This window comes from Hippocampus zosterae, chromosome 10, assembly GCF_025434085.1.
Source record: "Hippocampus zosterae strain Florida chromosome 10, ASM2543408v3, whole genome shotgun sequence".
NCBI lineage: Eukaryota > Metazoa > Chordata > Actinopteri > Syngnathiformes > Syngnathidae > Hippocampus > Hippocampus zosterae.
In genome coordinates, this window is record NC_067460.1 from 12,488,057 (window position 1) to 12,716,178 (window position 228,122).

At 42.2% G+C, this 228,122-nt stretch overlaps 8 protein-coding genes across 28 annotated transcripts; 5 read left to right on the top strand and 3 right to left on the bottom strand.

The window, feature by feature from the left end:
• The first annotated feature begins 9,368 nt into the window (after window positions 1-9,368).
• On the top strand, window positions 9,369-159,790 carry LOC127608420 (roundabout homolog 2-like). Of its 3 annotated transcripts, none has more exons than XM_052077449.1 (25): window positions 9,370-9,865; window positions 23,048-23,374; window positions 36,663-36,820; window positions 37,927-38,186; window positions 39,263-39,390; window positions 46,595-46,719; window positions 47,872-48,043; window positions 48,875-49,080; window positions 52,523-52,604; window positions 52,674-52,839; window positions 54,051-54,217; window positions 55,175-55,296; window positions 55,400-55,616; window positions 55,802-55,920; window positions 58,778-58,955; window positions 59,992-60,216; window positions 62,027-62,069; window positions 62,605-62,741; window positions 62,811-63,092; window positions 64,104-64,239; window positions 67,067-67,350; window positions 67,450-67,566; window positions 69,356-69,484; window positions 69,966-70,057; window positions 71,661-73,218. In XM_052077449.1, exons 1-25 carry the CDS (start codon window positions 9,805-9,807, stop codon window positions 71,670-71,672), a joined length of 3,945 nt encoding a protein of 1,314 aa, XP_051933409.1. In that variant the 5' UTR covers window positions 9,370-9,804; the 3' UTR covers window positions 71,673-73,218. The 3 variants fall into 3 exon arrangements, with proteins under 3 accessions (XP_051933410.1, XP_051933409.1, XP_051933407.1); XM_052077447.1 differs by having other exon boundaries at window positions 9,371-9,865; window positions 52,671-52,839; XM_052077450.1 differs by lacking the exons at window positions 64,104-64,239; window positions 67,067-67,350; window positions 67,450-67,566; ... (1 more) ...; window positions 69,966-70,057; window positions 71,661-73,218 and adding an exon at window positions 159,720-159,790 and having other exon boundaries at window positions 9,369-9,865; window positions 52,671-52,839.
• Window positions 74,817-77,425, top strand: LOC127608474 (lens fiber membrane intrinsic protein-like). Its single transcript, XM_052077563.1, has 5 exons — window positions 74,817-75,074; window positions 75,971-76,146; window positions 76,481-76,630; window positions 77,045-77,179; window positions 77,268-77,425. The coding sequence occupies exons 1-5, from the start codon at window positions 75,010-75,012 to the stop codon at window positions 77,327-77,329; spliced, it is 588 nt and encodes a 195-aa protein (XP_051933523.1). The 5' UTR covers window positions 74,817-75,009; the 3' UTR covers window positions 77,330-77,425.
• LOC127608434 (heat shock cognate 71 kDa protein-like) lies at window positions 79,939-85,680 on the bottom strand. The gene is made up of 9 exons (XM_052077497.1): window positions 85,518-85,680; window positions 83,740-83,949; window positions 83,460-83,665; window positions 83,052-83,204; window positions 82,418-82,973; window positions 81,603-81,805; window positions 81,326-81,524; window positions 80,454-80,686; window positions 79,939-80,351 (listed from the first exon to the last, which is right to left on the bottom strand). Exons 2-9 carry the CDS (start codon window positions 83,942-83,944, stop codon window positions 80,151-80,153), a joined length of 1,956 nt encoding a protein of 651 aa, XP_051933457.1. The 5' UTR covers window positions 83,945-83,949; window positions 85,518-85,680; the 3' UTR covers window positions 79,939-80,150.
• si:dkey-4p15.5 (zona pellucida-like domain-containing protein 1) lies at window positions 88,907-95,050 on the top strand. Its single transcript, XM_052077532.1, has 11 exons — window positions 88,907-89,014; window positions 89,664-89,764; window positions 89,851-90,077; window positions 90,140-90,324; window positions 90,419-90,491; window positions 91,476-91,573; window positions 91,654-91,734; window positions 91,827-91,998; window positions 93,607-93,706; window positions 94,128-94,154; window positions 94,745-95,050. The coding sequence occupies exons 1-11, from the start codon at window positions 88,911-88,913 to the stop codon at window positions 94,822-94,824; spliced, it is 1,248 nt and encodes a 415-aa protein (XP_051933492.1). The 5' UTR covers window positions 88,907-88,910; the 3' UTR covers window positions 94,825-95,050.
• Window positions 95,031-119,184, bottom strand: LOC127608419 (synaptotagmin-like protein 2). 5 transcript variants are annotated; one of them, XM_052077443.1, is made up of 19 exons: window positions 118,682-119,184; window positions 116,854-117,008; window positions 113,508-113,665; window positions 113,190-113,295; window positions 111,743-111,791; window positions 111,111-111,637; window positions 108,549-108,706; window positions 106,380-108,326; window positions 104,620-104,733; window positions 104,494-104,538; window positions 104,316-104,407; window positions 104,157-104,228; window positions 103,236-103,405; window positions 102,006-102,108; window positions 101,732-101,893; window positions 101,298-101,382; window positions 98,170-98,266; window positions 97,889-98,094; window positions 95,031-96,743 (listed from the first exon to the last, which is right to left on the bottom strand). In XM_052077443.1, the coding sequence occupies exons 2-19, from the start codon at window positions 116,952-116,954 to the stop codon at window positions 96,595-96,597; spliced, it is 4,341 nt and encodes a 1,446-aa protein (XP_051933403.1). In that variant the 5' UTR covers window positions 116,955-117,008; window positions 118,682-119,184; the 3' UTR covers window positions 95,031-96,594. The 5 variants fall into 5 exon arrangements, with proteins under 5 accessions (XP_051933403.1, XP_051933402.1, XP_051933405.1 ...); XM_052077442.1 differs by having other exon boundaries at window positions 104,488-104,538; XM_052077445.1 differs by lacking the exon at window positions 104,157-104,228.
• Window positions 120,918-141,191, bottom strand: picalmb (phosphatidylinositol binding clathrin assembly protein b). 14 transcript variants are annotated; one of them, XM_052077463.1, is made up of 24 exons: window positions 140,486-141,191; window positions 136,729-136,871; window positions 136,506-136,581; window positions 136,332-136,434; window positions 135,446-135,539; window positions 135,178-135,289; window positions 134,999-135,105; window positions 134,865-134,906; window positions 133,459-133,470; window positions 131,732-131,817; window positions 131,520-131,643; window positions 131,302-131,435; window positions 130,645-130,745; window positions 130,309-130,548; window positions 129,883-129,966; window positions 129,548-129,640; window positions 129,295-129,405; window positions 128,008-128,124; window positions 127,345-127,375; window positions 127,170-127,269; window positions 126,586-126,654; window positions 125,347-125,451; window positions 124,909-125,014; window positions 120,918-122,528 (listed from the first exon to the last, which is right to left on the bottom strand). In XM_052077463.1, exons 1-23 carry the CDS (start codon window positions 140,613-140,615, stop codon window positions 124,922-124,924), a joined length of 2,307 nt encoding a protein of 768 aa, XP_051933423.1. In that variant the 5' UTR covers window positions 140,616-141,191; the 3' UTR covers window positions 120,918-122,528; window positions 124,909-124,921. The 14 variants fall into 14 exon arrangements, with proteins under 14 accessions (XP_051933423.1, XP_051933428.1, XP_051933424.1 ...); XM_052077468.1 differs by having other exon boundaries at window positions 130,309-130,461; window positions 140,486-141,189; XM_052077464.1 differs by having other exon boundaries at window positions 126,595-126,654; window positions 140,486-141,188.
• Window positions 147,151-156,440, top strand: zpld1b (zona pellucida-like domain containing 1b). Its single transcript, XM_052077526.1, has 10 exons — window positions 147,151-147,531; window positions 150,020-150,240; window positions 150,374-150,555; window positions 152,050-152,122; window positions 153,587-153,684; window positions 153,902-153,982; window positions 154,109-154,280; window positions 154,355-154,460; window positions 155,930-155,959; window positions 156,187-156,440. Exons 1-10 carry the CDS (start codon window positions 147,390-147,392, stop codon window positions 156,369-156,371), a joined length of 1,290 nt encoding a protein of 429 aa, XP_051933486.1. The 5' UTR covers window positions 147,151-147,389; the 3' UTR covers window positions 156,372-156,440.
• A 27,573-nt stretch (window positions 159,791-187,363) lies between the features above and the next one.
• Window positions 187,364-227,012, top strand: LOC127608440 (CD166 antigen homolog A-like). 2 transcript variants are annotated; one of them, XM_052077505.1, is made up of 17 exons: window positions 187,364-187,494; window positions 187,592-187,772; window positions 213,360-213,466; window positions 213,701-213,917; window positions 214,487-214,551; window positions 214,919-215,006; window positions 216,092-216,265; window positions 216,739-216,863; window positions 216,951-217,083; window positions 217,349-217,461; window positions 217,564-217,690; window positions 220,340-220,461; window positions 222,283-222,415; window positions 224,080-224,109; window positions 224,437-224,548; window positions 225,413-225,558; window positions 225,629-227,012. In XM_052077505.1, the coding sequence occupies exons 2-16, from the start codon at window positions 187,706-187,708 to the stop codon at window positions 225,513-225,515; spliced, it is 1,716 nt and encodes a 571-aa protein (XP_051933465.1). In that variant the 5' UTR covers window positions 187,364-187,494; window positions 187,592-187,705; the 3' UTR covers window positions 225,516-225,558; window positions 225,629-227,012. The 2 variants fall into 2 exon arrangements, with proteins under 2 accessions (XP_051933465.1, XP_051933466.1); XM_052077506.1 differs by lacking the exon at window positions 224,080-224,109 and having other exon boundaries at window positions 187,387-187,772.
• Window positions 227,013-228,122: the final 1,110 nt, after the last annotated feature.

Genomic DNA, 228,122 nt, shown 5'->3' on the forward strand with positions numbered 1-228,122 from the left:
TTCTCCCAACAGAAAATTAATATTCTTTTAATATTTTACAAAATTCATTTTAACCCTTTCAGGGACAGCGGTTGCGACAGTGGACATTTTACCATGTTACAGATTTAAATATATAGGGGGGTTAAATATATAGACACACTTTAAATGGATGCTTTTGCCTCACACAAGAATTATTCATTCATTCATCTTCCGAACCGCTTGATCCTCACTAGGTTCGCGGGGGGTGCTGGAGCCGATCCCAGCTGTCTCCGGGCAGTAGGCGGGGGACACCCTGAATCGGTTGCCAGCCAATCGCAGGGCACACAGAGACGAACAACCATCCACGCTCACACTCACACCTAGGGACAATTTAGAGTGTTCAATCAGCCTGCCACGCATGTTTTTGGAGGAAACTGGAGCACCCGGAGAAAACCCACGCAGACCCGGGGAGAACATGCAAACTCCACACAGGGAGGCCAGAGCTGGAATCGAACCCGGTACCTCTGCACTGTGAAGCCAACGTGCTAACCACTGGACTACCGGGCCGCCACACAAGAATTAAATAATGGTATTTAACCTACCAGTATTATAGTGAATTTTAAATCCCTTGCTCCTTTTTTAGAGGGGGGGGGGGTGTTAATCTCTAACCATAATGTCATCATTTGATTGAATACCAATAAGTGACATTGACACTTCCGACATTCCAATGGTAATGGTTGCACTTACGCTTCCAGTCAGCAGAGGGCCTTCCACAACCTCAATTGGAATCACGGGTCTGAGCTTTCTACCCGTTTAAATTTGATCCGTCTGCGTGGAACGCGGTAGAAGAAAAGGGACTGGGGAGAGCATCGATTTGCACAATAGAGTACATTTGTGTAGAATTGACATGAAGGAACAGGCATAAGCAATAATGCTTCGAAAAATCATCTTTGGAAACACAAAGCTGAGACAATAGCCTTTGTGCCTGTGATGAAATAGTCCAGTGAAACAAACAAACAAACAAAAAAGGCTCTCGTGGATAAGCGGCAATTACATAGCAGGTCTATTTGTACCAAGCAATCAATGAGTGAACATTTTGGACCTGAAAGTCACTAGTTTTTTCCTTCCCTCCTCTTCAATTTTTGTAAACACCAGATGGATGCGTTTGCTAAGTGGAAATCATCTCAGCTAACTGTCACTCAATTGAAAATTGGAAGGAAAAAATATTCTCCATTTTCTCTGTTACTATACAAATTGAGTCTAAAGGCTTCAGTTAGCTTCACCTAATGAATTGGCCTCTACGCTATTAGCACTAGTTCAGCCTTGATTTGGTGTCGCTTAAACGGCGAATACTAATGAAATCAAGACTCATTAGCGTTCCTGACCTAGATACAAATTAGCTATGCCTGCAATCATTTCACCATTAAAAACAATTTTGCCTTTCATTTCGTGACACTTTGATACACTTTGCCTTTTTGTGGGTAGGACTGTTAGCTTGCAGTGAAATAGCACTTAAGGGTTCTCTAAGACTTGCCGAGTTCATGTTCATTCTTCATTACCCAGCTTTGAAAATTAGCACCGATAAATCTCAAATTTGGTGGAGACTTAGCCTCGACTGAGCTGTTAAGTATGTATTGAGTTGACATACGTGTCTCTCCTCATTGTATGTACCGTATTGGCCCGAATATACAGTAAGACTGTGTTTTTTGCATTGATATAAGACTGAAAAAGTGGGGGGCGTCTTAGATTCGGGGTCTAGACATTATAACCATTCACGACGCTAAATAGCGCCAGATATCAATGAAGTGAATGCTGAACTTGGCTCCGATTACCGATGATTAGTGTTTCAGCCTTTGAGTGAGCACCTGTTAACCAACAACAGGATACCTCTACTTGATGTCTGAAGTCCACCCATTCAATTTCCAATCCGCTTATCCTCAGGGTAGCGAGGGGCGTGTTGGAGACTATCCCAGGCGGGGGACACCCTGAACTGGTTGCCAGCCAATCGCAGGGCACACAGAGACAAACAACCATCCGCGCTCACACTCACACGTAGGGACAATTTAGAGTGTTCAATCAGCCTGCCATGCATGCTTTTGGAATGTGGGAGTACCCAGAGAAAACCCAAGCAGGCCCGGGGAGAACATGCAAACTCCACACAGGGAGGCCGGAGCTGTAATTGAACTCGTTACCTCTGCTCTGCGAGGTCAATGCGCTAACCACTGGACCACCGGGCTGCCAAAGTCTGAAATATTGCTAGCTAGCATCCCTGACTAAGCTAACATATTCACTGGTCAAATTAGCAGCCATTGGCTTTTAAGAATAGTAAATGGGCCTCAGTTATGCTTTATTTTGCATTGGCGGTAAGTTATTCAATTCGAACATTAATAAGTCCAAGCTTGTTAGTGTTGTTTCTTCCATGGAAATTGTTGCTTTTATTTGCAGTGACTCTGACTATTGTTGGCATCTGTTAGTTTCTGCCTCATTTATTTTTGTATTTTATTTAAATATATAATCTTAATTTTATCTCTGTGGCAAGTGAGACCAGATTCTCATTTCTCATATAGTCTAAACAAGTTGGCGTCGCTGGCCTGACGCCTTTTCTGTGCAAATTGGCGCAGATTGTTGTAGTGGCAATGATCTGTCTCTCTTATCTTGGTATCATTTGTCTAATATTAAGTAAAAACTCCACTAGTTAAGTGTTTCTGACCCAGCCATGCAACCTTGCAAATGAGCACCTGTGAGCCTTTCTTGGCCCTTAACGTGCATTCACTGTGATGGAGCCTCTTTCTTGTTAGCTGTCAAATCAGAGACACAAATGCAGTTTGTGTTTTGTTTTCCTAGTCAACTTCTCTTTTTGGTGACTCTTTTGTTACCCCTACACTAGGGATGTTGAGCAGAAACGCGCACGCACGCACAAATACACACACTCACACACACACGCACACACAAATTCCTCCTGCCCTGTCTCTCTCCAGGCATTTGTTTTGATGAATATTTATCGAGCTCACCTTTTAATAATGAATATAGAATTATTCTAAAGTTATCTATAACTTCTCCACTCCTACTTTCCCAGACGTTTTACTCAAGGCCACATTGCGAGACAATGGCCCATAAGGCATAATTAATAATGATGAATGTGCTTTACCAACTAATTAGGCCTCCATTTTGCCAAGAGCTGAAGATTTATGCGACTTTTTATGAAAGAAAGCTGCAGCACGAAGGGCCTATTCATTAACCTGTTCATCTTGGCTTTGGCGTTTGCAGTTTCTCCTCCCACTCTCGAAATTGTTCGTGGTTGTGCGTGAATGGTTGTCTATACGTGCAATGTGACTTTTAGCGACCATTCCAGAGTGTGCCCTTCTTGCCCAAACTCAATTTGAACATAGGGCAAAAACTGGCCTTAAAAAGCAAGAAAGACATGAAATGAGGAACGTGTTACTTAATTTAAGTAGAATTATCTGCCAGTAGAACTTTAACTCGGCAGCATGTCTTTAGAGAAATCAATGTAGCTCACCTTGAAAGCCTCTACCGATGTCTTCAAACTAATTAGACCCGGTCAAAAAACGCCTGAGGCAAGTTAAACATTCCACAAAATCTATCTTGAAAGAAGAACTATCTCAGGTGACGAACAACAAGCATTTTCCTTCATTTGAAAATGTCGTCTTGACTAGTTGAGTTTTTGCTGCACAGGCTTGAGCTTACCCACGACCTTCATGAAGGAAAAAGCTCTGGGGAATGGATGGATCAAAAACGTTTTGAACAAAGCCTGGGCTCTCGTGCAAAGGAACGACACTTCATAGAGGAAGTGTAATGTGAAATTGTGAGCAAATGAAATGTGAAACAGTGCGATGTCTGGCAAATCGCCTCATTCAGGCTCATTATATCAGTTTATCACAGAGATAGCAGCAGTGTTCCTGCAGGGCCTGCGTGCGCACGGCTCACTGCAAACAAGTCACACAATGCTGAGCACACTGGACTAGCTAAAAGGGACTGGAAGCGAAATGTTGAGTGGTGAGTGCTTTAAGAAAGACTTCTCTGCAGCCCGATTGCACTCTAAATAAAGCCCTGTAGTTCATTTGACTGTCTCAATACGCAAATACGTGTGTGTTTGCGCAATATGCAAAGACACACACGAATGAAATGTGCTGAAGAAGTGTCCGCTCAGGTCAACAACTCAGATGATGTGCTAACAGGCGCTAATTTGCTAATTTGCATTGCATCACCATACAATGTCCATACTAGAGCAGAGGTGGGAAAACTTTGGTACCCGAGGGCCACATTTTATTTTTTGAACGCAAGACACATTTGAGGGGGGGAACAAAGTTCAAATATGTAAAATACTCGAGTTACAGGTTTGTTATATATCCATCCATCCTTTTTTTTTCTTCCCACTTTATCCTCACAAGGGTCGTGGGGGGTGCTATCCCAGCCGTCTTCGGGCAGGAGGCGGGGGGCACCCTGAAGCGGTTGCCAGCCAATCGCAGGGCACCATCTGCGCTCACACTCACGCCTAGGTGCGCTTTGGAGCGCTCAATCAGCCTGCTATGGGTGTTTTTGGAATGTGGAAGGAAACCGGAGTACCCAGAGAAATTCCACGCAGGCCCGGGGAGAACAAGCAAACTCCACACAGGGCGGCCGGAGTCAGGATTGAACCCACAACCCATGCACTGTGAGCTCAACGGACTAACCACTGGACCACCAGGCTCCCCGGCTTGCTATTTATTTATTTATTTATTTATTTATTTATTTTATCAGTTTGGTGATTGGTGGTTGATGTTTGTGTCCGTTAAAACACATATTGTCCACTCCAATACATCAGCTTTCACCAGGATGTAATTGCTTGCAAAAATTTGGTGAGCTTTTGGGCGCGTCGAGACCTCCCAAAAGTTGCTTCACAACTGTTCTATATGAATAATATTAAACAGAAATTCCAAGAGGACTCGAAATAAATATTACACATCCCTTTGACATGTGCTGTACGACGATAACTGCCGACCTTGTGCTGAGTGAGAGTACATTCTTAAACTGCTGCGCAAACTGGTTAATTGCATGTCATGCATCACCTCGAATGTCAGGCCTGTTGAAGCCCAGGCTGTCTCTGTATCTTTATATGCTCTTTACTACTTGAGCGCTAAGTAATTTTGATGTTCAGGTTAAGTATTACATACTGTAAAAATCTGTGGAGTGAGCAGTGAGTCTTGTGGGACGCCACCAGTTTTGTACTGTAACGGCAAGTCATTGGGACATTTATGGAAATGATAACACCACCAGTAAGTATGAGGGGTTCTCAGTAAATGTTTTATTTACATTGTTTCTTTAAAGTGGAAGGCCCTAGAATAGACGGCATTTGTCTTTGCTTGATGATTTTTGGGTGTATGTGATTATTTTGGGAAACATATTATAGGAGGTTGCATTTTGTCAGAGTGAGCTAAAGTGAGACTCATAAGGTCAGAGTCCGGGAGGTTTAAGGGGACAGCTGAATCTTACATTCTACATCAAACAGATTGGCAGTTCCAGTTCACCATCTCGACCCCCACTCCCCCCTCCCTTCTGTCACAACATACACAACATAACCTGCGGTGGCAACTTTAAATTCCTTATCACACACATGCACATACCCTGATATGACAGTAATACAAAATCCTTCCGTATAGATTGTGCTTTAGGGGTTTAACGGATTTTTTGCTCTTTCCAAATATATTACATGTGCTTTAAATGGAGCGCTTGACATTTTGATGCGTGCACTTTGTCCAGGGAATCGCTTGTTCCTGAATCCAAATGACCAAGTCGGCGAGGTGGCATCCATTTTTCCATTTCCATTAACCTACAAGCTGTTTTCCATTACCTTTACAAAAAATACGGAATTGTTTGAACGATTCACCAAAGGAAATAATGTCAAACGGAGTCATTTGTTTCAGGTTCAAAACCTGTGCCATTTTGATACCCTCAAATGTACCATCAATTTTCAAACCAAATGAACATTATAAGCAAGCATATATACAATTTAAAATCAGCTAAACATTGTGAAATTAATATGCTAAAACAATAAAACACCCAAAAATTCAAAATGACAAATGAGTGCGCAATACTGTAGTGGAACCTAATTTGTCAATTCATTTATTTAACATGAACTGAAGTACACATCTGAAAAGAAGTTATTCAAGAAACATACATCTCATGGTCCAGATGGAAAAAAAATATGTAATTACCCCGTACCCTTTTCATGTTAACTGAACTGAGTTCCTGTGCTTGAGTTGTCATAACCTGCAATGATTGCGGATACAACTTTAAAATTGTGTGCTCCTTAAAGCACATGCATGGCAATAATCTGATTGAATGTGCATTTGGGGTTTTTTTTCTCCCCTCTTTGCGACAAAAGTCAGCAAAGGCCCAAATCTCAGACATCCAATTGAGAGTTTGGCTTTACTCTTTGTGACGAAAGTCGCGCGATTAATCTTTGGTTTGGTTGTGTGTTAAGAGTGATTTTTTTCCCTATTTTTTTCTATCCATCAATCAGCTCAGAGATACAGTTGAAATCGTAGAATCATAAATGTTTACAGCCGGATTGAGTTTGCATAATGCAGCGGTCACCCAAATGTTGCCCACAAGCACCAGTAGGGTACCCAGCAAGGATCAAATGAGTAGTCTGCGAGTTTGTTCTAAAGATAGCTCACAAGTGATGAAACATTGTAACTTTTTATTTTTGAAATGATGAAGTGATCATTTGGAAATGTAAACTTCGGCCGAGATTTATAGAATTAAAGTGCTCCATATTGATACATGTTTCTCAATTATTGTAAGAAATCATTAACGTGATCAGTGTCTTCACACAAATGAATTAATTATGAAAGGTAATCCCAGCAAATGTGTTATTTTCGAAGTGTGTATCAAACTAGTAGCCCTTCGCATTAATCAGTACCAAAGCAATAGCCAAGTTTCGAAAAGTTTGGTGACCCCTTTGATAACGTGTCTCACGAGTCATTCGCCACAAAGAAAATGACAAGAAGCATTTCCAACATGTTCGAGATGTTATAGGATACTTTTGAAACACACACACACACACACACACACACACACACACACACACACACACACACACACACACAATGGAGAAGACAGCACTGTACATCGAAGATGCTATTTGCGAGTGTCTGATCACATTTTGGGGGCTTTTTGAGGACAATGACACTAATCCCCTCAAGTGACACCTCCAGGACATCCACCTCTATTTCATGCTTCGATGCTCTTTGTGGCCCCCACAAATAAACTGCACACTTCGACTGAAGCAGAAACGGAGCAATTGTGGGGCCTCTCTTTGTGTCCCACTCGGCAACGGACATCTGGACTCCTCTTGAGTAGCCCGATTCCTCAGTCGCATTCATAGAGAACAAAGGCAACCAAAAGTCATTCTCCACCATGACCGTCTCTCCTGGTCTGACACGGACACAATGAGGCAGAGGGATGAGATGGCAGAACCATTTGCTCTGAGTGAAAGTGAGCTTGTACCCCCCCCCCCCCCCGCCCCCCCGCCACTCCCCAGTCCCCTCTCCAGGGAGACGTGTGTCCACAGCACTCCACAAGAGAGACACCCAGTTAAGCCTGTGGAGACGCCAACATGGCCAGATTGTGGGTGGGAACAACAGCTGCCGAATAAATTAGCTACATGGTGGCGCTGCTCTGAACCACAGGATGATTAGTTATACACGCCAAAATCATTCGGCGCTTTTATGTTGGGTGATTAACTCATGGTTGGTGCATGGCTTGTTGATTTTATGTCTCTACATTTCCTTCTGTACACCAGCAAGCTGACCTAGCAAACTCCATGTATCTTGTTGATGTTGTATTCGCAGAAAGCAAAAAGGCATTGTTGTGGCTACACAGTACATGTTAAAATACTACCACCAACTAACTTTGCCTGCAGGCTGAATTCTTGCGGTATTTTTGAGTTCACCAAATCTGATAAAGATCCTGAATTGAATCAGGTGCATTGGAGTTGGGAAACATCCAAAACACGCAGTCCCAAGAAGACACTTGTGCGTTATCCTGTTAGCATTGAACTTGTCCTGGAAATGCTTACCCATATGGGGTTATTGAATTCACCTCAGATTGAAGTGAATGAGCTTTTATGAGCAGTATCCTTAAATGAATCCCGTCAATCTTTTACTTTGAATTTGTGAGAAATGTATTACTTTGCAGGAGTGCAGTTCTTCTCAATTAGCTTCCGTTGCCACGCACACCTAATTTTAACCACCTTGTTAGGCGCACAGGTGCTTCAGATCATCAGTCAGCCACTGCTTGAGCCTCACCAGTATTCTTTTATCAGATTGATCCCCTGTTGACACATTCAAACAAGACAACAAGTGTGTTTATTTGAAAAATTGTACCCAATCAATTTCTGAAGATGCGCTCCCACCCGTATTTGAACCAACCAAATATAAAATGTCAGATGTGTTCCACCACCAATTTTGAGTCTCTCTTGTCGTACCAAGACTGACCTGTGATAAGCGACATGGTGCCGGAAGGCATCCAGACTGCATGCAACTAAAGAAGAAGTAGTAGTTGCAAGAGAAGAAGCTAGGCTACTTGTTATCTTATCTGGTAACCAGATTGCTACTTCAGACTCTTGTCATTTCGTTTGGGACGAATGACTTGTTACAGTGATCTTATCTGTTTATATCCATTGTGAGACTAATAAAGGTTTTTCTTATCTTATCTTATTCAAATCTATTTGTCCGTCTGTGTTGGCCATACATTATAAGGATGTCCTATTGGAAATATTGAACATTTACAATCGTCTGCCCTGAACCTTTTCCACGCAGATCATAAAGGAAAAATCACTGTGAACACACCGCACGTCACATGATAATGGCTCAGAATAAACTTTTAGATATTTGATCCGATAATTGAGACTTGATGAGTTCAGTTCATGGTGTCCCCCGCCTACTGCCTGAAGACAGCTGGGATAGGCTTCAGCACCCCCGTGACCCTTGTGAGGATAAAGTGGATCAGCAAGTGGATGGATGGATGGATCAGATTATTGGTGTTTATGTATGTCCATCTCGCTCAAATTAATTGTAGTGTGCTTTTTTTGTCCATCTCTAAAAACAAAATATTGTATTCATGTTCTGTTTGCTTGGATCATTCTAAAGCCGGTATTTGAAAATAGATGTGAGCCGTTATGCTGCTAAAAATTACTTATCTTTTCACTCCAATTTGGCACAGTCTCCATTTTTGTCCTTGTGATGTCCTCACTGTTAATTCGCTCAGAGCTTTACTCAGCTATTACACCGAAAACAAACAAAGGGAGATTGCATTGTATTCACCCCCCCCCCCCCCACCCCCATTGCATGGGGATTTGTGCGTGCGTACACACTAACACGGAGCACAGATGTCGTGTCTGTCCCTTTAAAGAGTGGAGCTTGGTGAGGATTTGTTGCAGCCATCCGGCAGAGTGCAGCTCTCGCCTCACACTGGTGTCTGGAGCGCACGCTGAGAATATACTCTTCTTATTCACGACTGAGCTTGACTGAGTTAAAGCGACCCTTTCTTTGTGAGCTGACAGGGTTCAATCAGACAGCCTACGTTTGTGGAAAATTATGGGTGGGTTCAAGTGACACTGCCGACTTGTAGGTTCTTCCAGGCCGGTGACGATGCTGATGTTGATGATGCTGATAAAGCGCTCTGGGAGAGATGGTAAAGTTTGTTTGGGGGTGATTTCACTCGCTTGAAATCATCCAGCTGGGGCTAAAGAGCTTGCTTCAGTGCTAAAGCAGGAGCTGCTTGGAGTGTCAAGGAAGGTAGAAAAAAAATCACGGATTGGAGCTTTGACACAGAGGCTTGGAGATGAACTTTCAACATTTGCTGTTTGGGTTGTTGGCCACATTCACCGGCACCATAACATCAGGTAAGTCATGGCTACAATAAAGGCATGGGTTGCATGCGCAGATTGTGTTTGACGACTTTCCCAACCATTTTTGAGCCCCGGCACATATTTAACATGAGGGGGTAAAAAATGGTATGGGTCACCCCCATACAAAAATGGGGTGCACTGCTTAAATGCCATCTTGTGGATGAGCATTTTAATTGTCCTGCCTACTGTCTGTTGCTGGCATAAATAGATTAACAAAAATACATTATTTTTGCAAAATGACTTTTGGGCGAATTAAGAGAAACTGGACCGTTTTCATACTGGTTTGTAGTTATTGCCGATGATGATTGGACAAAGATGGACAAATGACACCAAAAAAGGTAGTATAGGCCCAAAGGACACACCAAACCTCGACCTTTTATGTCCATAAACAACCACTAGTGTTCCAATAAAATCTCTTTCTATGTAGAGTTATTGGTCTTAGCTTAAAATAGCCCCCCCATCCCATTAGCCCCCCCGCCCAATCCAAACCAAAAATGCTTTTAAACGCTTATTTTTTTATTACTGTTGCGAGCTGGATTATAAAAGCATTCCAACCATTGCATTAATAGCAGATTACATTTACAAAGCTTTAATCCAAACCCTAAATTAAATCTTGAGGAAAACAATTCGTGGATTGTGCAGATTGTTGGTTGATCATTTCTATTGAATCATTCCGACCGATGATCCAGATTCAATCAAAATTTTAATGCAATTAGAAGGCACCACAATTGAAAACATGGCAGGCCTCTATTTAATATTACGTTTATGATCTTTTCCTGTATTGACAGTTTGACTCACTGACAATAATTCGAAATTGCTTTTCCCAAACAAATGTCTTCTTGGACTTAATGGAATGTACACCTGTTGAATTCTGCACTAGAATGTTATATTGACATGTAGAAAATATGCAAATGACCGCATGTTTATTTTCAAAGAAAACAAAACTCATTGTTGACATATACAGTATGATCTTCTGCGTGTGTAGTTAAAAAATGAAAATAAAGCACTTTCCTAGTTTTTATGTGACATTGCAGCATATTATCGCACCGGTCAGAATTGTGACCAATCATAAAACACGTTTTTCACTTATGTGTCAATAATTACAGTACTTATCATTATTATCCATCCATCCATTTTCCAATCCGCTTATCCTCATAAGTGTCGCTTGGGGTGGTGGAGCCTATCCCAGCGGTCTTCGGGCAGTAGGCGGGGGACACCCTGAACCGGTTGCCAGCCAATCGCAGGGCACACAGAAACGAACAACCATTCGCACTCACACTCACACCTAGGCACATTTTTTAAGTGTTCAATCAGCCTGCCAAGCATGTTTTTAGAATGTGGGAGTAAACCGGAGTACCCGGAGAAAACCCACGCAGGCCCGGGGAGAACATGCAAACTCTACACAGGGAGGCCGGAACAGGAATTGAAGCCAATACGTCTGCACTGTGAGGTCGACGTGCTAACCACTGCTCCACCGGGCCGATCATTATTATTACGATCATTTTATAAAATTATTGTTATTATTATGATTGATTTTGATGTTTATACATCTGGAAAAAAATTGGGGATTAAATAGGCTAAAACACCGGTTCCTAATTATTTTGGGGGAAGACATAATAAACACTCAAGAGTCACATTAATTAGTTCAAGAAAAAAAAAGTGGTTTTAGGATGACAACAACTGCCAATAAATTTCACTGTAAACACAAAGTGGGCTGTGCGTTTTTTTTTTGTTTTTTTAATCTGATTTCGATTGTGACTCCTGTCTTAACAAATGCTCTCTCTTTACTGTGGGGCTTAATTATCCTGCTGTTTAAATTGCCCTCTGTTGGCCATTACTAATCAGTACTGTTGGTTTGGAAGTTCACATTTGCATCGAATTACCATTCACAACCATCTCAGTGTTTACTGTTTAGCGACCTTTTCCCATTTTCCTCTGGGAAGATTTGACATGTTTCACATTGTGCCGCCTCCTCGTCCACATTTCTTGACGGCGGCTTTCTCTAGTGGTGTAGGTTCTCACCATCTCAGGTGCTCTCTAACACCCACCACCTCCTTGTCTACCCAAATCCATTAATACTGTATGGAGATGGCTGTGCCTCATTTAAACTGCATATTTCCCTTTGCGTCCGACTGCAAAGCACTCAAGCGTGAGTGGATTCCGAGAGGTTTTGAAGAGCGGAGCTGGTAGAGCTCATTTGGTTTGTTGTATTGAGCGAACAAAATGAGGTTAAAAGATGTGTTTTGTGTAGGAGTGTGAGAGCCAAAGAACCTCTTCGGTAGGCGGCTGTGTGAAATTGGTCTTGTTAGGTGAAAGTCAAAGCTATTGCGTGTTAAAAAAAAAAAAAAAAGTATATTTGTGGGTGATATTAACCACTGGTGGTCACTCATTGGTTTGGAAGGTTCATCAACCTTTAAGTACACATGATGAGAAATGACAAAAAAATAAACATGTTAATATACCTTATACCAGGGGCCTCTTCAGAAAGTCAAATCTCTTCATTTTTATGCCATCTTTCCTTCAACTTTTGTTGGATGATGTCATCAGGAGAAGGAGAGAGAGAAAAAGTGCTTCATTTCTAACATTGGAAAAGACGGCACTGTTTCAAATGACCGACTCCACTTTTGCGAACTGACTTCATTGCGTGAGTGATGCAAAATCTCTAGCTTGCGGACTTTAACTACAAAATATTAGCTTGATGATAAAATGAAAAAGATACATATCCTAATTTGGTTTTGGAATTGCCCATTCTCTAATAAATAAGGAATTATATTTCTGTTTGTGTGGAACCACACTTCCTATAGCTTTCTAGGCCTCATTAACCGTCCAATAGTGACAAAAAGAAAAGGTGTATTGCTTTTTTTTTTTTAATGAGTGTATATTTTTTAAACATTATAGAAAATGGAAGGCTTTTAGGTGCGCCTTTTAGTGCGGAAAAAAAACTGTAATTATCGTTGGAACCTTTTCCAAATTACTTTCATGAACAAACAACCTGTGGCTTTATGAGCCTCATCCCTAGCTGCATGGCAGAATCAATTGAAGTTGGACAGTAGTATTGTATAGAAGGTAGTGATAAATTCCATTCAATTCCCAGGAGGTACTTAAGACCTATGTCTTCACAAAGTCTTGACATTCAGTCCGACTTACTTATTTATAAATTGTTTCTTTTGGATGAATGAGGCGCTTGTATCTCGAATTTCTGCTCACATATTAAAACAAAACAAAAAAATTGGCATGACCGTATTAGACGCCGACTATGTTTAGCATGCATAGTGGTAAGGTGACTGACTTCATTGATCCCCGCAGTTGATTCTTATGCGGGGGACACAAATCTGTTAATTCATTAGATCCCATTACGATGGGAGCTCCGTTGTCGCCTGTTGCGCTGAATGGTGGTGACAAACAAATCTGGCCTGATCGTTTGTGTCCACTGCTTGTGGTTGCATGGTGACAGTCTCGGTAAAGCATCTCCCAGCACACGCACGCACAAAATGAAGACTATTCTTGATAAAGGCTGAGCAGAAAGTGGTCGGTCGTCTCATATGCTGTCTCCTGAGTCACGCTGATGGAGGCTCATGATGTCCCTCTTTCGGGTGCAGCCGGTGATGACATCACCAGCAGATGATTTGAGGGACCGAGAGGAGGCAAACAATGGCTCAGATGGCTCGCAGCAAGGCCAGAATAGAATCAAACCAGACTTTGCTTTAAATTTCTCCATCAAAAACATTATCGCCCTCCTGCAGAGAATACTTGGAGTGCTACAGAACTACGCCTGCCTTTATATTGGCCTTTGGAGTATGTAAATGACTGAAAATTGATTAAATGAGTTTGAATTGGCCAAAGTTTACTTCGTTATGCGAGTTGTAAACAATTGGGTGAAGTCCAGGCAAAAATTGGCTTGAGGCAGGGGTCGGCAAACTAAAATGTTGAAAGGGGAAAAAAACAAATATGTCGGGAGCCACCCAAAATTAAAAGCCTTATATAAGCCTTATAATGAAGGCAACACACACTGTATGTATTATATTCGCTCTATTAGCCTACTATCAAAATGACCATGTTGGCTACAATACACACCACGCACCCACTTACTTACACACGCATGCCATAGTGAGCAACAGCCACAACGGCCCCTAAGGTGAACGAAACAAAAAAAATTAAGTATACACAAGAGTTTGTGAAAATCACTGCCTACCTCCTTCTCAGAGACCTGATGCGGAGGCATGGGGCGCACTTTTGCGGCGTTAACTATTGTAGCTCACGTGCACCGTTTTAAAATGCTTCTCTCGGCCCTTCACATTCCCATTCTTTGCCAGAACCCTCGGTGAATTGTACCTGAAATGCTGTTTTTTGTTTTTACAATAGCCACCTGCCTGGGAACCCGCCAAGCTAATAGAAACGTGTGTCACAGACTATGACGCATATGTTTGTTGACAGAAATGTTGAGATGTAATATTTATTCAACACATTTTACAGCATTAGAAAATGTTAAGAATGTTTGTCGTGTCTGTCCTCCTACAGAAACCAAATTAAAACAAAAAATGTATTTCCCTCCCCCAACTTTTTCCATGTTCAAACATATTTGAAAAAACTCCAGGGAGCCACTAGGGGGCGCTAAAGAGCCGCATGCGGGCGGGCCGTCGACCCCCGGCTCAAGGCATACCCCAGGACTGTCACTAGGGTGGCATCATAGGCATACAAGTGGGATTCCCAAATTAAGGTGTTTATTAAGTGTAGTCGCGAACTAGTATAACTCCACTTTTCCACTATTGCACTGTTTAAGTAATGGATGTTTGAACAATCCTCGTAAGGATAAGCGGATCAGATAATGGTTGGATGGCTATCTTCACACAAATGGTGCAGCAACACATCTAGACATACGCACACACACACACACACACACACACACACACACACACACACACACACACACACACACACGCACACACACACACGCACACACACACACGCACACACACACACACACACACACACACACACACACACACACACACACACACACACACACACACACTCGTTCTTCATGATCTGCAAAAAAAAACAACAACACAAAACTATTAAAACTGTTTATTCAGTCACTTACCATAATTTTAAAATTCTACTTTGTCTGCATGACAAAGACAGTACCAGTGGTCTTTTTGCTGACAGCAGAAGGATCCCACTTGTGTGCAGCATAACAGCTAAATGCCGCTTCACCATGTTTACTTGGAGAGAGATGCTTTGAAATGTTGTTGTTTTGTGGTTCAGATGTGGCCACTGAATAAATGACTTCAGAAAGTGAAAGACACTACTGAAAAAAAAACTAGCGACTTTGAAAAAAAAAATCAATTTGCTTTTTCTTGGATTTAAAAAAAATATTTTTTTACATTAAAAAGGTTTTGTAAAGGGTGTTTGAGGGACGTGTGCCAACTGTTGGAATGTTGAAGGGGTTGCTTGTCTTAAAAAGTGTGCCAAAGGAGGCACTATGTTGTAATTCTATTGTATTTATTCAGCTCAGGGCCAAGAATGGCTTTAGACAGCCAAACTAAAACATTTAAGCCACACGAGTTGTTGCACAACCCACCCCCTCCACCTACATGCTTCATGATGAAAGCCCTCCCCCAAAAAAAGCTCAAGACAGTCTTTAACCAGGCTGGAGTTATCAAAAAGATCATTGTCCAAGGCCAAAAACATGAATTTACATGTTTGTGAATGCCAAACCTTTGACTTTTTGAAAATGTCCATAAGGCACTCCTTCTCCTGGTCCAACGCATCCCTCCTCATCAGTCACTTCATATTCTCTACTCATTATCAATTCATCTCATCCTTTGTGACTTATAAAATCAACTTTATGCGTCATCAATTTCCCTGTTAAATGTTTCATTATCATACCGGAGCGCCATAACATTTTTAATCTCACACCTTGGCCTTAGTCCCTTTTACACGGCCCATCTAAGATGTCCTTTTCATGACTTGTGTCGCTGGTCTGTTGAAGCATCTCAAACGTCCCCTCTTCTGAGATATAATGACAATAATCAGGGCCTGCAGATATTGAGTCACATAATCGATGTTCCCTAAAATCTAAAACTGCCAACTTTATTCAATATATAAAGTATGATTTATCCCCTCCCCCACCCAAAACAGTTTTTTTCTGAATATTTGCGGGGGAAAAAGGACAGCAAAAGTCTGCATCTATCTACATAAATGGTGAAGACTCTCCATAAATTCACTAACAACCCATATTAAACCAGCACCTGCCTGGCATAAAGTATCAAATTTGTCTTCCAGATTAAATATTCCTTCAACATGCTACCATGACAGTAACTGTGCTACTTTCCTGCTTAGATGGGGCTTTGGCAGCCTTTTGTGGAGTCTTTTTTTTTTTTGTTCATAAAGATCACAAAGCCAAAAGCTTGCGAAAGGTACCCGGTCTTCCCCCCCCCCCACCCCCCCAAAAAAATAAATACAAAATTACTGTACACTGAACCCGCCAACGTGACTAACAAAGCCCACAAGCAATGGGTCATTTTTGCTTATATTAATAGTTAGGACCATTTTCATACCCCAAACTATGATCTAAAACACTTGATCATTTCAAACTCCTCTTCCATTTCACTTGACAATAAATGACTTCCATGATTTGATCTTCCTGTCGGGCACAGGTTTTTTTTCATTGTCTTTTTAATTTTTTTTTTAAACAAGTTTAAAAAATTGTTGAATCCTTAAGGTATAAACATGCACTCACCCACACCACCCCCTTTGCTCTATACCAAACTATACGTTCCAGTCAAAAGGTTTGGAGGCATAGATAGCCATCATGCTTAAAAATCAGGATACATGGCAACTTGTACCACACAATAGCAACACATTATCGTCACTACCAGGCCTAATTTTGCTGCATTTAGCCATTCGTCAGTTTATGTTGTTTATTGGGACCACGCTGAGGTTTTCCTCGAGCTAGAAAGTGTTACAGGTGGCCAGATAGTACATCGGTAAGCGGCCCTGAGGCTAGATGACGGGACACCAAACAGGCCTCCCTCCAGCTATTATTTTGTCTGAGAACCTTGTGTGTTTGATGTGCCGTAAACATATCAGGAGACGGTCTTTCACTTTGCAATTAAGAGCTTGTCTGTCAGACTCGCTAATGGTTTGTGTCCCGCATCCCGTTCCCGCCTTGATGTATTTGTACGCCGGGAGAAGATGAATAAATCCTCACGGCTTAGATACAATCGAGGTGATTAGTGCCGTCTAATCCTCCTCACAGTCGGGTCACGGTGAGTGAGAAATCAACTGCGCTGTTAATAAATCACAGAAGTGGTCTGTTTTGAAGGAAGGAGAATAAATATCTGTTTTCAAATCACATGAAAGACAAAATTGCAGTGTTTTTGCCAATGAAGCTCATTGCGCCTCTCACAAGGCCTGTTTGCTGGATTGATGAAACCAGCAAGCAAACATTGACTAGATGTATTTTTGCGCCTTCCCTTTAACAACATACCTTTGACTTCAAAGAAGAAGGCAAATGCAACGGGTATCTTTGTTGCCAGATTGAAATGTACTACTGGGAAATCTATTGTTTAGAATACTACAGTCCTCGCTTTGATGCAGAATGATAATAATTAGAAACATTTTATTCATTGGTGCCTTCCAGGGCATTCAAGGTACAACATAATTGAAAAGCAGCGCAATAAAATAACAGAACATTAAAAAAAATCTATCAACCCTTTCAGGGACGGCGGTTATTAGTTGACAGCTTATCATGTTATCAGGTTACAGGGTGCACATGAAAGGGTTAACATAGTAAATGATCTGGGCAACATTAAAGCAAATAAGCAATCCGAAATAGCTGTGCTTTGAGACAAATTTTAAAGAGTGACAATGAGTCTGCGTTACGGACGCCAGGTGATAATAAATTCCAAAGATGAGGGTCAGAGCGGCCAAAGGCTGTGTCCTCAACAGTGGTTAGACGGGCAGAAGGAATGGAGAGGTGGAGGGAGGACAAAGATCTGAGGAAGGTGCAGGATAGTATTTTGCCTTGAATGTGGTACCAGACATGAAGCCAGTGGAGTTGTTGTAAGACTGGAGTAATGTGGTGGGTAAAAAGGGTTCTGGAGAAGTTGTCATTTTTGTGGTGACTGAAGAGAGCCGCAGTATTTCAGGCGGTAAGCGACGAGGCTATGAACAAGAAAGACAATGTTGTGGGGGGATGAGGGATGGACAGAGTTACTTAATGTTTTGTATGAGAGAGTATGCAGATCGAGTAATTGCATTTACCTGTGATTGAAAGGACAGTGCGCTGTCACGAGACGCTTAACCCGAGGGGTGGTGTTGTCAAGTGTCATGGAAAGTTTTGGCTAGAGAGGACTTGGTTCCTCTCAATAAGATTTTGGTTTTATCACTGTTGAGTTTTAGAAAATTGGATGAGAGCAAACGTATAGGTATGGAGAAGCAGTCAAAAGGAGGAAAGCATCATCGGCATAACATTGTATGTTGAGTTTGTCAAGGAGGAGGACATAAAGAGCAGTGGGCCTAAGACAGAGCCTTGGAGGAGGTTGTTGTTGATCTTGATGAGTGTTGTTTCCGTACACTCTGTGGACCAGGAGGAAACCAGATAAAAAATCTTTATGGAGGTTATTGGAGGCAAGGTGGGAATGGAGCTGGGAAGCAACAGTGTTTTCCAGTGGAGTTGCTGGGATTGGTTGGTGACCAGTCAAAGTTGGAGAGTGAGTAAAAGAGACGACTCTGTACACAACCTTGGGGGTAGCCTGTGCTGAGCGTGATAGCTGTATGGAAAGGTGGTGGCCGGGCCTGACAGTTTGTGGTCGGTTTGTTTAAAAAAAAATCCTTCATACAACTGATTGTGGAAGTGGATTTTCCAAGGGGGGAGATTTTGTCTGTCAGTATGTCCAGTATGATTGTGTTGAAAGCAGCGACGAAGTCGATGAAAAGCATCCTCACATCGTTCCCTGGATGCTCCGGGCGGTTCAGTATGTTATGGAGAGCTTTTTGAATGGCGTCCTCAGTAGATCGATTTTCTCTGGAAGTGAAATGGTGGGGATCAACTGAGGGTGGAAGAGAGCACCTGATATGATGTGCCGCCAGTTTCTCGAAGCACTTCATGATCCCAGGCGGAAGGGCAACAATACTGTCATCACTCAGGTCGCTGGCGGGTTGTTGACTTCTTTGGAACTGGGAAGATTGCGGCGCATATCAAGCAGGAGGTGACGTTGGACTGTTCCTCTTCAAAGATGTTTTCAAGCAATCATCCTGTCACCATTTAAACATTAGTGAGCCAAATTTATCTTTCTTCCGAGGAAAATGTGTCGGCATGGTTACTCATTGTGGCGTAGGCATGTCCCGAATTGCAGGTTTGTCACTAGAGGAAGCTCGGGAGTCGCACGAAGTGAATATGCTAGAGTGGTGTCACAGTGACACATTGGCAAATGGTGTAGTGTACACACACGGTTGTCAGCTCCATGCTGGCTGAAGCGGCACAATGTTTCAAATGACTGCTTGTGAATGAGAAGCCTGCTCGTTTGTGCCGCCGCGGCGTGTCATTAATTTCGTTCATTTAAAGTCATTTGTCTGTGAGTTAGTTCCTCAGTTCTCCTGATGGTCAATTGAGTTATTAGTCTATGCGTAGAGAGCGGAATTGGCGGGTTTCATGCTTCAGAGAGTGTTGCTAAAATAATGAATAGCTTTTCTTGCTTGTGCTTCTTCAATGTTGTGTGGAGGTCATCGACAGCTTACGACGGGGAGGTCACAGAGTACAGCGTTCGCCTGCATGTTCGCGATTTGCTATCGGCAAATTCTTTTCACAGATGATTTCTCGGTTTGTGGCGGGGCTTGCTCGTGTACAATGTGCCTCGGGCTAAGAATTTGTTCTGTGACTATATTCTTAAGTCAACTCTATCTCATATCTATCTCATGATTCCACATTGAAATGAACACAAATTAAATTCATCAGTTTCATCCTCCAAAACCAAACCAAATATTTTTTCTGAGTGCGTTTTCAAAAGGAAAAAATAAAAGCACTCTATAATGGCGTACTCGGTGTTGCCACAGCTACCTGGAAAATGTAGAGTAGTCACTTGTTTGATTACTTTATTAAAAATAACCTGCGTTACTTTCCTGGTGACTTCGTTTTGAAATGGTAAAGTTACTTTGCAAGTTACATACAGCACCTGCAAACTCGGTCCCAACATCAAAATGACAAGCGGATTTGCATGTATTTTATTCAAAGTTAATCACAGAATATTTAGCCTCTACCCTAAGAGGGCTATTGATTGTGGGGCGCTGATTATTGCTCAACAATATGCAGTCTCAGAATATAAGAAAATGGCTTATGACGCTCATTTCTTTTTTTTTAAATCTCTGTTAAAGACTGTAATTTGTTGCTTTAAATTAAAACAGAATACATTGATTTGTGAAAGTTGTTCAACCTATCTTGAATTAAATAGTCTAAAAGCATCATGGTCACCTAATGAGTCGCTACCTTTCGTGTTGGATATGATTTATTCAACGTCATTATTGTGCTTCCCTGAACGGCCTCTCCGTCTCCCTTGAATGGTCTCCAGAGATGTTTTTCTAATTGAATTGCTACCATTCTCTGAAAATTGTAATTAGGTTTGGAGGGTGTTGAATGTGCTCCCTTGTTTAAACCACTGTTCTTATTGGCAGGGGCCTCCAACTTCTGCCGAGTAGCACAATGTGTTCACACCGCCATTGTACAACTAGTTATGCACTAAATTACATTTTGTTTTCACGCAGCATGAATGTGAAATGTGCAACCTTTGTGAGCTGCACGTGCATGTGCTCCGGAAGAAATCGGCTATCGAGTCCTACTGCAACGCACTTTTATTTCCCACAAACACAGCGATGCTGAAAAGGCTGTTTTGCAGATGTGGTGTTATAATTAGTCGGTTTCAAAGGCTTTTTTCCCCCTGCTATTAAAAAAAAAATAAAAAAAATCTAAATACCAAATAATTAAATTATCTAAAAGCTTGTCATATTATCACTTGATTCTCATGTTAAAACTTTTAATGTAATTATATCTTCTTTCATTGTGCCCACAATACTCCTGTGTGAAGAAAACAAATCGAATGATAGTCATAATACAAATATATATATATTTTTAACATTTTTCCCATCACTAAAAAAAATCCATAATTAAATTCTAATCTTGAAAATTACGTCAACATTTAAAAAACATTTTTTACATCATTTTTACTTTATCATCCAACCTTTGATTTATTTTTTTTCAATAGAATGTCCCTAATATTATAAACGATATTTTCCCCAAAAGGTTTTTTTTCTGAATCATTACCAATTCTTTTCTCACATTATAACTTGATACTCACACTTTTTTTAATGACTTTTTGCCCCCACAGCGTGGCTCCCAATAATTCCTCCTGCATTGCAGGAGTTTGATTTGAGACCAGCTGGCTGCTAAGCGAGGGCTGCTTTGAAGACAACTTCACCAGATACACCAATAATGCTCAACGATGTACATTATAAAATTAATCTATGGCCATTACTTTCTATCGGCATAAAATGCAGGATGAGAGAGGATTGAGACATTCCGTAATCTCTTTCTAATCTCTTGAGCAAACGCGAGGTTGAATTTGAAGCATTTTCTAGTTTGTTTTTTGTGTTAAAAAAAAATATATATATATATATATATTTTTTTTTTTTTTTAGACGGTTGTTAGAATGGATGGATGTTTGGATGGATAAACACAATAGTTTGCGGTCATCTAGTGGCTAAATGTGAAACTACACCCCAAAATAAATTAGATAAAGAACACATGAAGACATAAAAAGGTTTTGGGAAAAAGCTCAGGCAAACAATAATTTAAGTCTCATACTATCATTAAATTAATTAAATAAGATGCAGTGAAAACATGTTTTTAATTCTCTGTGATGGACTTGTGCGATGACTCTTCGTCATCTTAGTTGAGAGAAAAGTAAGATGCGGTTGCTTTCAGATGCGCTGATCAAATGCGGTGTCATATTGTAAGCATTTTACTAAGTCATTGTGAGTCGTAAATGTGCATTCGCATCTGCCATAAAAAGTCACATTCTCCCAGCATGTGTTTGTTTTTGTGATGTAATCTGGTTACAGTGGCAAAGAAAAGGGAGTTTGGGCCTTCCAAAAGGTTTTATACTTATTTGAGGACTTGGTTAGCCTCCCTGGGCCTGAAAAATGTGCTTTGCAAACTGTGTCAAAGTAGCGCACTGGCGAAACTAACAGAAAAGGTCGTCGTGGTGCCAATGCATTGGCTTGAGGGTCACGCATGAAATAATCTATTTTTTATAAACAGCCGTGTGTGTTTTACGGTGACCCAGCGAGGGCGCCGATGCTTCGTTTCTAATGGCTCGATAAACGGTTGCATGAAGTGCTTGGAGCAGTGCGGGACTTCGGGGATGGCAGCGGCCAAGGTTCATCAAAAATGTCAATCTGCTTATGGCAAAAAAAAAAAATTAAATAAAATAAAAAGGAGCTTTTGCAGCCCTTTAAGTCGAATTTAACATTATAATGTGAGTCATTCGGTTACTCTAGACTGTTCATCTGTATGTAGTCTTAATGGATGTTTTTTTTCTTTTGGGCCAGATTACGTGCTGGAAGTAATGCCTGTAAAAGCGGTGCAATGACCATTTCATTTTCTTTTTCTTTTTGGGTTAATTCCGCGCGGAGGAGACCATCTGTTCATCAGAATCAACCTAAAAGCACCGGCGTTTTGAATTATTCATGGCGAAGAGTAACACGTTGTTAGGGACGTGGGGTCTGCCTCTAAAAGCTTAGCGTAAATCTGCTGCCCCCCCCCCCACCCTCCCTCAGCGGCAAGGAAAAGCTAGTAATGGATCCCCAGGGAGATGCAGAGACAGAGAGAGAGAGTTATCTTCATCACCATAGCTCTCCTCTCATTCTCTCAATTTCCAGCTTTTGGCCCAACCGCCAATCTCATTCTACTGCAACAGCCCGACATTTTAAATACTTGGCGCTGACCTTGTCCTCTGGGGTTCACAGGACACTAGGGCGGAACAATTTTGAAACATTTTAATTGTGAATAATTTTTAATTTCTTTGCTAGCTGGCACACAGGAAGGCATGCTCGGTTATCACCGTACTTTTTCCATGGATTTTTGTTCAAAATGTCTCAAAACAACATTCTATCTCTCAGGGTCACGAGTGCGGTTCGAAGACAGCGCCCCCTGGATCACGGAGGACCCGTCCGATTTGATCGTCTCCAAAGGGGAGCCGGCCACCCTCAACTGCAAAGCAGAGGGCCGCCCGCCTCCTACCGTGGAGTGGTACAAGGACGGCGAGCGGGTGGAGACGGATAAGGACGACCCCCGCTCGCACCGCATGCTCCTGCCCAGCGGCTCGCTTTTCTTCCTGCGCATTGTCCACGGTCGTCGCAGCAAACCCGACGAGGGCGTGTACACCTGCGTGGCACGCAACTACCTGGGAGAGGCCGTCAGTCGCAATGCTTCGCTGGAAGTTGCTAGTAAGCTTATTTGATTATTCATCATTGAGTGTGAAATTATTACACATACTGTAGTTAACCCCCCCCGCCCCCCACCCATCCCCTGCTCCCCATAATATTTTTTTAAACATTCAAAGTTGTCAATGCTAAGTTCAGAACAACTTTTACGTTTTGTTTTTTTTAACGCGAACTCACTGAGGTGGTTGCCAAGAACTGGATGTACCTCCATAATGACGAAAAGATCATAAATAATCTGGCCAGGGAGGTTACAGAGAGGCCGACAGCATCGTTGATGTAGCTGCAGGAATTTCTGTCCATTACTGGCTGTTTAGTACATGTGACAACAATCTACTGTCTTTTTCATTCAGCATGTCCGGTGTAAGGGGTAGCGTGGCTGGACCAAAACCTTATCTTCGTTCATTCATCCATTTTCCAATCCGCTTTTCCTCACAAGGGTCGCGGGAGGTGCTGGAGACTATCCCAGCCGTCTTCGAACAGTAGGCAGGGGACACCCTGAACTGGTAGCCAGCTAATCGCAGGGCATACAGAGACGAACAACCATCCACGCTCACATTCACACCTAGATTTCAAGTGTTCAATCAGCCTACCATGCATGTTTTTGGAATGTGGGAGGAAACCGAAGTACCCAGAGAAAACCCACGCAGGGAGAACATGCAAACTCCACACAGGAAGGCTGGAGCTGGAATTGAACCCGGTACCTCTGCACTGTGAGCTCGACGCGTTAACCACTGGACCACCGGGTCGTCCACCTTATCTTCAAAGAAAGTAAAAACACATTTGAAATTTTCCGTACGCATGTTGTAAAATGTGGTCTGATGTAACCAATGTTGAACGCTTTGGCCATAATTCCAAAAAGGAGGTTTGGCACAAACACAACACCGTTCGGAACCAAAATAACAATATACAGACAGTGAAGCCTGATGGTAGCGGTATTGTTCTGTGTATTTTATTTTTTTTGGTCCCAGGTGGAACTGGGTATTTAGCCTTGGTGGAGGGACTGATGAATAATAGCTGTCAGTGCTGGCGCGAAACCTTCAGGCTTCTGCTACAAATCTGTCAGGAAAAGTCGACCAGACCACCAGGGTTAATCAGATGCACTGGTGGCAGGTCTGTACTGACTCCCATTTGGCAAGTTTCAATGTTATTGGTTGATTCTGAATACAGCCACATCTCCAGTTATAAAAGCCTGTGCAACTGAATTATTTCAGTTGGTTATTCTTGCTTCCCCTCACACATTTTACGGGCTACAGTTCAAATTAATGATGGAAAAAAAGTTTGGAAATGATTTCTCTTGGTCTCAATTTTTTTTGTATTTCACATGAATCTGTCATTTGAATAGGGGTGTGCAGACTTTTGTTTGCATTGATATGAACACACTATTCAGGTAAAGCGACATCATTTTAAAATGGTTTATGTCAACATTAAACACATAATATACATATTAGTCATTCTCTTGGTGATGTGTGCAAGATTGGCCATGAAGGTTTGAATAGGACTGCCTGCTTTTTTTCTTCTTCATTGAATTCTCGAGGAACTGTAGTCAAAGTTCCAACTCTCTAGAGTTTAATCATTTGATGGGCGTCAAGGTTACATGATGGAGGCGACAGCAAAGGTTGACCGTTCACTTCCCAACTAGATTCATGACAAAAATGCTTTTTTAGACATGGACACAATACAGTACGTACTTATGTGCAAAATATGTGCTCTTTCGATATTTCATTTTTCATAGTACATTTCTCAATGCATGCATGAAAAAAAAAACACCCATTAACAACAAAGGGTTTGAGCAATGAAAACATTAACCAGATATTCTGATTTTATTTTATTTTTTTGACTCTCCCAATCCAAGGGGCTCTTGTTCATAATAATTGCCATTAAAGGGTGGCATAAAACTGCTGAACAGCAAAGCAAAATTCAGCACAAGAATAAATGTTATGATGTTTGTATTTATTATTATTTATTTTTTCATTATTGAAGTATTGCGTTTGTCCTTTAAATACGCAACAGAAAATACCACTTAAATAGTGTAAGGCAGTATAGTGATGCTGTGTGAGTTTTACAGGGACGTTTTTAACCCTCATTTTTTCTTGAAACAGGGGTATTGAATGTCTATCTTTGTTTTGGGAAAATATCTTGGGTTTGTAAGACAAAAAATAAAATGCTTAAAAATCTTAAGATGTTTTTGAATTAATCAAGCAGGCCACTCATGAGGTCACGAGCCACCAGTTGCCCATCCTTGCTGTCAGTGCTCTGCTGACAATCTTTCCACCATTCTCCTTCCTTTGTATGGCCCCGCTCCAACACAAATGCAGAATTGGTTTTAAAACCCATCTGGTATACCCTCTGCCGGTCATGTTTTCCTTTCCCAACTTTTCTCATACTGCATGCGCAGATCCCACTGGTACAAGATTTCTATTGATTTTGACACACAAAGCCCTCCATAATTATTGACACCTCTGGTTAAGATGTGTGAAAAGCGTTAAAATAACTTCTTTTTTTTATTGAAGAAGCGTACTCTTATACTGAAAATTGTAGACATGGCTCACCAAGCACAGAATCAAATTCCTTGCAAACACATGTCAGTCCCCAGCCCTCAACCCCATTGAAAACCTGTGGAATGAGCTAAACACCAAAAGATTCGGTGCCTTTTTCTTGGCAAAAAGCGGTTGTTAATTAATTGTACCACCCATGATTTGATGTCAATTTGTACTGAATAAATGTACTTGAAATACATGTTTTTAAATTGTGGTCCTGTCTTATTTAGAAAAAAAACAACAAAGAAAAAAACGGAATTTCCTCAAAACTAAGGAAAACATCTTGACCACTGGTGCCAATAATTATGGAGGGCACTGTTGTTGTGGTAGCTAGGGGGGTCACATCCGTGCATATTTTACTGTTGCACAGAAACAGCAGTCTTTTATTCCGGTCCGCCGGGTTGGAACAAATCACATTGATTGTTGCTGAACTGTGGCGGACTTCCTCTTTAATTGCATCATTTGAGATTTGACTGCGCGCGCGCGAGAGTGTGCGTTTTGTCTTGGTTGTGCAACTGAGGAGTAAAGCAGGGGAGAGGGCACACAACACGCTCGCTCGGCTATTATTCTTTCCCGTCGACCCGGGACATGCGCCATTGTATTCCCTCCGCTTAATTGCGCCAGTGTGGCTCGGCCCCCGGCTGAACCGCCAGTCGGCTTGGCGCGAGGAAATGGATTAGTCGGCGCCTTGATTAGGGAAGCTGCGGCAAAGATTAGCAAGGTCGGATCGTCCCCCCGGTTGGGGAGATGCAAAAACAGCAGTTGGACTCTTATCTTGTGTTGAGGCTTCCCGACTGACGCTGTGTTCTGCGCGGCTGGCCTCTTCTGCATCTCGCATCCGCATTTAAAAAAAAAAAAACAAAGAAAACAACAACCCACACAGCCCCACACACACACACACACACACACACACACACAGCCTGCTGCCTCCTCAGATACATTACGTGACTCTCAAAGTGATACAATGAATCCAGAAAGTATTCTCGGAGCTACCCCCCCCCCCCCCTCACAAAAAAAAAGTGTAACTCCTATGTTCTATCCATAATACTTTATTAATGAGCTTTGGGCTGCCTGACAGCCTCAAGGGTTTCTAAATGTGATGCGACAAGCTTTTCACCCCTTTCGGCCAGTTTCATCCCATTTTGTCTTGACCGCATGTCTTAAGTGTCATCAGGTTAGATGGATAGCATCTGTGCATTCTTTAGATCTCTCTTAGAGATCTAGAGTCACATTCAAGGTTGGGCTCCTGATGAGCCACTCAAGGCCATTCACAATTGTCCCGAAGCCGTTCCTTTGATATTTTGAAGCGCGTCTTCCCAAAGAATAAGAAAAGAAATTGGTCGGCGGGCCTTCAAGTTCAAAGCCCCATCGGACTGAAATAAAAGTTCCTCTTCTTCAATTTTTTTGCTGGATTCATTTTATTTGGACATACACTCGACTTGTTTGCAGTCATTTACTGTATGTAATAATGTATTTACCGTGTGTCTTGTGCCTTAGGTTGTGCATGCCATATATGGAATATAGGTATTATTAATATTGTTGTATGTATAAGTTAATTTTAGGAAATATGGCGGCTGGTGGGAGGCTCGTCTTAAGGCAGCATTGAGTGCGAGTGTGCTTGCTCAGGTGTTTTGTGTTCAAATGTTTTACATTGTGTTTTTTAAAAAGTATTTAGGACCTCCATTCGAAAATGAGGACATGCACGTCAAAGGGGATATCCTTTAAAGTAAAAACCAAAACAATATCGACAAAATGTGGAAGAGGGGAAACTTGAAGAATACTTTCCAGATTCAATGCATGGAGCGCATTCTGTCAGCAAGGTAATAGCAGATGTAATAGAAAAGGCAGACTTCTCTTGCAGCCACGCACTGAGTCTCACCATGCATGTCTGCTTCTAATCTGGCTTCCTCTAGAGTAGAGGAGCATATGCTAAACCGGCATGGTGGTGGTGGCGGTTTTAGACCCCCTTGCCCCCTCCCCTATGAGGGTGGTTGTGCTGACTGTGGGCTAAAATGTGACCCAATTAGCTCTGGCAGAGTAGACAAGGATGGAAGTGTGTGGGAGTGTGTTAATGAGAGGCCAGTTTTAAGGTGGTGGTCTTGCATAAGTGTGTGCGTGTGCGCGCACACATGGGCGTGTGGCACAACAACAGGTGGTGGAAAGGACTCCCGTCCAAGTCTCAGGAGCGCTAATGAATAGCCAGACATCTGTTTCACTCTTAGCGGTCTGTGAGGCTCAGTGGATGACTTTACAACCCGCTGACAGATTTCAGCGAGCTTGACATTCATTAGCAAGGCGACAAGTCAACTCTCCTAATTTGATCCATGTTGGATTGTGGATGAACTGCAGGAGGGCGGGGGGAAACATGTAATCGTGAAGGCTCATTGTGTATTTGTAGCCAACTTAGTCATTTTGACAGTAGGCTAATATAGATACATATGGTGTGTGTTGCCTTCATTATGAGGCTTATATAAGGCATTTAATTTTTTGTGTCTTCAGACATGTTTGTTTTTTGTTTTGTTTTTTGGATTGTGTGGATGAACTGCAGGTAAAAAAAAACATTTAATCGTGAAGGCTCATTGTGTATTTGTAGCCAACTTAGTCATTTTGACAGTAGGCTAATATAGATACATATGGTGTGTGTTGCCTTCATTATGAGGCTTATATAAGGCATTTAAGTTTTTGTGGCTTCAGACATGTTTGCTTTTTGTTTTGTTTTTTGGATTGTGTGGATGAACTGCAGGTAAAAAAAAAAAAATCATTTAATCGTGAAGGCTCATTGTGTATTTGTAGCCAACATAGTCATTTTGATAGTAGGCTAATATAGATACATACGGTGTGTGCTGCCTTCATTATGAGGCTTATATAAGGCTTTTAATTTTTTGTGGCTTCAGACATGTTCGTTTGTTTGGGGGGGCGGTCCAATGTGGCTCTTTCAACATTTTGCTTTGCCGACCCCTGTTCTAATTGTACCTAAAATGGCCAAGTAAGATTTTATTTCAGTATTTTATGTTACATTTGCCTCCTGTGTCTTCCAGCCAGTAAGTACCTTGTATTTAGTGGGGTTTTTTTGCTCTTTGATGACAGCCAGTGTCATTATTCTCTTTCTGTAAGCCTCCAAATCTTTGAAGAAAAAAAAAGAAGAAAAAAAACAAGAACAAGAAAATACTGAGACAATAAGGGGGCAGACACAAGTGCCTCTTTCCTCCTTTGCCTCATTGCGACACACGGCATACTGCGGCATCGGCGATGCTAAGGCGTCAGTGAAGAGACGGTCACATGGCGTGGGAGGATTAGAGTAAAGTAGGACAAATAAAAAAGAAAAGTTGCTTTAAAAGGCTCTGCATCCAGATGTTCCTGTTACTCCTGATGAGTGATTAGGAAGGAGCCTAACAAGTGCTGGGCGGAGCCGTTTTCTCCCGTTTGGACGCGAATGCCTCATTCTGACACGCTACAAGCTCATAGTTTGGATAAAGGTTATAAGTGGAAATCGTTCCTCCAGTGCCAATTGATAGAAATAGAATATTGATGCATCTTATCTTGAAGCAACTGAGGCAAATTGCTCATTTTCTTGAGCCTAGCCCATCTGTTGCTCACAGAGGACCGGCTGCCATTTTATGGCAGGGCAATTGCTGGAATCAAACAAAAACATTTGCTGAGCTTTAACTTGTGCTGTCCAACCATGGACTGGTACCTATTGAATCGTACAGATAAATTGGGATTTTTTTTATTTCTTTCAGAACATATACATCCTGAACTGGAATATACGTCAACACTCACCCGCCTCCAACTTAACGTCTATAAATGGCTGCAGGTCCGCGAAAAATCAGTGCTAACATGAACCGATTACGGCCGGAAAAAAAAAGGCTGGGGACTGCTAGGGTTATAAATCGCCCTCTTCGTGGATTTACATATGATGTTACTATTATACTGCACCCTCGTGGCCACGCGCCAGAAGCAGCACAATATAGTGGAGTAGCAATCGGCTTTGGAACACAGTCATGTGACGCATAAAAAAATTCTTCCAGCCGATTATATCACTTAATTATTATGAGTGAATGTTATTATTTAAATAAAAATACAATACTGAGTGTTGCTATTTTTTTTATTCAGCTGCACGTCCTTGCATGGACAACGCAACTGTATTTACAGAGCATATTCAAACAGTTATCGCTGCATACAAAGTGCTGTATACAGAGCAACTAACACATACAACAGTAAAGCAACAAATCGGTAACAAAGAAATCATAACGATGGGGAGCAGGAGCTTGAGAAATGAAGTGAAGCATTTTTTTGAAACTGCTATCTTAGCTTTATTGATTGAATTGATGGCTGATTAACTGCAGTGCACTAAATAATGATAGGGACCGGGTTAGCAAAAATCCAGGTGTAATTTAAAAAAAAAACCTTTTTTAACCCCCTCCCAAAAAAATTCTTCAGAAAACCTCAAGATACATACAACATGCATTTGCTATGAAAATCTAACAAGCCTCTGCCAAAAACAACATTTTTTTTTTTAATCCGAGTGTATGCCAATCCATGAGCATATGGAAGTTCGCTGTACAACCAGGCGCCAGCTGTCAGACACTGAACTACATTGATGCTATGGCATGGTTGTGCTCAACACAACACGGGGATTGCAACAGGGGATCAGCTCATACAGAGAGATTCTCTCATTCAATTGGAAATGTTTCAAATGACCGTTATTTCCGCTATAATTCAAGGAAATGTGTTCATAAGTCATTACATAGATGAATAAGAGAGTTGAAACATCTGTTTGGGGAAAAATAAGGAAAACAACATTTTTAAACTATAGGCAAAATTAATGTCCTACCATGAGCCGAGAATTAGTCACATCAGCTTGTTAAGCAGGGCTGATATTTTAATGATATGCATACAAGGAGAGTGCAATGATCATTTTTTAAAAAGCAGCAATGTGCGCAGAGATAAATTAATTGTCAGACGTTGCACGGAAGCCCCCAGCGGGGAGTTTGACCGCCCCGCACTTGGGTATAAGAAGCACCTGTGTAATTGTAGTGTGGCTGAGAGGCGGAGAACATTACGGGTTTACAAGTGTCGTCCTCCACCCGCACAATGAGACAATGCGAGGATTAAAGCAATCGCCTTCGCCTCAGCCGCAGATGTCTTCATTCGGTGTGACGGGCCACTGGAATCAGACCACATCTCCTAATGGCCTTACTGCCAAATGAAATGTTCAAAGGAGCCCCCACCAGCCCCATAAGACCCACTTGTTCCTTTTATCTTTTAAACAGTAACACACACACACACCAGTGTAGGAAAGTTCATCATCATGAGCAGGGCTACAGTCCGCAGCGATTCATGAGTTTTCAATGCAAAACACAAACGGAGGCCACTTCAACAGTAATGTGGACTAAATGATAGGTTTCTTACCTGTTGGATTTTATAAATCCAATTGATATATCATCTGAAATAATGTCATGAATAACATACCAGTGAAACACAGGTGGGGTACATGTTTCAAATGCATCCCAATGATCCTGCAGTCAGCACTTTAGAAATTCAAGTCAACAGAACTGGCTTTGCGACAGATCTCCCTCAGCTAATAACACTCACACAAACCCAGACCTCTGCTCAACCAGATTGATTGTCAATCTCACGAACCAACATGATAATGACAGAAATGGACTCCTACATGACTCAGACCACAGGCCTGTGATGTTCAACAATGAATATTGTGTGCACTCTCTCACACACACTCTCAGTTCAACCAAGTCCACAAACAAAAATATAACAACGTTTTTCTCTTACTATGGATGTTGCTTAGCGCCTTAGTGCAGGGACATCCGGCATTCCTTCTCTTGAACAATCCTCTTCAAATCGGGCTTGTGTTCCGTTGTTGCCACTCGAAGCAAGCGCTGTCTGTACGCGAGCTTCAGCGGTTACGTACTACTCGGGTCTGCTTGCCACATGGCGCAAACTTTTCTAACCGAAGATCGACTTTTGAAACGACCAACCTCCCGTTATCGACCCGATCGCGCGCGTACGCAGGCGCCCAATCATGCACAAGCGTATGGACGCACGCACGCTACGATGACGTACACATCAACAAAACCGAAACACAGAGACACAAAAATATGTTTTCCACCTCATTTCCTCCTCCGACCTCTCGCGGTTAACTTGGGACCAGTCCGTTGGGCCCCGGTCAATCACGATCGACGTATTGGGCATCCCTGCCTTAAAATCAGACGTAATTCTTTGGCTAGCTTAGCGCTTAGCGCCGTTCTTTGCGCATGCGCGATGACGTAACGTTCATAATTTCAATTGACATCTGACGGGTTGCCCTAAAAGGTGGAAGTCGTAGAACAAAAAGTATATCGGAGTAGGACTCGATAAGTTATTTTCTTCTTAATAATTGTGTTGAATAATGATTGATTTCTCTTTCCTGTTACTATTTTACTTACCTCACTTTCTGTCAATGTATTACGTCTATGTTTGTATGTTCAATAAAAACAAACAAACAAAATATCAGTAAATATAAATGATAAAATATAAATATAAGCATATTCAGAATGGGTGAGTGGGGGCAGGATCCGGTCTGTTTATTCAATAGGCTGACGTCTAAGTGCTGCTGTACTTAGTGCAGTTGTTTGAATGGCACTGCCATTGCTGAGTCGTTTTCAACGCTGGTCATGTGAAAGCCCGCATTCAACCAGCCAAAGAGCTGTATGCGGCTCGCGAACCGCGGGTTGGCCATCCCTGGTGTGTCGTATTGTTCCGTATAATAGTACGGAGCCTTGTATGGTATGATGTAGCATTAGTGCAATGGGAAATCGATAATACCAACAATAACAACAACAAAAATATATTAAAATGAAATCATAGTCGTTTCACGTGTTCATAATGCATAATAATAAATTATATATAGCTGATATGTGCTCACATGTCCTTGAGAAGACTTGATGGGAAAACGCTTCCCCATGGCTGCACATTTTCCCCTTCACAATGTGACAGAGGAGCATCATGATGCCTTCAGTGTGTCACTTATGTAAATAGCTTATCGCCTGTTGACTAAATCGCCCCGCAGCTGTTTTTTTTCCACGCTCACAATCGATGAGCATAAAAAGGAGCCATCAATTGAAATTGTGCATGGGCGTTTTATTTATTTATTTTTGGCGGGGGAGGGGGGGTTGAGTCTACCTCCCTCTATTTGTCATCATATTCAAAATGAAGGCCCTTCTGCAAAGCTCAGTGGGGGTATCAACATCTTTCCAGTGAGAGTCGGCTCCCTGTGAGGAATGATGATGCAACACTCGTTTAGCCCCATTTTGTCTTTTATTTAAGTGCACAGGAAGCGCCTCGGGTACTTTTCGTGGGACGATTAGTCTTGCTGCAAAGAGGCAGGGTCAAAGTCTTAGCTGCCACCCCCCGCAAGCGAGCACGGACACAGCGAGCATTTGAAGAGGATCATTTGTCGGAGAAGTTAAGCTTTGGGATGGGAGGGAGGCCCGGGCGTCCAGTTCTGTCACAGTGAAAGTTTGAAGTGCCACCCGGAAGGATCTCATTAGCTGCACTTTAAGGGAAACAATGGAACCACCATTCGTCATCTTTGGACAAGCGCTTAAGAATGCAGCCTAGGAAAAGTTTCATTTGTCACCCAGTGGAACTTTCTCCTCTCTCAAGTACCATCTGTCTGTCGAAGCCCTCAGGCAGAGTTAAGTGAACGCCCTCTTATTTAGTGCCCGCTTTAAAGGTTTTGATCCAAGGCGTTGGATTGATAGCTGCATCAGAGACCGTTTGCGTACAGAGCAAATGTCATGCGGGTTTATTTGGAAAGGGATCATCGTATTTTCTCTTTTAGCGTTCAGAACAGTGCTCACAACAGGAGCCAAAATGGAGCCCTTTTCTGTTTTCGCATCCCAGGACTTAAGAGTGGGTGACGGCAATAACTCTTCATTGCACTATAGTGCCGGAGAACACAAAATAGAATGGAGTAGATTTTTGAGTTTTTCTTAATTCTGACAGTGTCTACATAAATTCATTAATGAAGTGCAGTCCCCATTTTCATATTACTGTTTATTGGGAAAAAAAAGGTGAAGTGCTCAAACCACATTTTTTTGCATTATCATTAGTATAACGGTCGACTGGTTAGAGCGTCTGCCTCGCAGTGCAGAGGTGCAGGGTTCGATTTAAACTCCGGCTTCCCTGTGTGTAGTTCGCATGATCTCCCCGTGCCTGAGTGGGTTTTCTGCGGGTACTCCGGTTTCCTCCCACATTCCAAAAACATGCAAGGCAGGTGAACAGAACACTTGAAATTGTACCTCAGTGTGAGGGTGAGTGCAGATGGTTGTTCGTCTATGCATGCCTTGCTATTGGCTGGCAACCAATATTGTTATGATCTAATTTATGACTTTCCTACTGATGTTTATGTCACACTCGTTTGGTAGAATTTTGTACAGTTGTCATGGTGAACACTTGAGAGACTGCAAGTCAAGGTTTTTAAGATGCCATCAGCTGTAATTAAAGTTGATGAAAAAAAGGCCCTCAATCATTCATGGTTCATTTGCCTTTATTGAAGCATAAGCCGAACCTAGAGTATCAGACCCAAACATTAATGAATAGTAAATCTAATGTTTATTGTAATACAAATGAATTTATTATTTACAGTTTATTACTGTATTTTCCGCACTGAATGGCCTATTTTGAAATTCTTTTCATATATAGGGCGCAGCACATTATAAAACACATAGAAGTTACAATAGTGGCTGTGGTTGCGTTATGCATCCACCAGATGGAGTTCTGCTAAAGGGAATATAGCTTCATTTATATAGAGCTTTCACAACCGCTGCAGCCGTAACAAAGCGCATGACAGAGCATTTAAAATATGTCCAAGAAATCAGAATATTGATCCATATATAAACCGCATTGGATTATAAGGCGCACTGTCGGCTTTTGAGAAAACGGAATGCTTTTGGGTGCGCCTTATAGAGCGCAAAATACGGTAATATAATCAAGTTAAATTTCAATGATGGGGGAGGAGGGGGAAATCACAATTTGGATGCCCCTTTTATTCAAAGCACAATGGAGAAATGCTGGATGCTCTTTGTGGTTTAAAACACTGCAATGGATGCAGAGATTAGTTTCTAAATACATTTCGCTGTATATGTTTGAACATAATTTCTGGAAATGTGCAAAGATCGAAAATGTCGTAATGCTCAATTGTGGAGATATAGCATTAGCTTATTGGGGGGGGGGGGGGGGGGGGGGGTTGGGACTGACCCCAGTGAGCCCGAGTCTTCCTCTGCCATTGTATTAGAGCTTGAACGTCTTCATTCACATCAGCGGCTCTCCATGGTAGGTAGCCCGCTAGGTACGCCTGCCCGATGAAAATGTTCGGCTAATCCACTGGCGTGGCTGCGAGTGCGTGCATGTTACACAGACAAAGGCGAAAATGCAAAGTGGTTAGCGTGAGGAATTTAAACATGATATTTCAAAACTGATCTTCTACATTATACAAACGACTGCTGAAATCAACATCACAAGAATAGAATTTCAATTGGTTCATCTGCTTTCAACTGAGATGTTGATTGCAGCGGTGTTGCTGCTTGGTCAAACCCATCTACGTTAGGTGAATGAATATAAATGCGTATGCATACTTACCGTCATCTCTAATGAGGCCTCATTTCTGGAAAAGGTCACTTTTCCTCCGTCGAAAATATTTTGAGGTGCCTCGGCAGAACTCATGCAAAGTTGTTGGAATATTCATAGCCGTTTACCCAAGACACTAGATGAGAATGTTCCATTTTTACAACCCTGCCATCATTTAATTTCAAATGAGCTTTGCAGGAGCCCGGCGGGTTTGAATCTTGATGCCGCACGACAATTGTTATCATTTCCGTTGAGCTCGTAGGCACACATGTATCATTGGGAGAGCTCACATTCACTCCCTCTTATTCAGATTGAAATTTTGTATCATCTGAAAAATTAAGATGATCAGGAAGAGATGTGTAAGAACCCTATCGCTTGGGATTTAATCATCTATTCAAGAACAACTTTTCATGATAACATTGTGTAAGTAACCAAACCGCGCCCACTTTTTCATACAAACGTCTCACACACACACACACACACACACACACACACACACACACACACACACGCACACACACACAAGACATTTCACTTGAAGCGATGATGCTAACGAGCTACCTCCATGTTGAAGCAGACTGAAGTATTTTTCAAAAGGGTACTTTGGGGTACTTTAAACCGCCTGATCAAAGTTTTCCAAGTTGATCTGCTGAGCGAGATTACAATGATGGATTCTGCCATGGAGGAGACAGCGTGGCTTGACACTTGAGCGTTGGTCTGTCAATCACAGCAGGAAATTAAACGATATCAAGACTTTCCAAAGTCAAACTTCTCCCATATACACAGATGCAAACTCTCGATTTAGTCACGTCCAAAGCTGCAGTATATTACTGATTTATTTGGAAAGATAACTCAATGCTTTTGTAAATACACACAGGGCTGCCCCCCCTCCCGTCCCTATGAATTATGAATCTGCAATGTTATTTGTTTACTCAGAGTTGGACGGGAAGATCTGCATTATTCATTAGCTCCGCCAGGGTGGACAACAGAGGAAAACGCGAAAAGAGAAGTCACGAAAATCAAGACTAAACAATTCAAATGTTTCCCCAGCAATATGGCAACCTGCTTCTCGCCCACTGACAGCCAACCCTGAATTAACTCACTCTTGCGTTTTTTTTCGTCCGCAGTCCTCCGAGATGATTTCCGTCAAGCCCCGAGTGACGTGGTGGTGGCCGCCGGCGAACCCGCCGTCCTGGAGTGCGTGCCGCCGCGCGGTCACCCGGAACCCCTGGTGTCCTGGAAGCGCAACAACGTCAGGGTCAACACGAAAGATGAACGTATCTCAGTGAGTGATGGCCAAATATTGAAGCCCCACCATGAAGGAGAAGTCACCTCCAAAAACGTCTTTCCAATATTAGCTTCTATGTTTCCCCAACTCGTCTAAACATGGCACTCTGATGAATTTTGCATTTGTGGAATATGAATTGAGGCGCAAAAGGTTTTTATCGATCTCAGGCTTTGCTCTTGAAATATTGACATTTTTTCTGTTGAGTGTGACCTTTTCCACAAGACTGAAATACAATTTTGTCCTTCAATCCTTATTACCGTATTGGCCCGCATATAAGAGTTTAAGTGTTTTTTAAAATGAAATAAGATAAAGTGGGTGTCGTCTTTTTTTCGGGGTCCATACGTTATACCAATTCACAACGGTAAATGATGCCAGATATTAAGGCAAATGCTGAACTTGACTCTTCAGGCCAAAGTGAACTCCTGCCAAGATGAAGAAAAATAAAAAATAGCGGTAAGAATAAAAAGAGAAGAAAATAATGGAAGAGATAACAGAAAATGGAGAAACTTAGTGACAATCTGGAAAGTGAAAGTGGGTCGAAGATCAGCCAGGTTAACCGGCAGCTGAGGAGAAGTTATGATGTCATTTACGTTTCAAAAACCAGAAGCCATTCATTTACGAATGTGATTGCACGTTAGATTTGAACGAGGCAAAATAACACACTTTTTCTCTCAAACATTTTGTTATAATCATTGGTTTCAGATGCACTGTATATTTATTTTCTGTATAAAAATCAATTTGGTGTTCAAAAAGTCTTTTTTCAAACTTGAGTCTTGAAAAAGAGGGGGTCGTCTTATAATCAGGGCCGTCTTATATTCGGGCCTATATGGTATTTTTGTTATGTTATTATTTCATAAAATCGACTTTGTTGAATTATTTCAATTTCAACATGCTGATTTAGTTGTATTGTTTGAGCCATCCATCCGTGCACCATTTGAACCGCTTTATCCTCACGACGGTTGCAGGCGCGCTGGGGCCAGTAGGTCAAGTAAACCCTGAACTGGAGAAAACCCACAAATGTTTTTTTTTTCTTTCAAAAATTCTGCTGGAATATGAAAAAAAAAGCTGCCGTTGCGAATTAACAGTGATGCGGTTATTTTTAGGTGCGCGGGGGCAAGCTGATGATCTCGCACACCAGGAAGGGTGACGCGGGCATGTACGTGTGCGTGGGCACCAACATGGTGGGCGAGCGCGACAGCGACCCCGCTGAGTTGGTGGTGTACGAGCGACCCGTGCTGGTGCGCAGACCGGTCAACCAGGTGGTCATGGAGGATGACACTGTCGACTTCTTGTGCGAGGTCCACGGCGATCCTCCTCCGACTGTGCGATGGCGGCGAGAGGATGGGGAACTCCCCCGAGAGAGGTGGGGGATGAGTGATTTTGAAAAATCATTTAATTCCGATTTTTTTTTATCTCAGTATTGCGATTTAATATGCAGTGATTTTTTTCAAGGTCCTCTTCTTTTATATTTCTTAACCAACACAAGCAATAAATTAATCTCCATTGTAATTAATAATTTCAGATTGATCATGCATTGTTTTGGTTTTATAGGTGAGGCTCAGTTCAGGCAGGGTTTAGGAATTTATCGGAAGGAATGTTCCACATGTGACCGAGAAGATGTGTACTCAATTACTCGTGGATGAATATGAGTGTGTGGATCGGTGGGTTGACATAACTTAATAAAGAAGGGACCATAAAAGGATTCATTAGCTGGCTGAATTATCCTGTGACCGATTTTCTTTCCCCCTTCTTCTTCCGACTCAGTATGTAGTATACTTAGCGAAGGCTATTAAATAATTCTGCATTTGCTCGCTTTCAAGTTTTGTTCATATCTGAGATTCATTCCTGAGGATTAGTTTAATGTCTTATTGGAATGACTATCCACACTTTGCAACACAGGCAACCGCTTGAGCTTATTACGCACATTAATACCAGCTTGGGTTCTTCAAGGGGAAGTCAACCCAAAAATGTTCTCCGCAATAATAAGTCCTATGCAGCCTTCATAGTCTAAGCACAGCATTGTGATTAGTATTGCATTTGTGGAAAATAGGAGTGAAGCGGGAAAATCTACCCGTTTTTGTCCATCTCAGGAGGACGGTCATTTTGCCACTTGTTGTTGACTGAAAATGACATCACAGTTGCTCTCAGCTCAGGTAACAACCACCATGACTCAGTTTCAGAAAACAGGTGAGCTTTGAGGAGCCGTGATGTCGTTTTCAGTTGACAGAAGGTGGCAAAATGGCCGCGCCCTGAGTTGGATGCAAATGGGTGGATTTTGCTGCTTCATTCATATTCCACAAACACTCAATTGTAAGCATAATGCCGTGTTTAGGCTAGTGGAGGCACATTTTTCAAGAAAATTTGGGGGTTGACTTCCCTTTTAAATCAGTGCAAATCATTCTCCAAATGATAGCATAGCTTCCTCTCTCCGTTTGTTAGGTTTGAGATCCGCAATGGGAACAGCCTGCGTTTAGTCCACGTGAAAGAGCACGATGAAGGAACGTACACCTGCACGTCAGAAAACAGCGTGGGCAAGACGGAGGCCTCGGCCATGCTGCAGGTGCACGGTAAGCAGCACGCCGTGCACTTTGTATGCCGGCTGAAAATGCATGAAAACGTGGTGCAGTTCACTCATATTTTTATTTTTTATCAAGATTATAAAACATTTCTTTCAATTATGACCTTAATCTTGTCTTTTAAAATTCTGTAAAGAATGACTGAGTCTATATAAAATATATATATATTTTTAAGTTATTCTACCAAGGCTATGGCTTTTTTTTTCATTAAAATTTTTTTTATCCCCTCCAAAATATATATTTTCTGGAAAATAAAAATATAAAATATAGCTTTTTTTCATGTCTTTTTCCTCGGAATTAATCTTGTAATTTTTTTTCCCATCGAAAAATACAAACTGATTCGATTTTTTCGAAATGCAATACGAATGTTTGTTTCAAAAGCGTTTTTTTTCCTCAATATACCTTAATTTTTGTAAGTGTGATGTTGTGGAATAAACCAGATCAATTTAGGTCGCTGGAACATAGAACCAGGAAAAAGCATAAGGAACAAAAAGCACTTGCCCCTCGAGAATAAGCAATTGGTATGAGAATCGTGAGCAAGACGAATACTGTAATCCGACAGCAAATTGTAGGCGTGGCAGTCTTCAAGTCGTCCACTGATTATAATGCATGACAGGTGCGGCGCTGGACAGAACGCCCTCCAGTCCTGCCAGAAACTGAAACCAAAACAAAGAGAAACATGACAGTTGGATTATAAATTAAAAAAATAAACAAATATTCTCTCTCTCTCCCTCTCTCTCTCTCTCTCTCTCTCTCTCTCTCTCTCTCTCTCTCTCTCTCTCTCTCTCTCTCTCTCTCTCTCTCTCTCTATATATATATATATATATATATATATATATATATATATAAAGAGTAAATTTGACTTTGTTGTTATCTTCTCATTTTTTTGTGTTTTTCTATTTCTATCAACATTCATTCATTCATTCATCTTCCAAGCCGCTTGATCCTCACTAGGGTCGCGGGGGGTGCTGGAGCCTATCCCAGCTGTCTCCGGGCAGTAGGCGGGGGACACCCTGAATCGGTTGCCAGCCAATCGCAGGGCACACGGAAACGAACAACCATTCGCACTCACACTCGCACCTAGGGACAATTTAGAGTGTTCAATCAGCCTGCCACGCATGTTTTTGGAATGTAGGAGGAAACCGGAGCACCCGGGGAAAACCCACGCAGGCCCGGGGAGAACATGCAAACTCCACACAGGGAGGCCGGAGCTGGAATTGAACCCGGTACCTCTGCACTGTGAAGCCGACGTGCTAACCACTGGACTACCGGGCCGCCTATTTCTATCAACACTACAATTTAAATCTCTTTTGTTTGATTTGTGGGGATAGCGGCGGGGGCATGTTTTTAGTGTAGCACTAATACTCTGTTCACATCTACAGCTTCTTCACACATTGAAAAAGAAAAAAAAATCTGGTCATTTGCTGTCCAGTGCTTGTTTGGGGCTAGTGTCCAGTGCGTCAATCGGGATTACGCTAAACTGTTGGGATTATGTCATTTGACAGATGTTTGCTGGACGTGCACTCGAACTCACTGCTGGCGAGCAGTCGTTGCATTAATAAAACATGACTCTTCTTCCTCCGCTCCTGCCCAGTCTTCCTCACTTTCCGAGCTTTTTCTCCCTGTGTCTTGATTTAAACGCGTTCCTCCACTAATGCTTTTATCAGTCTACATGAAATCCAATCCTGGCAAATTGCCATTCTCGCCTATTCACTGTGTGTTTTTTCTTTTCTCCATATTATCAGCGCTTTTGTGATGTAGCCGTGTGTTTCATCCATCTCATTAATTTTCCATCTTGCTCCGTCTTGTTTCAAACGCGAGCATCATTCCAGTTGGCCGGCTGTGTAACTTCCACTCCCCTTTTCCACCCCCATGCTGTCTCGTTTCGTATTCTTATTTTCCTGTTTGACAGACAGCGCCCCTTCCTTCGCTTTCAGGGGCACAGGAAAAAAAACACAAAACCTCAAGATAAGCACAAGACCAAATTGAAACATCACGGGCTCAGAAATCCTCCCATGTCTCCGTTTGTTCTTCTATTGCTTGAATTAAATCTCACTCTGGACTCTTCCCTCGTAGCATTTCTTAGCATCCAATTACAGGTAGTCTCTTATAACAGAGACGAGCAACATTTGACTCAAAAGTGGTCTCATATACTTTATAAGCAATATTATTGTTTTGATTTATACAGGGTACAATATAAACAGTGATATTTTCCCTGATATATATATATATATATATATATATATATATAGGGGCGGCCCGGTAGTCCTTGGTTAGCACGTCGGCTTCACAGTGCAGAGGTACCGGGTTCGATTCCAGCTCCGGCCTCCCTGTGTGGAGTTTGCATGTTCTCCCCGGGCCTCCGTGGGTTTTCTCCGGGTGCTCCGGTTTCCTCCCACATTCCAAAAATATGCATGGCAGGCTGATTGAACACTCTAAATTGTCCCTAGGTGTGAGTGTGAGCGCGGATGGTTGTTCGTCTATGTGTGCCCTGCGATTGCGCAACCGATTCAGGGTGTCCCCCGCCTACTGCCCGGAGACGGCTGGGATGGGCTCCAGCACCCCCCGCGACCCTAGTGAGGATCAAGCGGTACGGAAGATGAATGAATGAATATATATATATATATATATATATATATATACAGTATATATATATATTTTTTTTTTTTTTTTTTAATGTGTAACAAAACAGTTTAAAAATCAGCTCATGTGGCACCCATGAGAGGATGACAAAATGGGGAAAAAGTTACTCCTGCTCTTGCAATCTGTGTGGTATATACTCCGGATGGCCAACATAAGGATTTTCGATTGTTGTTGAACAGGTTTAACATTTATGATTGTCGGCCGCGGCTGTTCTCCGAGCAGATTGCGGAGGACAATTTGTTTTTAACACACCCCACAACACAGAATAATCACTCAAGGACATCTTTCAAAGATATCTAATACTATGCATAGGACCGTTGCTGATTGATTTGAGGGGGATAAAAAAAATAATAATAATCCTCAAATTAGGCATGATTGTCGATAGGTGACAATGTGTCGTGTACTTGAAATGACAACTGCAGTGATTATTAAGTGCAATCTTCAGATCGCGTCCTAATTTACTATGGTTTCATTTCACATCACAATCACTGACCACAAATGGACGCATGTCATTGTATTTATGTTTCACACCAGGTCCCAAATTCTTTGAAACTGTGTTTTGTGTGGATCCCGCATTCAAAATAACAATCCTTGAAAGAATAATAAAGGAGGAGGAGAAAATCGTGACCGCTAGTGCAATCATGTCATCCATGGACTGGACCCCCAATTATTTTGGTTGTTATATTTCTTACAAAACTACCTCGGAAAGCCTTAAAATCTATTTTGGGTGGGGAAACATGACTGGTAGCATAGAACACAGAACTTGCACATTTTAGCCTTAATCTTCTCTAATGTTAAAAATGTGTCGTGCTCTTGACAAGGTGTTAATAATACACACAGGCATAGTGTGTGTGTGTGCATGTGTGTGTGTGTGTGTGTGTGTGTGTGTGTGTGTGTGTGTGTGTTGAGGCAGCAGCGTTGTGTTTGCGTGCATATGTGGACAAGAGCAGGTGACGCAGGAGAAGCTCTGCGCTCAGAGGCGAGTGTGTTTGCCAAAAAAAAATAAAAAATACAGGCGGTGGAAATCAACATGATGAGATGGCCTCATGTGACTCACGGAACTCAATGTTTCACACCATACTCCAAATAAACAATCTTGACACCCCCTTTCATTTCATTTCAAGTTGGCGATTCTCCACCAAAATGTCCATGCATTCATTTTTTACCACATAACTGTCAAGTAGAAGCAAATGCAATTTTGTCGTTCTTTGTTCTCTGCCAGTACGACAAGGTTTAGGATGTGTCACAGCCAATGCGTTTTAGGGTGTGTTCAAAAATTCATTCTGGTGCCCTAACACGACAGAGTGGGTGCGTTCGGAGAGGGAGCGCATGCAATTTATATGATAGGGGTGCCCAACCTGTTTTGACCGAGGATCGACTTTTCAAGCAACCGACCCACTGCAATCGACCCGCTAACCCAGTGGTGGGCAAACTACGGCCCGCGGGCCGAATCCGACCCGTTGGTCTTTTTAATCCGGGCCGCCGAAGGTTGGTCCACAATTAAGGTTCGATGTGAATCATTGCATTCATTTCAATTGGACTTGTAATGGCAGGCATTTTACCGCCAGGTGGCGCATTGACTTGAAGTTGCAGAACATGGGGGGGGCAATCTTTTCGACCACCTAGTACCTCTGTATCGCTCTACTTCTACTGGTCTGATCATAACCCATCTGCATTTCTTTTATGTACCATAGCTCGTGCTGACCTGGCCCTTCTGTCAAATTTTAAAAGTCAATGCGGCCCCCAAGCCAAAAGGTTTGCCCACCCCTGCGCTAATCGCGCGTGCACGCATACACAGACGCGTGCCCATGATGAGCAACAGCCATAACAGGCCCCAAACATGAACGAAACAGAAAAATAAAATCAATATAAGATTTTGTGAGTTTGTAAAAAGGAATCAGTGCCTACCTTGGTCGAGACCAGACGCGGCGGCACGGGGGGCCCTTTGGCAGCGTCTTGAGTGCAACGTCACTATCGTAGCTTACGTGTACCGTTTGAAGATGCTTCTCCTGGTGCTCCAAATTCCCATTCATTGCCATTGCCATCGGTGAATTGTTCATGAAACAAACTGAATGTGGAAAATAAAAATAAAAAAAGATAGAAGGCAACAGCTCTGATCGCAAGCTGCAATTGCAGACAGCTGAACGGTAACAACTTCCGGTGATGCAGGTCGAAAGCGTGTCGCCGTCGGTTACGGGTGACCTGCATTGTTGTATTATTTTATTTTTTGAATACTTTTTTGTGAAAGTGAAACTGACTGGGAGGTTGCTTAGGGTGCAGTGTGTTATTTTTATGTCAATCGACTTGGGACTAGTTTTGGGGCTACCGGTTGATTACAATCGAATGGTTGGGCACCCCTGCTGTATGATATAAATCAATCAGCAGCTTCTGCTTGAAGTGTTTCTGTCTGTTCTGCCTGACACTCTTGAGCGAGCTCTGTCCCCAGTTGGAGTGCCAAGCACACGCTCCGGCACGCCCTTCTTGAGATACTCTGAATAACTGAACAGTATATTTGAACAACACTCTGAGTTTCCAAATGGTCGGCGTGAAGTAGAGCGAGCTTGGAGAGTCTTTCTGAACGAACCCTTAACATTACTTGCTGTCCTTGCCTCTCTCTTAGCTTTGAGCACATCAGTGCGCATTGTGTTAATTTTTTTTCTGACTCAAATCTCTGCTGCAGTGTGCCTAACTAACTCAACTATAGCAACGAAAACCACCCACTCACTTACTCACTAAAAGTCTACTGCTGATGCATATTTTTTTCAAAACTTTTTTTTTGTTAACACCAAAGTGTAGCTCTTTTAGGGCTTTGGAGGTTCCACTATCCATGATCTGATAGTGTTAGATCAGGGGTTGGCAACCTAAAATGCTGTAAGAGCCAAATTGGATCTAACCCCCCCCCCCCCCCCCACTCTATCTCTATATATATACTGTATATACATCCATCCATCCGTTTTCTGATCCGCTTGATCCTCACAACAGTCGCGGGGGGTGCTGGAAACTATCCCAGCCATCTTCGGGCAGTAGGCGGGGGACACCCTGAACCGTTACCCAGCCAATCACGGGGTACACAGAGACAAACAACAATCCGTGCTCACACTCACACCTCAATACAATTCAGAGTCTTCAATCAGCCTGCCATGCATGTTTTTGGAATGTGGGAGGAAACCGGAGTACCCGGAGAAAACCCACACAGGCCCAGGGAGAACACGCAAACTCCACACAGGAAGCCTGGAGCCGGGATCTAACCCACGACCTCTGCACTGTGAGGCCGATGCGCGAACCAATGGTACACTGGGCCGCCCTGTGTATATTTATCTCTCTCTCTCTCTATACACACACACACACATATATATATATATATATATATATATATATATATATATAGGGCGGCCCGGTAGTCCAGTGGTTAGCACGTCGGCTTCACAGTGCAGAGGTACCGGGTTCGATTCCAGCTCCGGCCTCCCTGTGTGGAGTTTGCATGTTCTCCCCGGGCCTGCGTGGGTTTTCTCCGGGTGCTCCGGTTTCCTCCCACATTCCAAAAACATGCTTGGCAGGCTGATTGGACGCTCTAAATTGTCCCTAGGTGTGAATGTGAGCGTGGATGGTTGTTCGTCTCTGTGTGCCCTGCGATTGGCTGGCAACCGGTTCAGGGTGTCCCCCGCCTACTGCCCGAAGACGGCTGGGATAGGCTCCTGCACCCCCCGCGACCCTAGTGAGGATTAAGCGGTTCAGAAAATGGATGGATGGATGGATAGATAGATATATATATATATATAGATATATAGATATATAGATATATATATAGATATATATAGATAGATATATATATAGATATATATAGATATATACACACATATGGATGTGTGTGTCAGGACTCGCAAAAAATTAAAATGCTGTATGTATTACCCTCCCATCAAAATGACTAAATTGGCTACAAATACACAATGAGCCTTCTTGGTTGTTTTTTTTCCTCCAGTGCATCCTGTGAAGCTAGGATGCCCAACCTCTTTTGATCGAAGATCTACTTTTCGATCAACCAACCTCCCGTGATCGACCCGTTACCACGCATATGTACGCACTTTTACAACAGCCACCTGCCTGACATCCCGCCCTGCTGATAGAAACATGTCACAGGCTATGGCGCATATCTTCAATCGACAGGAATGTTGAAATTTTTTCTACACATTTTACAGCACTGGAAAAGGTTAAGAATGTTTGCGCCATGTTTGTCCTCCGAAAGAAACCACATTAAAACAAAAAATATATATTTCCCTTTCCCATCTTTTTCCATTTTCAAACATTTTTGAAAAAGCTCAAGGGGGTTACACTAGGGCAAGCTAAAAAGCCGCATGCCGACCCCCGTGTTAGATGCTCAAAATGTGCCTGCAAACATAAGGCCGGACTAAAAGCCATGAGAGGTTTAATGGCCTATTCATCATTGATGAGTTGTGCAATCTTATGCGCGTTACGGGAAATGATGACAGTGAGAAAACGAATATGCTTAACAAGCTCGTCTTCTGTTCCTTAGTTCTTGTCTTCTTCTCTGCAGTGTCACCTCAGATCGCAACCAAGCCCCGGGACCAGATCGCCTCCCAGGGGAGGAGCGTCGCCTTTCAGTGCGGCACCACGGGTAACCCCCCGCCTGCCATCTTTTGGCAGAAAGAGGGCAGTCAGGTGAGGAATTTAAATAGTCGCTTGAATGACACGGTGACTCGAGGCAAAACTTATGACACCTTTCGTGGAAGACATTGCGGCATAAGGTGGAAGGAACTTGTGTTGAGCGGATGGAAGGAAAGGTGCAGGAGGAAGTACAGCAGGTGTGTGAAGTTCCTCTGCGGGCATGACTTGAAGACAAACAGTGTCCTCCTTCCACATGGCGGCTGCAAATAATCAGCAACAGGAAGCTGCTTCAAATGTTTGTTTGTTTCTTTTCTCTGCCTCAAGCCAACTAGGAACTTGGTCTGTTATTTTTTTTATTATTGTTTTTTGTTTTTGTTTTTTTTGGGGGGGGAGGTTGGACTGGGTCACAGGGGGGTCTGTTTGTGGGGATTATCTAACCCTGGTACTTCCACTCAACTCTAAGCCTCTTACAGGAATAACATGCATGGGGGTGCAAACACATCTATGCTATTTCCACTCTGGAAAATGGAAAAAAAACTGTAAAACATTTAAGTGGCCATCATGTGGAAAACATCAAAAGAGCTCCTGCTAACCTAGTTTTATTATACCACATTTTCGCAGACAAACTCCTCTGTTTTCCCAAAAGTGTAGTAACAGTATTGACATCAGTTCATGAATACTTTTGTCACCTGAGCCTACTTGAACTCTGCTGCGAATCAAAACCACCCCACAAGAAATTATCTCATATAGTGGCTGTCCAACTAGTGCACTTTATATATATATTTTTTTTAATTCTGACTGTAATCACCTCAGTTCTAAACACAATTGTCTACCGAGCCTAGTTTAATTAACTGCTGGTTGCTAACCAAAACAGCAGTGCCTACCCGTATTCTACTCAAATAGTAGCACTCCGTCTAATCGCCATCTCCTTATACCCATTTCAAAAGATGGTGAAAACTATAATTATATTACGTCATAGGCGCCGTTGCATACCGAGACCATTTCAGCTCTGTTGCTAGCCAAAACAGAAGCACTTAGCTATTTCCTCAAATAACGGCCATCCATCGAAGATGCTCCTCACTTTTCCCCACTTAAGAATCGAGGCCAATCCAATTATCTCATCAACGTAATTATTTGTCCTTTCTTATTTGCGAGGGCAGATCAAACTTACTGTTATATGACAGTCTCGCTGTTGTGTGTTTTTAGATGTTGCTGTTCCCTGGCCAGCCGCCATCCCAGTCAGGTCGTTACACCGTGTCCATGAAAGGCGAGTTGACCATCACTGACGTCCATCCGGAGGACTCTGGATTCTACATCTGCCAGGCCATCAGCGTGGCGGGAAGCGTGCTCAGCAAGGCCTTACTGGAGGTGGAAGGAGGTACGATTTACCGGATCTGGTTGAACCATCTTGACCTTTCACCTCATCATATAAGTTTGTAGTGAGCGATCATTCTTGATGGGTGGCAGACTCTTTGGCACCACCGGTAAATAAACCCTTACATGTTGTCTGACAAAGGCAGAAATATCCAGAAGACAGGGTAAATTGTTAGCCAGTCGAAATTGGCAACAGTTCAGTAAAAAATTCTGACATACTCACTGAGGGACTGTCTAATTACTGCAGTGGCCTCTCTATTGTTCGGACTAATGGAGCAGAGGGGCTTCTTTTTCCGTTGAAATTAACTCATATTAGCTGACAGGCTAGCCATTATTTTTCGCTAAATTACTCAGACAAGCCAAATCAAAATTTTATACAGAGATGTAAGAAAATGGGCGGCCCGGTAGTCCAGTGGTTAGCACGTCGGCTTCACAGTACAGAGGTCGTGGGTTCGATTCCAGCTCCGGCCTCCCTGTGTGGAGTTTGCATGTTCTCCCCGGGCCTGCGTGGGTTTTCTCCGGGTGCTCCGGTTTCCTCCCACATTCCAAAAAACATGCGTGGCAGGCTGATTGAACACTCTAAATTGTCCCTAGGTGTGAGTGTGAGCGTGGACGGTTGTTCGTCTCTGTGTGCCCTGTGATTGGCTGGCAACCAATTCAGGGTGTCCCCCGCCTACTGCCCGAAGACAGCTGGGATAGGCTCCAGCACCCCCCGCGACCCTAGTGAGGATCAAGCGGCTCGGAAGATGAATGAATGAATGAATGAATGAATGTAAGAAAATGCCTTTCACAAACCGGATGATAGAGGTCATTCTGATCAATCCCTCCACGGTAGGACCTTCAGGCCAGATCCCCCCAATCATCCGCCAAGGCCCTGCCAATCAAACGATGTCCCAGGGCGCCACAGCCCGCCTGCACTGCCGAGTCATTGGAGGACCCTCGGTCAGGATTTCTTGGGAGAAGGACGGAGACACGATTGAGGCGAACGATGCTCGCTTGACGGTGGCGGCGAACGGCACGTTGGAAATAAGAGACATAAAGGTGAGTGACAGTCGGGTGAACTGAAAGCTAAAAAAGCCAAATTGATTTTTTTAGACTTGCTTTACGATTATGTTGACAACCTCTGCACAGACCACTCCAGTATTTGAATGACTTACAATTTTTTTCTCGTCAACGCTAAAATGATGATAGAGCAGTTTCCATTGATTAATCGCTGATGTAATTGATATTTTTTTTCCAGGCATCAACTCACGGAGTGCACTTTTTGCTCTCCAAACACGCTTTCACCCCCATGCTTGCACTGGGCCCCACCCCAACTCGTTCATTCAAACACATTCAGACCGGCGCTCAGTCAATTAGCATTCTGAAAAAATTGTGGACTCGCAGACAGTCGGAACACGTAAAACCAAGTCATGTGATTGCCAATTGAATTTAAATGCCTGCCATATTGAGAGCCTGCCAATTTTGAGCATTCCGACTTATCTTTCAAGGCCCAACAAGTCTGCTTCAAGCTGCTATCGTCATTGCCAAGTGGTCGGAGTCCACACAGTGACTTGCTGTTAATGCAGACACCATTCGTTAGCATCAGATGTTATAACGAAGTATGCAACCATGGCTTAAATCCACTATTGGCTGAGTACTAGTTTACCTTAGATGTGCACTTTATAATTTTATATTTCTATTTTTTGATTCCCTATAAAGAGCTGTCAAAGGAGCTGTTGTGTGACAACATTTTTTTCACTGTTGTTGATGGAGAGTGATATTGTGTGAGAGATTATGTGTGAATAACTGCTCCAAGTGAAAAATGTTCACCTAAAATAGAAAATCGAAATTGTTGTTTCAGTAAATATTTGCATTTTGCACTTAGAAAACTGATCCATGATTCCATGTTGATGAGAGCATTAAAATGGGATAAAATAGGGAAAAAAATTAAAAAGGAAGTTAGTGAAAAAGGAAATTGTGAGTAATCACAATTCATTATGAGTTATTATGATTTAATTATTACAGTTGCGTTTTTAATTAGATTAAATATTTTAATCGTTTGACAGCTCTAATATATATATATATGTTTTCTCCGGGTGCTCCGGTTTCCTCCCACATTCCAAAAATATGCATGGCAGGCTGATTGAACACTCTAAATTGTCCCTAGGTGTGAGTGTGAGTGCGAATGGTTGTTCGTCTCTGTGTGCCCTGCGATTGGCTGGCAACCGATTCAGGGTGTCCCGCGCCTACTGCCCGGAGACAGCTGGGATAGGCTCCAGCACCCCCCGCGACCCTAGTGAGGATCAAGTGGTTAGGAAGATGAATGAATGAATGAATATATATATATATATATATATATATATATATATATATATATATTATATATATATATAATATATATATATATATAATATATATAATATATTATATAATATATATATATTATATAATATATATATAATATATATAATATATATATATATATATATATATATATATATACATATACTGTATATATATATACAGTATACATATACATATATATGTATGTATGTATACTGTATATATACAGTATATATATATTGTATATTAGGCCTTTTTAACCCTATAATGAAGGCAACACACGCCATATGTATCTATATTACCCTCCCATCAAAATGACTAAATTGGCTACAAATACACAATGAGCCTTCTTTATTAATTTTTTTTCCTACAGTGCATCCTATAAAGCTGGGATGCCCAACCTTTTTTGATCGAAGATCTACTTTTCGATCAACCAACCTCCTTTGGTTCATAACATTCAGAGTGCGTTTCCAAGAGCGATGTTTCTGAGGTGGCTCTTATCTCTCTCCGTTGCAATTAGGTGCTCAAGCGGTGTATAATTGTAATGTTAATGAATGCTCCTGTTTGCACATGCTAATGCACTGTGCTTTGATGAAGGAGCGCGCTAAGGGTGCCATAACCCCCACCTGGAGCGTGGCGAGGCGGCATCCTTTATCCTTAATTGACTAGAGATAGCCTATTAATCATCTTAACTCGCTTTTAATTAAAAGGCCTACTTTTTGTCTGCTCTCGTAAACTTAACATTAGGTTTTGCTCCAGTGCACCACTGAGAGGAAGAGGAAGTGGTTGATCTGCCGCGGCAATGTGCTCAATGGAACAAAAGCGATGCATTAGTGGAGCATCGTGTGGGCGTCAAGGGAGTACTAAAAAAAGGAGTAGAAATGAAGATGACGCGTCAGGACTAAAAATATTTACCCCGCCGGTGCACCGACAGCGTGCCATCAATATTTCATTGAGGAGCTGAAGTCATCTGGAGATGTTCACCCGTTTGCATACCGCCAAGGTCAACACTCTGGAGCATGATCTCATGAGGTCTCTTGATCTTTGCTGCAGTGCAGTGCGGCAGCCTAACTGCTACAGAATGTGCTGCCCTCGTGACACACAGGATTACTTTTTGAAATACAAATAGAAAACAGTCAGGTGAAGAGGTTTACAAATATTTATATAATACAGTAAGAATACAAATGATAGAGGATTATATTGCACAGTAGCACCACAAAAAATGTACTCTATTTGCGTTTGACGCCATCACTCATTTGCAATGTAAGAGAAATGGATGAGCAAAATTGCTAGGAATTGTTTGTGTGAACTGCTCCATTATTTATCTTTTTTTTTCGATTCCCATCCCTAACCTCTGTCCACTAGGGCCACAAGGGCACCCACCGGCCTTGCCATACCTTACATTATGACACAGCTCAACTAATTTGATTTCTAAAGATGGTTGTTTTTTTTGTTTTTTTTATTCAAACAAAGTGAACCTTTGATCAGCTCCATGCCGTCACTGCTCAATCTTGAAGAGTTTCAGGACTATGTAACATTAAAACTTTTTTTGTTTTGTTTATTTCCAACTATGAGCATAACGACTATTTTTTCCTTCGATTGTGATTTCTGGTGCTGTAATTTTGCACCCCCGAATTGAATGAAAAGGGATTAGTGTCTGTGTGGGTTTTCTCCGGGTAATCCGGTTTCGTCCCACATTCCAAAAACACGCATGGCAGGCTGATTGGACGCTCTAAATTGTCCCTAGGTGTGAGTGTGGGCGTGGATGGTTGTTCGTCTCTGTGTGCCCTGCGATTGACGCGCAACCAGTTCAGGGTGTCCCCCGCCTACTGCCCGAAGACAGCCTCCAGCACCCCCTGCGACCCTTGTGAGGAGAAAGCGGATCGGAAAATGGATGGATGGATGATTACTTATAAGGCAGCACGGGAAAATGCTTTGCTCTGCCTGCGGCCAGATTAAGGTGGTGAAAGATCTCTCAGCTTTAGCTGTCTGTGAAGGCCCCTCACGAGAGCCCCAAACCATGAAATTGTTATCATGAATTTGGTGGTACCCGGTCAGCAGTTTTATATGTTCCATATGTTTGTAGTCTCTGTAGATTGATGTCCTTTTCCCAATTTATGTCACTTGTCGTCCTCAAATGCTGACTTTGGCCCAACAGGAAGCGGACTCGGGCATGTACACATGTGTGGCATCCAGCCCCACCGGGGAGTCGAGTTGGAGCGGGATGCTAACTGTCATAGGTACTTGGTCTTTGCGTTGCTGAACACATCATTTGCAAGACCTCTCACTGTCCCAATCCTCAACAGAAGGCGCCGTCTCGTCCCCGTCAAGAATTTCCGAGTTCATCCAGCTGCCGGGACCACCGCAGAAGCCTGTGGTGACCGACGTGACCAGGAACAGCGTTACCCTTACCTGGCAGTCCAACCCGCACGAGGGCGGGGCCGCCGTCACCTCCTACGTCCTCGAGGCCTTCAGGTATGGGCGGCACCGATCTGTACACCTCCGCCACCTCCTGCAGTGGTCGAAAAAGAAAGAAGCGCTCGATATATTTCTGGCCATGTCAGTTAAGATTTTGCATGATTATATGATATTATCATGAAGTCAAAATAATTTTCTGGTGCAACAATTGTAAACATTGTCTTTTCAGTGGTACTCCAGACAGACAAATAAATGTTTACAAAGTTTTCGGGGTGGTTCGCCAGTGGGTATTATCAGTCCAGACATTCGGCTTCAGCACTTTCCACCCTTTTTTTTCTTCAAAGAAAAGATTGCCAGTTATTTTTAATGCGCCCGGCGCTGTCTTGCTGTCTGTTTTAATCTGTGACTTTTTTTTTTCCCAACCTATTGAAGCCTGGCCTATTCATCTCAAACCATTTGCATTTCACCAATGACTCATCGGTGCCAAAGGGCGTTCTGCTTCTGTTCAGTGACATGAAGCGACATTGGCTGCGCCGGGAAAGAGATTCAAAAGCAAGAGTGGGAAGTTTATTGCGGAAGAGGAGAAAGGCGTGACCAAATTATCGCGACAATTATTGGGGACTTACCTATTTGGATTTTTTTCCTATATTTTTCCGTTCAAGTGATTGATTTTGGCTGTTATTAACACAAAAAATAATAACAACAACAAAAAAACGACAGAGTCAACTTCGACACCTAAGCAAAAGTAAAAAAGTAAAAACCACCAAGTGCAAAAATAATTGTATCCGCACTGACGGTTAAAAACAAGTACCACCTAATAAGTGATAAAAGTAAAAAGGCATCACATCAATAAATATTTGTGTAAACAGATGGGATTTATATTTCATTACTTTCCACCACTGGTGGAAAAGACTTCCTATTTGTTAATACGGTAGCTGTAGTTTATTACTGTAATAACATTTGTTGGCGTGCGATTTCAAATGTCATTGCCTCCGCAACTTTCATCCCGCTCATCATTCTACTCGGATTACCTTGTTATCAGCAGATAGCGTGATAACAATGCTAGAACATGAGCACACAAAGGGCAGCCAGTTTCCAACGTTGTGCGTTTTATTATCAGCATCCGCAGGCATCCTTTCGGGTTCACCTTTAGGTGTGACATGACGTCTCGTTTTGTCCGCCGTCAGCGAATTCGCTCATTTGTTTGGCAAATTCACAAGCGCGGTGAAGGCATTTTGTTTGACGGCTTGATTGATTGTCACCCGCAGCCAATCGGTGGGAAGCACCTGGCAGACGGTGGCCGACCACGTGAGGCATGAGCGGCACACCGTCGTGGGGCTCTTGCCCAACACCGTGTACCTCTTCATCGTCAGAGCCCTCAACTCTTACGGCCTGAGCGACCCCAGCCCCATCTCGGAGCCTGTCAGGACACAAGGTGAGATCCAAAACCCTAAATCACCCTTATGCCATATCCCCCGCCCCCCCAAAAAATGCAGTTGTGAGCCACATTTCCACCAAAAATATTTTTCATCCACATTTCCACCAGGACCACCAGTCATCAAAAAACAATTTTCACCCACATTGTATCCACCAAATCAATCTACATCGCACATTTCCACCAAAACCAATCAAAATCTCCTTTGTTGAAGCCACGTTTTACGAGTTTCAAAAATACTGAACAAAGGTGATCTTGCCCCAAAGCAACAAGTCCACCAAAACAATTTTATGCCCACCAAAACTACCTGTCCCACACATTTCCACCAAAATCAGCAGTTCACCGAACATAACCACCACCCCCCCAAAAAAAACCCCTCCTTAGATTCTGACAAAACCCATCTCAACCGTATTCGAACAAACAAACCAGCTCTCAAAAGAAACTACAGTCATACCTCGGTTTTCAATCATAATCCGTTCCAGAAGGCTGTTCGAAAAGTGATTTGTACGAAATCCGAATGTATTTTATCAGCCCATGATTAGGGGCGAACACATTATGCAGAAATAAAATTAAAAGAAATGTCAGATTTGCGTAAATGACAACAAACACGTCTGCTCACAATGAGCGCTACACAAGGAATAAGGAAGCCTAGAGGAGACAAGTGGCATATTTGAGTTTGCTCAGTTTGGTCAAAAAACAGTTTTTGGTCGTACAAGCCTCAAATTTTCTGGTTGAAAACCGATTTGGTCGAGAACAGAAACATTCGAAAAATAAGGTTTTTGGATTGAATTGGATAAAACTTTATTTGACTGAACATTTCAAAAGCACAAGTCAAAACAAAAACAAAACTAACAATAAAACCCCTAAACTTTTTCAACCCGGGTTGAATGTCAACTAAAGTTCACCATTTTCTGCTAATTCGCTGTGGTCGGGTACTTACAGAATTGTGTGTTCCAGATGGGAGTCCTCCAGAAACAGGCGTGGACCACAGACAGGTGCAGCGGGAACTTGGCGAGGTGTTGCTTTACCTTTCAAAGCCTGTCGTTCTGTCTCCCACCAGTGCCAAGATTTCTTGGACCGTGAGTCTACAGGCAGAGTGTAAAAGATGCGCTTATCTTCCCCAAAAGCGCCTCCATCGTTGCATCATGAAATTTCTGCTTCTTCCGCACCAACTCCCTGCAGGTGGCCCGTCATTCCCAAAACGTTCAGGGTTACCGCGTGTTTTACCGTACCATCGGCAGCTCCTGGCTGGTCCAGGATGTGGAGGCCGCGTCAGAGCACAGCGCCGTCTTAGAGGATTTGCTCCGCAACACTGAATATGAGGTGAAGATAAGGCCTTACTTCAATGAGCTGCAGGGACACGACAGCCTCATGGTGTTGCTGCGCACCCCGGAGGAAGGTAAATATGACACCACGGGCAAGAATTCAACACAATTCAAATCACAACAGAAGGATGTCTCAGGGCTCTTTACATGTGGAGCAGGTCTGGCGCAGAGGAAAAACTGCCGCTAATGGAGAATGTGCATGCTTGATCGCGACGATAAATTACTATTTCAGTGACGTTCTTTTATTCTCACTCTGCAGTGTTGAGCGCGGCGCCGCAAGCGGTGTCGGTGGTGCAGCTCACCAACAGCTCCAGTATCAGCGTATCCTGGGAGCCGCCGCCTCGTAGCGCTAATAGCGGCGTCGTTCGAGAGTACAAGGTGAGGACTTTACGGTTTCCGTTGTTAAAGCGACAATCTGGCCGAAAAACAGAACCTTGAATCACCAATTTGAGACACTTGGTTAATCATTAACATTCTCTGCAATAAAAGTTGATTCAATACTGTTTTTGAAGTAAAGTGATTCTGTTCAGTTCAATTCAGTGGGCTTACGCTTCAGGATTAGAATGTGTTTCTTGTCACTTGACATACATGTACGCATGAATGAACTTGTCTGTTATGGCCCAGGACATTTCGTGGCCGTTGATTGCATTTTTTTTTTTTTGGTTATGAGGATTAATCTTTGTGCTCTCCACAACCTCCTGATTGGTGGCCCTCGTCCCCAACTCAGCCCACCAATCAGTGTAGGGGAGAGTCAAGTCAAGTCAAGTCAACAGTATTTATAGAGCACTTTCAAACAGCCATCGCTGCATACAAAGTGCTGTACATGGAGCGATTTAGCATGCACAATAAACAGTAAGACAAAGCACCAAACAGTAAAATCAAGAACAAATCTAAGTCATGCTGAGTCGAACGCCAAAGAATACAAGTGGCCTCATTAGTTGTTGGTTTCTGTTGTGCCACCAAGTACGCTCATTAAACCACCGCAAATGACTTGCTTTCAGAGGTGGCTGGCTGTGTCGCGCGCGTGTTGTCTTGTTGTGCGTGTTCGCCAGTCCCTGTGTAATTGTGCCGCTGTCTTTTGCTGAGTGCATCGTGTTTGTTCTTTGCCATAGCTATTCACTCGTTTAGCCACATAAATTTTTTGTGTGTTCTAGGACACTGGTGTCAAAGTCAAGGGCTGGGGGCCAGATCTGGCCCGCCACATCCTTTTATGTGGCCCGCGAAAGCAAATCAAGCATGTCAAAGTCCATGATGCTTGCTGAAGTCTGAACCAAAATTTCAAATTGTCATATGTAAGCCATAATAACGGTCATTATTCTTGATTTCTGATTTTAAAACTAGTTATTCATCAATTTGTTGTGCGCTCTGTATGTAATATGTGGAGGGGATTAAACATAATAATGTTCATCAATCATAATGGCCCTCTAAGGGAAACTGTAACAGCAATGTGGCCCTCGACAAAAATGAGTTTGACACCCCTGTTCTAGGACCTTCGCTATAACTAGCTTTGGTTCATTTGTTCACTTAATTCGCCGGTCGCACTGAGGCGTTCGGTTTTGGGAAGGTTGCTCAACTGAGAGGTATAGTGTTGCGTGTGTCTCGGTTAAGTTGTCCTCAACCCAAGTCAGTACTCGTGTGTGTTTAGACAACCAAAACCTTAGTAGGTGCGCTCACATATTTGTCATCAAAAACGGTTTTCGGATTCAATTTGGTTTTTTTCGTCACACCCCTAATAAAAATGTCTATAGGTAAATACTGTATATAATCATACATATCCACGCACGCACGCACACACACACACATGCGCGCACACACACACACACACAGAGTTTATGATTTTATCAAATGACTGCCCCTAAATGGTGGCATTTTTCCCCTGAAATTTGAGACAGTGCAAGTAAATGTTTTTTTTATCTACTTGTACAAGCGCGACCAGTAAATTTGAAGTGGGATTTATTTTCAGTCATAGAACGAAGGGAGATTAAAAAATACAAACAAATAATAAAAAAAAGGAAATATATTCAGGCTAAAAATGAAAGAGCAGAAGCAAATCTTATCAATTTAAGGCCTCCCATAAAACCACTGAGCAATATGTAAAATAAGACTTGTATATTCATAGCTGAAGAAATAAATACTGTAAGGTGGCCAGCTTTGACGCTCCTGACCTTGACGAGTGCACATTTTCCTGGACTTGACCTCCTTCAATTATAATGGTTTATAATCGTTTTTAACCAGGCAGCACACTGTCGTAATTTGTGATTGCATTCGTGCTGACGTCGCTGTCCATAGTAACGGTCATTCAATGGTCGGATGACTTCTTAGCATTTAGCATGTACATTGACTGGAATGACTTCAGAGCCTGTTATTGTCACGGTTTCTTTTGCTTCCCACTACTTGTTATATAACCAACTTGGTCAGCGTGTTGACATTTGTGCCCCTGCCTGTTCGCATTCATCGTAGCAATGCAGTATGGGGAAGCAGCGCAGTTCTCCCTGACCGCAGCTTTAATTCATGCATTTAAGTCTTTGGGAGCAGCTGGGCGTGGCGGGATGAAAATGGAGCCGACGTTTTTTTTAAATCCACCTTTGCTTTGTATCTCAACATTTGCATTTTGAAATTGGTGATTACTCACGTCCTTTTATCTGCTGCCAGTACATGCTGTTGTCATCGCATTCTCGGCTCCACTGTGCCTGTCATCTACTCTCAGCACGCTGATAAAAAAATAAAAAGGCAGCGTTCTGATTATCTACTCTCTCCCAGTGTGAGCGCCATGCCGATGACTCAGACTTGAGACCTCATTTCTGAGAAGAAAAGAAAAAAAAGAACATTAAAGCAGAGCACAGACTTGTATTGTTTCAATTCCTTGTCCACGTCTGTCTGTGATATTGAAATGAGAAGAAGTGCGATTGTGATCTGCCTCAGGCAAGGATCACTTTTAATCCCCTTAAACTACTCGCCATGTTTGCTCCAACTAGTTTAAATGTATACTCTAAATATTGATTCGGGTAGAACTCTTTTGCATATATAACTACATTTTCTTCTCTATTTTGTATAGTCACCACAGTAACGTCAAGACAAGCAGTGTGCTCATTAGTCACACTATTGCTTCACCCGGCACAATTCTCAAGAAACTTTCCAAAAAGAATATTTGTTTTGTTCAGTTTTTTTTTCAACCGAAGTAACAAACTGATTTTTTAATTATTTTTTTTAAATTGTGTGCGTGGGTTGTGTTCAGGTGTGGTGTGTGAGCAGCAGCTTGGACCAGGAGAAGCACGTCAACCGAACAGTGGACGCAGCCGTCGTGTCCATCCTGCTCACCGGCTTGCTACCTGACGTGCGCTACGCCGTCACCGTGGCTGCCGTCACCAGCCTGGGCGTCGGCACCCCCAGCTCACCTGTCAACCTTGTCCTCAGTGAGTCACACCCATCGGCTCGACTAATTAACTCTCTTATACTGTCGTTATTTTATAGGATCAGTATGATTGGTGTTTCTAATTTTTATGTTTCTGATTTATGAACAGTTTTAATTTTATTCATCCATTTCATTATCACCATTGTCTAGCTCTTGATTCATTTATTTTTTATTTTTGATTTTTTTATTTATTTACAATCCCTTTGTTTTTTTTTATTTTATTGCATTTATTGACAATCCTCTTTTAAATGTTATTACTTATATTGATTTATTTTAGAACACCCTTATTGTATTTATTTTTAATATTTCCATTTTATGATCTATCTACTGTACTTGTAAATATATACATTATAAAAATACATCTCTTTATATTTCATTTCTATTTTATTTGCATTGATTTTTTTATACAACTATTTTTACTTATTATTTTCATGTATTTAGTTCTCGAATCATCGTTTTAAATTGCTTTATTATATTTCATTTTTTGAAAATCTAGTTAGCTAGCTAGCTATCCAGCTAGTTGGCTAGCCATCTATCTACAGTCGTTAGCGCTTTCTATGAATGTGTGCTTGCGTGTATGTGTAATATATTTCACACACACGTACTGTATACATATATATATGTTCCACACACACACCTATCTTTCTACCTACATACCTGTCTGTCTGTCTGTCTGTCTGTATCTGTCTATATGACCGTCTCTCCATCTTTAGAACTAGTTTTCATTATTTCTCTATATTTACCCATTTTTCATCATATTTATTATTTATTTGTTGTTCTTTACTCATTATTTTCAAAATGCATCATCTCCAGCTGTGTGCCTTGAATTTATTTTCTTTTTTATGCTCATTTCTAAAATTAATACAATAGTTTTATTGTTGTTGCGGTTCACACTTACTGCTTACTTTCATGCAGCTGGCAAGGGATTGATTCCCACTCAGTGGCCTTGCGATTGACTGGTAAACAGTTGAGTGTTGTCCACCTTAAGCTTGGACAGGTTGCAGGACCTCGACTCTATCTGTGTGCTCATCCCTCAGCTCCGCCGGTGGGCTACACCTCCACGCCCGTGAGGAAAGGCGCCGGGGACGACGTGAGCATCTCGGAGCAGATCACCGTGGTGGTGCGGCAGCCGGCCTTCATCGCCGGGCTGGGTATGGCCGCCTGGCTGGCTCTGATGGGCCTCAGCGGGTGGTTCTACTGTCGCCATCGCCGCAGGAAGCAGCTGGGCCACTACACCACGTCCTTCGCATACACACCAGCTGGTAAGAAGAAGAAGAAAAACATTTATTTCTCTCACAATGGAGAAATTTGCAATCAAACCACAGATAGCAAAGGCCACGTTTACAAAGCTTCAACGTCAATAGCTTTTTTTTTTGGTCATGGATGCCCCCAAACATTTAAATTTGTCGAGAAAAACTCATATTTCATGCGGTAGTTAAACTAAATAGACTTCACTGTTGTTGTCATTTGGCAGCTAGCTTGAGCAAAGAGCATAGGCAGCACTTTTCCAAGTTTTTTGCCTAAGTTAATGCAATATGGACTAAACATAAAAAAAAAAACAATTCCTCCTACCCAAGAAAAGCAATAACACACAGTCCTTTGTCGATTGAGGTTTTCTGCAAGGCCAAGCAGAAGCGTGAATCTGAACTGTTGCTGAGATGATGAGAAAATTATCATTCCAGTCAGTCGTGTCGTGAATGGAAGAAAGTGAACAATGTGTGCCTGCGTGTTGAAAAGTGCAAAAACATTCTGAAGACAACAAAACAAAATCAAAGCAAGCTTTGATAAGCTCTGGTGATGAGTTTTACTCTTGTATTTTTTGATTGGCTGTTCCTTTCATTTTAGTTCGGTGTTGTTGTTTTTTTTTTTTTTTAATTTGCACACCTGCAACACTCATCAGGAAAAGCGGCTTGGATAATAGATGGATGGAATTTGCGGATATTTATATATTTTTTTACTTTTGTTTTTTATTTTGGGAGGGGGTTTGCTCTTGTGTTTAGATATGTTGCTGTGTTTTGTACCACCTTAGAGAAGAGGCTTTTTTTTTAGTAGCGTATATCACAAACGACACTGGCTTACATTTAGTATATCCGATCTGTGTTTACTCAATTTTTGCACTGGCACATTTAAAAGGTTTTTATTCACATTTGTAAAAGACCTGAATGTGAAGAAAGCAGTTTCCACACAGTTTTTTTTCCCTAATTACGCTGTCATGACACAAATCCCATGTGTGTAACCCCCCCCGTGCCCCCCCCCCCCAAAAAAAAAACAACGTGTCACTTGAACCATGCAGTTTAAATGCAGCCAAAGTGAACTCGGGTTGAACTTCTACAATTTGACAATTTCTATTTCAAGGTGTGGTGTGTCGTTCAAAGTCTAAAGGATGTCTGTGGCTTCAGGTGTCACTTCTGTTCAAAAGAGCCCCCACCCCCAATGTGACACATTTTCATCAAAACAGCTAGTGGAAAAGTTTTTATTAGACCTCATGGGACATGCTCAAAGCATCATGTCATTGTTGGCTGATTCAAGTGTATTTGTTTCATTGAGGTAGCAAAACAAATAGTACTGAAGCAAACTGTGACAACTTTAATTTAGAACAAGCCCTCTGGTGCATGAGCTCATCTGTTTGATGTTAAGAAAGACTTTCTGCGTTGGAATTGTGTTGTATGCTTCAGTAAACGCCACAACCGAAAACCAAGAAAAACTATTCTTTCCATCATCATTTTGAAAGGTCACCGGATTGTCTTGTCTTTGTTTTGCTTATAACAGTTGTAACTCTGTATCAATTCTCAAACTTTTACAACTCAAGGCCCAATTCTGAAACATTATTTCCTACCCGAACCGTTAGAATCACTTTCATCCATAGAAAGACCCAAATTTGTGCGCGTGCGATAATTGAAATTTAATGGCGACTCACTGAAAAATTGACCAGACTCGTTTTGAGTCCCAAATTCAGTTGAAATCCCTTTAATGCTGTTGAAATTGTTTTAAAATATTGTCATTTTTTTCCAACTTCATGTTTTTAAAACATGACTTATGCATCATACTTTTTTTTCCCTTCCCTTCCTTTAGTTGGCTTTGCTCACGGTGAAGGAACTGAAATCATCAATGGAGGGTAAAGAATATGCTTTCAAATTGAGCTCTGATGACTGTTTTCATGTTCGTGTTGTCATATACAAATGCAAGTCGATAGATGAGAAAAGCGTTTATTTCAGTTAGTTCGATTTAAAAAGAAAAAAAAGTGAAACTCATGTACTCTCCGTGGAGGAAACAATTTCATGATGTAAATTACAGCTTGCGCCAAACAAAAATCCCATACTCACTTTTTCAATAAATGTGAATATTACTTTTAAAATAATCCAAATTAATTTTGATATAGAAACAAGGTACTCTATGACTTTTTCGAATGTTTTTTTATCACCTTTATGTTTATTGAGTCTGTGTAATTTGGCTGAACTACTGCAATAACGAAACTTTTTGACCAGATTCAAATTCATCGCTTGTACTCCTTCAACTAATTTTGCCTTCACGATGAGAACACAACCCATTTGCACATTCAATACCAAAGCAAATCACAACCACATTAGTAAACATGATGAGGATTCCCAAGTTTGCTTATTGATATAAATTCACCTTTTCATTTCTTCCAGGCCGGGCATGTTGGGATCAAACATGGGCAACTTCCCGTGGCTTGCCGACTCGTGGCCCGCTCCTAATCTGATGCACAACAGCAAAGACTCCATCAACTCCTGTTCCGACAAACTAAACTCGGAGAAATATTACAACGGTAAGAAAGTGTGGGAGTAAACACTTTTTTTTTGGGTGGGTGTGTATTGTGTTCCACATTTCTGTACAGCTGTCGGTATGGCCAACTACCACCCGGAGAAGCGCAACATGGCATCCGGCGACAGTCCCATCTACAGCACCATCAACGCGGCGGCCGAGGAGGACCTGCTGAGCTATTACGACACCTACTCCAGTGCCTCCTACAAACAGGGGCCCGACCCGTATAGCAGCAGCCCGGCACTGTCCAACAGTGGCCTGGTGGCTCTGGAGCAGGACTTGGACCAGTGGACTGCCCAGTCGGGAAACTCCACCTCAGAATACGCCAAGCTGCACTACACCAAGAAGAGCAACGGTGAATGGATTGCTGTTTTTTTTTCTTCATGCAGCCCTAACAAGGTTGCAGAATGTATTGGTTCAACATCTGCTGCTGTCCTGGCAACCACCAGGACATCGAAGCCCGAGAGGCATAACAATAAGATGTCCTTGCTCCGTGAATTCCATTCCATGTCTAAACACTAAACTCAATTCAATTTATTTATAAGGCACTCGAAGAACAACCGCAGTTGAAACAAGACGCTGGCGTAAATAAAAAATAAAAATGAAGACAAATGAACATTATTTAGAAACAATTCAACAAGAACAGTCTCGAGCTGCATGAAAGTCAAGTAATATAAAAAACGTTTTTGAGTTGAAACACATGACTTTTGTTTCGATTTGCATATCCACAAATAGCTGCAAAAATAAAATAAAAAAGACTGGTCATGATAGAGAAGAGTTGACTTTTTTTGTTGCCATTTCCCAATAAATTTTCTGTGAGTAAAAAAAGCATTTTCACATTCTTAACTCGCACTCTTGTGCGAAAATAAGTTGTTGATAACTAAATTCAAATGAAACAGTAAATTTCTCAGTCTTAGTGTTGGTCATGTAGGTGTCACACATACCCGGATTAAAAACCAATTGTCAAAACAGCCCACCTTAAGATTGATTAGTGTTGCAAAAAAAAAAAAAAAATTAAAATAACACAAAGCAGAGCCCATTCATTTGAATCTGCATGCGACGCTCGCTGAACTGAGGTCTCGCATGATAGGAGCTGATTGCATGATGTCATTCATTGCAACAGTCCATAATTTGGGATAATAATTGCAAAAAAATTTAAAAATCTATAAAAATAAAGAAATAAAAAAAAAATAGTTAATGCACTGAGCTCAGTATTGCTGGACAAACATGCCTTACATACTTGATGCCCTTGAAGCTAGAAAAATAAATTGTCACAGAGAGATGAGTGTTCTTCATGCCCGAACAGGTTGAGCAAGTGGCCTGAAGTAGTCATTGAAGCATGCTGTCATGATTGTGCTCTTGACAGAGAAACTGGTCAAGCAGAGATCCAGCGGGTCGGTGTGCACGCCAGCGCCTCTCACCTGGGTGGACGTGCTGTCTCTTCCTCTTCCTGCCAACAAGAACGAACATCGCCCAGAGGTGGACGGCGGGGGCCAGTGCAGGTAAGACGGCTATCAACCTTCCTCTTCCTTTTTTAAAGGACAAGGACATACAGGAACAGAGGGGCTCATTTGCATAATATCCACCTTACAATGAGTATCGCCACCAATGCATGACATGACCGGCACTTCCGGAGAGGAGTTTGTTGGGAATTCATATGCTGCACACAGTGCAGTGCAGTGATCCTTCACTGGGTTGCCCTGTGAGACTATCAGGTGTGCTGTGGGAAATACCTGTAATCTAAATGTATTTATTCATTTATTTATTGATAGTTTTGGGGGCGGATATTCGCAGCAAGGCCCTATTGAACAGCAAAATAGCACCCCGTCAAATTTTTGATCATTTCTACCAGGATTCAAGAGGACACAGAGTTAAATGCATACAAACTCCTAATCCCACTACAGTGATCCCTCGCGGTTCGTTTATCGCGGCTTCAGTGCATCGTGGATTTTTTTCAAACATTCATATAAAAATAATTTTAAGTCCGCAAAAAGCCCGCAAAAGGTCGTCGAGAAGCAGCGAAAGTCAGCAAAACAACAGCGAGTCACATTGAGCAACATATACAGTACTACATGTATGTTTACTGTATTTTGTTATTCATAATTATTATTTTACTTTATGTTAACTGTTTTGTTCAGCGCTTTGTTACAGCTGCCGCTGTTGTGAAAGTGCCATATAAATCAGCATATATTGTACTGTATTGTATAAACTAACCTAACTTATACATGTTTAAATCTATTCGTATACAGCATTACGTTTTGTTAATTACTTCAAAATTTACTTCTACATGTATGTATACCATTAAATTTGGCCTTATAAATATTATGTACATGTACCTATATGGAGGGGGGGTGGTCACTACTTTGCGGATTTTCGTTTATCGCGGGTGGTTTTGGTCCCCATTAACCGCGATAAACGAGGGATTACTGTAATGCAATACGCAAGCCTACCCATCAGTGCTTTCTACCTAACCTGCCCACTGTATTTCAGTTGTAATGCCCCCGTGCCCCTCACCTCGCGTTCTCCACCCGACCTTTACATGTGTAAGTCTGTGTTGTGCCTGGATGTGTAATTGCCTGTTTGCTGAGGTGTCTTTTTTTTAATCCATACTGTGCTTACCTCGCAGGAGATTAGTCTTTTTTTTTGTATATGTATAAATATCATGATTTGGGTGGGGGCTGCAGTTTTATTGAAGATTGCAGCAGTTTCCTGTCTAACTTATTCAAAGCAAACTTTTGATCTGAGTGTGGCTTGAGCAAATGCATAGGTGTCTGCAGTCGGCGCTCTGTGGTTCCCGAGTGTTTTGCGTCTCTTCTAACTAATTGTGACAGGTTGGATTGCAGACAGAACGACGTGGCATGGCAGGGTTGCTCTGACCGTGCCGTGTCTTTACTGATGGCATTAGCCGTAATCTGACAAAATGAATTAACTCATTGTGTTTTGCAGTGGCATGTGCGACATTTAATTGAGCCTGTTGGCACTGACAATGTTAGTCACAAAAGTGCTCCTGGTACTTTGAAATGAAAGCAACTCTCAGGAAATGCTGTTTGGAGACTGCCATGTTATATAGATATTTAGTTCGTTACGCTTCCCTCATGTGTTGAAAACATCATTAAAAAACAATCGCTATAAATCACAGGTATATGTGATATCGCCGGGATTTTGAATTGATTTGATTGAATTTGCCTTTATTTTATACACATCTTATTTGTTTATTTGCCAATTCATATTTTATATGACATTCGTTTTCTGGAGAAAAAATCCCCCGAAATTACTCACCACTTTTTTCCCCAGAGTACTTTTTTACTCTTATGAAATTCTTTTTATGAAGGGCTGCTTTTTATTTGAGTGATATTCTTCCGTAACCATTTTTGGCCACTCTACCCACCTGCGGTTATTGATAAAAATTATAGCAGCTGCTTTCATTTTAGAAAATACATTACAGATTTTTATTTAAATGTGAACTTCTATCCTTAAGGCACCACTGTATATGTATGAGGTGGTTCTATGAAATTTTCCTGTTTTTAGAGGTTGAGCTACATGTGTCTGGGCCATGACTGGGAAGGGTTCAATGTGCAGGGGTGTCAAACTCTTTTCACATTGTGGGCCACATACGGACTCGGTAGATGTCCAGTGGGCCGAACCATTAACATTATACCATACTGTACTATGAATCGCCAAAATATCATCCCTTTCCTTTGTTTTGGTCTCAAGAAGTATTGATTGGCGCTTTCATATCATTTGCTGCGTTGGGTCTACCTCGGTGACAGACTGAGACTGCCGTTTTCTTCCCCGATCAAAACAATGTTGTCTTCTACTGTGATCAAAACAGTGGGCCCCCTAGCGGATAATCCACAAATGGCATTTTATTTAAAATATTCATTCTGTCTCTTTAATGCATTTTTTTTTCACTTTTAAATGATCCCGCGGGCCAGATCGAACCTCCTTGGGGGCCGGTTCCGACCCGTGGGCCGTATGTTTGACACCACTGCTCTAGCGCAATGTGTGCTCCCAAAAGGTCTGCTATGCACTGTACTATGTAACTGGGGGACAAGTCGAGTAGGAGGTAACACTTCACCATAAAAAAACTGTTAGCACCTAGGCTACCGTATGCTAATCCTCGCGGAACACAATGTATGTCCTGGCTTGTCCATCAACATTCTGGAACAGTGAGGTCGATGAAATCATTTACAATGCATTTTCCTACCATTACTAACCCAAACCCAAACAAACAAGAAAGAAAAAGAGTCGTGAGATGTTCTGAATATGTAGCCCTTGCCTTGAAGACAACCACTTGGACTGCAGTGTCTTATCTTTGTGGTCTTGTAGCTCCAGTGAGGAAGACGATGACTGGTGTCCCCCGCTGCCCGCCAGAACCTATCTGATGGACGAACCTTCCACAGCCCTCCAGCAGTTCCACTCTGCTACGTCCTCCCCTCAGCGAGACCCGTTGAACCCCACCGACAGTCCCCGTCCGCAGCACGTGGACCTGCTGGCTAGTCAGCACTCTTACTTTTCCCAGTCCAACCCGGATCTGTTCACCAAGACCGCTGAGATGCACCATGGTAGCAGCCGCTGGGCAGAAACCTTGAGGGGCAACGGCTTTTCCAAAGGTCAGTGGAAACCGAGTGTTATGTGAGGCAAAAATCAGATCCCATTTATTTTTCAAGCTCTTTGGATCCTCAAGGCTGATAACCACACATGCTTGTCAGGACAATCTCATGCCGCGCCTGGCAATTTGAGCCCTGCGGCTCTGGCGCACAGATGCAGGAACAAGAAGAAATCCCCGAAGGATGGAACACTCAGGCGGGAGCCACATACCCAAGCAGGTATCACAGACCCTGTAGCATTGTCTGTGCTTTTGCGCCACATGACACTGAAATGTAGGCCAATGTATCAAAGTAAGTCTCATGTCATAAAAACATTTTTTTAAAATGTAGTATGAAACACTGCAATAATAGCCAAGTCAGAGCATTAGGAGGTTGAAGAGGTGAATGTATTTTTTTATGTTAAAAAAAATGCCTTTTTATGTAAAAAAAAACCCACACACCCAATAATCGTTTAAAATCCCCGTAAAGCAAACATAAAGAGACTTTGACACACTACAGAGAAGAGTGTTGTTCACAACCCTGTCAAAGTATATAAAATAAGGCTTCAAAATGGTGAGAAATGAAGCTGTTCTCTGCCTCGCCGCGTCTGCTCTACACACTGGAACCACACCAAGCTCACGTGTCAATCAAATGACATCATTTTGGGGTAGCAATCGGGAAATTCAGGGTAACTCGTGAATGGCTAAACAATCCGATTTTTTTTTTGTCAGTAAGTTTGACTGTCGTGCGATCATCTGGCAATCGTGAGCCAATTAAACTGTTTCAAACAGTTTTTCCAAAATGCACAGACAGAACCGTACCTCTGTTCTTCATGATGCCAGCTCAAACCTGTTGTGTCATGAGTTGCAAGACCGTGGCTTTAATAACATTATGTCGCACTACCAAACCAAAGACAACACAACCTTGGACTAATCAAATGACTGGATAGTCGACGAATCTCTAATGTTTAAACCACAAAAATGATCAGACCTAAAAGTAATGTCACAGAGCATTGCTTGGTATTTCGGGCCGTGCAGCGCAGCAAGGAGGAACGGTAATATGTCGACCCCAAAACGGCTCCTTGCTGGAGACCTATTTCCAATGCAGAGTTCAAACTTAAGGCGATCGGTTTCGCAGTTGAACACGGAAATAGAGTAGAGGCAAGAGAGTTCAACTTTAAGGAGTCAATGTTATAACTGTCAGTTTTACTGACATTTGATCATTCTGTGGCAACGTTCATTTTATTTTACCATATTCATGTTTGAACAAGTTGTTTCCGTATTCATCCTGTTAATGTGTTTTGAAATGCACTTTGAGAATGAAATTGCATACAATATAATGAAAAATAAGTAGTATTGAATGAACCAGATGAGATTAAAGTGTCTCTAGAGCAGGGGTGGGCAATTATTTTCCCGGGGGGGAGGGGGCAAATGAGAAGCAGAAAATATTGTGGAGGGCTGGGCCAAAAGTTAGAAACAGAAATAGAAAATAAAGAAGATAGACATTCTCCTCCACCAACACATTTAGCACAGGTTCTCCTCAAAGATGTGTACTGAGCCCCCTGTTGTTCACGCTCTACACATTTGACTGCTCTCCGACTCTTATTAGCGGTCCAGTTTGCGGAAAGTTTTTAACATGATAACAATCAAATCATTCTCGGAAATGTTAATTTACTCGAGCCACAAGCAATTCACTCTGTGCATGGAAATTGCCAGAATCGGACTGAGTAAGAATCGCTTCCTTGTTTTTCAAAGTCTCGTAGATTTGAGTCTTTCCAACTCCAGGCGTCTCCTGAATGTTTCGTACTTTGTTACCCGCTTCGTTTAATCAGATACATATCACTTTCCCTTCCATGGTCATTACTCGCTCCCTCTTTCTTCGGTATGGTATGCCTAAAGTAGGTGATATTTAAAGGCATCTGTGGCCATGGGGGCACCCATCTGCCTCAAGCGGTCAAACCTTTATGCCTATTTTCCCCCCTAATACGAGTGGTAACTAAGCAGGGTGTTTATTTCCCACATGGCCACAGATCTGCCCCCTCTTCCGGCCCCCCCACCGCCTGAGAACTCCCTGCAGCCTCTTGCCGATGTTGTGACCCTCGCAAGCGACAACCATGTCTCCTCCCACCCGAGAGCAGCCGCAAAATGGTCATCACAGGGTAGGTGGATGTAAAGATAATAACAGCTGGATGACTTTTAATGCGATGACCATATCCTGTACCGTCACATCAGGTTTAGCGTTTGACCTATACACAGTACTAGCTGGTTCGCCGCCCTCCGGGCGGCTCATCAGCTAGTTCCTGCGGAAGGCTGGTAAGGTGGGCCTTTGGCCCACAAAAGTGTTGTTGCTTGGTTCAACTTTTTGTTCATCTTCATTGCTTATCGCGAAAATAAAGAGATGTTTAGCTCTACTAAATAACTAACAATTTCATTGCAATGCTTGTGGGTAGACAACATTTTTTCGCCAAGATGCCCGCGCGATCGTAGTGAGCGGCGCAGTGGCGGCGCGCAGTGGCGCGGTGAAGTAGGTACGTTTTGAAAAGGGACAGACGGAAAGACAGACCGCGTGCGGGACGACGCGCAATATATATATATAGAAGATGTTGAAATAGATTCATGTGATCCGCTTGTCATTTACAGATGAGAATGTAATCCAGTACGGGTCGTCCAACCAGATGTCCGGCTGTGGGTCACTGGTCGGCGTCTTTACCCAATCCCCAGCTTCTGGACAGGTGATGGGCGAACCATCTAGCTGCTAGTCATACACACCACTGATTCAGTTGGGAAATCCATGTGTAGTCCTGCTGTTGCATTATTACGTTATGCTTATCCGAACAGCATAATAGCCAAAATTCTAACTCAGGTTTCTGCCTAGCGACAAGGACCAGGAAAAACAATGATAAAAATATTTTTTATTTGCCAATACAGTGGTACCTCTACTTATAAAATTAATTGATTCTGGAAGAAATTTCTTAACTAGAAAATGTTGTAAGTAGAGACGTGTTTTCCATGTACCGGTAATTGCCTTAATTTGTTCCAAGCCCCACCAAAATTCAGACATAAATGTTTCCTAAAGTATAACAATGCATCAAAATATGTAACAAATACATGTTACAATTAAAATCTCCAAGGCAAACATCACCATAGTGAGCGATCGCCCGACTGGTGAGCACTAACTGAGTGATTCACATTTACGTAAAACTATCGGAACATCTCATGGCCCGAGTGGCGAATGACGAGGACGCTGCATCTACACACATAGACACATTCGGTAAAGGCCCCTCTTAGCCAATGGGATACCAGGATAATGCTCAGTACTAGCTGGTGGCAGAGCAGCTATGAGTGTGTTGCGTTCAGGAACCTCGCATCTGCTATTAGCAGCCCATACTGTATTTTTACCTTTCGTATCTTGACATTTCTTTCGTAACAAGATGCAATATTTTCCTGCTGATGCGTTTTGTTACTTGAACATTTTGTATGTAGAGATGTTCATAAGTAGAGGTACCACTGTTTATTAATTAAATCCTGACATTTATGCCTAACAAGCAGGACCATGAAGAAGAATCCAACACTTCTGTAGATCTACATTGCTGCACCAACTTTTCTGCCTTATCACAGACCAGAAAACATGATCTGTTCAGTTAGGTTGCGCCCTCTATTTAGCTTACATTTTAATTAAATTGATGTTTCTGAGTAGTAACAAAGACCCCAAAAATTATAGCTTCTTACAATTATTCAGATTACTGCAAATTCTTGCAACATAAAATCGTAATTAAAATTTTCGTATAGCAATTTTCATCTATTTTTGCATCTGCCAACAAGCTAGCTAACAAAAAAATCATAATTAAGATAAGATATCCTTTATTTGTCCCACACTGGGGGAATTTACAGCCTCCAGCAGCAAGAATGTAGGTAGAAAGAAGACAGAAGAAAAAAAACAACAAACACTGTTCAATTAAGTGCAATATAAACACAAAATGGATAAATCGCAGTGCTATTTACAATTGTCTTTCACATCATTTAATCATTATTATTATTATTGTTATTTTTATTCAGCAGCCTGACAGCAGTCGGTAGGAACGAGCGTCGGTATCTCTCCTTATTGCAGCGCGGGTGTAACAGTCTCTGGCTGAAGGAGCTACCAAGTGCTGTCAGTTTTAATTAAATCTTGATTTTCTTTTACAACAAACAAGAAGCGCTAGGAAAAACTATTAATTAAAACATTCCTGTTCATCTGCATTTGGAGATGGGGATAACTTAAGCAAGCTGCTTCCATTGCATAGCCACATATCGCATCTTAGCACCGCTGACTGTGCTACTTTTGTTTCCTTCCAGAACCTTATGTGAGCCGACATCTTCTCAATTTCCTTCTTTGTGAGCCATCCATTTAAAAAAGTGTGAAAAATAAATGAAGAACTTCACATCCAAGCTGTCTGTAAAATGTCCAGACTCAATCCATGGGACCTTTTCACAATTCCTACAGTGTTTTGTCATCCTGGATTATTGAAATAAAAATAAAGTGTACATATTAGCTCATGCTAATCCATAGCTACCATTAAATTGTGCACATCTATGACACGGTGACAAGCGTGTGCATCTGTGTTTAATGTTTGCATTGACTGTGTGCCAAAGTCAGGAGGCCACAACAGTGATGGTGTGCTGTCTAAGAGGTATTTGCTTTTGTAATTCTCTGCTGCTATTAAAACGCACACGCGCGCGCGCACACACACACACACACACACACACATACACACACACACACATACACACACACACACACACACACACACACACACACACACTCTACTTGACCTGTGGGCAACACTATCAAACCATTTGCATGCAACAGCGCCCACTGGTGGCCCAGATGGGAATTGGACCACATGCAAATGACTGGGACAATGAAAATTAATCAATAGCAAATGCTTGTGAAATAAACCGGTATTCTAAACTCATATAGTAACAAATAGATTTGTTTATGTAAGACTTTTCATATTTCTTTAGTCCATTTTTATTTTGTATTGGTTAATTTGAGAACACTTCAATTCATTAGTCCGTTTTAAATATAAAGTATATGAATTAACACTGTTTGTGAAACAAGCAGTTATTTTTCGATTATATTTTAAAGTTCAATTCATTACATATTTTCTCATTGTATAATTTTATATAAAGACTTCCCAACTCTATAAAACACTTAAGTGTTTTATAGAGTTGCTATTTTTCACATTTTAATTTTCAATGTATTATTTGTTCATTCATAGAATATCCAAGATGTGGATCTACATTTTGAATATAATACACATTATTTGAAATTAATAAACATTATCAATATAGCTGAAATTTTCCATTTGATTTATGGAAAATAAAATAATATATCGAAACAAATGTTCAATAAATCTTATGTAATAAATGTTACTTCAGGTTCCCCAATAAAATAATGGATTAACTATTTCACACAGCAATTCCCTTTTAAAGGTATCAAAAATCATTCATTATCCTTAAAATAATAGATAGTTTATTTTTGTTGCTTTGACAAGGATGCAACCTGACAATAAAGTGGATGTGTATGTCCCTTACTTGTGGTCGTTTATATTTGATCTTATTAAAACGTTGCCCCTATTTTGTGTGAATGCAATTCCTTCCACTTTTGTTGTATCAGCTACAGAAAAACGTGTGTGGGAGAGCCAAAAGTCGTTTTGGATCTCGGATAGAATATTTTTGAATGTATCGCTGAGAAAATGATGTGAATATTACATTTGAATCATAAAGTGTCAGTGCACGTGTGTACTTATTGATCTGCGTGTCTGTGAATACTGCACTGTTCTGTGACACCCCTGTACATCGCCACTGGCTTTGATCCATTCATTATTTTTTAATAAATCCATTTTTAAAATACCGGGTGATTGCATGGTGTGTCGGAAAGGTTCCAGGACTGCTCGACAAGAGATACATTTCATTTCCAAAGGTTTCAATTTTCACAATTTGGATGTCGTCCCCACAATGGAGTCATACTGACAATGTCAGTTTGGGACTAAATTATGACGAGCTCATCATTACATGGTTTCAGATTCATACCTTGAGTGACATCTGCCACAGTCTTTTGCTCCACTTGCTCACTAACGTTGAATCTCCTGCTTTGAAACCCGAACCTTAGTTTCACATTCAATATTAAAACCCTAATGCTCATTTAAAACCCGACTGAGACCCTAACCCTCATTTCAAACCCTACCTTGAAACCCTAACTGTAATTCAAAACCCTCCTTTAGATCCTACCTCTATTTTAAACCCTAATCAGAGTTCAAACCCCTACTTTGAAACTGATTTTTTGAAACTTTGAATTCCTAATCAAACTTTAAAACCCTAACCCAGGTTTTAAACCCTACTTAGAAACCACAACCTTGATTTAAAACCCTACTTTGAAACCCTAATCCTAGATTATAACCCTACGTTGAAACCATAACCCTGGATTAGTACATTTATCCTAATTTGTAACCCTACTTCTAACTCAAATCGCTTATTTGAAAACCTAACCAATGCCTGGTCTGGTCATCTTGCTTGCCCTTGGAAACAATAACCATTATTATTTTTTGGATGTCCAATTTTACTGACTTCACCCTAACTCACAACCGTAATTTGTAACCTTGCTTTAGATCAAAACTCTCACTTGAAACTAACGTCAAAATTGTAACCCTAACCCTCACTTGAAAGATGAATTTGAAACCCAATACCTATAATTTGCAAGCAACCCTAACCCTAGCTTGAAACCACACTCCAACCATCAAGCCCTTGCACTAATTTGAAACCCTAACCTGAAACTCCTCATTTAAAATCCTTACACAAACTCAAAGCCCTCATTTGAGGCCCTTAAGCATAGGTGTCAAACTGAGGTCCTGGAGGGCCACTGTTCTGCATGTTTTCCAAGTCTCCCTGTTGCACCACACCTGATTCAAATGATCAGATCATCAGCAAGCTCTGCGGAAGCCTGACATTGAACCTGTTCTTCCTGAGACTTGGAAAACATGCAAGACAGCGGCCCTCCAGGACCTGAGTTTGACACCTTTGCCCTAAAGTAAAACCCACATTTGGAACACTAATGCTGGCCTAACTCTAATGTCGATAAAAACGATACCCCTTAACATAATTTGAAACCCTACCAAACCATGAAGATAACTGGAAAGCCTAACTTGAAACCGTAAACCTAATTTGGAACCACAACTTGAACTGTTTATTTGAAACTCTAACTTGAAACGTTGATTTGAAGCCCCAACCCTACCTTGAAGCTCTAATTTGAAAATATATCCCAAATTTTAAACTGGAATTTGAAACCCTAACTCTAACTTCAAACATAAATCTGAAACCCTAACTCCAAAAACGTATTTCCTAGCAACTTTAACCCTAGTTTGAAACCTTATTCCAAACGTCCGAGTGTCACCCGTAAATAGGTTTGGTTGACTGGCCAGCAATTGTCCTTTAAAGTTTTGGTGGCATTTTCAGCATTTTGAAAGGAAAGCGCGCAGTCATCACTTAGGGCTTTCAGGGTTTTGTGTTTTCAGCAGATTCCCTCCAACAACAAAACAGCACAAGCGAGCAGCGCCCCACGATTGGTCACACCCCCACTGTTCGGCGTTTCCCTGCGGCAAACAAAACTTTCCCGACGTTTGCAGCAACACTCGGCCTTGTCTGCATGCGCGTGGACTCATCAGAGCGGCGCTTACACTTTGCTTTGGGAAAGGAAAGCACGCCGGCCAGGTGAGAAAAGCAGAGCATTAATCTTCATCATCGTAGTTTCTCATTCAGTCTTTGTCTGAAATTTTTTTTGGGGGGGAACAATTCCTCAAAACATGGGGGGGGGGGGGGGGGGTAAAACTCGTAATATTGTCATTTCATCTGAACTTTGCCTTGGTTTTTATTTCTAGAAAATTAATGCATTTCTTCCCAAAATATCGTCCTCCCACCCCATTTAAGTATCCCATTTTTATTTAAAGAAAAAATTTGATTGTTTTCTTTCCAAAAATGCTGTTTTTTCACTCCATGCATTAATACAAAGTAAAACGTTTTTTGCACAATTGTAATCTTTGGAAACACGTTTCTCAAAACAGATTAATTTTTCTGAAGATTGGTACTTTTTGTTAAATTTTTCCAAATTCCAATTTGTGTCTCAGAAAATTTTAACTTTTTTTCCTTTAACATTAGGGTTTTTTTCTGATATTTTTTTTAAATTAGGACTTTCCTCTCTTTTAAAACGTTTTTTTCAATTATTTCTTAGAAAATGTTTACTATTTGTCTCACCATGTTCCAATTTTTGACTGAAAATGGTCACTTCTTTGTCATATTTGGACTTTTTTTCTTTATAAATTAACACTTTCAACTTGAATTAATGGGATTATTTCTCAATAAAAAGTAGCTTTTTTCCCCACTGATTTTTCACAATTTTACAAATGTTATAGTCCATTTTGATTGTTGTTCATTAAAATTCTTTGGAAAGATGAATTTCTTACCAGTGTTTTTTTAAACAATCCCACTTTTGTTTCCCCTTATAAACGACAACGGCCCACCTACGAGGCAGCTCATTCGGTTGACATGAAAGCACGAGCTCATGCATGTTTTGTGTGTGTGTGTCTGTGTGTGTGTTGGGGGGGGGTCAGTATGTACAGCTTCATGGGAGGCGGCTTGTTCTGCGCCGGGGTAGGCAACATCCTCCTGATCGTCTCCACGGCAACCGACTATTGGATGCAATACCGCCACTCCAGCAACTACATGCATCAAGGCCTGTGGCGCTACTGTGTGCCCGGCAAGTGCATGACACACACGGACAGCATCGGTAAGACCAAAACACACACGCACAAGAGCATTTGAATTCCATATGAATTTAGCATTTATTTGGTAGACTGTGTCATGAAACCCAATACACTGCATCAGCCATGAACATTTCATACTGTATATGGTGTGTGTGTGTGTGTGTGTGTGTCTGTGTGTATATATACACTTTTTTCCGGGGTAAAATGGAAGATGATTTGAATTGGAAAATGAAGTTATTGATTCCACTTTGAAATGGGCCATCCATGGAGGTTTGTTTGCTGGTGAATGAAGCGTGAGAGGAAAGTGAGAAGTTGCAGCATTTTGACTGCGCTTGCTTGCATCCCTTCGGTCGGTAGCATACTGGGACGCCACGCGGGCTTTCATGATCCTGTCCCTGCTGGCGTGCTTCATCGGCATCGTCATCGGCGTCATGGCCTTTATCCACTATTCTTCCTTTGACGGCTTCGACAAGACCTTCGCTGCCGGCATCCTCTTCTTCATCTCCTGTGAGCGCCAAAACAGCACTTCCGCATTCCATCCAGCCTCACTTTTTGCCATTTAGTCGCCATCTACATTTCTTGGATTATGTTATTATCGGTTGTGGAGAAAATGCATCCTTTTCTCAAATATATTCTGATTTGTTTTTCCCCCCAGAAATACACCAAATTTTTCAGATTCTCACAAAAATGTTTTGTCAAGATATCAAAAAAAAAGCACCTCACCAAAACAAGTTCTGTCTCAAAATATTCCCCCCCCCCCAAAAGGAATACAGCTTTCTGAAAATATTCACCATTTTCACTGGGGGAAAAAATGCTAAATGTTTACTAATTTTAAAAAGAAAATTGAAATTTTAAAATAATACATCTTACATTCGGTTTTGATACTATTGTTTTTTTGGGTCCTAATTTGTATGCGCCTAGGTTTCTTTGTGCTGCTGGCCATGGCAGTGTACACAGGCGTGACGGTCAACTATTACGGTAAACGCTATGGGAGCTGGCGCTTCTCCTGGTCCTACATCATGGGCTGGGTGGCAGTGGTGCTCACCTTCTTCTCAGGTACTTCTCCTGCTCCCCTTCAACATCATCATCATCATCATCATGACATGCATTCGCAGTTTTGAGAAGTCCTTGTTGCTCGTCGCAGGTATCTTCTACATGTGCGCCTACCGCATGCACGAATGCCCACGGAATTCAAACTCGCGCTGACATCGTCGAGATGCCCGTGCCAACTGCCAACTTCATTTCCTCTTCAACCCTCGTGAATATTCATAAGCAAGGTCAATAAATCACTGAGTGCATCTGCCTGGTTGCCACGTTGTTTTCAAATAAACAGTTCTTTCTTTTTATTGATTGCTTGTAAAAAGAAGGTAAATAGTGTTAATATATTTGAAAAATCCATATGACGCCCTTTAAAGCCTCATGACAAATTTGGGAATTTGTCTTTATTTCTGGATCCTAATTAGATTCAAGTATTCAAAATAATCTTTATGTTTAATTCTCTGAAAAATGGCCATTGTTATTTATTAAAAAAATATTTTTCTCAAAAAATAATTTGAGAAAAACTGTACTCGACGTCACTCGGGTGTTTCCAACTTTTGTTCCCAACAACACAGTAGAACCTCTTACAAAAAGTCCACAAGCATTCACATCATTTTCACTTAGATTTTCATATTATGATACATGTTCACAATATTTCCAGGTATGGAATAGTACAATATGAATGCAAAGACTTGAATAATATTGTATACACTTGGTCATCAAATCGGTGTCAGTTCAGTCTGTCAAATGGGTTGCCTGCAAAGATTTTTAAAGTCCAGCAGGTGTCAGTGACAGAGTATCAATACAGAGTGTCATTGAGTCAACATGCTTCCTGGTGCACTTGGAATTCTGAAGGCATTGCACCATGTTAGCAACTCACCCGAAAGTTAACTGGAAAATAAATTAGCCACAAACAACGGCAAACGACATGAAGTTAAGTCAAAAGATGTTTGGGAATACAGTATATGATTCCCATTTAATGTTGTCCCATTCAAGTTGTAAATGTCGGACTGTGCGTCCGATGGCGCTGGGGCCAGCAAAACTTTTGGAATCCCCAGACTGCACCCCACCGATATCTTTATCTACATTTTGTCAGTCTCCTAAAATGATGGCCAACTTCATTTGTCATAGAACAAGAAAAACGGAACAAATACTATTTCATAATTTCATTTCAAGGGTTGAATTGTATGACTCGTTTATCTGAGGATGGAGCCGATTTTAGCAGAGATGGCAAGAAAACTTGAGATGCTTAAGGCTAAAATAAAATCATTTAAATAGGCTGACACCAGGCAAAAAACACTTCTGGGAGAGAACATGAACTAAAGAGGGCAACAACAACAAAAAAAAGAGGATGGAGTTATACGTTAAATGACCATTATTACATTCTTTACTCTTTGTTTTTATATTATGCGCAACTCTCATTTAATGTGCAATAATGTAATTGTAACGTGCATTTGTTACATATTTTGATGCTTTAGAAAACATTTCAGAATTTTGGAGGGGCTTGGAACTGATTAGGGCATTTACATGGAAAACGCGGCTCTGCTTCCAAAATGTTCAAGTTACTAAATTAACTGGTTCTGGAAGAAATTTCTTAAGTATAGGCATCAGTGCCCTAGTGAGAATTAAATTGAAAACGAGGCGACAGAGGAGATTTCACTGTTACATCTTATATAAAAATGGACGCGGAAACCACATTTTTAACAAAGCAGAGCGCACAACATACTAGCACGTGTTCACACGAAAATTGCGGAAACGAGACAATTGTGACAAACATCAACAGCGAACCACTTTGCTGGGTTGTTTCCGGATGCCCAAGGGGAAACTGCTAAAATAATCACCGTCATGCCAACGAATTGAGAGCCTTGGTTACTTTGAGCGAGTGTGCAAGGAAGCTCATAGCTAAATGAGTTAGCGACCACTTAGAGGTGCTAGCTAGCCATTTATTCCAAGATTCCTGACCACTTACACGTTTAAAGACAGAGATCAAGTTATAGCCACGATAACTTACCAGAAATGACATGAGCACGCCAAACGCGGGCATTCCTGATGATATACTCGGTACAGTCTGTACGGTAAATAGCATGGAGCCACAGCCTCCTTCGACGTTTTTGAAGGGCGGTTTCCTTTTAGGATTAAGAGAACGGCTAGGAAGTTTTTTAGACTATTTTAACAACGCTACACAAATATTTTTTTAACTATTCAAAAACCCTTTAAAAAAGCATATTGTGAAAGCGCTATCTAAATCAGCATGTAATGTATTGTATAACGCTTGCCTGCGCCACACACACTTAAACTACTCAAAAACTCACGTTTGCCCACCCACACCTCCATAGCCTGATAAAGGATCTCTCGTTCTTTTGCGTGCGCAATTTATGATGACGCAGACGGGGATTGTCCTCTAAAGAAATGAGTCCCCCGTCCCCAATTTTGTTTGTTAAACTTCGCAGTTTCTCATCTCCAACTAATCCAATACCAACTTTAAAAAGGCACGGGATTTACCGTAAGTACCGGTAATCTGTTTTCCATCTTAAATTGGGTGGTGCTCCAAAGCAATGTATACAAACTTTTTACATGAAGTTTGACCTTGGTTTATCCATCATTTAGCAGATCATGAATAGCGTGTAGTCAGTCATTCTGCTCTTACAGAAATGTTATATTAAAAATACAGTAATAAGTTTGGAGACTTAAAACTAGTCTGATGAGCATAAGCCATCAAAAAATGTACACAACTTAAGCCACCTCTAATCAAACAGGAATTAGTTGGCAAACAACGATGAGTTTTGTACAATTTTATTAAGGAAAAGTTTTAGAGGCAAAAAGACAGAATGGAATAAAAGTGCAACACCAAAGAGTTGGTTTGTGTGCAAAGAAAGCCCAAAGCCAAAGAAAGTACCTCAAAAGCCATGACAGACAAAGAGTGAGTCAAAAGAAGCTGCTGACAAATGGTAAGGCATACAACATCTGTCATGGCGGACTGGAGTTGGATTTAGTCCACCTCCTCAATGGTGGGTCCTGAAGAGCCCGAGCCTCCTCCGGGAGCACCCCCTGGAAAAGCTCCGCCTCCCGGCATTCCACCCGGCATTCCACCTGGCATGCCGCCTGCCCCCTGGTACAGCTTGGTCATGACAGGGTTGCACACCTTCTCCAGTTCCTTCTGCTGGTGATCAAACTCTTCTTTCTCTGCAGACTGAGTGAGGAGTAAGAGAAGGGTTTTAAAAAATAAAAACGCGCCACAAAAAGTAAAACTGAAAAACAAAACTTCACAACTTTAGACATTAAGTTATGGTACCTGGTTCCCATCCAGCCACTTGATGACATCGTTGCACTTGTCCAGAATCTTCTGCTTGTCTTCCTCGCTAATCTTGTCCTTCAGCTTTTCATCCTCGATGGTGCTCTTCATGTTGAAGGCGTATGACTCCAGGGCGTTCTTGGCAGCCACCTTTTCTCTCTGCAGGTCATCCTCCTCCTTATACTGCTCCGCTTCTTGCACCATGCGTTCAATATCCTCCTTGCTCAGGCGACCTGATGTTTGCAAAGTCAACGTGACGAAATGTTCACTTCTAGTTAAAAGCAGAAATGCAAACGACTAACTTGAGTACAACTTCTACAAACTGGAGATTGCGTGTGGGATTTCCAGTTGCAATGTTGTATCCTTACAAACGCTTAATTTTTCAAAAACCTCAAATATAAATTTCTATTCGTTTTTGGCCCGATTTTCTTCAGTTTCCATTTCTGCCCTAATTTGGGCATATCCCAAACTAATGCTAAAAGAAACTTTTTCTCAAAACATGGCAGCTGTACTCTTACAGTGGGAACTCGCCATGCTTTGGTGGGGGGGAATCTTAAATGCGTTTCTCCGGAAATAAAAATTGAGTATTATTACAATGTTTTTGTTGAACTATTGTAACCCACAACATTCGCCTTCTGAATGCAAAAAAAACAAAAACAAAAAAAAACAGACCGTTCCTCGTTGCAATGCAACTTTTTTCATTCAAATTAATCATGAGTGCTTTTACTCAGAACATTTTCTAAAGACCTTTTGGGGTAACCCCCCCCCCCCCCAACATAGTTCTTAAAAGGGGGTTGGGAGCTTATTCGTAACACCAGTTTCAATTTGTCCTCCAACATGGCTTGTTTTGGCGAGTGTAGTGTCATGTGCACCTTTGTCATTTGTGATGGTGATCTTGTTCTCCTTGCCGGTGCTCTTGTCGGCCGCGCTGACGTTCAAGATGCCATTGGCGTCAATGTCGAAGGTCACCTCGATTTGAGGAACGCCGCGGGGTGCTGGGGGGATCCCGCCAAGCTCAAATTTCCCCAGAATGTTGTTGTCTCTGGTCAGGGCTCTTTCGCCCTCATACACCTGCGGGTAATTCACGGAACCTTATTTCATTTATCACGCATGGTTCCGAGCGGGGAGAGCAGCGTCGGTGAGCTGTACCTGAATGAGCACGCCGGGCTGGTTGTCAGAGTAGGTGGTGAAGATTTGATTTTGTTTGGTTGGGATGGTGGTGTTCCTCTTGATAAGTGCCGTCATAACGCCGCCGGCCGTCTCAATACCAAGAGACAAGGGAGTCACGTCCAGCAGCAGCAGGTCCTGAACTTGCTCAGACTTGTCACCGGACAAGATGGCAGCCTGCACGGCTGAAACGTCAAAAATGTGTTCAGACAGACTTGCATAACGGAACCTCACACTTGGGGGGGGGGGGATAATGTTGCACAAAACTTGTGTGGCATTACAAAATATAGCAAGACTGCTCAGTCAACATCGAAAGCAATGATTTTTAAAAAGGGTGCATGTGCAGTTTAGTTGCATTTAAGGACTTTTTTTTAACTTCAATGTAGACAGTTCACTCAAGTGCAATTCATTTCAAGAACTTCTAGTATTCCCTCGAGCTCTCGTGTTTGTGTCTTTTGGGGATCCATCAAAGAAAGATGGCGATGAAATATGGCAGCCTCCTGTCGGGATGGCGTGCCCGATGTGATTAGCAATCCCTTCACCGACAATTAATTGAGTAAGTAAGTAAATAAATAAATATTGGTGCCATATAATAGTTATTTTGCACGTTATTAAAATTAATCGTGGGTTTTCGAAACATTGAATGAAAATAAAACACTGTCCCTTTAACGCCCTGATGATGATTAAATGGACTTCACGTCATTTCGTATGTGGAAACTATGTTCTGAAATGTGCAATTCAACCAGTATTACGTGGGATTTTATTGGACTTTGGTTTGCACATTTTTCTCACAATACCTGCGCCGTAGGCCACTGCCTCGTCGGGATTGATGCTCTTGTTCAATTCCTTCCCGTGGAAAAAGTCCTTCAGCAGCTTCTGGATCCTGGGAATGCGAGTGGAGCCGCCCACTAGGACGATTTCGTGGATGGCCGACTTATCCAGCTTGGCGTCCTGGAGCGCTCTCTCCACGGGACCCAGGGTGCCGCGGAACAGATCTCCGTTGAGCTCCTCAAAGCGGGCCCTGGTGATCGAGGTGTAGAAGTCGATGCCCTCGAAGAGCGAGTCGATCTCGACGCTGGCCTGCGAGCTGGAAGACAACGTGCGCTTGGCCCGCTCGCACGCCGTGCGCAGGCGCCGCACGGCTCGTTTGTTGTCGCTGATGTCCTTCTTGTGCTTGCGCTTGAACTCGGTGATGAAGAAGTTGACCAAGCGGTTGTCGAAGTCCTCGCCACCCAGATGAGTGTCACCTGCCGTTGACTTGACCTCAAAAATGCCGTCCTCGATGGCCAAAATGGACACATCAAAGGTGCCGCCGCCCAGGTCAAAGATGAGGACATTTTTTTCGCTGCCGACCTGCCATCAGACACACGTGGCACCGAGGTTGGACTTGAAGGAAAGAATGACAGTCAAGCTTCGTCAATATAGCCTCACCTTCTTGTCCAGGCCATAAGCGATGGCTGCTGCGGTGGGCTCGTTGATGATACGAAGGACATTGAGTCCGGAGATGGTTCCAGCATCTTTGGTAGCCTGACGCTGAGAGTCATTGAAGTAGGCTGGCACGGTCACCACGGCGCTGGTTATGGACTGCGAGGGAAAACGGTGCAACGCTTACTCTATAACTGCGCCAGTCAACGTGCCACACAAACGGCAGCAACGTTTGGGACCAACTGTCACAGTGCCCGACGCCGGCCTTTTTTATTCCCTAAATTCAACATAGTGAGGTTGCTGCCAATTGCCTTGACATTTTACATCACATTAACTCGTTTTCAGAGAGGAGGAAACTGATCGGGTTAGCTGCCAAATGAATTAATCTAAAATGTGTACATGCCGCCGCCATACCTTGCCAAGGTACGCCTCTGCAATCTCCTTCATTTTAAGGAGAACCATGGAGGAGATCTCCTCGGGGTAGAAGGTCTTGGTCTCGCCCTTGAACTCCACCTGGACTTTGGGACGCGAGTTATCGTCAACGACAGTGAAGGGCCAGTGCTTCATATCGGACTGAACCACCTCATCTTTAAAGTGCCGGCCAATGAGTCGCTTGGCATCTGAGGGGGACAATCATAATTTTAAAAAAGCAAATAAACACACAAGGTCATTGGTTAACACAAGCATTTCGTACCAAACACGGTGTTGCTAGGATTCAGGGCGACTTGGTTCCTAGCTGCGTCGCCAATCAGCCTCTCCGTGTCTGTGAAGGCAACATAGCTGGGCGTGGTCCTGTTGCCCTGGTCATTGGCAATGATCTCCACTTTGCCGTGCTGGAACACGCCTACACAAGAGTAGGTGGTGCCCAGATCAATACCAACTGCTGGTGCCTTGGCCATGACTTCTGAAAAGATGGCGATGAGAAAAAAGCTCTGTTATGATAATGCGCCCAATCATTCGGAATCATTTCCGTTTCAATTTCAAAGCCGTACTAGACTTTCATTTTCAGCCTTTTCCTAACAGTCCCCTGGGTGGGTTTCAGAGTGACAGATCAAATGCTGTCCGAAACATCAAAGTTTGGGCCCAAAAAAACTTAAGAGTCTGAGAAGAGAAAATAAAAATGTGCACTTGGAGGTCCGCAGCACTTGTTTTCAAGGCTTGCCACTTCTGATGCCTTTATTGTGGCAACACAGCCAGTCTGTTCGAATGCTGATCATGTGGTCAAGATTGTGCAACTCAAAAAAGCAGTATGATGCTTGTAACTATGCAAACCACATAAGAGGAAGTTGACAAATTGTTCATTTGCGCGACAGCAATTACCACAAAAACGCCACTATAGTACTTAGTGTCTTACTATTCCTTGTAAATGCATTTTAATCATGCATTTTGTGAAATTGCACTGCCTTCTTTCAATTAAACCACTCTGAAAAAGATTACAGGAGAGCAAAGTTCGGATCGTGGCCCCACACAATTCTATGATCAGGCCTAGCAAAGATTTAAATCAAAAATCCTGTAATGGATCAAGCACTGCCGCAAAGAAATGGACAAATTGAAATTCGCTTTTAATTCCTGTTGAGTTTGATTAAATCTGGTTTAAATGTATCGTAATTAGAACAAAAAAGTATTCAAGCAAGGATATATGTATACATCCTTTAACTTAACTAAACCGTTTTTTGGACACTTTAAAGATACATGGGATCATCATTTGACAGCTAGCAATTTACAAACGAAAAAAAGGTCGTCATTTTCTTATCCCATTAGGTTAATGTATTTTTCTTAATTTCCTCACAAGGTGATATGGATCCTTGCCATCCATTGCGATCTAGCAAAACATCTTCCCCATACATAGACTGAAGAACGGAATGCATTTGTGTTTATATATGTATGACTAATTTTACTTTGCGAAGGACTCTCGAAAACAGATGCACGCCACATGTGTTACATAAACCAAACGGAAGAGTTGATCAAAAATTGAGCTAATGGTGACAAAGCGCGCATGCGCGTTTCTTGGACTACGCCCTCAAAACTCGTCAATAGGGTGTGACTCCTCACTTCCTCGAGGCGAACATTCTTGAGCATTCCTTTTCCTTACAAAACTTTGTTATACAAGAGAATTCTTGTAAAATTCTTATCAAAACGACACTTTTCAAGAAAGGACGTGACCCATAGTCGGGTATTACGTGCGCCATTCACGCAAAAAAAAAAAAAACTGCTAGACATAGGTGACTCAGGTACGCAACAAAAATTGATTAATTGCAATACGTGTGCGTTGCTACATTTAAAGTATAACAATAGTAGCCATCGAATTGCAATTTGCCCCGACGCAGTTTTAACATATGAGACCAAAATTGCCATTTTCGTCCGTTATTAACCTTCGTGGTCGACTACCTTAACTTCTATAACGTCAACTTGTTCCCTTTTAGAAAGTTACTCTCGCCAACAGTAAAGATAAATGCAATTGGTCGTGCTCACCTCTTTTCACTAAGTGTCGTCGTACTTTGAGGCCTTTGCGGTGTGTTGCTGGACGGGCCCACTTTCGAGTCGTCGACTGGATGGCCAAGAGGAAAAAGAACGAGCTGGTTTGTTCTGTAGCCTTTAACGTCGCAGCACATCCGCCACAGAAGTCTCGAGAAGGAAAGGCAGGGCCACCGACGCATGCGTGTCCGTCGACGGTCCAATGAAAAAAAAGTAATTCTCTGTTGCTTCCGCAAGGAGGAAGGACATTTTGCAAGGGAGGCTTTTCTTTGGTTTAAAAATACCCGCCCCCAAAACGGCGGCGGAATAATATGACGTTGCAGTCACGTTGTTACACAACTGTGGAAAACTACTCATCACAGGTTCGCCGTAACTCGACAGCTCACTCTGTCACTATGATTGACAGAAGTACATGATGAATATGATATTGGTCTTCATCGGGGACGTGTAGAAAGTGACCTAATCCACCTCTTCACACCACTATCACATCACATCATGATAAAATAACATATTACAATGCGATAACTTTTTGTGTGGCAAGAGAGACAGAACGAGTGGGAGAGAGGGGGCATCTCGTGTATTTGGGATGGATACACGGATTTACAGAAGCCAGTGGACTACCATCTTACGTTCGATCAATTTAAGATTTTGTTTCTGAAATCGCAGTAATCAGTGTGTCTTTTACACCATGGGAATGAGAGCCTCCCAAAAAACGAACTTCACTGTTTGCATCGATCATTCAGAGTATTATCTCAACATCGCGAAGTGAATCATGACTTACAAAGGCTACGTTTACATTTCGCACTCCACTTTTTCCTCAACGGCTTTTCTTTCGTTTCACTGTTTATGGTTCTGACAATATGATTCATATCTCCTGGCTGAAGTCTAAATATTTCCCATTCCATTTGTGCATTATGTGTTTTGTGTGTTACGTAATGCAGTGTACAGACGACGAGTGGACATGCCTCGAGTGCCACCAGTGAAGAGGCGTGTTTGTCCCCCTCGAGATGTCCATTTATGTTGCACCCTGTAAACATCCGTGCATTCCTTTATTGTCACGTGCCTTCATTTATGGAAGTCACACTAACTGACACGAGTTATTCAACAATACCTCACATTCTGTCTGAAATAAAGTGTATCAATAATGGAATTTTAAAGAAGGATAAAACTTCTGTCGTAGTTATTTTATCTCCCCTTTTATTAAATGATATCCATTGCATCCATTTTCTGATCCGCTTATCCTCACAAGGGTCACGGGGCGTGTCAGCTGTCTACGGGCAGTTGGCGGGGTACACCCTGAACAGGCTGTCAGCCAATCACAGTATTAAATGATTGTTTCTTAAAATTATCTTTTCATTTGACCACACTTCCTTCTTGGTTTATTCATTGTGTATCGTTTCCAATTTTCACTTTATCACATGATGGGGGGGGGGGGGGGGGGGGGTCTCACTCTCCCAAGAGATAAAGACCTAAAAATGAGGGCTTGCATAACTGTGTAGACACTCAATTTTAAATCAGGATGTATTTATTTTACAATAAATATGAAGTAAATAAGATATGCACACTTAAAAAAAGAACTCTTTACATCTCTGATACAGTTTTGTTTTCAATAAGACCATGGCTGGGAAATATCTCGTTTCTCCACATCTGTTGCGTTACAGTTATTATTGCTCCCCGATTCATGTTAGTCCATGTCGCTGCAAATTATTTTTATTCATTTTATGAACCACCTTATACGGTAAGTCTCCAACATCTCAACATTGTGTCGTAATCTGCAGAGGTTGAAAAAAAAGAAGCATTTTGACATTTTTGGGCGGTGGGACAAAAAAAATCATCAGAAAAATGAATATCAAAGTAAGAGATCGATAGCTGCAAAATCAATTAGGAAAAAAAAATCCAGAAAATCAGCGATGACCAAACCCGGAATCATTAGAAATAACGGATGACTTGTTCCCAAGTGGTCCAGATACCACGTGGCACCTAAACAGGGCGTCGTCCAAAACTTTTGTCTTCATGTAAAATGAGGTCACAGTTGCTATTCTGAGTTCTTTGACAAAATGTGCTTTTGCTCAATTGCCTTCAATGTATACATGCAAGCTGTAGTTCCCCAGGGGTACAAGATTTACTGCTCTGGGACATTTGGTTACGTACTTACGCCAAAGGCAGGGCTAAAAGATAATGGATGACAAAGGTCATTAAAAATGGCATTTGCAAGGCGAGCCGTCTCATGTGTTGTAAGACGTCCTTCCTTCTTCACACAGTGGCGCATTGTGGCAACAGTCGCAGGGGAGCAGTAAAGCTAGACGGCCCTTGATGCAAAGACCAAAAACAGGATCTCTCCCGCATGGGTGTGGCCTTTCCTAACAGCCACAACAGTCTCTATTTTGCTTTTTTTTCCTTTCCTCTCTTTACAGTTATCAGCATAGCCTCGAGGCAGCAACAAAAGAGTGTCGGTTACGAAACTTTGAGAAGTGCCAAGCGCCATCAAAAGAGTTGTGAGGACATGGCCTTCTCACATCACGTTGTTTGCGGCTGTTGTTTTGCTATGCAACGCTTGCACTGCCCATACCTTTCCCCAGGCATTCTCACAAGAGAGGAATAGCCGTTTTCCCAAAATCGCCGTGCTGTGGCACGTTGCTGTATCCAGAAGAAGAAATGATACATTTAGAAATGACTACATAGCAAGCCTTACGCCAGTAACGTTTTGGTCTTTTGGTGACTCTGATAGCTTGAAAAAAATAAAAAATAAAAAACAAGCAAGTTCTAGAGCATTCTCGGTTAAGGCTAGAATACTCTGGAGTGCCCTCACTATGGAAATCAGAATGGCACCCTCTGCAGAAATGTTTATACCTCAACTTAATCCTTTGAAAGCCAAAGCAACATTTACAGTATGCCTTTATCTCAATTTTCAAGCTTCAAACTTTGGAAATAGTGATATCAAAACTGATTTTTTAAAAATGTAATTGGTTGAACCACAAATGATAGGCTTTTTTTTTTTTTGCTGTGACTTCCATCTGGATTTTGGCCTGTTTGACTGCCGCTTCACCTCTCTTTTTGCTTGGTGGCATCCTGTAAGATTTTGCTCACATCAAAAATGTACCTTGGCTTATTAAAGCTTGGAAAAAAGTGATCTAAACATATAGCACCTTACAAACAATCAAATACAGGATGCATTTTGGACAATTATGAAAGACACTCACCTTTTTGATTGTTATTGAAATTACACCATTTATAAATAAATGTTGAATACCTGCAGTATAATTGGTGTTCTGGTATAAAAGCGCTGGTATATTTGCAGTGTCGTTCTCACCCTTGACCAGAAAGAAAAGGTGAAATTTAGAAATTGAAAAACAAAACTAAAATGCATTCAAGCTGTGGAAGTCGGGGCTCATGTTGCACTATTGTTCGGTGCATTCCCCTCACACGCCCTCTTTGAGTGACTTTATAAATGGAGTCATACGCGTGACGACTGGAAGGCACAAAATGATTCACAGGTGAGAACGCATCATGATTTTTAAAATTATTATTATTAGTCATCATAAAATTATTTATAACATTAAAATAGTTTTGGAAAATAGTCATATCAACTTCTTCCTACTCCCTTGAACATAATTGTGTTGAATGATGACTGATTTCTCTTTCCTTTTACTATTTTACTTACCTTACTTTCTGTCAATGTATTACTGTATACGTTTTTAATTAAATTCTCATGACATTGTTCTTGTGAAATTACAACCTATACGATTTCAATGCTGATTTTGTACTGGCGACTTTGTTCTTCACTTCATTCTAATATGCCTTACACAAATACAGTCAAACTTGAGACTCGTAAAAGTTTATTCTTGAAAAAAATTAAGGCTTTGTTTCCTCTCATAGAATTCAATTCCTGTTCATTTTTAAAATGATATGAATTAATGATATTAAGATATCTCATAAAAATAGATTTTTTTCCATAACTGCAAACATTTTCTCATAAATGCATCTTTTATCTCCTATAATTGCTGTTAGAATGTTTTTCTCATAATATTAGCCCCCCCCCCCCACCCCAAGTAAATGTTCTTTTTTTCATAAATGATGACTTTTCCCCAGCAGGTGGGTACTGAGGTTTGCACTCCACTCCGCTGTAATGTCTCGTGTGTCCAGAAAAATGTGGCTGGCGCTGCTTGTGTGCCAACTTAGTCTCTTAGGTGCCCGGGGTCAGATACCAGCTGAGTGCGTTACGAGTGACACAAACAGACCGCCAGGTACTGTATGTCGACACGGATGTATACTTTGTTCACTTTTTCTTTGTGCGTTGAGGAGGTCCAAGCCTTACATGCGTTTGTTTCAGAAAACTCCGACATCATGGTGTACTGCGGCACCGAGCACATGGACCTGAGCGTCTACCTTTGCCCCGTGTACCAAGCTCTCTACAACGAGTCCCTCATGGTGCTCAATAACGAGTTGAACAACGGCGAATGTTTCGGCGTGGCAGACTTCGCCGTCGACCCGCCCGTCTTGAAATTCAGCTTCCCCATCAACGAAAGCGCCACGTCGTCGTGCGGGAATGACTTTAATGTAGGTTATCGCGTCGTTTAACTTTGCGAGCTCAATGATCTGACTGAAGCCTTTCTCTGAAGATCATCAATCAAGTGGGCACCGGAGCATTCGCCGACTTCTCCAACGTCCAATATGTCAATATCTCCGGCACCGTCAACTCCATCGACCCGTCGGTCAGCATGATCAGCTACAGGCCACAGCTCATCTACATGTTCTCCTGCCTCTACCCCATGCAATATATCATCAACAACACTGAGCTGGGCGTGTGAGTGGGGGTGCGTCGTGGCACCGTGCCGCTTTTGTGGGTCTCTATGTCACAAACCCCTCTCTCTCTTTTGTTTTTTTTTAATTATATACAGAGCTGGTGTGAATGTGGCCATTAAAGACAACAACGGCAGCTTCATCAGCACGTTGAGCTTGGAGTTATATGAAGTAAGAGCGGATCTGGATTTTACAGCTGACTCATCCGTTTGCTGCGCTCGTGACCGTGTTCGGGTCGTGGGGCAAGCTGGAGCCCGGTGGGGAAAGTCAGGCGACGTGCCCGAATGCTCGCCTTGTCAGGATCAAATCCGTCCGTCCATTTTCCGTAGCACTCGGTCGCGAGGAACTGCAGCCTATTTGAGTTGACTTCGGGCGCGAGAAGTCAAGGAACACTGCCGACAAATGCAGGGTACATTGACAAGAAGATAACACGTGAAACTAACGATAATCCTGTCAAAATTTGACGACGGTAAGAAGTGCCCCATGAGAAGACAAATGAGACCAATTTGAAAAACAAACCAAGGGACTTCCTTGTTGCACCGGGGAGATACTGGAAACCCGCAAAATGGAGGAAAAGCTTTTGGCTGCAACGAAAAACGTTTTTGATGGCGTTTCCCCCCTTCGCCCACGTTGCTCTCGGATTGTTTGCAAGGTTTCTGGTTTTGTTTGAGCTCATCTATCGGTTGTTTCATGTCACCACAAGGCCAGAAATAGTTGTGATGATATCAGACATGTTTGATGTCGTCGTAAACCCAAGACTAGGGAAAAAAAAGAGACGTCTAAAACGGCTTGCATTCAGCGATGGAGAATATGTCAAACTCTAACACGTCCTTAAGACTTTTGCTTTTCAGCCCGAGACTGAAAATTGTGAGGTGTGAGCTCAGCTTTAGTCTCTGCCCCGTCGGACAACTTGGCAGGGAATCATTTGAAATAGTGCCAACCCAACTGGTTCCTTTTGAATGCGGTGTCGAGAAGAGAGTGAAGCCCTAACACTTTGCTTATGAAAGGCATTCCGGAAGCTTCCGGGTTCAAGCACTGACCATATTGTCCAATCTGTGTGTGAAACTCACAATCACTTTTCTGATCCATTCTTGCCGTCATATTTTAACCTTTGGTACTTTTTAACTCTAACTGGATCCTTTTCTGATTGGTCAGGACGATCAATTCCAAAACGCTCTGACCATACCAACAACGGGACTCCAACTGAAGACCAAAATCTACGTCGCCGTCCGAGCCTCCAATTTAACAGACAGGTGCCCGTCATCTTCTCAAAGCTTTCATGTCGTCTCGAAAGACAACTAAAAAGACAAGTGCTCTCGGATCTGTTTGAAAGATTCAACGTGCTGCTGGATCGATGCTACGCCACCACAAGCCCCTACCCAGCTTTCGATTCCTTCTACGACCTTTTTATCGGGTGAGCGGACGATGGCTTTGCGCTTAAAGAGTGGTACGCATTATGATCTCGCCGTTCTCACACACATACACACCCGCTATGTCCTCCCCCAGCTGCACACGTGACGACCAGACCGAGATCATCCTTAATGGTGAATCCCAGGAGGCGCACTTTTCCTTTGAGGCCTTTCGATTCGTGGAGCACAAGAATCGAACCGTGTCCACTTTCTACCTACACTGTGTCACGAGGCTGTGTGAAGTGTCCGCCTGTGAGGCTCTAAAACCGGTGAGCCTCCGAATGAAACTTCACCCTGAAGCCTGTTAGGTAACATATCGACAAATGAGCAGACACGCATGGCGTGCGGTTCATGTTTCTTTCCCTTTTGTTACACGCGTTGATCTTCTCTTCCGTGACAATGGAGCTGTTCCCTTTCCTCCCGAATGCTAGCCTCTGATGGCTTCATTTCCATTAATCAGTCGGTGGCCTTCGAGCTCAGTGGTCCCTAACCACCGGGTCGCCGATCGGTACCGGTCCGTAGGTCTTTTGGTACGGGGCCGCAGAGAAAGGATAAATAACTTACATTACTTCCGTTTTATTCATTTCGGAATCTGAACGATGTATTATTTTGAAAATTTACCGACTTCTCTGTTACATACAACTACAGTATATCACTCTTGACGCGGGTTGAGGCGCATTTCTCGGTCAGGTGATAGGTTACGATAAGATATCCTTTATTTGTCCCCCACTGAGGAAATTTACCGCTAAAATGAAACCCAGGTGCTCGCAAAATGAGTTAAAAACAAAGGTCTTGGAAAGTTTTTTTGGGGGGGAAGGGGAAAAGGCCCAGCCAGGAGACAGAACGACTACAACTTTCAAGAAAAAAGGCCACATTTAATAGACAGTATCAGGAGTCCCACCTAAATTATGGATCTATTTCAACGGGAGGTTCCTACGCACCTAGCCCGTATTTTTCATGCACTTTTTATCTGCGGTGTACAGCATCTTATTTTGAAGGCACGTTTAAACGTTACCACAGTGACGAGACAGCGTTACGGCCAGATAGGACGTTCTTCGGGTCAGGATTTGTGTTGATTACGTTTCGAAAATACCAGTTTTCATGGCGGTCATTACACATCATTTTGTTGTATTTATCCGGCCTCAAAGGCTGGTCCTTGAAAATATCGTCTGGCATTAAACCGGTCCGTGGGGCAAAAAAGGTTGGGGACCGCTGTTCTAGCTAACATGGTCCGACAAAATAGCGAACATGCTGATTATTATTCCAATTTTTTTTTTTACATTGTTTGAGGAATTTTCCAATTTCAGTCCTGTCTTACGTCATTTTCCTTGAAGGAGGAATTTAGCCTGCTGGCTAACATACTGTACGGATGGGCCAATGAGTATGAATAATGAAGAATTTATTTTCTTTGAAGTTACAATGAGATGTTCCTTTTGACCCAGAATGAAAATGGGAGTCCAACTCAAAGTAGACAAATGAAAAATATCGTGCAACTTGTCATGGCAAAGGGAAACTTACTTATGATATATTTGATTTTTACACATTCCATCCTGCCACATTTGCGCCCAGCTATCCGTCGTCGTTTTTTAAAAAATCTTGTATGTGAAGAAAAGCCAAGTTTAATCGACACCACGAGTACTTCCGACCGCACAGCAAGCTACGTCCATTTTAGAAGAACATCGCTTAATTAAATAGATACAGGACTACACGCTTTACAGGAGCTGCAACGGGTTTCAACAGGTGCAAATGGTTAGTTTGCCGTCCGGCAAAATAATAACCTTTGTTCCTACAAAGGCTGGGACGTAACATTGAAAATCAGAATTGGGAAGCCCTGGAGGAAAAAAACAACACATATTTGTTCCGTTTGGTTTGAACAGGTCTGTTCAGGTAGCCGCAGAAAAAGAAGAGAGGTTGAGGACGTGTTGGCTAACGCGACAGTGACCTCGCTGCCCATTATGGTGGCCAAAAAGAACAGAGGTGTGTATTTTAAATATATGTTGACACCCAACACACACACACACACGCACTCCATATAAACCAGGGATGACCAAACCTTTTCCACTGAGAATCACAGACAGGAAAATGTATGGAAGGCCTCACTTCACCTTGTGATGGTTAACATATGCTAAGCGGGTAAACATTTAAAGAAAGAAAAAGTCTAAATTCCAGCTTGCCGTGGTAGGTGATTAAGTACCAAATTATTATTATGCGTGTGACAGCAGTTAAGTAAATTAAATAGTGAGGGAATACTGTCAGGGAATGTGCAGCAGGCTAATTAAACATTAAAAAAAAAAAAAAAGGGAAGTTGGCCACAAATGGCGACTGGAATAGAACGTCTTTTTATTCACCCACATTGTGTTTGAGTTCATGTCTTTTTTTTAAATATTTTTCTTTTCAGATTTTCAAACTAACACAGCTTCTCATGGTAAGAATGTATGCATCTTTATTTAGAAAAAAAAAGCCATTGGTATGAAGTCGTCAGTAACTGAATTTGTGCCTTATTCTTTTCCTTGCACATCTAAGATGTCGGCTTTTCGTTCTGTCTCCCTCTCTGTTTACGATCCTCTGGACGGGTTGAAACTGGGAAACTAAATTCCTTGCATGTTTTCCATATTTGGCCCTTACATACCAAGTATAGTGGACAACTGCTTAGCACGTCCGCCTCACAGTGCAAAGGTGCAGGGTTTGATTACGGCAATGGCCTTCCTGTGTGGAGTTTGCATGTTCTCCCCGGGCCTGAGAGGGTTTTGTCCCGGTACTCCAGTTTCCTCCCACATTCCAGAAACATGTATGGCAGGCTGATTGAACACTCAGAATTGTCCCTAGGTGTAAGTGTGAGCGTGGGTGGTTGTTCGTCTGTCTCTGTGTGCCCTGCGACCGGCTGGCAACCCGCCTACTGCCCGAAGACGGCTGGGATAAGGCTCCAGCACACCCGTGACCCTCGTGAGGATCAACGGATTAGAAAATGGATGTATAGATGATTCTAATCAATGTGTATATTTTTTCATTTTTCAGGTGTATCAGCGAGACCCTACAGAGACCTTGTGGTGGCGGTCATCATCAATATCGTCATCTTGGCTGATTTTAGATTCTAAATATTTTTTTTTCTGAATATTTACCATGTTTAGCTTCCCCCCCAGGGTTATTCAAAAGCACCTTATTTGTAAATGCAAACTTTAACAGATGCAAATTGAAGAAATGTTTTGTACGTCTGTAGTTTAGTGTGAACATCAACAAAAATATACTTGGTGTCACATAAGAAGTGATGACAGTACAGAATGACTAATATATACGTAGAAATTAAAGTCAGTTGAAGTTTTATTCATGTTTTTCATCACATGCATGCAGTCAAAATGCAACCATTGAAGTGAAAATACTGCGATTGGAAAAAGTGTTTTGAAGAAATGCCAAGAGTGTCGACTATTTTTAGTAAATTGCAAAAGGTTCTGAATTTCTGTTCCAGCTACAGCTGTTGTAAAATCGCCATATCAATATAGATGTATTGTATTATATATAGTCCATGCTTCACAGTAACCAATACATCTATCAATATATTAAAGCAATAATATGTAGTCATGTTACAATGAGCTACAGAAGTTGGATAGCTTGTAAACAGGGCCGTAGCCAGGGAAAATATTAAACAAGCGCCAGAGGGGTAAAAGTACAAAGGTTTGAAACTTTATGATTATATTTGTTAATTCTTTTTTTAAAAATATTCGATCCAGCTTTTGCCTAAAAATTAGTTATATTTTTTAACAAATTGGGGAAATTATTCGAATTTTACAACTTGTGTTCAATCTTCAAACAAAAGTAATAACCCACTTTTTTTCCTGTAATTATTCTTACATAGGTTTTGTTCCTTTGGAAAATAAATAATAATAATAATAATAATAATAATAATAATAATGAATGAATTACTCTTAGTGACATACAACTTAAAAAAAACAAAAACATGTCATTTACAACTTATTTATTTTCACCAAATCTAAGTAGTGTGCAACTTTTGCTATTTTTTTTCTTGACTTGCAACTTGATTATATGAGACAAACAACTTTTGGTTATTTTCTAAAATAAATAATTCCAAGTAACATACAACTTTTTAACCCCCCTTGCCCCTTACCAAATTATTCTAAGTGCACAAGTTTGGGTTGTGCTCCAAAAAACGATTTTCAGTAACATACACTTTTTATGGTTGATTTTATCTTGTGATGATTTTTACAAGCAAAACTTTTCTTGTTTCTTCGTATGTGTATTATTTTTTTTTTAATCCCTTAAAATAATGGACAGTGTTAGGACAGAAAATCATGGTTTTCCAGTTTGGTTTATGTCTCTGTACTTGTAGTTGAAAGAAGCTTCAGGAGTCGTCATGAAAGCAGAAGACATCCATCCAGAGTCGTGGTCATTACAACTTTTACAATGTGGACCGTATTTGTTTGCCACTTTGCACAACCGGTTATCCATTTGCATACACAAAAAGTGGGGACTTTATCCCGGGCTACGGCCGCGCTTGTAAAAAGCAACTTGTGTGCCGAGTTGAAAGGATGCTTTCATGCAAGAGTTGCATCAGTGCGTGTCCAAGGTGAAAATTGCAGTAATACACAGGCGACAATGACACATTCATTCAACGATTTAACACGTGATCGACAAATGGGCCTCTTGTTGGGAGTGAATGACTTTCACACATTAAAATGAGGGAGTTGTGTTAAACATTTTTTTAAGCTCCCTGGTTCTCGTTTGTTCATCTTTGGCCCCGCTGAAAAATGATCGAAAAGGAATCCCATCAAGAAGTCGTGATGGCTTTTGGCTTAAGGATTTTCAAATGTTACTTTGGAAAGCTGCGTTGCAAGCAAAATGTCGACGTCAACTTATCTGAAGGCCGTTTTGGCCGAGCTCATCATACGCAACGGCAACACGGCCTCTGCCCATTCATTGGGCCACGCCGCCATGCGCGCCCAGAGCGCCACCTCCTCAGGAGTGGAGTCCATCCAGTCCACCGCCGAGCCGTAACTCCTTCCTGAAGAGAGATTGAATCTTTTTTGTAAGATGAATTTCATGATTCAGTACAGTCAAAAAATATGTTGTTTCCATTCTTCGCACTGCACACTGGAGGTGGTCACTAAAGACAATACTAACCACAAATTACGACGGGTATAAGTACTACTAGCACCATTATTCCTTCTGTGACTAGGTAACAACAAATAACTATGTTAAGAATAAAAATAACTTCCAGAGGTGAACATTCCATCAACCCGTCACTGACGGATGCCCGTTTTTCTGACGAATGAGGGCAAACTTCCAAAAAAAAAATGTTGGACGAAGCACTGATGGAGGTGGATTTTCGTCTGTGGGTGTGCCAACAGAGCTTTTAGTCCGTCACTGACGGACACCCATTTCACCGACGACCGATGGAAACACGCCCTTGCCTGTCTGGCTTGTGTTTGTCCCAGGGGGTTAAAAACATGGACTTCCAAGTGCATGGTTAAAGGTTAATCTATCCATCCATTTTCTCCTCACAAGGGTTGCGGAGGGTGCTGGAGCCTATTCCAGCCTTCTTCGGGCAGTAGGCAGGAGACACCCTGAACTGGTTGCCAGCCAATTGCAGGGCACACAGAAACGAACAACCATTCGCACTCACACTCACACTGCGGGACAATTTAGAGTGTTCAACCAGCCTGCCATGCATGTTTTTGGAATGTGGGAGGAAACCGGAGCACCCGGAGAAAACCCATGCAGGCCTGGGGAAAACATGCAAACTCCACACAGGAAGGCCGACGCCGGGATCAAACCCACGACCTCTGCACTGTGAGGTCGATGTGCTAACCACTGGGCCAACGGTCCACCCTAAAGTAAATTTAGAAAATCTGAAATGAAATATTTTATGTCACAATTCAACAAAATAATTTTTTTTAAAAGCATGAAAAAAAACATTTGGTATTTCGTACATTCGACAAAGTAATCGTTTTCCTGAAATCTGATGCCATTTTGTTAGCATGGTAATAGCTATGTAGTTTCAGTTATTGTACGTTTTTTAAAAAGCATTTTTTTAGTTTTATTTCATTCACAAAATAGTTTTTCAATGTTAGTTTAAGTTCTCTCTGTAGTTTTTGTTCATCAAAATAACCTCGCCTCCATGTACTCGACTGTGTTCAAGTGCAGTACCCGTGCCAGCTCCGAGCCTGACTCCGCCCAGCAGGCTGCTGGCCAGCTTGTCCCGGTCCCAGACGCTGAGTTCCACACAGGCCTCGGCGAGGTCCACTTCCCTAATGCCGTCGTATACCATGGTGTGGTTGAACACTGGATCCGCCGTTTTCCTCAGCACGCGCGTCTTCTGACGACTCTTGCGGCTCGTGTCGGGCAGCACAAAGCTGGAATGGGCGCCAGAAAGGAGTCAATACATTTGGACATCAGCGCTAAAGATTTCCAACTTGTGCAGTGCGTACCATTTCACGTAAGGGTCGATGGTGGCTCTGATTAAGGGCAGTCTCTTGCATTCTTTCACCCAGATATGAATCTCTCCTGTGGTGGGAGCGTCGTTAGCTAAAGCGAGAGAGGGAGACACTATTTGAACCCTTTCATGCACAAATAATGATAACCCGTAACCTGATAAGCTGTCCACTGTAGTAACCGCACCTCTGAATGCGCAATCATCACAAACTGGGTTGATACATGCAACTGGCACGTGCTGCTTGCCGTACGTCTGCACGTCGCCACTATAACGTTTGCAGATACATTTATTTGACCTGCTTTTCCCAAGTCTGGCTAATGTTTTTAAACCAAAAGTTAAATGTTTTTGTGACATATTTAGATTTGCTGATTGGGAAATAAAACCGCAGTGAAAAGGCACAGGTTGCGGCAGATCGTTCTCTGCCGCAATTAAGAGGGCGTACGTGAGCAAACGGGTACGTTGCGCTCTTCTTCTGTGCGATTCTTTTTAAAATTTGCTACGTCGGACAGCCAGAATGGAAGAAAATGATTATATATCGAAGCTTAAAAACTTCTCAAAACTGGACTTTCAGTCAAAAGTGGACGTGATTAACACGGGTAGACCAACGCCGGAGCGAAAAGGTTTGCTTCAAACTACGGGACAGCCCGGACAACTTTTCAAACGGAGTGGTACAGCCGAAAAGAACGGTGATGTGGCTGTCCTTCGAAAACCCGTCTTTACCGTTTTCCCTGCCTTTTGTTCTCAACTTGTGACAATGTCTGGACTAACACGGGATATTGTGACATGAAAAGCGCAAGGATCGATTTGGCATTGAACGAACAGCGGAGGCTCAACGTTAGCATCCGCAATGCCAAGGTAAGGGAAAACCGAGAGATTGTGAAAGACATCATTCATGCAACCTGCTTTTTCGCTAAACGGGAGTTGGCACTTCGTGGTCACGACGAGAGGGCAAGCTCTTCTAATCGTGGCGATTATGTAGAACTATGACATGCTTTTGCTGAGAAAGATGAGAGGTTAGCTAGACATTTGGACTCATCCACTGTGTTTTCTGGCTTGTCAAATAGAATACAGAACAATGTAAATTTCCCCAGTGTGGGACAAATAAAGGATATCTTGATATGCTTGATAATAAATGATCTAAAAAGGGAGATCAATGCTGCCCCATTTGTTGCCACAGAGTTGGACGAGACTACGGATATCACAAACAAAGCACAGATCTCTGTTATTTTGCGCTATGTAGCCAAAAGTGAAGTGGACTGTGGTGATGGAAGCATTCTTAGGATTTGATGACGTAAGTGATGATAGGCGAGCCCCTGCTGTAGCTGCGTATGTCTTGGAAGTGTTGGAGAAAACGGCGGTGTTAAAAAACTAGTAGCACAAACATATGATCCCGATCGCTGGGACATCCATCTATCCATCCATCATCTACCGCTTATCCGGGGCCGGGTCACGGGGGCAACAGCTTTAGCAGGGAAGCCCAGACTTCCCTCTCCCTAGCTACTTCGCCCAGCTCTCCCCGGGGGATCCCGAGTCGTTCCCAGGCAAGCTGGGTGACATAGTCTCTCCAGCGTGTCCTGGGTCTTCCTCGGGGTCTCCTCCCGGTGGGGCATGACCCGAACACCTCACCAGAGAGGCGTTCAGGAGGCATCCGAATCAGATGCCCAAGCCACCTCATCTGGCTCCTCTCGATGTGGAGGAGAAGCGGCTCGACTCTGAGCCCCGCCCGGATGACCGAGCTTCTCACCCCATCTCTAAGGGAGAGCCCGGACACCCTGCGGAGAAAACTCATTTTGGCCGCTTGTAACCGGGATCTCGTTCTTTCGGTCACAACCCATAGCTCGTGACCATAGATGAGGGTTGGAACGTAGATCGACCGGTAAATTGAGAGCTTCGCCCTTTGGCTCAGCTCCTTCTTCACCACGACAGACCGATACAACGTCCGCATCACAGCAGACGCTGCACCGATCCGCCTGTCGATCTCCTGCTCCCTCCTGCTCCCACTCGTGAACAAGACCCCAAGATACTTGAACTCCTCCACTTGGGGCAAGATCTCCTCCCCGACCCGGAGGGGGCACTCCACCCTTTTCCGACTGAGGACCATGGTTTCAGATTTGGAGGTGCTGATCTTCATCGCAACCGCTTCACACTCGGCTGCGAAATGCTCCAGTGAGAGTTGGAGAGCCCTGTTTGAAGGAGCCAACAGCACCACATCATCTGCAAAAAGCAGGGATGCAATACTGAGGCCCCCAAAACGGACCCCCTCAACGCTTCGGCTGCACCTAGAAATTCTGTCCATAAAGGTTATGAACAGAATCGCTGGGACAATGATACTCAAATGATGGTCACTGGATATGATCGATGGCTGTCAAAAGCATCGACATGCTTTTTAATGATGGCATTTTCAGTGAAACCGATGCACTTTTTAGAGTGCTGCACAACAAAGTCACGGACATTGGATATTGTTGTGCGCGAACCCACGACACCATGAGACGGGACTTTAACACACTGTATGAGCGATTTGAGCAGAAATGCAGCACACTTGGCCGAAACGACAGCGGAAGAAATCAGTCGGTCAGAGATGAGAGAAAACAAATGTTCGACAAGATTATGGACAACATCAGTGTTCAGATGAAAGCTAGGTTTGATCATTTTGTGAGCGAGCTTTCCTCGGTCTGGTCGACTGTACAAAATTTAATGAGATGTCACAACATTTTGATGACACCAAACTGCAGAGCCTGTCAAAATCTTAGAACAAAATAGATTACCGGTAGTCTAAGAAAAATACAATAGAACCCTGGAGAACCCACAGGGTCAAATTTTGGATATCAAATAACCAGTAGCCGTCATTGTCATTTAACAGTGCATCATGAAAGTTGGGTAGCTGTTCTAAACACTTCAGATTGGTCAACAATTTGTAAAAATATCAGACCCACGTGGGGGACCGAGTATAGATGTGGGGGGGAAAAATTGACTAAATTTGGACATAGGACAATGTCATGTCCAGCAAGCAAGATGGGGGGGGAAAATCATGACAAAACCTAAATGGACGAGGGGAAAAAAAAAATCTGATGTCTCATTTTAAGGAAAACTTTACTTTTTATGATGATTTTATAATACCGGTACCTTCACTGTGAATGACCTTGGGCAGGAAGCGTACAGCCACTCTCATCTCTCCTCGCCCACTTGAAGGCGTCAGAGTTCTTCTTGTCTAAAACAGAAGACAAAACAAGCACGAGACTGCAAGATTCCTGAAAATTGTTGGAGCTATATTAAAAGATTTTCTATTTGTGACGTGTACTTTTGGGTCTCAACACAAGATCGCGCACAAGTACCGGAGAAGGGATCAACGTAAGATCCTGGTCATGAGCACCAAGCGGCTGAAGGGGACTGACTGCATATAGTTTGTTTGTTTTTTAAACTGTGTTGCGGCCATACGAGTTTAGACATTTTGAGTTAGCTTTCAGACCAGAAATAACAATTATTTAAAATAATTCTTTCGAAATGGGCAAGCTTCCACTGCGTCTGTGGATATACGTGTGCTTGTGTGTGCATTCTACCCTGGCTCTGAGCGGCAAGTCGTTCATGTGGGTGTGGTCAAAGTCCCACTTGGAGAGGTCCGTGTCCACCTCCCCCAAGAAGTTGTTTCGGCCAAACGTATCATGGTGCCACACAGACAGAACCAGCGTCTGGGTCCTGAGATACTCGCTGCTCACGTGATACTGAAAAACCACGTGGGGGCAAATGAATGACAATAACAATAATAATGTGCTGTAGATATTATTACGTTGTGGAGATTAAATATGGGAAAAGTGCGTTTCTGTGTCCACTTACCCTGAGGATCTCATTGAAAGTCGGATTAAGTGTCTTTTTCTTGACAGATGTTTTCTTTTTGCCAAGGTGAATTTTGTCAGGAACAAGGTAACTTTTGACATAGCTGGGAAAAGCACACACGCACACAAATTTGGTTGGGAGCTAAAATTCTTTATCACATGAGGAATAGCAGCTGGCTACCATCAGGTACCCGTGTCCCCCACCATTTTGAACTGCTGTAAAATATTCATTTTCACCGTTGAAAAATTCTTGTTTTTTAAAAAAAATATGTTTCATGTTTTTGAATTTTATTGAATTTTTTTAATCTATCCATTTTCTAATCCGCTTTATCCCCACAAGGGTCGGGGGCATACTGGAGCCGATGCCAGCTGTCTTCGGGCAAGAGGCGAGGGACACCCTGACCTGGTTGCCAGCCAATCGCAAGGCACACATAGACGAGCAACCAGTTGCAGTCACATTCACACTTGGGGACAAATTAGAGCGTTCAATCAGCCTGCCATGCATGTTTTTGGAATGTGGGAGGAAACTGGAGTACCCGGACAAAACCCTCTCAGTTCCGGGGAGAACATGCAAACTCCACACAGGAAGGCCAGTGCCGGAATCGAACCCTGCACCTCTGCACTGTGAGGCGGACGTGCTAGGCTGTCGACCATTGTGCCTCCCGAAAAGGTATTTAGTTTCAAATATACAGAATCGATGACAATTGGAAAATAGTTCGGCTGACGGAGTCCAACGTTGGCATATAATCAACTGCTTCAAACATGATTTCACTTTGGAGAGCCACAATCTAGAAAGTTCATAAGGAAGCTCTCTGGGTTTCCATTTAAACTCTTTGGTGATGTGACAACACATCAAGCACTATTCTGTTGGCAAATGGGTTTAAAACTTAATTATATTCCCTCATGACATTGCACATGAAAGATAAAAGTTGTTTTTCATTTTACACTCAAATCCATCAAGACTCCAATGTAATTTGCTACCCGGCCGCAGTGAAGCCTTAATTTAGTTTCAGATGATGATAAGAAATATCCAATCAAATGTGATATTGTCTGCTATGCTGGTGGTTTATAGCTCATTTTGCCAGTTGCGAAATTGCACAACACCCGCTTGTGAATACCGCTGTGGTTGGGACCAATCAAAAACAGCCATATACTGTACAATGTGGACCCCAGACTTCCGAGACTCTGAGATAAGAGTCTACGTTAAAAATGCTTCCTCGACAGGACTCACGGGTCTGAGCGGCCTTTCTTGGGGTCAGCTGCCGCCAAGTCTCGGCACTGGGCCACAAAGATGTGGAACTCTCGGAGCTTTTGCACATAGTTGATGGAGAACTGGATGCTCCCTTGCACGTCCACGCTGCCAAAGTCACCGCTCTCCATGGTCATCACACTGCCGCTGAACTGCCAGCCAGCACACACAAGAGAATTTCAGCTCTCTGTATGTGACAATTTCATTTCAAGGGAAGACAAGTTTCAGACAAAATAAAAATAAAAAAAAGGGTCTGATGCAGACTGGGTGAAGTAACACAAGATCATCTTTGCAACTAGTAGTGAGTTTCGGTTTTTGGGTGAGTTTGCAGTTTCTGTTAGCAACAGTGAACTCCGCCTGTGAACATCACATTCGGCAGAACTTGTCCCGTATTTTCCCCACTAAAAGGCGCACTGGATTATGAGGCGCACCTTCAATGAATGGCCTATTTTGTAGGGTTTTTCCATACATTGGAGCGCACCGCTTTATGAGACACACCAGATGGCGCTACGCTCAAGGAAACACTAACGGAACGATCAGATGTCAGTAAAACGGATTTAATAAAGCAGCGACACAGTTCACTTAACCAACAGCAAGTCATAACATTGACTGGTTAACATTGAACTCTCCTGCCGCTGCTCTATTTCCGTGTTCAATTGCGCAACCCAATCGCCTTCAGTTTGGAACTCTGCATTGTCAGCATGTCTCGAGCAAGGAGCAATTTTGGGGTCAAAAAATTGCCAGAACGACCATAAACAAGGAGAATCAGATTTTAAGGCGCGCTGTGAGGTTTTAAGAAAATGGAAGGCTTTTAGGTGCACCTTTTAGTGCGGAAAATACAGTTAAGCATAATAGCAAGCACAGTTAGTGTAAGCGTTTCATGGAGCAGTGAGTGAGACATACAGATGACACAGAAGCCAAGTCAAAGGAGTAGTCCATCGGGTGGAAAATGTCCTCGTAAATGGGGCTGTCATCCTGCAACATACACGTGGTGCATCATGCATGGAGAGTCATGCATGCAGGGATGTGCAAGGAGCATGCCAACACCGCGCTTCTTTTTACCTGCCTCTGCAAGAACGAGGGGACAGACTTGCTCATCTTCTTTAGGTGCGCGTGGCCTAAAAACAAGCGAGAAGGAGGGAGCACCGTGGCACCTACGACACAGTAAAAAGGTAGAGCAAGGTGAAGAAATTAAACACAAGCCCTAAATATTTACGATATATGAGATGGTTACCGTCACCGATTTGCCTCGTGTCAGTCTTCAGCTTTGGTCTTCTCTCTTGTCCTGTCAGAGAAGATTAAGTTATGCAAGTGTAATTAAATGGAAGAAAAAAACAGTGAGGATGATGATGATGATGATGCTCACTTGGTGATAAAGATCCTGCCAGGTCCTCCATACTTTTAGCTAGACCTTTAGGCCGGGCCTCTGCTCGCCGCAGCGCTTTCCTCACCGGGTTCTCCTCCTCCTCATCATTTTTGCCTGGCAATGGTAAAAAGGTCGTGCAAATGTATGACTCGAAGCAGTGATTTCAAATATAGGACGAGCTTGATTCGATTGTGCTTAGTTCACTGCCAGCTAGCTTGTTCACAGCAGTTGTTTCGACAGTGCACAATTTGTTACGGGATTATGTTAATGCAAGGAAGTCACTCATTTGGAAGTCACTCATTTGGAAAAACTGAAACAAGAGGCAGGTCTCCATAAAGCAGGTGAAGTGAATAACATCCGACTGTGTTATTAGGAATTGTCAGAGCCAGCGCGGATGAAGTCCTTTGCAGTTGCTTCGATCATACTGGACAAGTAATAAAGAAATGACAACTGTGCTTAATGTTGTAAAACAACAGAGTGAAAGAAAGAAAATGTTAGCATTACTGGTGTGCCTGAAGAACTTTCCCAACCCTCAAGCCAAACATCAAAGAGTTTTGACAAGAGACTAACCTTGGCAAACAAAGATAACACAGACACGGATACAGTAAAGTGCCATGTGTTTGTTTAACAAATGTTTCAACAGAGATATTGTAGCTTCATTTTCATGACAACTCAGTTTTCATATTGCTTCTCTTATGTTTTTGTCAATTAGAACAGGGGGAAAAACGAATTGGAAGGCCAGATAGGATTTGTCAGACAAGTACAGATATGACACACAAACGTTTTGGAATGATCCAAAACACACCAGTTCATCTGTGAGGCATGGTGGAGATCAAGTCGTGACTTGGGCTTACATGGATGCTTCTGGAACGGGCACACTAGTCTTTATGGCGATGTAACTCACGATGGCTGTAGCAGAATGAGTTCTAAAGTCTACAAAACCGTTTTGTCTGGTCATTTACAGAAAAATACATCTCATCGGAAGAATCTTCATCAAGCAATAAAGACAATTACTCAAAACAACACTACCAACACAACGGGGGATATAGTTTGATTTTACATGTGGATGTTTTCAGTTAAAACATCGACTTGTATTAATTTGCATATTCATATGGGGCGTGGAGAGCGAGGAGTCTCCTACTCCAACGATTCTGCATCGATTGAGATGTATGAGAGGAAATTGATTTGATTCATCCGCACATACAGATAAATGCATCTGGATTTTTCTTTGTGGGTGCATGCGACTTTTTCTGGATTTGGGTCGTATGCTGTTTTAATATGAAAGCCACCCAAGTCTTTGTACATGAGGCACGTTGAAATGCATTTCAAAAGAAGAATGCAACAGTCTGGTGAAGTTAATTTGTCACAGGCTGGATGAAGTTCACACAAGTAAGGGTTATGCCACCAGATATTAAATCTCATTCATTTCAAATCCATCTAATAATGTCCGTTCCCATACTTATGCTCACTTGAAAAGTGGGTGGCGTCTAACAAAAGGTGCTCCACCCTGAGGTGTTTAAAACCTCTACATGCAAATACCATGAAATAAAAGCTGGACCTTTGAACTGCTCTCTCATATTCATCTTTTAATCTAACATCTAAATGTCTTCAGTATACAAAAAACAAAACAAAGGGATTGTCCTCGCCGTTCCAATACTTTTGGAAGAGACAGCACGTGCCCCGTCATTGACAGATTCTTTCCTTTGACAGGACTTGATAAAATAAGCAGAATAGAACACGGATCGATGGATATCGCTTACATTTAAAAATGTTCCTCGAGTTGGACCAGGATTCGGACGTGCTGGTTATAGGTGACTCGTTATCAGCATCTGTGCTTTTGTTATTTATCGACGCGTAAGGCGGACTCATTCTGGTGCTCTGATTGAATCTTCGCTCCTCTGAGCCTGTTGGAGTGCTGGTCCTCATAGGTCCACCAAAACCTTCCTCCTCTGGTGGCAGGGTACCCGGCTCGTTGGCCAGCCCCAAGTAGTGGCTGTAGTCTTGGGGCACGAAGGCCCTGGCGAGGGGTGTCTTTGGTCCATCAGAGGCCCGCTTGATGCCCCGAGCGCGATCGCCGCTCTGCTTCCTGCTTTGGGAGTCGACGGGGCTGACATGGATCTTGAGCGTCGATTCTTCCGGATCAACGAGTGAGAACATGCTGGCGGCTCGACGCATAGACCTACCGCGACTGCTGGAATGACTGAAACTATCCTTTCGTTTCCTGGAAGAACGAGCTTCCTTAGTTGGAGTTGGTGGTGGTCTTGCATCTCTTTCTTGCCTGCTTGAGTCTTTCAAGGTCTTTTTAGGTTCTTTCGGCAGACCCGACTCTGGCAGGTTCTTTTTGTTGTCATTGACTGCAACACGAGTTGTTTCAACGGGAGACAAGTGGCGTGGCTCGGGCTCAGAATCATGTAACTCTTGAGGTTGTGGCGGAGTATTGACTTGTCTTTTGAGGCCTTTGGGCTTTGAGTCTGTGGTGGCGTCATCCCAGAACTCCAGCAGACTGCTAAACTGTGCCCGGCTCCTGTCAAGTGTGGGCGAAATTTTATCTATTCTCTGATTTAGAGGCAGACCAGTCGAATCACCTCTATTGGAGTCTTCCCCGTCACTGCCTGAATTGTTGGCAATGGCCCGCAAGTCAAACTCTGATTTCGTGAACCTCTTGTTCAGCTTTGCGCCCCGCATCCCTTTGGGTTTACTACCATTAAACGAGGGCTTGCTTGCCTCCTGCTCCCAGAACATTTTGAGCTGCTTGATCTTCGCTGCTGTGCTTTCTTGCCGAGGATGGTTTTGTCTTTTGGGGGAATGAGGACTATCTGCGTCTCTGGTTTTGGGTGACTGCGCATGGTCTTCGCTGGAATTCCCGGGTGTTGTGCAGATGTTCTCTCCATCGTTTCCACAAGTCTTGAGGTCTTGAAAATGGCGGCTTTGAGACAAATGGATCTTCTCTGACTGTGGACTTGGGAGATCTATAGACTGGTGAAGCGTTTCTGGTTGACCTAAAGAGATCTGGGACTCTGGACTAGACCACAGAGTTGATTTTGGCGCTAGTTGCTCAACAAATAAAAGCTCAACATCTGAACCTTTTCTCTCCGCTACTTGGGGATGAGCAGTCATACTATCAGGGTTCCCCAAGTCAAAACTCTCCAACTCTTGGTCATGTTTCAATCCCACATGCTGACTTCCATTCACCACATTTGCAACGTAGGTTACCTTATCATCGAATACGCCAGAATGAATGTTTGGCGTCTTCTCGTTTCCTTCTCTTGTCACGGCGATGTCTCCGGGTGTTGTGGATGTCATGGTTTGGGGGTATTTTTTCGTGTTCTCCCCAAATGATTTCATTTCAGAGGTGTCGTGGCTTTCTCCGTCAACATTTTTCGCATCGATCAACATCTCGTTGGCCGGTCCTTCTGACTGACCTGTCGTGATTTCAACTGATTCCTTCTCTCGAATACTTGCAACGTCTTTCTTTAAGATCTTCTCACTTCCCAGCACATGCGTCTCACGGTTTCTGTGAATTTTGCCATTCAGCCAATCGCTGCCGTCAGTGCTGCGGTTAAACCAGTCGAGCACTTTTGAGATGGAATCCTCGTCGTTGCCTGTGGGACTGGAGATCTGCGTGGTCAACTTGAATGAGCGTTTCTGTTGAGATCTCTTCTGATGGGAGGGCTCAATAAAGTTGATGTCATAGGATATTGGAGGGTCTAAAAGTAAAGAAAATAACCCGTAAGAGGAACATGAGCTCTAGTAGCAAGGTAGCATCTGCCTTTCCCGAACACAGGCTGCAAGTCTTACGAGACAACACATTTTCGTTCATTACAATACAATACATGACAATTTATATAGCGCTTTCACAACAGCGGCAGCTGTAACAAAGCGCTTAACAAAACAGTCATTGACTACTGACCGCACAGATCGAGACTTACCGGCAGTTCTTTGCCATTCTGGCTCCTTCACCGAAGATATCACACTGCTGCCAATCACTGGATCAGAATCCTGCATTCTTCCGACAGTTAGACGCTCTCGGTGGGTGGAACTGTCTTCGATCATCTGTGCCGTGTCTCCATCAAGTAATGCGTCACCTCTAGTACATGTGATGAATAAACGAATAGTTTTTTTTAGAGCCAAATGTACAATGGTGTTTAAAAATCTAAACATACTTGTATGGCCAAATGAAGCCAGAAAAAAGTCTGCGCTAGCAACAGGTGTGATAACCAAGAACCATCAGGACTTCAGCCAATCAAGTCAACAGTATTTATAGAGCACTTTCAAACAGCAATCGCTGCATACAAAGTACTGTACATGGAGCAATTTAACATGCACAATAAACAGTAAGACAAATCGGTAATAAAAGGCGGTAGAAAGCACCAAACAGTAAAATCAAGAACAAATCCAAGTCATGCTGAGTCGAATGCCAAAGAATACAAGTGAGTTTTGAGGAGGGCTTTGAAGATGGGCAGCGAGGAGGCTTGCCGAATGTTCAGTGGGAGGTCATTCCAGAGAGAGGGACCAGCAACATAAACATAGTTCTTGCTCCTTCTAACAAAGTCTGGTCCACAGACCTGAGGCGCCAGGCAGGTGTGTAGGGGCGGATGAGCTCAGAGAGGTAAGGTGGCGCGAGATTATTCAGAGATTTGAATACAAAGAGGAGGATCGTGAAAAGAACTCTAAAATGAATGGGGAGTCAGAGAAGGGATGCCAGAGTAGGAGTTATGTGCTCCCTCTTACGAGTACCAGTCAAGAGGCGAGCAGCGGCATTCTGGACCAGCTGAAGGCGCTTAATGGAGGACTGGCTGACTCCAAAGTAAAGGGCATTGCAGTAATCGAGCCGGGATGTGACAAAGGCATGAATTACTGTCTCAAAGTGTTCATGTGAGAGGAGAGGTTTTATTTTGGCCAGCTGTCTAACGTGAAAGAAGCTGGATTTAACAACGGCACCAATTTGCAGATCGAGTTTGAAATCACTGTCCAGTTTAAGGCCCAAGTTTGAGACCGTTGATTTCAGATAAGGAGACAGGGGGCCCAAGTCTACAGGATGGAATGTACAAGGGCCACTGGGACCAAACAATATCACCTCTGTCTTTTCGTTGAAATTCAAGAAATTTTGTGCCATCCAGGTTTTGATTTCTTCCAGACAGGATAGGAGTGGCCTTAATGATAAGGTGTCTTTCTTGCTCAGTGGGACATAGATCTGGCAGTCATCTGCATAGCAGTGGAAGGGAATACCATGTTTCCTTAAGATGGAACCCAATGGGAGCAGATACAGCGATAACAGCAGAGGCCCCAGAATTGAGCCCTGTGGAACACCACATGACAGGGGAGCAGTGTGTGCCTCAGAGCAGCCAAGGCTGACACAAAAGGTTCTGTCAGCTAGATAGGACCTAAACCACTCAAGAGCACTGCCGCCAATGCCCACCAAGTGCTGCAAACGAGTCAGCAGAATACTGTGATCCACTGTATCAAATGCTGCAGTTAAGTCCAATAAAACTAGACACACGTGGTCTCCAGAGTCATTTGCCAGGAGGATGTCATTAGAAATGCGTAACAGGGCTGACTCCGTGCTATGCATCGTCTTGAAACCTGACTGGAAGACCTCCAAGATGTTATGTTCATCCAAGAAAAGTTTCAACTGCATGTTGTAATCAGAAGACAGAAGCGAGTCAGTTCCACAAAGGGTGCAATAGCAGCAGCAAATGTTAGTTTTCAATAACGTTACACACATTTTGCATGTAGACAAATTAGATGCTGTCTTCTTGCAAATGATGGTTGTAAAGTATTAGCATCATGGAAAAGAGTAACTTCTTATTGTGGGATTTTTTTTCCCACTCAATAAATGCATTTGAATTCAAGGTTGAATGTTCCTATTTTATCTATTCTTTTAAATTTTGATCTGATACTTTTTAGAAGAAAAAAAATAATTTCTTACAAAGTAGAACTTAAAGAAAACATCTTTACCAGTGGGACAAGGACATTATGTCATGCTACATTGGCTGCCCACTCATCAAATGTGAAATGACACAATGTGTATGTCTAAAATTCTGTCTTTTGTAAGCTTGTAAGAGTTCTGCAAATGTGCCTCTGAGTGGGTCATTCGGAATTTTCTCTGTGATCCAACATCTTCAAGCAATGGTCAGACTATCATGTCAAATTCAAAAGGTAAGTAGAGCTGCAGTGCGAGCACAGATTAGCATTCGCCAAAGGCGTTGTCAGTGTTCGCTTCGGATAAAAAGCATTCAAATATTTGGCAAGGTCATCGACGCGAGGCAGGTGGCATTCACGATTTGGCGATGTGTCCACTGCAAGCGCCACATGCACAGATCTGCTACACTAAATGTCAAGTGTAATTCAGCAGCTTCGTGGTGAAGTGCTGACTCCATGAGTGAAAATACAGTGGATTCTTTTACGATCTTATGAGTGATGAATTTTTTTTCCACACTCGGGGCTCGTAGAAGCGCTTGCTGCGTCATAATAGGGATGTTTCCACTTACCTGTCAGCTGTAACCAAAGATGGCTTTCTGCCTCCCTCCAGACTGGAATGAGATAAAACCTGAGAAGCGTCACATGAGAGCTGCTGAGGAATCTCCGTAGAAACAGATGAGTGGGCCGAGCCAGCGACTTCACCCATGGATCGGGTTGAGCTTCCATTTGAGCCCTGATTGAGGCTTCGTCTCAGGGCGGGCAGGAACCCGACCGAAACCAACTGAGGGTCCGGGGCTGTGCCGCTGCTGCCCGACACGCTTGAGGTTTGTTTTGACGTGCATGTCCTCTTTTTGGGGACGGGCCTGAACCCTGCAGTGGAGCCCTCAGATGTCATGGAGGTCCCCGATGTTTGACTGCTCCCACTGTGTTGCTGGCTCTTCGGGGGGAAGCTAGCCTCTAAGGAAGGTGAAATACCATTTGGAAACATTGCGTTGGGATTTGTATCACTGAATAATTTTTGCTCGCCTATCTCAGAGAGCCCTTCGGCTGGCTCCACTACAATGAGGGAAGGTCGATTGAAAGGGTTGTGTCTCGTCTGGAAGGGAAAACAAACACAGTAGGACCAACAAGAAAATTACTGTCGAAAACATCCTGACGCACAAGGAGCAAATGTTTATTCTTCCAAAACAAACATGCCTACCATTCTTGGAGAATGGACTGCTGACGTCATATCGTCTTTCTCTGCATTACTACAGAGAAAATAAAATAAATATTAACTATGAACAAGAAATCACAGAAAATTGACTTTAAAATAAGCAGTTAGGTCTCTGGCGTCGTTGTCCAACCACCATGTGACTTGGAAAAGTACACGCCTGACTACAGTACATCATGATGGTCCCAAATTGCTCCATGTACAGCACTTTGTATGCAGCGATGGCTGTTTGAAAGTGCTCTATAAATACTGTTGACTTGACTTGACATAGATGAAAGTGCATATAAGAGACCTGTGTGAGAGGATTGTCTCAAGGGTACTGATTTTATTTCTACTGTAAAGACCCTAATGAGCTTAGCCATCGGTAGATGGAAGAAGTTTGAGAAACCACCAGGACTCCTCTGAGCACAAGGCTGAAAAAAAACCCAATATTTCCTGAGTCAGGAAAGCACACTGAAAGATCTGTTGGAAGTGAACCCAATAAGTCAACTTCCCCTCCAAAACATTTCACAAGAAATCAATAAACTATCCAATTTAGATCCAACCAAAAATAATCACAATATCAGAAAACATCACATTCCCTTTCATGGAATTCCAAGTGCTAAAATGAGCAGCCATTTCTCCTTCAGGGGCAATGACGCAAAGAGGTTTATTGCGTTAAACACTTTGCTTAACACGCATGCCACAGTCCAACACTCATGGACTTAAAGTACAGTATTCAGAGCACCCGTGCAGGCTACCGGCTTTGTAAAAAGTCACATATTCCTTCTTGGCGCACCTTTGTTTACATGCGGCAAGTCACAAGACAAACACACACGGACACATTACCACACACAGGTAGTGTGGGGGAAGCTTCAAGCAGAGGACTTATTCTTTGTTTGAGACTTTAAGAGATTTCCACATGGAAAAACGAAATTGTTACATTAGGAGGAAAAAACGGTGGTGTGTTGAAAAAGAGCTGCAGTAGTAATGTTTCTTTCTGGAGAGAACGTTTTACTGTTACAGGGGGGAAAAATAGTCAAATAATTTTGTTCCCAGAATAAAGTCATGCTCTTTTGAGACAAGTTCACACTTTGACGGGAAAAATTTTGGAATCCTACAAAAAAAAAGAAAAAAAAAGTTGTATTGTTTTTATCGTTAAGTTGAAAGAATAAAAGGGCTAGTTGTTTTTTAACAGTGAAAATGTCATATTAAAACACAAAAAAAGGTGACGATGACAAAAGTTATATATATATATATATATATATATATTATTTTAAAAAGACATCAAAATTTTCACACAATGGATTTGAATGTTCCTATTAAAATGACTACTTTCTCCGCTCAATTCCAAGTTTTGACTCCTATTGTATCCGCGTAAGCAACCCATGACCAGGAAAACTAATATTTGTGTCGACTGTTGTCAAAGTGTAAATTCAAAGAAGAGAAATTGTACTTTAATTCCAGTGGGATGTCCAAACATCTGGCAGGTTTCTGTGGCACCTCAACATCACAACTCTGACTGCTGGCTGCTCTCAGTCTTTCCGATCTATAAGAGCCCTCTGCAACAGGACGAAAACATATGAAGCCTCTTAGGGATTATCAGACACACTTTAGGGTGAGGGAGTCTTGCCATCTTCTTTATGTCCAACTATTCGCAATATCCACTCGATGCATCCTCCTCATCCACAGGGTGCATTGAATTATTTCCATGATTTTTTTTTTGAAGACAAATACGAGGAAAAAAAACCTAGATGTTTTGAGGTGCACCTACCTGAAGTGCTCCTCTGCTTCATGGAGGCCAGGATGATTTCGGAGCCATGGATCTTGTCCATATGTCTACGAGACTTGGCTTCGTAGAACCACTGGCCTGTCAGGTACTTCAACTTGGAGTCTGATGATGAACCTTCGCTCAGGATGCTCTCCAGCTTCCTGGTGGCGGCGGCGGGGGAATACTTGAATTCATGCATTATCAATTTCAATGATACATAGCACAGAGAATATTAATATATACACACATGCACAAGATAATGAATGACATGTTTTTGGTCATGTCATCACATACTAGTATAGTGACAACATAAGAACAGATTTGGAAAGCCTTTGTGGAGACCTTTAAGATGAGGTGTGGATGGGGGCCACTTGATTTTTGGGCGCGTTTTTTTTTTTTTTTTTTGTGGAGCATGGTGAGATTTCCAAGCAAAAACGGCAACAACAACAATTTTTTTAATAGTCGGAATCATCATATGTTGGTGACAAGATCATTACAGAATTTGGAAGCCCTCATAAGAGACCTTTCGTATGTCTTATGACTCCCTGTGGTTCTGTAAGCTTGTTATCGGTCAACTTGTTGTAGTTTCATTTCAAGCCAATGGAATTTTATTTTGGTCACTACACCGCCATCTGAAAACACAACAACAACATGACAGATCTGAAAAGCCTCCATCCAAACCTTTAATCCTTTTATGCACCCAGTCACCAGATAAGGTGTCCACTGTAGTAACCGCTGGCGTTGAAAGGGTTAATATGGGTTAAGACTCAATGTGGTTTGTGGCCATTCTTTTTAGCTTAGGTTGAAAATTCGAAATCTACTGATGAAATGACAATCTGAGAAAATTTGCAACGTGTGTGTGTGTGTGTGTGTGTGTGTGTGGGAGGGGGTCACTTCTGCACTGTGCTCTAGTCGCTCGTCGCAGATACCCAACGCTAAAATTTAAACTTTCGACGAAGCCGCTTTTTCCCCCCACGAGCAACAAAGCTACGTGCCGACAGCCGACAGAAATGTGATAGTTCACTAATCAGCACATGATCGGGATGAGTGAAAGAGGCAAACATCTCCATCGAGTGGAAATCGAATCAACAAAAGACGGTGTCATGTGATGAAAAGGCAGGGCAATTATTATGGGATGTTGTCAATCCTCTTACACGCACGCATGCACATTTAGAGATTCCGCTGGCCAGCCGACTCCACTTAAATCCTGATGAAGAGCATATTGCCTGCTCGCATTCTTCACCGATGCTCGTCTTAAAAAGGCTTTCAAGTTGGGCGCTCGATGAACTTTGAACCCCATTTGGAGTGAAAAACATTCCAAGGCCACAACATTAGGTACAGCTGCACGGATCCAATGCTGGATCAAACTTGACTCAGAGTTTTAACCCTTTCGGGGACAGCGGTTACTACAGTGGACAGCTGATCATGTTTATCAGGTTACAGGGTGCACGAAAGGGTTGATTACCATAACAATTTACCATTCATAATCTATTAGAAATATGCTTCTTAAAGTCACTATTGTCATGCATATCACTCATTTCCGCAAGCATTAAAGGATAAACTTTTTTTTTTTTTTTAATTCAGTTCTCCAAAATGGGAGAACATTGTGTAAAATTTCTCAGCAATTAAATTCCAAAAGTAAAATTTATATTCAGTTGTTGTCAAACGTCTTACACCAAGTAGCACCCCCCCCCCCCCCAAAAAAAGAATGCTCGGATCTCAAGAGTTCCACCATAGGGACCTAAAAACGGCTTGAAACCGAACTTCTGGTCAAAAACACTTACAGTTCTCAAATTAACACTGTGATTAAATATAGGAAAATGTAATTCTGTACTGTAATAATGATACGGTTGAAATGTGTTGCACACCAGTTTAATAAATTCTTCATAAATAAACATTTAAAAACGGTTAAAAAAAATATTTCATGGAAATATTTTCGCCTTTAAAGTGAAACACAGTTCTTTGATCGTGGAGGCCCAATTGGGTCCACGATCCATTAAGGCAGTGGTTCTTAAACTGGGGTCCCCGGTCGCCTGGGGCGACCCCAGTTTGAGAACCATCGCAAAGAAAAAAAAAAAAGATTCCAATAAAAAGTGTACTTAACACATGTGGTGTATTGGATTTGAAAAAATGTTAACCTACTGTACCATTTTGCACAGTTTGAACATGTAATTTTGTGATTCTTTCCCGTATTACTTGACGCGCCTTGACAATCACTGATTGAGCTTGACAATACACAGAGCAAAAGAAAGCTAAAAAAAACAAACAAACACACAATCTCAAGAAATTGACAATTTAAGAAACAAGCCAAATTAATTTGAACATAGAAATTAGGAGGTGTCAAACTGAAAAGCATTTTCCGACACATTTAAAGGGGAAGTCAACTCCAAAATGTTCTTGACAATACGATCTTCAATGTGCCCCAACTCCAGTAGTCTAAACACAGTGCATTGTGATTGTTAGTACATTTGCAAAATTTGATTCAAGCAGCAAAATCCGTCCGTTTCCAATCCATCTCAGGGGGTGGCCATTTTGCCACTTGCTGTCGACAGAAAATGATATCGCAGCTGCTCGGGGCTCAGGTAACGACCAATCGTGGCTTAGCTTGCAAACGTCACATGACTAAACCCAGAAAAACGGGTGAGCTGTAATTGCTCGTTACCAGAGTCCTTTGGCACAGTGATGACATTTTCAGTCGACACCAAGTAGCAAAATGGCCAACCCTTGAGATGGATAAAAATGGGCAGATTTTGTTGCTTGATTCATATTCCACAAAACACAATTGCCGTGTTTAGACTAGCCTGGATGCATTTCACCTATTGTTGTAAAGAACATTTTTGACTTGACTTTCTCCTTAATCTGTATAAGCTTTATTCTTGGAATTGAACTACTGGGAAAAAAATGAATTTCCTCCCAAATTCTGAAATTTGAGATGCACTTAACAGAAGCTTGCATTGAAAATGAGTCAACCTAAATGAAAGTTTCATAACTTTCATTTAGACAGATAGATAAACATTTGTTGTGCTTGGCTTTTTCAGTTGTACTTGTTTTACTCTAAATCTGGCACCAGAAAGCAGGTGTACCTAATCCTGTGGCCAGTGCACGGGTGCTTTGCCACCTCCCCCTTAGCTGTGACTGGCTATTAAAGGCAATGTTTGACATTCTTGTGTGTACCAGACCGTGAGCCCACGTGTTCATGAACGGAATTCTTCATGTCACATTCCCAGGCACCACCTTATTAGCGTGTGAGTCTATCCCAGGGGTCTTGAACAAAAGGCTGGCGGGCCGTGAAAAGCTCAAAAGGAAGGTTTCAAAAGCATCCTAATGCTGGCAGTATATGATGATGAACCTGATTCTCTGCTCCTCTGCCCGCTTGAGTTGGGCGTCCCTCCTCAGCACGGTCATAATGACGCCATGCTCCTCCTCCGTCAGGAAGCTCAGGTCGATCATCCTTCCGTGTTGTCCTTTTCTCCCTCCGACAGTGGGAGACCGATTGGAAAACACCTGGAGAAGTACGGGCAGTGAAGTTGATAAGACACGTGTTTGGACTCTTGCCATTTTGTTTTGTTTTTTCAGGTTTTGCCGTTACATTCCCCTTTTGCAAGCGCTTTATGTTCACGTTTCTATTTCCTGGCTTTTTTTCGCCAGCAATTTCTGGTCGTACTTTGTCTGACCTTCGTTTTTTTTTTTCCTTAAATATTTTTGTAACAGGCTTGATTTGTATCTATGTTTGTGGTACCCCATCACCATTTAGTTCATCCACAACCTGTGTCAACCAGAGACATTTTGCAACGGTCACTTAATTTGATTTCTTCAGCAAACATGTCAACTTACTCACATGTCACACACTAAAATGTGCTTTGATTTCTTCATTTGTTTTTCTTTGGCTGTTAAGCAATCAATGATATCATTGACATTTGAGCTTTCTCAACAATTTTCAGCAGCCCTAGATGAAACCAAGAACAGTGAACAAGCATAGCACACGTCCAGTTCTTCTAGTACATGACAAATGAGGCTTTGAGAAGAGCTGCCAGCCACTAAATGTACTTGCTAACTTACTCTTCATGCCCATTGGCAAGCCAGGTAAATTGCAGATGAATTTCAAACATACCAAAATGTAAACTTTGACACTCAGGCTGAAGTTTCAGTGCAAGTGTAATTGAACATTATTTTTGTATTTTTTCACAGTGAACACAAATGAGGAAAAAGAGCTTTTGCGTGCGTGCGTGCGTGCGTGCGTGCGTATTTCTACATTCTGACACAAAAGCCTTCTCGCTCCGGTGAATCTATTGGTGTATTTCTATTTCATTTATCCATGCCTGGCTGCGGATAGAGCCCGGTCCGGAGCTTTTTCAAATATTTACACTGACAAGAACATTTGAATATGTAATTTCAGGCAAGATATGGTGGAGTGCACAATGACGTGTCAGAAAGACAGATATGAAAAGGATATTTGTTGAAGAAAGGAAATGAAATAGATAACCGAGAAACAAAATCAAAATGTGTTAGTTTATGTTAGAATATTTCATAAACTTTAACCAAAACGTTTCTTTATATTGTGTTGATTGTATTTTAAATTGGCTAAAGATAACAATACAACACATTTTAAAAACTATTTTGTTGTTTGCTTCTTTCCTGAAGATATCCAATTCATTAAATTTAGGCAAATAAAAAAAGACAATAGAAAAATATTTTGTCTACATGAATACAAAATAAAAATGAATTTTAAATCAATCTTTATGACTATTTGTATTTAGTCAATATACTCACGTAAGTCACAACGTAAAATCCAATACAGGAGCTGTGTCCTACTTTTTAAAATCTGCCTCCACAAGGACTAAGCTAAATTTTCATTTAGGATTATTAGTTTTATATAATAAATACTTTTTAGTAACGTTTTATGTTTTTTATCGACATTTATGAAAACGTTTACATTAAGAGACTTAAATATTCTGAAATTCATTTATTGGTTCCCTTGGCACTTGCTACCCAATTAGCTGTGTTGTAAATGTTGCATTTACAATGACAAGAATACCCACTTTCGTATTAAGGTGTAATTTAACAATATTGTTTTGGTGCCCTATGAGGAACAGCACTGCCTCACACTGAAAGCAGTTTTTAATATTTTGGTTAGGAACAGCTCTGAGTGCACTGTCAATAGTGAATATGTCTCCTACCTTGAAGCTTTGGTTTGCCTCTTGGGAGTGCAAAAAAGTAGTTCAGCCACCGCTGATCCGCCGCTTCTGCTTGGATGAACTCAAAACCTTGAGTGTGCAGCTAAGAGAAGGGGCAGGACTCACTGGAGATGGGTTGGACCAACGTGAGCATGTGCAGGCAGACCACCTCCTCACTCAAGCACAAGTGTGCTTGCAGCTTGTGGCTTGCAGCTGGTGACAGCACTTGTAACGGTTCATAAAAAAAATAAATTGCGATCAAATCGTGTACCTGTTGTAATAGCACTTGCCGGCCTGAAGGTGTCGTCAGTGTTTACCAAAAGGGCGTGTAAAACACCTTCACTTGTTTGGCAAGTTTTTCATTTGGGTTGTCGTCCTTATGCATAATACCCAAAACATACACAAAAAACATTTTAAACATCAATCGATCGATCGACAGACACACTCACACACAAAATCCAATTCCAATGATGTTGGGACGCTGCGTTAAACATAAAAACAGAATACAATGATTTGCAATCATCCATCCATCCATTTCGGATCTGCTTTATCCTCGCAAGGGTCTTCAGGCAGTAGGACACCCTGAACCGGTTGGCAGACAATCACAGGGCACACAGACAACCATCCGCACTCACACCTAGGTACAATTTAGAGTGTTTCATCAGCCTGCCGTGTAAGTTTTTGGATTGTGAGAGGAAACCAGAGAACCCGGAGAAAACAACACGCATGTCCGGGGAGAACATGCAAACTCCACACAGGGAGGCTGAAGCGGGGATTGAACCCACAACCTGCGCACTGTGAGGCTGATGCGCTAACCACTGGCCCACCAGGCCGCCCACTTTGCATCAGTCAATCTTAAATGAGCTCGCGCCCAGGGAGGGCGGCGGCGTTTCCGGGTGTTGTTGAGAAATGGCTTTTGCTTTGAATTGTAGCGTTTTGAGTTACACGTAAGGATGAAGCGCCAAACTGTATTTACTCACAGTGGTTTTCTGAAGTTTCCTGAGCTCAGGTGGCGATATGCTTTTATACAGCGATGTCGGTGCCGCCTGATGGGACAAAGTTCACGGGCATTCAGTGTTGGTTTTCGGCCTTGACGCTTACATGCAGTGATTTCTCCAGATTCCCTGAACCCATGATATTAAGGACCGTAGAAAAGGAAATCCCTACATTCCCTTGCAATTGTACATTAACATTGTTCATCTATTTTCTCGCGCAGTTGTTCACAAAGTGGTGATTCTCATCCCATCTTTACTTGTGAGCTACTGAACAATTCAGTGAAGCTCCTTTTACACCCAATCATGGCACTCACCTGTTCCCAATTATCCTGTTCACCTGTTGGAAGTTCCAAAAATAATCCTAGAACAAATAGCTATAGATAAAAGTAGTAAGGTCCCCCTCAACCCTGAGTAGTATAAACCTATAAAATTACGATAAAAATAAAATCTAATCAGTGCAACTGTCAAGGGAACAATTTCAAGCAGAAATGAACTTTTTTTGTATGAACTATATTTACTTTTGTTTTTTTAGGTAAACCCATCATGGGATTTTTTTTTTGCAGCGACTTAAATTTGGTATTTGGAACAATGGATCAAATGTGAAAAAAATGACAAATGTCAATGTTTTCGGAAAAACAGATTGTGAATCTTTGAAATACAAAAAAAAACTGTCATGTTTCAGCAGTGACTCAAATTGTGTTTTCGAGAGCTCAATATATACTTTTAAATATGAAAACCTATCACAGTCAAGTTGCTTCACAGCGACTCAAATTTGAGGTTGATTTGTTTTGGTGGAACCATTTTTTTAAAAACTGATATTTCTTGGCATTTAATTTTTTTAATTATTTTTATATGCTTTTATTAAATTCTGAAAAACAAGAAGTACCAAAGTTGAATTTTTTTTTTTTTTTTAAAGCTTACAATTCAATAATAAATTGGTCCCTGGGGCTGACTAAATAAGATTGAGCCAAACCTGACCTTATTGTTGCCCATTTCAAACATTTAAAAGTCACGAGAAGCACAAATATGAAAAATCAAAGCACAAATTCCAAATAAATCCAAACAAAAGCTTTAGGCATCAACTCACATTTTTGCCAATGAAATTAAGATTTGCCACAGCGCTGTTGAATTATATACACTGTTGAGTTTTCAAGCGAGTTTGTGGCCAGAGCAAATGTTTGGTCATTAGCAGTTGTTTTTGTTTAAGAGGGAAAAATAAGAGAAAGTGAGAGAAAGGGACTGTGTGTTTTTTGTGTAAGCTGCTCTTTATTTGAAAAAGAAAAACAAGATTTGAGTGGTCGCCTGCTACAGGTTCTAATGACAGACAAGAGATCTGCAGAGAGGATCATCCTGAATCAAGACTTGATAGGTAGAGTCTAATTGGATTTGAATCATGTTCATATTTCATACATCTTTCACTCTTGCAAATCAAAGAACAGTCACTTTTTTTGTCTTAATTATTATATTTACAGTGAGTGCCGATCAACAGCGCTCGTCCCTCGTCCTGCACCTCCGCTGACATCACCTGCCCACCGTCCCTCACCATCAAGCGGTCATCTTGATCTCCTGTACAATTCCTGTACATCAAACATGCCACTCAAGCATGTTTTGACAAGTGGGGCGGCGGGTGAGTGGCTGCGCGTGCGGTGTGGAAAGAAAGATGTGTGCAACATGAAGACAACTCTTCACATTCAGAGAGTAAAGGCAGCCTCGAGCGCGCTCACCGAGTCGATGGTGTGCCAAGCTATTAAAGCAAAATCGAGTCCGCCGCCACTGCCGCTGGGATTGTGTGTGAAGTGTTACTCAAGTTACAGACAACAACAACAACAAAAGAAAGACCCCGATATAGGCACAGAATGCACTATGTATTGTTTAGCTCCGGGGTGGGTCAACCATTTCCTATCAAGTCCTCCAAGGGCTATACTAAGTGGACAAAAAATATGACAAACTTTGGGGGCGGGGGGGTGGTTAGGGTTTTCATTTGTTTGTTGTAACCATATATTATTCGCATTTTTTATGATTGCTTGGTGGACCGCATTGGTTTCCCACCCGAGCTTTAGTGGAAACATCTGCACTCTCAGCACAGTGGCAGCTGTGAATTTATAATAAGTTTTTAAATTTTCATCTAACAATAGTTAAAAAAAAAGTCAATATTTAGTGCTCTATCATTCAGCTTAATAGGTGTCATTTATACAATAGCTAATTTGTCACTCTACCACTTGATGATAGCTCAAGCACTCCCACGCATGTTCGATGCCCCATTATTATGCGCTGTTGATTTTACAAGAAACCCCCACTCGAGCTCCTTCGACTGACAATCATAAATAAATACAAACGACACACAGGGAATGTCTACTGTAAACACGGTAAAAAAGACAAACTAAACGGGCGTAAACGTCGTTAGCATCACTACACCGTGACGGGTGATTTTGTGGCATTTGGGGGGGGGGGGGGGGTCGCCATCGCCCTACAACGAACGCACCTCTCCGCTCACTCAAAACCCAACCGTAGTTTTCAGTTTTTTTTTTCCTTTTTACCCAAATACAGAACATCAAAGTTTTTCAGCAGCCAGAACTACTTTTACAGATGACACTGTAAAACGGAGAGGGAACCCTCTGTTACCAAGGTTACTGGAAGCCGCCTGGAAGCCGCCTGGAAGCCGCCGCAACTCTCAAAGACAATTGATATTTTGTGAGGGTGCATGTGTGAGTGAGTGGTGGGGGTCTAAGAGGGCAAGGGCAGGGTGGGGGTACGTGAATGTCTCTCCGGAGACCTTGACGAGGACAAGGCTTTTTGCTGCTAAGTGCTTCACCTTTCCAAGAGAGATGACCTCTTCAAAGTTACATGAACGGCGTCTGCAAGGGAGAATGACACAAGTTAAAATGACCACATCATTTGAGTGCGACTCTTTGGTAAACCCCGCCTCACAGTGAGCTCAACATCTTCCCTCACTAGACTAACATTTATTCATTTTGCTAAACTAACTTACTCTCTGACAATTTATAATGCAGTTTTAAAATGAGCTTCAATAATGGCATTAAAAAAGGTACAATTCAGCCAAATATTGTACATACTCTGTTCACTTTACATTACTTAACAAGCATGTCAAACAATTGCCATTTTTTGGGGACAATTTGCCAAATATTCCATGCTCAAAACAATTGGCTTTTTTTTTACATTTTGGCAAAAAACAATCCGAAACAATCACTAAATTCTCAATATAAGCATAACCAATGTCCTAAATGAAAGTGACTAGAAACCTCAAGATTGTTCAAAGGTGGGAAAAAAAGACATTTTCTTTAAATAGTATGATGTCCCACACATCTCAAGAGCCGTTTGCCACATCTGTGCATGATTACTTGCTGTGATACACCAACCTTGCCACTAGGTGGAGCTCTGCTATTTGTGTTTTCAACCAAATGGGGCAAATGAAAAATACAGTCCGGAGAGATGCATACCGGCTGTGTCTGTTCATGCACGTATGTAATTGTCATTATACAAATGAATTAATGGCTTAAAACCACTAAAAGAGGTCAATGTAGCTGCATGTACATTTGTTTATTAAGCTTCCAAAAATGTTTTACAACTAAAGGCTTCTCCCAGAAGGCGCCAGAAGCAACTCAAGTTGAGCGAGCAGGGATTTTGCAGTCTTACACCCCATTATAGAACAGCAAGTTGTGTGAAAAGTCCTGGAACATATTGAAGGGATGGAGATTCAAACGCTTAGATAACGACAAATTAAGTTCATCTAAAGCAGGGGCGCCCAAACTTTTTGGACAGAAGATCTACTTTTCGATCAACTAACCTCCCGGGATCTACCCTTACCGGCACACGCGCACATGCACGCCATGATGAGAAACAGCCTAAAACGGAGGCATGCGATGCACTTTTGCAGCCCGTTAACTATCGTAGCTCACATGTACAGTTTTAAAGTGCTTCCCTGGGCTCTCCGAGATTCCTATTCTTTGCCCTCGGTGAATTGTACACGGAGCAAACTCTGAATGAGAATAATGACGATAAAAGATAGAGCGCAACAGCTCTGATTACAAGCTGCAATTTGCAGGCTGCTGAGTGCAAACAACTTCCGGTGACGTAATCACGCACCACCGTAAATTCAAGATTTACCCTCTTTATTTTATTTTTTAAAAAATGTTGGGTGAAAATGAGACCGATAGGATGATTAGGGTGCAGCATACATTAACACAAAACATATATATATATATATATATATATATATATATATATATATATTACTAACATGTACAAAGACACACAAATGGTTGTTTTTTTGTTTTTTCTCCTCGACACTCCTCGGATCTACCGGTAGATCAGGATCTACCTAATGGGCACCCCTGATCTAAAGGGTATAAGGCATTTTGGCTTCAATCTGAAACACCGCATGAACCAAAACTTCTTCTGTGTAGTGTACATTTAGAAAAACGACTGTCGACTTTTAGTTATAGATCCACGAGCAGCGCACAATGAAGTACTTTGTGGAGCAGCTTATGAAAATGTCGTCATGTGGCATTTGACCCCCTTACAAGCAAGCCAACATGACAAGAGTGAGGAATTGTTTGTTCGGAGTGAGGATTATTATTATTTTTTTGAAACAGTTTTTTACTTTCCATTTATCCATTGTCGTTTATGTCATAGTTCCCAGTTAAATGTGTCGACCACACAAATGCCGTGCATACAGTTCATAGTATGTTTGGATAGGTTAGTGATGCTGGCTTGCATCAAACTTGCATACAAAACATATCCAAAAGAGTTATATTAACCTTTTCATGCGCACCATAACATGACAAGTTGTCCACAACCGCTGTACCTGAAAGGTCGTTCAGACAGTAGTATTCAAGTGTTCTAAAATGTAATTTTGGAACATTTGAGTACTGCTGTGTGTCCCTCTCCAAGAGATGCCATGCAAAGCTTGCAGAGTGAGACTATCTTGTGGGCGTGGTGTGCAGAACTGTCAGCTGATTAAGTTCAATCATATGTTTAAAAACAAACAAAAAAATAAGACAACAAATCAGTTCGCAGCCGTATGCGATGAGTGTCAGGCTCAAACAGGCAGCGTAAGCCTCATTACAATCAGGACGGTGAGAGGAGCAAAACAAGATCAAGCAAATAAAAACGCATGTGGCATCTATGTCAAATGAAGACAAGCATGAAGATGGTATGAGAGAAGACAAGTAGACACACACAGTCACAGCCGCCAGCAGAAGAGGCATGCTGTACCTAAAGAGACGCTCTACAAGAAATCCTTGAGCGATAGATGTGCAAACGGGTCCTGTCCAGGGGCTCGGAGAGGACTCTGGCTGGAAGGACTAGAGGCTGCCGAGGGCTATGATAGGAAGGAACACACGCAGACGCGCGCACACACACACACACACACACGCAGGAAATAGGAGGGCCAGAGTCATCGCAGAGATGAAGGAAGAGGGGGGATGAGATTAGTTTGGGCAAGCATCGTGTTGAATTGAATGCGTTTGTTAAATGGAGGATTTAAAATAAATAAATAAATAGATAAAGGAGATGATGCACAGTTCAAGATGAGAACCGAGGCTCGCTTAAACCGCCATGATCGGTGTTTGTGCCAACTTGGGAATGTAACACATCAAGATGATTCCACACACACTGACACCTGGCAGAACGAGGGAGACGAGGCGCACCCACCTGTGTGCTGGAAACCGAGCCAAAAGGGTTGGGCGGCCTCATCACGGGTTGACTGTACATCAAGGTGGGAGGATTCATCATGCCCATGGAACTCATGTGTGGAGGCTTGCAAAGGAGACACGGAGGATTATTTGTCAAATACTGTCGCCTAATTACTGGTACCAAAAGTATGAACAGTGGCACCAAGAAACCCATCACAGAGTTTTTAAGATACAAGTCGTCACTCTGACTATTTGTCTTGGGAGGCTTTGAGATACGAGCACTAAATGCTCGTAGCGAACTTCACAACAAGCAGCGGGTTGTCAGGAGTGCTTTTGAAGCATTACACTTCAGGAATTTAAAATCACCACAAAACTGTCTTATACAAAAACCCATCAGCATAATGCATAGGGCAAAACGCCATATATGGGCTAACAACTTACATCCTCGTTGCAAGGTCAATAATCCTTTAACCAAAGACTATCTGAAAACAAAGGATCCACCAAAACATTCAACATGATAACCAAGGGCATAAATTCTCTATCCTCTGTGAAAAAGGACGATCACTGAAACCCACTGAGTAGTTGTGAAATGCTTCGATTTACTTGCCCATTTATGTATAATGCTGTCCTCCTTAGGAGTGACAAGGATGGACAGGATCAGAAATGAGGTAATCAGAGGGACAACTCAGACAGGAAAGTTTGGAGAAAAGTTAGAGAAGCCAGACTGAGATGGTGTGGACATGTACAGAGGAGGGACAGTGGATACATTAGTAGGGGAATGTTAGAGATGGAGCTACCAGGTAGGAGACAGAGAGGAAGGCCAAAGAGGAGATCCATGGATGCCGTGAGGGAAGACATGCAGGTAGTTGGAGTCAGAGTAGAGGATGCAGAGAACAGGGAAAGATGGAAATTAACGACTCGCTGTGGCAACCCCTGAAAAGGGACAAGCCGGAAGGAGAAGCTGCCCACTAGTGGCCGTGGCCCGCACACCACAAGTTGCTGCACATGTATCGTTATGCATCAATTGTTTCATTCTATTTAAATGTTTTATCATATCTATAAAAGACAATATTGTAGAATACTTCTTATTAAAAACACAACAAGTATTTCATATTCTGGTGGGCCAGAACAAATGGTGTTTGTTTTCACTTCAATGGAGAAAGAATATTTGAGATACAAATGTTTTGATTAAGTGTAGTCTTGTAACATATTAAACTCAGAAGTTGAGGCACCACTGTAACATGGATTTTACACTCACATTACTCACCATGCCATAGCCCATCATGCCTGTGGGTGTGGTGGCAGGGAAGGCCATGGTGGATGGTGGCTGCAGGGACACAAAAAGTTGTTTAAGTTTAACAGATGGATGGCGGAATATGAATTACTCAGCGAAATCCACCCGCTTCGATCCATCTCAGGGGGCCGCCAATTTGCCATACTAAGAATATTGCCATTAATTTAATTTTAAGGAATATCAATGTCTCGGGATATACATTTTTGTCCATATTACACACTTACTGGAAGCCATGAGCCATGCCACTTTTGTAGGGCTTGTCTACCTCAAAGCGCTTCACGTTGTCATTCACCTACTAGTGATGCAGCACCAGGAGGAACTGGGGTTTCAGTGTCTTGCTCATGGACACTTCAACATGGTCGCAATGGCCGAGGATTGAACCACCACAGTTATCAGAAATCATTTCAGATTTTAGGAAGTCTTCTCAGATGGGCTTTTTGAGGTTTTATTGGTTTTTAGAATTGTATGGCAGGCCTGATAAAATGCTCTGCCGGGACGCATGTTGTGCATGGGCCATATGTTCATCGACCAAAATATATATTAACCACCATGGAGACGGGGTTCCAAGTCGTCGTCGGAGCAGCTTTAGGTTGCCAGTTTGTGCCGCCTGTCATCCTCTTCTCGCCGGGCTGACTCCAGTGGATGTCACTGTGAATTAAGGCAGCTCGAATTAAGCCTTTCTATCACTGTTGCAACGACGGTGAGTATCTGTGCGCCACTTACTTTTTCATGGTCCCATTTCCAATGCCAAGGTCTGAGGAACACATAGAACAAACATTAAAAATCCTCGACACAACAATTACGTTGCAACCAATATTCCCTTCTAAACTGCACCCATTAGCAATTGTGCACTTCTCTCACCACGGACAAAATACATTTATTCATTTCCACCCCACTTTAATCTACAAACAGGACGATTACCACTTCCAGGGTGTGCACCCAACAGTTCAACGACAGTTGGAAGAATACATTGACACAAACGCTCACGCTGCCTACTGAAGAGACGGCGCAGGCGACACATGGACAGCTCCATTTAGCAAGCCCAAACATTGACATAGTTTACGAGCCTCGTGAATGAGGCTCTTTGATACATTTTAAAGGCAGGTGACTCAAATTTGGGTGTTTTATTAAATGACACGTTTTCCATTATTTATGATTGAATAATGTGGGACCATATTTGGACACATTGACTTAATGATTTATGCTTAGGATAACCTGTGTCCTACAATAAAAGTAACATGGGCCCATTGTATTTGTGTCATACATTTCCATTCAATGATATGTTCTATTTTGATACAAAGGTGATTTGAATTTTTTTTCAGAACATACCGGTACTACATCCCGTAACATTTTATGTGACCAATATTCAAAAAATTGCATACGTACTCCCAACAAGGTTGGCAAGGGAGGACTCAAGGTCGTCCGACACCAGCTTCTCTGGCTGCTGATTGGACGGTAGGTTGGAAGCAGCAAGAGTGGGTTTCAGGATACCCCCGGCAATATCTGACAAGAGATTGCAGGATCAAATTTATAAATTAAGAGATTGTGTTGTGGTTCATTGACAACAACGCTGGGTTTAATGAGGGCAATGGCTTTGTTCGTATGCAGGTAGGATTCCTTTCAGTCACTATGACAATGTTTTGATGAAATTTGCATAATGCAAAGATTAAACAAACTGTTGACCATGACATGAAATTCTGTTGACAACCAACACCTGTCACCAACTTGTTATAAATTATGCTTCTTGTGAAATATATACAGTAAATTACATGGAAAATACTGACCGACACCTCTAAAATCGGCTGTCATATTATCCATTCATTAATTTTCTATCACGCTTTTCCTCATTTGGGTCACAGGTGAGCTGGACTCTCTCCAATAATTCTGCAATGCTTGTTTTGACACGTGGGATAGAGTACCTGGAGATTAAATTACGAAGGCATGAGAAAAATTGGCAAACTCTACACAGGTAGCCCAGAGCAGGGATGGAAATGCGCACATCACAATTGTAAAGCAGACAGGCTAAAAACAAAGTCACTTTTTTGCTACCCTATAAATCATATATACAACGTAAAACTGTGTTGGTTGTTAGGAGCACGATAAATACTCACACCCACCGAAACAGCACAACCTCATCAGGGTAGGCATTACATATTAGGATGTCCTGCGAGTGCTCTCTCTCTCTCAACGTAGTAATATTATGTGATCACAAGATGGCGGCAAATGGACATAAAATTGCATGAGGACACAATCCCCTCATGGCTATTCTGTTTCCTGCCAAACACCTGCACACATTACAGGTGTATGAAGTCAAGTTGGAACGTGAATCATACCAATCCGACTGTAATGTACCACAGTGAGGATGAATTGGCATCATGATATAAAAAGGAAATTCCCTGTATTGTTGTTGTCAGATGTCCATTTATTAGGGAACAGCCTGCGTCAAGAAAAATCGCAGGAACGAAGTAGCAAATGACGGGACATGAACATTTTTATTTGGATGTGAACTGAACTTGAATGAGTTGTTACTCGTCATGGAAGCTGGTTGTGTTTTTCATAGCATCCCGCTAACTAAAGCAGTTGGTAGAAACAGTAGGACAAACCCACACAAGATGCTTACATACATTGGTTTAAATGCATGAGGCAAATCCATTGGCGACATTAAGTACAAACCTTCAGCGTTGAGGCTGTTGCTGCCAGCAGCTTTGGCTCCAAACACAGACTCAAAGTCCACTTGGAGACCTCCTGCAGGTGGCTGGGGAGGGGGCTGAGGCGCTGAGTATCCTTAAAGATGAAAAGAAGGCAGCTGCGGTTAAGACAAGTGATGCCTCTCAAAATGGGACTCAGTTCTACAAGCATGGGGTGAGGGGGCTCAGCTAACAGTGGAGCGGGATTCACACATCGATACAGAGAGAGCCTTCAATACCTCTGAATAGACCTGCTACAGTAGAGGGCTCTGTGGGGAAGGGAGCCTGGTGTGGGAGGTGCTGGGCAATGGACACTGGGCCACAGAAGGAGTCTGACACGCCACAGGAAGCGTTAAGAATAAGAAGGAGAGAAAGAACCAGAGGGTGGGGGGGAAAGAAATGTGTCTCAGGAACTAGCCAAACAAGCAGGCAGGAAAAAAATGCAGTTAACATTTTAATGTTCCCAAAAGTGTGAAATATTAGCGAATGTTATTAGAAATGGGAAGGTGTGACTGAATACTAAAATTTATTGTATAGGACCGAATGTTTGCAGGACTCAGAACCATTGTAGTACCTGAGATAGAGTGTTCTAGCCGGACTGTGCATTTATTATTGGCTGAAACTGACGAGTTTGTGTCAATAAAGGGAGTGTAACGATCTAGGGAATCAAACATAGTATTAGTAAAAGAAAAAAAAATACTTAAAAGCTCTACACTACAGCAACACACCACAGACAAAACTTTTTTTAAATTAAAAAATAGAATTGGGTGGATGGGAGGGATAATTTTAAATCAGGCGAGTATTAGGCCTTGGATGAAATCTTGATAAAGAGGAGGAACAAGTTTTCACTGGAAACGGTGCGATTTCAGCTTCAAAGACAACAAGTACACTGGTAACATTAAGACAACAGCACCATAGAGGACAAGCAAACTACATCATGCTTCTACATCAACAGCACATGAGTGAGGACAATGGGGGGAAAAACAAAATGAGTCATTACCACCAAACATTTCATGAGCAGATGTCCTAGTGGAAAAGCTAACACCGTCTGAAGACACGGCAGGTAAGTGAGAGGCATCGACAACGAGTTTTGACAGGAAAGGGTTAAGGTTTGGCATGGAGTCATCTCCAGCTTCAGTAGAGGTGAAAGGATCTAAAGGCAGGCAAAGAGAAACAGCGGAAGAGCCAAAGAGAGAAAGAGAGGAGAAAATGAAACAGACCAAAAACAAGTGGAGAGAAACTGGTGGACATCAGAAGAGAGAGCATGCAGAGCAGTTAAAAAAATAATAAAAAGACGCATGTAGCGATCAAGAGCTGCGTCGGTGGCGCTCTCTACCTGCCCACGCCGTCGCCACGGGGAGCCCTGACGAGGCGGACTGCATGGGTGGCTGGAACGTGGACTGAAGGTCAAATAGGTCGCTCTCCATTTTCACTGCACTGGAAACATAAAATAATGAATTATCCATACAGTTATAAAAACTAAAGAACATTCTACCTCCTTGTGTGATAAAAGATAATACAGGAAAGGCACATTAGTACGGACGGGGTGCGATGATTTTACCTGTGTATTAAATTATGAGTCCCTCTTTTTAATTCAAAACATGGAGGAAATTTGTTTGTTTTATGCATTACAAAGGAAACTTTGGAGATACTATTACCGTGGACAGTGAGAACAGTATGCACAAAATACATGAAAATCATACTGTGGTATTGACATAGATAACACCAAGTCATTTTAATGAAAATAATGCATGTCCACAAAGTCAGATTTTTAGGAATACAAAAATGTTTTGGGTTTTTTTGCGTTGCTCCAAGACAAAGTACAGTATAAAATATCTACTGTCCCTGTTCAATGAAAAGACGATTTGAGGTGGAGGCTGTTCATAGAATATTGATGAAATGCAAAGTGCAAAAGTCGCGGCATATTTGAATTAACTGCACTTTAACCGTCATTTCCCGTCTGCAGCTCCATCTACAATTTATTTTAAGTTACCCGTTAGAACAGCTCGGTGTGGAGAATAGGTCGATGGCCGGAGCCGTGTTAATAGTTCCCCCTGCGGTGGAAATGGGCGACGTATCAGTGGTGGCAAAGGAGGGCCTCTTGGAGAGCTCCTTGAGTCTTTGTTCCTGCACGAGAAATGACGCGCATCAGGTATAAAGCAGAGAGGCTGGAAAACAATTCTTGAGATGAGGTCACCGAAATTGAATCACCTTCAGTGCTTTGAGTCGGGCCTGTTCTTCTTCCAGTGCCGCTTGCTTTTCCCGCTCATCCACTTTCGTGAAAGACATTCCCGTGCTCGCCAGCGACGACACGGCATTGGACAAAGTGCTTGCCCTGTGGGACGGACAGAGTCATGCTGGGGTGCGGGCGACACACCATGGCGGTCCCGAGGAAACGGACTGCGATGGCCAAATTAACATACCTGCTGGCTGCTGTGGAGTCTTTCACCTTTTTGCCCTCTAAAGAGGCCAAGTGCTGCTCTAGAGCTTCCAGGAGGCTGCTGGGAGCCTGTCACGGCAAGAAACACAAAGTCAGCACTCTGCTCATACACTGCATGGCTGTGAGTGTGTGTATGCGTGTGCGTGTGACATTGACACCATGAAGGAAAGTGGTGGGCAACCAAGCTCAGGTTCTGTGGACCAGACATTATTAGAAGTACCAAGAACTAAACTGAGGCTCAGAGGGGATCGAGCCTTTTCTGTTGCTGGTCCCTCTCTCTGGAATGACCTCCCACTGAACATTCGGCAAGCCTCCTCGCTGCCCATTTTCAAAACTCACTTCTATTCTTTGGCAGCATGACTTAGATTTGTTCTTGGTTTTACTGTTTGGTGCTTTCTATCGCCTTTATTACCGATTTGTGTTACTGTTTATTGTGCATGTTAAATTGCTTCATGTACAGCACTTTGTATGCAGCGATGGCTGTTTGAAAGTGCTCTATAAATACTGTTGACTTGACCAAGCGAGATAAACCATCCTTTTTATACAATGGGACGGACCTCCAAAGTCAAACAACTTCAATTGTATACAATTTGTAGATTGAAAATTTTTTGGGAACAATAGCCCTCAAATGTTTGCACTGAAAGAAAAAATAATTCTAACATTGAATTAACATAACCTGCCTGGGCACCTCAAAAGAGCTTATTTCACAGCCAGCACCGAAAGACTAACTGGAATTTTCCGTGAGGTAAGTTGACTCACACAATCGCCAAGTAACTTTGTCCGATAAAACTTTCATCAGAGTAGCATAGTGGGTTATGGTTGGCATGTCTGCCTCACAGTTATGAAGTTCAGGGTTTGAATCATGTCTATTTTCCCTCTACTTGTAGGCTTTCTCCCGGTATCCCCCCCCCCCCTCTTAAAAAAATGCATTTATGTTAACTGAAGACCAAATTGAACGTGAGTCTAAGTGGTTGCTTGCCCATAAAGTGTATATGCGCTGCTACTGACTGGCCACTTGTCCAGGGTGTATCCCACCTCTTGCCCAAAGTTAGCTGGGATAGGCACCAACTCACCAGCGACCCTAAGGTAGACAAGCACTATAGAAATATACACCCGTCAACATTTTACCTAAAATAAAAGCAAAGGTACCATTAGTAAATGTTTGATGATGGCGACAGTTTGGACTTTAATAAATATTCAAAAAATAATTGATCTCAATGTGAAATTTTGTTTTGAGTCAACCTTTGTAGTACCACTGTATATGTTAATTTCTGTGACTTGAGGGTTCAACATAGACCTGTAGTTGCCCACCACTGATGCATCAATGACTGCCATACACTTACTCTGCATTGGAGCAACATATGTATGGGATGATTCACTATACCAAAGGATGTTCAACAACTTGCGGGAGGTTGTTGAAATGGGCCACAACTAAGCACAACAGGGCAGCCATTTTACAGTAAATGAGCTACTCTGATTGTACACCTCATTATTAGAAAAGTCACCACATAGACAACCACTTCAGGGTGTCCCCCCCGCCTACTGCTCGAAGACGGCTGGGATAAGCTCCAGCAGCCCCCGCGATCCTTGTGAGGATAAAGCGGATCGGAAAATGGATGGACGGACGTGTGAGACGGCGCAGAGGCATGCAAAAAGACAACACCGGCAAAGCAAGTCACACACATGGAAGAGTGAAATGATAGTACTTACACAGACTGTGAACTGAAGTGGAAAGATAAGGGGAGAATACAGAATATAAAGGTGGTGATAGTCAGGGGATGGATCCTTTTGAGCTACACAGCAAATCAACGGCCAACAGCACAGCATTACGGTACACGTATTGTGTATAACCTTCACCGTCAATGTGCGACTGTGACTAGACTGCAACCTTTGAGTGTACCTGACACCTTTATTTACTGTACTGTAAAAGGGGATGCTGAAGAAAAAGCAGCAGAAGAAGAGAGAAACGAACGCTTAAGGAATAAGAAAAAACATGTAAGAGAGCACCTCCGGTGGACGCATGGGCTCAAGGAGGAAGCATGCCAAGTGTAGAGAGAAGAGAGCACTACCGATGGTGGCCATTTTGCTCACATGTAACCAAAATAGTTGGTTAGTATTAAAAGAAGCATCTCGAATGGCACAGATACGACTGCGTTCTGAAAGCCAACGAAGACGGCTTCGCTGACCAAGAAGGGAAAAGTGGAACTTGAGGATGATGCCATATTTTGCCAGAGAGGACCCAAGGGTTCAAACGATGTGATCTGATTTCACTATTGAAGTGTCATGGGCGCTTGGCGACCAATCTTTTAGCACCATTGACTTTTGTGTGAGACTCGACCACTGGCCGCGTACGGTTCAGGCTTCCGAGGCGCCGCTATCTTCTGGAACAAAAGGTTTCATGCTTCTGCATATCAATACAAAAGGAAATAAGAACACGAGCCTCACTTCTGACTTATGGCCTGGTGCTGTTAGCACCGTTAATTTTGCTAGCTCGCTTCAAGTCATCCACTGCAGGGCTAACTTGTGCATTTACTCTATTGCTTTTTTATTTTTATTTTTACACTGCACTTTTCACCTTGCAGTACTTGTGAGTGCACTTATGAATCCTTACCCAAGAGTTTGCGGATTTGAGAAGAGGCCTTTATTATGCTTGTTTTAATAACCAAATGCTTTAACACTGTAGTAGTATTATTCTAATTGGAACTCTTAGATTAAGGTATGTTTCCCGTAAAAGAAAGTAACTTCGGTTGAATTTTCAGCAGGAAAAACCTGGTATTAGAAAGAGCCCTCAGTGACAAAGTGCAGTGCCACTAAAACTGTAAACAAAAATACCACTCTGACAGCATCAAACAAAATGGGACACTGCTCTTGTGAAGTCACTTTTTCTGATACAGCATTTGGACTGGATCTCCTTTATGCATAAGTCCCGAACATTGTGACCAGTGAGTGTATACATTAGTAGGTAATTTTATTTATCTCAGTTGTTTTCAGAAAAGGGAGGAAGGGAGGGACATACAGACAGAGAGAGAGCGAGAGAGAGATAGACAAAACAAGAAAGACAGCGGTCGAGAGACAGAGACCGAACAAGAGAGAGTGCGAGAAGCTTGCAAGATTACCTGGGAAAGGTCTGGAATGTCTCCTCGGTCAATGCCCACTTGCTGTTTGAGCACAGAGTAAGCCAAATTAGTTGTTTTTTTTCCCCCCATCCTGCATGAGAACCAACAACCAGACTGTAAAACCACCAATGTACCTCAGCTACTTTGAGGAACTCTGATATCCGGGTCATTCGGGTGAGGAACTTCTTGTAGATATCCAGCCCTTCTTTGCACTGGGTTTTCTTCATGTCAAAGTATTTCTCTATTCAGTGAAAAAGGTGAGGATCAAATGTTGGTGTGACTATCTGGAGGGGAAGGAGAGGCTTTTTCTTACCAAGCAGGTTGATGATTCCTTCATTATAGGCGGCAAAGAGTCTGATGGAGTCTTTGAAAAGGAGCATGAAGGCTGCATTGATGACCCCATTAGTCAACTCGTTGGCATTGACCTGCGGGAAAGCAATCAGCCATGGTTTGCACACACGCCTGACATTTATCTTTTTGTGGCCGAGAGAATGCATCTATGCAGCAGCCTCATACACAACCCCCAAGCCTTAACTTTTTTTAAAGCTGCAACACCATAGGGGGCTTCACCTCCAACTCACATTGAAATCAAGGAGGGCGTCCATCTGGTTCTGAATAATGGGGATGGTCTTCAGCAGCTTCTCTGTATTCATGGTCCGCATGATGCCGTCCACTCTGTCACGACACAGGGGTACCATCAGCAGACACCGTAAGACAGCGACAAGTATCTTCTGCTTTGAATAGTTGCCATGTGTGTTGTCGGCTTGAACAGATAAACAATGCACTTCAAATAGGCACCCTTGTAAGATATTGCTTTACTGGAGCCCCTTTTACGCTGCATGTAAGAGGTGGCATTTTTCCATGTCGCTGTTGTGTTTCAACAGCATCAGAATGGAATGTGCGGGAGACGGAATTTTCAGCTAGCTGTTGCCTGAATGCACAATACCTGTTTAACACCAGGCCAATACTGCCAAATTTGCAAAATTGATGCGTAAAAAGGGTTTATGAAGTCTGAAATAGCGCTGTGTGTCTGCAGAGCAGATGTGATGGTTAGTGTCGTCTAAGTTAGACATTGCGATATGCTGGATTGGCAGTTGAAAATGGCAGCTGACAATAAAAAAACATCACAACATTATGCTTGGGTTTAAATGATCCAACTCAAATAATTTGACTACAAAAAATGTTGAAGCAAAAATCGCTATTGAACAAACAGTCAAAAATAAACACATGAGCACATTTATCCACATCATCCCATGGCTACCTCAAGAAAATATGATTTATAGCTTGGCAACATTGCGATCAAGATAGTTAAACAAATGGGAAGCTTCTGTGTTATGAACAAGTGCACATTATAATGTTTTCTCTACTTTGCAGTTTACTGCTGTTTGTATGCAATGCTGCTACTTTTCAAGAAAAAAGGACACCTCCAAATTGCAGGACAGAAGAACATCACATTGAATGTCTTACCCTCGCTTAACTTTGGTGAAGTCAAAGGCAACCTGTCTGTACGAAACGGCCTTCTCGTTCAGGTATCGACTGTACCTCCGGATGAACGTGGACATGTCATAACCTGGAGGAAAAAAATGGACATGCGTCACGTCATACAAAATGAAAGTTTGCAGTGTGAAGTGCTGAGGTTACCTTGCAGGCCACTTTTGTCCAAGAAATTACTGAGGTTGAATAATGTGTTCCTCGAAGCAAGGTACTGCACAAAACGCTGCAAATGGAAGTGGGGGGGAGGAGATACATCACTAAAAGATATTAAATCATACATGCAATCGTAATCTGCATGACATCAGTTGCCTGAGTTGTAGTGAGATTATCTGACACAGCGTGTGTGCATGTGCACGTGTGCGAGACTCACCTCGTTACCATAGACCATAAGGTGGTGTGTGGTGATCAGAGACTTGAACACGACCACCCAGCTTGTGTTGGTGGTCCGTTCAAACAACGAGTCGGCCAGTTGGGGAATGTTCACGTTCATCTCATTGGTGCAGTGGATCAAATCTGAAATGGGAACCAACGATGGTGAAATGCAATGTTGTACATTCTGTTTCACTCTTTTTTTCTTTTAATATCAAAAAGAAAATCCAATTACACAAATAGGAACGTCCCGGGATAAGCCCGGGAAGACCTGGAACAAGTGGCTGGGGAGAGGGAAGTCAGGGCTTCCCTGAAAAAGTTGATGCCCTCGTGGCCCGACCCCGGATAAGCGTTAGAAAACGAATGGATGAAAAATAAAATCGCATTAACTGTGCTGTTGCAATGATTCGTGACAATTGTCCATATGCTGCCTAAAAATAACACACGGTAGGATTTCCATGCGGTGAAAACGATGCCACGTTGGTACCCGAGGGTGACTCATGTTAGGGTCATATATGCGTCTTCATCGACAATAAAGTAGTTAGGTGATGTTATGCATTCGCGCACACGTTAAGTCCATGAGCAGACCAACACCTGCCGCTGCTGGCTATGAATAAACAGAAGTGACCGCGGCGGTGATGAACAAGCAGCGTTTGTCATGCCTGACCCAGTCAAGTGGGACATAGCGCAGCCATAAAATTCATGGGCATTTACTAAAAACTAAATTTTTATTATTATATAAAAGTTTATCTGTTTTAACATGAAAGCTCTTGTGTTTGCGGTGTATTAAATTAAATAAAGGTTGAATATGATTTGCAAATCCTTGTATTCCGTTTTTATTTATGTTTAACACAACGCCCCAGCTTCACTGGGTTTGTTGGAAGGGACCCCCGTGTTGTAGTATTACTGGCTAGGAGCCCCCCCCCCCAGGTTCCAAGCTTACCTTTCTAATAATGTGATGATGTTAACTGGCTCTTCACTCAATTTAGGAATGGCTGATCAATCAGTTGGATTTAATAAAATGTCCTTTTAATAGTAATGACCGAATGGTGTGCTGAATTCATTCAGTTTTCTGTTCACTGATAATGACCGCTGCCAGCTATCAGTAAATCATACATGTGCTGTCCCACTTGCTTGCGGCTCATATCATTTTTCACATCCACAGTGCTGGCCAAGGGATACATATCAAAGCTGTTCGACCCACTTTTAAAAAGAAATATTTTAAAATCTATTTAACACCAACAAACCCGGCAAACGACAGCGTAGATTATTACAAAGTAGTTGGTCCTCCTTACAACCCCCCCCTCCCCCCCCTCCACACCCCCCGTCCTATATTTGACTCTTCAAAATAGGGCAGGGTAACCTTCGCAAGAAGCGGACGCTAGTGAGCATGGATGACTGACTGGAGGGCCAAATGAAGAAGAGGAGGAGGATGAATATGGTGGAAGCAGTGCCATGTCACAGTGAATACTCCGGGTTTTGGGGGGCTTGTGATATAATCGCACTCGTGTGACAGTAGTGATGATTCCTACTGAGTGGAATAACTTGCCTTGCGTCAGCGTGACAAAGATAACTCGGAGGGAAATAATCATGTTACGTGTGGGCTCAAAGTTCAAAGTGTAAGCGAGGGTCACACTCAATGGAACAAACATTTTATTGCAACACAGAGTACCACACAATCGCATCAATTTAAATAAGCTTCAGAGACTAATTATAGTAGTATCAAGCAATGGTTTTGGGTTTCAAATTAAGATTCTTAAGTGTGAGGGGAGTAATGGAATGTCAAGATTTTTAAATTGCCTTTGAAAAGTAGTCCATTGCAAGCCAATATTGAGCAACAGCTTAGCGGCTAGTGGCTAGCTGCTCGCCACTAGACCAGGGGTGCCCGCATCTTTTTCAGCATGTGAGCTACGAATGAAATGTGAATAAAAGTCCAAATGATCTTCCCACTTTACGTATTCAAAATGATACTGTCCTAATTCTTAATATGCGCGATATATACTTGTGCACCTTGAATAACTGCATGAACACACACACACACGTGGCTTTGAGAATGTGCTATTTTAACACATACAAGGAACATATACACGAGGTGGTAAAATGTCAGCAAAAAATAGGGTGAAATAATAAGAAAAGATATCCTTTATTCGTCCCACACTGGGGAAATAATAATAATAATCACTGATGTTTGTGCGAGACAGGACTTATACAACACTGCCAGTTTCCAATAAAAGTCAAAAAGGAGCAAGGGTTGGCTACTTAGCATAGTTCTTCAGGAAGTGAATTGACTTATTTACAGCTGTTGAACCAAGACGGCAATCGCTTCAGCAAAAGTCCTGGCAACTTTAATGTCTGGTGATGTGAATGGATTTCTTTCCCTTAATGTGCAGAGTTGATGTTAATTAACATTTTATTGTATTTAATGTTTATGAGCATTTTTTTCAGAATTGAGGGGGGTTAAATTATTTTCTCCAGTGCAGTTTCGCGATGGTGCGGGTCAACTGCTGAGTAAATATAGAAGTTGTTTAAACAGAAATATTGCTTCATATTCTGATCGAACGCGAGAGAAAACTGTTTATATTTAAAACTGATCGCTGATCGACCCCAAAATCCTGATCGCGTAAAGCCTCGTTTCAAGACAAGATTAGTGTTCAGGAAGTAAGTCAGTGTTTCTAGCTAGCTTGAGCATTTCAAAGCAATGTTCTAGAATAGCATTTAAAGGATTTAAGTTTTCAAATTGGGGTTTCTATCCTTGATGAAGGTTTGTAGCTAGAGTTTTAAGCAGGGATCAGGGATGCAAAACAGTGTTTCACGTAAGGTTGAGGGTTTCAAGCTAGGGTTAAGAGTTCTAAGCAGGGTCTGTAACCAGGGTCAAAGTTTCAAGTTACGGTTTGTAGTTATGTTGGCCTAGTAGAGACAGATCCTAAAAGTGGTGGTGAGCTGTCTTAACGTATTTTTTTCCATCCATACATCTTTCCCTCCCTTACTGCCTGCCTTTACTTCAACAAGTTAATTTAAAAAAAATAGTATACCTCCGTGTGGGGCTACCTTGCACTGTTTACATGTGCACTTGTGATTAGAATGTTTCTAGCGCTACACTTTTATGTCACATCTTTTTCTTTTGATGATTGTTCAACTGGCTAAAAAAATGTTCCTCGGCCTGCACGTCGCCTCCCAGTCAATTTCTTTAATTCATGACACCTGTGAGGAGTCACCTGAACAACAACACAACAGGTGTATCACCTGCCAACGACACAAAATGTGATACAAACTTGTTCCTCAAAAATAAATGATATTCATTGTTGCGAATGTATTCAAGTTTGAATATTCGCCTACTGAACGGAGAGTGAAGGTGTTAATGTGGCAACAAATACATTAAATGTCAAATGGGGTCCTGGCTCATACTGTTAGCATCGCATTTACTACTTCGACTACCATTACTAGTAGAGTCGCCTTCAAGTACAGGCTGAGAGCGAAAAACGACCTACGACGACAAGAAACGTCATTTATCGACACCAGACAGCTCCAAAGTCAGATTCAGTAGTTGGTTAAAAAACACGAAGGTGAAGGAACGCAGCTTCATTCGCTATGCTCAACGTCCATCTCCGTGACTTGCGATAGCGTTAGCGTGTTAGCGGCGCCTCGGGCTTTGAGGCCTAGTCGTTCCGACAGCCGCCATAACCGAGCTAGTGGGGGTCTTTTAGCCTCGACACTTGGCTCTTAAATAAATAACAAAAGAGAAAAGTGGGCATACTTACAGTCTAAATGTTTCTTCTTCGGGCCCATTACTTCGTGAGTGGTGGCCTTGCATACTGTTTTGGACACGGCGCATCCCGTTACGCTGTGCTGGGCTGCCGTTATCCGATCCGTAATGCTCTGCCCGGACATCTTCGCTCACTCGGTACAACACACAAAAAGAAATCTGGGGATGGGGGGAAAGAGCACTTGCTGGCGTTTATCGTCGTCAGCGAGCCCTAGCGGAGGGAGAATAAAACGTCCACCTCCTAGCGAAACCTGGCCGGACTCCTCCTTGCCTCTCCCACGGCGTTGGTCGGTATGAAATCAGAGCTAAGCTAGTCGGCTATTATAATAAGGGGGCGGAATGTGGCGACAATCAACAACACACGTTCACAATGTGTCGTGGCGCCGCATAGCTGGCCGTCGCACATACAGGTTGCAGTGTTTGCACTCCTCCGCCGCGGGTCTCGCTCTCATGCCGCTGTGGCACACCGGATCCCCGCCTGCCTGCCCGCTGTCTGTGAGCTCGCCTCGCGCCGCTCCGCCTCCCGGTGCCGCCGTCGCCGATGTAGCGCAATGGTGGGAAGGAAGGACAGAAAAGGCCTCAAGTGGGGGGAAATGGCGGAACTTGTCGGGAGAACACGACGTCCCGCTGACCCGGAGTCAGATGGATCACCGCCTGGCTTTTTGAGTGCGGTGACGCAGGTGCGGGATAAACTGACCTCAGTCTAGTTGAGGAGGGGTATGAGGAGCCGTCAGGGACATAATTCCCGAATACCTTTTATTATTATTTTTATATTTCTGATATACTATTGAAACGTTTTCATCCATTCATTCATACGCACGCACACACGCAAGCACGCACGCACGCACGCACACACACACACACACACACACACACATACTATGTTTTGACCGACATGCCCCAACAAAACACTCTCACACTCCTACTTAAAAACATAAAAACATTCATACGCGCTGACCCCCCCCCCCCCCCCACACACACACACACTCCACACTCCCATACACGACTGAAATAATCATCCAAACGACTGAAATGCATTTATAAACACAGAATATTATTTTGATCACATGTACTAGAGCTCAGTTAGCTCTTGCTATTGCATACATACGTGGACAGCATATATAATACATTACATTCATTCATCTTCCGAACCGCTTCACCCTCACTAGGTTCGCGGGGGTGCTGTCGCCTATCCCAGCTGTCTTCGGGCAGTAGGCCGAATTGGTAGCCAGCCAATCACAGGGCACACCGAGATGAACAACCATGCACGCCCTCACTCACACCTCGGGACAATTTCTAGTGATCAATCAGACCCACGCAGACCCGGGGAGAACATGTAAACTCCACACAGGGATGCCGAAACTGGAATTGAACCCAGTACCTCTGCACTGTGAAGTCGATGTGCTACCGGGCCGCCCCTATTACAATACAATGCATCCTGATTTATATATCGGTTACACAACAGCTGCAGCTGTAACAAAGCGCTGAACAAAACAGTTACCCGTGCACAAGCATATAATTATTGAAAATATAAATGGAACGACAAGGATTACATTACTGATGTTTGTCCGTGTACACTTTTAAACACGCTCTCACACATGACTAAAATGTTTTCATACACGCAATTGAAAAGCTCTCAAGCAGTTGTAGTTCTTGCCTTCATGCACACAAGTAAAACACTTTGACATGCTGTTGTTTTTGATCAGCTTAATCTCAGTCAATTTTTGGTCTGGTAGTTTTAAAATCATTTTAGTTTGAAATTTTCACATTTTAGTTCCAGCACGCCTGCGGCCCCCGTGAGGATAAGGGGATTAGAAAATGGATGGATGGATAATTTAAACAGGATAATATCATTAGACAATACGACAAGTGGTGGAAATCATAAGAAGCTCCTCAGGAACCAACATGGTTTCAATTTCACCCCATGGAGGGATCAATATATATAAAAAAGACCTGTGGGTGGTCGGGGGACATCAAGTCTTCCTTAAAGATGAAGACAAGATGAACAACAGAGTACAATCGCATAATTAAGACTAATAAAGCCACCGATTTTTTTCTCGAACCTCCTGCTTTTGTTCCAGCCTCGGAAGCCAGAACGGGAAGAGTGGAGTCTGCACCTGCGGTGCAGTGAGAAATAGTGACCACACGAGGGCAGCACATAGCCATGTCTCCTGTCTCTTGTCGACTAAATAAAGGATTGATGATGGATGATTAAATGATTTTAATGGCAAGCTAAAAAAAAGAAAGAAAGAAATGAACGGCAAGCTTTAGCAAAACTCTTTAAAACATAAAGGAATCTTAAAAAGTGAGACAGAGGAAGAGAAAGAGATTACATGCTTGAGGAGAAATCATTACTATGTCCACATGATCCTTGACTCATATGCACACACGTAGACATCTGTAGACAAGGAGAAAGTATTGGGTTACATTCATAAACAATGACGTGCTATTATGTTTTCCCTGATCCACTTAGATTAGTTGCAGGAGACCGTTTTATAAAAATATATTTTTCATCATTTCAGAAACAACAATAAGTGAAAAGGGGCATTCAAATGCTGAGCTGGGCCACAACAAATGTATCGACACCTTTTTAATTGCAGGTAGAACAGTATCTTCGTGAGCAGAAATATCACAAAGTTCCGGGTTTGAATCTTGAAATTTTCTATGGAAGTCACGTTCGCCTTGCTCATGCGTCTTTTTTTAATCCAGTACTTCGGCTTCCTCCAACTTTCCAAAAACATGCCTCTACTTTATGCCTTATTTTGGACTCAATCATCATCTCAGTTGTTGTTTATTTGCATTTTAGAATGTTAGACACCACCCTAATGAACATGGAAGGGTTTTATGTCAGCAACATGTCAAATCTTTGTGCTTTTGTGTGTGCTCATTTGAGCTCTACAAAACATAGAAAATATTTCGACCCAAATACCTCCAAACACTTCTCTTTTGTTGAGGTGCAACAAAACAATCCCCTAACCCCAAAACAAGTTTTCTGGCTTTTGTAATCACCGTTTACTGAGGGTTGAATCCCAGTAGAGCCTTTGATGAGGGCTTCACTTTCCCACATGTGCTCAAACTGGCGCGTCAGATTACCGCCTCCCTCTCACGGGTTTCGTGATGCCAGCACCACTGTGCGCTTTAGACGAGTGTGGATGTTTCAGCTGCATCAGATAGCAGCAGCTCTATCTGGGAGATCTTGAAAGCGGCAGTGGGTCATGACTCGTGGGCCTTTAAATGTCTCAGAGTGCAAGGGTGCACATAGTCTTGTTCAACAGAGCGTGGTCCGAGATGCACAATGAGAAGAAAATCACTGCAATCTCCCGTGCCAAACATGAGGATGGTTGAAGATGCAGATCATGACTGAAGTGGAAATCAAATTGCTACTGGACACAGCAGTAATGGAAAATATTCCTTGGTCAAACAGTTGAGCCAAAAAAAGCATCAACTCTACAGTGATTTTTCCGTAAGAGTTAACTAAATTTGTGAGTAAATTAAGACAAAATCATAATTCGTTTTCCCGTGCTGAGATTTTTATTTTTTATTTTTTGTCTACAAAACGGGCTCAAGAAAGGTTGCAGGAAATACTGCTCCAGAAAGAAGTTAATCATTGTAAAATAAAATCAAACGAAAAGTACATAAATGAGGATTGTAAGTATCTTTGTGGGAATGTGAATAATTGACCATGTACAGTTATTAAACAGTTTGTATACAGTAATCCCGTGTTTATCGCGGTTAATGGGGACCAAAACCACCCGCGATAAACGAAAATCCGCAAAGTAGCGACCGATAAACATATTAATTTTTTTAAGTCTGCAAACGGTCCGCGAGAAGCTGCAAAATAACAACGAGTCATATACAGCACTGTATTCCATGTATATGATTTTTTTATGAATATGTTTGAAAAAATCTGCGATGCACATAAGCCGCGATAAACGAACCGCGAAATAACGATGGATCACTGCATCTTGATTCATTCATTGTGCCTCCTTCTGGTGTGCACCCCTTGGCCACCAGGCGGCAGTATATTACAGTCGCTTTTTGTAAAGGTTTAAAGAACACATGCCTGCAAGTATGACTAAATTGTCAAATGTTGCTGCACCGTTCATTTGAAATGCACATTGTAGTATTGTAACAGCCATGGAGATGCTATTTGTTATCCTGTCTCTGGCATTTCCCATTAAAGCCAACTTTAAGTTAAAGTTATGTGGTTATTCTATTGATTTCTTTTTCAATTGGGATTTTATATTTAACCTCCATTCAATTAATAAGCAAACAGAAAATTATCGTTTGAATGGCTGACCTGGTGGCAGACAGCAGAGTAAAAAAAAAGTAAAATAAAAATATGCAATGGGTTAACTAGGCACAAATCCATTTCATGTGTTTACGGCCATCTGATCGCGTCCGGGTCTCACTGCCACTTGTTTGTTTGGAAGCGCCCTATATTTGTTTTCAGCTCAACCTCATCGTCAACAGCCACGGGCTTCATCAGGAATTCCAAACGTGATCAAAGGCCGACACGCGAAGCCGATGTCCAGGACGACTCAGAGGAGGGAAGACCTGTTTAGAAGAGGAGGTCAACACTGACACTGGCCCGAAGCAGGTGGAAGAGGCAAGCACTGCAAGCAAATAAAGCCTTTGCTGTCTCTATGAGTCAGAATGCGGAAAGATATGTTCTTGGTGTCGTAGGCAAAGGCCAGGCTGACAAGAAGCGTGTGGAAGCAAAAACAGAACACGCAACATAAGACATAACAAAATAGACACAGGGTATTTGACTCAACTGTCTCGGGAGTTGATGGCAAGAGGGCCAGAAGCTCTTTGAATGTTTGCTGGTTTTGGTGTGCACGGTTCGATAACGGCTACCTGAGGGGAGGAGCTGGATAGCTATTGTGTGTGTGTGTGTGTGTGTGTGTGTGTGGTGGTGGTGGTGGGGCAAGGGGGGGGGGGTGTCTTGTTTCCTGCTCTGTGCAAGTCCTCAACGACGGGTGGTTGAGGGTACGGGGTAGTATATCGACATGAAACGAAATTCATATGCAAAGGAATAAATTTTATTGCAAAGTTCTGAAGTGTTATAATAAACCATATGCGTCTTTTGTTGCAGAAAAATGAGTTGAGTGTATTGTACCATATTTTCCGGACTATAAGGCGCACCAGCCATAAAATGCAAAATAAAGAACAAAAAAAATACATACAGAAGTCGCACTGGAGTATAAGTCGCATTTTGGGGGGAAATTTCTGGGATAAAATCCAACCCCAAGAACAGACATGTCATCATCCCGGCAATTAAAAAAAAAAAATGAATAAGTGTATAATATGCTAACGTTACATGACGCATAAACGACGAACTGAGAACATGCCTGGTATGTTCAAGTAACATATTAAGAGTTATTCAGATAACTATGGCATAAAGAACATGCTAATAAGTTCACTAAACCATCACTGTCACTCCAAATCACCAAATTCAATGAAATCTTCATCCTCTGTGTCACTTTAAAGCAGGGTGCCTAAACTTTTTGGATCGATCAACTAATCTCCCGGGATCTACCGGCGCGCGCACGCACACACACACACAAATTTGAGATTTATCTGCTTTATTTTATTTTTTAAATATTTTTTTCGTGAAAATGAGACTGATAAGATGATTAGTGTGCAGTGTATATTAACACAAAAAATATATTACTAACATGTACAAAGACACACAAATGGTTGTTTGTTTTTTTTCTTCTCAACACTCCTCGGATCTACTTGGGACCTGTCTTAGATCTACCGGTAGATCAGGATCTACCTAATGGGCACCCCTGCTTTAAAGCAACTCCACCACCTCTGGAGGTAGAAGATGCAGTGCTTCCTCTTCTACGTTGCTTACATCAGACTCATCGTGGTTTTATCAATACAGGGCTAGAGCGGCCTCTTGTGGTTTAATGTGAAAATAACATTTAAAATGATATAATAATGTGTTAATAATTTCACCCATAAATCGCTCCAGAGTATAAGTCGCACCCCCAGCCAAACCAAAAAAGAAACTGCGATTTATAGTCCGGAAAATACGGTAGTTCTTTCACAATGCAGTTTTCATACGCAGTTGGCGCAGTAGCTTGAGGCGCAGAGGACAACAGTGTAAAATGAAGTCCACATTCCCACTTTTCCTTGTAATGTACTGAATTTACAGCCAAGCGTGGATCTCGCAGAGGCTTTTCGCGAGACTTTGTGCATCCCAATCACCTCAAGACTGCTCCGCATCGGACCATGAGTCGACGATTATCTGGATGTGAATGTGGGCCGCCGCAGTGGCCGATGACAGCTTAATTCCTGGGTTTCACCCCCCACTGCACCCCCCAACTCAAATACGACTCCTCCTCCCCTAGTGAGGCCCGGCGTTTGTGCCAGCTGACAGGTGATGATCAGAAACGGTGGAGGAGCGAGTGGGAAACGGCGCAGACAGCTCCGGTTTCGGGGCTCTGTGAAAAGATTTGTTGAGATCTGATGGAGGTTCCCATGTCCGTCACCGAGGCTGTGTTTGGATAATGGGCGGCGCTATCTTTCATATCTGCGCGCACACAACAAAATGCAGGCGAGCTCGCCTTCTCCCTTGTGGGGTCGCTTTGAAGGCATCAGGAAACGGTTAAACAGGTGTAGAAAAGAGAGCAGTAGGGGTGTAATGAGGCGCGACCTGGCTTAAAAAGGCCCCGAAAAATGGGGAGGTTGGCGGCCATGTTGAGCGAGTGAGGCGAGGGGGAGGGCAGAAGTGGAACCGAGAAGCGGGAGACAGACAGTGGCACTACTTTGATCGAGGTCACAGAGGGCATTAGCCTCCGGACTCCCTGTCGCGCTCGGGAGATCAACGCCACATTTAAGCGTCCGCCCGGGGGGAACGCGAGGCACGCCATGTTGACCCTCTGAAAATGATGGCGGCCAAACGTTTCGCGGGTGCCCAAATGACGCCATCGTGCTTCCTCGTCCTACTCCTGATGAGCGGCGTCGCGTCGGTGTCGGCGCAGTTTAACGGATACAATTGTGACGCCAGCCACCACAGCAGGTTTCCTGGTGAGGATGACATGCGCCCCTCCGCCGCAGCATCACGACCGCGTTACATATCAAATATGCCGCCTTTTACACAGAATTCTGTCAAATTTTGATTGTTGTTGATTGCGGTATTGTCGAGGTGTGCTGTGCCACTCAGTGGATCTTGTGAAGTTTATTCATACGTTCTTTTATGTTCACGGTTGAATTAAAAAAGTGGAATCTGGATTATGTAGATTCACCACACACAGCCAAATATTTCATGATTTGCCTGATTTTTGTTTGACTACAAAGTGACACAAGTACGTGAGGAACATCTTTATACTTAATGAGCTGTCTTTTTAGAAAATATTGAAAACATCCAACTATTTTCGAATTGGCTTATCCTCACAAGAGTATACTGTATTGAAGAGAGAGAACGAGAGAGAAAGAGATGTAATATAATCGTGAATCAATCTAAAATGTATCTTTCAAAAATTAGGTGGCGATTTTCTTTTGAGTTTAACGAACCTAGTATACGATCTTCACTTTCTGAATTAAATTACAGTACCATAACGTTCCACTGTACAGCCACTATATTTGCTAATGTAATAAACCAGCTAATTTTTGTCGTAGGCCGCATTTTAGTTTAGCATTACAGTTTCCCTTGGAGGGCCATTAAGACTGAAACCATATAAAAGTTCAATAATTACGGTTTATTCCACTATTGTTGACGTTACTGTCATGAGGGGATTGGTCACAAGAAAATGCTTACAATATGTCTGTTATTTATTACATGAGAAATTTACATTTTGGGAGAGATTTTAGCAAGCATCATGGAAGTTGACATGTTTGATTTGTTTTCACGGGCCACATAAAATGATGTGTAGGGCCAGATATGGCCCTCGGGCCTTGAGTTTGACACCTGAGTTATAAACTATTGCGTGTTATAAACTATTGACAGTGCTCTGACAGTATCAATCAAAAGTGAAAATCTTCCTTGTGAATCTACCTTGGTAGAGGCAGAATATTAGATACAGCTCTCGTACCGGATATTAGGAGATGGTGCCGTACTACTGCTAAGACAAAACCACTTGAAAATGTACAGAAATGTAAATACCGTATTCTATATCTCCCAGCGTCTGTTGGAAAATATGATTTTAAAAAATGTTATTCTATAAAGAGTGCATTTCAATAAATCGGTTATCAGGCAATCGCTGCAACAAGAGTGTGCACTCCATCACTCTTGCAAGTATACCTCATCATTTTGAATATTTTAATAAGGAGGGGTGCTTGACCATATTAAATTAATACACTTTAATGGATAAAAGAAAAACAAATCATGAAAATATACAATTATGTTCGGCTCCTGAACCTCACTTTTCAAAACTCTGTATCATGTATCTTTTCATGTATTTTTAAGTCATATACTTATTCATAACTCATTTTACATGTTAAGTAATACAGTATATTATATTATAAAAATATTGTATATTTCCAATGAATAGTCAGAACCTGTTTCAAACAAACGAAGGCATTTATACATTGCGAGGTTGTGATATGTTTGAAAAAGCAATAAATAAATAAATAAATAAATAAAGGCGGCCCGGTAGTCCAGTGGTTAGCACGTCGGCTTCACAGTGCAGAGGTACCGGGTTCGATTCCAGCTCCGGCCTCCCTGTGTGGAGTTTGCATGTTCTCCCCGGGCCTGCGTGGGTTTTCTCCGGGTGCTCCGGTTTCCTCCCACATTCCAAAAAACATGCATGGTAGGCTGATTGGACGCTCTAAATTGTCCCTAGGTGTGAATGTGAGCGTGGATGGTTGTTCGTCTCTGTGTGCCCTGCGATTGGCTGGCAACTGATCCAGGGTGTCCCCCGCCTACTGCCCGAAGACGGCTGGGATAGGCTCCAGCACCCCCCGCGACCCTAGTGAGGATTAAGCGGTCCAGAAAATGGATGGATGGATGGATAAATAAATAAATCACATCAAGCAGAATTGATTATTCTTTCAGTGGTGTCGGAGTGCGGAATAAATTGGAACAAGAATTACACCACTCTCCAATTACAAAATATGTACACATTTTAATCCCCAGACGTTGAATGAACTGATTTTGCAGTTTACAATAAATGAGTGCTTCTTTTATTTATTCTGGGAGTCTAATGATGAAATCTTATTTGGCTTCACATAGTGTCTTGGCTAAAGACTGTTCCAGTCAATATGTTTGCTGGCGAAACTTCATATCTATCGTCTCAAACTTGTTTTATACAGTACAGTATATGTTAATGTTATGGTCATACATGATGTATTTGGGTAGATTTGTGCTCCTGGGAGCTTGAAGACGTGTTCATTAAGCAATATCCATCCATTCATGCGTTTTTCTGATCCACTTAAAGCTCACAAGGGTAGCGGGGGGGTTGCTGGAGCCTACCCCAGCCGTCTTCGGGCAGTAGGCGGGGGACACCCTGAACCGGTTGCCAGCCAATCGCAGCATCAAGTAATACTCACAGTAAAAAGAGCTTTTGTTGTTTGTAAGGCGAGCAGGACATCAGCGTGTACTGCGGCGTGCAGACCATTACGGTGAAGATTAACTTCTGCCCCGTGCTGTTCTCCGGCTACACTGACACGGACCTGGCCCTCAACGGTCACCATGGCGACACCCAGTGCCGTGGCTTCATCAACAACAACACCTTCCCCACGGTTGTGCTGTTCACCATCGGACTCAGCACCCTGGAAGCTTGTGGCAACAGCCTGGAGGTAGACAGCGTGCACGCCCACACACACACAAACACACACACGTACACACACACACACACACACACACGCAGACACTTCATTATGTTGTTTATTGTCATGGCCACAAGCGACACGACTCTCGCTATGTATGCAGGTGATCACAGCGCTCGGGCCCAACGCTTACGGGAACATGTCGCTGGTACAAATCGGGAACATCTCCGGCTTTGTAGACTCCCCCGACCCGCCGACAATCATCAGCTACCTCCCTGGTTTGTTATACAAATTCAGCTGCAGCTACCCACTGGAGTACTTGGTCAATAACTCAGAGTTGGCATCGTAAGTTGGACTTTTTTTCTGTAATTCTTATGTTTTCATCAATCTGGATTTATAACTATAGGAATGTTAAATTCTTCATCAAATGAAGACATTGTGGACCGTCGTCGACTCAGAATGTGGTGTGGAAAGAAAACTATGGATACCTATGGATAGGATACAAACTCTATGTGCTAGTCCATGAGAGGGGCAACAGTTATTCGATTAATCAACGATGTTGCTGATCATTTAATTGTTTAGAGCTATTGTTTAACATCAAATTGTCCAAATCCTTATATTTCAGCCTCGCAACAACAAATATTCTCCAATTTCTGTCTTCCACAACACCAGACTGATTGTGTTTGATGAAAATAAGACATTTGCAAACATCTGCTTTTACTTTGGAAAACAATATTTTTCTTTGCTTGTAGCTTGCTTGGATTTCTCCCAGGCACGCCGGCTTGTTTCCACCACCCGAAAACATGCACGTATTTTCATTGACGACTCTAAATCTATGGTTCTCAAACTTTTTGTACCAACCTCGCACAATATTTCCAAAGTGACCAACATTAGAATATAATACGATATCAATGACAGCCACTGGAACATTAAGCAGTTTGACCATTAACACTGCATTCACATTAACATATGGAGGAAAAAAAATCTACTTAAAAATGATTTAATTAAAATGTATTGCACATAAACGTTAAGTAGAAGTTACCTTGAAATAAAGCAAATGGTGAGTTGCAAATGGATTAAAAAAAAGTTAAATAGAAGTGAAGTGTATCAAATGGATTGGAGTCAAATGAATTGAAAAAAAAAAAGTTGAAGAGCCACCGTAACACATTTTGATTCATTCAGTGATACTTTCACATGCCACCAGGGGGAGCCCACATAAAGAGAGTAGCACACGTGACATGCTTTGAGAATCTGATGGTGGCGCGGGCACCCGCTGTGGCTCCTCTCTCTCTCCTGTGGTTGGGAGGAATCAAATTTATCTGTGCTGTATGTTGCACATGTAGCACATTCGACAATAAAGTTGACTTGAACTTGAACTTATATGACCTTGGATATGAATGCCAGTGTGAATGGCTGCTTGTCTCAGTGTACCTGCAATTGGCTGGGGACCAATTCAGGGTATACCCCGCCTCTCGCTCAAAGTCAGCTGCAATTGGCTCCACCCTGCCCGTGACGCTGATGCTTTAAAAAAAAAAAAAAGGAAAAAACCCCGAAATAATTGTGTGTGGCAGACCAATTGCTAACTTCTCTGTGCAATGTTTAAAGATCATTTGAAGTCGTCCGCTGCACGACCTGCTCTGCCCAATCTGCCTAACTTTTTATAAGTCGTATTATGATTCAAACATTACCTTTAGTTGACAAACATGTTGATGTCGTTCAACACGATTTCTGGAGTACCAGTAATACAAGAGCTGCGGTGTAAAACCTTGAGGTGAGATGAAGCCATGAAGGCTTTTTGTTAATTTCCAACACTTATCCCACCGCCTTATCTTTTCACAGCTCGTCAGTCGCAATATCCGTCAAAGACAGCAACGGCACGTTTGTGAGCACGCTGAGTCTCATGCTGTACAACGTGAGTGAGAGAGCTTGCGTTGCTTTTTTTGCACAAAAACTTTGACTTCCAGTCGAGACTTTTGTTGTGTTTGCAAAAGAATCAATATTTGCCCGAGTGCAGACCTATTTCCTACAGGTGTAGATCACCTTATTTCTCTTTGGTTTGCAGCAAGAATTCACCCCCACACCCCTAAATTTTTTATTTCCATCATGTTTTGCCATAACATTGATATATAGATGTGAATGCGTAATGAAGAAACATTAACAAGATTGTTACAATGAACATGAATTGAAAAAGCCATTTGAAAAGAAATTGTATGTCTGCCCCGGGATCAATAAAATAGTTGACCATTGGAAGTCCATTTATACCTTTGGAGGCTCATAACTATGACAACACTATAGACAGCTAAAAATATGATGATTATGATTATTAGCTAATTAAGTCATAAAAAGTACAATTACTTTTAGAATGATGTTTAAACTATGTTAAAAAATCAATCATGGAAAAAAACACATTTTGTCACATATTTCATTCTTTTTTTTCTGTCATTAATTTTTAATTACCTCTGAAAAGCTGAAGCTTATTGTATCTTTTTTTTTTGCAACGGCAGGACGAGTAATACAAACAGAAAATGTGTCTGGCAATTGCTATTCTAGTTAAAAAAAAAACATCAAATCTCTCATTTTATAACTACCCGTAATTAATTTTTTTCTATTGTAGTCTCATATGAAAAATGCTACAGTGAAAATTGATAACAACAACAACAAAAAAATACACCCGATTAAAAATTGAACATTGAATTTAAGTCTACACGATTATTTCTTATGTCCCCCAAAATCAAATATTGTTTTTCTTTGATGTGAAGTATTACAAATATCTCAGAAGCAGGATCCCTATTGTCATCATTAGTATTATTTACTAAAATATTATTTCAATTGCAATAAATTAGGGTAATGCCATCTACCTATATTTTGTTGTTCTACTTCTTCCTTTCATAACTTTGCTGCTGTGAATTGGGAATTTCTCCATTGCGAGACTAATAAAAATTTTCTTATCTTGTCTTATCTTACTTAGCAGGGCTTCAGACTGCCCCTAAAATTTGTGACAGTTCAAGTAAAAATGTCATCTTGTCACGCATGTGCAACCAGTACATTTGCTGATTTTTTTTGTTCTTGAGTAGTTTGTTGTTGTTGTTGCTGACAAACTCCTGCTCCACGCTGCAGCACATTTATGAGTAATATAGTAAAGGACAGTGGGAATGTGAACACTTCGACAATTCAATTTGCAGGGAGTTTGGGGCTACTATGCTACTCGTTAAAAAAAATAAGTAATAAATAAACAGTTAGGCCGAGACCCTGTACTGCATATTTACTTACAACTGAAATGTACAAACAGGTAAAAATAGTCAATACTGACATTTTTACAAACACTTCAGGGAAGCAAATGCAAATTATGTCTCATTCAAAATATCTTTTTGTGTAGGATTCAACATACAATCAACTGCTCTCCATCCCCATGGCCGGTCTGGCTTTGAAGACCAGAGTGTTTGCCGCAGTCAAGGCCACAAACCTGGACAAACGGTACCGCGATGGTGTTATTTAACGCCGACAAAATTCTAAAGATGTGACGTGAATGAAAATAAGTCAATGGCCGACGGCATTGACGCGCAGCCATTATGATATTATACGACACCGAGGCGCCAGGCCGTGACAGACGGAGAAAGGCTCGTGTGTGCTTTCCCATGTGTAGTCTGATGGCTATCTGGCATCCCAATCTCATAGTTTTGTCTCCCTGCAGTTGGAACATCTTGATGGACTACTGTTACACCACCCCCTCAGGGAATCCTAATGATGAACTCCGCTACGACCTTTTCCTGGGGTAATGTGACTTGTCCGCGCACCACAAAAGGGGGAGCTATTAGCCATTCATGGCCGCCTCCGCTGAATGCAACAATGTCAGAACGTCATATCGCATATGCGTGGCTTTCTCTCTGTCTCGGCGCAGCTGCTACAAAGACCCTCAGACCACCGTTTTTGAGAATGGCAAGAGTCAGATGGGACGTTTTTCCTTTGAGGTTTTCCGCTTTGTGAAGCACCGGCACCAGAAGATGTCCACGGTGTTCTTGCACTGCGTCACCAAACTGTGTAAAAGTGACGACTGCATAATGCTAATGCCGGTATGTCGTCATCGCCTCCGATGCCGCCGGGCCTTACATTACCATCCCGGGATGACCGATTTTGTGTTTGGCAGATCTGCGGGCGGCGAAGAAAGCGAGACGAACGGGCCGGCCTCGGTTCGCCTCCGGCTGCCAGTGGCAACGCCGTTCTTAGCGCCGGACCGATCATCACCAGGAGTGGTACGAACTCACTCTTTTGACTGATGTTTAGAAATAAGGTCCAACATATTCGGTATGTACCGTATTTTTCAGATTATATCGCTCCGGATTATAAATCGCACCAACCAAAAAATGCATTATTAAGGAGGAAAAAACATATATAAGTCGCACTGGAGTATAAATCGCATTTCGGGGGGAAATTTATTTGATAAAATCCAACACCAAGAACATACATGCCATCTTGAAAGGCAAATAAAAATAAAATAGAAAACAACACGCTGAAACAACGAACTGAGAACGTGCCTGGTATGTTCAAGTAACATATTAAGAGTTATTCAGATAACTATAGCATAAAAGAACATGTTAACAAGTTCACCAAACCATCAATGTCACCCCAAATCACTCAATTCAATGGAATCTTCATCCTCTGTGTCACTTTAAAGCAACTCCACCACCTCTGGAGGTAGAAGATGCAGCGCTTCCTCTTCTACGTCGATTACGTCAGACTTATCGTGGTTTTAACAATACAGGCCGAGAGCGGCCTCTTGTGGTTTAATGTGAAAATAACATGTGAAATAATATGATAATGTGTTAATAATTTCACTCATAAATCGCTCCAGAGTATAAGTCGCACCACCAGCCAAACTATGAAAAAAACTGTGAATTATAGTCCGGAAACTACGGTATGCAGTGCCAGCAGAACCAACCCGTAAGACGATTCATTCATTCACTGATGTTTTGGTATCTATGGATGTGCTGAACCTTTGTTGCTGTGCCTGTTTCATATTGTTCTTAATATTACTGTCACAGCAGAGGTCTGCGTGGTCTCTGCGACTGAAGTAGATCATTCGACTGACACACTGCAAAGGAAAAAGAATCACCCCGTATCGTGTTTTTAAGCTCCAAATGCTTCTCGTTCTCTTTTCACTGCACCACAACAAGAAGGACAAAGCGCATTGCCACAAAGAGAGGAATCGTTTGCTAATGAGGCAGAAATGTGGCCACATTGACATGGAATGATCGGTCACCCCATTCAATGACTGCACCCACGCACTCTCCTTTCTTTTCGTTTGTGCCATCGGTACATCAGAAATGATAAATATAGCCGAGTGAGATTGTAAAATGTAACATACTGACTGTGTGAACAGTAGAGCCCAACTGAAATGGGTTTTCTGAGGACGAAGTTGATTCTGTCATTTGGTGGAATAAAATGCAGATCGCAGATTCAATAAACTAGATCTATCTATTCATTTTCTGATCCGCTTTAATCAATTCATTTTTAGGAGGGCGTCTAATTTTTGGCAGACTAACATGGGGGTCGGGGGTGGGGGGCAGGCTTGGTTCCTAACCCTTGCTAATAGCAAGAGTTCACCCTATTACAATCTGTCTTCAAATAATTTTTTTTTACCGTTCATGTTTATTTTGGTGTTATTTTATGCTACACAAACTACCTGAATTTAAAATATAACCAATTGTGTTTTTAATTCCAGATGATACCCCCACCAACAACAGTCAGCTTGGTAAGCAGGCTTCCACAATATTGATGAAAAAACACACACAAAAGTGTGAGACCTTTTTGAGATGCTGGGATTGACAACAAGGGACTATTAGGAAAATTTTAGGTTTTGTTTGTTTTTCCCATGGTTTTCTGGCAGAAAAACAACAAAGCGACGTCCTGATAAGTTTCATGTCAAAGCATCTGTTTCAAGTTTCTTCTATTGGCCACACATTACGTTTTACCTTACAGTGGCAGGCGACCCCTCACAGCCGATGAATCCGATGACCATGGCGCTGATCTCAGGCGTGGTCATCCTGGGCGGGATTAGCGTCGGCTTCGTGCTGCTGTCGCTGCACCTCCTGCAGAAGGCACGCCTCCCAACATCCTCCTCGGCTGCTGCAGCCTCAGGAGCTTGGAACCCTGCTTTTAAATGAACACATTAAATTATAAACACACTGTAGTGAATTAATTTGCACACACATCATTAAATGTGTGTTTCAGGTGTTGTGTGCCGCCTACATTATTGACATCTGATGAAGGATTATATTTTCAATACATACCAGAAAAAAAGAAAAGAAGAAAATGGATCTTCAGGTTAGATAGTTTGGATTTTTATAACTATTAAGAACTATTCAGATGGGTGGATCCATGCCGTTATTATGATGCTGACCAACCATAAAGTGTAGAAGAAGCATGATCAAAAATAGGTTGTTGTTTTGTTTTTGGTTTGTTTTCTTATTATCAATCGATAATATAATTTTTTGAGATTCTTTAAAACAAATTAAACTAGACTTTCTAAAAACACCTTCAAACAACTTAGATTTCTGTTGTAACTGTTGAATGCTTTAAATAAAAAATGTTAATGTGTATGTATGTTAAAACAGCGCAACATTAATAATATAATACATAATAGAAACTATTTTTGTTGTTCAGTTCTGTATGTAAAGCTGTTATATAACAGTACATACCATTTTGGTTATGGTAATGATGATGATTATATGATACTACAGTAATCCCTCATTTATTGCGGTTAATGGGGACCAAAACCACCTGCGATAAACGAAAATCTGCGAAGTAGCGACCAATTAACATTCATTCATTCATTCGTTCATTCATTCATTCATTCATTCATTCATTCATTCATTCATTCATCTTCCTAACCGCTTGATCCTCACTAGGGTCGCGGGGGGTGCTGGAGCCTATCCCAGCTGTCTTCGGGCAGTAGGCGGGGGACACCCTGAATCGGTTGCCAGCCAATCGCAGGGCACACAGAGACGAACAACCATTCGCACTCACACTCACACCTCGGGACAATTTAGAGTGTTCAATCAGCCTGCCATGCATATTTTTGGAATGTGGGAGGAAGCCGGAGCACCCGGAGAAAACCCACGCAGGCCCGGGGAGAACATGCAAACTCCACACAGGGAGGCCGGAGCTGGAATCGAACCCGGTACCTCTGCACTGTGAAGCCGACGTGCTAACCACTGGACTACCGGGCCGCCCCCAATTAACATATCCTGGTAAAAAAAAAATATATATATATTTTTTAAGTCCGCAAACAGTCCGTGAGAAGCTGCAAAATAACAGCAAGTCACATAGAGCAACATATACAGTACTGTACTCCATGCATTTGAAAAAAATATATACAGTAGTGTTTATTATTTTACTTTATATTAACTGTTTTGTTAAGCGCTTTGTTACAGCTGCCCCTGTTGTGAAAGCGCTATATAAATCAGCAAGTATTGTATTGTACAGCATATTATATATATATATATATATACAGTATATATAATTTTAATGAATATGTTTGAAAAAATCCGCGATGCACTGAATCCGCGATAAAGGAACTGCGAAATAGCGAGGGATCACTGTATTTGGAAAATGAATACAATTATTATAATCACCCATCACGACGTGTAACATACATATATTTACACTAGCTGGTTCGCCGCCCTCCGGGCGGCTCATCAGCTAGTTCCTGCGGAAGGCTGTTAAGGTGGGCCTTCGGCCCACAAAAGTGTTGTTGCTTAGTTCAACGTTTTGTTTATCTTCATTTCTTATCGCGAAAATAAAGAGATGTTTAGCTCTACTAAATAACTAACAATTTCATTGCAATGCTTGTGGGTAGACAACATTTTTTCGCTAAGATGCCCGCGCGATCGTAGTGAGCCACTGCCTGAGCGGCGCGGTGAAGTAGGTACGTTTTGAAAAGGGACAGACGGAAGGACAGACCGCGTGCGGGACGACGCGCAATATATATATAGATAGAGTGGATATTAAAAAAACGTTTACACACCACTGTTCAAAAGTCAGCTCTTGTGATCTGGAAACTACTGAGACCGAGCGAAATCATTTCTAAACATTTTCTTCTTGGCCTTAACGTAACCTATTACCAGTGCAAAAAATTAATTAAAAAAAAAGTTGTTCCAAGGGGAAGTGCAACCAAACTGAGATAATATGGTTACACACGTATGCAACCCATCCTCTACATCGAGATGCGGCTGATGAACGGAAAATAAAGTGCAGCTGTTCTCCTTGGCTTTTCTTGACAACAATTTTGTTTACTCGCAGTTGCCTGAAGGTTTTGAGCTAACTCTGAGTGGTATTTGGAATTGTTAAACATTCCTTCCCACTTGGCCCCAGGTCCAGCTGAAGAAAAATAATATTATACACTCGTATACTTTTATATCCAATGTGTTTTTAACACAATATTATTTAATACAGAGAAAATCCATCAACTTTTGTGGTGCATTATTTTATACAGAAGTCATTCATTAAAAAAAAAAAAAAATTAATGAGAAATAGGTACGTGGTTTGATATTTTCATGTCAGCCAGTTCCACATCATTGTATTATTATTAAAACTTGCATAAAATATGTGTTAAGTTAATGTTCAATATTTTTCTGTTGAACAAACAGCCCATCTCAACATTTTCAGTCCTCACTTCGGGAGAGGTAATGTGGATTGATTGGTTTTTCTTATTTTATATTTTTTAAAACTTTTCCCAACGGCTTCAGTATTATTGCCGGAAATTAACTTTCCAATTTCCACTGAATTTATTCTCCTTCGCGATGACCCGTGTGATAAAAGTCTAGACCTCACGTGCGTGTATGTCTCCATCACACACAAGGAACAATGGAAGAAGTGGAGCGAGGCCTAAGGGGTCCCCTGCCTCGGGTGACTAATATCTTGTTTCACAAAAGTAAGAATGGATAAGAAGATGCCCTGCTTGGAGTCACGTCCTGCTGACGGAGACTCCTATCCTTCATTTTGACATCTGAGTTTTCTCTTCCCAGCTGGCTCAGCTGACAAGATCATCTTCACTTTATTTGAAACGGAGACTCTGCCATGGAGGTTAATTAAGACACGGCCGACTCAACATGTAATTTAGTTATGACACGCCCACTTGGCCATCTCTGCTGCAGATGGTCACATGACATTGCTTGTCTAATCAGTCTTCTTCTTCTCCTTTCGGCTTGTCCCTTTTCAGAGGTTGCCACAGCGAGTCATTATTTTCCATCTTTCCCTGTTCTCTGCATCCTCTACTCTGACTCCAACTACCTGCAAGTCTTGCCTCACGGCATCCATGAATCACCTCTTTGATCTTCCTCTCTGTCTCCTACCTGGTAGCTCCATCTGTAACATTCTCCTACCAATGTGTCCACTGTGCTGTGGGAAATTTAGTTCGCTCCGTAGTCTACGTGTGACATTCGTGATTGTACGTCGTGTGATTTTTACAATTTTTAAAAAGTGTTTTAACACATGCCATGTCGAGCAAAAAGAGAAACTGGTCAGACGAATATGTATAACATGGATTCCCATGCATCACGGAACGTGATGGGACTCAGCGTCCTATCTGCATAATGTGTCATACCAAGTTGAGCAACTCTAGTGTCGCACCAATAAAACTGAAGGAGCACTTCTCAAATCATATTTTTATTTTTCACTCAGGGTTCGGTGAATCTGCATATAAAACGGTTGGGTTCGGTACATATAACAAGGTTAAGAATTACTGTATACATACGTATACAGAGACAATGTATCCATTTAGCTAATGTCTTATTTTATTCACAGAAATTCACATGGTGGATCTCATTTTTAAATTAGTGAGTCATTTTCACTCTGAATTGACATGCACCATCCATTAAAATGTAAACTATATTTTTATTTTAATGTGAATTGTACTCAGTGGAGCATTATCTGTGAGGCGCGGGACACGGTTGCATTAAACATCAGTTGAAATGGTTTGTGATAAGACTTATTAATCCGCAGGAGGTCAAATTGCTCCGGAGCCAGGAAATCGCTGTTGCTGAGAAACAGCCACAACAGAAGAAAAGAAAGATTTTTAAAGCTTCCAACCTGATGATTGGAAAAAGATGAATGTGCGGTGCTAAAGCCGCAGTCGCTTGTGGTGTGTCTTCTTTAGCGCCTATGAAAGAAAAAAAAACTAACGTCAGCTTGCCATCAACGATTGTTCTCATATGGCGACGATTCAAATGTTCATTTTTCATATCGAAATACTCTCCCTATCTTTCCAGCAGCCACTCAATCTAAAAGACAGGGTAAGTATCCCGCCCCCCCCCCCCCCCCGACCCCCTCATCCCACCGCTATGCAAACAAAAGCAACTTTTTTCATTATCACATTCCACAATTTCCTGTGTTGCAACCGTGTCTCTGTGAAGTATTACGTTCCTTTCCTTCTGCACACAGCCCGGTCCGGCGACGGCCAGTCTGATGGCAAGGGCATGCCGGTGGGCCTGGGGATTGCTGTGGTCATCCTCTTTGTGATAGGTGTAATGGCCATTTTGACTGGCGGCTACTTTTTTTTAATCAAAAGCTGATGCAATGGTTCAGCATGCAAAACGGAGCAGAATTGGCGGTGATACATGGCGTATGCGGAAGCACTTAAAAAGCTTGTTTCCTGGATAATGGATGGATCACAATGCACGGATCACGAGATTATCTGCATGAACCTTTATCAAGAGTGCTTCCTAACAGCCTGCATCTATTTGTTGAGGTATTTCATACGAGCCGGAGTTGACTCGTTCGCATTAGTCCGTTCGAAATCCGAAAAAGCACTTTGCATGTGTATTTAATCAACTAGATGCATGCTCTTGACTTGCATTGTGTCGCACGCATGTTGTAACAATGTTTCACATAAAGCAGGAGACGATACACTAAACTAATACAGTCATTTAGCACAGCCACCTATGCTGTGTTTCCTATGCTATTGCAAATTTATTCTACAAATATATTGCTAATGCTTTATTTTATATTGCACTTATATTGAACTGTGTACAGTTCTTTTCTGAAACATTTATTTTGTGTAATGAAACACTATCCCGCCCCTCCCCACAACTTTGCTGCTGCAGACTGCAAATTTCCCCAGTGTGGGACAAATAAAGGTTATCTTATCTTATTTCTTTATTTATTTTCATCGTGGGCGTCCTTTCATGGTGCATGCTCGACATCATGAGTCTGAATGCTCCTCAAAAGGTAACAATCTTGTGGCAAACAAAAAATTGTACAAGCCTTGCTGCTGTGTACATTTGTGGGGTTTTTTTGTTGTTGTTGTTGGGCAAGACGCACATTGACTATTAAAACTTGCAAAATGTACAAAAATACAGAGCATATTCCAGTGACAGACTCAAACGAACTCAAATCACACACTGCCTCCTAACAATAACTACCGGTAGTCCAGTATGAGCATTTACAGGGAAGAATCTGTACTGTATTTACAGTCATGCAGTTTTTGTGATGACTCTCCACCGGAGGGGGTCCAATCATCATTTTTAACTTCATTAAAAAACATTTTTAAGACCATCCACCACCACCACCTCAGTTCACTTGATCACAAGCGATTTTAGCTGGTGTGATGACACGCTAAGCAACAGATCAGTTAAATCATTGAACAAAGTCATATTTAAGACATTTAAAGACCACTTAAATCCAATTGAAGATCTCTCATTCTCTATATATTACCACTAGGAGAGATATGCACTCTGTGTTTTCTCACAAAAGAAATTGCAATTATATGGGTGATTTAAAATAAGCGTTAAACACGCATAATTGCAGACTAATTAGAATTTTTAACAAGGTTCGCCAAAGATAATGTAGTCTTGTTATTTACTATGTCTGCAGCATTTTACATGTGTGTGGGTGGGTGGGTGGGTGTGTGTCTGTGTGTGAGAGGCGAGATGAGCCACTTTGTAACGTGAATGGAGGGGAGACGACCAGCTGAGCTCGCTCCATTAATGTAATTGGTAAATGTGCGCTTGCAATGAAGCCTTCCTTTTATGACTTCCATGTAATTTAATTAAAACAACAGGGATGGACACTGACCTTGAGAACTCAGTGGCTTTGCCCTCTAAAAGTGTTTAGGGCCTTCAGAATTTGTCGGGAACCTGCCGCCCGTGTTGCAAAATGACAGGCCATATTTTATGATATCTTAGCAGCCCGTCATGCTGTCTTGTGATCGTGAACGGTATTTTAATGGACGCCATTTAAACTGTCGCTTTCATACTGTCAGACAAGGGTGGAAAGACAAAAATCTCTTTTCTCGGTGCTTCTTAGGTTCTTTTGTTCCTTTCGATCAGATGGATGAATAATTGTTCTGTCATTTCCACTCTAATTAAAAGGCACACTAGTGTGTCTGTAGGCTACGGTGTAGCTTGAGCAGACAGCTTTCATGAAAAATGGATGAAGCAGCTGTAGCCTAGTTTAAGACCGGCACGCGAACACATAGAGGGCCATGACTTTGAATAAACATTTGCCGTGATGACGGTGCATCAGATAAAATAATAGGATGAAAAGTCTTGTGTGGATAGAGAGAGGTGTGAAAGTGTTACGACACACTGTGGAGGAAGTCTAGTTATTCCATTCATATTTAGTAATAAGGCAGAGAAAGTGGACGGCTGTGGGTAAAGCAAAATGTTACGTTGAAGTCATCACGGGAAGCACACAGCCACAGCACATCGTCGATGAACTCGTCATGTGTGCCAGCCAATTTGCAGGGCAAACAGAATCCTGCAGAGTCAACAGATTTTGTGGCCAAACAGCGACCCAGTAAAAAAAAAATAATAAAGGAAAATTAAAAAGGAACAAATTCAGCTTTTCCAGGTGGTTTAGAAATACCTAGACTCCAATCAGTCCATGTAAACTTAGCATTGATAGAGTGGAATGTAGTCATAAATATTGATAAGTATTTAAATGTATAACGACTTTGATTGCTTTCACTATTTGGTCCTTTGAATTGCCCAAGTGCTGCATACCTTGCGGGTTCATCTTCAGTACGACCCATGACAATGTAATTGTATTTATTGATTACGGTTTTAAACATATTGATCGGTTGTGCCTTGCTTCTACAGGTGATGACATCCCTTGCCCATAGTCGTGTGTCTTCTTCAGGCTGTTGTGATAAACAACCTGGAGCTCTTGGGGGAGGTGGGGCACAGAGCACTAGAATGTTGAGCCACTCTACAACATACTGTACCTGCACTTCAAATTCTCTCAAAGGCTTTCTCAGGCCTCCACACACTATATAGTTGGATGAAGAAAAAAAAGTTTAAAATATGCACCGCTTTTAACACCCTGTTAGAGTTGGCACCCCTTCATTAAACAAAGACAATTACACCTTATTGAAAACACACAGGGTAACTTCACATGTCAATCCGCTAGCTTGATGCTAATGCTTATTATCGTCTATGTTGCAGTATCTGGTCGTGTCGGTTCGGGTCAGGTGGCCAAGTTAAGCACAACACGACCACCAATGAGCAACATTCAATTAATGCAGTGCGTCCAGAACTGTTTTAGTCTTTTTAATTCTATTTAATTATGTCATTATAGTAGGTTTTCATAAAGTACAATGTTATGGGGTGCTATTTTTTTCTTCATGAACATACAAATTACAACAACTCTTGTTTTATTTGTTTTTATCGTGTGGGGGTGCACCCTCCACACAGTCAAAGACCCTTTAAAAAAGGTCAAAAGAAAGCCTACTTACAGCTGTCAGTTCAGAAATTCCTGTCTTAGATCAGTTTATCATGCACTTTTTAAGTCACATGTCACCATCAGCATTCAAAGGGAACCGGCACGCCCTCTCTCTGCCGCACACACTCTGAATTTAAAAAACAAAACAAAACAAAACAAAAGGCGAAACACAGTCGATAATCAAGTTTAATCATGCAGTCTAAAATAGAAAAACTTACAATGTTCACATTTTCATGTTGATTTTGAAAAATTGCCTTGCTGTGAATAAATTGTGGTGGGGGTGGGAGGGGTGGGGCGAGGGATATAAATGCTAGCATCATCTTGACTTATTTGTCTAGCTTTCCATCATTCTTTCAGAACTGGGCTACTTGTTAATGATTGATGCATCACCTCTTAACGTGATGGATCAACAGACCGCTGCAGGATGCGAGTGGCTTGGGTTACCCACTCAACCTAACTCCCCCCTTCCTCCAACTCTGCTCGCGGCCACTCGACGCCCCTCCCTGTGCAGGGGAGATGCGCTTTGCGTCCGCTGATGCAGGAACAAAAGGCACATTCAACAGAAGCCCCATCAATAATGTAGAGCTGAAGGGTCGGCGCTGCCAGTAAGGGAAGCATTTGGGGGCCTTTTACTGGAGGAGCCGGGGTAAAAACAGTGGTACTGTTGCAGTGAAGTTTTAAGTCGAGACTGGCACTTTACCTTATTTTGCCGGTCCGTTCTCCGTCCGCGACCTGGGGACACTTCCGTCATCGTCCCTCCGTCCATTCATATAATAATCGTCCTGTAGCCTCATCCTTTTAAAGCGTTTCTGTCCCAGTCCACCCCACCTCCTAAAAAAAGCATCCGTGCATGACACCGTGGGAGAGAAACATGGGGGAGGGGGTGGGGGGGGGGGGGTCAAGTAATACCCTACAGACGAGACAGCACTTACTTTGCTCCATTCATTCGCGTAACACTGCTGATTCTATCTTGTAGAGTGCCTTTTAAGCTAAATGTAAACACATTTTAATCATAAACAACATTAAATAACAGGATACAAAGACTCCGCCTTGAGTACGTTGACGCCGCAGTCATATTGGATGTAGCAAGGTGAAGCAAACTCTGACTATGCTTCCTCCTTGGAGATGTATCATCTAGCAAAAACTCACTGGGTTAATATGGAATTGTTGCTTATGATTGTATGATGTTATCCTAGCTCAGTTTTACGATCTCATTTGCCGAATTTATATCTCATATAAAAGTCATATACCATATGGCAGATGGGTTAACATATCGCTCTGACCCAGTTCAACAATTGTCTGCTAAAGAATTGAAATGAAAAGGGAAAATAATATTTATATTCACTTTAGATTTTCCAAGAGTTAAAACTAGCACTCGCCACATTGTTCTAAAATATTTTAAACTTTTTTGGGGGGGTGTTCACTAAAAACAATAATGCCGCTTTCTGCCTCGTTTCTGAATTGGAAAATGCAATTCAAAAGCTGAGTGAAGTATATAAATACTATATATGTACCGGTATATACATCAAGAGCTGAACAAGCTCCAAAAGCTTTGTTTTATGTTAAAATACTTTTGTACTAATTTACCTCATTTACTGTAAATTTAAAAAATGTGTTTTTAAATTTGTACTGTAATTTACCTTAGAAATCCTCTGTGATTTAATTATGATTGAATTAATTGCAATAATAATTATAATTAAATAAAAATTATATGTACTTTGTTAAACTATTTTACATAGACACATTTTTTTTTTCTTCTTCTTCTTCTTCTTTTTTTACCGGATCTCTAATTGACTTGACCCATTTGTGGATTTAAAAATCACATACTGTCCTTCGGAGCACAAAAGTCGTCCACCCCTAAGTTAGTGTGTTGCAAATGGCTTGCCTCAAACATTTACAGTTCCAGCGATGTGGATCCTTATTTTGGCTACCTATCAACGTTCATGATAATTTGTCTTTCGCTGCTTTGACCTCATTCATCATGGGGACACTCGTGACTCCAAAAAGTTATTTCCTGCTCGCGCTCACGTGCATGTATACTTCCAGTGTCCCTTTGTCTTTTTTTATATCGTGATGCCAGCATGGTTTGCAGACACCAGAGGGACATGGGAACACATATAAACAGCTGGCTGAGATGTGCGCCCCCAATTTGTTGGTGGCCACCGGGGATCCTGCGGGGATTATCTTTCATAATTCATGGAAGGCAGACACCCGTAAAGAGACAAGCCTCAGGCTGGGCTAAGGTGAAACAGTCCCTTTTTTTTTTGTCAGCTAAAGAGGAAACTCGAAAGAACATTACATCAAAAGCTGGCCAATTCAGAGTTCACTTAACATTTTTCTGAAAAAAAAAAGATGTATCTGAGTTAAGTTTGCATTTAGGTCAGGGGAGAACAAACATTTGAGCTCATGGACCTCATATGACTCATTCACTGCCAGCGCTACCACTTAACATAGATATTTGACAGCTATAGAACTCAATGGTAAAGGACGTTTTCATTTTAATATGATCACATGGGCAAGGCTATTCACAGATGAGGTTAAAAAGTTACATACAGTAGATTTGCCTTTCAGTCTCCTAGCCTAATAGTCAGGCAAATTAGTATGTATGTTGCAGTGCTATATATAACCAGTGGCGGGCCGTGCATTTCAACCTTAGACCTTCAGTGACGTCACATACATTAACACAATATAGGCTCATCAGGCAGCACTTAATTTCAGGAGCATTTAAAACCATCAAGTATGCATTCACAATTAAGAGCAGGAAACTAAATTTACAGATATTGTCAAAAATAAAAAGATTTAAAAAATACTAAATAGAATGCCACCGAAATTACGCTGTGTGATCATAAACAAGTCTGTCCAATAAATTGCGCAATGTCGCAGTTTCACATAAGACACCAACCACACAATAACAAAACAAACTATTCTTTGAAAATAAAATTAACAGATCATTTGCATTTTGAGAATAGGCTATACAACAGCAAATAACTGAAAATGTTGAGCAGCTGAGATTGAACGAATTTTAGTGCACGAAGCTGACTACAAGGCGCCATTATAAATTGCAGGTGAGCTGATTTATTTGATACATTTTTGTATCTTTGTCATTTTATTTCGTGACCATCAATACTAACGAAATAAAATAACAAGAAGAAATGTAAAATAAAATTCATTTACTCACCAACCGCCTGTTCACTGAGCTGCAGATCTACGCGAGTGTCCCCAAACGTTTTTAAACGCACCGTAGCTTGTAAGTGCCCAGCCGTGCTCTGATGTTTCCTTGCCGCCTTGGTAAAACAACTTAAATTGGGAAACCCAGTGGAAGGTCCGTCTTGACAATTGTGTGGAAAGTAGTCCTGCAACCAGATCAAGTCTTCTCCTTCAGCCATTTTGGGTCAAAATGCAGCAACAGCTCCCTCTAGCAGGCGCTAATCCAATCACCGAACGCGCACGTCCAGTGTCGACATAAGCCCTTCTCGCTGGCCCTAGTACGCAGACTCGTGATCTGATTGGCTATTGCAAGCTGACTGTGCCGGTTCATTTACAGCGCACAGGGGCCGGAGCAAGTTTAGTTTACCTGGCAACACAAGCTATTTGAAATATGATTGGTTAAAAACTCTACCATAATAAGTTATTTATCGAATGGCTTTCAATGTTATAACATTGAAAGATGGCAGAAATGTTATTTTTTGTTACATTCAAATGTTACATTGCAAGCCAAGCTAAGTGGAAATAATATGACGTAAAGAATACAGAGAATAATTTTGTTGACATATTTATGAAAATAAAATAACAAATTAAATTTATGGTATTCTCAGAAAAGTAAATTTCATAAATTTACTTTTCTGAGAATGTTTAGGCCAGCAGAGAAGGCCTTGCTGGACCTGACGGAACGCCACTGGGTATAACCCTTTAAGCAACAAATTGAAAACAAAAGGTACAGTAACATGTTACATGACAATAACAGCCCTGAGTAATATATTATTTATAGTCTGTGATGAACGACTAATATTAGTGCCGTACTGACAAGCTATGAGGAGTTGAGATGTCTGAATGAACAGTATATCTGTCCGTCTGATATTGCAACTATGTGGCCAATGCAGGAGCACCACAAAGAGCCACATTAAAATTAAAGCAGTGTTAGTCTTTTTTATTTCATTCATCCAATATACGGGCCGGTTATATTCTATAGGGTAGCAGGCATGCGGGAGAATATCCCAGCTGTCTTTGGGCAGTAGACAGGGTTGTCAATCATAGGTCACACATAGACAAACAAGCATTCAGACTGACAATTGCGTCGAGGGACAATTTAGAGTATTCCATTAACCTACCACACATGTTTTTGGAGTATGGAAGGAAACCGGAGTACCCGGAGAAAACCCATACAGGAAGGCCAGAGCCACTGCACTGTATGGCGGACTACTAAACAGTCCACCACCATGCCACCAATTTTCAATTCTATCATCTATCATTCATCCATCCATTAATATAAAAATATGAAGTCATTACCGTAACATTTGATTTTGGAGGTCCTCATATGACCTTAAAAAAAAAAAAGTTAAAATTGTGATTGGCTGGCAACTAGTCTTGGGTGTTCTCCCACCTATTGCCCCAAAGTCTGCTGAGACCGGCTGTCGCTCACCCATCACCCTATTGAGGACAACAGTATAGAAAATGGATGGATGTTATTAAAAAAATGAAAAAAATAAATAAGAGAAACCTGCCTGCCCCGTTAATAATCATTTTGCGGAAGCTGCAACAAATAGCAAACATCAGCACTGAGTCTGAATATGAGCTCTTCGTTGAGCCACGTCTGACAACAATACAACATTCTTGGTTGTTCTCAAGAAAACATTTTGCAGAGTTCAGTGATTAAGCGGCATGCGTTGACAAATTCTCGGAATGCAAAAAAATAAAAATACAAAAACGGCTGCGACAAACAGCAGCAGTAAAGGTTTTTTTGATAAATCCCTCAGTGTAGCCACACTCCTCCCGTTAAATCCCCGCCGAGCCGCATTTGCAAGACTTTGATGCGGCAACGAATGCTAACGGGAGGCAGGAGATGAATTAAATTACTCCACATACTCGGGAGTGCTAACTTCTTAGCTGTGAATTATGATGTTGCCAAGCGCCGTTGTTTAGCTGCGTCGCACGCTTTGAGGTGTCACTCTAAACATTTCAATTATTGCAACTTCGTCGTCAACATTTTTTTTTTGCCCCTTGTTTACATGCAGTAACTTTTTGTTTGGCATTTTATTGCGCTTTATGGAGGGTGATACAAAATGGAAAGCCGTAGCGTGATGCAAAGCAATAGCACGGCTAATGCTTGAACATAATCAAAAGCAATGGCTAAGTAAAAATGTACAGGAGGCAGTCGCTCACAAAAGCGAGTACACCCACCCATCCATTTTCAACACCGCTTATCCTGGACAGGGTCGCGTGGAGTTGCTGGAGCCTATCCCAGCTGACTTTGGGCAGAGGGTAAACTACACCCTGGACTGGTCGGCAGTCAGTCGCAGGGCACATATGGAGACAAACGACCATTCACACCCACATCCACACTGCACTGACAAAAGTCAGAACATGACGCTAAATGTCCAAACTGGGTGCAATTTTCTGTCCCCGGAGTCATGTACAGTAACTCATTGGCCAGGCGGGTTTATTTACTCAACTGCAGATGGGTCGAGGCATCTATCGGTTTGAAAAAAAAACCTGATGGACTGACAATGCCAGATGGGTTCCCAAGGCGCTGACGAATGACGGACAGGCAAAATTTGGTAAATTGTCCAGCTCTGGGCGTACTGATGTAACAGTTTGCCTGTGTGTTGCCTTCACTGGTGGAAGCTGAACTATGAACTGTGGAGCAGCGAAATGTAATACATTATTCTCCATGAACCAGGCAAACTCAATCACCCTCAGAACTGGTGTTTTTCATTTGACATTTTACATTTCTTAGTGAGTGCAGCTGGTTTCCAAAGCATTGGAGGTGACGCTCTTCCCTCAACCTTTTGTGCTCGATTGCTGCAGTGATAAGTCATTAGTTGAGTCATTCGTCATGGGTTATTTCCTGCATCACACGCCACAAAAGTGTTTTTCTTCTTTGAGTAGTTTACATTCGACATCTCTGACCCCATATTGATTTTATGCTAAGTGCCGTCTTGCAAAATGTGCATGATGGTGATAGAAACAGGAAGTGATTATTTATGAATGAAAGAGATGAATGGCCGCGGGAAAGGGAAATTTTTAGTAAGACCATCAGTGGATTATTTTATTACCTTATGAAGTGCATCCGCCAGTGCTATTTACATTACAGATTATGCTTTTCTAGCTAGAGGCAAAATATATATATATATACTGTTAAAAAAAGAAGGGAACTCGTAAACTGAGAGGTGGTATCCTTAGAGAGCAGCTCCCACAAGACCTTAGTGGCGGGGAATGAGAATTTATCCGTAGGGATGCGAGATCTCAGCATCTGCTCTGCTGCTATGCAGAGGAGAGCGCTGGAAGCCAAGCAGATCACCGGTGTGTGATTAAAGATTTATAGTCTTTCAGACATGTTTTCTCTCTTTTTGGGGAGGAAAAAGCTATCTCCTGCCATTGGCAGAGAGCATGTTTAGGGTAAGGAAGTGGCTCCCATTTGCGCTGTCTCAGTGCGGATTTTTCACGATCAAGAAGTGATGATATCACAGCAGGTTACAATATTTGCATGCTTGCATACATTTCCAGCCGTTTTGTTTGTCGCCGGGGAATGCATGAGTGAACTTCACTCACTTGTCGTTTTTGGCAAACCGTATAAAAACTGCCATTCAGACGCATTTGCATTCAAACTGGAGACATTTACTGCACTTGCTGTAAATCACAGTCCAATATTAATAAATGGACACTTTTTCATCAAGTCAAATAATATGTGGAATAAGAGATCATCATTACACGGTGAAATGATTGTACTCCCACAAAACATATTGAAATAGACAAACGTGAACCAACTAATTCATGGGAGGGTTTGTTTTCCTTGTCAATGTGGACTCATACTACCGGTAATTTATTGCTTAAAGAACAAATGACGTCACAGCCAGATGACTCTCGATACACTGGAACGCTGTAATGCACTTCCATTTAGTTTTTTTTTTGAATACCAGTAAGTACATTGCAACAATGAAGAACATGATGTCGTCGGCAGAAAAACAAAATGAAGGGGAAAAAAATCATGTCATTTTCCATCATTGTTCTCCATTTTCTTTTTTTAAGGGCTGGTGTGAAAACCCCCTCAAGCTCGAAAGAAGCAGCATAAGCAGGGATGCTTTAACGCTGACAGGTTCTCAGAAACCTGCTTCTCCAGAGGATGTCAGTCAGATTGTGCCCTGCAGCCTCGCCGTTATTTGGTCTCCATGTCAAAAATGCAAAGTCTGATCCCAGCCACCTTAATTTCCTCCACCCTGGTATGCAAGAGTCCCACCTTCACTTAAACAATGTCATGTAAATTCAGAATATCCACACATCCACCACACATTTTTTTCCTTATTATTGGATTTTGTGATGTTTTAATGAGCAGTGTGAGCAGGTTGGCTCTGTCGTTAAGTATCCATCATCCCTCGTCGCTTAGTTAGTTAAAAAAAAAAATGTCAGATCACATGAACAATGTAGTCAACTGTTTTTAAATGTATGTATGCAGCTGACTCCTATTAAAAAATAGGGAAATAAGCAGCTGGAAACAAACAAGAGTACATTTAAGCGCGTGTTTCTCTAAAATGATCGCTCAAAGACATCCTCAAACATTAATCAAAGAATTGAAAAACAAAAACGTTGCAGACACTTTTCTCGTCCCGAAAAAAAAAAAAAACAACCAGGGAGGGGCAAGAAGCACTGCGACCGTGGTTATGGCGAGAACAGGAGCCTGACCGACTGGTCAGGCGGGCCAGCTCTGTCCTGGGCTCCTCCCTGGACACTCTGGAGGAGGTGGGCAACAGGAGAATGTTAGCTAAGCTAACAGCTATGATGGACAGACCCTCCCACCCCTTCCAGGCCAGAGACTGATACACCTGCACTGCAAGAAGGAGAGGTACCGACGGTCGTTCCTGCAGACTGCTGTAAGGCTATTGAATAGATGGTCCTGAAAACCTGGACTCCCCCCCACTCGCCCATTTTTAATATGCTTATATTTATATTTTATTCATTCATTCATTCATCTTCCGTACCGCTTGATCCTCACTAGGGTCGCGGATTTATATTTTATATTTATATTTATATACTTTTTGGTCTTCTACTTTCTCCCTTTCGTAAATTTGCTGCTGTAAATTGGGAATTTCTCCATTGTGAGACAAATAAGGGTTTTCCTATCTTATCTTATCTTATCTTAAGACATTGTGATGTCGCAATCAGGCACCACTTTTGTCAGCTGCAGGGTGAAGCTCACGTACCCTGGCTGTCTGCAAAGAAAGAACATCACACTTGCAACCCACCAAAAAAAAAAAACTTCATCTTGCCAAGGGTAATCAAACAACTCATTGAAAAGTTTTGTTGTGAGATTTTTGCACATGTTGAACTCTTCCAGGATGGCAGGCGCTCAGGTAATTGGATCTCTTCGATGAGAACGAATTGAAAAGAGTTAGTTTGACGGTGCTCGTGAAGCCAAAATAACAGCTGAAGTGTTCGCCTCACGCTAGGAGACTTTTTCAACATTAACAGGTAAGAAATGAAACACACTTACAATGGCGGGCCGTACATTTACAGTTGGAGCTTTCTGTGAACCAACCCGCAATGAATGTACGCATGCCCAAAAAGTGCGCAATGAATGAAGAACACTTCCAATTGCGAAACAAACATGATATTTAAAACTAAATAAATAAAATAAAGGCTGCCCGGTGGGCCAGTGGTTATCGCATCAACCTCACAGTAAAGACGTATTGGCTTCAATTCCTGCTCCGGCCTCCCTGTGTGGAGTTTGCGTGTTCTCCCCGTGCTTGTGTGGGTTTTCTCCGGGTTCTCCGGTTTCCTCCCACATTCCAAAAGCATGCATTGCAGGCTGATTGAACACTCAAATTTGTCCCTACGTGTGTGTGTATGTGTGTGTGTGTGTGTGTGTTAGTGTGTGTGTGAAGTTGTATCATTTTTTTTTTTTTACTTTATTTGGTGGTCGATATAATTGCCAGGCGATCTGGCGGTCGAGTGTTTAGTGTGTTGACTTCACAGCACAGTGGTCGTGGGTTCGATCCCAGCTCCTACGTGTATGGAGTTTGCATGTTCTCCCCGGGCTTGCGTGGGTTTTCTCCGGGTGGTCCGGTTTCCTCCCACATTCCAAAAACATGCATGGCAGGCTGATTGGACTCTCTAAATTGTCCCTAGGTGTGAGTGTGGGCGTGGATGGTTGTTCGTCTCTGTGTGCCCTGCGATTGGCTGGCAACTGATTCAGGGTGTCCCCCGCCTGCTGCCCGAAGACGGCTGGGATAGGCTGCAGCACCCCCCGTGACCCTAGTGAGGATCAAGCGGTTCGGAAGATGAATGAATGAATGAATGTTTATTTATTTATTATGTTGTACATTTGGAATGTTTTAAAGCTTTGTACAGCTATATATATATATATATATATATATATATATATATATATATATATATATTATATTATATATAAGTGCTATATCAATAAAGTTTGATTGATTGATTGATTGAGTGATGATATCCGTCAAATGTGCATGTGATGATCTCATGCCTGGTTTGGCGCAGACGGCCACGACTGCTGCTGTTTGTGCGATGATCACAATTTCCTAATGGAATTGCGGAGTGTGTCATCTAATCACGTGACCCTCCAATTCATCGCAGGTCATAAACAATCACTCAAATGTGTATTTTGATCCACTTACGAGTTAGGGCACCACCGGGGAAATTACGCCCCTAGTTGAAATGTGTTTGGAGAATAAACCAGATGAGTAGTCTCAAGTAACGCTTGAGCGGCGGCTTCACGGCCCACCTGCCGACATTCACGCCGCTGTAAAATAGCAAATTTTAACTCCCTTACCTGACTTAGAGGAGAGTTTTCCAGTTAGAAACTCAACACACAAGCCAGATTAACTTTCATCTCCGAGACCTGTTTTTTGGGGCACTGGGGTTTAGGAAAATGCAGCTCAGGTGTCAGGGTCAAGCCTATATGGGATGTTGTCAGACACTTTCCACAACTTCCTTGTGATCCAATTTCTAAGATTGCACAGACTTTTGACATTTTCACCCCCTCAACACAGAGAAACAATTTCCGCAAGTGTCAGTTGGCAATGGCTTCGATTCCACGTGCCACTGCCTGAGGAGAGGAGACCTGATCACGAGAATCTATATGTTGCACATGCAAGGAGATATCCTGTTGCACATATGGGTCAATAGAACATGAACCTATTCATAACAGATAAAAGATTCAGTTTTGTTGGAAAAAAAAGTTAGTTGAGATTCTTGTCAAAAAAACAACAAGTGATCATGGTTGAATGACACCGTATTTTATTTTGTCAGATTCATTTTTTTGTCAGATTCATCGATTGTATTGTTGTAGAATTAAGAATTATTGAAAAAGAAGATTTAATTCCTGTAAATTTTAAAATGCAAATTGTACAGTAACAAGCAATTTTAAAAGGCTTTGTTCTAGAAATGTTCAATTTATTTTATTCAACGATCGGATTATAATTTGAAACAAATCTTGCTTTCTTCTCCCCCTCAAATTACCAAATAATCTTGCTCAGGTTAATGTTGTCATTTAAACCCTGATGGATGTTTGGAATTCCGTCAAGGCACATGAGCAGGGAATGTCATGTGTGTACTTTCATAACCTGCGATGTGTGTGCTACTCCGGTCAGATATGCTCTCCTGGGAGCAGGTCACTTAGCAACGTCGACTGCCTCGACAGCCAGACGGCTTCCATTCGACATGTGCTTCTTTTGAACTTTGACCTGTTTGATTTGACTATTTTGTGTGGGATTATTTTGAATTTAAAAAGAATTTTGCTGCAGGCTGGCATCTTAACTCAAGTTTTCATTCAGATTCAGACTCGAAAACTGACATCACGACTACACTTTAGTTAAAAATAATAACAATAATATAAATGACAACAATAAATTTATATTTTGTTGTAAGTCAACATGAAATTATGACTTGGGGGCAAAAAAAACATTTCCTGTGGCTATTATTAAGCTTAGCCTCTTAGCTATACATGACATTGCTTACTTAGTCGTCTTATTTGCCGGGTATGAAAGAGGGTTCCTCCCTGATGTCATCTTGAGCCAGTCATTGTTCGAGGCAACAATACAGACCGAGCCCGGCCTTCAACTGACTCAAATCTGATTAAGACTTTTTAAACACGCCCCATTGCAAGACACAGGAGCCCCCGCTTTCTGAAGAACCCCCCTCCCCCTGACTTTGGAATGTACAGTATCTGGATTCGACCGTCTTTGCCCCGAAGGTCTGGTCTTGTTTGCTGCTTCGAATATTGGCCGACATTATCTTCTAGAGGCCTCAGGGTTGAACTCAATGAAGACACTGAGTTCGTACACGCCACTGACCTTCCACAGAACACTGCAATTAGCCACACCCACCCAACCACACCTTCGTTAGCATAACAGTCAGCTCTCTTTAGGCCCTCGTCTCCTCTTCAGCTTCATGCCGTGCCCATGACAATGCTTCCGGAGAGACATCTGGGCACAGAAGACACGGCGGAGGGCTTTGGTAAAGCTGTTTTACAATGCAGATGGCCCCTGAATCTTGCCTGAGGCCAGGGATCACAAAAAGAGTTCATATCTTACATCTGGGCTGGAGTCTGAATTTTGAACTATGATGCCAGTTTGCAAGCGGTGCCTGAGGTTGCTGCACCTTGTCTGAGATGTGTTTGCTGCAGGTGGCACTTTCAGTCACGCTGTGCTGCCGAATGGGAACAAAAGCCACTCAGTGTTTCACTTAGCTGGGGACGTGTATGGTACGGTTAGGAACGACTGAGGCTTGTGTTCCCACCGCGGGGTGTGGAGGTGGAATAATGATGGTGATCTTCCTTAAATATGAACACATGAAATTATTGGCAATTATATCCATCCATTTTCCGATCCGTTTTATCCTCACAAGGGTCGGGTGGGGGCTGGGGGGGCTGCTTGAGCCTATCCCAGCTATCTTCGGGATGTAGGCGGGGGACACCCTGAACCGGTTGCCAGCCAATCGCAGGGCACACAGAGACGAACAACCATCTGCGCTCACACCAAAGGACAATTTTGAGTGTTCAATGAGCCTGCCATGCATGTTTTTGGAATGTGGGAGGAAACCGGAGCACCCGGAGAAAACCCACGCAGGCCTGGGGAGAACATGCAAACTCCACACACGTAGGAGCTGCAATCGAATCCACGACCTCTGTGCTGTGAGGTCAACACACTAACCACTGAACCGCCAGGTTGCCTGGCAATTATATCGACCACAAAAGAAAGTGAAAAAAAAGATAAGAGAAAATCTTCTCATACACACACACACACACACTCACTCACTCACTCACTCACTCACTCACTCACTCACTCACTCACTCACTCACTCACTCACTCACTCACTCACTCACTCACTCACTCACTCACTCACTCACTCATTCACTCACACACACACACACAAATATCCACAATATTCTAAATACCATTGAAAATGTCTGGTGGAAGAAAAACTTCACAGAATGCGCAAGAGAACCCATTTTCACTTCGTCATCCTTTGGATTTTTTTTCAAAAAGGGAAAGACAGGTACTTTTCTTTATTTGATTGAAGAAAAGTCTGCTGTATTTTCACCTTGGAAACAGCAGTGTGCTGAACATTTTATACACTTTTTTTTGTTCATATAAAGAATCGCAATAACAATGACTGTCCTTTCATTTAAGTGAGAATTTCATGGAGCATTCGGGAGTTGCAGATAATCAAGAGAAAGTGCTTGAAGTTTTTCCCCAGAATATTTGCTGACATGTTAAAAGAGGAGTAACAAGTATCTGTATGCTTGGTTTGTGGTTTACTTTGGGGTAGTTGTTCAAAGCCGCAGCCGGCAGCAGGCAACGGCCCCCTCTCACCATTAAGTGACAAGCCAACAAATAGTTTCAAGCCGAGGTGAGAAATAAACAATGCTGGCAGCTGACAGATGTAGAGTCGCTCGGTCGACATGTTGCAGACGGAGGAAGCAGCCTTTCATGTTGCCAGGGAATTACATTGATGGAGCCAGGTAATTTTGCTCAGTGGATACAGCAGGTGGCGGCGGCAAAGCACCCCACGACGGGTCGAGCAGATCACATGACAGCGGCTACACTGTACATCCCACGCAGATGACAAATTGCGGACGGGCTGAGAACATTTCGCCTTATTGTGCCTCTGAATCGACTTTCAGACAGCTGACGCTTGCTTCTTTGACGAATGGTTTTGTGCAGTGGCGCAGTGTAGGCGGCCATGGCTCAGAGCGAGTCCAGTAATTTGAACACCCCAACCATAACCCAAAACACGTCTAATATTTAAGCACACCGGATTTTGCTTGATCATCACATTGGATCTATGGTCATTGAACAATAAAGACGATCACAGCTGTCGTCTTTATTCAAGTAATAAGACGTTATTTTCATGAGACGACATCCTTGTTCTCAAGGTAAATTTTAGGTGTTATATTCTCACATTAGGAAAATGGTCATAATTACTGTCGTGACATAATTTTCTTACTTTTGAAGACTATTTTCTTGTTCGGTGGCAGGGAGGTCCAGTGGTTAGCGCGTCGACCTCACAATGCGGAGGTTGTGGGTTCGATCCCTGCTCCAAAATTCCTGTGTGGAGTTTGCATTCTCTCCATGTGCCTGTGTGGGTTTTCTCCGGGTGCTCCGGTTTCCTCCCACATTCCAAAAACATGCATGGCAGGCTGATTGAACACTCGAAATTGTCCCAAGTGTGAGTGTGAGTGTGAGCGTGGATGGTTGTTTGTCTCTGTGTGCCCGCGATTGCCTCGCAACCGGTTCAGGGTGTCCCCCACATACTCCCCGAAGACAGCTGTGATAGGCGCCAGCACCCACCCGCAACCCTTGGGAAGATAAAGTGGATCAGAAAATGGATGGATGGATGGATTTTCTGGTTCGTGAAACATATCTACCAAAGTGTCACATGACCAAATTCTTGTTCATCCTCATCTTAAAACATGCACACAATACATTTGTTATGGGGGGAACAACAACCGAAATTTAAGGAATATTCGGACTATTCTTGCAAATTTACAATGACCTTTTCTGAAAAATATGACAGCGTAGTCAACCAGTAGGTTGACTGTATTTGAGCGGATTTGAATGCCCAAGTAGTATTGTAACTCTATTTTTAAAAAAAAACTATTTTGTTTTGGGTTCTGTTTCCAAAACTAGTCTTATATTGCAGACTACATAAAGTTGTCAAGATCACACATTGCCATGCGAGACTACCTTGACTACCGTAACCATACCAGTTCAGTCAGTCAGTACCAGTCAGCTACTCACCACAGCTGTCACCGGGGAGCACTTTGCACGTCTTTCATCTCTTTGGGGCCACCATACTCCCCAATGTGGAACAGGGCAAAAACAAATAAGATTCGCCATGTGATATTTCAGCCACATCGCTGTTGGTTGTATCAAATTGTGCATCACCTCATCCACGCTACATGCAAATATGACTCTGAATCTTTTGAATGAGTCAAACACGGCACGCATCATATTTCATGTTTTGGGCTGGAAATGCCTCTCATCAAAAGTACAAGGGCAATTGGAACCATTACAAGTAAAAGCCTTCAGAGGAAACCAATTTTCCAGGATGGTTTCAGAGTTGATGAAATCACTTTCCTTTGCCGAGCACAACCGATTCACAGGAAATTTGTCATGGCAAATTTATACCGACATGCACCCTCAATACAAGGATTATAAAGCCCAGTCCAAGGGAAACAAGACGGTTTTTAACAATAAACCACGGCAAGTTACAGGTGCATGCTCATGTCGGCTCTCTGTGTGTCATGTAATAGCGATAATAATAATGGCATAATTAGCAATGGCAGAGAATGAAATAAAATGAGATGGGTCTTGAAGGTATCACCGAGATCTCTCTTTATAGTTCATTTCATGGTCCTATATGACAATATGTCTGAGCACATAAACCCAGTCATTTATTTCCATAAGGGCCGAATTTTTACATGCAAGTAACTGTCTCTGTGGACACGTTATTGTTGATTTGCACAAAACGTGATTTTCTTTCCGATACATTCAATTTGTTTGGATTTCTGAATTTTTCTTACTGCAGGGTGTGTAAAATAAATAGAAAGAAATCATTTTTTGCGGGGTCAACTTTTGGCGCAGCTTAATAGGTATAACCTTTTTCTATAAACTGTTGGTTATGATTCTAAATTGTTGTTTTAGAATGTGATCATTCACAGGAACATCCTTGTCTTGGCAAGTCGAATTTCACTATGAATCTATTGTGCGCAGTGGCTCATCACCAATAGCACAAACACCTTCGTGATTTAGAAGGAGGCCGGCGGGTTTAGGATCATGAATGGGACCGGTGAGACTCAACAAATCGCTGGGGGGAGTCGGAGCAGGACTGAGCAAATGATCCTCGAAGAAACTGAACGTAGTTATCACAAGAAGGACTAACGGTGTAAAACGACACCGCTGGGAGAGCGTGAGTAGAATGCAGGGAGCTGATAAGACGGGACGTACAGTAGCAGGACCGGTGAAATGCAGACAATGGAGATATAAAGCAGACAAGGGAATCATTGACAGATGCCTCGGAGCAACAGCATGCTGGCCCATTTGCAGGAGGCTGATAAGGTTGCCGTTTCCAAAGATTACACCCTTGACACCTTCCTTTAAACTGTTTTCATGCTCTCAAAAAAAAAAAAAAAGGGAGGCCAAGCTAGCCCTTTGGTTTGTGCAAGAAGACAAGTATCTGTCATGATGGTTTTGATAACACGCTCCAATTATGTACGGAAACAAGGTCAGAATAACGGAGTACATCCCCGATAAATGCAGAAGGGTTGAGGAGGCAGCACGGAGCATTCGTGGTTAGAACATCTGCCTCACGCCTCTGAGGATTAGGAACTGACTATCGGCCCCTGTTTGGATTTTTCATGATCTCCACATGCTTGCGTGAGTTTTCTTTCCTCCCATATTCCAAAGTACAAGCGGGTTAAGGTCAGTAAAAAAATAAAATATCCAGAGGTGTGGATGTGAGTCTGAATGCTCGTTTCACTCTATGCGGCCTGCAATTGCTGATGAACAGACCAGGGTGGACTCCACCTCTCACCTAAAGGGGGCAAAGTATACGCCCAAGATCACCTCTGACCATCATGAAGACAAGCCCCATACAGGCATTTGCTAGGTGTTTGGACTTTATTTGTAATAATATTTGTATTTAAGTAGAGTTTCAACGAAGTAGAAAGGACTGCAAGGCAGACTGGGCCACACACTACATTGCGGCGTGATCAGATGTCAGAGTCGACTGGAAATGTCGTCAAAGATGCACAATGTAAAATGATGCTTCTGAGCGCAGGGAGCTCATTCATATTATGTTGTTTTTGGACCTCGGCACTGTAGGTGCAGTTGTTTTTGTGACTGAGTAGCAATGTGCTCAGTAGTTAACTCAATGCTTGCGTGTGTGAGGAATAGCTCGAATTGAGGAACATGGCGTCTTCTATTTACAACTGAATGCCGTCGACAGAACGGCAACATAACCTGATGTACTCAACGTGCCGTAGTCTATTCCTGACGTAACCTCACACAGTGCCAAAGTAATAGTGCCGAATATAAGACGGTGTTTTTTGCATTGATATAAGACTGAAAAAGTGGGGGTCGTCTTATATTCGGGGTCTAGACATTATACCTATTCACGACGCTAGGTGGCACCAGAAATCATTGAAGCGAATCCTGAACTTGACTCTCCAGGCCAAAGTGAACCCCTGCCACAAAGTATAAAAATAAAAATAGCGGTAGCACGAAGAAGAAAAATAAAAATTAGCGGTAAGAAAGAAAAGAAAATAATAGAAGAAATAACAGAAAATGGAGAGACGTAGCAACAATCTGGAGAAAAGTGGGTCGAAGATCGGCCAGGTTAACCGACAAGTGAGGAGAAGTTTTGATGTCATTTACATTTCAAAAGCCAGAAGCCATTCAGTTACGAATGTGATTGCACTTTAGTTTACATATTTAAATGTTCAGATATTAAGATTAAAGTTAGGCAAAATAAAATGCTTTTTCTCTCAAATATATTGTTTTCATCATTTGTTTCAGATGTACTGTAATTGTTTCCTGTATAAAAACTAATTTGGTGTCCAAAAAGTCTTTATTCAAACTCGATTCTTGAAAAAGAAGGAGTCGTCTTATAATCAGGGCCGTCTTATATTCGGGCCAATACGTTAAATGCCGTCAATATTTGAAAGATGAAAAACACTTTTATGCCATAAATGAAAAATATTAGCTATGGAGATGACCGCACCTGACTTTGTATGCCACATTTTCTTCCCCTTCAACACAAACCACGAAATATCATGCGGGACCGTTGTCAACTGTACTTTCGATTCACTTTTCCCTCAGGGAGAAAAATGGAAGGCATTCAGTCGATCAACCCACCCGGAGATGGTAAATGTAAATGTACTGTACTACCTCCGCCAGTGCCAATCAAAAGTGTGCATGTCATTGTAAAGGCTGCATTTTCTCACTTTCATCCACGTTTGAAATAAGAACACCGTGGATGCAGAGAATGAGAGCGGGGGAGGGGTTCAAACAAAGAAACCCATTTAGCTTCTCTTGGTGCAAATGTGAGGATTAGTTGAGAAGGAAAAGTTAGGCTCTGCGAGAGAACAATGAAATCAATAAAAGAAATACTCTTTGCAGAACGGGAGGCAAGTCCGCATCGACAGCAGCCCGATCCCACACTCAATCGGATTAACAAATGAAGCAATTATCGACCCAGTCAGGGCTGCGGGCCAGAGAGCAGGAGTGGCCATTAAGTGGATCTTACCCTCCCTGACACACACTCAAAATGTCAGGGTTACTCGCTCTTCACTTCTTGAGACCAAAATCCATTCAATGGGGTGTCGGTGGGACTGATCAGGCAAAAGAAAGGGTAAAGGGGGAATAATGCAGATAAGCGGCACATCCACGTTGTGAACTTGTGCCTACTCGATGCTACGTGGATGAAGGGATATCAATGATATAAGTCCTGACGGGAGGTCGGGGGTGAGTTTTGCATGCAAATATTTATTAAATAATAATAATAAAAATAATAAAATAATAAAAAAATAATAATATTAAATATTTGGATGACAGTTAAGAAAGTTAAAAGAAAGCCCTCTCTTACCTACCCTGCACTCTACTTCCTTAAACACTATGCTCGCAGTTGTCGTGTTTTATTTTAGTTTCACATGTTTTACAACGCCTTTCTCTAGGTACTCCCGCTTCCTCCCCCATACCAAAGGTCAACTCAAGACTCTAAATCAGCGATTCCCAGTCAACGTGCCATAGCACACGAACATGCTGTGAAAGAGCTTTTTGTGGTGACGCAGGAAACAGTCCAATGTCACTTCATTTGTCTGAAATATATTCATTGATTAAAAGATGGCGGGCCGGGGTTCCAGTGGTTCGCACGTCAACCTCACAGTGCAGAGGTACCGGGTTCAAGTCCAGCTCCGGCTTTCCTGTGTGGAGTTTACATGTTCTCCCCGGGCCTGCGTGGGTTTTCTCCGGGTACTCGGGATTCCTCCCACATTCCAAAAAAAACATTCATGGCAGGCTGATTAAACACTCAAAATCTATCCCTAGGTTTGAGTGTGTGAACAGATGGTTGTTTGTCTCTGTGTGCCCCGCGATTGTCTGGCAACCGGTTCAGGGTGTCCCCCGCCTACTGCCCGAAGACAGCTGGGATAGGTTCCAGCACCCACCACGACCCTCGTGAGGAGAAAGCGGTTCAGAAAATGATTGAATTGGGAGAACATACAAACTCCACACAGGAAGGCCGCAGATGAATTGAACCCGGTACCTCTGCAATGTGAAGTCGACGTGCTAACAACTGGACTACCGGGCCGCCCTATTATTAATTTGCACTGTAAAATTGTGTACCAAACGGCTTGCCTTTTGCATTCATCAGGGCCCAAGGAGGAGCTCATGTTCAAAAAGGTTGGAGGCTCAACAGAGAGACATACAGACAGACAGCCGTAGACATTTTTCTGTTGTTGTGCACTTATTGTGGTTCTAACTGGATCATTCTCCCTGCTGCCAGTTCAAGTTTGCAGAAGCATTAAAACTGTGTTATTTCTCAACCTGGAGAACACATACTTTATGCAAACTGGATACGTAACATGAGCCTGTGTGTGTCTGTATGTATGTGTGTGTGTGTGTGGAGTGGAGGGGGGGGGGGGGTGTTGTTGCTTATTTCCTTCGTGAAGGTATGGCACTAGAATGTCAAAAAATATATGTGTTGTCATTCCCCCTCTCTCCTTGTCCGTGACAACGCCGCGTTTGTTTGTGTGCTAGCCGAAGTCATGTCACAAGATGCCTCGCAACCTGTCAAAATAAGAGCGCTCACTCTTTCATCAAATAACAGACAGCAGGGGCACCGGCACTTTCTGCAACATGACATGACGTATTAGAATTCATTATTCCGTGGGTAATCTCCTCCAACAGGCACAGGGGAGAAAGTTGGGGGGGTCGGAGGGGAATGCTCTCCTGTGAATACAAAACCTTTGAATACAAAACCTGCAGCCGCATTTGCCCCTGTCTTGGGAAGTTTGAACACAACAGCCTGATTGATTCACTGGTGAAGATGTTTTGTTTTCACATTTAGTCCTTCGTCCTGGATTCACAATTATGAGCAAGATGTTTAGTTATTGAACACATCAGTCATTCGTTTTCACCCAAACAGAAAACAACTAAATAGTTCTCTTTTTTTCCCAGTTTTTTTTCACCCCCTCCCTCTCACAGTGCAGCCAGGCAAGAAATATAGCTTTTCAGTTAACTTCTAATCAAGCTGCATTAACTTTTCACAGCCAGTGCCTTTACTCCATTTGCACAAACCATCATGAAACAAGATGAATTTCACAGCCAGGGTGAGGAACACTGACTCACCCGTCTGTCCGCCCCCCCCCCCCCCCCCACACACACACACGGTGTGACTAGACTAGCATGATCCCGCAGTCGCAGACTAAACATTTTCGCAACTTCTAAAATAGAACCGTTTTACTTTTACAGGAAAGCATTGTCGATTGTTGTTTGACATGAGAAATGCTGACACAGATTGCACATAAAAAGCGGAACCTCCAAAGTCAAACACCGCTGGTTCCAAGATGCCGACCCAACTCAAAACTAAATTCCCCAAGAAGATCAATTGGAATAAGTGCTCTATTTGTCTTATGAAAAAAAAAGAACTCTAAAAAAAGGTGCAGTATGCAATATGGTATATGGGAAATAATCATTGGTTGCCAGATATGAATGTGCTCTCCCAAAGAAACTGTCAGAAGATATGACTGGTGTGCTCAATAATTAATTGGCTCTGAATTATTAACATGAAAATGTCTTCATAATGATTAACGTTGAACTCACATCCTATACAGCCTCATTACCATGAAACTTCTGTAAGCTGCCTGTAGGCACAAAGCGGTTATGTGATGCTACGGCCCTGTTTCCAACTGTGTGTGTGTGTGTGTGTGTGTGTGTGTGTGTGTGTGTGTGTGTGTGTGTGTGTGTGTGTGAGAGTGAGAGTTAGGATGTGCATCTCCGCACACCAGGTGCTCATCCACGCACACATGCCACGCCTACTCTTCGGAAACAAAAGAAATCCCCGATGACATCATTCCTAAGATACAGTCACCAGCCACAACATGAACTACAACCAGAGAATCAGCGGCACCCACCACACGAACGTTATCAAACATTCTATCAAATAAGTTGCAGTGGTCTCTCTGTACTGCTTCAAACTGAGGGCTGTTGCTATTAATTCGAGCCTGATCAAGGGGCCAAATGCTAAATGAATCTGAGCACACTTGGTCATTGGTAAGTTGGAATTTCCATCCAAAGATGAGCAAAAATGTACAGTGGAACGACTTTCTAAATTCTGACCATAACTGGGCCAAATGACATAATGACATAATATTTCACAAAGAAATCACGAGTGAGCTTATCGTTGTTCGGATCCATGTTTTTTTTCCCTGTTTCACTGGAGTGCTTTGATGTTGCTGTCAGTGGGATATTTCCGACTTCATGGTCATCTGGAATAAGCAAACTAAGTAAGAAAATGATTAACATAAAATACATTTTTAAAAAATCAGGAAACAACAATTGATTACGAAAGTGCACGATTGATTCTACTGCCATCAAAGCTCTTCTCACGAATCTTCTCGAATTTGCGCTACTTCACTCGAGTTCTTTGTGGCAAGCGACGCCACTTGAAGTGTCAAGGTAATTTTGACTCGTCAACTTAGAGAACCGCACCTGAGACACGTCAGTGAATTAAAGAAGTAGCAGTCGAAAAGAAACGGTTGAGAAAATAAAATTGATGACTAAAGTGAATGACGGATTCTCCTGAACACATTGCTCTTTTTATGAATCTTCTCAAATTTGCGCTACTTAACTCGAGTTCTTTGTGGCAAGTGACGCCACTTGGAGTGTCACGGTAATTTTGACTCGTCAACTTAGAGACCCGCTCCTGAGGCTTGTCAAAGAAGTAGCAGATGAAACGTTTGACAAGATATGATGACAAAAAATGAAATTATTCTGTTTTTCTCGAATTTAGTTGTTTTTTGTTTTTTGTTTTTTTTACCAGATTTTCGGTGAGTTTGCCGTGGTTTTAAAAATCAATGTTTCGATAACCGCCAATACTGGTTGCCACCGGTAATGTTGTCTTCTTTTCTTTTTTTGAGGGCATGAATGGCTGCTTGCAGAGTTGAGTGAATGAGCGACGATTATGAAGATAATTTCATACAGTATATTTTTTTCTCCTTTTTTCTCCTTGTGCAATGTCGGAGGAGCAGGAAGGGAGCAACAAATGTTACTGTAAACCAGATGTGTCAGAGTTTTTTGGGGTGGGATAAGTCGAGGCAAGTGGCTTCTACAGAAAATGACCAACTTATTAAAAATAACAAATGACTATCATATGAAAAAAATATATAAAATTGAGCATGTGAGTTTTGTGCTCGACAGTGAAGACATATAATAAACAACAATAAAAGGCGCCAGGCATTTTTTTTGTTTGTTGTATTATTTTCTGTTTTCATTTTACTATAGCTAAAAAATGGCCCTTAAATTGGTCCTTACACGTTATGTATTGCTTACTCAGTCCTGGTTATTTTAAAATGAGCTAATCTTATGTAAGATCAGATGTATAAAGGACTTGTATGCTTTGTTCTTTCATTGACTGTATGGACCTGTGAATTCACAATAAAAAAAGAATTGAAAAAAAAGGCACCAGGCTACAACTTGTTCGGTCATTTAGCAACTGGCTATACATATGAGCAAGTTTGTGCTGAGTTGCAGTCTCTGATCCCCACCCCGCAGTGGGAGCCTCAAAAAATAAGTACGGTGTCTAAGTCCCTTTATTGCTTTGATAGCTTTTAATTCTTGATTTTTTTCTCCTTTTCATTCCATTTTCAGACTGTCACCCTTCTTTTTCATCTATCCATCCATTTTCTGAACCGCTTTGTCATCGCAAGGGTTGCGGGGGGTGCTGGAGCCCATTCCAGCTGACCAACCATCTGCGCTCACACTCACACCTAGAGACAATTTTAGAGTGTTCATTCAGCCTGCCATGTTTTTGGAATGTGGGAGGAAACCTGAGTACCCAGAGAAAACCCACGCAAGCACGGCGAGAACATGCAAACTCCACACAGGAAGACCCGAGCTGGAATCAAACACGGTACCTCTGCACTGTGAGGCCGACGCGCTTAATCACTGGACGACCGGGCCGCCCCAACAGTATTTTTAATAACTTTTATTACGCCCTACCCAGCAGTGAAGAGATTCGGATCACTTCACTTTTGTTGGCAAAATTAACGAGTACATAACCTCAAAGCACCTCGCCGACTCACTTATCTTGAAGATGCAGCATAGTATATTTTTGACATTGAAATGACAAGTGGTGGTGGTGGCGGCTGCGGGGGACAACTTGAATACCACTACCTCGTTGAATTTCATATTCTGGAGGTTTGCATTCCCGCCATTAAAAGTGTGCATGTGTGTGTGTGTGTGTGTGTGTTGCAGATGTCGATAAAGAGAAAGAGGGAAATGTATGAGATAAGTGTAAAGGGGTTGCAAGGAGGGTACGAGAGGGGCATGGTGAGGGGTGGAGGTAAGAGGGTGTGTGTGGGTTGGAGGGCGATGTCGAAGAAGAGCACTTGTTTGAAGTGGGAATATGCGTGTGGAGGGTGGGGGGTAACTGGGGGGGATGGGACCTGGGGGGGATGGGGCGTGGCTCTCACACACACACGCACAAACACACACTCACACTGTGCCCCCCTTTTCCAGGAACACTCCCTCTCCCTTCCCCGCCCATTCCTCTCTCGCTCCGTTCTCCACTATTACCTGTTCCAGCGCAACTGGCTACAGCCCTCGAGTTCGTGAGCCACGTCACCCCCGCCCAAGATACACACACACATACACGCGCGCACAAACACTAAAACCTCACTTGAACTGCTTTCAACGCTTTCCAGGATCACTAAAAGAACACCAAACGACATTTTCTTCAACAATAACTCGTCGTGGGAACCCAACATCTTTCTTTATTCCCTGCCACTCGAAGACCCCCCTGCGTGAGATTCGCCACCATGCACTTGTTGTCCGCCGACTGCCTGGGCTCCCTTTTCCTTCTCCTCCCCACTTTTTTCGGCCAAGGTAAGTCACATTTTGACATTTTAAGTCATCAAATCGTGTCCTCGACTGGCTACGAGATGTCTGTCTCGACTTCCGTGTGGTCCCGCTCGCCTCCCGAGAGGACAATGTCCCGCCTGTCGCGCTGCGCAGGTGCTGACGAAAACTTAATTTGCAATCCGTTTTAGCATGTTAAACGTATATATTTTTTAGCCCTCCATTTATATAATATTAATAATATATGGTATATTGTCTCTAGTGGTTTGTGTATATTACTAACTTGAATTCAAAACCGCTTGAATAAAATTTAGGTTTCTCCTCCACCCACTCATCCGTTTTGTGATTCATTTGGTTTGTGGTTGGCTTCATGGCCGCTGCACGCATCAATTATCCAATTCAGGAGGTAAATTATTGGACCTTTTTTCTTTTCTTGAGGTATGAGGATAGACTTAATACACAGCTCACACACCATCACGGAGTGGCATGACAGGCAAAAGAACACTTGAATAAATCAACATGTACTTCATTTTTTTATTGTGTATGACTATTGGATGACTTGATAGATAGTACATGACTTGTTTTTGTCAATACCTACCATCATGTGACGTCTCTCATTTGTGGTTCCCATTGTACTGTATGAGCATGAGTTCAGTCTATGATTTCACCTCTGGCGCCTTTCAGTTTCAAGTCGTTCCACTCGTATTTAATGCAGCAGGATAGAGCTTCTTACACATCTTGACGTCTTACACGTCTTGAATTACTGGGATTATGATCCAGAGGCTTTGACGAGGCTGGTTTTGATAATTTTGCCTAAAGGTCAGAAGGCTCCTCTTGCACAGGTTCTCATGTGCTGGGAATTGCAGCACATGGTTATGGATACAGGGACTGGCTCGACAGCATCAGTTGTTTCTTTCGAAACCAGTTCTTTGCCTGTAGGCCAATAGGTAGCAAGCTTCATATGTTCTGGCCCTCGTGGCTGGCCATTAAAAAGCAAAAACTGCAGAAACTCAGGGGGTGCACTCGCTGTTCTGACCTCAGCTTCAGTCACGTCACAGCTGTTTTTCCTAGAACAAACTACGGCCCGCGGGCCAAATCCGGCTCATTGGCCTTTTTAATGCGGCCCGCCGAAGGTTGATGTCAATGACTGCATTCATTTCATTTGGAATTGTAATGACAGGCATTTCAACGAACGCCAGGTGGCACAGTTACTTGAAGTTGCAGAGCATAGGGAAGAAGGGGGAGACGATACGGAAGCCCGCAGTTGCGCCAAGTCAAGCAAATCCTGTTCGATACGACGGAATAATGTACTCTTAAAGTCTGAAAAACGTGCCAAAAATGCAAAATACTGCTTTTTAAATCAAGAAATCCAATTGATATGATGTGGAATTTAGTTCACCCTTTTGATCCGGCCCTCCATCATATTTTCTGGTTTTCATGTGGCCCTATGCAAAAAATAATTGCCCACCCCTGTCCTAGAAATTAACCCCCATGTTCACCTATCACTCCATTTATTTAAGAAGAAACAAATTATTTTTTTACACCGCTGTGCCATTACTCCCTTCTTCACATGGTCAAGCGCACTGGGTCGAGGTCAGACTTTTACTGTCCCACCTGCTGCTCTGTGTTTGTATTTAGGAGTGATGGTGTAAATATGTGCACACAACAGATGGCCCCCTCAGTCCAGCTTGAGGTTTCTTTAGACATAGGTGTCAAACTCCGGTCCTCAAGGGCTGCCATCCTGCAAGCTTTCCATCTCTCTCTGTTGCAACACAACCGATTGAAATAATCACCTCATCAGCAAGCTCTTCAGAAGCTAATGTTTGAATCAGGTGTGTTGCAACAAAGAGAGATGGAAAACATGCAGTGTAAGCTGAAGCATAGGTTTGACACCTATGCTTTAGAGTGATCAAAGTGATGAGTGTCAGTGGACTGCCAGACCTAATTTTAATAAGTGCATCGGTACTTGATATAGCGATAAACATAAATGCACCAATTGCGAGTGAACAGATCAGAACTGGGCCCATTTGAGTTTTTGTGAAGTCCTCAGGGCTGTGCTAAATTTTTGTGTGTAAAAATCATGAATCAACAATTGGACAACATTTTGGGGTTTAAGTGTGGTTTTATTTGTATCTAGACTTGACTGGCAGGCCATATCAAATGCTGTGGTGGACGTTATCTGGCACACGGGCCATATGTTGGCTCACCGCTGATCTCGAGTCTCTGTGTATAAGGCCCCCATAAAAAGACAAACTCAGCCTTAAATCTCTCCAGGAACAGTCTGGAAAGATGTATTTTTTTGTTCACTCCCTCAATTCCGCCCTACCCCCAACACGCTAAACCCACCCTTCCCCTCCCTTACCACAGAACACACAGCCATCCTGCGCTCGGTGTCACAGCTGGTATTACTTGTCAAGCAAGTGGGGCTCTTCCACCACTAATGGGCTTTGTGAGTGGGGAGGGGATGGTTGGGATGAACGCCTGGCGGTGAGTTGTGGTTGCATGCGTCTCACACACCCACCCAGTTTCACCTGAGATGGGTCCACTCTTTCATCCTGTGCCAGGTCTCGTCCAGACTTGCACGCCAGGATGTCGGGGGTTCCTGTTAATTGAAGGCTTCATAGCAAGGTGGACAAGTTGTCTGCGGCTGTGCTTGCGTGTCACATCTTGTCTTCTCTCCACAAGAAAGCAGATGGCCCCCCTCCTCAAATCTGCCTTCCTCCTCCCTTGAAAGACATGAAAACTATCCCTTAGTGGAAACTTCAGTCCTGACAAATCCGTCTGGTCTTTGAATAAAAGAAATGCTGCTTCTGTACTTTACTTTTTGCCATTCCTGCTCTTTAAATAGGCTGTGGATATCAGCCTGCTAGTCTGTCTGCTTGGCTGCCTCAGCCAACAAATAATTGGCTCTGTGACTAGATACAGGTGAACCTTAAAAGACAAACTGGTCCTTTTACTGAATAGTTATACTATTTGGTCCTCACGCAAAAACAAACAAACAAAAATCCATCCCAGAGAAGTCATGGCAACTGAATTGATATTTTCCAGGGTAAATTGATTCACCACATGACCATAAATAAGATTATATTAGTCCTGCAATGGGGAAATTACCACATTAGACCAGCAGTTTTCTGATTGGGATTATTACTTTACACGCAATGTTTTAAGTCACTTTTTTAGTATTCTTAAACTCAAATATTGAAATAAGTAGACTTCCCTTGGTTCAATGTTGAATTAGGAATGTGTCAAAATGTGTCTTGTTGCAGCCGTACTCTGCTTCTGTGTGTGTGTGTGTGCGCGTGCGTGTGTGTGTGTGTGTGTTTGATTTGGAACTAAGGCGTGCCACGAGTGGAGTGTCTCTTTATGGTTCCTGTTTTGTGTGTGCAGTTGTTGGAAGCAAAACGCTCTGTTGCCATCACTCACCGTGAGATACATGACTCTCAGCTTTCAACCTTTTTTTGTTTATTATTTGATTACAACTCTGCCAACAGCAATGAAATGGTATTGGTCGCCGCTGGTCACAGACGGGTTGGAGGAAAATTAGCTTCCTGCAAGCAAACGCTGAACTCATTCTGTGTCAGAGCAGGGAAGGAGATCTATAACTAACGTTGCCTTGAGAGAATGAAAACACAAATTGTTTCCCTGCGAATCATCTTTTGTTAACCAGTCAATCGTGACAGTTATACAGTCACGATTGTCAGTAAAACGACAAGTGACTCTTAATTACACCAACCGGTTTTTATAGTGTTGCTGCTGCGACCATGCCCCCCACCCCCACCCCCGGGCCCCCATTTAATTCCCGTTGCAATAGCCTCATCAGGTGTCTAATTTTGCTTTAATTTTTCAGGCAGGTGAAGATGTGCTGCTTTACAGTGGCACCTGTAATGCGGTGGAATTTTTGGTTAATCCATTTAGAATTGTGTTGGAAATCCATGTTGGGGGACTAAGGGTTGCCTCATGCTTCACTACCTGTTTCCCCAAAATTTTTTTGCTCAAGACACACATTTGTCATTTTCTTGCAGATCTTGTGAAAATATACAATCCTCACAAAAAGTTAGGCATATGTGCCTTTCAGGTGAAATTTAAGGAACATGTAAAAAGTTCACGCTCCAGTGATATCATATCATGAAAGTAGGACATTTCAGTAGAAGGCCATTTCCTCATCTCAAACAAATCATTGAAACTAAAGTTAACAACGATGGGTGGCTATACCACTACAAAAATAGGTCAACGTCTCAGTAACTCGTGATGTGCTCTTGAGCGACGTCTCATGCTGTTCACAAGTTGACGTCTTGTCTGCTGAGGCATGGCATCCCACTCTTTTTGAAGGGCAGCCCTCAGGTCTTTGTGGTTCCGGGGGGCAGGGATTTGAGCCACTCCACGGCGACTCAGCTGTTCCCACAGGCTTTCAGTAGGATTCAGTTCTGTACCAACTGGACTCACCCGCCCACACTGTAACACCGCAATCACTAAAGTTCATTGGTGACAAAAATGGCTGATGTATGGAGCTCTTCTTGACGTCTCCATCATAGTTGGCGGCCATCATTTCTGATGTGAAAATGTGAATAGCATGATGAGGACAATTGCTTAAACACATCAAACGTCTGTTGTGAATTTTGCTGAGAAGCTCCTAGTAAGGGAAGAGTAATGTGTGCAAAAAGGACTGAAAGAAACATTTCATAGTTGGACATGTGCATTCAAAAGCTGAGAGAAGCTCACATTAAGTTCACTTGTAAAGTTTTGAATGCATTTTAGGCTCATCCTGGAATTTCACCCGAAAGCCAAATTTCCCGAACTTTTTGTGAGGAGTGTATAACATCGATACAGATTCTTCATGAAGTCAAAATAAGAACACAGCCGACTTTCCCTACAAAGCTTGCATGATGAGCATTAAAATCCTATTTCACTCTTACCCATGACAAACTAACCTATTTTGGGCTTGGGCGCCACTGCTATAAACTAGCGAAGCATTGATATCTGTATCGGTGCTGATAATTTACATTCGTCTTCAAACTCTGACTTGTAAAAACACTCCAATACTATCATACCCAATACCATCCTGTTATATACTTACTAAATTAGTCTGCCTGCCCTGGGTGTGCGGTTGTCAGATAACATTTCATGAAAAGGAGGTCAAACATATTTGCTTCAAGCTCTTTATTGACACCCCAGGTGAAATATCCAATAAAAAATGAACACACAATTGAGAGAATTACCACTACACATATTGTACTGTATATTTTACCAAACATATACTTTGTCGAACAAACAAGTTGGTCTCCGCTAGCCTAACGCGGACACACAATCCAACATGCGACAGACGGAATAAGGAATAGCGTTGATAAACTTTTAAATGACCATTCAAACTTCAACGGTGCACCAAAATATATTGAATGATGATTATGTGGCGCTTTCAGATACTATACATTAAATTAAAATTTTTTTCTTGTAACAGTTCAAAGTTTTTGAATTTTTTTTTTAATTAAATATATTTTCATCAAAATGGCATTTTCCAGGTATCCTTATCTGGATCGGCGAGTTCTCAAATGTAAGTACTTGCACTCGGTCTGTAAAGAGCGGTATCGGTACACAAGAATAATTGTTCTGTTTCGAATTCCAAAGTTTTAAAAGCTTAAACCCAACTTGAGCTACATTCTGTATCGTGGCACCAAACCAAGTCAGATTACAGCGTGCTTGCTATCTCACTTTATTTTGGCCACAGGCTCTTCTTCTGTGTGTTGTGCAAAAATAATGGTTTATTTGTTATCGGCGGGAGGGGACCAGAGTGTCATTGTTTCTGAAATAAAGGCAGAGGCTTCACGCTGCCCTGCCTGTAGCGCTGCCTTCTTTATGCAGGAACTCCTCCATTGACATGTATTAAGGTAGAAGGCTGGGCTTCTGGTGAAAACCAAGAAATTGGGCAGGCCTTGTTCTAGAGACAAAAAAAAACTCAAACAAAAACTGAGGTTGCGTCATCTTTTGTCATTGACACAGCCCCCCCTCAGCTTTCACTGGATTCCTGCGGACTCCTGCCGACTGTATTGTGAAGGCACCTCTTTTCAAGCAAATGAGTTTATGATGGCGACTTCTTGCTGCCCCTTCTGTCTTTGGAACAGCACACATTCCTCAGAGAGGGCGCACGCGGCCACCGCTGTGTGTTACTGAACTTCATGCCTAACCTGACTTTTTTTATGATCCAGAAAGTGTAGGATTACTCCTCCAAATGAAAAGCTAGTTGCCACGCGCACTTTCTAACCGGACCTTTGTTCAAATTCTCCCTTACAGTCTTTGTAGCGCTTTAATGAATTCTGTAAGATGGCTCCATTAGCTGTGATGAGAAGTAAGCCACCTTGGAGAATAACTGCAAGGACATGTGCTTTTGTTTGTTTAAATGACACTTACTGAGCGTCTTTTTGTCGTTAACATTAACTGGTGTGCAGCAGGTGGCTGTTATTCGTCCCTTTTCCATCACGCTTGAGCTAGTGCTAGTTCCGGGCCAGTACCCAGGCTAGCACCAGTTCTTTCTTTTTCCACCACCGAAACTGGCTCTAGATCTGGTGCTTAAGCTGGCCCCAATTATTTGCTGGGCCAGACTCCGGAACCAACTCCATCAGGGGTCGCGGGGGGGGGGAGGGGGGGGGGTATTATCATGATGATTGTAAACATAGAGGAATATACACCACATACAAGTATAATCAATGTTATGCCAAGTTGCCTCGCAGATGCTTACAGCACATTATGATTATTATTATTATTATTATGAATAGCGCAAGCGCTTTTGGGTAGAAAACCAAACATGTTCATCGTAAGAACTTGTTCCACACCAACTAAAAGCACAGCACTGGTCCCGGCGCCGAAAGAGCACCAAGTTTTTTTTTTTCTTTGAGTGAAAAAGGGGGAATTGACTCATAAAGAGTGCTCTGTGGCTGATATTTATGCATGCAATCCCATAAAGTCATTGAGTCCAATGGTAGGGCTATTGTATTAGACTTTTATTTGGGGTTTGTCCGGGCTTTAGGGAAGTCACTTGGGTCAACAAGGCTTTTGTGCTGAAAGTGAAGCTTTCATTCAAAGCCTCTGGCCCGTAAATGAAACACGGATTTCGGGATGTTGCATTCATTTCCAAAGCAGCTCCATTTGGGTTTTAAGGCTGTGTTCGCTTTTGCCACATCTGGTTCATTTAATGGTACGAGTTTTGTGATTCGTTCTGGTCACTATCATCTGAATTTATTTTTGCCCAAATAGACGATACATAACAATACACACGTGAGATGCATGTATAGTTGTTGTCCATATGGGGTCGCCATCCTCACATTCCATACTATAATATCCGTGACTTTGAATGTGTGTCGATTTAATGGTTGGATCTGGCCTGGTGAGTGATGTTGGAGTCGACGAATAACCGTGTAAAGTTGGCTGTTGTCAGCATAGGTGAGCGACTGGCAATTAACTGGTAGGCAAATGATTAGCAACTCGTTTATGAATGTGACCATGACTTGTGTATTTTGTTCCCGGTTTTTCAGCTAAGCAGATGAATGTGCACTGGCAGTTGTGTCTATCTTTGTTCAATTGCGGGGAAATTACAATGCATTCTACTAGGGGTGGTAGGCTATTAATTATATTGTGTTGAGGATTAGATGTGCTGTTGTGATGTGTTAGTGCAATTTGTCTTCTTTTTTCAGTGTTACATGAATGCGCCAACTAAGTTCTATACAAAGTCTGTGTGGGAAAATGATCGGTGCGAAGCTTTGACTTTTTGTTATCGAATTATTTGAGTGATCTGGTCTGTTTGTGATAGTTGACTTCACCTCCAGCAGAAACACTGCACAGATCAAAGCCAAGGACAGGCATTGGAATTCCGATTTTTTTAGCAGTAAAATCCAGCACATGCAACAGAAGCACATAAAACAACAAATGTATGTGACCTAGCGGACAGCATTTTGGTGGCACAATATGTCAAACTCCAATCAGGATGTGACTGGGTGCTTTTTACTCTTTGGTTCCAAGAAAGAAAGAAGAAAGAAGAAAATATTCCAATGAAGCTTCCTGTATATCTCTCGACCCACCAAATTCGTACTATAAATGAAGTCAGCCTTGGACTTTGACGCACACGCTACTACACAGGATTGCTTCTCTTTTTCATTGCTAGCTACATGACGGTGCTTCATTTGGCGGCCAACAGAAGTGCTCTGTGTCAATCGCTGACCTCACATTCTTGCCATTTTGAAGGCTGTGTCTTTGTTTAGCGCTTCAGTCCAGCACATCGACAGCCCGAAGCCATCTTCAATGGCATGCTGCTGGGCGTGACCCTGTAGCAGACAGCAGCCCTAATTCAGCCTCTTTTACAGCGCAGCATTTATCAGAGGTTGGAATTAAAAGCATTCAGTTCCTGGCTAAGTGAGAACGGAGATGAAAGATGGAAAAGCAGGGCCGTGTTCCAGGGTCATCAAGCCGCTTGTGCTCGGGGCATCTGTGAACGTGTGCAAGTCTCTGGATACGACCGGCACAGTGATCGAGCGGTTCGCACGTCCGCCTCACAGTGCAGAGGTCCAGAGTTCCTGTGTGGCGTTTGCAAGTTCTCCCAGTGCCTGCGTGGGTTTTCTCCGGGTACTACAGTTTTCTCCCACATTCCAAAAACACGCATGGCAGGGTAATGGAACACTCTAAATCGTTCCTAGCTGCGATTTTGAGCGCGAATGGTCCTTTGTCTATATAAGCCCTGCGTTTGGCTGGCAACCAGTTCAGGGTGTTACCCCGCTTACTGCCCGAAGATAGCTAAGGATAGGCTCCAGGACGCCCGCGACCCTTGTGAGGATAAAGCGGATCAGAAAATGGATGGGTGGATCTCTGCATATGGGGGAACTTTCTGCTTAATGCAATGACCCTCGTTTTTGCTTGAAAGCCATGATACAGCTGCTGTGGGAGTTGGGTAGTAGGGGAAGTAGCATTACAATGTTAAGGGGAAAAAATGCATAGACATGCTGATGGCACCACCGTCACTCAACCAGTTATTATATTGAAAGCAAAGATCCATCTGGAAAAACACCTACACTTCTTTCAATCCAAACCCAGGCAAAACAACATTAAATGTCATGGGTGTTGAAATCATGACATTAAAGCCCAAAGTTTTCTGTTGCGTTTATCGATGTTGCATCCTCCTGCTAACTTTGTTCTTTCCGGGAATGTTTGTTGCTTTTACACAGTACAGAATTCACGAGTTACACTCCTCGTGTGCAAGAGGGACTTTAAAGTTCATTCCCCACTGCGGGGCTCATACTTCCTAATGTGTGACTTCTTGGTTACCAGGGAAAAAAAAGATGTAGTGGAATGTAACGGACTTGTGGATGCAACGGAAAATCCCACAAAATGACTGAGCTGTGACAAAAGAATCGGTATTTATTTACTCGTGTTGAAGTTAACGGTATGAAGTCGACAAAATGTTACATGTCTTAGTGGTATCTCGCCATCTAATCAGCCGACTTGCCTGTCCAGTCGGTCTTCTACGACTGCTGCAGTTGTGGCTGGAGAATAGCTGTTAGCCTTACTAGCTCCAGCTACAGACGCGTTCCAAAATATTTGAAGATCATGGATTTCAAAAATGTTTTTTGTTCATAATTCCTTTGAAAAAGATAACGTTTCCTAGATTATAGATTCAGGCCCACCATTTAAACAATTTCAACTAACAATTTGTTTATTTGTTCATAATTTGGGCAGTGTAAAAAGTTCTTCTATGTGCCCAAATGTAATGTAGTTAAATAAGTCAAGTGGCAACTGTTTGCATGGCAATTACTCCCAAAAGCGAATATGGCCGGTGCTTAAGATGTTTTTTTTTTTTAATGATAAAACGCTTTCCTTTGCTGTTGAGTATTCTTCAGCTCCACTGGCAGACCTCACGGGGAAGGTGAAGAGAGGCTTGTCTGCTAATTGGGAGTGATACTTCATTTACTAATGGGATGTCTGAAGAGGTCAAGTGGCCTTGTGATCCCTGGCGTGAATTGTTAAGTATTACACGTCGTCCCCTCGCTGCCATTTTAATGCAGACTTTTTAAGATGATGTATCCCCTCGGTGCAAACAAATCAACGTGTGTAATATTTCTTTTGGAAGGCCCGTGTTGCGTGCAGCATTATTGCCATGTCTGGACACTTTAGAGAATGAGGTCTTTGTTAAATTAGCTTTTGCGGTGCATATATGGAGCCAATTAAGCTTTTTGTTATTTTCATTTTCACAAAAAGACACTTTGATATGAATGTGCAGTGTCATACCATAAAGTCGCCGTGAAAAACTTGAATGTCAGTCGGGAACAGTCTGACAGAGGAAATGTCAAGTCTGCCAGTCTACGGATGTTCGACGGATTGCCATATCACACTCTAAAAACAGAGCACACACAAAAGGAGGAGAGCCTCCATTATTTGTTCTTTAAACATTTAAGACAGTAACGGCTCCCAGCCGGATTTTTGATCATGAGATCATTTTGTTAAATTTCAGCTAGGGCCATTTTCTCCCATGTTAAACTTGAATGATTACTTTCATTTTCTATCTCTTGCTGCTGAAAATGTTCCCATCTTGTGTCATTATATTTAACATGACGAAAACTGAAGACGACATTATTTTTGGTGTCGTTGTTCCATGGCTCACGTCACATCATAAGTTTGGAAAATGTGGTCATGGTGTTGAAGCGAGCGAGATGCTACGCTACCAATTGTATAAACCATTGAATGTGCTTTAACATGTACACAATGACAAAGCAATTGCTCAGTTAAATCTACATGGAGTTTTGCTACACTGTTTAATGTTAGCTACTTTCCATAAACACCGTTCATCAAAGTATTTTTCCCTTGCATGAATGTGTGAATTTTTGACAGTTGTGTTATTTTAATAAAATAATAAACATACTTTGAACACACACCTCCACATTGCCTTTGATGAGAAATGTGTGATATTTGTGGCAGAGTGAATTTGGAGAATTTCAGTTTGGAAACAGTAACGGTGCACCTTTTAAACAAACGTTTTTTTTTTTCCTCCTGCTGGAGCATTTGCCTGAAGGCGTCTGCGCTCGTCCGACCTTGCAGGAGAAGATTCCTCCAGAGACCTTCTGAGACAATGTAGGCTCAGTTTGCTTGAAGGGAATAATATGTGCAGAGATTTGTTTTTCTTCTCTTTGGGCCCTGTATTTGATATGGAAGGGAAGGTGGGGGTGGCACATTCTTTTTGTATTGACAGACAGTTTTTCTTTTTTTTTATTATTATTACTTTCTTTTTTTTTTTGCGGAGCAATGTTTCCCTCGTCGTCTGTAAAGCTCATCAGTCAGTAGATCTGCAGGGCTCACGCCGCACACAAAAGTCTTCCAATTGTTCCACACAGGAACAGCAGCAGCCGTGCAAGGCTGATGGTTTAAAGCACTTATCTTGATGTATGGCTTCCCTTCATGTCCTGATGGAAGAAGAAAATGTAATGGCCACTCCTAATGAAATTATTATGCCTTAAAGGACATTTGGACCCATGACGCCAGCGACATATGCTGAAGTGCATCAAGTGCAGAATGGTTATCTCTTCCTGCCCAAACAAAAGAAGCAGACCCCAAAAAGCCAACTTGGGTTTGTTGTGACATTTTGATCTGTTACGCATTGTTGGAAGAAAACAAGATAACACCATTACTGACCTTGTTATCTTGGCCAAAAGACAAATGTTCTGCTTAATTGGATTGAATCTCATTCAAGAAAACACATTCATGTGATCCGGTGGTTCTTCGAATTGCTCTATCGGAAATGGATGCATTGAGATCAATTGTATTAATCCACACCTTTATTTTGGTAGGCTCCATGTTTATATAGCATTAGAACCAAATACTCAGTGGGCCTTGCAAGATCAGTCAAAATCCAGTCAAACGCTGGGATTGAGGGGGTTTCTCCAGTGAAAATGGCTGGGATTGAATGAGTTTAACTATCACAAAAGTACAAGAGAAAATAAATGACTGATGTATTGTAAAGCTGAAACTATAACACCCATAAAATAAGCTTTTTGTTGTTGTACAGCAGCTCATGCTGCAGTCTTTACCAGCATGGTCCATTTACTGCTGCAGAATAATGACCCCGCCCCTTGAATATGGAATCCTTCACCAAAATGTGCAAATAATTTAACTCATTCGTTGCAGTGGACATGCGTCAACTGGTATCAAACTGTTTACTGTTAAGTGTGTTTTTCAACAGGTAGGTGGGGGAGAGTCTCTCACCTTTGTGGGTGAACTAAGAAATATACCTTTAGCGATGGCTAAAAGGGTTTTTCTGAGTTGTTCATCCATAAAGAAATGATTCTGCCCATTCTTGTTTCGTTATTTTATAGTTTGAGGTGGCAGTTATAAGATAAGATAAGAAAACTATAAATCGTCTCACAATGGAGAAATTCCCACTTCACAGCAGCAAAGATATGAGAGGAAGAAGTAGAAGAACAAAATAATTATGGCCTGCCATGTTGTGGTTTTCTCCATCTATTAGTCAGAAACCAATGTTTGTTTTTTTTTGGGTGACAATACCATGATGTTCTGCTAAAGAATGGAGAAATCTAGAAACACTTTTTTTAAGCTGGTAAAAGAAGAGGTGGACGCTCTTCTTTCCTTCATTAGATTTGTCGTGTTTACAGTTTTGTGCATCTCGAATGATCATTGGGAATGCTTGAAAATGGCTGCCAATATGCTTTGAAAAATGCCCAGCTGTAAACGAGTGAAGAGTACTTCCATACTTGGTTACCGGTGTAGTTTGGACTATGGACCCCCATGAAAATGGACACAGGATCCTGGGGAATGTGGACGAGTGGGGGTCGTTGACAGGCTTAAACCGGGTGCGTCTCGGACTGTCGTGACACGGAAACACTTACGGTACTGCTTGAGCTGAGCTCACAGTGACTTTCTGGGGATAGCTGTCTAAAATTCTCACAGACTTCTCTTAACCACTGTCTGTCTTTCAGGGAAAAAAAAGCATCACTGAAAGCCATAAAACCAAAAAGCCACACGTATGTGGAGTTAATCCTTTTATGTAGGTGAAAATTAGGTCCCGTGGGGAGTGCTGATATGCGGATGTTGCGAGTGATAAAACAGATTTAAGGCATTTTGCTGCACTTTTTATGACGTTTAACGAATCAAAAGAAATCTGGTTAGTGGTTTGATCAAAGATATAAGCCTACACTCCACTGGTAGATGTGTAACGTGGAAAAGCCGGAGATTGTATTCTGAAAACATGTACATAATCCTTTGTGTGCATTTTCTGCATTCCGCATATCCCCCCTAAGAGCGTGAATTAGAGTGCACTTTGAAAGCGTCCTGCCCTCTTAATATCAACCAGACTGCCGGGCTTATTGGGATGGCAGGCAGGGCCCACTGCGGTCCTCAGCGAGAGAGGGTCAGGAGGTCTGCCGTTGCCTTATGAGTGTATCGCAACATGCAGCACTTCATCTTGGCTTCATGTGAAAGTACTGTATCCGACTCGCAGTGACAATCAGCAGCACAAAACCATCCGCTGAGTGAATGATATTGCCTCTTAATAATGTGAGCCGTTTACAGACCGTCAAGATATAAAGCACGGTCGACGTAGTGCATGTAAATCAGGCGTTAATAATTAGAGCACACGTACAACGGTTAGGAAAAATCAACAAGCCCCTTTTCAAATGCCAGGGCATGCTGATTAAAACGATGAGACCATACATAATTTCAAAACAACTACTTGTCCAACTCAATTGAAAATAAAAGGTAGGAGTAAAGATGAACACCTGAGGTTGCACATATTATCTTCTAAACGGGAACGTGACTGCATTCAGAATTTACTCCTCACAGTCAAACTCAAGTTAAATGGCAGCACACAACTGCTACCCTTGCAAGTGCCTCTGATGAACCCCAAATACACGGCCGCTGTTCTCGTAGGCTTTTCCTTAGATCGTTATGTTTTGTTCGCTTTCTAGCAGAGGGCCAAAGGTTTTGTGTTAACACTCATGCATGTGGAAGTGTTCGTAATTCCGTCCACCTTGAGTCAGGCTTCAGTTGCAGCTGAATAAAAACCACCCCAAAGCATAACCATGAGTCACTGTCGGTATGGTGTGCTTTTGGTGATGAGCAATGTTGTGCCCCCTTCAAGTCGACGCCTGGCTGTGGCGTCTTTTCTCGCCCCAAATCTTTACACGGCATTGACCATAACATATTGTCCCATATGAGTTTTTATTTCGAGATTTTTTTAATTTAATGTTATTTTTTGTAAGATCAAGCTTCCGTCGTGCCACGCTTCACCATTGCCCAGACAAGAAGAAAACAGAAGATAATTGTCACATGTATTAAACATCCAATACTTGCATCAAATTCCTGAAACTGCTTCAATTTGGTTAACTCCCGTTTTGCAGGAAATTTTCTTTTGTTCCCTTGTCCTGACTGGTAATTTTGAACGGTGAAATCCTTCTGCTCTGGAAGCTCTCTGTGGACATTGAACTGTGCTGTAAGACGCCACTGAAATATGGTGACCAGACATCCCGGTTTCATTGGGTCAGTCACTGTTTTGAGCCCCGAGTCTGGAGTCCCGGCGGACTTTGCCACCTCCATTGTTTTGTCCCATTTTTACACAGGTCCCATCCCAGCTTCCCGTTTTTTCATCCTGCCTGTCTTCCAAAAGTTTCATATAGACACGTTTGCATAATATTTCTATATTTGAACACACTTCTCGGTGAAACAGGGCAGACTGATTGATAACGAAATCAATTTTGGGCTTGAAGATGAATCATTTTCATTGATTAGCTGTTTCAGGCTTTCTTCCGCTTTATGGCACAAGTGGAGCCTTTTAGGTGATGAACAAAAGTCATTAGGAGTGATGACTCATATACAGTCAGGACAAGGAGTCAACCCTCGACGGCTAATGCGATGCCTCTTAAAGAGAACAGTTTGACTGCCATTTAAAACCCTCCTTGAGTTGAGGATGCCTCTCTGTGATTTCAGGCTGTAGTTTTAATTACCCTGACTAAACGATATACTTTGTAAACAAGTCCAGCCTTGCCTTCCTTGCACTGCGCCGCAAGCTCTTTTCTCCACCGTCGGTTCAAGACGTATTGCGAGCAAAACCTTATAGATCCGCTCAAATCCGTGCAATATGTGCAAGGAAAGACGGGCCATGCTGCCAAATGATGTTTTCGACTCTTCTGCCTCTCTCTCCTTTTACACGCCTGTGGCAAAAACCACGGTTTCTCTGCGGAATGTAGAAATGGATCGAATGGATTTAATCTGCACCCCTGAGTCAAGAAGGACCAGGGAAAAGTCTTTTGAATGGAAGCTATTGTTCAACTTCGGTAACCAAATGTGACTCCAAGAGCTGTTTCATATACTGCAGGAAGAATGAATCAACAAAGAGCAGCAAGGCAACAAGAAAGCTTGTAGGATCCTGCCAGGGAAATTGAAAGGCAGGTGAAACATTTCATAAATTGTGCACAGCTTCTTTTACTGGAGCGTTATAAACCTCACATTGTTGCCCATTGCCCATGAGCAACGCACTATTATTTTTAATAGGCATGCTTTGATTGCTGTTTTTCCGTAATGAGAGCAGAGGTGGGGAAACATTTCCGATCAGGGGCCGGTTCAGTATTTACGTAAAGTATAACGCCCTCTGAGGGCCAGAGTACATTTATGAAAACATATTATGCAACGATGTATTATGAGCATTTATGCGTTGAATGTTTTGGGGGTCTTCTAATGGTCCCCTTAATGATTTTTTAAATTGTTTTGCTCTTCTCTCTTTATAGCTAAGCCAAATACATGGCCCTTTTCAGGGGTTTCTCATACCAGAAAACTTGCCTTCACTTTCAGGCATGTTCGTCCTGGTCAAAATGCATGCCTGATTGCAACCCCGAAAACCTGGCTCCATAGAGCCCCGCTCTGGAGTCTTGGAAAACTCATCTCATTTTGGGAAGGCAGTTTGACTTCTATCAAAAGCAAACCCACAGTCTTATGAACCCATGCCGGAAAATACACACTAAGTCAGCCATTTTGGTTGAAAGCCAAAGTCATTTTAACCATGATCGGGGATCCTTCGAAACCTACCTTGTCCGAGAGAACGTGAATCACAGATTGGTGACACTAAATTGGGAAGCATTTGAGGTTTGGTTCATCCCGTGGGCAAGAAAGAACGATGACTCGCTGTAAAACACGGAAGTCAAATAACACTTCAGCTTCATAAAGGTCAGAGCTTGACCCCAATGTCTGGTGAAAAGATTAATAGATGCTCTCTGCCAGAAGAAACGTATCGATGCAATAATCCTGCTCCTGTTGCCCCCATTTCCTGAGGTCGTTGGTTTGGTTTTAGAGGAGCGAATGGGGGTCCACCATAGAGCATGTCACTGTTTGTCATGGACTGGATTTACTTCTATAGAAGATACATTGAGAGTGAATGTTACTTGCACTTGAAGTCAATTTTACTGGAGTGAGAATGGCTTCCACATACTTGATTCATATACCAACAATGCCCCATGTGGAATTTTTGAGCGATCGTAAATATGTTGCACATCATTTTCCGCACGTTACCGCGCGAAATAGAATGAGTTTTATCAGCGTTGCTTTGGGAATCAGGATGGCAGGACCCGCTTGTTGCTTTTTAATATCTGGAAATTATTTGCTAATCCCATTTGCGCTGTTAAACCTTTGACTGAGTCCACAGTGTGATTACTTTCAGAGTTTAATATCCCTGCAGTCAGTCATGTGTGAATGATCACGTATGAAACATCTTTCTTGTGACACGTTAAGTCCATTTGCTCCCTCTTGTGACTGGGTTTGAGATCAGCACTTCCAGGAAAGCGTCCATCCAGCCATCCATTTTCTGAACAGCTTTATCCTCACTAGGGTCGCGGGGCATGCTGGAGCCTGTCCCAGCCGTCTTCGGGCAGTAGGCGGGGGACACCCTGAACTGGTTGCCAGCCAATCGCAAGGCACACGGACACGAACAACCATTCGCGCTCACACTCACACCGAGGGACAATTTAGAGTGTTCAATCAGCCTGCCATGCATGTTTTTGGAATGTGGGATGAAAACCGGAGCACCCGGAGAAAACCCACGCAGGTCCGGGGTGAACATGCAAACTCCACGCATGAAGGTCGGAGCTGAAATTGAACCTGGTACCTTTGCATTGTGAGGTCAACGCGCTGGTTTACCAGGAAACTAGATCTGTTTAAAAAAAAAAATCCCAGAAACATTGGCTTATATCAGGAATGTATAATGGATAAGGTGGAGTTAATGGCTGTTCCTGCTTAATGGCCTTCTGTTCCCTTTAATGGCATGCCATTAATGGGAGGTCTTTTAAGTCATGACAGTGACCTCTCCAATGGTCTTGATTGCCTTACGCCCCCCACCTCCACAGCCTGGACCCCTTTAAATACATAATTCACAACATAATGGACATGATTTCTGAGTGCACTCACCGCTCAACCACTACAGCCGGATGGAGTCTTTAAGAGCAGCTCATCTGCAGACGCAATTTATTGCGTGATTTTAAAGAGGATGCTTGTGTGGTCGAGTACGCGGAGGAAATCATTTCAAAGAATAATGATCGTACTCGCGAGATCAATTTCTCTACCTTTTGGCACATCATTAAAATAGTGATAATCCTCTTTTCTTGGGTAATATGCATTTTATCTTCCTCATCAAAACAGCGGAAGACAACGCCAGGGGAAACGTGAGAGACTGCACGCAAAAACATGATTTCGGAACCATTGAAATTAAATCCAGATCGATTGCTTTGATTGTGCTGCGAGTCCCTTCAGAGTTAGATGTTAATCAATTGGAAGAAAAAGAAAAAAAACCATCTCCAGCCTACTTCCTAATCAAAAGGGATAAATGTGAGAGAATGTGTTGCCGTTTTCTGTGTTTTGTAAATTGAGCATGTTTCCCTTCCATGCGGCATCAAAGCTTGAATGTTGGCTCCAAGACAAGCAATTCGATTTCTTCTGTGAGATTGCAGTACATGAATAGAAGCACCGCTCACAACAAGATACCTGGTTGTTATGTGGTGCCGTATTTTGCTCAAGTTCATCTGCGCAGAAACAATCAGGCATCACGCTGAGGAAAAAATGGCAGAACTTTCAGCAACATGCACATAATACGGAATCTCCAGGATTGTTCCTCATTGTTTAAACCAACACAACACAACGGCAAGCCCGAGACTGTCTTTGTGATGGACCATTTGGCAAAAAAACAGGACTCACTTTTCTCTGGGCTTATTGTTTCTTCACTCATTGGATAAGCAACGGACAGCTGGCATGTTATTTTATAAATTAAAGACTGGTAAAAACAATGAAATTTTACTTCTTTTGTAAGCACGTTGCCCCACCTACCATATCATGGTAGTTGTTGAGGGCACCGTATTGTGTAGGGCTTTCCCAGCATTTCATTTTTTAGAATATTCAAGCTGAGATATCTATGTCTGAACCAGAGCATATGCTAGAATATTACGTTCATCAACCAACGATAGCGAGTGGTTTGTTAAAACAAAGTAGCTAGCAGCGGATGGCTTTTGTCTTGACAATGGTGAGAGTCTTGATTCTCCAAACCAAAGTCATCGGCAAAGTGTGGACTGTATGGAAAGATTTTTTTTTTTTCGGAAGCACAATTGTGGTCACTAATGGAAAAACAAAGAGTAGCAAAAACATCATCGCAATAATACACAAAGTCATCATTGTCATAATTACCAATACAAAGTGTTCATCAGACCACAATATATTGCCTGTCTCATGCGATGAAAATATAAAAAAAGGATCCTTCATTAGATCATTCAAAACCCACATTGCGCAAAGGTTAGTGGAACAGATTCATTCGCCGCCTGAACCAAAAAATATTTCAGGAAATTAACTTTTGGGTCATGGTATCATTGAAACAAGTACCGGTACATTCTAAAACCCAGAGGGTAAAATTATCCTTTGTCCTACCTTCGGCCCTCCTGTCTTGGCGGGAAACAGAAACCTGATACCACAGCGACAGGCCAGAACAGGTACAGAAACCGAGGAAACATTTGCAGACACAAAGGAACAATAGAAACCGGACAAAGTGAGATTGCAAGTGATGCATTAGCGGGATTCCCACCTGCTACCCTCCGTGAGTGTCTGGTGACCACACATGATGCAGCAAATGAAAATTGTTTTCTTTGCCTGAGGGGGTGGCAGCCATTAAAATGTCTCCTCAGAAAACCTCTATTTCACACTGGCCATTTAATCATAGCCAGGCTTCAGTCTTCAATTACAATGAAGCACAGAGAAGCATGAAAAGCTTGTAAAGCCTCTCACTTCATCATAAAAGTTTTGGCGTATTTTTCCCAAATGACATGCTGTATTAAAAACGATATGATTGGGGGTTTTGTTTGCCAAGCCATCGCCGACTCGACAGCACAATGTTTAAAGAAAAAAAAATGCACGTTGCCTGGTGACAGAGAGGAGCCATTATGCTCAGTGGACATTGACCCATGATGCCAAACTGACATCATTGACATTCATACAACTCCATTGCAGGCTGCTGTGGGTCTTTTTACTTTGTCAACCAAAACACCGAACAGAGTTCTTGTGATATAATTGACTTGGTAGAGATGGCGGGATGTTTTTAACTTGTTTGCATTCCAGATGTAGCTCAAGTTGTCCTTTCTGTGGACCACAAACTGAAAGGAATTAACATTTCGTCCGCTGTTATTGATCGGAAAAAACATCACTCCGCATTGTATTGTACTTCATTTGAAAGACACAGTCTTGGTGTAATTCAACACAGTGTAAAAAGTTTTTGCCATACTTTTTACTTAATTTCACTTGGCATTGTGCTGCTCTTAGTTATAAAACTGGAGAGGCTCACAGCTTCTTTGTAAACTGGCCTAATGTTTGCTGTTCTTCACAGAGAATAAAGAATACATGCTCGCAAGTGTCCGCCATTGATATGCAATGTGGACAGTTGTTTGCCATCTGCCAAATTGCTGCTTGCTTCGTGGTGAGTTTAGTTGACTGCCACTGCACAGCGCTGGTATCGCAAATTTATGCTCACAAGTCAAGGCAATAAAATCAGATGATTGGCGGCTCGAGTCTCGAAAGTCTCGTGGTTGTTTATTATTGTTGATTGAAACTTTGCTATGCAAATGATTCATTCATTTTCACATTGGATCCCCCAGCGGAATATCTCCTGCACATTATGAGTGGCAGTGGAGAAGACAATGTGTTCCAAAGTGTGAAAGAACTTCTTTCTTTCTTTTCTTTCTTTATTTTGTTTATTGAACATATATAGTACACACAATAACAGGTTGACAAAGGTCAAACAAAAATTATGAAAAGAAAATTAGAAAGTCGTGAAAAGAAGAAAACACACATCATCACAGTTGTATGCTCAAAGGATTAGGAAGAAGTACATAACTTATCTTGCCCTATCCCTTATTATGTAGCTGAATTGATCTTTTTTTTTCAAAACAAAGAAGAAATGAAAAATCTACATATCATCAAATACTTTTACCCTTGTGTATACTATACTATTCTATTTATACACCTTTTGGTTTGTATATATATATAGTTATTCTTTCTTCTTTTGTATTTCAATTTTCTGATATTCATTATAATTAGCATTTCTTGAATACAATTGTTAAGTTGATCAAAATCCAGAAAAGAGAGACTAATTTATCACTTGTGATATATTTTTGGCATTGGATGGCTGTGCATCAGTTCGGCATGATACCCATGTCAGACCATATCAGACGTTTTCGTCATAAAGCTAATATATGTGTGTGACTTTTGACAATAAATCTCATGGAACTTGTAGATAAGAAGTGGCATAAAGCGGCTCACTTATTAGAGGAAAGAATAGCATGACTTAGTTGAGCCGGTCTTCAGACAGAGCCTGTGGGGGCTAACGCCCTCAGTAAATGGAACCTTTGTCTTTCACCTCTTAACACACAAACGGACCTATTATCACACAATTTCCTCTAAAAGGACCCCTTTGAAGATCCACGGAGATGTGGGGCAACATCTTTTTGAGGCAAGGGTCACTCTGACCTGAAACAGATGGCGCAGCTGAAATTCTCACACTGTACAATCCCTTTTACATAATTTGCCTCCTTTTTATTTCCCTGCACATGAATGTATTTAGCAAGAGTGTGTCTTTCTCTACGAGTACATTGCTCTAGATAACAGTAACAATCCGTCAGATATTCTTTGCAACTATCCATCCATCCATTTTCTGTGGTTTATCCTCACAAGGGTCGCGGGGGGTGCTGGAGCCTATCCCAGCCGTCTTCAGGCAGTAGGCGGGGGACACCCTGAACTGGTTACCAGCCAATCGCAGGGCACACAGAGACGAACAACCGTCCACGCTCACACTCACACCTCAGGACAATTTTAGAGTGCTCACTCAGCCTGCCACGCATGTTTTTGGAATGTGGGAGGAAACCGGAGTACCCGGAGAAAACCCACACAGGCCCGGGGGAGAACAATACTTTATTTTATTTTATTTTTTAATTGTTATGGTCGCTGTTGTGTTTGTAACTGGTTAGCGGCTGTGTCTTTGCTCGTGTGGGTTCAAACTTCCTCCAGATTATGTACAGTCAAGCAATTTGTATTTCATCTCAGGTGGTGTTCACTGTCTAGGCCAGTGAGTTTATTTACAAAAGTCAAAAGGCATTTACTGAAGGCTCCTTATCAGAAGCCTTTTCCCAAGTGGTATCGATCCAACTAAAGTTGCCCTCTCAGCACTGATTCGCTGCTGGAACGAGGCTATTTGCCATCCTGTCTTTGTGGACGGGCGCCACGGGACCTCCATTCAATGCGCAGCCCTCATTTTCAGTGCTTAATAAGTTTGGACCCGCTCTTTCTTGTGCCGCTGAATGACAAGCACTTGCACCAGTGGGGGGAGAGAGGGCTTCAAGTGGCTATGGAGGGATGCTTCGAAGAGTGTGTGTGGAGGGAGACTGCTGATTTCCCCCGGTGAGTGTATAGCTTCGCTGCCACCCCACCCCGTCTCCCGCCTGTTACGGAGGCACCTTAATCAGGAACATGAAAGCATCTCCTGTGGCGCCGCCTCCTGTCAATATCTCTCAGCTGTCGACTCATTGATTTATCTCTTGTCGCCGTCTCCTTGTCCACTCTGAACATTCCCACCAGAGCTGAGAACTCCCTTTCGAGTTCATAGGGCTAATGTGTTTCATAAATTGTACTTGATGACACTCGAAGGAATGCGGTTTGATTTAAACTTGGGACAGCTGCTCATGCCTTTGCGTGTGTTTGTCAAAGTGAAGTCCCGGACGTCGCCTACTTTAGTTGAGAAGGATTACCTTATCTCAGTCAATGCCGGCAGCGGCGGCTCTGTCGTCTCCAACGTGCAATTAGCTGTCAGTGTATAACAATGCAATCGGTGCAGATAAGGACCAGTTTCTTAAATTCACTTTCTAAACCTCAGACACATTTTACACTTTAAAAAAAGAAAAGAAACTGTCTTTTTAACTCAAAGGATCTTTTATATGCCGTGGCAGGTGTAACTGACTATTGCAAGATTGCCAAGGGTGTAACAACTATGGGGAATATGAACCGTTAATTACAGCGGGGACCTAAGGATACAAAGGAGATGTAAAACACACATCACAACACATTGTTGTCTACCACTAACCAACGTTTACATAGTGAGTCTATACATCCATCAATCAATCCATCTTTTAAACTACTTTTTCACAATCGGGTCGCATATTAGCCGCAGCCTATCTAAGTTAACTTCAGGTAAGAAGGGGAGGGGGGGTAAAACAAATAGATGCCTCCCTTTTCCCATCAGTAAAAAAAACAGTATAATCTCTGTTCTAGCAATCTTCTTTGCTAACCAAAACAGCAGCATTAGAGCATGTAAACACATTTTCTGCACAGTATTAAAGTTGATCTTACAATATGCGGAAATGCTGTCTTTACACACAGGAAGTGTTGATGTATTTGCTCCACAGTGTGATGTGGTTCATTTCCCCCTTCTGCCCCAGTCTGCCTTGCTTCTTCTAAAAACGTCCTTTCTTTTAAAACCCCAGTTTGACTTGACACACTGACATGGTTTGCTTGAATTTGGCTTTGGGAAAAGTATAGACAGCACTTCCCTCATCTCGACAATGCATAACTATTTCAAAGCGTGGCAGCATAGCATCCATATGCGTAGGATGTGCTTTTGACTCGAAATGCCCCTTGAAGCCTTCGAGTCGGTTTTCGTTGCGTTTGCATCAGCACAGCACAAAAATAAAAGTGTCGTCTGGCAGCAGCTTCATGCGCACCCCCAGTTTAAACCTCAACTCTGTGAAACTTCGGGTTAAAATGCAGCGCGCCTGGAGTCTTTTGTCTCGTTTTATTGTTGTTGTTTTTTTTACCCGCATATCTCACCTTCGTACCCTGTGTTTGCATTTCCCACCTTTTTGTCTTCACACCTGCGTCTTATCGGGCTCATCAGCCCCGCCCCGCGGTACTGCAGTCAATCAGCTTCTTCTCCTCGACCGCTCTCATCTTCAGTTTAGTGCCTTCTTCCCTTTGTTCTATGTGGTGGTCTGCTCAGTCGGCTTCCTTAATGTTCAAATGTGAACTCAGGCAGGTTTTACTTCCTTAGGATTTTATTTATTTATTTTTGTTACCTTACGTCTGAATCGCTGCAGACCTACAGTATAATCGACTCGACTCCACGCAGCTCTCAGTGTATTAAATTGTGAAAGGATTAGTTTTTGTCCATGCGCTTAAATGACACCAAGCCTCATTATAAATGCAGGTATTGTATCTCGATATGCACCATGTTGCTGGAAGGTTTCTGCCAACGCTTATATTTCACTTTAAATGTCAGCAACACTTTGGAAACATTGCACGCCTCTTATGAATATTGCGTAAAATGGACGGTTGGATTACTCTGGCCTTGCTGAATCGAAAAATAAAACTACAATCATGAATCACCATTATGAATCACCGTGTAATATGACAATGTGTTTGACAATAACACAAATAGGATAATACAGTTGCCACTTTATAAATATGTTGGCATTTTACAAAATTCTTGATTTGATTAGAAATGTAATGATACAAGAATACATTTACAAATTTTATTTCAACTTAATTTTTCACAACTTTTTTTTTGTCCTATTCTGACCAAAAAAAATTACCCCAAAAATTATTCTTCCCAATATTACTTAATTCACATTTTGACTTGCATCTCCAAACATCTCCAACTACTCATGTTTCTTGAAACATTACTACTTTTTCCCCTGCAAAAAAATACGGTCTTGTGATAACATTCCGTTTGTCTCTTAACATAAAAAAATGTATACGGCTATGGCTATAAATAATAAATGACTAATCAGTTATGAGTCAGATTATCCCATTGACTAATTTCAATTAATTGAGTAATCTGATAAAAAGTGATTAACACGCGTTCGGATGAGCGCTCTATTAAATGCGATAAGATCATTAAAAATCTTGTATTGACGATCATTCAATCGATCTTTCACTGTATCTTCTTTTTTAAGTCTGAAGTGATCCCAAACATTCTGTTTTTCGTCCACTGTTTTCTCCCGGCTTGCCGCCCTCACGCCAATTTATTTCTACTTGCAGCGTTGCTTGTGTCCACACCACAGTAGCATTAAACATGCTTGCCTGCTAGTAGACCGCTCACATATTTCTCCAGACGAGTAAAAACCGTTAACTGAGTCGAATTGACTTGTGTGCTGATGGCATCCAATTAAGTGAAGGGTGCAAGCTTTGATGTGTCTGTCCTCTTCACAGACAAATACGCCAGCAAGGTAGTTGCTGTGACGTCCTTGCACACAACAGTAGCTGTAATGATGATGTCGATTCAAGCAAGTCTCAAAAGCGAGTTGAATTGTGAAGCAAATTTAAAGTAGGGAAATTCAACTTTTTCATCTATTGTGCTCGTTTACAACACAGGAAGGGGAAGAGTAAAGGCGTTCGGCGTCTCTTTCTTTGTGACTGGAATACGACGCGACATGATGAATAACAGCCACTCTTGAATGTGCCTTTAATTTCCCCTTAGCGAAAGGACATTACTCTTCTGCCAGACCACGTTTGGGGACTACTCTGCCCTCTTAGATTTGACTTAAGTGCTGATGAGCTCTTTTCATATTCAAGCTTTAGTTGTCAGTTTGCTGGCTGAGTGTTGACAGCGACTTGTGCGCATGTCCCCACATGGTCCACATGAAAAAGTTCAATAGAAAAACAGCTCATTACCAGTAGGGACATGGTAGCCTCTCCTTCCCTGCAGCCTTCTCCCTATTCAACCCTCACCGCATCCCACCGAAGGCACCTCCTCCCACCCTCCTTACCAGCACTTTGTCTCCATGGCAATGTTGAGAATGAAACTTAGGCCAAGAGGGTTATTTTTGTTTGTTTCTTTGTCTGGGGGACTTGTTTGAAATTATTCCTTTGATCCACACATTAAGTGAAGTGGTATTAATTGTTAAAATATGGAGAGAAAGTGGTGGTCATGGGGAAAGATAGATGTGTAGGTTTATACATGCACATACTTGAATTCTCATCGCTCATTAGACATCAATATCATAATGATGTGCTTTTTAATGATTCGTTTATAAGTGGAATAACATTCCCTTTGCTGATTTGTCTTCACAGTGAGCGGCCTGGAGACGGTGATGGGCCTGTACGACCAAACACTGGAGATTCCGTGCAACAAAGGAGCCGTGAAAGCGGAAGACGCGCTGATCACAAAGTGGAAATATGTAAGTCAAAGCAGAGGTCAATGGATTCAAAATGCAGAAGTCTGTATGACACCGAGCGTTTGACACCCATTTATCATGTCTGAGCCACACCCGGTCTGAGTGCATTTGCTGCACAACGGAGCGTGCATCTGTTCCTCACTGTGTGTGTGTCTGTGTGTGTGTGTGTGTGTGTGTGTCTGTGTGTGTGTTCATGGGTTCATTCCTCGTGTGTCTTCTGCAACAAATCCTTTCCAGGACAAAGGGGATGGACTCTCGGGAGACCTGCTGGTCAGAAAGAAAACTGAAAGCGTCTCCATTAACACCACCGATGAATACAAGGGTCGCATCAACATGGCCGCCAATTCCAGTCTGCTGCTTTCTGCCCTTAAGCTGAGCGACCAGCGCACTTTCACCTGCATGGTGGTGGTCGGCTTAGACATTGACGAGTACCCAGTCAACGTGGTCGTCTATAGTGAGTGGAGTGGAGTGTCGGGTTGCGAAATTCCAAATTGGAAATTTTCCATGAGAATTAATTTAGAAAAATGAAGCTCAGTTCTTGGTGGGGAACTTAAATTAGGGCTGAGATGGATAATCCATTAATTAGCTGGAATCATTTGATTACAGTGCGAAAGTCGAAGCCAAAAATTCACCTTCTAGTGGTGACCATTTTTCCAGATGATTAAATTGCAGATTCGCGCACCACTCAGTGGAAGAAAGAAATTGGTGCGATGGCAGCGAGCCAAGAGGAGTGGTGAATGTGTAAAAGAGAGCGAATGTACAAAGTTTTGGATCATCTCACACTTAAAAAAATGACAAAACAAAATGTTTATATTAAAGCACAAATGTGACCCGCTTCCATTCAATGACCCTTAATTCCCGTGGGAAGTTTCCAATGTGGAATATATCCAAAATGTCACCCATTTTAAATTCACATTGAAATGTACTGGAAATTTAGAGAAATACTTAACCTCTGGCTGATTCCTGCTGCACTTTATGATCGCATTTGGATTATTAATATATTCATAATTGTGTGCATTGCAGAGGCGCCTGCAGGGGTGGAGGTTTCTGACAAGGCACAAGAGCTGGCCATTGGCAAACTTACAAAGGTATGATTTTTATTTTATTTTTTTATTACCTGTGTGTGACAAACATTTCCTATATCGACATAAAAAAAAACACATACACACACACACATCAAGGGAACCCCCACTCGTGCGGCGTGGCAGCAACCATTTTACTACAATAAAGAGTCCTTTTGAAGCGGTGCTCATGAATTAGTAACAAGCACATTCGTCGCTGCTGCAATTAGAATACGCAAAGTACCGGAAAGGAGTCTTTGGGCATTTCATGGTCTGTTGCCTAGAATATCCTCAAATCATCAGAAGGCGTCGCCGGGGCTGGTTTGACTGTCACTCAGTGTAAACAATGACTTTGGAAGTGTTTTAAATGGATTTTTGTCTTTCTGTCCCGCAGCTGGCCACATGTATCACAAAGGATGCCAATCCGGCAGCCAACATCACATGGCTCAAGAACAACAAACCCCTGGTGGATGGCGGGAAAGGTGTGTTATTGTGTTACAAAACTCATCATCGTAGTAGGATGTGCTCATTATAAATGTCATGAAAACACATGTGAGTATCGGGTTTGTCTTTAGTTTGTATGGCCTTTGCCTTTATACATCATCACCATGGAGTTCAAGTCTCATAGTCACGTGTTAAGTTGCGGGGCTATTGCGAACCGGGGCATTGATTGAGAATTCATCCCACATTACCTGCGTAAAAAACAACTACGTGGATCACAATACCAATTTCTTAATACCGTGTCCCCCCTTTTACTCTCTGAAGAGTTTTGTTACCTGTTCAAAGGTTTCCAAGCAGACACCATATGGGTGATAGCAACCATTTCAGTTCACTAATTGTTCAATATTTTCATCTTTGCTCTGTCATTGTAATAGTGAAGGAAACCCAGTGAGAAATTACTCAAATAACCACGCGTGTTGACGTTAGCTTAGCTGAGACATGCAGTATTTATACTGCTCAGTCACCACATTACTGCAGTGGTCTGCTACTGTACTTTGCTGCTCTCATTCTCCTGTTAAATTGTATTCAGTATTAAATACAGCGAGTTGTGCACAAAAATGATTCATCAAGAGCTCATTAATTCCCCAGGGAGAAACTTCAATCGGCGGAGGAGACAATAAATGCCATCCAGTATTAAATATATAAATTGTTGTTTTTTAGGGTACTGTATATCATTGACTTGACTTGTGCTGTTATATTATTTTGTTCTGCTAACTGTCCTGTTTACTGTCCTCTTTATGTTAAGAAACCTACCTTGAGACTCCGGCTGAATATTTGCATTTATGCTCAGTCCGGCACATTTACACTGTTGTGTTGATTAAAGTGCACTGTCCCAATGAAATAAATGAATAAAAATAAAAATAAAATAGACTGATGATTCAATGCTGCATGGAAAAGTGACCACCCTAAAGTCTGTTCGTCCTAGTCCGGAATTCCTAGTGCAGTCTATTTGTAGTGTACGTTGAAAGAGTATGAGTCAACAGACATTCTTGGATGGGTCTGAAGTTGCCGTGAATTTATGTTTGTGTCTGGCGAGCTCCAGCTTGTTGTTTGTTTTTCGGCGCAGGCGTTTCCATCCGAGCCTCGGTGCAGGTGGACCCGGTGAGCGGCCTGTCGAGCACCTCGTCCACACTGGAGTACTCGGCTACAAAGGAGGACACGGACGCCCGGTTCTCATGCAGCGCTCAGCACATCGTGGGGAAGGAGCTGGCATCGTCGGCGCTCACTTTCACCATCACATGTGAGCCGAACGCTTTCTTTCCATTTGGACGCAACATTGTGATTGTTTCTTTGAGTTTCATCATCACGGACTATGAAATAATCCTTTTGACGTGTGTTTACCTCACTTGGCAAATGGATTTTTTTCCTTTCTTTTTTACATCCCAGCTCCGTTGTGCAAATTGTCTGAAAAAAAAGCCTCCAGACTTTTGGTCTTTAGTGCAAAATGGGGTTAATGGAGAAGCCGCATGAAGTATTGAGCCACTTTGCCCTGCGTAGCCTCCAAATAAGCAGGTGCAGTTTCACGTGGGGAGGCTAACACAGTCTTCTCTGTGCTGTGTTAAATTTAGAAGATGTTTTTTCACTTTACAGAGACTTTCAATGAAGATACCACAATATTCGAATCACCACTCCATACGATGCCGTGCATTTCTAAACTGTAGACCAGTTCTCCCATTTGAGCGCTTGGACTTTCTGCCCCTTTTCTCTCACCAGACTCCACAGAGAACATCGTCCTACAGGTGATTGCCCCAGAACCTCTGGTGGAAGGTGACAACGTGACCCTTAAGTGCATGGCAGACGGCAACCCGGCCCCGACCAGCTTCAACTTCCACGTGAAGGTACACTGATGAGTCTGTAGTCCCCTATTGTGTCGTCAATCAGCAGAGCATCGCGAGCTAATCAGCAGCTGTTGTGTGTCTTTGCAGGGCGATGTCATTCCTGTGAAAAATATGGATACATACACACTCACTCATGTCTCGCGTGACGACACCGGTGAATATCAATGCTCCCTAATTGACAACTCCGCCATGATGGCTTCCAAGGACGTCACAGTCAATTGTAAGACACCACGCTGCCTTTCTCTGAAAGATTATCCCATCAGAGATGTCATTTTTCTCCTCTTTTGAAGCCGCCGGACTTGCTGTCGAGACTGAAGCGTGTTGGCCCCGTAGCTTTCAGATTTCTTGCTGTCTTCACTTTGTTGTGTCATCCTCTGCTAAAAAGCTGCGGCGCAGCAAGAGGAGTGTAACAATAATAGAAATATCTCTGAGCTTGTCAGAGCTGTGAGACGTTTCGCTTATCCTCTCACTTCTTTTTCTCTTAGACCTTGACATCAAATTAAGTCCCACTGGGAGCGTCGTCAAGCCAGCTGGGGAGGCCTTGGAGCTATCTTTCCAGATCAACTCTTCAGGACAATCAAAGGTCTCTTGGACCAAGGTAAAAAAAAAAAAAACACTCGACAACTTCCACTGCTGAAAGTGTCTGCCTCAAAGAATGAATTTGTTCTTGAAATGAAATATATCGTTTCGTTCTCATCAGGACAATGTCAAGCTGGACAAAGAGCCAACGTTTACCGAGCTCAAGTACTCCGATTCTGGCCGCTATGAGAGTGACGTGAAGATGGGAGCACTTAGCAAGAAGGTTTTTTTTGACCTGGTTGTTGAAGGTAAGGGCCTTAGAAAAAGCACACTCACTCACTTCTGGTGGGCATAAAATAATAGTCAATGCAACATTGATCTACTATTTTTTTTTCTCTTTCTCCTTTCTTCTTTCTACATACATTCTTGCTGCTGGAGGTTGTAAATTTCCCCAGTGTGGGACGAATAAAGGATATCTTATCTTATCTTATCTTATCTTATATAAAGATAAGGTTTCAGAGTTTGTGATCATGTGCTACTGGTTGCACCGGTGCGACCAGCCTTTTGAGCGGTTGGAGAAGAAGGTGTTTGTGACTCACAATACCTCTGTACCAAATGGTTAAGATTTGCTTACGTGCAATTTGCGTGAGTCTGTTGTACGTCTATTTATTAAATTTATCCAAGACATTTTATTTATTGTTCTGCATTTCAATGCCAATGTTCAATATTGAGTTTGTTCTTGTTCTGCATTTCAATGCCAATGTTCAATGTTCCTGAGAAGAAAGTTATTTTCTCTTTGAAAAAAAAAAAACTCAATTTCCGATGGTTTATCACGGTGTCCGCAGTGTAGAAAAACAATGATGAAATGGATTGTTCGAAAAATGTGTTATTGGGACCGGTCTTGGTAAGTGACCTATGCCCATCAAATGTAAAGTGTAAAAAGTTGCATATAAGATTATAAGAACAACTGAAAACGCCTTAAATGGTAAGTTACGGCCTGATATGTTCAAAAGTTCGAAGAAACACCCTGACGCAGATCACTTCAAGCAAACTTGAGTAAATTAGCAGTCTGGTGGACTTGTGATTCAAATAAATAACTTTATGATGACCAGATTGTAGTTGATCATATACCAGACAATATTGCCTAAAAAGACAGGCAGCAATGTTATATATTAAAAACAAAAAAGTGAACCTGTAATACCTCATTGTTGAATGTGATGCAGTGGAAAATGTGGCTGCACCTAACTTGTGTGCTGCTGCACCAAAATAAAAACATTGGGTGTACCAGTGCAAAAGGTTAGTCAAGAGCCCTGATATGCACTGACCTCGTACTGACATGTACTGTATGTGGATGCCAGGGGTGTCCAAACGTTTTCGTTTGAGGGCCGCATACATAAAAACGGAAAGATGAAAGGGCCACTTTAAAATTCTTCAGTGTTTTGAAACATGCTAAAGTCAGTCGAGAAAACAATCCAGAATTGTTACTGCATAGCATACTTTGTGTACCCAAGCGAAATTTGTCCCCCCAAAAATGTGGCAAATTGATCTGTTCTGGAACCGAGGTTCTGTTCGGAGGTTCCGCCTTAAGTCTTCCATTTTTTTTCGTTCGTTTGTTTGCTTCATTCAAATTGACTCAAGTCATTGCTTTTGAATTTATATCTTACTTATGGTTGACACCACTCCAATTTTGTGTTTTTATATCATATTTAATGGACTGTGCACCTCTACTCTACCACAGTAAAATTGTATTTAATGTTCTGCACACCTCTAATATACCGTATGTACCGGTAATCATCAAAGTGCATCCGATGTACCATATTTAGACCATATTGAATGGACTTTGCACCTCAAATGAAACTCATTCACATCATATGTGTAGCTCTATTTTGGACAATATTTCATGGTCCAGGCAGCTCTTTAGTACTCTTTTGATATCATGTGTAATGGTTTTTGACCAACTTTCGTAACACAACATAATACATTTTCTGTGTACCTTGAGTGTACTATATTTACATCATATTTAAAATTTCACTTTAGGGTTTGTTTGTTTTTAAGTCATTAAGATTAAGATATCCTTTATTTGTCCCGCAATGGGGAAATTACAATCAGAATTCAGAAAGGAAAATGCTGGGTAGAGAGAGGGAAAAAAAAAATGCGCTCGAACTCTTCTGAGGATAATTTAAGTCCAGGATAAAAAAAAAGGGTGCATTTGTTTTCTTATTTTTCTAGGTGAAGTCATTTGTATAATTACATGTTATCCACTGACAATAAGTGGTGATCAGCTATCACTAAATATGACCTAAATTCCTTCGATTGTCATATCAGTCAAGCTGAACTCAGCAAGTCAAGCAAACCCCTCCATGGCTCCAATTTCAGCTTAACCCTGAGGGATGCACATTTTATGAGCATTGCGAGCAAATGTTACGCTCAATAAGCATAAATTAGCATGCCCTTTTTTTTTTGCATACAAAAAAATGCAGTGTAAAAACCCTTTGTGATTTTTCTGCATTTCTGTGCCCAGCTGTCCAGGACCTGTTGCCAGGCAACTATCTGAGACTCCACAAAGTCCCAGACAGCTGTACACTTTGTAGAATGTAGAAAATGTACAACTGTGTGTACGCGCGCACATAAAAAAATATATATACAGTTTATGTAAATATATATATATATATATATATATATTTGCAAACACACACCGTGATATTAGTCAAATTATGTCCTTTTGACTAATTACCGGTAGTCAGCTTTGCATAGTTTATATCACTGCTGTTTCATTGTTTTCTGCAAAATGGGGTGAACTGTTTCCCACAAGTGAGAAGATGGCAGTTTTAATCATCTCGGCAAAAAGAAAGAGAACAATTCTGGCTATTGTATTTGAGGTCTGCACTTTATTTTGGATGTGTGCATTTTTGTAAATGAAAAAAAAAGAACATCACAACAACAGCATCCCGTTGCAGGCGCTCCAGTGATCAAACAGCTGTCCAAACAGCGTAGTGAAGACGGTCAACATAAAGTCTTGATTTGTGAGGCAGAGGGCTCTCCAAAGCCATCTGTTTCCTGGAGCATCAATGGCACCTTGGTATGTATTAACACACACACACACACACACACACACACACACACACACACACACACCTACACGCGCACTGCCATAGCAGTGGCAGCACTTGGAAATTATTAATTGCCTTTCTTAGAAAAATATACAAGCAGTAGCAAAAAGGGTGTCACAAATGGTTTTCTGTATTTGTGCATATATAAGTAAATGTGTGTGTGTGTGTGTGTTTTGTTTTTCTTCTTTTACCTAAGACGCACCACAGCGTATCCCTGTGTTCTCCCTTTTAGCAAATTAAGCAAATTAAGCTTTAACACCTTGCATTGAAATGAAAGAGTGTTCTTTTCATCTGTTCGTCACATTAGCATTCACGATGCGTCCCCAAATGAGATGTAAAAAACTAAAAGGAATAGTCTGCCTTGACAATGCTAATGAACTTCTATGTATGAAGTTGAATTTTGGGCAGGGACTAAGAGGAAAAAAAATATTGTGTGACCAAAACTTGATTTATCAAATATTGTTTTTGATAAGAATTTCATTCAATCAAGTTTCATTTTTCTGAGACAAAGAAACAATGTAACACACACACACACACGCACACAAGGACGAAAAACCTCTCATAATCGGAGTACCCAAAGAAAACCCACACAGGCATGGGGAGAACATGTAAACTCCACTCATGAAGGCTGGAGCCCGGAATCGAACCCTGCACCTCTGCACTGTGAGGTGGACATGCTAACCAGGCCACCCACCCCAAGAATTTGTGGGTTTAAAATAAAGTGTCAACGCAATAATAGTAATAATAGTGTCAGTAATACGCATGTATTCATCTTCTCAATTCAGAGCAGGGGTCCACTGTACCATAAAAAGAATAAAATGGCAACGCTTTCCACAGCATAAGAGGAGGGTTGATGGACTTCTTCCACACTGCTTAATTGATGAAGTCATGAAGGCATGTCACAAATAACTGATGCTGGCATGACAACCTTCTCGTCTTAACGGTTCGCCGTGTCACGGTCTCATTCTTACTTACTGAGTCATGTCTTCGACTGCGTGTGTGTGCGTGCGCGTTTGTGTGTGTGTGTGCGCGCGCGTGTTTAAAAAAATATATTTTTAAGAAACTCAAACTAGTTGAACATTGCCTCCTAGTGGTGTCTACAAGCACTTTCCATTCTGTGACTTTCCTGTGTTACAAAAGTATCGAGCCAGGAGTCACCAACTCCAGTCCTGGGCAGGCGGGCTGGCCATCCAACATGTTTTAGATGTTTCCATCTTCCAACACACCTGATTCAGTTGTTGTTGTTGTTGTTGTTTTTTTATGTCACACTCCACAATACTCCATATTAAAAAAAACTAAAATATTCAACAATAGTAAAAGTAAAACATAGACTTTTTGAGACATCAAACTGATGAAAACGAATAAACCCACACTAAAAACTAACTAAAACTAATTGAATTTTAGGTGGGGATCCACAACTATTCCAACCCTGATCAAAACTGTGTATTATTGTTGATTATTGAGCTCAAAGCAACAACTTTTAATCAGAGATGGCCTAAATGCATTTTTGACTGACTTCAATTTTTTCCCCCAAGCATTTCGGGTTTTTGGAGATATTTTCATTTATTGTTAAATTTGACCTATAAAAGTTTGCGCAATGCAGATTTTACCATGTGGTGCAATTTATGGCTAAGACGTTTCAGGAAAAAATAAATGAAGTGGACGGCAGGTTTTATTGGTGAGGATTTGGGGAAATATTCAAGAAATTGTATGCTGCTGTTAAAAAAAAAACACACACACAATCAGTGCTCAGAAAAGGCAAATGAACTGTGCTGGATTTTGTCCTCCAGCTTGAAGAAAGTCCCTTCCTCAATGGCAAGGTCACGCACAAAATCACGGTGGTCCCCACCATCAACCTGACTGTCTCGTGCACCGTGTCCAATGAGTTTGGCGAGGACACATGGACCATCGATGTGTCTTCTCGTAAGTATTCATCCTCCCTGGCGGTGTCAACCGCTAAGGTGTGTCGTTCCACCTCCCCGCCCACCGACACAGCTCTTCAACTCTGCTCGCATGAAATCACAACACGAATCATATTCACTCTTATTAACGATCACCTTACTGTTTGTTTGTTTTTCCTTTCCAGGTAAAAAATAAATAAATGGACAAAAGTATTTGGTCACTTAGCCTTTGCAAAAACAGGACACAACTGGGGAAGAAAATGTGGAAAAAGAATGAATGAATTTCAATAATTGTTTTAGCTTCTTTCACATAATGTAAGAAATGTGAAAATTGGAGATATTACGTTGACAGTGTCTCCCACCATTTATTGAGCCAAGGCACATATTTTACAGAAGAACAAAATGGCACACCAACAAAACAGAAAGATCACAGAGAGCATTTATGTACCTTCTGCCATCTAGTGAAACAGTATTTAATTTAGCCTGTCACGATACGTCACTGGCAGAGATAAATGTCCAATGATAGTTTTGTTGTTGTTAGTGGGGGTGGGAGGGAGATGATAAATTGAAAATGGAGAATTTCACACAGCACATTAATTGTTGGGAATCACTGTACTGCACGTATTTAATATGCCAAATCATTTTTATCTGATTACTTGATTAATTGGTGTGTTTATCGATACAATTGTAGTCCAAATTAAAAAAACAATACATGCAGCCCTATCTACTACATCAACTATAAATGGGCTAAGTGTACAGCGCTTTTCTACCTTCAGTACTCAAAGCGCTTGACACTGTTTCGTTTACCTCCTGATGATGCGGCATCAGGAGTAACTGGTGGTTCAGTGTTTTGATCAAGGACACTTCGATAAAGTCGCAATGACCGGGGGACTGATCACCCAACCTCTGGGTTGCGAGACAACCACTCGACCATGCCGCCCCCGAGAATTATAATCTAAAATCTAAACAACGGACTCCGGCGGGTTTACCTATTGGTGAATATGCATAGACCAAAAAAAAAAACCTTCGTGCCCACAATCACATCTAGGGACAATTTAGAGCGGTATGTGGGAGGAAACTGGAGTGCCCGGAGAAAACCCAGGCAGGCACGGGGAGAACATGCAAACTCCACTCAGGAAGGGCGCAGCTGGAATCGAACCCTGCACCACTGCACTGTGAAGTCGACGTGCTAACCAGTCCTCCATTGTGCCACCCTCCACAAGAATTTGTGGGTTTAAAATAAAATGTCAACGCAATAATCGTGCAAGCGTGAATAATATACAGATATTCATTTTCGCAATTCATAGCAGGAGTCCACTGTACAATAAAAAGACTAAAATAACAAAGCTTTCCACAACATAAGAGGAGGGTTGATCGGCTTCTTCCACACTGCTTAATTGATAACGTCATGAAGGCATGTCTGAATACTTTTGTCATTCATCACAAATGACTGATGCTGGCATGACAACAGTCTCGTCTCAACGGTTCGCCGTGTCACGGTCACATTCTTTCTTACTGAGTCATGTCTGCGCATGCGTGTGTGTGTGTTGGGATGCTGGGACTCGATCTGTCCTCACTCTGATCTGAACCTCCTGCACGCAAACAGTAGACTAGACATAGCGTTAGATGTCATTTTTGCCTTGGTTGGACGTTAATTTTTATTTTTTATTTCGTATCTGATTTCAGTATTTGAGGAGGTGAGAGTGGATAAACGAGGTAAGTGTTCTTGCTTGTGAGAATTGGGGGAAGCGGCTGGAAATCAAATGTTCTTTGAAAGAATTACCGGTAGATAAATACACAGGAGGAACAGTGCCACCAGCATCCTGGCAAACATGACCCATTCTCCTGCTGGCTGAACAAATGACGTCGTAAACGGGATTTCTGTCATGAACATTTACCACAGCGATTCATAATCATGTACAGGGGCAGTGTGTCCATCCAGCCGATTTGTTAATGGTACAACTTCCTGTTTGTGGTCAGGAGGTCCACACTTGTGCGTGACCGTCAGGCGTGTGACGGTTGTGTTTGTCTTTTGTCGTGCAGACGAATCGGAGGACGTCGATCAAACCAAGTTGGTGGTTGGAGTGGTGGTCGGCCTTTTTATCGCCACCGTGGTCATTGGGCTGGCTTATGGAATCTGCCAGAAGAAATCCAAGTGAGTCAGAATAGAGACTACTAGACAGTACAGTGGAATAGAGGGGAATAAGGCCTCAATTAACGTTAACACCATGCAACTAGAAGGGACGCAATCATGAACCCCTGTCACATAAACAGAATTCTCCAGTTGAAATTTTCAACACAACCTTGCCATTCTCACATTAGCCAGCATACTAGCCTGAATAAGACACTAGCACAAACTCAACATCGCCTATGGCCAAACAAATATGCGGACTAGCACCAAACAAACAGTCTTTAGTCATTAAACTTGCAGACCTATGCAAACAATAATAGATATTTGGGAATACAAGCAAATTGTAGATTACGTGGTCATTTGGAGCTGCATCATAGGAGAAGTAGAAACATACTTTTACTTTTGGCTGCACGAGGTGCATTCAAGTCAACAACAACAACAAAAAACAGTATCAATGCATTAAACTTAAAGAAGACACAAAAGTAAGACTTTGCTTTGTCCTAATTCTAAAAACAGCCAATCGAGAAGATCTTCAGTAACTGAGGATAGGTTCCCCCAAAAAGGTTCACTGTAATGATTAGCACTTAGGGCTGGAATATAGATTATCCCATTGATTCATCAAATAATTGGATAAAATGACATTCCGCCTCTGTGTGTGTGGCTTTAAATGTTTGGGGTCCTGGCTTGGTGAGTGACGTGGGTGTCAGTGGAGGAGAATGCAAATACACTGGGTGAAGCGCATAGTGCAGAAACGTTCGGCCACGTGGGAAAAAATTATCCCAGCGAAGCTTCAAAACAGATCTCTTGCTTTGACTATTTTTTGTAATTGAGTTATTAGATTAATCGTCCCAGCTCTCGTCATTGTGAAACATGTACCGTCCTCCACAGGCAAGGCAGCTGGAAGACTGGCGAGAAGGAGAACGGCTCCTCTGATGAGGAGAGAAAGCTCGAGGAAAAGGTGGAGGAGAACAGCCAAAAAGCTGAAGTGTAGAGGAACGCGAAAGCCACCTACAATCCTTTGGGAATGTGAAAAGGTTGCATCCGCATACATTTGCACACGATCATATCAATGTGAATTCTAACTAACATTGTGGTCCTTTGCAGTGAGAACATAGAACATTTCACGTTTCTCCTCCTCACTTCATCTTTTGGGAAACGAAGAAAAAAAAGTGTACATTACAATGAAGACAACTTGGATTTGATTTCAGGGAGAATTTGACTACAAATCCAATCACACGCTGGAAAAAAACAACAACAATAATTGGATACTATATGTGATATACATGCACTACTTGACACGCTCATATATGTACACAGTGTAGCTCCGTCTTATGTTAGCAATCAAGGTTGTTAGAAAAGAGCATTTTTTTAGTTAGCTGCTGCCAGTGAAATAACTTCTAGTCCAGGTTTGTCTTTGCTGTAAAGATGTGTACGAAGTGCTTCGTGGCTTATGTCATCTATTCTTTGGGGGGGCGGGGGGGGTGGTTTTTTTTTTTTTTTAAATGTACATACCGTATTTTCCACACTAAAAGGCGCACTGGATTATGAGGCGCACCTTCAATGAATGGCCTATTTAATCTTTTTTTTATACGTTGGGAGCCCCGCGTTATTAGACTCAATCTAGAATGCATCCACTAGATGGAGCTACGCTCTAGCAAACACTAACAGAACGATCAGATGTCAGTAAAACTTATTTAATAAAGCAGCGACAAAGTTCACTTAACCAACAGCAAGCTATAACATTGACTCATTAACGTTGAACTCTCTTGACGCTGCTCTATTTCTGTGTTCAGCTGCATAGATCGCCTTAAGTTTAAACTCTGCATTGTCAGCATGTCTCGAGCCAGGAACCATTTTGGAGTCAAAATATTACCGTAATGACCATACACAAGGCCCATCGGATTTTAAGGCGCACTGTGAGCTTTTAATAAAAAGGCTTTTAGGTGCGCCTTTTAGTGCGGAAAATACGGTACTTGTGTATGTGTGCATTTACATCGAGAATGGCTAAAGGGTTAGTACTGAGGTTGGCGAGAATGCACCATTTATGATTTTTTTTTTCCAAATGTACTGTATGGCATCGAACGTCAATGACCGGGTAGATTGACCGAGCAAGTGATTTGGATGGATTTGATGTCCATTTCGCATCCTTTACAAGGAAATCTTCCTGCTCGTGTCTGCATTCAATGATTCATGTTTGAGTTGTTGAGTTCCCACAGCTGGTTCTCAAAATGGGACAATGCCATTGTGAAGTATGAATATTATTTTGTTGTTGCTGTTGCTATTTATGTTGGACAAGATGAACGTCCGGTAATTTGAATTATAGATGAAAACACGATTACAGGCTTGAGATACGTAGTTGATAATTTCGGAATTGAAAGCATCCAATTAGAAGAATGACCAAAGAAAGTGAACATTGCCATGCAAGTACTGTAAATATCTGTTTTGTTTTTTTGTACTTTTGTTTAAAATAAAGTGGTCATTTGGAAAACATTTGCTCACTGTCTTTTTTTCCTTTTCTATTGTTGTCAGTGGACTTTTCATTGCCGTGGCTTCACAAATGCACATCAGCTCCCTATTCAAGGGTTTATGCCACATCTTCCCTCAAATATTTTAATTTAGCAGCATTTTGTTTTTATTCCCATAATTGGTTAAACCGGTATGTAACCGAAGTTATATGAATTGGGTTGTTTTACTGGAAATAAAAACACAGCGGAAAATATTTCTCAGATGTTTAATCCACACATTTTTAGATGTTGAACTGAAATGACTTGAATTGGTTACTTTTAGTCGTGATTGTTGAAATGTATTGTATTACCCCCCCCCCCAAAAAAAAAATCTGTAATGTTTAATACACCTGCATGTCAATCTACAACGGAAATAATTGTTGTTGGGGCCACCTAGTGCCCATGGGCCCTACGTTTATGAATTTCTGTACCTGAGTACGTAATTGTCCTCGTCTACTATGCGAGGGAATACGGTTTAAAAGAATACTAGTGAAAAATAATAATCTGCTCTGATCTGCACCTCACAGTGCAGAGGTGCAGGGTTTGATTCCAGCGCCGGCCTTCCTATGTGGAGTTAGCACATTCTCTGCACTGGGTTTTCTCTGAGTACTCCGGTTTCCTCCCACATTCCCAAAACATGCGTGGCCGGTTAATGGAACACTCAAAATTGTTGCTAGTTATGAATGTGAGCACGGATGGTTGTTCATCTGTGTGCCCTACGATTGGCTGGCAACCAGTTCAGGGTGTCCCCCGCCTACTGCCCGAAGACCGCTGGGCTAGACTCCAGCACGCCCCGTAACCCTTGTGACGATAAGCGGAATAGAAAATGGATGGATGGATGATCTGAATACAATGCACTAACGTGTTTAATCCGTTCTAACGTTTCACTTATGATCAGAATGCCCTGACAATCATTAATTCGTAACTATTGCATCCTTGGTGGAGGTCTGAGCTCTGCGACGTCCTTTGTGTTACTGAAGCTAATAAGCGTAATGAGTACCGATATCTGGAATCTGAATTCAGAATCAGCAATTAGTGTCATACCACATGAAGAAAGGTTATTAGAGGTGCATGATCATTATGTCGGGTTATGT

What these genes read in the sequence shown, in the direction of transcription:
- LOC127608474 (XM_052077563.1), top strand. Translation starts at nt 75,010, where the DNA reads ATGCGCGTGGACTCATCAGAGCGGCGCTTACACTTTGCTTTGGGAAAG. An exon ending in CATCCTCTTCTTCATCTCCT is followed by an intron (nt 76,631 to 77,044) that starts GTGAGCGCCAAA and finishes GTATGCGCCTAG; the next exon opens with GTTTCTTTGTGCTGCTGGCC. An exon ending in GGTGCTCACCTTCTTCTCAG is followed by an intron (nt 77,180 to 77,267) that starts GTACTTCTCCTG and finishes TGCTCGTCGCAG; the next exon opens with GTATCTTCTACATGTGCGCC.
- LOC127608420 (XM_052077447.1), top strand. Translation starts at nt 9,805, where the DNA reads ATGAACTTTCAACATTTGCTGTTTGGGTTGTTGGCCACATTCACCGGC. An exon ending in GGAGCCTGTCAGGACACAAG is followed by an intron (nt 54,218 to 55,174) that starts GTGAGATCCAAA and finishes TGTGTGTTCCAG; the next exon opens with ATGGGAGTCCTCCAGAAACA. An exon ending in GTGCCAAGATTTCTTGGACC is followed by an intron (nt 55,297 to 55,399) that starts GTGAGTCTACAG and finishes AACTCCCTGCAG; the next exon opens with GTGGCCCGTCATTCCCAAAA.
- zpld1b (XM_052077526.1), top strand. Translation starts at nt 147,390, where the DNA reads ATGATGGCGGCCAAACGTTTCGCGGGTGCCCAAATGACGCCATCGTGC. An exon ending in CGCTACGACCTTTTCCTGGG is followed by an intron (nt 153,983 to 154,108) that starts GTAATGTGACTT and finishes GTCTCGGCGCAG; the next exon opens with CTGCTACAAAGACCCTCAGA. An exon ending in ACCGATCATCACCAGGAGTG is followed by an intron (nt 154,461 to 155,929) that starts GTACGAACTCAC and finishes TTTTAATTCCAG; the next exon opens with ATGATACCCCCACCAACAAC.
- LOC127608440 (XM_052077505.1), top strand. Translation starts at nt 187,706, where the DNA reads ATGCACTTGTTGTCCGCCGACTGCCTGGGCTCCCTTTTCCTTCTCCTC. An exon ending in AGTCAACGTGGTCGTCTATA is followed by an intron (nt 213,918 to 214,486) that starts GTGAGTGGAGTG and finishes TGTGCATTGCAG; the next exon opens with AGGCGCCTGCAGGGGTGGAG. An exon ending in GCTCACTTTCACCATCACAT is followed by an intron (nt 216,266 to 216,738) that starts GTGAGCCGAACG and finishes TTCTCTCACCAG; the next exon opens with ACTCCACAGAGAACATCGTC.
- LOC127608434 (XM_052077497.1), bottom strand. Translation starts at nt 83,944, where the DNA reads ATGGCCAAGGCACCAGCAGTTGGTATTGATCTGGGCACCACCTACTCT. An exon ending in TCCTAGCAACACCGTGTTTG is followed by an intron (nt 83,666 to 83,739) that starts GTACGAAATGCT and finishes TGTCCCCCTCAG; the next exon opens with ATGCCAAGCGACTCATTGGC. An exon ending in CACCATCACAAATGACAAAG is followed by an intron (nt 80,687 to 81,325) that starts GTGCACATGACA and finishes TGCAAACATCAG; the next exon opens with GTCGCCTGAGCAAGGAGGAT.
- si:dkey-4p15.5 (XM_052077532.1), top strand. Translation starts at nt 88,911, where the DNA reads ATGTTGCACTATTGTTCGGTGCATTCCCCTCACACGCCCTCTTTGAGT. An exon ending in TGAGCTTGGAGTTATATGAA is followed by an intron (nt 90,492 to 91,475) that starts GTAAGAGCGGAT and finishes CTGATTGGTCAG; the next exon opens with GACGATCAATTCCAAAACGC. An exon ending in GGTGGCCAAAAAGAACAGAG is followed by an intron (nt 93,707 to 94,127) that starts GTGTGTATTTTA and finishes TTTTCTTTTCAG; the next exon opens with ATTTTCAAACTAACACAGCT.
- LOC127608419 (XM_052077442.1), bottom strand. Translation starts at nt 116,954, where the DNA reads ATGATCGACCTGAGCTTCCTGACGGAGGAGGAGCATGGCGTCATTATG. An exon ending in GACATCCCACTGGAATTAAA is followed by an intron (nt 111,792 to 113,189) that starts GTACAATTTCTC and finishes TTTTCTCTGTAG; the next exon opens with TAATGCAGAGAAAGACGATA. An exon ending in AAGAAAGGCCGCTCAGACCC is followed by an intron (nt 102,109 to 103,235) that starts GTGAGTCCTGTC and finishes TGCTTTTCCCAG; the next exon opens with CTATGTCAAAAGTTACCTTG.
- picalmb (XM_052077463.1), bottom strand. Translation starts at nt 140,615, where the DNA reads ATGTCCGGGCAGAGCATTACGGATCGGATAACGGCAGCCCAGCACAGC. An exon ending in AGGAATCATCAACCTGCTTG is followed by an intron (nt 135,106 to 135,177) that starts GTAAGAAAAAGC and finishes TTCACTGAATAG; the next exon opens with AGAAATACTTTGACATGAAG. An exon ending in GCTAGAACACTCTATCTCAG is followed by an intron (nt 129,641 to 129,882) that starts GTACTACAATGG and finishes GTGGCGTGTCAG; the next exon opens with ACTCCTTCTGTGGCCCAGTG.